The sequence below is a fragment of the Macrosteles quadrilineatus genome, unplaced genomic scaffold (genome assembly GCF_028750875.1).
Source record: "Macrosteles quadrilineatus isolate MER2022 unplaced genomic scaffold, UCM_ALF_1.0 Scaffold_2__2_contigs__length_208266976, whole genome shotgun sequence".
NCBI classification, from domain to species: domain Eukaryota; kingdom Metazoa; phylum Arthropoda; class Insecta; order Hemiptera; family Cicadellidae; genus Macrosteles; species Macrosteles quadrilineatus.
The window spans coordinates 119816949-120105306 of NW_026542595.1; the positions used below are offsets into that span (position 1 = coordinate 119816949).

The 288358-nt window shown below is 34.9% G+C and overlaps 3 protein-coding genes and 1 long non-coding RNA gene across 6 annotated transcripts; 1 reads left to right on the forward strand and 3 right to left on the reverse strand.

Annotated features, from left to right (window-relative positions):
- Window positions 1-3826: 3826 nt before the first annotated feature.
- On the reverse strand, window positions 3827-22885 carry LOC128985731 (uncharacterized). The gene is made up of 2 exons (XR_008490067.1): window positions 22121-22885; window positions 3827-4282 (listed from the first exon to the last, which is right to left on the reverse strand). It is a non-coding gene; the product is annotated as an uncharacterized LOC128985731 (long non-coding RNA).
- A 144-nt stretch (window positions 22886-23029) lies between these two features.
- LOC128985729 (midasin-like) lies at window positions 23030-203391 on the reverse strand. 3 transcript variants are annotated; one of them, XM_054405542.1, is made up of 37 exons: window positions 203143-203390; window positions 196617-196813; window positions 195667-195894; window positions 195145-195284; window positions 194156-194250; window positions 182525-182675; window positions 182161-182282; window positions 176842-177005; window positions 174282-174411; window positions 159831-159946; window positions 150380-150498; window positions 149241-149406; window positions 146814-147029; window positions 138874-138988; window positions 133841-134066; window positions 126358-126556; window positions 123687-123866; window positions 122178-122324; window positions 121462-121597; window positions 120929-121074; window positions 113701-113795; window positions 110002-110299; window positions 109524-109687; window positions 96165-96437; window positions 86767-86951; window positions 85964-86096; window positions 80132-80253; window positions 74911-75107; window positions 65520-65681; window positions 64497-64669; window positions 59618-59743; window positions 58629-58834; window positions 42144-42341; window positions 40224-40340; window positions 38277-38438; window positions 34189-34344; window positions 23030-23179 (listed from the first exon to the last, which is right to left on the reverse strand). In XM_054405542.1, the coding sequence occupies exons 1-37, from the start codon at window positions 203266-203268 to the stop codon at window positions 23045-23047; spliced, it is 6021 nt and encodes a 2006-aa protein (XP_054261517.1). In that variant the 5' UTR covers window positions 203269-203390; the 3' UTR covers window positions 23030-23044. The 3 variants fall into 3 exon arrangements, with proteins under 3 accessions (XP_054261517.1, XP_054261518.1, XP_054261519.1); XM_054405543.1 differs by lacking the exon at window positions 42144-42341 and having other exon boundaries at window positions 203143-203391; XM_054405544.1 differs by lacking the exons at window positions 176842-177005; window positions 182525-182675; window positions 194156-194250; ... (2 more) ...; window positions 196617-196813; window positions 203143-203390 and having other exon boundaries at window positions 182161-182175.
- An 11746-nt stretch (window positions 203392-215137) lies between these two features.
- LOC128987345 (protein arginine N-methyltransferase 9-like) lies at window positions 215138-231381 on the forward strand. Its single transcript, XM_054408143.1, has 7 exons — window positions 215138-215675; window positions 219352-219478; window positions 220270-220506; window positions 227852-228019; window positions 228388-229434; window positions 230155-230308; window positions 231036-231381. The coding sequence occupies exons 1-7, from the start codon at window positions 215510-215512 to the stop codon at window positions 231378-231380; spliced, it is 2244 nt and encodes a 747-aa protein (XP_054264118.1). The 5' UTR covers window positions 215138-215509; the 3' UTR covers window position 231381.
- A 3595-nt stretch (window positions 231382-234976) lies between these two features.
- LOC128985503 (probable methylmalonate-semialdehyde dehydrogenase [acylating], mitochondrial) lies at window positions 234977-268102 on the reverse strand. Its single transcript, XM_054405055.1, has 11 exons — window positions 267771-268102; window positions 265227-265349; window positions 262675-262824; window positions 261625-261703; window positions 260947-261146; window positions 250716-250883; window positions 249033-249279; window positions 245612-245793; window positions 243404-243583; window positions 239026-239124; window positions 234977-238455 (listed from the first exon to the last, which is right to left on the reverse strand). Exons 1-11 carry the CDS (start codon window positions 267810-267812, stop codon window positions 238354-238356), a joined length of 1572 nt encoding a protein of 523 aa, XP_054261030.1. The 5' UTR covers window positions 267813-268102; the 3' UTR covers window positions 234977-238353.
- Window positions 268103-288358: the final 20256 nt, after the last annotated feature.

The window sequence follows — 288358 nt, forward strand, 5'->3', positions numbered from 1 at the left end:
CTTCAACACTTAAGGTCAGACACTTATGTTTTTCCAATTTTCTTGTGCTGTGATTCTCTGGGACAGTTTTTCCAGCTGAGTAATTGGTCATCGAACCTATGAACTGTGTCGTGCTACTGCACAGTTATTATTTAATGGCTTTAAGCTTAAGTTATTCTTGACTTGTTCTATATTGGTGTATGGTGTATATACAGGGTGTCCCTCGAGAGGTGTCTCAAATCGATTACTGGAAAACGGCTTAACGTACAAGGATGAAATAAAATTATTTCCAACTAAATCGACCCCAAGGAATAACGTAAAAATATTTTTAACTTTTTTCAAATACATGGTGTGCCAAAAACTGAGGGTCACTAGTTCGAATCTCGGAATTTTCAAATGTAAACATATGTCATGTTATACATCATTTTAAAGGTATTTGATGGACAAACATTTTGGCGAAAACCAAAATTAGTTATCTTTTTCCGTTTCAAAATGGCGGCAGTTTTTTTGAAAGAAATCTATATTTTTTTAATACTCTGTATTTCCTATACCAATGCATTTAGCACTTCTCAGGTTGCATTTTCTTACTCGTTATGAAATTAGCTTTACTTTGATATGCAACAAGTAACGGTTTTTTGAAATAATAAAAATTCCAAAAAAAATTATTTTTGAAAATTTGCAAATGCTCATTGTTCAAAATTTTCAAATAGCAACATATGTCAAGTGGCACATCATTTTATAGGTTTTTCAATTCCTAACAACTTTGTAATTTACACTTACTTCGTATCTCTTCTAGTTTTTGTGTAAATAACAAAAAACCTAATTTTCCTATATCAAATGCATGTTATTTGGGTTTGACACTAAAGGCTTCATTTCATTTAGTGTTGAACCATGTCAAACCCAAATAACATGCATTTGATATAGGAAAATTAGGTTTTTTGTTATTTACACAAAAACTAAAAGAGATACGAAGTAAGTGTAAATTACAAAGTTGTTAGGAATTGAAAAACCTATAAAATGATGTGCCACTTGACATATGTTGCTATTTGAAAATTTTGAACAATGAGCATTTGCAAATTTTCAAAAATAAATTTTTTTGGAATTTTTATTATTTCAAAAAACCGTTACTTGTTGCATATCACAGTAAAGCTAATTTCATAACGAGTAAGAAAATGCAACCGGAGAAGTGCTAAATGCATTGGTATAGGAAATACAGAGTATTAAAAAAATATAGATTTCTTTCAAAAAAACTGCCGCCATTTTGAAACGGAAAAAGATAACTAATTTTGGTTTTCGCCAAAATGTTTGTTCATCAAATACCTTTAAAATGATGTATAACATGACATATGTTTACATTTGAAAATTCCGAGATTCGAACTAGTGACCCTCAGTTTTTGGCACACCCTGTATTTGAAAAAAGTTAAAAATATTTTTACGTTATTCCTTGGGGTCGATTTAGCGAGAAATAATTTTATTTCATCCTTGTACGTTAAGCCGTTATCCCGTAATCAATTTGAGACACCTCTCGTGGGACACCCTGTATAATAATCATTTGTTCTCTTATCTACTTAAAACATGTAAGAAAGGGTTTCTGATTTTAATATAGGCTTTAGTAGAAGGACGTCCAAAATATTTTGTAATTTAGGTATTTACTTGCTATTATATTATAATTGTTGTATTCTGAAGCAAGTCATAAGCTTAGGGGTTTGGAAATATTTTTGAGTAACAAAATACTTTGTAACTTTTATGAGCTCTGAATTAAAGGTTCACATTTATAAAAAAAACTGTGTTTTGTGATTTATTGATTGAGTAAATTGATATGTATTCGAATTTAAAAGGGGGTTTCTTGTTTTCACCTTAATCTTTAAAAAAAAACAAGTGGCGCTTATTCCTTACCTGAGCAATGAAATTCAACTCCTAACCCAACCCTCTCACCTACTGAGTGCAGCTGAGGTATAAATAAAATTTTGGAAGGTAACATCCATGTCCCAAGTTCCATGTTCCATGTCCCATTATCCATGTTCCATGTTCCAAGTTCCATGTTCCATGCTCCATGTTCCATGTTAAATGTTCCATGTTCCATATTCTAGTTCCATGTTCCATGTTCCATTTTCCATGTTCCATGTTCCATGTTCCACGTTCCACTTTCAATTTTCCACGTTCTACGTTGTTTTTGTGTTTTAGTGTTTTTTTGTTTTATGTTAGGGTTTATGTTTTATGTTTTGCGTTTTGTGTCCTGTGTTCCATGTTTCATGCTCCATGTTCCATGCTCTATGTTCCATGTATACTCGTAAGGTCCACTAAAAAGTATAAATTTAATAATTTATACTACAGAACAATATAAGTTCAATAGGATTTAGCCAATGTTGAAAAGAAGACATTTCATTTTCATGTGCACCACTGACATTTTATTTATAAAAGCAATGAATTCACAATAAATATATACTTTTCATTTAGTTAAGTTATACCTCTGTATCTCAGTCCTTAATAATTATTAAATTGAAACAATCTTACATTAAGATGGCATGGTGCCCTTCCGTAGATCTCTATTTTAAAACAGGAACTCGTCTGTAAAAGAAATATACAAATGCATAAAATATTACTAATATAACTATTCTAAATATAAATTTCAATTACCATTTTCTTTCGTACAATGTGCTTTTTGCAAGTTAACATACTTATAACCTAATTTAACATATTTTAGAATTTGAAGTTAACAAACAGTGAATAGTATTTTCCCATATCCATGTTCAATAGTATTTTTAATACAAATTTTAATTTCAGATTTAACTTTCCTAGATTATAATGGATAATAATATTTTGTACTTACAATGTCTACTAGATCTGCCTGCCATAAGATACAGAATTATGAATGAAATCAAACATTGTGAGGGAAATGAAAAAAGAAACAATGTTACCACTACAAACAATTAAAATAAACCAAATTATGCCTCTAACATCCTATAACTAAATTTGCTGGATTTTTTTTTTACAAACAATACAAGAATTAGTATAAATATTCCGCCACTTCAAAATAAAAAAAAAATCATAGTTAATTTAGTCCAAATTTTTTCCCCCTTTACAATCAACAATGATATTTACAAGATTCAATACTATGAACTACACAACAATGAAATAGAATAGCTCGGCTCAATACCATATCCGGTTAGTTCAGATAACCTAATGTAGTACAAATTACAAGGTATCCCTAGTATGCATCTTTTAAGGTAGGTGTCTCATCCAGTGACTAAGGTATGGAAGGCTGACTTCTGGCCCAAAGGGACCTTTGTGAGTCAATTTATTCCAAAACGTCCTACAAGTTTTAACACAAAGACTTTTTTAGGGAATCAAAACCAATAAAATCCGGGGTCTTTGATGATTCTCACAAATTCTTATTCTGTAATATACGTAGCCTTGATAACAAATCTGATGAACCTCCATGACCATGGAAGATATTCAGGATTTCGCCGAGACTTCGAAATATGTTCTCGATTTAACCATGATCTTGGAAGATGTTCAAATATTTACTGTGATTGCAGATTTTCTCAATCTTACATAAATTTGATAGAATAGACTTCCCATGTAATGTTAAAATTTGAAGCCAAGAAAAGAGATTAAGTTCAGGACCATCCCACCATAGGGTACTAGTGTATTGGGTTAAGTTAAGTATTAATTAAAATCAATGTAGTATCAATAGCAAACGGCTGATCGATTTATCACCTGACACAGAATATTATCATCAGTTTGTAGACCATCTCAACAGATTGCACCACTTTTTTTGCTTCAAATTTTTCCATTACTTGGGAAGTCTATTCTGTGTACAGCAATGAAATAAATAAAACCACTGTTAACAATTGTGTAATAGAAATTTATAACATTTTAATTTTTACATATTACAGTACACATAGCTTTAGATATACAAAAGATCGTATAGTCACTTACAAAGTGGAAAACAGCTTTAAAAACAAAGGAGACACTTTGAAGGTGAACAATATCTCAACTAATTATGAGTACAGTATAAAATAAAATTATAGAACTATTTTCAACTGAATTTATTTTACTTTTTGAACTAGTAATTAATATATATATATATATATATATATATATTTCAACCATTGTTTATTATGCAGCTTATAAAATTACACGCAGGTCTATGTTAAGATAATGAATTAAATCACTGTAGTAACTTGGTTTGATTAGCATTTTGCTGTTCTATGTTATTTAGCTGAATACTTGAGGGCTTTCATTCTGAAGTACTCTTCCAGTAGCATCCAAACAATTATTGCAATCATTATATGTGTACCTGAAAAAATATCAATTAATAAAACTAAAATTAACAGTGTCCTCTTAGCAACTACTTATCACTTGAGTTATGTACCGAATCCAAAATGTGTTTTTCCTACCAGTGCATGAAAATGATCACATTGCCATACCTGCAAACAGCAAGCAAAAATAAGCTGATTTCACAGTTTTCGTTTCTACACCAACCACAGCTATGGATTGATAGTTAGTTAATTCAATTCAATTCAATTCAAATATCTTTATTCGTTTTTATGTACATTGTACAATAAATAGTGTCAAAATAATTACAATAAAAATAGTGTCAAAATAGTTCAACAGGATAAAAAACAGCAAAACATGAGGAATGGTTATAAAAACAACAAATACATTTTACAAATCTAGTAAGATAATTTATCATAGCGACTGAGGGAGGTGAAAAAAATCATCAAAAGAATAAATTGCTAAATTTATTAAAAACTCTTTCAATATTTTTTCAAATTTGTTTGGATCTGTTAACAATCCGTAAGCAAATAACATAACCTAAAAAAGCAAACTTGACCTAATTGACATTTTAAATACATCTAAAAAGTTAATTTGTGTGTTATTGTAAGTTAATTATGGTGGTAGGAAAAGTCTTGCGTGTATTAAAAGCAAAAACAGTCATTGTCGCTCTAGAAATGTATGACGTGTACAGTATTGGCCATCTACAGTTCTCGAGCGGCGATGACGTACTTTGCGCTCTTGATACACAAATATTTATTTCCTATACAATAGAATTATTTTATAATCTATACAATTGTGTGATTTGTTTTAATGAGAACTTGCTTAGTTTGTTTTAAATACTTTGATTTCACCCAACTTACTATTTATAGAAAAAAATTGAAGTAGTCCGACTTCCTATTTAATTTAATTAAATAATCATACTAATCATATACTAATATTATAAACTAGGTGAAACATGTCGAAATCGACCGTTGCTTTAAATGCTTACGCTGATTCATCAATCTGTGATAAATAGAGTGAATTTATAGAAAAATTGAGCATTTAGCATTGTTTAATGAGTAATAAACAACTGTAAAAACAATAATGTCTATTGCGTTAGTTACAAAATATGGTTAATCATTCAATGAACAACATATTTCTTATATCTACAGTACGTAGGCTAATAGGAGTTATTGTTAACTGGTCTCTCTTCTTTTGCAGGAATATATGACAAATGCTTTTGGAGGAACCTTTATTAAAATTAGTATTAAAATTGTATTGGTGGATCTTTTGTGGTAAACACTTCCACAATTTCATCAGTATTATGCAGATTTTTAAATTTATGCTTTTTTATGAAAAATATCTGTTTGTTGAGAAGGCACGTTCTTAATTCAAACGGAGCCCCCACCCTAAAGCGGTGTAAGTTTTATTTTTCCTTCGTCACGTCGTTCATCATACCTTTAAAATACTTGAAGTAATATTAGATAATTAGTATAGAATAAGTTATTTCAAGATGGTGTTGTAAATGAGTCTTGTATTGAGAACAATGTTTTCATAATTACAATAGTAAAAACATCAGGAATAATAAATATTTAAAATAACATATGATTGTTGAGGAATGCAAATAGAAAATATATAACAGATTCTTCCGCACTGAGGAAGTGTTCAAGGCGTGTATCGTGTCGGTTGTTTGATCTGTCTTGATTAATGTGGTCGTCGTGAAGGTGTTGGTCGATAATATACAGATGTACTTGTGTCTGGTTGATGACTGGTCGATGCATGACTGGTGGATGAATGACTGGTAGACGAATAACTGGTAGTGTTGAACGGAGGAAAAAATTTCAAGTCTGCATTTTCAATGTTTTCACTAATTTCTTTCTTTTTGGTGGAAGACTTTTTCCAGCTGGATTTTTCTGACATGTGTCTTCTGTGGATGATTTTGATCCTTTTCTGATTTCTTCTTACTTAGGTTGATTTGCATGTGTCGTATCCATGTTCGACCCAAAAGAGGACTGTATCCGTCAGGAACAACAAATAACTGTTCGACGGTTGATGTCCCATTGCTTTTCACTCTTACTGAAGCAATGCCCAGCGGAGAAAGTAGCTCCCCTGTGTAAGAGCGAAATTTGACAGATGTTGGTATTATAGTGTCCATTGAAATGTTTAAACGCTTTAAGTCTCCTCTAGGAAGTAGAGTGTGGGCGCAACCTGAATCAACCTCGAACTTTTGTTGCCGGTCATTAATAAAAACTGTTGTTATAAACTTATCAGTGTCTGACAGGTGTATGTCATTAATGTTTCCAATTTGACCTATGCCATAAATATCATCAACGTCTGACTCCACGGACTGGTTATCATTTTTTGATTGATTTTGAACCACTTTGTTTAGATAGTAGAGACTTGATACATACCTTCGAAATGTGGCCCTTTTTGTTACATGCATTACAGCGGACTCGAGATCTGTGCAGTCTGCATTGATGTGACGTATGATTGTTTTTGCCACACCGAAGACAAATGCCATTCAAGCCAAGAGCAATTAAATCAACTCGTTCTTTGAGCCGATAATGTCCTTGTAGTGTAGCAGAAGAAATTGAGCTGTTGCGACTGCTGTCGGAAGAACGACTGTTGCTCTCGCCTGACGAACGATGGCTGAATCTAGCTGACGATCGATGCCTTTTCGAATGTACTGCCACCTTGTTGACACCTACGTTGCTGTAAGACGGTTGTGACTGCTGCGAAAACTCGTCTATGGCATTGGAATTCAGCTTTGAAGCTTCAATTGCTAAAGCTCGTGTTACAGCAGAGTCAAAAGTTAGATCCTTCTGTTGAAGAAGGTTCTCCCTTATGGAAGAATCCCCAATTCCTCGTATGAATTGTGCCCTGAGGAATAAGTCAGAAACAGAAGCGTTGCAAGTAGAACAGGCAACATTACAAGTCGACATTTGCTTTTTGAGGGACATGACATAACTGGAAATTGACTCATCAGAATGTTGTACCCGAGAAAAGAATTTGTGTTGTTCGACAATTTCGTTTTGAGCAGGAAAGTGATTTGTCATTAAGGCAGTAAGCTCTTCATACTTCAGCTCAGTTACCTTATTTGGCAACGATAATGTAGAAAACAAGTCGTAGCCAGAAGAGCCTAGACTATTAATAAATATCTGGGCACAGAGATCTTTGTCTGAGAAAACGTTTTTCAACTTTAAGTAGTTTTCGAATCTCTCTTTGTATAGAGAAAACGTTTCTTGTGTACAGTCAAACTTGTCAAAATTTGAAATCAGTGTTAAATTCTTTGATGGTTGGGAATCAAACATACCTTGAAGAGCCGTTGTAAGTGTTTGTAGAAATAGTTGAAATTGTTCCTGGTCCATCTTGCAGTTTTCCTCGTCGCCACTTTAAAAATACTTGAAGTAATATTAGATAATTAGTATAGAATAAATTATTTCAAGATGGTGTTGTAAATGAGTCTTGTATTGAGAACAATGTTTTCATAATCACAATAGTAAAAACATCAGGAATAATAAATATTTAAAATAACATATGATTGTTGAGGAATGCAAATAGAAAATATATAACAATACCGTAGGCCTACTTCTGTGAAAATGAATAACCCTCTAGCATAATTTTGATAAACTGATCGCTGGGTTACTGTTTTTTTAAATCTGGAATTGCATGACATGCGGATGTCAGTTGTCTCAGCCTTATCAATTACATAAATCTTTAATTTTCCTTGAATGTTAGGTGTAGTGGAATATACTTGAAGTGAACCTGGCTTTTATTCTTGAACTGTTAGGGGCCTCGTTCATATGTTCGTGCAGCTTCATTGGCAACAAATAATGCAAATGACAAAGCAATGCTGCATTTCCAAAAAGCAAATACTATTTCTTATGTGAATAAAGACGTTTACATCCATTGTTGTTAATCAACGAATGTTATAAAGGCTGATGAGGTCTAGTTTAAAGAAAACATGACCTTCCTGTGACAGCAGCTTCCTAAATAGTAATTGTTGAAGTGCAGTATTATTTTCAAAAATCTCACTTAAGAGCAAGTTAAGTTGACCACGGTTTGTAATAGGCCACTGCAAATCATCTGTCAAGGTATTATTTTGGGTAAGGTTTCTGTGTTTGGATATTATTAGACACGATAAGAGCACAATTAACTTCCTCTGCAGATGAATAATCCGTTGGTTAAGAGAAATATAAGCCGAATTAATAAATGTCACAATCCAGGCGCATTAAAATGGCTCTGGCCTGAACTTTTTTGTAGTATCGTGTTTGGGCATTTTTTAATGTTACTATCTGGGTAAGTTACATAGTATTATTTAGGCTGCTGCTCGGGACACTTTTATTATTTTGTATAGTATAGAATAATTGAAAAACATGTGTGAAAATAATCTCATGAACCTGTGTTGGTCTGTCTTGAATAATATGACAAAAAATTTAGGCAAAAGTGGTCAAAAAGGCAGACACAACCCGTACAATAGATGTAAGTTATTCGATAAGAAATAGTTTTAAGTGTTAGGGGAAGTCGGGGCACAACGGGATAGCTATATTATTTTTGTTGCAAGATGCTGTAACCTAGCGGAGAAGCGTTTAATAAGTATTCAACTCAAGTGGCAGCCTCGGAGGCCATCTTGGTTCAATTTGGAAAGTAAGACGCATATGAACTGTTGTGACCAAGTGTTTTTCATCAACTTTTTACAAGTTTTAGCATTTTTCTGCTTAAGGTAATAGTTATTTGTGTAACTAGTGGTGAAAGTGGCACTTTGCTGCACACGAGAGCAATGTTTACGCACGAGCCGCAGGCGAGTGCGGAATGATCTCGAGTGCAGCAAAGGCCTTTTTCACTCGTGTTACACATTATATTTTTCCTACAGTCACTATAAATCATATAAATAATAAGTCTTTCAAACACTATACAACACGTTTTAGATTCAGCTGGCAACACAAATGGTGTCCTTAGAGAAAGTAGTACCCGCGGTCCGTATCACTCCGCTATTTTTCCTCGGCAAGAAATGTGCTCCGCGTTTTGAGAATATAGTTCCGTATGTTTTTGTAATTTGAAGTGCTTTCTGCGCCTAAAAAAAATGCTTTAAATGTATTTTTTTTTGTTTATTAAGATCGTAGGAATGTTTTAAAAACGTTTAAAAGAAAAGTCCAGGAAGTTCAGAAATACCGAAACTATAAACACGAAATGACAGGTTAAATCGAAGTTATAATAGTCAATCAGCTGCTCATAGTATTATTATCTTTAAGTGTTGCCAACCTATTTCCAAGCGTAGACGGATTACGTGCATAATAGAACCACGCTGTTTTGTGTTGTTTCGTTGGAATCCTGATGTGCGGCAAAGTATAAACCTTACGGCAAAGTATAAACCGTACGGCAAAGTATAAACATGTAGCAATTAGCAGCTTTCTGTACTATAAACAGTACAAGGAAGCCAACTTTGTCGGGTGACTGTAGGAAAATTTATTTAATATCAAGTTTGAAGCTTTTACTGACATATATACTTACAGTATGCTTGTTCAGCTCTAGCCTAGTAATATTTTAAAGTTAAATAGACGTCTTTTGAATCCAGCATAATTTGAAAACCTAAACTGTGTTGTAGGGGCAGAACGGGACGGGGCAATATACAATGAAATCCCGTTCTGCCCCAACATGTTTTTGTTGCAAACATATTAAGTAAGTGTTGTCTTACTATTTCAGAGGGTGAGAATTTATATTTAAAAAACTGATCAACAGAAATGGGATGAAGAATCATTGTCAGAAGCAGTTGAAGTGGTTATTTCCAGTGAAGTGGGAAGTAACGAAGATGAAAATATGAATTTTGAATTGGTTTCTTGTTTATGAAGTTGAAGTTGTGATTTAATCATCTTAATGAATACTTTTCAGAATTGAAGATAGTTAAAAAAAATTGTTTTCTTAAAATATGAATCTAAAATTAAATGGCTATTTACATTTTCAGTTTTGTTTTAGTTTGATTTTTCACATTATTACATGTTTTCACATTACATTTCCCATATTCCATTCTGCCCCACAGGAAAATCCAATTCTGCCCCATGGGTGGGCAGAACGGGAATTATGTAAACATTTATTTATATAAATAAAAAAAAAATAAAATAAAATAGATACATGTAACCTTTAATAATGTTACCATTGTGTACATAATAAAATAGAGTTTTGTTTTCTACCTTTATATCGTATTTATTATACCCCTTATACTGTGTATGGTAATGTAAACAATAAGTATCCCGTTCCGCCCCAGTTCCCTGTGATATTACGATTTTCCACTGATTTCGTAATAGAACGTTATATTACAAAACAAGACATGATGCAAAAGAAAATCAATGTTAAAATCAGAAAAAAAAAACATTGCTAATACATCATTTTGACAAATTCAGTAACTCCCTATAATTATAGGTGTTGTTAAAAAATAAAAACAATTTAAATATTAACAGCTGTATCATTCAAAAGTAGTGACAAATTATCTATATGAAAATAATGTGAACAAATCTGGGAAGGGAATTCTGGGGATGGCTCATCTACAGACCGAGACCTTTCTTTAGACACCTTTACCAAGTTTCTACACCCAGCCGTTCTCTCAAATTAGTGGAGACAAAGTTTCCAATTAAATATTTAGATTCCGCCGTGTTAATCTTATGGGAGAAAACCCAACTTTGATGGTAGATCCTGCCCAAACTAATAAGATTTCAAATATGAAAACCACTTTGCAAAACTAAAGATCAGGGCAATTTTTTTGAAACTTTAATCATCAAAATCGGTTCAAAAATGAGGGAGGAGTTCTGTTTACAAAAATCGGCTTAGCGTATTATATATATAGATAGAAGATGTGAAAGTTTGTGTGTTTGTTGTTTGTTTGTTTGAAGCTCAATCACCCATTAACTTCTTACTGGTTAAATTGGGCTGAAAATTGGTATGGCGATAGCTCACATTCCCGATTAACATATAGACCTATTCTTATCTCAAAAATCCTTTCGGGCCCCGCCCCGGTGGCACTGGAGTTTCCCATGATAACCTTATGAGTATTTATATTTAAGGGGAATTAAAGAATTTTGTCAGCTGTTTCAACTAAACAAGTTGGCTTTATGATATTCAATAGAATTAAAAAATTAAAAGTTAGGTTTACCAACAGGGTGCAGCACTCTTCATTTTTTTTGCAATAGTTATGACAACAGCTAATTTGAAGCTGTGATACACATTGAGAACTATCAAAGTAGGATTGTTTACGTTTACAGTCATGTTTATGTTTTTAATTTAATAAATAATTTGCGATATTGTGGAATTTTTTGATAATTTACTTTTTCTATTGTTCAGGTGCAGTGATAAAACATTATGGCTATGATAAAAAGTGTTAACTATAGCATACTGTAAATTGAGAGTCATTAAACATTCATTGAGAGCTGTAGGTCAGAGATCATTATTCAGACAGTTATATTAAATAATAACATATTAAAAGAAGAAAAATCAAACATAGTGTTAAGAAGAGGAATTTCACACATTGATATTTTGAAGCGTCTTGATGAATTGCTCACGGAGCATAATTGAGGCTTTAGCTGCTAAACCGGCCTATCTCGAAAACTGATGTTTTGAGATAATCGCTGTTAAAGTTTAGAGGTTATGTTTGGCTGTCTGCGTTGGCATTCGTCTATGCTTAAAGGGCCTGGTGACACCAACTGACTTAAAGAGTCATACGAACAAAAAAAACTGAAATACACCATTGCAAATTATCAAAGATTATACTAGAATACACGAGGAAGCAAAATAGCGATTCTCCTCTCAAAGGGCCTGTCCTAAAGTTTTACACAAAAGGCCACAAAAGGTTAGGTTTATCAGCGTTGGCACTCGTCCATGCCAAACGGGCCTAGTGACACCAGCTGGCTTTCAGAGTCATACCAACCAAACAAACTGAAATACACCATTCCAAGTGATCAAAGATTATACTAGAATACATAAGGAAGCGAAGTAGCAAATCTCATCTATAAGGGCCCATCTCGACTTGGGCCTCTTTAGCAGCTACAGCCTCAATTATAATGTAAGACTTCATCAAGCACCACAAGAACTCAATCTTGAATAATCGAGATTCACTGACATCGGCACAAATCAAATAAAAATCATTTATTGTTTTAGACATTTTACAATGCATTAACAATCGTCACAAAATACATACAGTTGGCTCTCGATAGTCCGACACTTAACAGTCCGACACGCTCGGTAGTCCGACGCTGCGGCAAACTACAGTAGACAGCTGTCTAGACTGACATCGGTCTAGGCGTCTCACGTGTTTCCGGTAGCTGGTTCCAGTGTTCAGTAGCGAAGTGACTCGTGCATACGTACTGTACTTTTGGTGATCAAGTGACAGTTTACCTTCAGTGTTTTTAGTGTTAGAGTTTTGTTAAGTGTTGTGTGATGGCGAGCACAAGTGGAACCAATAAACGTAAGCATAAAACATTAACTCTTCCCGAAAAATGGGAAATTATTAAGAGGTATGACCGTGGTGAAACTCCCACGGCTATTTCTAAGGTTTATGACATCGGGCGACCTACCGTTTATGACATTGTGAAAAATAGGGAAAAAATAGAACATTTTATAAAATGTGTTGAAGACGATTCTAAGAGAAAAACACTTAAAATGAGCGAATATCCCTAAGTTGAGGAAGCTCTTTATGCGTGGTTTAAACAGCAAAGAAACAGACATGCCCCGATTTCTGGGGATATTTTAAAAGAGAAAGCACGGTTTTTTTATCGTGAAATCATCAAAAAAGATGATTTTCGTGCCAGCGATGGCTGGTTTGAAAATTTCAAAAAGCGACACGGTATTCGTTTCTTACAGATGAGTGGAGAGAAACTATCTGCCGATGTGACAGAAATTTCTAACTTTATTGAGACCCTTCAAGCTAAAATCACTGAACTAGGCCTTATGCCTGAACAAGTTTACAATGCCGACGAAGCCGGCCTAAATTGGCGGCAACTTCCAACAAAAACTTTTGTAACAGGGGATGAAAAAAAGGTTTCTGGAAGAAAACTTCAAAAAGAAAGAATTACATTAATGGTGTGTTCGAATGGCGCTGGGAGTCATATGTTAAAACTGCTAGCTGTCGGTAAAAGTAAGAACCACCGGGCATTTAAGAACATCAATATGGATTCCCTTCCAGTTGTTTACATGAATCAAAGCCGAGCTTGGGTAACTCAAGACGTTTTCAATGACTGGTTTTTCAACCATTTTGTCCCAGAGGTAAAACAACACTTAAAGAGTAAAAGTCTGCCTATAAAGGCTCTTTTACTGTTAGATAATGCTCCCGGACATCCGGACATGGAGGGATTAAAAGTGAAGACAACTGGTGGTTACATAGAGGCCATGTATTTGCCAAAAAATACAACTGCTCTGATTCAACCAATGGATCAAAATGTTATCAAGACAATGAAGGCACATTATAAGAAGCGCCTACTTATGGATATCGTCTGTCAACCTGACGCAGACATCACATCACTTTTGAAAAAAATTAACATCAAGGATGCCATTTTAAATGCAGCATTTGCATGGCAACAAGTCAAACCTGAAACTCTAATTAAGTCATGGAAAAATGTTTGGCCAGAAAACCCACTCCTCCAAAATAACGACGATGGAAATGACAATGGTCAAGATGACAACGGAGTTGTGGAGGACACACTAACACTTTGAGATGATATTAACGTTTCGCAAGAATCTTCAGAAGACCTAAGAAGATGGGTCTTAGACGACAACCTGTGTGCTGACCTAACAGATGAAGATATAATACAGGAAGTCGTATCTAATGAACAAGACGACACAATTGAGGAGGCCGTGGAGGCAAAATACACGATCAGCTGTGACGAAGCTATGTTGGCTGCAAACACTTTGATTCGCTGGTGTGAAGAGCGTGGACTTGACTTGAACAACGTGTTAATGTTGAGACACATTCAAGAAAATGCAATGACAGACTGTTTGCGTAAAAAGAAACAAAAGACTATCACAGATTTTTTCAACCCGTAAATGTGTAGGCCTACACCCGAGTTACTGTACAGTAATTACAATGTTGTAATGTATTTAGAAAAAACGGAGCACTAGCCTACATTGTATTTTAGTTTTGATTTATATTGTACTGATTTTTGTATTTTTATATGCAATAAATCTTTCTTTTTTGTAATATGTAATGCCTAAGTTGATTAATTTATACCTATAACAGTTAAATAGTACGTGATATTATTAAAAACTGGTTTTTCTTAACGTATGCAGTTAAATTCAGTGAAATAAAGCTAACCTTTGGTAATCCGACGTTTTTGGTAATCCGACACCCCCCTGGTCCCGTAACTGTCGGATTATCGAGAGCCAACTGTAATCTTGTCATGCGCGATCACGGTAAATTGAAAACTCCAGTTAGAAATACAAAATTCACACATAATTCTCGGTTCAAAAAACGCATGATTCCCGGATTTCCCGGTCGGTGGACACCCTGTTATATATATTGCAAAGGGGCGCTACTTAGTTGTGCCTAGGGCGCTGACAGGGTCAAAAACGGGCCTGAAAGTATGTTGTATTAGAAACAAAGTTTTAGAGTTAGAAGATTATGCATTGATAAGAATGTCAATTTAATGTGTATTTCTGAGCATTGGTTACAAGAAAATAATGTTAATGTTTTTATTCCTACAATTTTTTTCCTGCAACTGTAGTCTGTAGAAAAGCAAGGAAAAATTGTGGTGTAGGAATTTATATTTCAAATTCAATTAAATATTCAGTTATTGATGTTACACAGTTTTACTCTGAGATCAATTTGGAATGGTGTTGTGTTAAATTACTTGATAACAACTAGGGGTCTGCGGTGCACCGAAAAAGTCGGTACGGTACGGTACAAGCTTAATTACCGTCATCGGTTCGGTACAGCATTTTACACGGTACAAATTCGGTTCGGTACAGCCTATTATAATAATAAATTACTTTCAGATTACTATCGTAGTCAACGGCAGTTGGTTCCGAGCACATAAAAGTCTTATCAGATGTTTGTTTACGATCTTCATAATTTATTACTAGCGTGATGATGCAATAAAAAACCCATTAGCAGTCCCAAATCCATTAACATTTTATCACGACAATAATTGTTGTATTGAAGTACTTCCAAGAACTGTTGAGTTTTATCACTTTTATTTCTTTACGACTTTCCCCAATTCTGTTTTATCATAAAAATAATAGTTTTATGATGACTGTTAAATGTTATCTCTAACTTAATCAGTATTTTCGTGAATATTGAATTTGCCGCTGGCCATTGCCTACTGCCACAAAACTGTTTATGGCTACATATTAAACTTGTAACTAATCTACAATCTTATTTTATAAATTAAAATATTTGTTATGGATATTTTATCTTTCTATTTACGAAACCACAAGCATAGTTGTTGTTGTTCGCATATTTTTTTTCGTTATGCAAGCCTACTCGGTCTCAAATTACCGTCATTGTACTCAAATTGTATGTCATTGCATGTTCTGTATCTTGTCCTATATTGGTAGATGTGGCTGTTTAAGGCTTAAATGTTTTTTAGTTTCCTGTATTTTTTATTGTGTTGAAGGTACTTTATACAATCTAAATCTTATGAACTAGATACTAATGTTTCCCGAAAAAAAAGTCGGAATAGAAACAATAGAAAGGCAACACAATAGAAGGGTGGGAGGGGTTGGGCAATGACCTTGAAAGGAGCGCGGGTAGTGAGTCAAGTAGGACCGGAGGGGGAAGGGGTGGGTAAGACCTTGAAGCTAGACTTGCACTACTTCCCTAAACCTAAAGGACTGGCCGGCGAGTGGTATTCCAATCACAGGACAAGATACGTTGTTTTCTGGGTATTCATTGCCCAGTTTGACTTTGGATTGTCTTACTGTGTAAAAACTTTGAATAATAAAAAATTAAGTTAGAACTAACCACGATTATTTAGCATTGATTGTGTACATATTATATGATTAACGATAGGGACCATGGATATATACAAACTTTTGTCGTGATTTTAATTTCAACATCAAAATACAATATATTGCACAATCGTGATATTTTAGGCCATTGACCTTTATTATGCATCCGGTATTGCTGTTTCAGAAGAGAAGCACGTTGATAAATTATAAATTGATATTCCCGTAGTTAAAAAGAATTATTTTATAAACCTATAAAACAAAATCATAAAATCTTACATAAAGATAACAATAACGGAAATTGTAAAAAGGGTATAAAGATAACAACGTCGTTATTCTTTCTCTTTGTTCTTCTATTTCTTGGGTTTCCCTTCATCACGCATTCAACAAGTTGCCATGGTTACTAATCACCCATGTCGTTATCAGCTTTTGTGACATAGCGCACAGCAGGGGGTAAAACTTGACGAAAATCGGTAAATTTTTACCTATTATTTAATTACCAATGAATGTACTACTTTATTGGTATTTGGTATTGTATTAATAATCGGTCCAAATGGCAGTTTTTTTTCAAATTTTACACCAAATTTATTGAAATTTCAAGGTGAATATTAATAAAACAATTATTACCAAATATTTGTATTCATTTAAAAGATTGATTTGTGGTATTGGGTTCCCCACTGAGTGCAGCCGAGCGTCACTAATGAGGGTCGGACCTTCTTGGGGGTGAACAATAGACGGCTTATCAGACCCTCCCCTCCCCCGTGGTCTGGAGAAAGCATGTAAACAAACTATTGCACAAGCGTGACTTGGCATTGAGCTGCTTCAACTATAATTTTGTCAAATGAACTGTGATGTTTCAAAATCAAAAACAATAATTTTGGACCATACTGCTTAACAATAATGGACTGCAATTATTGTTGAACATACAATCCATTTTTAACAAACTAAGATTATACGATTCAAATACAATTATAAAAATTATCTTGGTATTTTACTTGGGGTAATGAAGTTATGTAGGCTAGTGTAATTCTCGGTTCATCAAGGTTCTACTGAATTATGTTTGGCAGTGAATAAGTGTAGAAAGCAATTTATAAATTCAGGGATACACACCTTTTACACAGTTATAAAGTCTAATTGCCCAACATCAAATCTTACTCTATGATAATCCAAATTTTAGTTTCAGAAAAAAACTTAGCAAGAATTGTATCCATCTTATAACTTAACTAGTTTTGAAGCTGATAAAAAAAAATGGTCTTTGCCATTACTTCATCATAACCTCCAGTTTTTCATTGTCATCTGCTGTGAACAGCTGGCAAAACTACACCGTCTTCTACTGAATGTTTTTATGTGTTTTTAAAATTAAAAAAAAACAACTAGACATTGTGTTGGTTGGAAATAATTTACCAGTTTTGTGAAATTATCTTGTCAATAAATGTTTCAAAGATGTTTATTCATAAAAACTCTTATCCTATTTTTAAACTATGCACTATATGCACTATTTTCAAAGTATCTCAGAGTAAAATAGGTAAAGCCTTTATCTCAACTGTGATTTTTCTTGACACAATCTTCGTAGTAGTAAAAGGTTTTGTTTTAATAATATGTGGTACAGTAATTAATGTTAGAAAACCATGAATGTAGGATACTATCCATTTTCATAGTAATGTCTATGTATTAAAGTTAAAAATAATGGTTTAGATACAGTTCTGAGAAGAAAACCGCAAAAATACGGGTAGCCGCGTACCGTACCGATTTTGTACCGAGAACCGAGGTACAAAATATTGTACCGTACCGAACCGTACCGACCTTAAATTTTCTGGACCCCTAATAACAACGTTACTATTTTAAGTATTTACAGATCTACAAAGTGTGATGTTGATATTTTCCTGACTAAATTGGAGCATGCCTTGAAAAAAATACTAAAACATGATCAAAAACTTATTATTGCTGGTGATCTCAACATTGAAATGGGTGTTGGATGTGAAAATGATCCAGTTTCCCTTAGATTTTTAAACCTTCTACGATCTTTTAATCTCTTTCCTTCAAATAATCAACCAACTTGCAATAACTCCTGTATAGATAATATAATTGTCAATTTTAATAGGAATCTGTTTGACATCACTATGGGAGATCACTGTTTTGATCATGTACCACTTTTATTTAATATGTATTCTGCTACCAACTCTCTCAGAAGTAAAATACAACCTGGCAGTACATATATTAGCTTACAAAAAAAAAAATGAAAATGTTGACTTATTTAAATACAATTTAGAAAAAGAAAATTGGCAAATGATTGATGATTTTATAGAGGTGTGCGGATGGTGAAATTTCATTTCGGATCGGATAGTTGAGGCTCGGTTCGGATCGGATCGGATATTGGGAGGTTCGGATTCGGATATTTTTGGATTCGGATAGTTCGGCGAAGTTAATAATAAGCTGCATATGTATTTTTAATCTATAAAACAATGTAAAGCTGTGTAAATAAACTTAAATGACAATTTTGAACTATAGATTTTCAAATTAGCCTAGTCCACAGTTTTCTCTCTCTTGAAAATCACAAGTCACAACATTTATTTTCAAAATTGGTTGCTTGAATTAAGTACACTAGCAGCCAAAATCTTCACACAACACCTTAGCTCAGCAGGACTGATGTCAAACGTTTGGGCTTGTTTACTTGAGGTTATGTTTTATCTTGTTTCCTGGTTCTCACAAGCCAAGGAGTTCGATCTCAAGTTTATTTTCACATTGTATTTCCTTACGCTTTTGGAACGGATTATTGGCCTTAAGTGGCATTTTGCGGGTTTGCCAAGTTTAGAAAACATCACTAATGCACTAAGACTAGCTCACGATTTGACGTTGGGCAATTAAATTAGACTTTATAACTGTGTAAAAGGTGTGTATCCCTGAATTTATAAATTGCATTCTACACTTATTCACTGCCAAACATACCTTCAGTAGAACCTTGATGAACCGAGAATTACACTAGCCTATATAACTTCATTACCCCAAGTAAAATACCAAGATAATTTTTATTTATAATTGTAATTTTTATTATTTATTGTATTGTATTTGTAATCTTAGTTTGTTAAAAATGGATTGTATGTTCAACAATAATTGCAGTCCATTATTGTTATGCAGTATGGTCCGAAATTATTGTTTTTGATTTTGAAACATCACAGTTCATTTGACAAAATTATAGTTGAAGCAGCCCAATGTCAAGTCACGCTTGTGCAATAGTTATTTTACAAGCTTTCTCCAGACCACGGGGGAGGGGGTGTTGTGCCAGAAGCGACCGTGCCAGAAGCGACCCGAGCCGGAAGCGACCCACCAATTTTCTACCGTGCCGCTAGCGACCCAAGAATTTGGAGCGGAGGCGAGATATGAACTATCGCCGATTCAACTTATATTCTTAACAAAAACTAAACCGAATTAAAAACCATGAAAGCAATTTGCTGTCACATTAAATACATAACAAAATACTCCCGCCGTATAATTCATACCAGTATACATTTACCAACACATATCCATAAGTAAAATAAGCAAACTATAACTGTTTGTAGACTCCAGGTGCATTTATTTTTGGCCTATTTATTTTTTATTCGTTATTGTAGGTATGTGTGTGTGAAAGTTTATGTACATTAGTAAACAATGATAAGTATTTTTTTCCAACTGTAATGTTTTGACAATGGCGTATACAAGCCGAAACATGTAAACAGCCTACTATTTGAGCTGTTTGTCGGATTATAAGGTATGTAAACCTATTTAGCACATTGAATATAACAGCTCAGGAGCTAGAATGGAAATGAATTCAAACCAAATTACTTAAGTTACCAATTACATATTTTTTACGAATGGTGTTTTTGCTCTCTCGGGGCATCAACACGAAAAATGAATTAGGTCCCGGGTCTAGGTCTTTCAATGAGACCTACGGTAGTAGCTTATTCCCTATATGGAAAAGAGTATACTAGCACAACTAAATAAAGAATATTTTGAGGTTTCTAGTCATAGTGACAGCTTACAACCCCTGATGTTGTTGACCTGCTATCACGAAAAATTACTAAGACGTCTCTACTAATTCAAGGGGGATATTTTAAACGTAATGAAATAAGAAAAAAAATATTAAATGAAAACAAGCTGTTGCAATTTTACTTTGCAACTGACAGGACTTTGAAGAAAGAGTCCAAGTATCTATTTCAAATCCTAATCCAAACATAATATATTAACAATTGTTAACGCGTTTACTTCATTAAATTCTACGAAGCCACTATCTCCAAACAGGCTAGTAGCAAACATCAAAAGTTTGACGATTCGAATGGTTTCTGCTTTTTTAATTTTGTCTGGATTTTATTAGTCCAAGTTGCACTAACTATCCAAATAATAAAACTGTCTTCCAGTTATTTTGTATACCTTTATTTTTTATTTTAGTTATTCTTTATTTTTTCTTTCAACCAAATTATTACCAATTAACTTTCATCTCATGTTTTATAAATATCTATTTTTTTTATATTTATAATGTTTATTTACTGATAAAGTAAATTTCTCACGCACGGGCAGTAGCCTATGTAAGAGGGATTTCATATTTAATGACTATGCCAGTATATTATTACTTAACTATGGCATAACTATAAAATTTGTACTGACAAAGTACCTACCTATTGTAACATAGTATTTTACATACCGGTACTGAAATAAACATTTATTTTTATTTTTAGCGAATATTCCTATAGGGAATTAGCTATTAACGTAGGTGGCACGGTAAGACCTAGGCCCGGGACTAATTTACTTTTTCATTTTGATGTCCCCAGAGGCTAAAGAACACAATTCGTTCAAATTTTAATATATCCGTTTTATATATGTCCGCAAACGCGATAACTTGAGTAATTTTTGTCCAATTTTGATGAATTTTGGTTTAAACGTGTAAGGCGGGATAAACTGGAATGAGTTCGCGAACCAGCATGATGGGACCATGGGAGTTTGGTTTCATGCGGTAAAAAGTGGTTTTTCTCATTTTTTACCCTCAAAACACAAAATTACCCAATTTCTCTCTAAATCTGTTTAAATAGCTAAAAAAAAGAAAAATGATTTAGTATATCAAAGTGTCTTTGTACGGTTATTGGTAACGGAGAAAATTAAAAAAAATGTAAATTTAAAACTTCCATGTTATTCTTGTGGAGAATATTGTAAAATGTTGTAATTTGCTTGTTTATGCATATATTTTGATCAAACTTGGCATGTTTATTTATATTATACTAAGCTATTTTATATTTTACTAAAAAAAACACTTTATTAGTTTCATTGTAGCAGCAAACCTAGATACTCATTAAAACTAATGTTATTTAAATAGATTTAATTGAAAATCAATTCAGACAAATGGAAATTCGTTTAGTCACAGCAGGTTTGCTGCGGCGGGGGTATATTTGATAAACTACCTCCATTTGAAGTTTTATTTAGATCTTTTGAATGGTTCCCGTGCGATTAAGTAGTATACGAATTGGACTCTTTCCCATTCAGGTAAGCCTGCTATCCTCTCAAAAAATCCTAAAGAATTTATAATTGGCTAATTCAAAATCCTTTTTACAGCATAAGTGACTTTATCAAGTGTAATTTTGATGTTAAATTTTAATTAAAATAAGTTATTATACCTGATTAATTGTATTTTTTATAATATTTTTATGTATCAGTAACTTGATTGTATTTAGATGATTATTTTGTAATGTACCGGTATATGATGTGTCCTATTTATTTGTAAAAAGATCAATGGAATAAATTATTCTTATTCTTATATATCCAATGTTCCAAAACTAGAGAACATTTAATTGGGATTTTTTTAAGTCAGCTAAGACGGTGATGAGATTGTCTCCACAGTTGCAGGGGATAGGCAAAATGGTTTTGTGGACCCAAGAAATACTGATTATGTCTGCTTGACTCGAGATTGCATTCATGTTATACAACAAACCTGTTCAAAGCCACCAAGTATCTCAGTGGTGTCCATGGCAGAGTTGACAGTGAGTGTTTGGAGTTTGTTGCCACACAACTGTGCTAGTGTATGTACCATATGACTCTTGCCACTACCACTGGGACCAACTATGATGGACAACCAGTTGTTAGCAACACAAGCTGCTAGAGAATGCAGTGGAGACAGCTGACTGCGGAGAACCTGTAACATCAATATTCTGAGTAACAAAGTGTATGTACCACATGACTCTTGCCACTACCACTGGGACCAACCATGATGGACAACCAGTTGTTAACAACACAAGCTGCTAGAGAATGCAGTGGAGACAGCTGACTGCGGAGAACCTGTAACATCAATATTCTGAGTAACAAAGTGTATGTACCACATGACTCTTGCCACTACCACTGGGACCAACCATGATGGACAACCAGTTGTTAACAACACAAGCTGCTAGAGAATGCAGTGGAGACAGCTGACTGCGGAGAACCTGTAACATCAATATTCTGAGTAACAAAGTGTATGTACCACATGACTCTTGCCACTACCACTGGGACCAACCATGATGGACAACCAGTTGTTAACAACACAAGCTGCTAGAGAATGCAGTGGAGACAGCTGACTGCGGAGAACCTGTAACATCAATATTCTGAGTAACAAAGTGTATGTACCACATGACTCTTGCCACTACCACTGGGACCAACCATGATGGACAACCAGTTGTTAGCAACACAAGCTGCTAGAGAATGCAGTGGAGACAGCTGACTGCGGAGAACCTGTAACATCAATATTCTGAGTAACAAAGTGTATGTACCACATGACTCTTGCCACTACCACTGGGACCAACCATGATGGACAACCAGTTGTTAACAACACAAGCTGCTAGAGAATGCAGTGGAGACAGCTGACTGCGGAGAACCTGTAACATCAATATTCTGAGTAACAAAGTGTATGTACCACATGACTCTTGCCACTACCACTGGGACCAACCATGATGGACAACCAGTTGTTAGCAACACAAGCTGCTAGAGAATGCAGTGGAGACAGCTGACTGCGGAGAACCTGTAACATCAATATTCTGAGTAACAAAGCGCATTGTACTACATGACTCTTGCCACTACCACTGGAACCAACCATGATGGACAACCAGTTGATAGCAACACAAGCTGTTACAAAACGTAGTGGATACAGCAAACTGGAGAATCTAAGATAAAATATAGTAGAACCTCAACTAACCGTCACCCTTCTAACCATCATTCACTGTTATCCGTCACCCCTTTGGTACTTAGATTATTTCTTAATGCAATTTTCTTTAACTGTACATAAATTGAACCAGTACTAGATAATAATAATAGTTCTGGATTGATCTTATATGTAGCGTCTAAGTAATCAAAATATAAATATGCAGTTTTTTATCATACAATGTTTAATTTCTTCCAAAACCTGTTAAATAAACTTACTGTACAGGTTTTTTTAGGATTTCTGTTATCCATCTATTTTGCTTAACCGTCAACCACTGGTCCTGAGAGTGACTCTGCTCAATAATTTGTGTAAAACTTTTCTTTTCTCTAAATTACAAATTTAGAAAACAAAAATTTAATTTTAATAAATAATAATCAACATGAAATGGGCTATATAAAGATCAAAATAATTCTTACAGATATAATGTTTTAAATAACATAATTGATTAACAATGTTTAAGTTTAGTAACAAAGTAATTATCATACAGTAGGGAGTCCCACAAACTCGGCGTAATGTGGAATGAAAGGGTACCGAGTAAGTGAAATGCAGGGTTATTGGGAACTAGGGTTAAAATTGGGTCCACCTGAACCCAAAAAAGTAGTTTTCAAAGTGATGTCAGTGTGTCTGAATGTGTAAAGAGCTACAAATACACCTGTTGTCCAATTTTGATGAAGTTTGGTGTGTAGGTACTAATCCATGGTATCTCCAGTTTTTTTTTATTTTTTTAAATTTTGATTTTTAATGGGGATTTTCTTATAAAAACCTCTAAAATAATGGAAAAATCGGATTTCCTCGAAAATGGCCAAAAGAATTTTGATGAAAATTTTGTATGGTATAGTCCTTTAGATTCTGAACAAAATGGTTCAAATCCCATTTCCGTAAAAATTACGGTTCAAAAGTTATTGAGCTAATGTTATTTTCTCAATTAAAATACCATAAAATTACAAAAATGCCTGGAAAAACCTGGTTTTGATCAAAATTAATGTATTGAGGTCCTTATGATTCTAAGCAAAATAATCCAACCCCCATTACTGTAACAGTTACGGTTCAAAAGTTATTGGAGCTTTTGTGATTTTTTCTACAAAATTACCATAGTTACTCCCACCGCTTACCCATGATAAAGGTTGTTGACAAGCTTATGGGAGAAGGTATGTGTCAGATTGCTGATACTGTTTATTTATATTTATGTTACAAGCTAGTATTAAGTCATCAGATATGGTACAAGAAATCCTTGGAACGAGCTGCAAATGATTTGACTTGAGCTGGCTTGAGTCCATGTTTAACTCGGACTAAAAAAATCACTAATTTTCTGAGCCAGTAAATAAAAACAATAAAAGTTGGATAAAGAAATTAGTATTATTTTATTTAACAAAGCCCATGTTATGAGTAGAATGAGAATCATTTGTTATTATTCAATAATGAACAACACATGTTCTTAAATAATATTAATACCAACTCAACTCACAGGCTCTCAGGTTTCAAAAATCTTTTTAATTTGCCCTCAAACCTGAGAGGTTCAAAAGTTCCTTCAGTCGACTAGAAGGTAAACTCTTTGTCAAGAAGTCTGCCAACTGAAGTCTTCCAGGTACATGTTCCATTTTGTAACATCCTTTGTTGAAGTGCTCTCTAACAAAGTGGAACCGAACACTGATGTGTTTTGTTCTTCCATGCGTTGAAGGATTGTGTGCTAATTGTACTGCACCAGCATTGTCAATGTACATAGTTGCTTCGATCGATGAACTGCTGATTTCTTCTAACAAGCCTTTAAGCCATATTACTTGCTTAGCAGCTTCACTAGCAGCAACATATTCCGCTTCAGTAGTTGATAGTGAAATACAATTTTGTTTCTTTGAAAACCAACTAATGGCTCCGCCAGCAAACAAACATAGACATCCTGAACGTGACTTTCTGCTGTTTTCATCACCTGCGAAGTCTGCATCGGTGTAACATTTCAGAATCTTCGGTTCATCGCTCTGCTTCGTGTAGCGTATAACGTAGTCCTTAGAACCTTGCAGGTAACGAAGGATTCTCTTGACTTGGTTCCAGTCTTTGATGGTTGGACTAGTCACATGCTGTGCCACCATACTAACTGCATAGCAGATGTCTGGGCGAGTGTTTGTCAAATATAGCAAACTGCCCACAGCTTCACGATACGGCACTTCTGTTGATAGAGGCTTTGCATTTGTGTTGACATCGGATTTGTCAAATGGTGTTGACACTGCGTTACAGTTCGACATCCGATACCTTTCTAGAACTTGATCTAAGTATGCCCTCTGGCTGAGAACTATTCCATCACTTGTTTGAACAATCTCGATTCCAAGGTAAGTTTCAGGTTTTGATACTTTGATTTCAAAGTTTTGTTTCAAGTTCTGCACAAATACATTCACTTGTTTTTCACAAGTACCACATATGAGTCCATCGTCCACATAAATTATGACAAACATCTTTTCGCCATTTCCTTCACGAAGGAACAAACAAGGATCTGCTGTACTCGGTTTGAAATTTTGAGATTTCATGAACTCAGAAAGTCTTTTATTCCAACACTTAGGACTTTGCTTAAGGCCGTATAAACTACGCTGTAGTTTCCACACTCTTCCGGAGTTGTCGTTATAACCTTCAGGTTGCTCGACATAAACCTCTTCATCTAGCTTTGAATGTAAAAATGCTGTTTTTACATCAAATTGTTTCAAAAACATGCTTTCCTGTGCTGCTATATTTAATACTGTCCTTAGAGTATCAAATCTTGCTACAGGACTGTAGGTGCTAAAATAATCTACTCCTTCTTTCTGAGCGTAGCCCTTTGCAACAAGCCTAGCTTTGTATCGATCTGGATTTTTCTTCTTTGTAAGAACCCATCTTACTCCAATTGCTTTCTTGTTCTTAGGTAACGGTACGAGCTTGTAAACTTGGTGTTTCTGAAGAGATGCCATCTCATCATTCATAGCTGCCTGCCAATGAAACCACTCTTCACTACTAACGGCCTCATTATATGTTGGTCCAGCTTCAGCTACAAGAACATAATCTTGAAGATAACTAGGTGGTTGCCTTTTCCTTCCTGGTCGATCTTCCTCTTCCGGTTGTTCACAATATTCAATTTCATCAGGTCGATCTTCCTCTTCTGGTTGTTCACAATATTCAATTTCATCAGGTTCAGCTTCTTCATTTTCCTCTTGAAAATTGATTGGCTGACTCTTGTCTTCGCATAGGATAGGAATGGATAAGGTTTTGTCAAGTTCTTTGTCTTCATCAGGAACAGTCTTAGCCCAATCTTCTGTGATGCCCTCTGCTCTGACAACCTCTCCTTTCTGATAAGGTTTAAAGACAACATCTCTACTGACCACTATTGTGTGACCGTTGTAGACTCGAAATCCATCTCGTTCATCGCAATACCCAACCAATTTTCCTGGAACTGATTTTGCTGACCATTTCTTCCGTTTCTGTTTTGGGATATGCACATAGCATTCTGTACCAAACGGTCGAAAATGTTCAATTGGGGCTGGTCCTTTTCCATACCAAAGTTCATAAGGTGTACCTTCTGTACTTGTTGGTCCTGTCCGATTGATCACATGACACGCCGTGTTCATTGCCTCTGCCCATAAGCTCTTTGGCAATCTCTTTGAATACAACATGCTTCTTGCTGATTCAACTAACGTGCGCATTTCACGTTCAATAGAACCATTTTCTTCTGGTGTATAAGGCATAACAGTTCTCATAGTGATGCCTAGTTTAGCGAGCAATTTCTTCACTGCAAAATTATTAAACTCAGTCCCACCATCACTCATAAACGTTTTTACCACATGTCCAGCAGTTTGACATTCATTCAAGTATGTCTCAATACAGTCTGTAACCTCCGTCTTATTTTTGATGAAAAATACTCTTCTGAATTTAGTAAAGTAGTCTTTGAAAACCAGGCAGTAGCGACTTCCTCCTAGAGAAACGTTTTCCATAGGACCACAGAGATCTCCACTTACTATTTCTCCTGCAATTGTTGGCTTTACAGTCCGAGAATGGTATGTAGCTCTGTGTTGCTTGCCTAGTACGCAACCTTCACAAAATTCATCTTCTACCTTGACATGTATTCCTCTGCTTTTAAGAGTTTTTAACACATGTGTCTTATTTTGATGAGCCAGAGATTCATGCCACTCTTGGACAGTTTTCAGTTTACTACTACACGCTGTTTTAGCTTCTGCATGCGGCAACAGAACATCCATTTCAACTTCATAGAGTCCATTTACACAATGTCCATACAGCTGTGCAACGTTATTCTTCATGAAGACACATTTTTCTTTAGTTACTTTGAAACCAAATCCTTTCTTCACTGTTGTGCTGACTGACATCAGGTTCCTTCCTAGCTTGGGAACGTACCATACATTCTCTAAAGTTGTGATGTATCGGTTCTTACCAATATTCACACTTACTCGAATACTTCCCTCTCCAACTGCCTCAATATCATCACCATTTCCCACAGTGACGTTAATTGGTGAAGTAAACCTCTGATATGTGTGAAAGAAGTCCCTCCGGAAACACATATGCTGCGATGCTCCAGAGTCTGCAATAAAGTTGTCTTTCTTGTGCTCCTTTGCTACAAAACACAAGAATGGACCACTGTTACATTTTCTAGGCTCAGTCTTGTTCTTGTCTTCTTTTTCTGATTTCTTTGGACACTGACTAGCATAGTGTGGTCCCTTACAAATAAAACACTTTATTTTCTTCTTTATAGAATGCTTTTTGCCTTCTGAGAATGAACTTGTGCTATTTCTACTAACCTGTAAGGCTTGTCCATTATCAGAATTCATAGACCTAGGTAGCCTGGACTCAATCAGACGAATTCTCTCTATTAGCAAATCAACACTTCTGTCTTTCACTGGTATGCTTTCCCATACACTCTTGAACTCAAAAAATTCTTTAGGTAGTGTACTCATAATCCTTGACATCAACACAAGTTCTGGCAGTTCTGAAGCTTTATGCTTTTTAAGTTCATCATTCACTTCTCTGAAGTTTAACTGCAATCTTGAGATATATTTGATCAAATCTTCTCCATCAGTTATACTAGATGTAAAGAACTGTTCCATTGTTCTATCTAGTCTCTGACTTGATGATTGTTCATATATACTCAACAGCTTCTGCCACATTTCATGTGCACTATCACAAGTAGCTGTTAATTCTACATGTGAATCGTCTAGAGCATTTACAATAAGTACCTGAGCTAAGGTGTCACCTTTCTTAAAATCCTTAAGCTTCTGCTCCTCTGTTTCTTCAGGCCTTGTCCTTTCACCAGTAATCAGATCACTAATTCCATGATGTCTCAAAACTAATTCCATCTGGCGCTTCCACCTTCTCCATGATTGAGAATTGCTTAGTTTTTCAACATTCACTCTTAAATCCATTCTTTTAATATTTTCTGTAGCCCATAACCAAATAAAAACAATAAAAGTTGGATAAAGAAATTAGTATTATTTTATTTAACAAAGCCCATGTTATGAGTAGAATGAGAATCATTTGTTATTATTCAATAATGAACAACACATGTTCTTAAATAATATTAATACCAACTCAACTCACAGGCTCTCAGGTTTCAAAAATCTTTTTAATTCCAGTTGATGGCCGAGTTATCCAGACTGCCAGGTTATTGAGTGCTGAGTTTGCGGGACTCTAATGTAATACTATCAGTGTAAAAGTTTGTGTGTTTGAAGTTCAATCACGCAATAACTACTGGTCGGATTGGGCTGAAATTTGACAAATTTGGCATGATAGCTCACATTCCCGATTAACTTATAGGCATATTCTTATCTCAAAAATCCTTTCTGGCTCTGCCCCAGTGGCTCTGGAGTTTCCCATGTTAACCTTACGCGTATCCACATTTAAAAGGAATTAAATAATTTTGTCAGCTGATTTAACTAAGCCTTAAAATACTTCATAGAGTGTAGGATTAATTAACAACTATTACACATTACATTCACACACTAGACACACAAAATTGATTAATTAAGAATAGACACCGCATCTTTTGTCAACGGATGAAATTGTGAAATTATTAGGCCTAATACAATCACTTTGAGATTTTGTCCCTTCCAACATATAAAAATAAGTTTGGATATCTTGACAAAGTACAAATCATACATTAATTAGTATGATTGGTTATTAACATCTAATATATTTAAAATTATCGCAAAATCCCAGAAGTATTGGACATTTCTAAACAATAAGAACTAAAAAACTAAATTCCTTGACTGAGTTGTCAATCTAGATAAGCGTAGCAGACAGCCGAGTCATTAGACCACAGATGCCAGTCCCTTGCCACAAGACACTACACATGAAGTTATGAGTTGTTGTATTCATTCACGCGTCGCGTCGTCATTCAGAGACCAAACTCTGATATAGTAAGTAGCCCGAATCCTGGTCCTGGGCTGGATGGCTTCAAGAAAATGGGGTTTGTAGCCTGTTGTCTACGTAACATGCTGATTTAGCTTTTTTTAGGCTAATAAACTTTTCCGGTGGGAGACAAATTTTACATGTGTTCTGTTCAACTCTCAATAACTGTTGAATATTTAAAATAAAAAATTAGTCCCTGAAAAATTCCCTCATATTACTGCCAAAATTACAGAATTTTTGTACAATTCCCACATAGTTCCTGGTCATGGTGTCTACTAAACCTGGTTTAAAAAATTCAAGGAGTTTTCCAGGAGAATTCAAGACAAATTCCTGAATTTTAAGAACTACTATCGGAACCCGTTAAACTAATTGCAACCCGCTAATAATAATTTATTATTACTATTAAGGGGAGTCACTACTGAAACTAGTGATTTTTAATAAAATCCTTTTAAAAATTATCATATATACTTTTTTAAGTTCATTTAGTCTTAGAAAAAGATTTACTGCCGTTAAAGTAAAAAAAAAAATTTTACATACTTTTTGGAGTTTTTTTAAGTTTTTTGGCGGGAAAAAATGGGGTTTTTTTAAATCTCTTATAACTATTTAACTACTGAATCAATTTTATTGTTCGATCTCTTATTTTAAAGAGCAAAGAAAGCACATACTTTCTGTGCATGCTCATGTTATTTTCTCAATTAATTTATAAGTTATGGCTTCAAAAATAAGTTTTATAAAAATTTATAGGTTATAAATTTTTATAAATTTTTTTTCATGTACTTTTATTTACCCAATTACAATATCCATGCACAGAAAGTTGATTTATAGTATAAACAATGTGTGGTAAAAATTTCATTCATATAGCTGTAATAGTTAAGAAGTTATAAGAACTTATATATAAAAAAAAACAAAATTTTAAAGTCGCGGAAAACAGCGGTTGAAGTTTATACTAGGCCTAGTTGATGCCCCAAAAGAGGTGTGCACGCTTCACTTCAAATATTTTTTTCACAGTGATAAAAATATATATTATACCAAATGTTATGTTTTTCTGAAACCTTACAATCCTTAGAACAAGATAAAAAAATAATAAAAAAAATCAAGTTTTTTACAAAATTGGTAGTTTTTCAGTAGCGACTCCCCTTAATGATTATTTTAATTTAAAACAAAACTATTCCAAAGAAAAATATTTTATACAACATAATAAAACAGTATAACTAATAGGTAAGGCGACACAAGCTATCATCTCCTGCGATCGTGGGAATACCGGTGAGCATATCTTGCAGTCTCGTCAACACAGGCAACCGATCGCGGCAAAACAGGTTCGCATATTTTATTATTTCAGCGACACAGATAATCGTCTCCCACGATCGCAGGAATACCCAAGAGCATATCCTGCGGTTTCGGCAACACCGATTATCGTCTCCCGCGATCGCGGCAAGACCCGTGAGCATATCCTGCGGTTTCGGCAACACCGATAATCGTCTCCCGCGATCGCGGCAATACCCGTGAGCATATCCTGCGGTTTCGGCAACACCGATAATCGTCTACCGCGATCGCGGCAATACCCGTGAGCATATCCTGCGGTTTCGGCGACACCGATAATCGTCTCCCGCGATCGTGGCAATACCCGAGACCATATATCGCGGTTTCGGCAACACCGATAATCGTTTTCCGCGATCACGGCAATACCCGTGAGCATATCCTGCGGTTTCGGCAACACCGATAATCGTCTTCCGCGATCGCGGCAATACCCGTGAGCATATCCTGCGGTTTCGGCAACACCGATAATCGTCTCCCGCGATCGCGGCAATACCCGTGAGCATATCCTGCAATACCCGTGAGCATATCCTGCGGTTTCGGCGACACCGATAACCGTCTCCCGCGATCGTGGCAATACCCGAGACCATATATCGCGGTTTCGGCAACACCGATAATCGTCTCCCGCGATCGCGGCAATACCCGTGAGCATATCCTGCGGTTTCGGCGACACCGATAATCGTCTCTCGCGATCGCGGCAATACCCGTGAGGATATCTTGCCGTTTCGGCGACACCGATAATCGTCTCTCGCGATCGCGGCAATACCCGTGAGGATATCTTGCCGTTTCGGCGACACCGATAATCGTCTCCCGCGATTTCGGCAACAAAAGCAATAGTGTTTGGTTAGCTGACGATTCCGATGACCGGGTTGTGGATTCCCGGAGGTTCGGGTGGATTCCTGGAGTTTTCCAGGACATTTCAAGGAAAGATAAAGTTCCCGGAGTTTTCCCGGTTTTCCCGAATTTCCCGGAGAGTAGACACCATGCTGGTGTCATAATATTCCCGTATAATTCCCGGTTTTCCTGGGTTTCCCGGTCAACGGACACCCTGAAATAATATGTGAACATGCAATTAAATAAAACACATGTTACTTGTCAGTACGGTTATTAGTAACGGAGTAAATTCATAAAGTTGTAAATTTGAAACTCCCATGTTATTCTTACAGAGAATATTGTAAAATGTTGTTCGCTTGTTTTTGGATATATTTTGATCAAACTTAAATTTATTTATTTTATACCAAGCTATTAATATTTTACTAAAAAATACACTTTATCAGTTTCCCTGTAGCAACAAACCTACGTAATTTCTAAGCCTAACACTAATATTATTTAAATAGATTTAATTGAAAATAAATTCAGGCAAATGGAAATTTGCTTAGTTGGCAGGTTTGATGCGGTGGGGGTATTTTACTAAAATGAAATTCAGAAAAGAAAAATTCTTGTCCTCTTCCTCTATAGCCCAGGCAAATTAGACATATGCTCCCCAAAAAATCGTCTAAAGCTGGTTGGAAAGTGTTTTAATACCTTTTGGGGGTCCCAAATAAGAGTCCTGTGAGTTTGCGACGGATTCTGACGTCTGCTTAAGTTTTGGGAGTCGAAAAACTATGAAAATTTTGCACTTTTTTCAGTTTTTCGCTTATAACTCCTAAATAACAAATCCTACGGAAAATGTTGTTCGAAAGTCTCTTTTAGTGCATTAAATTCGGTGTCGATTGGTGTTATAAATACGTCAAAATAGGCCGAGCCGTTTAGCCGCTGTAGCTTTTTAAAGTTGGACCATTTTCATTTTCATCAACATGGCCAAAAAGTTGATCATTTGACCAGTTTTCGGCTTAAAACTCCTAATCGACGCTTGCTATACAAAAATGCACCTGTAGTTAGTTTGGTCGCCATTTCATTGAAAAAAATATTATTAATAAATATTAATTTTAGTAAAATTTTCCAACTTTAACTTTAATATTTTTTTCAATGAAATGGCGACCATACAAAGTAGGCAGCAATCAATTGCCATTATTGATTAGTAAAAAAACATATTACGCAGAATGCTGTCTTTTCCAAACTAACTACAGGTGCATTTTTGTATAGCAAGCGTCGATTAGGATTTGTAAGCCGAAAACTGGTCAAATGATCAACTTTTTGGCCATGTTGATGAAAATGAAAATGGTCCAACTTTAAAAAGCTACAGCGGCTAAACGGCTCGGCCGATTTTGACGTATTTAACACCAATCGACGCCGAATTTAATGCACTAAAAGAGACCTTCGAACAACATTTTCCGTAGGATTCATTATTTAGGAGTTATAAGCGAAAAAACTGAAAAAGTGCAAAATTTTCATAGGTTTTCGACTCCCAAAACTTAAGCAGACGTCAGAATCCGTCGCAAACTCACAGGACTCTTATTTGGGACCCACAAAAGGTATTAAAACACTTTCCAGCTTTAGACGATTTTTCGGGGAGCACTCCCTATGTTTGATCTAATTTGCCTGGACTACTATACTAATGTAAAAAGAAGAAAAACAATTGCTGGGTGCAATCCTTTTTAATCTCACTAATTCCATCATTTCCACCCAATGCAGACATTGTTTTATCCAGGTGCAACCTCCACTTGAACTAAGCCTAAGCCACACATTAGTAAGCTTACTAAGGATTGAACATGTATAGGATTTGAAACCGTGTATGTAAAAAGACTTCAACGCTAAACATGTCGGTGCAACGCCTAAGCCAACTGAGCTAACATGCCACCGTCAGTCAAACGTGTCGATCGCTACTATAAACACATGATGACACTAGCGCTCGTAGGTTAGATTCAATGTACTGCGTGGGTTTAGCAGTACAAAACCACCTTGCAGCAAAATGTGGTGATGGGCTACACATCTAAGTCGCCGTTTTGGATTTCTACTGATATTTCTCTCTAATCTACTATAAAGACAAAATATCAGTGTTATGTTTAGTGACATTTGTTATGTTTCTTATCCTCAACTCTTAACTTTCTATGGTAGGCTAGCTGAACTCCAACCATTAAAAAATTCTAATAACTAACTAGACACTTGGCTTTCCTTTCCCCCAACGAGAGCAAGCTGGTCAATGCCACAACAATCTTGGCCTAGCCTTAAGTAACGTGTATATCCAAGAGGTTTGCTCATACCAGATTTTGTGAAGAGGTGTCAACTGCCTCGGAGCTGCATTGCCTGGGAAGAATAACATCTCCGATCATGACCTCACTGGGAGTGACAATCAATTCTGATTCCTTCATAGACAAAGGATAACTGCTTCCCAACTCTTGTGTGTATAACTCTAACACCTGGACACAAACACAATTAGCACAACATGTAAATAGTACAATTCAGCTATGATTTATATGTTATAACATGACAATGTGGAGAGTAAGCTAACATTATTTTCTTGCCACATGAAACATGAGATGAGAAATCCCAATTTTAATTATATTATTCATTGTGACCCTTGGTTGGATTGGAATATACTATTGATAAAATAAAATGAGTACTGTACCTTATCCAACGACTAGTTTTGTTCCTTAGAACTTCATCAGGTCATTTTGTATGCAACCAATCAACCACATCATCAATGTATTGATACATTGTGTATGTCACTAGATCCTTTAAAAGACTGCCACAATCACAATAATTAAAACTTGTCATGTTGATAAAAAAATTAATATGGAATAAAATTGGATAAAACTGATAAAAAATAACTGTACAGGCTGGCCAGCACTGTCTTATCACTGCCACTGGCTAAATAAAACTGACTGAATCATGATGTTTATTCTTCTCTCCAGTGCCACCTGTATTTCAGTTTGTTTTTATCATTACTTTTATTTGATTTGTAACTTGTCAATATTTGTATCAAATCTTTGACTATTAATACAATATCAAATATAATATTTGACTAGAAAGAAGTCTGATCATTTAACATGTTACATGGGTCAAGTTTTTTAGCTTTGAAGATGGTGAATTCTTCTTTAACATCAATCTTAAAACCTTTTTGGTAATACTTCAACTATTTCCATGTTCTTAACAATAGATATGTGTAGCTGTGCTATTCCGATATTAAATGTTCGGCATAACTGGATTGCAATAATCTCGTACTAATGCTAGAGTTTGCTTTGGGAAATCAGCAACGCATGAATGTTTCATTTTGGGAACAATTTTTTTGTTTTTACATGAGATAGATTGTTGGAAATGTTGTAAAAGGGGTATTGGTTTTGCTTAAGGGTTAGTTTGTACTTTGTAACAATTTAGTCCCAAATCATTTCTCCAGCAATTTTGTTTTTGAATTTTTCTGAGAGAATTATACATGCAATCTTCAACACTAGGAAATTAAGAGTTTGGCAAACTTTGAAGTCTATGCAGATTATGTATAGTTTTTTTTTTTTTTTTTTTTTTTTTTTTTTTACTGAGACATATTTTGATTGTAGATTTTAAATTATCAGGGACTTTAATAGAGACAAATTTACCATTTTGTTTTTCATTCATACTTGATTGCAAAGTAGCATAAATGAGAGACAACGGTTTAACTTGTCATTGTTTTTCAAATGATTTAAAAAATGGTCATTCATTATAGATGAATTTAATGGAAATCAATCTGAAATTGTATAATGTTTTCTTATTCAATCGTATCTGATTTGTTAAGGCGTACTCCAAACACTTCTCTTGGTTTCAATAATATATATTATCTTTTATGTCAGTTTCGTTTTGTTTTGTTCTTTGTTCTTAATGTGAGTTTGAGAATTTCTTTGAGAATCTAAATTGTTTCTTAAATTCTTATAGATTTTTGTGTTTGTAGGTTGTACGTTTGAGTTGGCTTCCTATTTACCCATCCCCACTGACCAACTGTAGACAAAGCTACGAGAACTTTTTAACGGGCCAAATGTGTAGGGGGGTTAAATAACGGTTAAACCACGAAACTTAAACAGCTAGATGTATAAGCAGTTGTGGAGCCCTAGTCGCGACACTTAACTGACATCATACCTAACCTCTAAATCCACGACCGCAGACGACGTGAGTGTCAGTGTATGGTTGTTTGGTTGTTGGGACAGGCTCTAGGAGAAAAAAAAGGAGGACATGCCAACTTCTCAGTGATTTCGCTGCTTGAATCAGCGTCTTGCGCCTGCCTTTGCTGCCAGTTCTTTTTCTGTTTCTGTAACTCGTTGACCAATCAGCGAGTGATTTAACCTTCGTCTCAAATTGTGACATAGGTGAGGTTTTTGACTGTCAGTCTCGTCCCGGCTAGAATTCGAAGTACTGTTTTACAAGTTCGTCGTCGTCTCAATAATTCGTCTCAAGCTCTGAAAGCTTGAGTTTAGATTTATAGTTTGGATGTGAACGTGTACGTCGTTTATATTTTATTTTGTCGTTTGGTAAGTTGTGTAACAAACAACTTAGGCTTTTGAATATTTCTCTGCCAGTTTTGTTTCAGCAAAACTCTGTTGAAATTTGAAGGCTATGTCTGACTCTCAGACCTAGTCATACAATATTTTAACCAACTAGAGTTGGTGACTTATTTTTTTTTAAATTAACGTGTCTTAACCGATATTGGTACCTTCTTCTTCGTTGAACGTCCCTAAGTTTGCCCCGGCAGACAGGTTTCTGCTGGTCTAGTATTGCAGAAGTTTGCTTAAGTTGACCACGTGAGAAAGTACGAGTTTTAGTATTGTTTTAAACTCAAGAAGCAGTTTTATTTTTCGTTTCTATTTTCTCGTTTCGTTCACAAGGACAACTTAAAGCAGCTTGTTTTTTTTTTGTAAATTCAGACTCTGTGGGACTAGGATAGGCCTATCTTAAGCTAATCTTGTCTGTTTCAGGTTATCACGTGTACCTTAACCCTGTAGGTAAGCAGGGTGACTACTTAGGTTACTGTTTGCTTAATTAAGTAGTTGGTAGCTTGTCAAGTAGTTATTACCCACAGAGTCCCGTCAGAATTATCTATTCCACACAAACTCCCCTAACTAGAGCAGTGTTTAAAAGTGTGGTGTCTGGTAACCCGCTAGGTTTGTTACGAGCTCTGATAACCGAGGCTATCAATTTGAGACTATCCTAATCACTATAGACCCCTGGAAAAATCTCCGCAACCCGACTCGTGCGATTCCTGGGACTTTGTATCGTTAGGGTGGCGTAAATTCCTACGTTACCATTCTACGTTTTACCGTCAGGAAATTTACGTCACAACTTCATGATTTGCCGTGTTTTCAATATTGTGGTAAAGAGGAGGAGACTTTCATCAATCTCACTGGCAGCCAAAAAAATGCAGCTGGGGGCAAGTGCTTTGAAGAAGAGGAGAACGAAGAAGAGGAGAACTCCAAGCTTCAGCACAATCAATCAAATGGGATATCAATGGCAAAATCAGCCAACATCATCGTCAACCAAAGTCGATTCATCATCAATGCTGTCAAGGAACGCTGGGTGAAGTACGGACTACAGACACCAAAGTGGGAGATGTCGCAGAACACATGGCTGTGGTCAAGCATCTGAAGACCAACGACTCTTCGAGGAGGCTTTATCAATGTAACTACTGAGGAAGACAGCGAACAGTTGGTCAGCTCTTTACCTCCTAAGTCTTATTATAAATTTCTTTTGTTACAATTTTAAAGATTTTAATCAGTTTTTATTATAAATGTTTTTTTCTCTTTTTGTGGAAGTATCTATATGTAGTTGAGACACTAGGGCCATTGTCTGGAGGAAATGAGGGGATGTAATAGGAGGGGTAAGAGTTTGTGAAGAGGAAATGTTTGGCAATGTTGTGCGAGAAGGCTGGAAGTATTGTTAAACAATAACTTGTTGTGCTGACATACTGAAGGCTGTTGCTTTAAGTAGGCTAGTGTTGATCATGGGGTCAGTTTTGTGTGTAGTGGTGAGTTTGGTTTACTGGAGGACATCATGGTCCTACTGGGGGTGCCGAAGGCCCATCCAGGTAAGACAATGTTAAATGTTTTCAAATTGAGGTTTAGAATATTTTCCAAACTGGGGTTTCAGTTTCTAACTAAATGATTTATAGTGCCAGTCTACTCTACTTTTACGATTGTTACTTATCTTTGTATTGTTTTGGGTAATAATAAAGTTGGGTTTTGTAAGTGAGTGCTGAGATTTATTCCTGAGCTACGTCACCCAAAGTAACAGTGGGTAAAAATACTCTGGCCTAAAACCTTCTTGATAAGAAACATAATACAGTTAACAGTATTCATCATTTCAGAGCTATGAACTATCAAAAATAAGTCACCTTCTGCTTGTCCACCGCAGTCCGCATCCTGTCAGCGTACACAAGCTGAACATATCTCTCAGGATGGGGCTTTCTTTCACCCATGGCTTGAGCCCAACGTGTCACATCACGTAGATTCATCTCCCACGGGGCTCCACGCTGCGCCCACTCGTTCCCACATTCCTGTTCCAATACAAACTGGTAACTGGTAAACTGGTGGTGTTGCCAACTAATAATGCAACTATTAAAATGTTTGCTTCTGCCACTGAAACAAGGCGTTTCATCAACAAGGAAATTAATTATATATTTATATGGCATATTTATGCCTTGATCTGTGTTTCAATGAAAAAAAGGGTTGGCCACGTGTCTTTGTGAAAAACAGATGAGCGATTACATTGGAGATTGGCCTTGAAATGTATCTATTGAGAATGAAGTTTGCTAAGTATGGCAACAACCAACATTTTCACAATAATAATAATAATAATAGAAGTAGGCCTAAATCTTTATTTGCAATATGGATACATTAGATATCAGCAAAGTCAAAATTATGGTCAAAGTACAGTTTTGAGACTCAGTCAAGGTACAGAATAATCTTAGTAGGCCTACATCAATCGTTAAACAAACAATCAAAAATACTTTCAATATTATACAAAAATAATAGGCCTTAATAACTAAATATGTACATATCAAGACAAAAAAAAAATTAAGCAACTGATAATGTATCAGATCAGGTGAGGGAATATGAATGAGTGTCAAACTTTTATGTGTTTGGCCAGATTAGAAAAAAATCATTAATATATGAATATCAGAATAAAATTATATTCATGAATCATTCACTATTTGTACCCACATCCACTAATCTTAAAATGTATTATTAAAAAAAAAAACACAACTTTGACGATGTCTATTGTAATACTTGTATTGCTTAGTGACAAATAAAGATCTTGAATCTTGAAATTAAAAAATTAAATCTATGATCATTCACTTTCAAAGGAAACACATAAACGGGCGTAGTTAAAGTTAAACAAAGAATAATATATGGACTAGTGATAGTGGTTTAAATACCTTACTAGTGAACCTGTGCGGCTCAATGCCCCGCAAAATAACATATGAATTTAGAAAACAAATTCATCGTATTATATATTGACTCGACGACAAAAATTAAACAGTAATAATGAAGCCTCGGAAGGGAAGCAGTCCAGCCATTTTCTAGCTGTATGTGTATTATATTTAGTAGATTAATAAGTGTTCAAGTTCAAGTATGTTATAGGCAGCGAGCAAGGTTGTAGGGTAGTTAAAGATTTTTAAAACATTTTATGTTTGTGTAATAACATTATTCACATGAAGTAGATGATTTGTTTGATTTGTCGATCAGCTGTTTAGTTTCAAATGAATTAATAATGTCAAAGATTTGTGATTTAAATACATAAATTATTATAGTAAAGTTTTCTAAATCATGGTAACTTATTCTCCACTAAATTTTACTATTCCCAGCATTAAAAAAAAAAGTAGTAAGATCCATTATGCGTAAACTTTAAGGTACACAATCCTTGATTGAAATGTAGTAGGTATACATTAAGAGTCATAATACACAGCAATTATTATGTAGTAGACTTTGACTATCTCCCATGTTATCCTTATGGAGAAATGCGAAACTTTAAAGGGCTCCAGGGCCTCAATGACACCAAAAACATGTCAATCGGTTCAGTAGTTTCGGAGGAGTAATTGTCACAAAAAACCTGTTTGCGTATTAAATAAGTATAGATTCTTGCAATCCGATTATTGTCTTCACAACTAGTGTGAAACTGGTTGTGAAGACAACAATCGGATTGCAAGAATAAGGTATTTAAACCACTATCACTAGTTATTATTCGCAATCTGGAGGCTACTCACACCACAATGAAATAATATATGGAGTTCAAAGGGTTAAATTAAAAAGATAATGAACATGTTTCTTCTTAATGTTACCTGTGCAAGTCGTAAGGTGAATCGAACCATCCCTTCTACCAAGGGAAAGGGGAGGTGGGGGAAGAGGGTTAAAGTGATAAAACAGAGGTCCTCTGCTGTCAATGGCTCCATATACACCTAGATAACAAACAATTTGCACTGAAATATAAACCTTCACTGTTCTCTTATCTTCATATTTTAAGCAAATGTTAGTGTGCACTGCGCAGTGTAGTTAAAATGTAAGAGAGGAAAAATCTAGGATTTTGATACCAATGAGGTTTATTTTATGACAGAAAAAAATAACTACATGTTTGTATTACAGGTGATTTGTTATGAATGAATGCAACAGTTTGGTATTTAGAAGGAAAAAAGAGCTATTAACTTTATATTAAGTACCTGGGGACCGAGCTTTGCTCCGGGAAAATCATTAGTTTACTCTGAAAGCAGTTTAGTATTGCAGATAGATTAATCCATTCCCAAACTCCACACTGCTCAACTTTACTACTTCCTTCACCACTCCCTACGTCGTGGATCTGTTTGCCCTCCTTCCCTATACCATTTTAGAATTGCAGATACATAATTGCCACAGACAGTTCCCACACTCTGCACTGCTGGCTTTACTACTTCTTTCACCATTTCCTACGTCATGGACCTGTTTCCTTCCCTTCTCATAGCATTTTAGGATGGAAAGTACATTAATCTTACTGCCACACACGGTTCCTACACTCTGCGATGCCAAACTTTACTACTTAACTTCCTACGCCACTTCCTACGTCGTGGACCTGTTTTCATCTCTTTCCATACTATTTTAGTATTTTAGATAAATTAATATAATTGCCACAAACATTCCCTAGACTCCGCACTGCTACCCTTTACTACTACTTTCACCATTTCCTATATCGTGGACACGTTTCCTTCCCTTTTCATAGCATTTCAGTATTGCAGATACATGAATCTAATCGTCATAAACAGTTCCCTCACTCCAGAGTGCTCGCCTTTACTATTTACTTCACCACTTCCTAGGTCGTGGACCTGTTTCCCACCCTTCCCATAGCATATAAGGATTGTAGATACCTTAATCTAATTGTCATAAACAGTTCCCACACTCCAGACTGCTCACCTTTACTACTTCCTTCATCACTTCCTACGTCACGGACCTGTTTCCCTCCCTTCCCATAGCATTTTACTCAGTTTAGGATTGCAGATATTTTAATCTAATTGTCATAAACAGTTCCCACACTCCGGACAGCTCGCCTTGACTACTTCCTTCACCACTTCCTACGTCGCGGACCTGTTTTCCTCCCTTCCCTATTTATATAATTAGGAAGTGATCTCAGTTTAAATATTTTTACGAAAGAACAAAGTTTGCAACAGCTTTACAATGTAGACTGATAAAACTAAAGATGAAGTTCAATAAAGAAATTACAATATAAATTCGATTAATGTGAAACTTTTTCCCAAATTTTTGATCTAGTAAAACCTACAATTGTTTTACAGTATTTATTAAAAATAAATGAATGACTAACTTTGAAACATGTGACTAGTTTACATACTAAAACATGAAAGCTGCAAGAGACATGATTAAATATGCAATATGGACAGATTGGCTTCTACTACACAATATAAATACAATTTACACAGTACATTTGTTAAATTGAAGTTAATACTCTGGATACTACTTTTGCTCTTCTTAATTTTAACTAGCTGCCTCCTCCCAGAAAGATATGACCTAAACCATGAAAGTGGTACACCTCTTATCCCTGCTGATTCAAGTTTTTTCAAAGAGCAAAACATGATCGAAAGTATCAAATGCCTAAATTTTGAGTTTGAGTTTGATATTTGAGTTTGAGGAGTTCCAGGTCCAGGTCTTACTATGAGAACTACGGTAACAGGCTTACTCCCTATATTGGAAATTCACTAAAAGTAAAGAATATAATTTACCTGAGTAAACCTGTTCAGAAATGATTGCGGTAGACCTCGTCTCGCTCCACCTTGTCTCACGGGATTCTGACAAGCAAACAGTCTTGTCTTTGTGGACTCTATAGTGAACGAACGACTCAACTCGGGAATGAATAACTCTCCTCGGTGATCAAGAACAGCGTTCAGTCCCTCGAGCACGGATTGTGAAGCCAGATTCAACTGGAACAAACCATGGGAATGTCATTCTTTCGGTCAATGAATTTAAATTTTCTAAGTCATCATATTTCTGAATAATAAAAATTTTAATTTGCTATACTCTAGATCAGCGGTTCCCAAATGGTGGTATGCAGGAACGTCTAAGGTGGTACACGTTTGTATACAAAGCTTCTACCGATATAAATACAGTAAAATCATTCTTTTGTTTTATAAAAATTTGTTTTTAGACTAAAAATATCAATATAAAAAAAACTATAATTAATATTAGGATCTTATTACGTTTAAGAAATCACATTTTCAGCATGAATTTTCGATTGGACTGTACACTCCCCGCACCATCCCTCTTGACAACCATCTAATAGATATATTTGATTTATAATGTTATTATTAGACTAAGAAGTGAATTTTTTTTTTATGTGTGAAAATAAAACCAAGATAACCATTGAGCAGCCAGTGTTGAACTATTATCACACACAGTGATAATTTTTGTATATTATATATTTTAATGCCGCATTATTACTTGTTAAAATAAAGATTGATTTGATTTGATCTCCGTCTCGAGTCTTGGCGGATGTGACTTATGTCTCAATGTTCCTCCCTCCCTCCCTCTCTCTCTCTCTATCGCTCTCTTTGATTTGGTGTTTTAAGGTTACTAACGTCGTATATATATTTTTGAAACAATTAAATATTTTTTTATTATTGCTGAGACTCAAGAATTACCTGTGCATAATTATAATACAAGGGGTAAAAATTATTTAGTTAAAGAACAACCAAGACTTGAACTTTTTAAAAATAAACCTTCTTATATTGGAAACTATTTTTTTTAAACTTCCTAGTTTTAATAAAAAACGAAAAGGACAAATAAAAATTTATGAAAAAACTGAAGACATTCTTACTTGACCTGGCACCTTACAGAAGAGAAGATTTAATTAATTTCAATTTTAAATAATGTAGCCAATATTTTGTAATGTTTAACTGTTTCATATTGCTAATTTAAGTAGAAAGTAACAATAGACTAGACACTATTCATAAATAAAAATTTGTACTGTGTGAATAAAGAATTTTTGAATCTTGAATCTTTTGTTTTGCATGAAGAACATTGTCAAAATCTGAATCAAACTACTCTGTAATAGACAAAAAAGCTTTAGCTAATGTTTTTGCGGTTAAAATATTTAATCAGTATTTGTTTAGTAGAAAATTCAAACTCTCAACAGACCACAAACCATTGTTGTCAATTTTTGGCCCTAAAAAGGGACTTCCGGCTTTTGCCGCTAGCAGATTACAAAGGTATGCTTTATTTTTAGCCAGTTATGATTTTGACATACAATATGTTTCCTCTCAGTGAAATGTGTCTGCAGATTGTTTATCTCGCTTACCTTAACAAGCTGGACATGTTAACGAACAGTATGAGGAAAATCCTTATGTAGGAACCAATTTGCAATTTTTAGCGGAGGGAGATATTACAATAAATTTTGTTGATATTAAGAGGGAAAACCAAAAAGACACTGAGTTAAATAAGGTATCTGGCTATGTCTTGTACGGCTGGCCTAATGAGGTAAACAAAGAATTAAGACCTTATTTCATAAGGCCGAGCAAACTAACTATTGAGCATTGTATATTAATGTGGGGTTATCAGGTTGTCATTCCAAAAATGAACAAAATGGTACTGTTACAAGAATTGCATTGTGGACATCTAGGGATAGTCAAAATGAAGGCTCTAGCCTGTTCTTATCTGTGGTGCCTTCAATAGATAAAGACATAGAAGAACTTGCCAATAGTTGCTCGCAGTGTCTCATGGAACGTCAAAACCCGTCAAGGTCATATTTACATGGATGGGAATACCCAAAATCCGCGTGGCAACAGTTACACATAGATTTTCTAGGCCCTATTAACTCAAAGTTGTATATGGTTGTAGTTGATGCTTATAGTAAATGGGTAGAAGTAGAGGAGGTCAGATCCACATCTGCCAAAGTGGTTATAAATAAATTGAGACCTATGTTCGCAAGGTTTGGAATCCCGGAACAGTGTGTCACAGACAATGGCCCTCCTTTTACATCCTGTGAGTTTAGCCAGTTTTTGAAAGCTAATGGGGTTAGGCATACACTTACACCACCTTATTTTCCCGCTAGTAATGGCCAAGCGGAAAATGCTGTAAATCAGTAAAGAAAAGAATAAGAGAGGCTTTGTTTTCTATGAAAATCCAGACTTAGCTTTAAGTAGATTTTTGTTAGCATATCGAAATGCAGTACATAAAACATTAAAAAAACCAATGAAACTCCAGCTAAACTAAACCAAAACAAACAAGTCGTAAACAAAGGGGGCAGTCAAACTAGAGAGCTGTCAATAGGACAGCCGGTTTTAGTCTGTGATTACAGGGGAAGAAATAAACATACACAAGGTGTAGTGATTAAAGTGTTAAGTCCTGTTTCTTATTTAGTAAAATTAGACTCAGGTATTGTATGGAAATGTCATATTGACCAGCTGGTCGGGTTAAAAATTAAGGTAAATTTGAATGATCAACAGAATGACATTGCTAGAGAGGTAATGTTGCCTCCGGCTGAACACATGTTTGACCAGGATGTGCGTAACAACGCTCAGTCAGATGGTCGGGCTTCACCCATGAGACTGGAAATGCCGAGTACACCTCGTACTCCAGGACATAGTAAACATAGTAGTATCTGTAAGCGCTCATCGCTTACTCCACCGGACGTGACCTTTCCATCACCTGTACGATCAGCTGATCGACCCAAACAATTGGCACAATTGAGGCGATCTGCCAGAGAAAAAAAACCTCCTGAAAGGTTGAATTTGAAAATATTATTTTTGCGTTTTGTTTCCAATTTTATCAAGGTTGATTGTTTTCAATGTTTATTGTTTTGTAAGAAAATTATTTTGTTTCAGGTTTTATTGGATTATTTAATTGGTTTGATGTGTTGATAAATATATAAGAAAAATTAATTTTAAACTTAAAGGGAGGAAATGTAGTGTATACAATAATGTACCATAATGTTGCCATTTTTAGGATATTTATATTTGTGTAATAAAACAGTTTGCAATATGTTTTGCATTTGTAGCCTGACTACGATCAGGTGACTGTGGCTACAACCCATCACGCCACTTTTCCCTCCATGTATCAACCTCCGATCCAAAAGTTTCCTTGCTCTCGAGTCCTGAAGATTCCAGCAAACCGTAACCATGTAATTGGCCGGGTTTTATTTCACTCCCAAATGTAGTTGTTATTTTAATTATTACACCCTAAACGTAAACGTTCCAATATCCTAATGGTGACTTGTCACCATAGCGGCAACTTCCGTGATCATTTCTCACGATCGCGTAACATCCGTGATAGTTTTCCGCAATCAACATTTCTAATTATGCAAAACACAAATAATCAACATCTTCAGACGTTTTTTTCAGCGATTATTCGAAAATTCAAATATCCAGGTTCCTAAGAATCAAGAAGTTTATTCACCATTGAGTAATACAAGATTACAATAGGCCTCTGCAGTTTTAGATTGAAAAACAGTGCCAAGAAAATAATAATAAAGTTGCTAACAAAATTCACGTGATTCCCGGTTTCCAGGTTGGCTGGACGCCCTGATACTGCACATTTGTTTTCACTAGCCTACAATTGTGCAACTCGAAGTGTGACTTATTTATTTTAAAAGCATTTACTACAAAAATTATTTAATTCAATTTTTTAATGGTCTCCAAGTCAGTGCTAAATTAATTTTCCTGTACTGCTTTTTAAATTTTTTTTTTACCCTAGGCCTGTTAAATGCAAAATTACTCGGTGCCCTGGTAATTTTAGCTATTTTGCAGAGGTTTTTTAAACAGTTCACAGTGCCTAAAGTACTGTTGATAACTTAATCATATTCATACTTGCTTTGTTCAAAAAAGATAGGAGATTTTGAATAAAATAAAATTTTAGGAATCCCAGTTTGTATTTTTTTGCAAAATGTGAAAATATAAACAAAAGTTCAAATTTTCTAAATAACTTTCAAAAGCAGAGCCTAGCATTTTTACACCAAATTTTGTACAGGCAATCTAAGATACCTATATGAAATGTAGGCAATTTATTTCCCTACGTGGAAATGTTATTAATTTGTTTTAAATAATTTGTTTACCAGAATTACAGGGGAAAATACGGAAATTGGGGAAAATCAACAAATTTGCGCTGAATATTTGAAACATAAAAATAATCAGAAGTATACAATTTATACACAAAAGTTGCTATATTACTAAAGGTAACAATACATTTATTCAGAATAATGTCATATTGTACAAAGTTATAGTTTATTTATAGCTATGGTATAAAGCTTTATATGACTTGAAAAACAAAATTTTAGTTTTTCCAAAAACAAAAATTAGTTATTCAAAGTTAGTTCTAATTTTTGTACTTTACTATAATATGATAAATACAAGCTGCTATACCCGTGCTTTGCAACGGGAAGAAAATGTGACCTAGAGAGCTATTAAAGTGATTCTGATGTGTGGTTTAAAACACGACAACTCTGTGATTTAGTTTGAAAATATAAAACGATTTAAAAGTGTAAACCTACTTACTTTCAACAAACCCCTACTTTTTATGTTAATAGATACAAAATGTATGACAACCTACCTTAGTGTAGCAATAACATAAACTGCTTCATATTGATGCTTCACGAATGACATGTTTTACCATAATTTATTCTTCAACTTTAGTCAAGCCTCTTTACATGTAGCTTACTATATAAATTACAAAATGAAACTTTGAGCAATACTTTACAAAACGTATACAACCTTTCTTTAAAATCAAACATAACCCTCCTAAGTCTACATTAAGCGTCACAAACATCTTTTTCGAGTAAATAAACAAACACCAATTTATTATACTGACCAGCTGTTTCATTAACTAAATTAAATTAAATCATGTAAACTTTGGAAGCATGCCAGGCGTAGCCCTTTGGAAATCAGCCTGTGGGGCAGAGCCCTTAGGAAGTTCGTCCATATCAATACTTTTCGGCAAATCTACACACTCTAGGCTTCATTTTAATGTGCCATAGGCCTATATTTTTATTTGGTAAATGGCCTTAACTGTTTACATAAAAATTGATTGTATCGCTTTAATTGAGCGGAGCGAGCGAAGCTTATCTTATCTTATCTTATCTGACAGGGGCAGGTCGAGACCTTAAAGCACTTCATCCGAAATCGAATTATTGCGCACCCCAGATACTTAATTGCTTTCTTGTTGACCTACAAGTTGAGGCGCCCAATGAATGCCTGTAGCTTCCCAATTAGTTCATCCTCAGGAAGAAATCTACCTCTAGCCATATTTCCAAGAGTTATCGATCTAGCGTCAGAGAGCTCAATACAATCAAAGAGTAAGTGATCAGCTGTCTCTTCTGACCTATCACAGTACCTACAGATCGGTTCACCATCATATAAGCCCATCCGTTGTAGATGTTTCCTGAATCTTCCATGACCAGTTATCAGTTCAACAATTAATTTAATTCTTCGTCTGTCTAGTCTCAAGAGGTCACAGGCAACCTTTTTGGAAGGCCTAAACAGAGTAAGCTTGCTGACCCTAAGAAGGGGAACATCGACCCAGCGTTTGCGATGCTTTTCCTTGGCCCATGACGCAATCGCAGAACATACACTGTTTCGTGAGATGCCACAGAAGGGTTGCGGGCCTAACAATGATGTCGCAGAGGCAGTATTTGCCAATCTGTCTGCAGCTTCATTTCCTTCAATGCCTGAGTGTCCTGGTACCCAGCAAAGCGTAAGGTCATTTCTCCTACCCAACTCAGACACAGAAGCAAGACAATCCCACACGAGCCTGGAGTTGAATTCGTAAGAGTTTAATGCTTTTAAGGTCGCTTGACTATCAGTAAAGATATTGATTGATAAAGCGAAGCTCTTTGAGATCGGAACTTATGCAAACTATGTAATCAATTAACTCAATAACGGCTGAACATATTGAATCCAAACTTACCAGGGGTATTTCGACAAATATTTTTGATGTTTCGAAACAAACAAATTTCAATTTGATGATACCTGTACAATTTAAGACTGACATAAAATTTGCAATGTTTAACATGAGTCTTATGAGTTGCCATGATGGTTACGAGATAACAACAACAACGTTGATGTAAACAAAGAATCGTAGCGTATGCGACTCGACATTCTGTACCCACGGGCACCTCAGCTTGCACATGCACATATGGCCTATTTACAAAAGACAGTACAAAAGAAAAGGAGTCGGTGAATACCATTAAGCGTTGATTAACAATACACCGAATCGAATAATTTCTGGCGGCCTTACTGAATTATTCCAAGCAGATTATTATTTCTTTTAATTGTTGTTATTAGTTTTGTGGTAAATATTAGTCCGGAGTGTGGTAACTGTTTATGACGATTTGATTAAGGTATCTGTTATCCTAAAATGCTATGGGAAGGGAGGGAAACAGGTCCGCGACGTAGGAAGTCGTGAAGGAAGCAGTAAAGGTGAGCGGTCCGGATTGTGGGAACTGTTTATGACGATTAGTTTAAGGTATCTACAATCCTAAAATGCTATGGGAAGAGAGGGAAACAGGTCCGCGACGTAGGAAATGGTAAAGGAAGTAGTCAAGGCGAGCAGTCCGGAGTGTGGGAACTGTTTATAAGGATTAGATTAAGGTATCTGCAATCTTATAATGCAATGGGAAGGGAGGGAAACAGGTCCGCGACGTAGGAAGAGGTGAAGGAAGTAGTAAAGGCGAGCACTGTGGAGTCTGGGAACTGGAAACCAATTGTAACAGTTCGATTTCTGTATCTGAAATTGAAATACTGAAATTCTATGAGATGGGATGGAAAGATGTGCAAGACATAGGAAATGGTTAAAGAATTAGTAAATGCTAGCAGTGCGGAGTGTGGGAAATGTTGTTGGCAATTAGATTAATGTATTTAAAATTTTGGGGAGCGAGCTGGCGTAGTGGTTAGAGCGCGGGACTTCAGTCCCTGAGGTCCCGGGTTCGATCCCCGCCAAGTCACCAATGGATTTTATCTAAGTGATAATGCCGCAACCCCTAGGTCTAGCCTGAAGTAATGTGAAAAACAATCCCAGGCTCGTGCCTAGCGTCCTTAGGACAAAAAAAAAAAAAAATGTATTTAAAATTCTAAAATGCAATGGAAAGAGATGACAACATGTCCACGACGTAGGAAGTAGTAAAGTTTAGCATCGCAGAGTGTGGGAACCGTTTGTGGCAGTTAGATTAATGTATCAGTAATACTTAAATGCTATGAGAAGGGAAGGAAACAATGACCTAGGAAATGGTGAAGGAAGTAGTAAAGGCTGGCATCGCAGAGTGGGGGGAATGATTTTCCCCGAGCATAGCTCAGTCTCCAGGTACTTAGTTTATAAACAGTAAAAGAGAGTATTCAAATTGAAAACTATAGAAACTGTATTTCCGAAGCAGGAATTCAGTATTTTCAAATATTATTAACGGTAGCCTATCCTAAATAAATACAGTGATTTTCTGGGCTTGCACACTCAAGTCCAGTTGCGACTAGAATAAATAAATAATTACCTAGGAATTTATAGAAGTCCACTTTAACTAAGGCGTGTAAATAATTGGTTAGGCTTGTACAGTTACGATTACGATGCGTAGGCCCAATGCCTAGATTGCTAGGCCTATACAGAAGTTCAGTTATAGCTATCTATTATAATTAAATATTTAACTAAACTTGTTAACTTGTGTTGTCCAATTTATAACTTATAAGTGTGGAAATAATTTTCTCTGTGCAGATATACAGACACAGTTACAATTACACATGCCAATGTTGTAAATATATGTTCAGTAATTTATGTCTGTTTGTTTAAATGTATATATTTTTTATTTGAAAGTCTGACGCCATCAATCCCTTTTGGGTAAAAGATGAAGATAATAAGGCAATAATTACAAAAAGTAGAGCCTAGACTGCTTGGTCTGTACGGGAGTCCAGTTACAAAATAAGCGTGATATAATATTCCAATTTTTTTCCGTAATACTATAAGATGAATTATTACAGCTAACAGAACAGCATGTTGGCATTTTTATGTCAGGTTGAAAATTTACTACAACCCAATAACATAGGCTTAACATCAACACAGTGCAGGTTCTCAAATTAAATTGCCATAGCCTAATATAAAAACGTCTTTTATATTTGATTTTAATAATTTTGTTGTACAGTAGTTTATTATGCGTATACAGTATTTTACTTAATTATGCTGTAATTTAGCATGAGGAATAAATATATTCTTGTTTAATTCATCAATTCTCTATCCAGTCCCGTCTTTAAAATCTAATCTATTTATTGAATACAGTAGGCCTATTTTGGCAACGGGGCGGAGCTAGCGCAAACGTCACCAATTCAAAGCCACTAGCGTCGCGGCAACCATACCATATTTTTCAGGGTATCATCAGCTCGTGAAATTAGCCACGCCTTATTTCCTGTGGTGACCATTGACTATGGTATTGCTATATATAGTCACCTTCTTCTGTCATTCTGTTCGCTGAGCAAAGTTTACTCATTGGCTGAATGTTTTAGTTGGAGAAAATGAGAAGGAAGCCTATAGGCCTATTACATAAATGGGAGCTAAACAAACATTAGGATATTGACAAAATAATACTTATCTTTCTTTATACTATTACAAACACACAGTTTCACACACTCATATATACAAGTAAAAATCAATGACCTAATAGAAACAGCTGACTGGATTCATATTTCCTTCAACTCTTCCAACCAACCACGAGAATTCAATTGGATTGTTGCTATGGTGACGTCATCATGTATTCAATTTGAATCATGAAAACAAATTAAAGTTATTACAATACAATACAATACAATACAATATTCTTTATTGTTAATTCGTCAAGAATTACAATAGTGTCAATACAATAGTGAATTGTACATGTTAATTTTCATAAAATTCCTTTATTGAGTAGAAGGGTCTTGCGATTAGCCACTTCTTCAGCTCCTGGTGTAGCTTGTTGCCAGTCAGGTCTCTCAGGTAGTCAGGTAGATGGTTCCTCAGCTTGCAGCCGGTGTAGGAAGGTTTTTTCTCCCAAAGAGTTGTTCGGTGAACTGGTAGTGCAAATTTGGAGCCATGACGGGTGTTGTAGTGGTGCAGGTCTTGGTTTCTTGGGGGGTTTATTTCATTCACATACTTAATGGTTTCAAGTATGTAGAGAGACACCACTGTGAGGATTCCTAGGTTTACGAATGCTAGTCTGCAAGTCTGTGGTGGTACAAGGTTGGCGAGGGCTCTTATGGCTTTCTTTTGAAGGACAAGAATTCGATTCATATTTTTTGTTGAAGTTCCTCCCCACACTGTCAAGCCATATCTAAGATGCGACTCTACCAGTGCGAAGTAAGCTGTTTTGGCCACAGAGAGTCCGCCTATGTAGTTTATCCTTCTGACGACATATATTCCAGTACTGATTTTTTTGCTTAGGTGGTAGATGTGCTCTTTCCATGTCAGTTTGTTATCAAGGATAACACCGAGAAATTTTGTGTAGTTTTCTATTGTTACATCCTCTAATTGAGGGACTATGTCTTTTTTCTTACTGAAATTCAGAGTTGTAGTTTTTGTGGGATTTATTGCTAAGTCATTGTTCTTTGAGTAGAGGATAGCTTTATTTAAGATCGATTTTGAATTAAGGTAAAGGCTTTGGGCTGTGTTGTCCTTGATCAAAATGGTTGTGTCATCTGCATACATGATTGCAACAGCATTTTCACTCTCAATTTGTTTGGGGAAGTCATTAGTCAATAAGATGAATAGAATCGGGCCTAATACAGAGCCTTGTGGAACTCCTCTTGTCAGCTTGCTTTTTGAAGATTTGAAACTTTCTGTGACTTCATTTGATGAGTTTTTCAGTTCCACGACTTGTGAACGTCCCGTTAGGTAGCTTTTGAACCATTCTAGCGCAGAGTTTCTTATACCGAGTCTTTCAAGTTTCTTGCCTATCAGGTCGTGGCCCAGGCAGTCAAAAGCCTTACTGTAATCAAGGAAGATGGCGGAAATGTATTGTTCGTTTTCTATCTGGTCTAGGACGTACTCAATTAGTGCTGTTATAGCTGAGGATGTAGATTTATTCTTCCGAAAGCCATGTTGGTTGTCAGTTAAGAGTTTGTTATGATTAAGATGTGCCATTAATCTAGCCAGAGCAATTTTTTCTATGATTTTAGAGAAACTGGAGATGAGAGAAATGGGCCTGTAGTTTTGAGCATTTTCAGTTGGTCCTTTTTTATGTTTGGGGTATATTTTACTGACTTTTATGGCGGATGGGAATTTGCCTTCTTTAAATGATTTATTTATAAGATAAACCAGAGGAGAGATGAGTTCTTGAGAGCAGTGCTTTATCATCTTAGAGGAAAACTCATCTATTCCACTTGATGTTTTGGCTTTTAGGGAGTTTATTATCGTTTTAACTTCTTTATAGGATGTTGAAGTTAGGGTAAGGTGTATTGGGCAGACTGGTTCCTCTCCACTCAGCACTGTTTCAGGGTCTATAACGATTGCTCTGTTTTGGTCAAGGGTATTTTCTGCTATATTTGAGAAGAATGTGTTGAAGTGTTCGGCCATTTCTTTTGTGTTGTTTGTGAGTTTGCCATTTATTTCTAATTCTGCAAGGGTTTTCTCTTCACATTTTCCTTTCCTTTCCTTGTTTATAACTTGCCATAGTGCTTTTGGTTTGTTGTCAGCTTGTTCTATGAAGCTAGCTGTTGAGGACATTTTTAGGTTTCTTAGTTTCATGTCGTATATCCTTTTTCTATTAATCATTTCTAATTTGTCTTCATTTCTGTTCGTTAACTCAAACTTTTGCAGAGCTTTCAAAAAGTTCTCTTTAAGGTATTTTGCTTCAGGATCGTAGTACTTCATATGTTTTTTGTTTTTAATAATTTTAGTTTTCTTTAATGGGCATGTATAATCCAGTGCTGTTTGAAGAATATTATGAAATTTGTTGTAGGAGGTTTCAAGATTGGGTGAAGAGTAAACATGTTCCCAATTTTGTAGATGGAGGTGGGCCTTCAGATTGTTTAGGTTTGTGTTGTTTAGGCTTCTTTTCATTACAAATCTTTGGGAAGTGTCTTCTTGGTGTGTTTTCAGCAGGCACAGCTGCGCAGTGTGGTCAGATAGACCAGTATGCACAACTTGTCCAGTAATATACGCACATGGTATGTTTGAGCATATACAGTCTATTGAAGTGGCTGTGTCATGGGTTATTCTGGTGGCCTCTAGAGGAAATCTCCAGATGTTTTGTGTGGTTAACTCTTCTTCCAGCATGGTGTTTTTGGAATCTTGGGTGAGCCTGTCGATATTTATGTCACCGATAAGTATTATGTTTTTCTTGTGTACTTCTTGTAGTTCTAGCGTGTCTGATAGGAGGTCAAGGGCAATTCTTGCATTTTCGATTGGTGGTCTATAGATTCCCAGAATGTAGATATCCTTTTTCTTTGTTGTCTGCATGCGAATCATTGCTGCTTCGAATATTAACTCCTGGCATGTGTTTGATATGTTAATAGCTGATACTGTATCAGCAAGGGATTCCTTGGAATATATTGCAACACCTCCAAGTTTATGTTCTTCTCTACTAAAGTGGGTAATTAAAGAGTAGCCGGGAATTTTTGTAGCTTCTAGCTCTGTTTTTTTCAGTCCGTGTTCAGTCAAGACTAGAATGCTTGGTTTTGTGTCATTGAGAATATGGTGTAGTCTGTTCGTCTTTGTAGCAAGTCCTCTAATATTTTGGTGCATTATTGCTACACAAGAATTATTTGGAGATTTGCAGATTTTTCTTTTGCTTTTTTCAGGCTGTTTGTTTCTAAAAAAGGGGTTATAGTATGGGGCACTGTAGAGTGATTAGATTGTTGACTTGAATTGGGTTCTTGCAGCTGCTCATGTTTCTGTTCTCCTTGAGAAGAGAGGCAGTCCATCTCGGTCATGTTTAGTCGCTTGGTGTGTGACAGAATATTCTTTTTATATAGGTCTATATTTTTCCAAAAGAAGTCTTCAATGGTCTCTCCCGGCTTAAGAAGCTTGGCGGTGATCGGGGGTTTCCCTGTGTTCTTTGGTTTAGTTGATTTGTTTGGGGGAGATATAGTGCCCTTGAAAGTAGAGCAAACTCCTTTTGGAATTTTGATGGCCTTGGGTTTTTTAATATTTTGTTTTTTTGTTTGTTGTGGTTGACTTTGGTGTTCTGGTGCTTCTTTCCTCAACTTGCTTTTTGCTATTTGCAAGGAAACACTGAAATGGGTTTTCTTAGTAGTTGCCAATTTGTTTTTATTATATGAAACTCGTCTTGGTGTGTTAATTGGCTTGCAAGGAGTCTCCTTTTTCTCAGTTATTAGTTGCTGGGAATCTTCTACTGTTATTTTATCTTCTAATTTCTTCATTTTTGACTCCATATTATTCTGTTTTTCTTTTAGGGCCTTTAGTTCAAGTAGAATTAGTGTTTCTGTGTTTGATGCTTCTGGATTTTTGTTGTCTGAAACTGTGGTTTTGTTTGTGAGGTCCTTCGCCTCTGTAGTGGTTGTCTGTGTGCTTGTCTCTCTGAATGATTTTGTAGATTCTTCTCCGGTGTTTATTCTGCTGCATGTATTTTTTTGCCTAAGGCATTTAATTTCATTCTCCATGTCCTTTATTTTTGTGTTGAAGCTATTAAAAGTTTCTTCCCTGTCTTTGTCATAATCTTCAAATGTTTTTGTGAGAGTGTTTCTCAGGCTTACTTCCTTTTCCAATTGGTGTTCTAGTTCAGTTATTGTTTCGATTAGGTCGTTGTTTCTAATTAGAATAGTATTTTTCTCATCTTCTAGTTGTTCAATTTGAGCGTGGTAGTTCATGATGTCGATGGTTTGTATGTTTGTTAGTTTCTGGGCCAGACTCGAGTTTTGTTGAGTCAGGTTGAGTACTTCTTCTCTTAGTTTGCTATTTTGTGCTAGAAGTGCGTTTCCAACTTCTGCTGCAAGTGTTAGAGAAGTTTCTAAATCGGGATCTTCTGAGTTTTCTAGTTCTAGAATTTTGTTTTCTACCTCGCCCATTTTGTTACCCTGACTTTCAGAGGATATTTGATTTGGGGGTGTGGGAGTTTGGTCTTCTTTTAGTTGTAACGCTGGCTTTCCAGAGGTGAGGGAAAGATCACTACAATTGTTACACCTCCATAGGAAAATGTCTTCTTTAGAAAGGTTTTTTAATTGTTTTTCTGTGATATTGACACACCCACCATGAAACCAGGAGTTGCAGGGACCAGTACATTTTATACTGGAGTATTTTACACCGATGTTGCATTCACCACAGGGATATTTTGAAACTTTTTTGTTCTTCGACATAGTTCAGGTGTAAAATTGTATCAGTTTTGAAAAGTTTGGCTGGTTCTTTATGTCAGGAATCTTGAGGTTCAGGTTAAAAATTATATCAGTTTTGAAAAGTTTGGCTGGTTCTTTATGTCAGGGGTCTTGAAGTTCAGGTGTAAAATTGTATCAGTTTTGAAAAGTTTGGCTGGTTCTTTATGTCAGGAATCTTGAGGTTTAGGTTAAAAATTATAACAGTTTTGAAAAGTTTGGCTGGTTCTTTATGTCAGGAGTCTTGAGGTTCGAGTTAAAAATTGTATCAGTTTTGAAAAGTTTGGCTGGTTCTTTATGTCAGGAATCTTGAAGTTCAGGTGTAAAATTTTATCAGTTTTGAAAAGTTTGGCTGGTTCTTTATGTCAGGAATCTTAAAAAGTTTGGCTGGTTCTTTATGTCAGGAATCTTGAGGTTCAGGTTAAAAAATTATATCAGTTTTGAAAAGTTTGGCTGGTTCTTTATGTCAGGCTTAGAACTATTTAAATAAATAAATAAATTTATTTCTGTTGTCAAAAATTTGTGTAGAGTAATAAAGAATACAGTGTTGCACTGTATTACTGGTTGGTAGTAGGTTGTAGACACTGTTAGAAGTGGCAGTGTCTGTGGTCAGTTTGCTGAGCGTCCAGTCAGCAACTCTCAGTTCAAACACTCCCAGGCAGCAGGTGTCGTGTTGGAAGTGATGAATGTGTAAAGCTGTGAGTTGGCTGTGACGTCACTGCTTGGTTGTCAGTTTGATATATTTGCAGAGTTTAATTTAAAGAATTTGGGCACTTATGTAAAATTGAAACTTTTAAACTATGCAATGTTTACAAGATAACCATCTGCTCTATGAATTTTTGAGGTAAATGTTATTTTTGGTATTAAACTTGTATTAATAACTTACAGTCATGTTCATTGTTCAGTTAGTCATATTGGCTTTTCATGAGATTTTCTTGAGGGTCACTTAAAATCTTGATTGTCTTAAAATCACTTGATGAGTTGTTGTTTGTATGTGTGTTGTTTAATTAGTAATTTTGTTGTTTTTTACCACTAAACTACACTTTAGATATGGGAGCACTTTGCAGGTGATGCTAGATGTCCGCCATCTTGGTTTTCACTCCTATCACTATATTTGTTTGTTTTCACTATATTTGTTTATATCAAAGCTTGCTTACTCCGCTCAATTGGCGGACCTGAGGCCGCATGCCTAGTAATATAATAGATAAACGTGTTTTACAAGATTTTGTCGATTGCGGCTCGAAAATGCTACACGCCCAAAATATTGTTCAAATTATAATAGCAATTATATTGATCTGGTAGTGCTACGAGGTTTGTTTATGTATTAAAATAAAAGTTCAGAATCTCCTCTTTCCAACGGCATCAAAATTATCAGCTTCTAGATCATTTTCATTGCGTGGTAAGCGTTTAGAAAAAAAATGTCCGAAACGCCGTTAAATGGCGTTGGGCACCGAGCGCACACATCAGAACATCAGGCGCAAGGCAGTCCTAGGGTTAAAAGAATAAACAGGGTGTCCACTAGGCCAACCAGAAAAAATTCATGAGTAAAAAAAAAATCCAGGTAGTTCAGGTCGTACTTTTTATACTAAAATTTCCATCGTGCTTTGCACCAACTCCCGCAATGCTGTTTTAGCACTAACACAGCTCGCTATTTTAGTTATCGGAAAGAGCATTAAGGGGAAACAAATTATGATTGCTGTAATATTGCCTGACACAAGTATTCAATTTTTATATATTACTAATTAAATAATCCAAAAATTAAAAACTAATCCTTAAACCTGCTATTTATTAATAACTTCCTAAAAATAGTGATATGTCGATACCAAAATTTATCGAATCTCTGTACAGACACCTGAAAAATAGATTCTTAATACTGATCATAACAATTTTTCCAAATTTTCTGAAGGATTACTACACCAACCCCTGGCTTTATGTACTTTCATATAGTATAATTTTGGAGTAATGGGTTGTTTTCCAAGTAGCTTACAGAAATAATAATGCAGAAATTACAAAAATTGCACGTAGCCAATTTATGTTTTGAACCCTTCTAAACACATTAAATAAATACCACGTTAAAGGTAAATGAAGGAAGATATTACAAAAAAATATATAAAAAAACTTTCTAGAAGTGTGTCATTTTGAAATTTTTGGTCAGGCCAAACTCGAGGTTATATTGTAATCATCTAACACAGTCGTAGAGACACCATCATCATTTTCTGCAATAACTGAAAAATCCTGAATATCTCACTCAGTAACACAAACATCACCACTGTCTTCTGTGGTCTTGAAAAAATCCTGATATTGTTCAGCGGTAACGGAAACATTATAATCGTCTCCTGCAGTAAAGTTATCATAATCTTCCTCAATCATAGCTTAATTCAAATAATTTTCCGCGGTCATCATCGTCAAACAATATTGTTGGTTATCATCATCGTTTCCCGCAGTCACAGGAACATCGTCCTCGTCTCCCGCGGTCATGGAAACGTCATTGTCTTCACCCGCGATAACGGAAACGTCATCGTCGTCTCCCGCGGTCAAGGAAACGTCATCGTCCCCATGCGCGATCGCGGCAAAATCACTAACATATCCCGCGGCCGTTTGGACATCATCATCGTCTCACGCAGTCACGGAAATGTCATCGTCTGCATGCGCAATCATGCATGCAATCATGTCATCGTCGTCTCCCGCGGTCACGGAAAAGTCGTCATCGTCTCCCGCGGTTACGGATACGGGGATAGGTCATCGTTGTCTCCTGTGGTCACGGAAACGGCATCGTCGTCTCCCGCGGTAATGGGAACGTCATCGTCGTCTCCCGCGGTCGCGGCAAAAAATTCCCGGTTAAATACAAAATTCACGCATAATTCCCAGTTTTCGCGGTCGGTGGACACCCTGATAAAAGATTTTTTTGTATCGAATTAAGCAATGCAAATGTTACTGGATATTACTTACCTCATCAAGTAATATCCAGTGCCCATGTTTCAGTGCTCTTAGAAACGGTCCGTCTCGCCATTCAAAGCTTCCCCCCTCCGCTCCTTCAAGAGGGAGATCTGCCCCAAACAGATCCGACACATCCGTCTGATCTGACAGGTTGATCCTTGTGAGAGAGTGGCCAGCTGCCCTAGCTAGTGCTGCTACTATGCTAGTCTTACCAACACCTGCATGGTAATAATAATTACTAGTGGCATGTAGGGACATATGTCCCTAAAAATCTCAAAAAAAAGTTATTATAATATAATTGAACAAACTACGAATCAAATTATTTATTTGGCAAGATGGATATCTTTGTACACCATATCTTTGTGTAAAAATGTCTCTCTGTTTGCTTTATACACATTGACTGTTTACAATTAACATATGTTCGTCTTCTCACTTTTAATTTCTGACAACAGCTGGAGTTTCATAACAATGTTTGTTTCCCATGTTAATCTTATGGAGAATGAAAAAATTTTAAAGGGCCTCTTAGCCTCAGTCTCTAATTATTTCCCTAAAAAGAAACTTTCCTGCACAACTTCACGTTACGCTCTTTCCAATGACACCAAAAACATGTCAATCGGGTAGTTTCGGAGGATTATGTCACAAAAAACCTGCTTGCGTATTAAATAAGTAATAATAAAGATCTAGATATTTTTAAATTATTGTTGTGCATTTTTAATGATTGTTTAATTTTATATTATTGTTGTATTTACTGTTTATATTTTTACTTTGTAAAGTCTATCATTGTTTTTTTTTCAATGTGATTTTATAATGAGATTTATTCATGCTCAAATTAAATTGAGATAACTATACATGGGGTTTAAAAAGTAATGAAAGAATTTAGAAATATTAGTTTCACTCTTTATCCTACCAACTAGTATAATTTGGATTGAGTGATGATGACTGGCATAGAGCCTAGCGTTCTAGGGTGGAAATTTGGGAGATGGAAGAGAATGTTCACAAACCAGGGCTGCCTTCTAGGAGAACTGCTCGTCCAGGCAGTTGTAGTGCTCTTAGCAGTCTGGAGGTGTTGAGACTGGTGGTTTTGGCATTGAATGTGAAATCTTCCTGTTCTGACCTCACGTTCTCACCTATTGACATTAATTTAAGTTTTAACTTTGACCATTATCTAACAAACTAGACATTCTATCCCCATATAAAGTTGTCACCAGTTTTTTAATCAAAATGAATGTTGAGTTAAGCCACCGACCTGTTAAAAATATGATTCGCTGATGATAATTATTTTTTTCTGTCGAATACACAATTTGTTTAGTCAAGTTATTGATAGGACAACTTACTGTAAGCTATAGCATATTATAAACCAGAATATAGCAGCACTAAACAAAAGTGCTAAGAGACACTCAGTATTGCCAAATGGAGCAAAAAAATCACAAGCAAAGTTTTTTTTTTTTTTTTTTTTTGTCCTAAGGACGCTAGGCACGAGCCTGGGATTGTTTTTCACATTACTTCAGGCTAGACCTAGGGGTTGCGGCATTATCACTTAGATAAAATCCATTGGTGACTTGGCGGGGATCGAACCCGGGACCTCAGGGACTGAAGTCCCGCGCTCTAACCACTACGCCAGCTCGCTCCCCACAAGCAAAGTACATGGATACACAATTAAAAATTCCATAAAAAGGGGTGAAGCAAAATTTTGAGGTTAGGTTCTTTCCACAATGCTTAACATAATCGTTATCTTCTTCCATCTCACCCTTCTAAGCCAAAACTCCACAACCCACTGTTCAAAATGCACTGACACAGTAAAATAAATGGCCAATCCAAAAACGAATTGTACTAGAAGGACACATAAAAGAAAACAGCACTATATAGGGAGACAATAACAACATTCACCGCTCACAACAAAACAATGTTAGTGAGGGGAGGACAGTGATAAATTTATAGTATGTCAGGTGGAGTGCTAATGCTCAGCAACACACCCAGCCTTATAAATCTATTCACAGTTGCTGGTAGAGACATAAAACGAGCCCTCTATCAGCTAGAAACCCACCCAACCTTATAAATCTCCTCAGAGTTGCTGTTAGAGTCATAGAACGGCCCTCTATCAGCAAGCAACAAACCCAGCTTTACAAATCTCCTTAAAGCTGTTGTTAGGGACATAGAACGATCGCTCTATCCACTAGCAACAAACTCAGCCTTATAAATCTCCTCAGAGTTGCTGTTAGAGACATAAAACGAGCCCTCTATCAGCTAGCAACACCCAGCCTTATAAATCTCCTCAGAGTTGCTGTTAGAGACATATGACGATCCCTCTCTCAACTAGCAACACACCCAGCCTTATAGATCTCCTCAGAGTTGCTTTTAGAGACATAGAACGATCCCTCTATCAGCTAGCAACAAACCCAGCCTTACAAATCTCCTTAAAGCTGTTGTTAGGGACATAGAACGATTTCTCTATCCACTAGCAACAAACTCAGCCTTATTGTTCTCCTCAGAGTTGCTGTTAGAAAAATTGAACGAGCTCTCTATCAGCTAGCAACACACCCAGCCTTATAAATCTCCTCAGAGTTGCTGTGAGAGACATAGAACGCGCCCTCTATCAGCTAGCAACAAACCTAGCCTTACAAATCTCCTTAAAGCTGTTGTTAGGGACATAGAACGATTTCTCTATCCACTAGCAACAAACTCAGCCTTATTGTTCTCCTCAGAGTTGCTGTTAGAAAAATTGAACGAGCTCTCTATCAGCTAGCAACACACCCAGCCTTATAAATCTCCTCAGAGTTGCTGTGAGAGACATAGAACGAGCCCTCTATCAGCTAGCAACACACCCAGCCTTATAAATCTCCTCAGAGTTGCTGTTAGAGACATAAAACGAGCCCTCTATCAGTTAGCAACACACCCAACCTTATAAATCCTCAGAGTTGCTGTTAGTCATAGAACGAGCCCTCTATCAGCTAGCTACACACCCAGCCTTATAAATCTCCTCAGAGTTGCTGTTAGAGACATAAAACGACCGCTCTATCAGCTGGCAACATACCCATCCTTATAAATCTCTTCAGAGTTGCTGGTAGGGACATAGAACGATCCCTCTATCAGCTGGCAACAAACCCAGCCTTATAGTCTCCTCAGAGTTGCTGTTAGAGACATATAACTATCCCTCTCTCAACTAGCAACACACCCAGCCTTATAAATCTCTTCAGAGTTGCTGTTAGAGACATAGAACGAGTCCTCAATCAGCTAGCAACACACCCAGCCTTATAAATCTCCTCAGAGTTGCTGTTAGAGACATATAAGGATCCCTCTCTCTCATCTAGCAATACACCCAGCCTTATAGATCTCCTAAGAGTTGCTTTTAGAGACATAGAACAATCCCTCTTTCAGCTAACAACAAACCCAGCCTTACAAATCTCCTTAAAGCTGTTGTTAGGGACAAAGAACGATCGCTCTATCCACTAGCAAAAAACTCAGCCTTATTAATCTCCTCAGAAATGCTGGTAGAAAAATTGAACAATCCCTCTATCCGCTAGCAACAAACTCAGCCTTATATTAATCTCAATCAGTTCCGTCGTGTCCGCCGTGCTACCTGCGTCAGTGTGTCTCTTATAAAATGTAGCCGGCTACTTTCTTTAAATGTGCTTTGTGTCGTAAATGTGTGAACTTTATGTGTCGACATGTGTTTGTACCTCATAACGAAGACTTCTGTCGGATTTTGGACCAATCAATTTGATGAAAATGGGTTTGAAAATGGGTAATTTCTGACCCGAAACTAGTCACCCTTTGACTATTTTAGGACTGACGACGGAATAAAAAAGGTACGTAACCTATCATATCAGCTTTACTTTTGTTACTTGTTTGTTTTGACCCATAATTATTGCTGTAGTGTCGTCTGCAAAAAGGTAAAGTGGAATATTAATGTTGATTGGCAAATCATTAATGTACAACAGAAACAATACTGGCCCTAAAATAGATCCCTGCGGCACCCCACAGACAACCTCCCTCCAAGTTGAGAAGTGAGCAATTCTGTCATCATCGAACATTTTAACTCTTTGGAATCGTTTTGTCAGATAAGATTCAAACAGGTCATGTGCTATGCCACTAAATCCATAATAACTCATTTTGGATAGCAGCAGTTCGTGGCTGACACAATCAAAAGCCTTGGACAAGTCACAGAAAACTCCAAATGTTGTCTGCGATTCATCCAAGGCCCTCAACAAGTCACTCACCAGCTCAAATACTGCCATCTGGGTTGATCTTCCCTGTCTAAAACCGAATTGTTTTTCGTTAATAAGATTATACTTTTCTAAATGAGTAACCATTTGATTTAATATGATCTTCTCCAAAATTTTAGAAAATGATGGAAGCAGTGCTACTGGTCTATAGTTATCTAAACTTCTCTTACAGTTTTTCTTATAAATTGGAAAAATGTTGGAAAATTTTAGTTTGTCAGGAAAAACTCCAGTATGTAATACAATATTTGAGATGTGCACCAATGGATTCAAAATGATACTACTAATTTCTTTAATTAATGAAACTGGGATTTCATCCCATCCAGATGACTGTTTAGCCGACAAGCCTGCTATAGTCTTAATCATATCTCTTTTTGTGATTGGACTAAATGAAAAAGTTAAGCTTTGTATCTTTGCATTATTTATGTAATTTATTGCATCCTGAACTGAACCCCCTGAATGGCCTGATAAAACTAAGATTCCCGATAATCTTAAGCCATACTTCACAGTTCGGGATGAAATAACAAGAGAAACTACGATAGACGCTATGCTACAAGAGAACTTCCATCGCTGCATGTAGGTCAAAAAGTATGGATCCAAGACTTAAAAAGAGAGGGGATTATTATCAGCTTAGGACAAGAACCAAGGTCATACTGGGTTAAGACAGGAAACACTACGTTGAGAAGGAATCGACACCACCTTTTGCCTTACAAAGGTAATACAAGCAAACAGAGCAATCCTATTCCTTTATCCATCAAAGATACAATGCCAGATACTCTTCCATTTACTACTGTTACTCAAACCAACTCGTCCCTATCAAATACTACTGAAAAAGGAACTACTACTCCATCTAGAACACCCCAAGATTACAGTAAATCTTTTTCACGATCAACAATTCCCAATCAAGAAGCTGCAATTAAAAAATCATCAAGAGGCAGAATTATAAGACCAACCAAACGATTTCCTGAATAAACTTTGAAAAAAAAACTCAAAGGGAAAGATGTTCAACCTCTATGGTTATTTAATTATTATTTAACCATATGTTTTTATTTACTTTCTTTAATAATATTGTCTTGTATTTGTGTCTTGATTAAAAACAGTTTAGTTTCTTTTGATCTTTTAATTTTTATCTAATTAAGAAATAGAACAGAAATAGAATTTTCTCTCTCCAGGCTAGCATCATACCCAGCCAAATAAATCTCAGAGTTGCTGGTAGAGACATACAGCGTCCCCTCTCTGGACTAGCAACACACCCAGCTTAAAAAACTACCTTTAGAATAAACTTTCTAAACAGATTATTGCATGTGATTTTTTATAAATCTACAGAGACAAACAGTAAAAACTCGTAATGGTTAGATTGCTTGATGATAAAAACTCAATCAGGCTTGAACGTAAATATTTTACTATCACTTATAAAATATACAGTCCTATATTTAGTTTTAATATAAGAAATTATTATTTAAATATAACAAATCTTGTTTTATTGCGTTTGTAACAGAAACCAATTAAACCCTACAATGTGGCAACAATGTTTTGATCAAGTATCACCTGATTCAGTAATACATTTTATTACCGCTTAGCCGCTTAGCTTATAAAAGAAAAAAGGTCAGCTTAAAAAAAAGTAGGTACATATAGTTTTTCAAACATACTTTGTACTTACCAACAGGTATAAAAAATGGAGGTATTCCAAAGTGTGTATGAGTGGAAACTGCCAGTGGAATTTTCTCAGTAATGAAAATATCTTTGATTTCTGGATGAAAAATTGAAGTTTTCTCGACTTGTCCAACCAGGAAGTCCAAACAAGATCTTCGTAACTTTGGCACCAACTCAGCCCTGTGTGTTTAAAAAGATTTTATCAGAGTTTTATCTGGTTATTCAATATAAAAATCTGTATTAGGTTAAGGACTGTGTTACAAATTAACAAAATACTTATATGGGAATTTTATTGTTTTTCAGGAGCTCTTCTTAAATAAACCCAATCTCATCCACAAACAGGAATAAACTTCCTGAAATTCTTGGTGTGAAAATTGCTATTCAGATTAAGTACAGTACTAACTAGTTACTACATTTCACACAGTTAATACTAACAATTTAGTAATTGATTTAACGGCATTGACTAACTAAATATTTGATTTACATTATAATTTATAATATACACTAACATAAAGGTTTGCTGAATGAGGTTGCTTAACTAGCAAATCAGGCTGGTAAAGGTTCGGCTACACCAAAAAGGAAAGGAAATGGGTGGGACAAAAATGAAAAGGAAAGAAAATGTCACAGATAGGAAACTGTCAGGAACAATTTCTTGCAAGAGCGTAAGCACACTGTACTGGCAGCCAAACAATTTTTGACTTACCACACATCCAGCCAGAAAGTTCCTACTATTTTCTTACCTTCTTGGTGTAGCCCAAGAGAAAGGTGTGCCATGGCTAGACAATCTTTTATTAAATGTTCTTTTGAAAACCCACCAGATTCTGGAGTGTCGTGTCTAATATTCCATTTGATAACACTGAATCTTTCCTGTGTAGCCCAAGTATAAACCAGACTTTGAAGGTTCAACCACTACTGTTACCATAGACTAGCACATGTAACTTACACTCTCAAAGTAATCACATTTTACTGCTAAGATCAGTATATGGTGACAAGCAGATGAGTTTCAGGTACTTAAATTCATTTTACACACCTGTCAACTACCCCAGAGGTGGAACCCGAACCCAGGCCATCGACCAATGTAAGACAAGCTCCATGTATGTAGGCAGAGGATACGTCTAAGGCAGAATCCTCCGCTGTTACTGTGTTGATAAAGCTTACCCAAGTCAGCACATCCCTTACACTTACAGTCACCCTACAACAGTAAATGTTTATCTGTAAAAAGATTTAGCAAAGAAAACACATTTCCCATATAGAGCCATTGATACTCAAGTCTGGGACACTGATTGAAGTTCGACAACTCTAAAACAAAAGTTTTTTTTAGACAACTGTAGGTACCAAGACTCAGGACTGAAATCAACTCTTCTGTCTTTAGCAGTAAATACTGTCATGTGGAGTGAACATGAAGGTAAAACCACATTTGTAAAAAAACAAACATATTAATTAGTTTAATTTTAACTAACTTTGCCTTTCAAAAACAATGTAACGCTCACACAGAGTAGAGCGTCAATTATTGGAATACCAGTTATCCAGAATACCAGTTATACAGATTACCGGTTATCCATACTAGTGATGTGTCGAATCCAAATCTAGAATCTCGAATCCATTGAATCTTTAGGAAATATTCGGATTCAAGATTCGGTCAACGAGATTCGACTTTCAAATCCTTCGAACTTCGACCCGAATAAGAATCGGCGTTAGTCAAAACACCCGCCGATGCGACGACGTGATGGGACTGTTCAAGGTCAGTTTGAGACACAGTCGTTTGCCCGTGCAATTGCATAATATTTTGAAACAGCAAACTATTTGTGGTGAACGAAAACATAAGATTTTATATGTCCACTATTTCAAAGTTAAAACTCAAGATAAGATCAAATAATTTAATTTAAATCTCAGATTTTGTCTTGTAATCTGTAATAATAAAAACACAGTTGAATATATTAGGTACGCCTGTTAACAACATTACAATTTACTAAAAACAATCATAATACAAAATCATACAAAAGAATTAATATAATTGGCTTTAATATAAATTGGAATTAATATAATTCCAATTTAAATTTAGGCCAATGACCTAAATATCATGATTGTGCAATGTTGTATTTTGATGTTATAAATGCAAATCATGGCATTAATTTGAATATATTTGTAGTTAATTCAAATTATATTTTTGATGATTCAAAGTTTCTACACGGAAAAAGAGAATCTGAAGTCAACCGGGCAAAGGATTCCCGAAAATACAACTTTTATCATATCATTGTCCTACTATTAGAATCCCCCCAAGGCAGCCCTCTAGTCTAAATATAGTAGTCCAGGAGCTGAGGGGGTTTGAGCATGCATAAAAGTAGTACGCAATGTTATTGCTGATTATTGTAATATGGACTGTGGTGATCAAAATTACGTATGTCGCCTACTTCAAAAGTGGTCGATAAGGTGGGGGGGAGGGGGCAAACATGGCGGTTTGCGCTATGCGTTCGTTCGAAAACCGTAAAAGATAGAACATCGGTTAAAACGTCGTTGTAATTCTAAAAATATGGACAACAATAATGGTTATTGGATCCGAGGTCGTATCTCTATAAATAAACAAGTTATTGTATAAAATATGTAAAAATGGACTTTTCGTGTAGTTTTTTTTTACCGAAAGTAGAATTAATTTGTGATTGTCGCAAAGAAATAACATCAAATATCTTTGCTGATAGTTGTAATATGGACTGTGGTGATAAAAAATGCGCATGTCGCCTACTTTTCAGGTGGTCGAGAACTTGGGGGGAGGGGGGCAAAGATGGCGGAACGCGCTATGCATCGAAACGACTGTAGCTCGAGAACGGTACGAGATAGGACATCGGTTAAAACAAAGTTTTAATCCAAAATATATTACCAATAGAAAAGTCCATTGGGTAAAAAGTTGTATCTTAACTAATAAAAAAGTTATAACGATAATAAGTTGAACAAAATCTACATCGTACAGCTATTTTTTTCGAAAATCGTATAGATTGTTGATAAATAATAGTGTAATTACTTAATTACTCGGCTAAATATTAACTAGATGCATTTTCTTATAATAAAAAAAAATATTATTACGAATACATTTGGTTTAAAATGTAAAACATGGCCTCAAAACGCCTTGGGGTTCGTCTTATAGGTTGCGTCATAATTGCTGCGCAGTGCTGCTGATATCGGCACAACTGTTAATCCCCCTAAAGTTCGTTACCTTCCAACTCAGTGATATCGGGGTTGTGAAAGTGTACTGTTTAATACTACTGACATTTATTGTGTTTTATTTATACAAACAACATTCTTTTATAAATTTTAATAGTTATTTAAATATTTTAAATTTTAATACATTTTATTTTAAGTTGCTTACGTTTTTTTTTTATTGTGTGTGGCTGGCTTTTTATATAAGTTTGTTCCTAGTGACTAGTGGATTAGGCAATTTTAAAGCAGAATTTCATCAACTTACAAAAGTTGCATATAACTATTTCATCGACTAAAGGTATGTGACTATTACTATTGTACGTGTACAAAAGGTGCTGTATTTAGTTCATTTTCAACACCCTAATGTGGTTACAGTCTGAATACTTCGTGATATATTTCTTGACATGGCATTCGTAGTGACCTATAAAAAAAAGAAAAAAGATTTTGATTTTAAGTTATGCTTGATTTGTCAAGAGAGTGAAGAGGTTTTGGTTGCAAACCCCAAAGCCCAAAGTTTAACCCGAATTAAACTAGCTAGCATTCGTCAAAAGGACATTATTTCTCTTGTTTTGGACAATTTTGAGGAGGATCAATCGATGTACAAGTACCATCGAATTACAGGTGCTAAGAGAAATTAAAAAAGGTACCTATTTAAATTCAACAAATAATATGAACAACCAGTGTAATTGTTATGGATACGAGTAGAATGAAGAGATTTACCGTATTTTTTATTATAAGGTATTTACTTTTGTAGTAATGTTTTTTTTTATTTTATATAACTGTATTGCATAAGAATCTGTTACATAATCATATTGTAATAACCTACAACATTATAATAATTAAAATTGGATTTGTAGTGGTAGTCTGTATTATGCGTTTGATTGCGGCGAAAACCCAAGTATTATATGTAGTTTGGAGGCTGTGTTTTACATTTTAAACCAAATGTATTCGTAATAATATATTTTTTTCTTATAAGAAAATGCATCTAGTTAATATTTAGCCGAGTAATTAAGTAATTACACTATTATTTATCAACAATCCATACGATTTTCGAAAAAAATAGCTGTACGATGTAGATTTTGTTAAACTTATTATCATTATAACTTTTTTATTAGTTAAGATACAACTTTTTACCCAATGGACTTTTCTATTGGTAATATATTTTGGATTAAAACTACGTTTTAACCGATGTCCTATCTCGTACCGTTCTCGAGCTACAGTCGTTTCGATGCATAGCGCGTTCCGCCATCTTTGCCCCCCTCCCCCCAAGTTCTCGACCACCTGAAAAGTAGGTGACATGCGTATTTTTTATCACCACAGTCCATATTACAACTATCATCAAAGATATTTGATGTTACTTCTTTGCGACAATCACAAATTAATTCTACTTTCGGTAAAAAAAACTACACGAAAAGTCCATTTTTACATATTTTATACAATAACTTGTTTATTTATAGAGATACGACCTCGGACCCAATCACCCTTATTGTTGTCCATATTTTTAGAATTACAACGACGTTTTAACCAATGTTCTATCTTTTACCGTTTTAGAACTATCAGCGTTTTAACGCATAGCGCAAACCGCCATGTTTGCCCCCTCCCCCCCACCTTATCGACCACTTTTGAAATAGGCGACATACGTAATTTTGATCACCACAGTCCATATTACAATAATCAGCAATAACATTGCGTACTACTTTTATGCATGCTCAAACCCCCTCAGCTCCTGGACTATAGCTTCAAGGTTGCACCCTTCCCTCCCCCCCTTCACAATTCCCTGTGGCCCGCTCGTTTCGAGGTCATTGTCCAACCCCTCTCACCATTCTATTGTTTTGCCTTTCCAGTATTATTATTCTGAGTTTTTCTTTAAACATTAAATAAAATAAATCATGGAAGTCGTTTAAAGGAATAAAAGTGATAAAACTTTAATGAACTAAACTACTGACTCAAAGACTTGCCTACAACTATTATTGTCTTAATGGTTTTGGGACTGCTGATGGGTTTTTTATTGCCCCATTACCCTAGTAATAAATTATGAAAATCCTAAACAAACATCTGATAAACCTTTTTATGTGCTCTTACCAATACAGAGAATTGAAAGTAACTAATTGTTATAGTCTGTACTGAACAGAAAATGTACTGAGGAAAATACTGTACCGTACCCGACTTTAACAGTGCACCGCAGACCCCTAATATTTGACTCTACTTTCTTGTCTCGTTATCGTACAGAGTGTATGCAATTTGAGCATCGTATTGAAAACAGGTGGTGAGTCGAGGGTCTTTGACCTTGATAATGCCTGAGCCTTGCTGGAGTGGAGACAATGGTTTATGGTTTGTTTACATCCTATCCTACTACCCTCCTTTATTTACTTCCACTGGAAAAAAATGTACTTTGAGCGTATGGCCTCGGCTGGTGCGTCCTAGGACTGTTTTGGCACTTGCGTAATTGCTGACTGAGTGTGTGAGACTTTTTGATAGACATTTTGTTTTTGTTTTATCAAAAATGTCTTGATATTGTGTAAATAATGTGTTAAATTGTGTATTCTATTTTATTTTTATGTTTATAATTATGTATGCAGGTTAAGTGTAAGAAAGGGCCATGTTGCCCTAAATTTGCCTGTTGAAATAAAGGATTTTTATTTCATTTTCATTTCATTTCCTTTATTTACTTCCATGACTTAAACACGCTGCCAGTCTATTATATTCTTTGGTCGCTGGTATTACCACAGATTATGATAATTTTCTCAAATTGTAAAGTAAAGTTAATATTTCTGGTACTTTAATTTAATGTTGATTGATCCATTTTGAAAGGAATTGTTTAATGTTTTACAATACTTTTGAGTGTCATGTCATGAAAAGTAATACAGTTTTCACATTAGACTCTTGACCAAAGAGGATGTTTTGAACAGTTTAAGTTCCTTCATTGTGTATTGTTCCTACTTTTGTTTGTTTAGTTGAGTTGTTATTGACTATTAATTGCTGAATATTTTGCCTTAATTAGATAACTATCCCTTGCACAAATTAAATAAAGAATTCATTAAGGACTTAGGATTTGTTAATTTTGTGTTTTGTTCAAGTTTTTATTTGTTAATTTTAATTTGTCTCCCCAGCTTGTAAAGCCAGCTATTAAATTTCAATTTTTTTAAATAATATTTTTGGCATTATTTAATTTTCTACACCTTGATTATTTACATAATTTGTATTGGCAAGATTGGTATTGGTATACTTGACATTTCATTGTGTGAACTTAAATTGTAATAATTTTCTTAATAGGGCACAAAAAGATTCAATTTAAAAAAAAAAATCAAAAAGATTCGAGATTCGAGGTTTGATTTTTTAAGATTTTTGAGATTCGAAATTTCCGGATTCGACCATCACTAATCCATAAATTTTTTAGTAAAAATTAAAAATAATTTATCATCCTCCTAAAGTGTTATCCTATTTGGTGAACCCATGACTCTTCCTGGCAACACTAAACAATGCCATTTTGATAAGATTTTTGTTCAGTAACCTTACAACCTACAACGGATATTTAAAGTTTTTGCCAGTTTTATAATTAAAATAAGCCACAGACAGTGTGCCGATGTAAAACACTGAACAGTGAGTGTAAGTGATAGGACAAATTATTATAGCTATAGCACCTTATAGGTCACCATTTGTATCTCAGAAACTGTTAGATTTAGAGAAAACTTTAAATGGGGAACTATTTTCTTTCATATTATTCATTCTGATAGTCCCTGGACTACCCCCCATTTTATTTCAAACCCATTTTATTTCATCAAAGAATTTTTAAATTGTAATCTCGAAACGACCATTTGAATTCCAGATACAACCTAGTTTTACTCTGACGTAACCTTCTAAGATTTTGTGATTTTTTAAAGTTATAGCACTCATTTTTAGTGTTACTATATCAATCCTTTGTGATTGATTTTAATTATTTAGTTTATAACTTTTTATTTATGTTAGTTTAATGACGCTATTCAAGACATATTGTCTAAACTTTGTTAATAAAGAATATTTGATTGATTGATTAGGCTTACCTCCGTCAGCAGTCCAAAGTTTTGGACTACTGACGGAGGTAAGCCTATAAAGTTTGGGCTTTAAATAAATGATCCTGGCTAATGAAACAGCTAATCTTAGTCAGTAACAAAGCTACACAGATCATCTCACACCATTCTACACTCATCCTTCACTCATATTTGGGTTAAAATTAGGGATGGACGAGATTGGATTTTTAGTTCGAGACGAGATTTTTTATTTCTCATAAAATTTCGAGACGAGATCGAGACGAGATTTCTCTTCTCATACACAACGGGAAATGCACGTTCGAAATTTTTACCTGATTTTGTAACATTGTTAGATGACTGTTTAAATACTAAAATAATGATAATAGGCAAGAATATTTACAATCTTTCATTAAATAACATCAGCATAACATTTTTTTATTAATCACGCCTAACTTATTAAAAATGCCTACAATTAGGAAACATGGTGATATCAGTTAGGATAGAGTTCAACTTATCCTAAAATAAAATAAATCATAAAATAAAAGCAATATTAATTTTTATAAAATAGTTACTTGTTTTGACTTTTTTATAGTAATAAAACATTCCTCACACTGCTTACACTTAACAAAACTTCTCAAATGTTATTAAAGTAATATTATTAAAATAATGAAAGTAATATTTACATTAAAATAATGAAAGTAATATTTACATTAAAAGAATTAAAGTAATATTTACATTAAAAGAATTAATTAAATAAGAACGCCTTCGAAAAGGAAACGCAACTACAACACGCTCCTGTATTGCGGGTATTGCATTGACTTTCTGCAGGCGTTTTTAATTTTTTTTTTTTTTTTTTTTTTTTTATTCTCGTCTCGATAAAAATCTCGGCCAAAAAGTAATCTCGTCTCGTGTAACGAGATTGAAAATTTCCCGAAAATTTCCCGAAATTTCGAGACTTGACCATCCCTAGTTAAAATACGCACCTAAGAGGCGTTCCCATCTTAATGATTGATTATTGATTATTATTGATTTCTTTCTACATAAAAAATAGGTACTTTGGTATTGTACTGATCACACTAAATTGGGTAAGGTTACCAAAAACATCTAGGTCCTAACCTATTAGGATAAAATAACAAAATAGGTTAGGTTAAAGCACAATTCCAAGAATATAAATTGTTTAAAATTGTTCTCAATGTGAAGATAAGGAAAATGTCTTGAAAGCAGAAATGTGACCTACTGGTATTTTAGTAAGTGGCTACTAGGCCCTATTTATCAAAACACTACCAGAATAGAAACTAATTTTTTAGGCAAGAGAGTGAATCAAATCCGAATGGACTATGACTTCACTGCGGCAACACATCATCAGTGCCATATGGTGGCTAGCCTAAATGTTCAGTTCCTAAGGATAAAATTTTACCTAGTGACATCATTTGCCAACTCATGTGATATAGACCTGCTCTAGGGATGGACGAGATTGGATGTTTAGTTAGAGACGAGACGAGACGAGGTTTTTTATTTCTCATAAAATTTCAAGACGAGATCGAGACGGGATTTCCCTTCTCATACACAATGGGAAATGCACGTTCAAAATTTTTACCTGATTTTGTAACATTGTTAGATGACTGTTTAAATACAAAAATAATGATAATAGGCAAGCATATTTACAATCTTTTATTAAAAAACATCAGCATAACATTTTTTTATTAATCACGCCTAACTTATTAAAAATGCCTACGATTAGGAAACATAGTGATATCAGTTAGGATAGAGTTAAACTTATCCTAAAATAAAATAAATCATAAAATAAAAGCAATATTAATTTTTATAAAATAGTTAGGTACTTGTTTTGACTTTTTATAGTAATAAAACAATCCTCACACTGCTTACACTTAACAAAACTTCTCAAATGTTATTAAAGTAATATTATTAAAATAATAAAAGTAATATTTACATTTAAAGAATTAATTCAATAAGAACGCCTTCGCAATGGAAACGCAACTACAACACGCTCCTGTATTGCGGGTATTGCATTGACTTTCTGCAGGAGTTTTTAATTTTTTTTTTTTTAATTCTCGTCTCGATAAAAATCTCGGCCAAAAAGAAATCTCATCTCGTGTAACGAGATTTAAAATTTCCCGAAATTTCGAGACTTTACCATCCCTAACCTGCTCTATGTATGTGATCACCGGTTAGGGGAAGAAGAAACTGACTTCTATAATCTATAATGAAATAAATTAACTAACCCTGGTCCCTGGCTAACTCTTGGTGTAGAAATGTGCACAAAAATGGCGGTGTGGCCAAATCTAAAGTTTTAGATCTTTCCGCATTTTGTTTGGAATTAGACTTTGAAGTAACTGGAGTAAGACTCCTTGAATTTGACATTTTATAGTCTTATCTGTACACAACTTCCGTTACTGTAATTTATCATTTACCTTAAAAAGATTAATAGAAAAAAAAATACTGTACTAAATAAAATTTGTTGTGAAAAAGAGGATAGTTGCTGACCTCCTGCTGATGGACGCTGCTGATTTTATGAGACTTCACTAAGTTAACAATTTTAATAAGCCTATACCAAAACAATTGTTATTATTATTGATTTGTATTAAATAAAATTGAGTTTATTATACATATTATGATGTGTCTTTGTCTTTATTTCCACTTTTATATTGTTGGTTTGGGACTAAAACAATGCATTCAGGCAAATCGATGCATCCAGTATTTCAATGCATGCTGAATTGAATATAAATCAAAATGATACATTTTTCATGCATTGCACACCACTAGTCTTGAGTGTCTCTTGTGTATATTCTATGCCTGCACTTCTCCAATGGTAAGCTAGCTGCTATCCTCAAATTCAAATTATCTTCATTTAAATTATGTACAAAACGTACAATAAATAGTGTCAAGCTTATAATTACTATGTACAAATACTTAACCTAAACAAAAAATACAGAAAATAAAACTATCTATAGCTGTATACATTCATAAACAGTTCATCTATTGAGTAGATGGGTTTTTCTATTAAAAATTCTTTAAGTTTTTGTCTAATTTTTTTTTATCCTTAATATATTTTCTTTCATTTGGTATTATCTAAATTATCTTTAAAAACTTTACACCGGCATATGAGGGCTTATTTTTATCCCTCCTCCGTGTTCTGCAATTCAAATTACTGGCATAGAGCTTATCATTGAACACTTGTACTGTATAAAAAGATTATTTTACCTCTTGCCCACTTGTGTGTTATGGAACCAGTCCAGAAAGTCCAGCATGAGATTGCCCACCCCGGATGTAGCATCTTGTTGGTTGCCTAGGCTAAGTCCCAGCCGCACATTGTGCTCAATTACACTCAACCAATCCTGTCTCTCCGAGATTCCTTCACACCATATCTCTGTGAGACGGTTACGAAGAGCTGGCGATAACTGTGGAAAACATACAACAAAGTAGATACACGGCTAATTTACACACTAGATTCAAATCTGGTACATTTCCATTTATTTCAGGCTAGTCCTACAGGGTCACATCAATTAAGTAATATCCATCTGCATTCTGCATACTGTTGATTAAAATTAAGTGTACTTAAAGAGACAGAAATGCAGATTTATTACACCAATTATTTTGTCGTCTATAATTCCAAAAATTATATACGCAAGGTTTAGTAAAAACCTTCTGAAAAAAGTTGAATAGTATAAAAATGTTATTAAGTAAAATCTATTAGAATACTATCAGAATAGACAGTTTTGTAGCCTGGTGAAATACTGTAAGAATAATACTAAAGATATTTTTCCTATGACATATTATTAATAATATAATAATTATTAATAAGAATATGCATACAGTAGAACCTCTTTAATCCGAACCCATGTAATCCGAACGTCCAATAATCCGAACATCTCATTGCTATACTCTATACACAGGACAGTAGTTATATATTGTATACTGTATTTAATGTACAGTTCTATTTATTTACTATGCTTACTACTTTATTATATAAACACTGTATTTTACTTTATAAAGCATTTTTAAACATTTTTGATCTATTTTAGCCATGTTTTAGCTATTGTTATGTAAAGACAACAATATGTTCTGTAATCAAACTATTCAATAGTCAGCACCACTCCTGGTCCCAATTAGTTCAGATTAAAGAGGTTCTACTGTATATGTTAATCGGGAATGTGAGCTATCATCATGCCAAATTTACACCCAATCCGACCAGTAGTTAATGCGTGATTGAACTTCAAACAAACAAACACACAAACTTTCACATCATATCATATCATACTAATATTATTATAAACGTGAAGTTTGTGTGTTTGTTTATTAGTTTGAACAGGGTGACTAGTTAATTTTCATTTTAAAATTCAAGACTAATTCCAGACTTTTCAAGACTAATTCCAGACTTTTCAAGACTAATTCCAGATTTTTTTCAAGACTATTTTTTTTTCAACAAATAGTGAGTGTCGATATCAAAATGTATAAGTTCTTGTTTCTTGATACCGATAACAATTTTTATTTATAGTTTAACACGTTCGCTACTGCAATAGTACGAAATTTTCCATTCACATGGACCAGCGACGCACATATGCGACGGCCGGTTTCCACCCATAGACTGCCGTCGCATATATGCGACGGCTAGTCACATTAAAATAGACTGCCGACGCATATTTGCATCGGGGTTCTAATGTTATTAAAGTGCTTATATCTTTGTAGTGGTCTAATTGAAGGCACTGAATTCCCTGCAGTGGTCTACAGACGCACAACTGCGTCGCTTGGTCTGTGGATATGATGATTGGTGACGTCATATAATAGTTGGAAAAACTGGTATTTACTTTTCTGCATCACTGTATGTATGTATGCTGCATTATCCTATGTAGCTTTTATATTTGTTCAGTTATGAACTGTTCTTGAATAATCTGTTTTTTTTTTACTTACTTTCACCTTAAAACACAAAAAATGTACTGTCGCATATATGCGACGTTTAGTCTATTTCAAGAAAACTATGATAATTTTCACTATTGTCTTCGCTGTAGACCGGGCGTCGCAAATATGCGACATTACTAAAGGTTATAAAAAATACAAAAAAACAAGAATAATTTATTTACAAACACGATTGTAGCGTATTACAATGTAAATGATCACTGTTTTACAAGTTTTCGTCCGTGGTCTGTGTGTACTGTTATCCAAGTGACAGCCGGTCTATGTGTAAGATTCAAATGTATACCTCGGTCTGTGGCAATGACCGCGGCGTCGCATATATGCGACGCTCAGTAGCGAACGTGTTAACGAAATTTTCTAAATAATTTGGTTGTATTACGCACACCCTATATAGTATTATTAATATAATGGTTTTAAAGTAAAGACAAAATGCAGCAATGAAAAATTCTAACTAGCCGATCGTGGCAAAATTATGATCATTTCCCACGACCGTGTAGACATCACCTTTGCTCCCGCGGTCACTGTAACGTCATCGTCGTCTCTCGCGGTCACAGAAACGTGATCGCCGTCTTTTGCGATCGTGGCAAAATCATGAAAATTCCAGACTTTGATATCAAAATAAAGACTAATTCCCAATTTTTCAAGACCATTTCGAAATTCAATACTAATTCCCGACTTTGCCGATTTTCCCGACTACTAGACACCCTGGTTTGAAGATCAACCACAAATTAACTACTGGGCGAATTGGGTTGAAATTTGCTATGGTGATAGCTCATATTCCCATAACATTAACATATTGACATTTTTTATCTCAAAAATCTTTTTGGGCACCAGTGGCTAGGGGTGTGCGAGTATTCGAACATCGAGCTTTTTCGGATGAAAGATAAGGAAGAAACAAAAAGTGGTCACGTGTGCAAATGTAGTCGGCGAGACAATAAGGCTGTAAACGAGTATCGTCGTGTCGTTGTTCCTTGTTTGTTTACTTTTTCAGATTCCTTATCAAACGCCCCTATCTGCTATCTCTCTTTCTCTCTCTCTCCCTCTCTCTCTCTCTCTAACAATGTACTGATTAAACAGATTGTGGTTGACGACTTTTGTACTTATAAGTTTCCCTGCGGTTATTTTAGTTCAATCAATCACATAACCTTTCTAATGTTTATCAAAATAATTAATTAATATGTTTTGTATTTTATTTCCTTTAAACCAACCCCTATTTACCATCTGTATTTTATAGAATAAAATGTTTGTTTATAAAGTTTGACTGGCCACACAATTTTGTACCTATTTTATTTTGTATAAAGTAGGGATGGTCAAGTCTCGAAATTTCGGGAAATTTTCGGGAAATTTTCAATCTCGTTACACGAGACGAGATTACTTTTTGGCCGAGATTTTTATCGAGACGAGAATTAAAAAAAAAAAATAAATAAATTAAAAAAAAAAAAAAAATATTAAAAACGCCTGCAGAAAGTCAATGCAATACCCGCAATACAGGAGCGTGTTGTAGTTGCGTTTCCTTTTCGAAGGCGTTCTTATTTAATTAATTCTTTTAATGTAAATATTACTTTAATTCTTTTAATGTAAATATTACTTTCATTATTTTAATAATATTACTTTAATAACATTTGAGAAGTTTTGTTAAGTGTAAGCAGTGTGAGGAATGTTTTATTACTATAAAAAAAGTCAAAACAAGTAACTATTTTATAAAAATTAATATTGCTTTTATTTTATGATTTATTTTATTTTAGGATAAGTTGAACTCTATCCTAACTGATATCACCATGTTTCCTAATCGTAGGCATTTTTAATAAGTTAGGCGTGATTAATAAAAAAATGTTATGCTGATGTTATTTAATGAAAGATTGTAAATATTCTTGCCTATTATCATTATTTTAGTATTTAAACAGTCATCTAACAATGTTACAAAATCAGGTAAAAATTTTGAACGTGCATTTCCCGTTGTGTATGAGAAGAGAAATCTCGTCTCGATCTCGTCTCGAAATTTTATGAGAAATAAAAAATCTCGTCTCGTCTCGTCTCGAACTAAAAATCCAATCTCGTCCATCCCTAGAAAGTAACAGTTACTTTGAGGATTATATGTATATATATCAATAAGTGGCGCGTGCTGTAATGAGTGCTTTTTATTATCAAAATAAGTAATGAGTTATTAATTTTTGATAGTACATGGGTCATTGAATACCATAATGTGATGTAGTTTCCTATTTGTATCTTGCAAATAATAATAATTGATAGTTAATTCTGGAAATGAAAAATAGTGATCGCATTCATAAACCTGTTGTCAAAACAGCAACGAGGGTGTAAGGGTTTATTGTTTCAGACGCAAGGGTGTTTCAAGGACAAAGTGTTGGGGGGGAGGGGGGCGGTGAGACTGTGTGAAGGGGAGGAAACTGGTTTTGGCTATTTATTGATTAGTTCGCCGACCCTTCTAGATAACAAAATTGAGTGACAGTGTTAAATCATCGTGTTCTGCATTTCATTTCTTGTTTACTTTGTGTGTTATTCTATTAATTCTAGTGCTTTGGTCTATTTCCTCTATATGTCAATTTTATATTTTTTAATATATAAGTAAAACTTGTCTCTCCACCTTTTTGGATCCAAACCAACCATGTTCTTTTTTGATTAATAGGATTCATAAAACAAAAATATGTTGTGCATGGAAAACAACAAGAATAATCACGTGTTTTAAAATTTATTTTGTATTTATTTATACAAAATAGAATTAAATATTCATAGTAGTTACAATATACATATGTAATCGACTTGCTAGTTGTTTTGTCGTCATTCAAGGTCGCGTTGCTGTTCTGTTATGAAAGACAATCTGATTATCTCAGTCTGCACTGCATATCTCTTCAGGCCTTCAATCGATATCCTTTTTTTTCTTGCATCTTCATTTAGTTCAGTTCAGTTCTTATCGTGATTATCTACTATTTGATGTCTTGACAATTCTCAATGTTTTTAAACATATTAAAATAACATTGTGTTTATTTAAAAATTGACTGAACATTATTATTATTATGCACTTTTTTAAGAAAAAAAAGTTTAATAATTAAGATAAGGTTACGCTAGGAAAAGCTCGGCTCGAAAAAACTCGAGCTCGAACATTTTTTAAAAAGCTCGGCTCGGCTCGGCTCGAGGTTGAAAATCACTATTCGCACACCCCTACCAGTGGCTCTGGATTTTTCCATGTTTACCTTATGAGAATTCATTTTTAAAAGGAATTAAATATTTTGTCAGCTGTTTCAACTACACAAGTTGGTTTTTTATGTTATTCAATAGCATTAAAAAGTTATTATTGTTTACCAACAGTATAATTATTTTTTACAATCATGACAACAGCTAATTTGAACCAAGCAGCAACAAAAATCTCTGAGAACTTTACTTTTTGCTATTGTTTAGGTGCAGTGGTAGAACATTATGGCTATGGTAGTGTGCTATACTACAGTATACTGTAATAATAATCCTACCCAGTACGGTACAATTCAAATTCATTTACCTCTTTCTTCCCAAAATCACCACCGGGGTTCATTGTTCCAAAGAACCTGAAGTTTTCTTTGGCAACCACAAATTGTTCATCAGCAACTCCTTTTTCACTCAGAAGCAACGTTCGTTCTGGCTCTGCACAAACAAAGTAATGAATCTTCTCACAATTAGTACGACTGTACAAAGTAGTGTAAAATACAAAGTAACAGACTATACAGACTATGAAGAGTATTAAGATGACCTCTCTTTTTTTAATGTTCCACCTTAACATTGTAACGGTCAAATATTGAGAGTAGGAACGTTGCCGTTTCGTAATTCAAATAGTGCGGTGTTGTGGTTCACTTGATCGGCCACGCACTGCGCCAGCGTCGTGACTGACCCCTATAAAAGCCGCGCAGGACGGAGGACAGTCAGAATCGAGCGCTGGGCGAATAGCTAGCAACATCTCTCCCTGGTAGGTCGAGGGCGGAATAGCACGGTAAATAAACCAGTGGTGAAATAACGCTGGTAACGTAGAATATTAGGTGTTAGGCCAGGGCGAAATGGCCCGTGGACCAGTGATAATCGATTCCGTTTATTGTAAGCATCGTTGGTTTTAATTCTAAAAGTGAAACACGGTATACCTATTAAGTAGAGATTAGTTTTATTTTCGAAGTTAGTAATTTTAGTTAGTTATGACCAGTGTTTCACTCACGGAATTAAAACCAATTATTCTATATTTGCTAATTTGTTTAAATTAAGGCCTAACCCGGGCAGTGATGAATGTGTCTTTTACTGAGGCTGATGCTTAACAACCATATCTGAGCCCATATTTTTTAAATAAATACTATTATTATTACCACTAACCCTGGACTTACTCAATTAGAATTAGCTATCTGAGGCCGACAGTACAATTTTTGTCCCACGACGAAATTTCACCGTCACAACATAGGCTCTTGTACAGAACTGTTTTACACATTACTTCATTCTGCCTAGAGGTTTGGGGCAATAGCACTTAGATAGTAAACTCTATTGGTGATTGCAGGATCCGAAGTCACGCGATCTCCCACAAGACCAGCTCGCTACCCCACTATCAATACCCATGAAAATTATAAATTAAACAACCAAGGACAATTTTACAAAATGTGTGGGTGTTGGTAATGATCAGTAAAAACCTAAACTCAAATCTTGGAACTACTGAACATTTGGACGATTTTTGGTTTTCAGATTTTATTGGCTAGTTTCAAAATTCACAAATTCAAAGAGCCAACATGTATTTTTTTATTCAAATTCTTTATTCACTCTTACCTTCCTGAAATGTAGAAAGATAGGAATTGCCTCTCCCCTGAGTTTTGTAGTTTTATGAAATGTAGAAAGATAGGAATTGCCTCTCCCCTGAGTTTTGTAGTTTTATATATTTTATTTAATATTTTATCCTATGTATGATACTTTAAATTCCACAAGGTGGTGCGATATGCTGGATGCTCTGGAGAACACCTTCCACGTTCTGGCATACCTCATGCGTATCATAGAGGATTATCTCCGGTTCCGCCTCATTTATGACACTACAGAGGGCCCACGGACGATGAGTGTCACTTCCGGTGCTGCCCCAGGTTCCATACTTGGCCCAGACCTCTGGAATGTTGCGTATGACAGCCTCCTGAGGTCTGAAATGCCTGAGGAAACTGTTTTGGTTGGGTACGCAGACGACGTTGCACTTTTGATAGCTGCACGTAGCGTTGAGCTGGCTCAGCTAAAGCTGAACCGAGTTATGCGTACTACAAACGCATGGATGACAGACCACGGTCACTTGCTTGCTTTGAGCAAAACTGAGATTGTGATATAAACAAAATAACGGATTGACACCATAGTGCCGTTGAGGGTAGGGGCCGTCAAAGTCCAGACCGTTCGTTCTGCAAAGTACCTTGGCGTTACGGTGGACAGCAAGCTTAGCTGGCGGGATCAGATTTTCCGTACGGCGGTCAAGGCCGCTAGGGTGGTCTCCTCTCTTAGCCGGTTGATGGCCAATGTCGGAGGGCCTCGGTCCAGCCGTAGAAGGCTGTTAATGTCTTCTGTCCAGTCTGTACTCTTGTACGGTGCTGAGGTGTAGGCAGACGCTTTCAATAAGGAGGTATATAGGATGCGGCTCGCACGAGTGCAGCGTCAGGCAGCACTAAGAGTTGCACCCGCCTACCGAACAGTGTCCGAACCCGCCGTCCTGGTGGTTACTGGAGTCATCCCCGTCAAACTTTTGGCGGCGGAGAGAAAGGCAGTTTATCGGCGCCGTGGGGAGGACCAGACACGAAGAGAGGAACGCACCCGCACCTACCAGCTGTGGCAGGAGATCTGGGAACAGGAGACTCGGAGACGCTGGACCATGCGACTGATACAGCAGGTCCAACCTTTGGTTAATCGGCGGTGCGGAGAGGTGGACTTCTACCTCACCCAATTTCTGACGGGTCACGGCTTTTTCCGGTCGTACCTGTTCAGGATGGGCAAAGCCGTGTCACTCGATTGCATATACTGCCCAGGCATTCCCGATGACGTGGAACATACCTTTTTCCACTGCCAGCGTTGGGAAAGCTATTCTCCGCGCCAAAAAGCTTGACCTTGACCGGGATGCGGTGTAGGTCATGAAGTATCTAAATGCCAAAAACGGTGAGAGCCCTGAGGGCTTACGTGACATGTTGGCCTGACTTGAAGTAATGTGACAAACAATTCCAGGTCTGTGTCCAACTGAGTAGAGGGGTTTTTTTAGTGAGTAGTCTGTGATAGTGTTGAGGATTTTATATAGTACTGTTTTCCTTGTGTTATATAATCAAATATCTTTTTAATGTATATTTTAATATCAGCTGCTTATTATTATGTTGTCCTAATATGTTCACAGTTTGAAGTGTTAATGTTTTAATATCTTTCCTTTTTACATCAATTATTAATAAAGTATTTTATGTATTTTATTCCCTCATTTCATAAGGTTACGGGCCCAGAAGACGTTTTTGATATAGTTCATTTTGAATATGTATAAAACTACATTAAAATGAAAAATTCTGGACTGATTGTGTTTGGTAAGATTTCTAGGCTTATGAAACATATTTTGTTACCCAATTTCTTGAACTGAATTTTGTTTTGTTTGACCTAAAATGGAAACTACACAAGAAAACACTAATACAACTCATACTATTACACCTACCTCAAGTAATACAGGATTGTCTAGTATGACAAATATTATAATGGGAGGAAATAGTTATGTTGAACGTCTAGAGGGTGTCTCAAATTATAACAATTGGAAGTTTTCAATGAAAATGGCATTAATAATTGATGGACTTTGGGATTGTGTATCTGTTGATACTGAAATCAAAGATAAAAACAGGGATCAAAAGGCTCTTGCAAAAATTTGTTTAAATGTTTTGCCTACTTGTTATCCTTATGTTAGGAATGCTGACACTGCTAAAGAAGCTTGGGATAATCTCCAGAATGCTTTTGAAAACAAAAGTTTGGTTAGAAGACTTAGTCTTTTAAGACGTTTACTTAGAACTAAATTGGAAGATTTTAGCACAATGGCAGACTATGTAAATGGAACTTTGTCCTTAGTTCAACAGTTAGCAGACATAAATCACATTGTTGGTGATGAAGAAGTTGCCATGCTACTTCTGGGTGGTTTACCTTCAGAATATGAACCGCTTATTATGGGTATTGAAGTTACTCAAACAACTGTCTCAAGTGAGTTTGTTAAGACTCGTCTCTTACAAGAGGATTTTAGGAGGTATGAAAATAATTCAACTGGAAGTGAATCAGCTTTGGCAATTAAACATTCTTATGCCAAGAAAATTGAGAAGTTTAAAGATTCAAAAGGTAAGTTTAGACCACAGAAGAAACTTATTTGCCATCATTGTAACCAACCTGGACATATTAAGCCTAACTGTCATAATCTTGGTAATAATTCTCAGCACAGATCTAAGGCAAATTATGTTGGGAAACACAAAGAAAATGACAATCTGTTGCTTACAACTGTTTTCCATACTGAAAATATAAAATCTTATGAATCCAAAGTTGATCATAATGATTGGGTAATTGATTCAGGTTGTACAACTCATATGAGTAATCAAATGGTGAAAAATGGTAAGTTTGAAAAGAAGGAAGTTTTGGTGGCCAATAATGCAAAACTTACAAGTAATTGTGTTGGTGATATTGAACTTTTTGTAGAAAATTCTAATAAAGTTACTGTTAAGGATGTTTTATACATACCAGAACTTGCTACTAATTTGTTGTCTGTAAATAAAATTACAAAGAAAGGTAAAATAGTAGTTTTTGACAAAGATTCGTGCAGAATTTATTCAGAAAATGACTGTCCAATAGAGGGAAATAGTGACATTTCTGCTGTGAATGACGGTGGTGTATATAAACTAAACTTAATTGAGCCAACAGAGTTGAATGGTCACTCTGAATTCAAAGAAGATAATTCATCAGCTGCTCTTACGGTTGCAACTAAAGGTACGTGGCACCGTAGATTAGGCCATCTAAGTCCTAAAGGAATGGATTTACTAAGAAATGGTTTAGTTAATGGAGTAAATTATTCAAAATCAGAAAATGTTGATCTAAGTCACTTACGGGTTTTTGGCTGTAAAGCTTATGTTCATATTCCCAAATGTTACAGAAAGAAACTTTACACAAAAGCAAAGCCTTATATTATGGTTGGATATTGTGAACATTCCAAAGGCTACAGACTAATTGATCCTAAGAAACCTTATTCTATAATAAAAGCACGTGATGTTGTTTTTGTAGAAGACCAATGTCATACCTCTGATGTGAAAGATGACCTGAAAAATGAAAGTCGACAAGTTGAATACACTGTTATAAACAGTAGCACAACTGAACTTGTGGAGGAACCAAACAATGATATAAGATCTGTTGACAACGAAGAAAATCTTGTTTATTCTAACAGTGAAAGTGAACCGGAAGTTTCAGAAACTGAAAATTCTTATCTAGAACAGCAAGTTTTGGAAGAAGGAAATTCTTCGATGGAAGATAAGAGACCTGAACGTTATCGCAGAAAACCATTATGGATGAACGACTTCGTTTCATATCAAGCTGTTGATGTTTTCGCAGAACCACAAACTTTCAATGAGGCATTTGAAAACAATTTCAAAGAAGAATGGATGAATACCATGGATAACGAGTATAATTCTCTAATTAAGAACGATGTTTGGGAGTTGGTTGATCGTCCGAAGAATGAAAATGTGGTTAAACGCAAGTGGGTTTATAAAACTAAGAAAAATGTAGATGGTGATCGTGAGAAGTTCAAAGGACGTCTTGTTGCTAAAGGTCAAGAATATGGTTAAGAAGTGCATTTAAATTAAGTATTTACCAACTGAAAATATGACGGCTGATATTTTAAACCAAATCTTTGTCACATGAAAAATGTAATCACTTTGTGACGGACTTGGGACTTAAAGACTCAGATTAAATAAAAAAAGATGTTTGATTAAGGGGGAATGTTGAGGATTTTATATAGTACTGTTTTCCTTGTGTTATATAATCAAATATCTTTTTAATGTATATTTTAATATCAGCTGCTTATTATTATGTTGTCCTAATATGTTCACAGTTTGAAGTGTTAATGTTTTAATATCTTTCCTTTTTACATCAATTATTAATAAAGTATTTTATGTATTTTATTACCTCATTTCATCAGATAGATTCAGGAGTCTCACACTACAGGCTGGATACCTGTGTGCGTAAAAGCATTTTCCCTCCTCTCCCTTAAAAAAAAAAGATACTTTAAAACCGATAAGTGATTGTTAGGTAAATAAAGATTAATTACTATTTAGTGCATTGTATTTTTGTAACCATAACCATGCAAGTTTACCCAGCAGCGAGTTGAGACGTTCCAACACGCTGTCGTCTGCTAATGAGATTTCATCAGCCAAGAACACATGTCCACCGCGCATAGCCTCCACTAATGGACCGTCAACCCACTCGAACAACCTGCCTGCACTCCCCTGTGAAGTAAAAAATCTATATTATACCATGGTCACCTTTGTCCATGGTGATTACCTTTGTCAGGATGTAATTGAGTTTTTGTTTATTCTCTCATCAGAAGTTCAGTAGGCCTACCTACTACTAACAACAAATATTCAGTATTATCCAAAAATGCATTATTCTCTACATCCATGTTAACAGGCAATAAAATGAAAACCAAACAAAGCAGTATGAATGACATCAATTCCCAAAACAAGCACGGCTGAACCAAGAAAGTATCACATGTGTGTTTGCAGATTCAAACAAGTGGTCATCAGTGACAGACGGGCATACAGAGAAGGCGGTCCCTGAGAGCTAGGTCGTAGCTACCTGGTGTTAGGGGCCAGGCCAACGCAGTTCTTTGGCGACCGGGTTGCTGCCACCAGATAGTCTAAAGTAAAAATCAACTAATCTTTATTCATGATGCACATATAAATGTACATTGAATGGAGTCATGAAGATGTGTCAAGAGCTCCATAAGACTCAATACAATTTTTGTTTACAGATCTAGTGGCTGACGGGTGACTGCGACCTAGTGAGAAGACGTTTTAATAGGATAATGATTTTGATTTTTTACATATACACACACAAAATAAAATAAGTATGTTTTCTTTTAAAGTGCTATAATGTGTAGGCCTATAAAACTATTACCTCTTTACAACGATCCCTAACAGGCCGCAAGGCACCAAGAAAATCAGAACTCTCTGAATGTTGATGGCAGTTTACTGAAAACAGCTGTTGACAGTTCAGTGCAGCTAACAGCTGACAAACTGTTGTTTTTCCACATCCAGTGTCACCAACCAGCAAAACTGACTCCTTAAACTCACAGGCCTTTCCTAGAATCAGACCAATTAGGTAGAATAATGAAAACAAGGAGAAGACAGGTATCAAATTCAAACCATATGAAACAAAAATAAAAAGCAGTTGTAACAGGTAAAAAATCTAAAAATGAGAAATTTTACTTTAAAAACTTTTTTTGTTGATTTTGTTAACAAACCAAACACACATTTCATTTAAGGTTACTTATTGGTTGTTCTTCTAAAGAAATGCAACGTTTAAAATAAACAATAATGCTCCTTTACTTGTTAATACAAGACCAAAGATAACATTCCAAAAAGGGTTTTTATGAATGTACCTGATTTAGTGGCCTTTATAATGAAAGGTCTGGTTTAGGCATACGTTTACTTCTAGTTTCAGACAGTGTTCTCTGGGGTGAACTCAAGTTTTGTAGGCTAAAAGGTTTGATTTACTACCTAAAAGGGTAATATAATCCACTTGCTAGGGGGGTTCCCGTGTGCATTTTATGTATAGAAAAACACCCTAAGGGATCATGTAGGTACTATGTGGGTTATCATTTTTCACGTGGGTGCCAGCTTGGCAGAGTGGGCATAACCTCAGAATCCGCCATTTTAAAAATGGCGGCGGCATTTATTACATGAAACTCATTAGGAGCTTATATCTCGAAAACGGTAATATATAGCGAGTTACTTTTATAACAATAAATGTTGCTTATACAATAAGGAACAACTTTTGTATTTACAAAAATGCCCTAAATATTACTATTTAGGAGTAGTTGAGCAATTTATGTAAATTTAACCTATACATTTTTACTTTGTTTGACAAAAAATTCTAATATCTTTAAACAAACTTTTCCTTTTTAATTTTGCACATAGCACTTATTTCTCTTTATATTTAAGGTCGAAATACCCCCACCGAAGCAAACCTGCAGACTAAGCAAACATTTACATGGCTGCATTTCTACTAAAATATTAAAATTGTCATATTCATAATATTTAACCTATACATTTTATCTCTGTTGCAAAAAAAATCTAATAATTATAAAAAAGCTGTTATTTTGTAATTTGGCACATAGCAAAAAATTTTTCTTCGCATTTAAGGTAAAAAACCTGCAAAAAGCATTCGAGAAGCTTCTGGAAGATATATAAGCTATTAAAATAATATAAAATATTTTTAAATTAATTTTATGTTATTAAATGACGCTTACAAATATAAAAATGAATGTAAACCTTTCTATATACTGAATTTTTATTATTACAAATAATAATAAATCTACGGATGTAATAGAAATTATTATTATAATTAATAACATTTATTATTAACGGCGATAGAGCGAGAACGGGACCGGCGGCTAAGTTGGTGCATCGGCCAAGCATTAACGTCGCGTTAACACAACCAGTACCTTGACATTGTCCTTGGTGGTAGGCTGCTTTGGACTGATTGTATTGATATTGAACTAGTTTCGTGGATCATAAAATTTGAGAGCAGTTATTGGATCTAAATTATAAGCCTTTTGGGTTAAGAGGAATTAGATCTGTTCCCTTTTATAGTCATCAGAAAAATTAAACTGTTCACAATATACTTGTGAGCATTGCGGCAAAGAGTAGCCACCATCACTGTGTCCAAAACTCAAAGGAACGAGTTGAAAAACGTGTTCTTCAATGCAATGGATTTGGATGTATGTACAATAAAAAGCACGTAAGATATGCTGTATAGTAGCTCTACCAGACAGAAATTCTTTACGAGCAAAGGATGCAGTTCTTTAAGAGTATTCTTTGTGCAGTGACAGTGTACTTATATCCAGTGTCTTAGATCAATCATAGTTTCACACTGAATATCCTTTTTTAAATGTGAACTAGATACTTCACTGTATTTTTCAAACTTTATTCTATCTCTTTTCCTCATCTTTTCCAAAGTCCATTAGCAAAGTACTTGGATTACATTTTAGGGTAGCACGCTTTGTTCCAAATTTGCTGGCAAAGTCACAGCCCGTTAAAATATGGAGTGCTGAGAGAACTGAGCAAAGGTTACTTCCAAGCCTGTTTGCTATAATGTGAACTAGAACATATCATGAAGTTCTGGCTGTACCAAGTCGCATCCACAATTCCTGCAAACCTTCCGAAGTGAATCCATTCATAAAGTGTAAAGCCAACACTACGACATCTGTATCCGAAGACAGAACTACGACTTAATTTGATAACTCGAGCAAAAATGATCCAATTTTGATGAAATTTATCACAAACGTGTAAACCTACGTTTTCAGACGAATTCGGACTATTAAACCAGCACGATCGGACTATGGGAACGGGGGTTTATGGGGAGTTTAATGGGGTAAAAAATGGATTTTTCCGATTTTCAACCCTAAAAACACGAAATTTTATAATGAACGAAACCATTTTGTAGAGCTCAAAAAAGAAATAGCTTTGTATAATGAAGCGTTGTATGCCCAAAAGTTAAGGAGATAATTTAAATTTAAATTTAAAAATTCCCATGTTATTCTTATGGAGAATAAATAAACTGTTTTAGTTTGCTTGTTTATGGATATATTATAGTCAAATTTCAAAAATTTTGTTTCATTCATACTAAGCTATCAACATTTCAATAAAAATATATAAAAAAACACCTCAATACCTTCCCTGAAGCAGCAAACTTAAGTACTCATTACAAATCAATGTCATTTAAAAAGGAAATCAGTCTGTCAATTTTAATATTTTAGTAGAAATGCAGCCAGGTAAATGTTTGCTGATTCTGCAGGTTTGCTGCGACGGGGGATTTAGACCTTAGATGTAAAGAGCAATCAATGCTATGTGCCAAATTTAAAAAACAGTTTTTTTATTTTTTTAAAGATATTAGAATTTTTTGTCAAACAGAGTAAAAATTTTTAGATCAAATTAACATAAATTGCTCAACTACTCCTAAATAGTAATATTTAGGGCATTTTTGTAAATACAAAAGTTGTTCCTTATTGTATAAGCAACATTTATTGTTATAAAAGTAACTCGCTATATATTACCGTTTTCGAGATATAAGCTCCTAATGAGTTTCATGTAATAAATGCCGCCGCCATTTTTAAAATGGCGGATTCTGAGGTTATGCCCACTCTGCCAAGCTGGCACCCACGTGAAAAATGATAACCCACATAGTACCTACATGATCCCTTAGGGTGTTTTTCTATACATGAAATGCACACGGGAACCCCCCTAGCAAGTGGATTAAATAACAAACAATATAAACAAATGTATTTAAAGATTTAAAGACAGTTTAATGTTACAAAATAGAAAACAATCCATTGAAGATTAAGATACTAGGCCTATAATTGTTGAAACTTGAAATGGCAAGACTTGTTGATGAAACTTTTTCTTTCTTCTCCCTTCTGTTGAAGTCCCTAACTGGGACGAAATATTAAGTTTTTCTGTATTGTTTGTGTCATGTGTTTTTGGTAAATTCAGACTCTGCGGGACTTAGGCTAGGCCTATCTTAAGCTAACCTTTGTCTGTTTCAGGTTATCATGTCAATTTTAACTTTGTAGGTAAGCAGGGTGACTACTTAGATTACTGGTTGCCTAATTAAGTAGTTAGTAGCGTGTCAAGTAGTTATTGCCCACAGAGTCACGTCTTAATTATATCATTTCCCCACAAGCTCCCCTGACTAGAGTGGTGATTATAAGGGTGGTGACCCTAGACCATCCCGTTTTTGCATACGATACTTTGGTCCAAAATGGTGAATCCGTCGTCAAATGCAGTGGGAATTTACTTGACATTTTGATATTGAACGCCATAAAGCGGTTCCAAGCCGAAATACGCTATTAAGATGGTTTTCCGGGTTCCGAACAACTGGGAATATAAAAAGAAAGAAACCACCAGGCATTGTCAGAACTTCGAGAACACCCGAAAACATCGCCAGAGTGAGAGCAGTATTGAATGAATGTTTCCTAACAAGGTGATTTCTCGCTTTGGTGACATACCATGGCCGCCAAGGTTACCTGACTTGTCCACTAGTGGTTACTTCCTTTGGGGGTTTCTTAAGGAGTGTGTTTATGCTCACAAACCACACACTCTAGAGGATTTGAAGTTGGCAAACACAGAAGATATCAATGGCATTGAACATGACCTCCTGACCCGAGTTTCAGATGATTTTCAGACCAGAATGAACATTTGAAGAGAAGTACATGGCCGCCATATGCATGACGTCATTTTCAAAACATGACTGTTTTGTAACAAATGGCAAATATTTACCTCATTATGTACAGTATTAAAACAATTTTATTCCATTTAACTACTGTGTACTACTTATTTAAAAAAAACATCAGGTTCCTTTGTGTCACCCTGTATCAATCACCCTAGTGAACAGCTGATTATCTAGTTGATTAAATGTTTAACCACAGTCAGATTGTAAACAAGAGACAAATGGTTTATGAAGATGGTTTTTAAATAGGCTACTTTTTGTCCATTAACCTGATTGAGTTAGATAAATCAATCTTATTGGTGTGAATCTAAACCCGACAAACTAAGTTGATTGTAAATAATTATCAGTTTTATTCACCTAATAAATAACTACCCAAATCCTAATCTTTGAAAAGTAATAATTTGTAGTAAGAGTAAATTTGTAGTAAGAGTTTTGCACAAGAGCTCTCCCTGTGGTCGAAAACTCGACCAAAAGTATGTACTGTGCAAACTTCTCTATTTTCACCCCACACTGTAAATAAAACATGTGCTTGGAATTTCTTCCATTTGTTTTTATTTTCTATTTATATTCTGTTGTTATTTCATCACCAACATGGCAACCCATAAGGTCAATGTTTATTTTTTTAATTTTAAATTAATTTGTTGTGCTTATTTTTGAGTCTATTTTAATTTATAAAGGGATTCTGCACATCTACAGAAAAATACCTTTCATTTTGTACCAACCGCGTGCAATTTGGTCCAGTATTATATGGTCAGGCTAGCTGTCATAAGTTTTGCAATTTTTTTTTTAGTATACAAGATTATTCATTGTTCTTTGGAAACGAGTTTCAAACCCTATTCACCCTATTATGGTGCGCAATTCAAAACCATAGGTGTGTTATTTTAATATGCTTGCACACAGGTATTCTCATCAAATTTATTAAATTTAACAGAGAGCACAAGAACTTAGGTTTTCACTTTCAAGTTGCAAGCATTTTTTGTAAGAATAACAGCCTTATATTAATGGGGAAAATTCTCACTTTACATTAAACCATATACAAAAAGAAGTAAATTAAATATAGACCGTCAGCTGTGCTGCGGTTACCATAGGTTCTGGCGCACACAGCTTGAAATGAAATGAAATGAAATGATTTATTGTCGTTAAAACTATGTACAAAGTTCATGACAATCGTCAAAATAAAAACAAAACAATCAAGATGGCTCTGGCAACTAAAATATCTAAAACTCTAAACCAAAGTACTCTTCATGTTTATACAGGCAAGCCTGGGTTAGAGTAGTTTTTAAAACATGTTTGAATTTTAAAACACACAGGTTTTTGATGGATGCAGGCAAGAAATTGTACATTTTAACACCTTGGTACTCAAAACTATTTTGAGTGGCTGTATACTTATGCCTTAGTGTAGACTGAATAACTGCGTGAAGCACCATGCAGTTACGGCATATGCGCTACATAACTACACGGCGCTTCCAGCGGTCTGTGCCAAAACCTATGGTAACTGCAGCACGGCTGACAGTCTATACTGTATTTAATTCTTTTTGTCTATGATTGTACACAAAAGTAATAAATTTTCACTGTCACCGCAGTGTTTTCAAGAGGGAAGGTTTGAATAAGAAGATAGATTACTTAATATTTAATGTAGACCAGGGACCTTTTCAATGACAGTAAAACATTCTATTTCATTTGTTTGATGTGAAATTAATACTTGCCTAGTAGTGATGGTCGGATCCGGATATCGGACTACCGGATCCGAGCTAGAACTGGCACCGAATCGGATCCAAAAATTCCGGATCTTGGGCTAGATCCGGTTTTGATGGATCAGATTTTTTCAATTTTTTTATGATTTTTTTCCTAACACAAAGCTCTCTGTATCCATGTAAGAGACCGTTTTTTTACAAACACAAAGGAGTCTGTATCACTGTAAAACCCCGATTTGTTTACTAACACAAAGGAGTCTGTATCACTGTGCAACCCCGATTTTTTACAAACACAAAGGAGTCTGTACAACCCCGATTATTTACAAACACAAAGGAGTCTGTACAACCCCGATTATTTACTAACACAAAGGAGTCTGTATCTATGTAAGAGACCGATTTTTTTTAACCAACACAAAGCAGTCTGTATCACTGTACAATACCGATTTGTTTACTAACACAAAGCTGTCTGTATCCATGTACATGTCTCAGTGTTTGTCTCGAGATGCAAATAACTTATAAAGCAATGCCATGTCTCAGTGTTTGTCTCAAGATGCAAATAACTTATATGGCAAGGCCATGTCTCGGTGTTTGTCTCGAGATGCAAATAACTTATATGGCAATGCCATGTCTCAGTGTTTGTCTCTTTGCAAATAACTTATATGGCAAGGCCATGTCTCATTGTTTGCCTCTTGATGCAAATAACTTATATGGCAATGCCATGTCTCATTGTTTGCCTCTTGATGCAAATAACTTATATGGCAATGCCATGTCTCATTGTTTGCCTCTTGATGCAAATAACTTATATGGCAAGGCCATGTCTCAGTGTTTGTCTCGAGATGCAAATAACTTATATGGCAAGGCCATGTATCAGGGGTTTTCTCTTGATGCTAATAACTTATATGGCAAGGCCATGACACAGTGTTTGTCTCTTGATGCTAATAACTTATATGGCAAGGACATGACCCAGTGTTTGTCTCAAGATGCAAATAACTTATATGGCAAGGCCATGTCTCGGTGTTTGTCTCTTGATGCTAATAACTTATATGGCAAGGCCATGACCCAGTGTTTGTCTCAAGATGCAAATAACTTATATGGCAAGGCCATGACCCAGTGTTTGTCTCTTGATGCTAATAACTTATATGGCAAGGCCATGACCGAGTGTTTGTCTCAAGATGCAAATAACTTATATGACAAGGCCATGTCTCGGTGTTTGTCTCGAGATGCAAATAACTTATATGGCAATGCCATGTCTCAGTGTTTGTCTCTTTGCAAATAACTTATATGGCAAGGCCATGTCTCAGTGTTTGTCTCAAGATGCAAATAACTTATATGGCAAGGCCATGTATCAGGGGTTTTCTCTTGATGCTAATAACTTATATGGCAAGGCCATGACACAGTGTTTGTCTCTTGATGCTAATAACTTATATGGCAAGGACATGACCCAGTGTTTGTCTCAAGATGCAAATAACTTATATGGCAAGGCCATGTCTCGGTGTTTGTCTCTTGATGCTAATAACTTATATGGCAAGGCCATGACCCAGTGTTTGTCTCAAGATGCAAATAACTTATATGGCAAGGCCATGACCCAGTGTTTGTCTCTTGATGCTAATAACTTATATGGCAAGGCCATGACCGAGTGTTTGTCTCAAGATGCAAATAACTTATATGACAAGGCCATGTCTCGGTGTTTGTCTCGAGATGCAAATAACTTATATGGCAATGCCATGTCTCAGTGTTTGTCTCTTTGCAAATAACTTATATGGCAAGGCCATGTCTCAGTGTTTGTCTCGAGATGCAAATAACTTATATGGCAATGCCATGTCTCAGTGTTTGTCTCTTTGCAAATAACTTATATGGCAAGACCATGTCTCATTGTTTGCCTCTTGATGCAAAAAACCTATATGGCAAGGCCATGTCTCAGTGTTTGTCTCTTGATGAAAATAACATATATGGCAATGGCATGTATCTTTCCGAACCGAATCCGACCCGATTTTTTGGATATCTTAACTAGATTAAAAAACTATTGCGAAATAGAAAATTTGAAGTTGGTTTACTTTTCATACAAACATTCAGTGATTTCATTTGGGATTTCCCTTTATGGCTCAACCAATAAGAGAAACTTAAAACCTATATTAAGAATGCAAAAAAAAGCTATAAGAATAATTTACAACCTTCCACCTAGAACTTCTGTTAAGAGAATGTTTAAAATAGAAAATATAATGACAGTTTTCGGTATGTATGTTTTTGAAACAGTGGTATCCGTTAAAAACAGATTTCATGAAATAGAGCTGCTTGGAAAGAAACATGATTATCTTACAAGAAATCGAGGCAAGTTAGCATTAAGTCCTCATAAATTGCGCCTTTTCGAAAAAAAAATCAAATACGCCGGAACAAAATTCTATAATAAACTTCCAAAGGACATACAAGCAGAAGTAAATATAAAAAAATTTAAAAATAAACTTAAGAAATTTCTCATTAGCAGGGCTATTTATTCATTTGATGAACTGTAATTGACTTTTCTTTCCCTACTAATCAAAGTATGTTTTAACTGTTAGTTTTATGTTTTTTTACAATTTTTCCCATTTCCTATAAGCATGTATGTTTTATTATAACTTATAAGAAATGTGACACTATTCATATATATATTTCTAATGTACTTTATGAATAAAGATAATTTGAATTGAATTGAATTGAATTGCACACCTCTAGTTTTTGGTTTTGTACCTAGCTATCAGTACTGTGGGCCTGGAAAGAATTTAAGGCAGAGATTAACAAGAGGTGATCCAGGCATAAATAAATTGGATGCTGCATGCAAAAACCACAATATAGTATACTGAAGATCGAACTATTGTAAAATATACACAGATACCCTTTTGGTGGTCGTGCAAATTTAGTGCATTTTATGATTTTGTTAGTGTCCCCAAAAAATGAGGGATTATGGGCTCAACTGGAGATTACTCTATATTTAAGATATAATAACCTTTAAACATAAGCAATATTATTTAAAACCGTATGATTTAAATAATTGGCATTTTGTTAGTTACGTTTTTTTTACCAGCCCTTATGACAGTGTGTATCTGGATCCGGATCCGAAGATCCGAAGATCCGGATCCGGTACCGACATTTTCTTGGATCCGCCCATCACTATTGCCTAGTAATCGGAAGGTCGCTGGTTTGATCCATAATTTTCAATTATGGTCCACTTGGAATAGCCTGGACATAAAAAGTAAATACCTCCGCCGCAGCAAATCTGCTGACTAAGTGAATTTCCATTTTCCTAATTGTATTTTCATTTTAATATTAAATGTTACCAAGTTTGATAAAAATAATGCCTAACCCAAATAATATAAAATTATGAAACTAAATACTAACCAACCAACACAGCGAGCCGTCTCAAGTTGAATGTCCACACAATGTGTGAGAACCCTTGCGGCAGTTTTCCCCCTACCACTCTCTCCAAGATATGTCTAGTTACAGGGCTTGTATTCTCTGACAATGTAAACAGCTTTTCAGGATCCACGGATCGCTTGATGTGTTTCTGGATAACTCGTTGGATCACTTGGGTCTCCTCGGACTTGCGTACTCTTCCAGCCAACACAAGGTATCCTTCGTCCGCTATGTGCTGGTCCCAGTCGTAAAATTTGCCTGTAAAAAATCAGGTATTAGTACAAGTTTATAATCTATATCACAATGTGGATCAAATTGGTCTTATTGGTTTAGTTTTACAAGCAGGATATAAAGACCTACAGGGTACACAATCTATTTAAACATTTACCTGCAAACACCTTGTAAAAAAGCTTTTCCTTAATATTTTTATTTCAAATTCAAATTCTTTATTAACTCATCACATCTTATAATGCACAAGGTACAAAAGATAGGAGTGTTGTCACAATATAAACTAAAACTAATAAAGTTGACAGAAGTAAAATATCTCATAAATAACCAGAAAAGACCTTATCATTCAGCGTATCATTTTACAAAGTATCCTTAAAAACTCTTCTACAGTGTAGTATGGTTTTTGTAGGAGAAGTTTGTGTAAAGATGTAAGGGCTAAGTTTTGGAATTGTTTAGTAAAATGCTGTACAATTTATTATAAACTTTTACTGCCATGTATTTTGGAGGGTTTTCATAGAATGAAAGCCTATGCCGAGGAAATTTCAATTTTTTCTGATGTCATGTTGGATAGGTATGGTTGAATTTACAGTCATCAAACATTTTAATATCCCTAAACATTAGTTTAACAATTTCAATTATGTAAAGATTTGTAAGTGTTAAGATACCAATATCTTTAAATAAAGATCTGCAGCTTTTTCTTCTTTTAACTCGAGCCATAGTCCTTACTATTGATTTTTTAGCATTAAAAAGAATTTTAGTTTGGGGCTGACATCCCCAAAGTACTATTCCATACTTAATTATTGATTGGATGTAGGAGTGGTATACCATTTTACATACATCCATTGATGTTGTATTACTAATTACACTTAGTGCAAACCTAAACGAATTTAACTTTTTTGACAGATATTGAATATGATTTTTCAATTTTAGTTTATAATCAAAGTGTATTCCTAGAACCTTGTGGGTATTGACTGATTTTAGCTCTCCACAAAATAAATTCTCCAACTGGTTTTTTTTTCACAATTTCAAATTTTATTTAAAGTACATTAAGTGGGTTCTAGAATCATTCATTAAAAGACCGTTTCTGTAAAACCAATTTTTTAGTTCATCCACAGTTGTTTTAATTGATTTTTCTAATTGCTGAAAATCATTGTTTTTTACCACAACATTAGTATCATCAGCATACAAAAATAAACTACCGGTTATATTTGAATCAAGGTCATTAATGAAAATCAGAAATAGCATTGGTCCCAGAATAGAACCTTTAGGTACACCAATTATGGTGTACCTAAATCCCATTAGGTCCACACAATGGTCCCATCCAGACGGAAACCGTTTGTTCTGTTTGTAAACTATTGTGCGCTGTTTTCTATTTATTAAGTAGTTTGAGAGACGACCTAAGACCTTTTCTCTTATAGGCTACTCTTATGATCTTGCAAATACAATTTATGATCTTGCCCTTTATATCTTAAAAAAACCTCAACACCTTAAATTCAATAATCATAATCACAATACCAGATTTAAAAATAGTGCCTTGTTAGAATCACATCGTCTGAGTAAGACTAGCAAGAGCCACATAGTGGTATCAACTAAAGTATAGAACCTTTTAAAACACAATATTGATGCTTATCCGCAGGAAAAATTTAAGTCTTTGTTTTATAATTGGCTATTAGACAACCCTTCTTATAGCCTGGACGATTTGTTCAAATCTGGACAGATAAATCTTTGATTGTATAACCCTGCTGCTCACCTGTTGCTTTATCAGGTCCTTATATTGTTGATTGTTTAGTCATATGTACATATTGTAGTTATTAAGCCATATTGTTTTTTTTCAAAATACAGTAGAACTCCGATTATCCGAATTAATAGGGACCAGACCCCATTCGGATAATCGGAGTTTTACCGGAATTCCGGGAATTTTAAAGAAAAATCCTCATTTTTGGTGCTAAGTGAACTTTAAATTAATAATAATTGAAATAAGAACATTTTTACAGTTTACAATGCTCATAGTGTTCTATACATTTTATGAAGTCTAAGTCAATAGTGTTCCATCAAAGTCCAAAATTACACATTGGCTAAATGTGTTAAATAACAATTCTTTGATATTTTGCAAAACTTATTACTATAGCTTTACGTTTTTAAAATTGTCGAATCAAGCGATTCGGATAATTGGAGATTCGGTTAATTGGAGTTCGGATAATTGGAGTTCTACTGTATTGAAAGTGTTTTTGATTTTGTTTTGTTTGACGATTGATGTATGATCATGATTTTGACGTTGTCGATGATCTAATGTATCCTTATGACAAATAAAGATTTTTATTTTTTATTATTATTATTATTATACTAATGTTTTTTAGTTTGTAGATTAAAAGTTGGTGGTCCACACAATCAAAAGCCCTGGACAGATCACAGAAAACCCCTTCAACACTTTGCAATCCATCCAGAGCCTCCGAAACTGAGTTAACAAATTTAGTGAGAGCCAAGGTTGTTGAATGATTTCTTCTAAAGCCAAATTGAGATGGCAACAGTTAATTATTATTTTCCAAAAAATCAATTATGGTGAATACATTTTTCAAATATTTTAGAAAGATTACTAAGTAGAGAAATAGGTCTATAATTTTGTATCAAACTACATGTTTTTATTTCACTACTAACTGTCTTGCTTTCCTTTGTCTTTGAGTCGCCAACACAACTCCCAGCTGAATGAATATAGACTTATTATTAAACAGTAATCAAATTTGGCTTACAACTATTTAACTTACAATATACATAGCTTATTATTACCCATATAGGGAATAAGCAATTACCCCAGGTCTCGTGGTAAGACCTATAGACCCGGGACCAATTTACTTTTTCGTTTTTTGGTCCTCAGAGGTCAAAACACCATCTTTTAAAATTATTATATAGGCTATATACAGTGTGTAAATTAAGTATTGAAACAAACCTGTGTTTTTAAAACCGAAATAGATAGAAATATTCTGTTTATGGCAATAATTGTTAACAAAGGTTCCACAATTTTTTACATCAAAAATATTTGTTAACCCCCGTAAGGATTCGTCAAAAGAAACACAATGAAGCAAACCCGAGGTGGAAATCTCACCCCTAGCCAAAATGGCAGGTATTCCAAAATTTGATTTACTGTATGTGAAAAAGCACCAATTTCACAAATAATGGAAAGAAATCTGTATTTTTAAAACGGAAATAGATAGAAATATTCTGTTTGTGGAATTGATTATTAACATAGGTTCCGCAATTTTTTACATCAACAACATTGTTTCAACCCCTTTAACAGGTTAGGGGGTGGGAGTGACTTATTTTTTTCAATAACAACCCCTATTGAGTGACCCCTCATTTTGAAGGGTTTGTTAAAAGAAAAACAATGACGCAAACCCGAGGTAGATTTTTCACTCCTAGCCTTCACTCCTGGCGGGTATTCCAAAATTAATTTTTTGTAAAAATGCACCCATTTTGGTATATCTGCCATTTTGGCTAGGGGTAAGATATTCACCTCCGATTTGCATCATTGTGTTTCTTTTGACAAACCCTTCAAAATGAGGGGTCACTCAATAGGGGTTGCTATTTGAAAAAAATAAGTCACCCCCTACCCTGTTAGGGGATTACAAAATATGTTTGATATGAAAAATTGCGGAACCTTTGTTAACAATTATTGCCACAAACAGAATAATTCTATCTATTTAGGTTTTAAAAATACAGATTTGTTTAAATACTTAATTTACACACTGTATCAATCAATCAATCAATCAATCATATCATTTAATTGCCTTTTGGATTTTCACAAATCATTGACAAAGTCAACACATCAGCCTATGTATAGGCCTACGTCATATATCTATAATACAATATATAGTATAAGATTAAGTATCTAGAGGATGTAAAAATTAAAATGATAAATTAACTTAACTTTTTATATAAAATGGTTTATGTTTTATGTTACGTTATGCGTCGATCGATCCTTGATGTAGTAAGTAATAACTACAGCTGTTTCATGCCGCTGGGACACATCTTCAGGTTGTAGAGCGTCAAGATAAAATAGCTATCATCCGTGGATGATTTTGTCGAAAAAAATATTACACAAAAAACACGAATGAGAAAACATTTAAGACACGAATTCTTATTCGTGTTTTTTGTGTAATATTTATTTCGACAAAATCATCCACGGATGATAGCTATTTTATCTTTACGCTCTACAACCTGAAGATGTGTCCCAGCGGCATGAAACAGCTGTAGTTATTACTTACTACATCAAGGATCGATCGACGCATAAGGTAACATAAACCATTTTATATTGCAATTTACGATCCAGAGGCTAACCCATCAAGTAACTTTTTATATTGTATAGGATACATCAGATTTAGCGTAATAACTAAAGCAAAAATGATTCGATTTTGATTCAATTTAGTACCAACGTGTAAATCTACATTTTTCTAACAAGTTTGCAAACCAACATGATTAGACTATGCGAACGGAGGTTTATGGGGGTTTTATGGAGTAAAAATTGGTTTAACCCATTTTTGACCCGCATAAAATTTCACAATGTCTTTACAAAATATTTTTGTAGACCTTCAAAAAAGAAATAATATAGTAGTATATTGAAGCATTATTTTATGCTTAACCGTAACGGAGATAGTGAAAAAATATAAATTAAAATTTCCATGTTATTCTTATGGAAAATAAATAAACTGTTGTAGTTTGCTTGTTTGTGAATGGATTTCAATCAAATTTGGCAATTTAGTTTTTTTAATAAAATAAAGCTAACAACATTTCAATAAAGAAACACACTTCATTACCTTCCCTGTAGAAGCAAACTAAGAATTCATTATAATTAATGCTTTATAGATAGGAAATAAATCTGGCAAATTTAAGAGAATATTTATAAATCTATATAAATAAAATTAGAATTTTGTCTGTGCATGGCTCAGAATAATAAGTTTTTTGGTTATTTTTACGTTTTATACATATTCAAGAAGCTGAAACATGTCTTATCTCAATGTCTGTCTGTCACGACCCAGGAGGCATTATACGCGGCCCTCTTCTGAAAACGAGAGTACCCATAATGATTTAAATTCAAATGATTTTAATGTATTCAGTGGATTGGGGAGAGTGTCTTTAGCCATTTAAATATGGTCTCACTACTTTGTATACAATTATGACGTTCAAAAACACAATTTTGTGCGATTTTTGTCGAGTTTCCTCCCAATGTCTATCAACAACGTATCTATGAAATAGCAAACAGCTGTTTGGATCAAGATTATATTTTTCTAGCTGTGACTGATATGTTTATATTAAATGTTGTTTACAAATACCGCAACCTTTTTCGATCACGTTTTGAAATCAAATCTAAACCACGTGAGAATAAAAACTTTTTTCCCCTTACATAACGGATTTAACTAATCGCAAGTGCAATCATGTAACCGAACCGTAAATGAAATTAAATAACTACAGTAGACTCCCTCTAGTTCGGCTTTGGTTGGATCGGCCGCCTGATGGTCCGGCCTGGTCTCAGGGGGACAAGTCATATCGTCGCGGGTGAATGACCTTCGACAGGATTAAACTTGAATGTTTAGTTTCCGGCCATAGAAGTAAACAATTCTTGTCAGTTTAGTTGATGGGTGCTTCTATGGGTGTATTGTTGCATATTACCTATGTAAAACTATGTTAGATAACCTCAAAAATACCAAAAACATTTAATAAATAGTTTTTCTTCAGTCTAATATGTTGAAATTGCAGTGTATAATTAAATATTTCGGACCATTTTTTGCGGTAGATTCCCCCATTATTGTTTTTGAAACACCCAAGGTTTATTTGACAAAAAGAAATTAAAGCAAAACAAAGAAATACATATCGTTAGCTTCAAGGTCAAGCTATACGCTTGTACTGACAATCATCTGCTCTTTGGTTTTTGTTTCTCCCAGAATTTTTTCATCCGAACATAGGATGTCTAGACTGAACAGTTGACCAAACTGAATTTCAGGGACTTAAGGGGGGGGACGTTAAAAAGCATGATCTTTGGTACAGATAAGGCAATACTTTTAAGTGACTTGAACATGGGATAGTCGGGCACACAATATTTGATCCTATAACGATTTATAACTTGTTGTCTGCTCCCAAAATATGTTCGCTCTCTGATTCTACACTATGAATTTAATCAGCAAGGTACAGAACAAAAGGCAGGTTGGGAAACTTTATTTCAGTAATGCCTGATTTTTCTGTGACTTAAATGAAAATCTGGACACCCTGGAACGGGTCATCACTCTCAGCCACCCACAGAGATCGAATGAATTTACAGGTTATGCTCTTTGTCCATTGGGATTTTACTTTCTGAACAGCCCTGATCAGATTTAGACTGTTGGTAAGTACAATTTTGGTTGTTCAGATTAGAATACTCAAAGGTTTAGTGCACAGCGTATGAAATCAGCTAAACCTAACCTAGCCTAACTTAACCTAATATCAAACGTTAAATGCCAAAGCCAATTACACTTACTTCCTGTATACCACTTGATAATAGGGGTGGGCGAGTACTCGACCTTCGAGTAAATACTCGACCTCGAGTCGAGTAGTAATTAATTACTACTCGAAAAATCGAGTTGAGTAGTTATAAATAGTGCCACTTCACGATTTTCTACACCCAGATTTAATAAATTATATTTTGTTTTGTGTTGATGCCTTATTTAATCCCCATTCCTACAAAAAACAACTATTCAATTCAATTCAATTCAATTCAAAACTTCTTTATTCTGTCACATGTAAATTGTTTACAAAGAATAGAGTCAGATCTAACCTAAATTATACATATATTTTTAATATCTAAAAATACATCCCACAGTTCTTAGGATAATATATACAACATACGTTACACACATCACTCCAAGAAATCGTGGAAAAAAATAATATAAAATAACTACAACTGAGTCTTAAAAATTAATAAAAACACACAGTAATTACTATATCCTAGAATAACCACGTGCAGCAAAGATTTTTCTAATTATAATTTTCAGGTATGTCTTAAATATAATAATTTTGACTACGAGAAAAAATGTTGGAGAGAGTAAAACGTTGATTCAATCAAGTATGCCTTCAATAGTCTCAAAAACTTATTTTGGTTTTTTTCCAATTTAATATTTCCTGGGAGGCCATCAAAAAATCTATTTCCTACATATGTTGTTTTCTTTTTGAAAAATTCCAAATTATGTTGTTCTACTAAACGATGAGCTCTAGTATTATAAGAATGTGTTGTATTGCCAATCAAAATCCTATTGCCAAGTAATGTAAATTTTATTGTTTCATAAATGTATAAACTGTAAACTGTGAATATTTTTAAATCTTTAAAAATATGTTTTACAGAATCTTTTGATTTTAAATTAAACATTATTCTTAAAGCTCTTTTTTGCTGAATCAGAATTTTATCCATTTTCTTCTTTGTTGTTGATCCATATATACAAACACCATAAGCAATATGTGAATGTATTAGAGCAAAATATATGGATTTTAAGGTTTTAATATTACAGGAGTAGACCAGTCTTCTCAAAGCATATAGACCACTTGAGGTTTTATTCATAATATGATTAATATGGTTGTCCCAAGATAGGTGTTCATCTATAGTCAAGCCTAAGAATTTGATTTCATTTAAGTGATTTAGTATTTCATCTTCTAGGAATATTGTTGGACTTATTCTATTTTTTGCTTTTTTTGTTGAAAAAGATACAAAACTTGATTTACTGGAGTTTAATAGCAGATTTTTACTATTTAAAAAGTCTTTAATCAGTGATAAGCCAACGTAGGATGATATTTCTATGTTCTCTTTATTGTTGGCCGAGACAATGACGTTGGTATCATCTGCATAAAGACACACTTTTCTATTTCTATCCCCCATCATTCTAGGTAGCCCCTTTAGGTAACATAGAAACAGTAATGGGCCGAGAATAGATCCCTGAGGGACACCGTATTGGATTGGTAATGGACGAGAATTAAATTTTTCTTTATACATAAACTTCTGATGATCTGTAAAATACTCTATTTCTACATATTGTTTCCTTTCTGTGAGGTAGTAGCAAAACCAAGCCAATTCTGTACTTTTTACACCTAGAGAGCTTATAACTTGGATCAGTTTGCAGTGCTCAACACTATCAAAAGCTCGGGACAAGTCCAAAAAAATGCCAACGACTCTTTCACCTCTATCAACAGATTCGATTATTGACTCAACAAACTCAATACCGGCTGTTATAGTTGACTTATTTGGCCTAAAACCATGCTGTTCATTATCCAGCAACATGTTTGATTCAAGGTAGTTTGAAAATTGGTTGAAAACAACTTTCTCAAGGATTTTTGAGAATACTGGAAGCAGTGATATAGGCCTGTAACAATTAATATCTTCTGGATTACCTTTTTTGAAAATTGGAACTACTTTGGCAGTTTTGAATTGTTCGGGGAACACTCCTGTTATCAGTGAATGATTAATTATATGAGTTAAAGGTGAGCAGATTAATGGCAACGCTGTCTTAATGGTTGATATAGGTATTTCATCATTGCCTGATGAGGGTTTATTTTCAAAAGATAATATTATTTTTTCAACATCTCTCTCCGTGACAGTTGAAAATTGAAAAGTTGTATTTAAATGTGTTTTAAACTGAGTATTTGCTGGAGGCACTATGGTTATTTTAGGAACTATTAAATCTTTTACAATATTGACAAAAAATATATTAAAAGTTTCGCAAACATCAATTGGATTTGTGATATAACTACCTTCGTGCATCAATTTTATATTTGTATTACATTTTGACAATTTTCCCAATTCGGAATTAATTAAGTTCCAGGTAGTTTTAACTTTATTTCTTGAGTTTGTAACTTTTTCCTCAAAGTAAGTTTTTTTATTGTTAATTATATATCTTTGAAGTTCTTTTTTTCTTTTTTCTAATCTGAATCTTAATATTTTTGTCCTTGAGTTTTCTGAATTGAGATTCTAAGTGGACTATTTCAGACTGTTTCAATTTTGATACATCGTCAACCCACTTTTTTTGCTTACATAGGCCTTCTGTGACAAAAAGTTTCGGAAAATTTACCTCAAAATGATACTTAAAAATATTATAAAATACATTATACTTAAACTCAACAGTAGAATGAATAACCTGAAACCAGCACTCTGAACTTAAACCTCTAAGAAAAGTTTCTTTGTTTCTTTCATCAAACTTTCTTACTTGTTTTTTTATGAATTTTGGTTTTTTGTAATCAGGAACTCTCAGTTCCATTAACTGACCGTCATGATCTGAGATATGAGTAATTAACCCAGTTACTCTTAAGCTATGAGAATCTATATTTGTAATAAAGTTGTCTAGGGCTGTGCTTGAGTGCTCAGTCACTCGGGTTGGAAAGTTAACTGTGTATCTCATGCCATAAATTGTTAAAATATTAATAAATTTGGTATATTTATCATCTTTTTTTAAAACGTCTATATTAAAATCACCAGCAATAATAATTGTTTCAAATTTTTTACACAGAATGTCTAACAAAATTTCAAAATTTTCAAAAAATTGGTCTAGGTTCAAGTAATTAGGAGATCTATAAATACACCCAAATAAAAATGTAAGCCTGGAAGTACTGATTTCAGTCAAACAGAATTCAAACTCTTTTTCAATTAAAAGTGGTTGAACAGAAGCTAAGTTAATACACTTAAAATTAATACACTATCTAACCTCATATAGGTTAGACCAGCTTAAACCAAATGTTCAACAAACACCCATCGTCATTCGGCAGAGCTAACAAGAGGACTACTAACAGACTTTCACTTTCCTACAACAGTCAACAATACGTCTCGATAACGATACAGTAAGTTGAAATTTGAAATAAAGCATTGAATGAATCTATCGAATTGCAATAGTCAACAAGGGAGTCTCGTGACTAGTATAACAATGGCAGACGATTCTTGAAGATATTATTTAGTACAATATCAGATTTAGTTTGAACTGCCATAAAAATATTTTATACCAAAATATAGAAATAACAAAATACTTTATACCAAAATATAGAAATACAACAAATAAAAATAACCTGTTGTAGCATAATATTTTTTCACATTAATCGGTATTAGTGTTTAGTTTTATAAACCGATAAGTTACTGCAAGGAACATCGATGCATCTGAATGACGCAATCTCATTGGGTCTTGGCAGAAAGAAAAGATCAGTTCAGTTCCACTTTAAACTCAGTGTTGCCAGATGGACGATAATTGTTGTACTTATACAACTGTGGTATTGGCGTAAACAAACTATAAGTATAATTTATTTTCTAATCAGTTTACATAAACATGATTAAAATTAGTCAAACTATTATTTTTTTTACGAAATAAAAGCTATAGCAATTTTATGATAATTTTACCGACATTCACCATAATGGTGTAATGATAAATATGGCAACGTCAGTCCTGCAAAACAGCTGTTTGATGGGAAAACAAAGCAGAAGCAGAATGAGTCAATGAGCAGACTAACTAGAGAGAGTGAGGGAGAGGGAGAGAGAAAGAGAGCAGATATTGTGACAGCTGGCGTAACAACAAAACAATGGATTGGAGTGATTGAAGTTATATCAATGTCAGTTTTGAATGTTTTTACTTTGAAGTGAATTTGTAACTGAAAAGAATATTTATTTTTTAGTGGAAGTTTAATAGAAAGTAAAATAAACATATTCTGTTTGTGATTTTGATTGTGCAATTTTCAATCTGGTGGCAGAAACATGACAACGACAGTTTGAATTGTAACTTAACCTAGAAAATGTTAGTATGATAATATTTTTGTTGGGCATCACTCACCTTATTGAAATCACGAGAACGTAGTCCTTGTCATGTCACAATCATACACAGTTCATTGCACATAAAAATATACAAAAATAAAAATAAAAATAAATCCAAATTTAAAATATCAGACAAAAGTTCTCAACACCGACGTTTCGCCGCACCAAAATCAACGTGCGGCGTTTTCAAGGTTATTCCTCTTCTCACGCAATCGTTGTGAGCGCCTAACCATGACTGACGACCCCGGTGGTGGAGGAGGGGGAAGTTTAAAGAAGATAATGCCATCAGCTGTTCTAGATAACAGAGTCCCCCCTCCCCCTCCTCCACCACCGGGGTCGTCAGTCGTGGTTAGGCGCTCACAACGATTGTGTGAGAAGAGGAATAACCTTGAAAACGCCGCACGTTGATTTTGGTGCGGCAAAACGTCGGTGTTGAGAACTTTTGTCTGATATTTTAAATTTGGATTTATTTTTATTTTTATTTTTGTATATTTTTATGTGCAATGAACTGTGTATGATTGTGACATGACAAGGACTACGTTCTCGTGATTTCAATAAGGTGAGTGATGCCCAACAAAAATATTATCATACTGAAGTATTGACCTCACCTAATATACCATGTCGTTTAGGACTAGAAAATGTTAGTTTATAAAGAAAGGCCAAATAGGCTATACTGGGCTACAGTGAAATGTGTTTTATTTTAAATTAAGTGTTTAATGTGGGATTTCATTTCGAGACAATAGGCCTACTATGTTTTTGTTTGATATTTTCAGTCTATCAGAGACGAGTGACTTGATCATTTTTATAAATGTACTGAGTGAGTGAAGAGGATAGCCCTAGTACCCATAACCTTAAAACTTAAAACAAATGAAGTGCTTATCTAAGTGATTATTTTAAAATACCTAATTGCATATTGATTTTTTTAACTTATGATACAATATGTACCTAGTTTGATATTAGTTTTCTGTTTTATAAATAAATTTATTTTTATAGCTTCTGTTTCTTATTTGAATTGAAATTATTCTTACCAAAATTACCTTAGTCTTACTAAAAGTTACCTTATTAACCCTAGCGCTGGCAAACGCCGGATATAGGGCGCGAACGGCCGCGGCCGAAATGGCAACGCCGGATATACGGTGCCAATGCAGGTGTTGTGGTAGGCCTATATATAATTTTTTTTTTTTTTTTTTTTTTTTTTTTTTTTAGTTTTGTTTGCTTTTTAGGGCTACTGTTGTAATAAATAAGGTAAATAATTCAAACCAGAGTACCATGGAATTATATATTATTTAAGGTGTACGGTTTTGTACATGACCTGGGTTGGATGATTATTTGGTACTAGCGCGGGGGTACGATCAACATAATAATAGGGCTAGCAAACAAAATACACAAAGTAAGCTATATAAACTATATATTTTTGGAATCAGCACAAAATTTACTACAACTTTACAATTTACCTTATGATGATAAGTCTAACCTGCACTTAGCTACACGACGGAATATAAAACATTTTATAAAAAACTAATAATGCCTAAAATTAGGAAAAACTAAAAAAAATTTTTTTTTGGTAACCATGTAAACCACCTATATTATTGTTCTTTGTTTTATTCTGAACAAAATGATATATAATAATCCATAATTATGTTGCTATTTCTTTAAAAATGATAGTAGCATGGTAGTAGTATGATAGTGCTATGCTATTGCATGGCAACGCTGGTGGCGCTGCCTACGGATTGACAGGCAAAGCTCTCTCAAACCGCTTAATGCTTTTTACTATGCGGTTGGCATTCTGGGTATAGTAGTACGTTTTCTGTGGTCTAGGCCAGTTTTTTTATCAGGCCTAAGGTAGGAGGTACTAATAATTAGTAGGCTAACCATATAACTTAGAAAATTTGGTATAAGTACTTAAACTACCTACTGTATTTAGGTCTAGGCAGGGTTTAGGCTAGGATGAAATTTGTTTCAGCAAAATGCTGCGAACTCTCTGCAAAGACAAAAACTAAGTTGACTGTAGAAAAAATATTATTCAATAACTTAAGCATTTAAAACAAAAAGTTCCAGTAGGCTAATATTACATTTGTTTGTACATTACATCTTTCAATTTTATTTGTAGAAAATTTGCCATAGGCCTAGCCTGCAAAACAATGTAAACCTAGCATTTTTAAGTTGTGAATAGCATGATGCTAAAAATACTACCGCAGCCTAAACCCTGGGCCTAGGCCTACTTAACGCTCAACTACTCGACTCGACTCGACTCGAATTGAAAAATCACTACTCGCCCACCCCTAAGACCCAAATGAAGAAAAGTTAAATACACCACCAACCTTGATTGAGATTGGCCAGACGATATCGTTCTCCCCACCGGAAAAGATCTCGCAGAGTGATGAAACCTAGTTTACCAGCGAAAGTAGCACTTCCTTTCCTGTGAAGTTGCAGGTCCGACATTACAGAAACTAGCTTCTTACAGTACGACATCGGCATTGCACATCTACAGATAATAACAACATTAACAATCATACAATCACTGATCTTGACTGATCAAAAACTTAAATGCACAAGTTTTAGCCCTTGTGCTTAACATCCATAACCCCTATTCTAATCCATACCTAAACTAACTTGCACACGGAAAATCTTAATGTCTTATTTTATTCTTTTTATTTTACATACCAACGGACAACTCCATTTTTACATTAATACAACACAACAAGATGGAAACAATATTCATAACAATATTGAGAAGCGTCAACAATGCGAACAATGCATATGTCAGCCCACTTCGTCAAAAGACCCGATTGATCTTACCTTTGATGCAAAATAGTTTCCAACTCTGGCCCTGGAATCTCATTAAAATGCAGTTCAACAAATCTGTTCCTAAAAGCTCTAGAGAGCATCTTTCTTCCTCCGTAGAGTCCGGGGGGGTTTTGGGTAGCAAACAACTGGAATCCCGGATTGGCTTTGACTGTATCCTGTGTCTCTGGGATGTACAGTTCCCGGTTGTCATCCAGGACTCTGTTTAAAGCCTCCAGGACATCAGTCGGAGCCAAGTTTAGTTCATCCAAGATAATCCAGTGTCCTTGCCTCATCGCTTGTACAAGAACACCTGGAAAAAATATAAATAAAAATCAGAACCTTTTTTGCCAAAAAGTACATAATGTGCATAATGTAAAACTTCCACCTTAGTTTGAAGGTGTTGTGTAATAGCTGATGAATTTTAAACATTCGTGGATATTTTTTACAGAAGAAACAGGATTCAACAATAAAAACTGATGGGTAGGACAAGATATAATTTGTATGAAACACGGATAAGCTAAATTGTCCATACTTGAGATTTAAGAATATCTGATGGCTTCTTTTTGTAGTTTGAAGGTTGTCATTACCCCAATTAGGCACACAATACAGTATGTGAGAATAGAGTAAACAATTCTGTAACAAGCTGGCAGTAGGGCTTATCCGTCTTGATAACAGGAGAGCCTATGACGAAAGAAAAAGTTTGGGCTAAGTTTATTAAAAACTCTTGACAATGTGAAGTTTTCGGGGTTAAAACACACATCTTTTGTTGAGAGCACAGATCTGAATATGAAGGGTATCCATGGTGGTAGGACCATTTAAAAATACCTTCCAGAACAAATTAAAGCTGAAAAAAATATTTTAAATTTTCCAAAAACACAAATTTAAGATTCTACAGTTCTGTCGTATCCTTAGGACGCTTCCTCATTAAGGTCGCAGCCACTGGGTGGTAGCTACCGTCCTGTTCAAGTCGCAGCCACATTTATCCCTTCACACACAGTGGCTAAGAAATTCTCGATACAAAAGTACTCTGTTTCGGGTCGTATAATTCATTAGCCGAGATGGGATCCAATTTTTTGCTTTTTCCTCTTCAGAGATTTTTCCTTTCTTCCTTGGTTTACCAACAGATTTGGTAGGCTTTTACCTATTGCTAAGAAACTTTTGGTAAAATCCAGAAATGAATTGCCCTATATATTCATAGCGTTAAGAAGCAACTAAATGTAGCTTAAACCAAACATCAACTCCTAAATAAGTTACACTAGAAGATCAAACAATGCTAACACCACCAATAGGTGAATTCTGATTATTAGATGCATTAGGTCTAGGTGATAAATAATGTTTAGGGGGAGGTTTAGGGGATGCATTAGGTGTAAATAATCTTAATAATTTAAAAAATGTTGTTAGGATTGTAGACTATTTTTTTAGGGGTCTGCGGTGCACCGAAAAAGGTACAAGCTTAATTACCTTCATCGGTTTGGTACAGCATTTTATGCGGTACAAAATCGGTTCAGTACAACCTATTATAATAATAAACTACTTTCAGTTTATTCAACGGCAGTTGGTAGTTGGTTCCGAGCATAAAAAGGCTGACTTTAATTTATTACTAGCGTAATAATTATTTTGATATCCCAATTATATTTTATCATAAAAATAATAGTTTTTATAAACTCTAGTCAGTATTTCCGTATTTTACAACAGTAAAATGATTTTTTTTTTCTAATAAAATATTTACAAGACACAAACTACCATGAATTACTTTCTTTGAAAATAATCTTGTAACAGCTATGTTTTTTAATAAAGAAATATATATTTTTATTATTTTTGTCCACTAATTCTTTAATTGTTTCGCTATACAATTTTGTTACCAAATGGAGCAAACGGGTGTTTCAAGAGGGGAGAGAGAGGGTCTATGAACTTGAATGCCTCTGGGCCTAGATGGTGAGAGTGATTTATGGTTTGTTTACATCCCACTGCCCTTCCATCCAAGAAAAAGACCCTGCAGTTTCAAAAACATTGACTTACAGTTTAAAAACATTCACTTGTGTTTTTAATTAGGGAACTAGTGTCTCTGCATTATGTTTCCAAGTTGGCATTTAATTTTATTTTCTATTGATTTAATATAATCTTCTATATATTAATTAGTTAAGAGTTCCTTTTAGGGTACCTAATTAATTGTGATATAAACAATATCTTGACTTGAGTTTATGGATTTTTAGTTCTTTTAATTAATTAGTTATCAAAATCAGTTGTTTTTAGATTTCAATCTTTTGCTGTGCTGTAGGTCTATCTATGCTGTATGACATATGCAATTTTTACAATCCTTACTAATTATACCGTAAACAATGTGTGTGTCAAATACTATTTTAGAGTTTTGTAGTAAATCAGTTTACACAACATCTTTTCTTCGATGAGTTCTTGACTTGCCATGTCATGTTGCTTAGCCTATTACTTTTTTAGGCCCTATAAAAATAATTCTTATGTAAAGCTGTAGGCCTACTAATGCCAATAAGAGATTTATGTATTTATGATGCTGTAACTAATAATGCTATTGCAAGTGTGAGGTTTTGTACTCAGGAGGTTAGTAGGGAGGGAATGAATGATACATATTGCATTGTGGAAACGTAGAATTTATATTTTCTTCTTTCTTGCAGTTTTTAAGCCAGTCAACAGGCCCTAAAATTGTGATATGTATGTTATTTGCTTTGTTTTATAATCTTTTTATGTTAAGTTATATTCAAAACTTTTGTAATTTAGCCATTCTTAGTTATATCAATAGTTATAAAAATGAGGAAGAATGTCTTGATAAAAAAAATTGTATTTTCTTCTTTCTTGCAGTTGAGGCAATTCCCAAGCTGTAAATAAGATATAAAAATGAAATAATATACATTAATATTGTTTTTTTTCATAGTTTATTATCAAGTTATATTATAAACAAAGATAGAAGTTCAAACAAAAAAATTCATTAGTAAACAATTTTTGGCTTGACCCAACCCGAACCAAAAAAAGTCTGGCCCTCAGACCCCAATTATCAAGGCAAGTACTTAACTTAGTAGTAAAATAGGTGAAGCCTTTGTCTTAACTTTGTTCATTTCTTGACACAGCCCTGTTAGAAGTAAAGGTTTTAATAATGTGTGGGACAGTAATTAATTGTTGTTAGAAAATCATTAATGTAGGATACAATCCATTTTCATAGTAATGTCTTTGAAATTTAAAATAATGGTTTCAATCTGAGGAGAAACCGCAAAATTACTGGTAACCGCGTACCGTACTGATTTTGTACCGAGAACCGAGGTACAAAATTTGTACCATACCGAACCGTACCGACCTTAAATTTTCTGTACCGCAGACCCCTTATTTTTTTCCAAGATACTAGCTTTAAACTTGTTACTGATGTTGGCATTTAATAATTTTAAATCCAAATTTACTCTTTTGAAGAAATTCTGTTATCCAAAATGTATGTAAATTATTATAGCCTATATTTACATCTTGTTAATTGAAAATAAAGTTAAACATTTAATAAGAAATAATTCTGTTCTTCCTTGTAGGCCTAATTATAGAAAATAGCAAAGAGAGGGATATAAATTTTTAAAAATCAAATCAAATCATGTAACAATTGATTATTAGACGTTTGCCAGAAAGTTGTTTTAATATCTTGTTTTCTGACTGGACAGTGGACATACTTACTTAGTAAGTAACACAAACAATTGTTTTTACCTTCTCTAAACACAAGACGGCCAGTTTCATCAGCACAATAAGACCCAATGTATTCCTGAAGATCTGTGTGTTCATGGTTGTTGATTCGAACACATCTGTAATACATTATTTATTACAGTAATCAATAATCACAACAGCAGAAAGGATAATATTGATACAATTACATACACAGTTTTGCACTTTTCAAGAATCTTTTATTGAGCAGCAACAAGATTTATCTACTACTTTACCCTTAGCAGCTGAAGGAATAACTCATGAAGCAATGAACTGGCACTCAAAAGCAGAACAAGTTTGTAGAGGTATTTTGAAAACTCAGGTGTAAGCATTGTTTGATGCTTCATCTTATGTTTCCATTCCTCATGAAAAAGTCATAAAAAATAAATAAACGGTATCAGCATCCTGACACATACTTTCCCCCATAAGCTTGTCAACAACCTTTATCATGGGTAAGCGGTAGGGGTCTCAATCCCGGGATCCCGGCCGATTTTTGATACCTAGAAATCCCGGGATTGGTGACTTTTAATCCCGGGATAAAGGGGATTGCAAAACTTACGTTTACATTGATTTTTTTGTGAATTTGAAGACTTTTACTTACGGAAAATTAATAAAAATAGTCCAATAACACTTGAAACACATATACTCTTTATTTTTAGGGCGATTATATGAAATGGTATAAGTAAGGTAATGATCTTTTTTAATTGGAAAATTTAATGTTTATTAAACTCAATAGGCGAACGAATGTAGGCCTAAATATGTTTCGGTTTTTAGACGATTTGGATTTACTTTCTGTAAATGTTATTACATTAGTTAGAACTTAATTAAAGTAGGCCTACAAGTTATTTTGAGTTTTACTTTTGACATTAAACGTAAACAACACAATTCGTGTAGCATACATAACATTACAATCGGAAATTTAAGCATTATTTCCTTTGAAGCCATAAAATATAACTATCCTATATATAATACGAGTAAAGTTTGAATACTTGTCAACTCGATCTGGGAATCGGCCCTAACAAAAACGTTTATATTTACGGAATAACTAAGTTCTGTGTCAAAAATAAGTTCTAGACCAGTGGTATAGCCAGGAAAAATCTATTTTCGCCATAATATGAGTACAAACTTTTGAAAATTTAACATGGGCCTTATGAGAAAACATTCCGCCATTGTTGTCATTTTGTTTACATTTTAAGACATAACGTGACGTTTTGTACCCACGGGCACCTCAGCGTGCGCATGCGCAGAAGTTCTCTATCCACAGTATACTAGCAAAAAAAATACAGTACAAAAGGAAAAACATCAGTTGTTACTATTAAGCAAAGATTAAACTGAACTCGATACATAGTAGTCAAGGGTAGCAGTGTTAGTGGGATATGTTTATAACGATTAGATTACGGTATCTGAAATTTTAAAATGCAATGTAAAGGGAGGGAAACAGGTCCGTGACGTAGGAAGTGGTGAAGGAAGTAGTCAAGGCGAGTAGTCCGGAGTGTGGGAACTGTTTATGACAATTAGATTAAGGTATCTGCAATCTTAAAATGATTTGGGAAGGGAGGGAAACAGGTCCGCGACATAGGAAGTGGCGAAGGAAGTTGTGAAGGTGAGTAGTCCGGAGTGTGGGCACTGTTTTTGAAGATAAGATTAAGGTATCTGCAATCTTAAATTCTATGGGATGGGAGGGAAACAGGTCGGCGACGTAGGAAGTGGTGAAGGAAGTAATCAAGGTGAGTAGTCCGGAGCGTGGGAACTGTTTTTGAAGATTAGATTAAGGTATCTGCAATCTTAAAATGATATGGGAAGGGAGGGAAACAGGTCCGCGACGTAGGAAGTGGTGAAGGAAGTAGTCAAAGCGAGTAGTCTGGAATGTGGGATCTGTTTATGACGATTAGATTAAGGTTTCTGCAATCTTAAAATGCTATGAGAAGGGAGAAAAAAGGTCCGCGACGTAGGAAGTGGTGAAGGAAGTAGTAAAGGCGAGCAGTCCGGAGTTCGGGAACTGTTTATGACGATTGGATTAAGGTATCTGCAATCCTAAAATGCTGTGGAAAGGGAGGGAAACAGGTCAGCGACGTAGGAAGTGGTGAAGGAAGTAGGAAAGGAGAACAGTCCGGATTGCGGAAACAGTTTATGACGATTGGATTAAGGTATCTGCAATCTTAAAATGCTATGGGAAGGGAAGGAAACAGACCCACGACGTAGGAAGTGGTGAACGAAGTAGTTAAGGCGAGCAGTGTGGAGTTTGGGAATGGATTAATGTATCTGCAATACTAAGACTGCTTTCATATTAAACTAATGATTTTACCTGAGCAAAGCTCGGTCCCCAGGTACTAAACATAAACACACGATTATAATCTCGTTATTAAGATTGCTTATATTTAGGGTCTATAACTTTATCTTCTTATTTGGTTATTAGTGTGGTGATTAAATTTCTTACAATCTAAAATTACGTTTTTAACGAATTTCCCATATAGGGAATAAGCTATTACCGTAGTACTCATGGTAAGACCTGGACCCGGGACCGATATAATTTTTCATTTTGAGGTCCCTAGAAGCCAAAAACACCATCCGTTCAAATTCATATATATATATGTGTGTGTCCGTTAGCGTGATAACTTTAGCAAAAATGATCCGATTTTGATGAAATTTGGTACAAACGTGTAAACCTACGTTTATTCAAACGAGTTCGCAAACCAGCATAATCGGACCATGGGAACGGGGGTTTATTGGGGGTTTTATGGGGTAAAAATAGGTTTTTCCCATTTTTGACCCTAAAAACAAAAAATTTTGCAATTTATTTTTCAACTGGTTTGTAGAGCTAAAAAAAGAAATAATTTAGTATATTTAAGCGCTGTTGTATGCCTAACGGTCACGGAGGAAATTCAAAAATAGTGTAATTTAAAATTCCCTTGTTATTCTTATAGAGAAAATGAAAACGGTTGTAGTTTATTTGTTTATGGATATATGTTGATACAATTTGGCAAATTTATTTATTTCATCCTATACTATTGACGTATGGTCAAAAAACACTTTATACCTTCCCCGTAGCAGCAAACCTAAGCACTTGTTAAATCTGATGTTATTTAAACTAGGAATAAATATGTCTTATTCATGGAAATATTTTAGTAATAATGTAATCAGACAAGTTGAAATTCGCTTAGTCTGCAGGTTTGCTGCGGCGGGGGTATTCATACACATGCTACTACATAAGCAGATGGTTTATTGTTTTACAGTATCTTATACTCGTGATTCTTCCCATTTTATCTTTTTCTCTTAGCTATCTTTAATCTATCTATTAGTGTGACATATAGGCTACGTGTGTGTGCGGTTGCTCGAGATTTTTTTAAATGTATTTATTATATTCTAGAGTGACATATCAACATTTATACACTGTAAATAAGAAATACGGGCGACGAAAGTTCCGCGTGGTAATATTTATTTACTTAGAAAATGGGAACATTGCGCAGTGTAACACTGGTAAGGCCAGTTTAAAACATTACAGTACTCAACGAGGGTACTTTAACGAGGGTACATGACTTCTCGCTCATGTAAAATGGTTAAAAAGTTAAAAATCATAATATTATATAATCCCGGGATTGATCCCGGGATCGGCTGAGGCGAATCCTGAAATCCCGGGATTGGATTGAAGGCCCGGGATTGAGACTCCTAGTAAGCGGTGAGGGTAAATATGATATTTTATAGTTAAAAATCACAAAAGTTACAATAACTTTTGAACCGTAATTGTTACAGCGATAGGGTGTTGTACTATTTTTTTAAGAATTATAACATAACATATTAATTTTGATCAAAACCAGCTTTTCTCCAAAAATCCGATTTTTGTTGTTGTTATTTTATGGTTTTTTATGGGAAAATAATTTAAGTTACAATAACTTTTGAACCGTAATTTTTTCCATTTTGTTTAGAGTATAAAAGACAATGACAGCATACTAAATTTTTAGGAAAATTGTTCGGGCCATTTTAGAGAAAATCCGATTTTTCCATTATTTTATAGGGTTTTATGGGAAAATCCCCACCCCATTAAAAATCAAAATTTCAAAAAAAATGAAAAAACTTTCAAAATGTTAAGGACCATAACATACTAAGTTAAATCAAAACCGGCTTTTTTCTCAAATCCTATTTTTTGTTATTTTATTGGGTTTTTTATGAGAAAATAACATAATTTACAATAACTTTTAAACCGTAATTTTTAAAGAAATGAGAGTCGTAACATTTTATTCAAAATTCAAAGGGCTGCAACATACTAAATTTTTATCAAAATCGTTCAGGCCATTTTTGAGAAAATCTGATTTTTCCAATATTTTATGGGTTTTTATGGGAAAATCAACATTAAAATTTAAAAGTATGACAAAAAAAAAGAAAAAATAACGCTCTTGAACGCCTATTTAATCCACTTTTCACAACTGAATACTGAATAGAATTTTTGGATATGAATTCTTAAAGTTTTTAAGAGCTTTAGCCAAAAGATTATCTGAAAATACCCCCGCCGCAGCAAACCTGCCGACTAAGCGAATTTCCATTTGTCTGAATTGATTTTCAGTTAAATTATATTTTAATAACATTAGGTTTAACGAGTACCTAGGTTTGCTGCTACAAGGAAACAAATAAAGTGTGTTTTTGAGTAAAATATTGATAGCTTAGTACAAAATAAATAAATTTGACAAGTTTGATCAAAATATATTCATAAACAAGCAAACTACAACATTTGACAATATTCTCCATAAGAATAACATGGGAATTTTAAATTTACAATTTTTTAAATTTTCTCCGTTACTAATAATTGAACAAAAATACTTTTATATACTAAATTATTTGTTTTTTTAAGCTCTTTAAAAAGGTCTAAACAGAAATTGGGAAATTTTGTGTTTTGAGGGTCAAAAGTGAGAAAAACCAATTTTTACCCCATAAAACCCCCCGTAAAGCCCCGTTCCCATGGTCCGATCATGCTGGTTCGCGAACTCATTCAAGTTAATCCCGCTTTACACCTTTAAACCAAATTTCATCAAAATCGGACAAAAATTACTCAAGTTATCGCGTTCACGGACGTATATATATATATATATATGTCTATATATATATATATATACATATATAAAAATTTGAACGAGTAGTGTTTTTGGCCTCTGGGGACATCAAAATGAAAAAGTAAATCGGTCCCGGGTCTAGGTCTTACCGTGCCACCTACGGTAATAGCTACTTCCCTATAGGGAAATTCGCTAAAATGGAAAAAACATGCAGTTTGGTCATGAATTGGATAAAGGCAAGAAATATTAGCAGCATTAAGGCCCGTCCAAACCGAAGCGGGAAAGCGGCGGGAGCGGGAAGGTGGCGGGACAAATTCCCGCGCGGGATTTTAAAACACATAGTGTTAGATGTGAGCACCTACACTAGAGCGGTACCGCTCCCGCCGTCCCGCAGCGTTGTTTGATCGTCCCGCCGGTTTGAAACATGTTGGATTTTCCCGCTCGTACCGCCGCGGGAACACATGGGTAGATGGCTCATGATGTTAAGACTTGTTATTTTTTAGCCACCTCACCATAAAATTATTGAAATTTAAAGTAGTTTTTGGGTAGTAGATAATCCCCTTTGAACCCACCTTTTGTCTTTCCTTAGATTGGGCATAAGGGTATGGTGGTATTTCGCCAAATAAATGTCTATTTTAATTAATTTCATGAACCCAAACAGATCGCCGTCTTGCAGCTTCATCTTCATCCTCAGCTGTTGCTAGCAAGAGCAAAGCTTCTTTTAAATTACGATTCATGAAATGAACGCATAAACCACAAACATTCACTTAACACAACCACTCTGTAGCTAAGATGAAAATTAACTGATGAGTCGTCCCGTTCCCGCTGCTTGCAGCTTCGGTGTGGGCTACCTCTTTCCCGCCACGTATCGCTGCCGCTGGTTCCCGCCGGTCACTCACCCCCTTCCCGCTACCGCACCGCTCCCGCCACTTTCCCGCTTCGGTTTGGACGAGCCTTTAAGAGCGACCAGCATGTACCTGAGAGGATCAAGGAAAAAAATAATTGTGATCAGTGAAAGAATTTGAGGATGGAGCTGGGATTTGATTTACCATATTTTGAAGTGTACAAATTATTGTCAATTCCCAATTTTACCCTGCCTTTATCTAGTAAAGAAAACAATCTTTACGATTTGAAAAAAATATACTAGCAGACACAAGCAAACTGGTCTAGGATTTCTTTTAAAGTAAAGCAGATAAAAACCCAAGAAAAGCTTTAAGTTGATTACAACAAGGCTAAGGTTTAACAAATTGTATTGTATAAAATTGTTCCAGAAGTTATGCTATGTTTTATTGTCGTTCCACATTCAATATTTAGTAATGTGATACCGTTCACATATGGGTAGTCAAGTTGTAATTCAGCGACCCTACTAATCAGAGGATCATTAGTAAACCCCCTGACGTACGTAAGGTTTCAGTGGAGTGCTGAGTGTATTTCAACCTAAATACTATTAGTGAACAATTTAATGAAATGACTTGTGTAGGTTTGTTACTGACTGTTTATTTACTAGCTGTTTATTTGTCCCAGATAAATTGAATGCCAATGATCATGGTCAGCTGAGTTGTTCAGATTTGACCCGTCAAAAAGCTACCGACTTTCGCAGAACCAGCATCAGCAATATTTTGGGTCAAAAGTGAACACTAAACCACTCAACTACCCATCTATATGTACAAATCATATACCCCATTACATAAGTCTTCAGTTATGACATACAGTAGAACCCCTCATGTCCGACAATGACGGGACCAGGCCATGGTTGAAAAGGCCAAAAGGTCGGACCCCGTGAGGTGAGGAGCATAACCTGAAGTCTCAACATCGGTAATCATCTCCCAGGACCGCGACACACCCGTCAGCGTAGTTTGCAGCCTCTGCGACTTTGTTAATTGTCTTCCCTTGACCGTGACAACACCTGTTAGCATAGCTAGCACTCTTTGCGTTATTTAAATGTGATTTTATTTTACTGTACAAACATTCAAAAAGTACAACATACAAAATAACACTTTTGTATGTAGTATTCACTTTTACAGGGTTTAATTTCTTCCAAAACCTTTTAAATCAACTTACTGTAGTACAAGGTTTATAACAACATTTCTGTTATCCGTCCATTTACTTAACCGTAACGCTTCCAGTCCTGAGGTGATGGTTAATAGAGATTCTACTGTAGATTGTTGAATGTAGTGATCCATTACATTTACCTGTTGCCAGTAGCTGCAGCTAGGAAAGTAATCAAACTTGTTTTCCCCACAGACGTGTCTCCCTGAACCAAAACTGGGTACTGCGATAGGGACACAATACGAGACAGATCCTGCAGGTTGCGTCTTACACAGGGAGTCAGGATATACTGTAAAACACAAGCATTAATCAGTAACAATAACACAATTGACTTTTTAGTGTCCAGTGTGCGTCACTTTTATATATACATACTTAGCGTGCAAGCAATAACTTACTGGCCGACGCATATCAGCTGTAAATGGCAACTGAACTAAAAAGGACTTCTCGGACACACACACACACACACACACATATATAGACCTATATAAAACTATATAGGCCTATATATATATATATATATATACATACAAACATAAAAAATTTGAACAAATTGTGTTTTTGGCCTCTGGGGATATCAAAATGAAAAAGGAAATCAGTCCCGGGCCTAGGTCTTACCATGCCACCTACCTACAGTAATAGCTACTTCCCTATAGGGAAATTCGCTAAAAGGACTTACATTGTCTGGTAAGGCAGGCTTGAGGTTTCCTTTCTTCACCCAGTAGCCCTCAAAGCAGATATGTTTGCCCAGAGGTAGAGGTTCAGGTATTGGTTGGCCCAATACACTTTTTATGTCTCCCCCTTCAGCAACAGCCCTGCATGAAACATAAATATTGTCAGCTCACACATAGTCCAGTGAATAAACAAAACAAGATGAAACAGTAATATTAGGAATCGGTTAGGCACTAAACTGTTTAATGTGTATACTGTATAGGGCACTGAATAAATATAACATGTTAAGTAAAGTAAGAAGTAGTCTATGTTTTATCGTCCTAGGTAATAAATATGTTAATTAATTGTAACTATGTAATGTGATCTCTACTTCAGTTATGTAGAATGGTGTTTGGAAATGTTAAGTAACTTTATTTTAATTTTAATTAATTACTTGAATAGTATTTTTTTTATAATTACTTTTTAACCATTCGGCCATTGATCTAGCTTTCTATCGTAAAACAAAACAATAAGAAAACTGGTCAACCAAAGCTAAAGCATATAGAAAATAATGTTATCATAAAAAGTTAATATAAATTAAATTTAGTTAAATGGTATTACTTTGTTCCATATCTAAGTCTTTGAAGCTCAAAGAGTACATTTTACTAATAAAATAAAATATTATAGGCCTAACTTGTGTGATTGTAATAACAAGCAATATAAGAAGTAATCGTGATATTTCACCTGTTTATCATGTTGAGTACAGCTTGGTGTGACTTGGTGTCAAGTTGTGTGAGGAAGCTTAGACACAATGCAGCATGTAGAGTGCGCTGAGAGTTGCCACAAGAATTACTAGCGGACACTACCAGGGCACGACACAACGTGCGCAAACTGTAACATGGAACAATAATTAGAAAACCAGTCTTTCAATACAAAACTACAGTATTTATGTTCTTTTTCAAATGGAAACACAGTTTTGATATATATATTTAAAAAATCAAACTGATACTTTTGTGAGTTATCTAAACCACTCATTGAACAATTTTAGCTCTAATTTAATTTATATACAGAAATAGCTCTTATTTGGCATCGGGTAGTCAGTCACTTTCATTAATCCAGTAGTTTAAAAATGTAAAACCGATTGTTTGGATTCGATTAAGGGGTTCGCGGAATTGGCTAACTCCAGAACTCGCTAACCCGGCTCTAGAGCGGGTGGTCCGAGAAAATGTTCGAAAATATAAATATGGTGTTTAAAACAAAATGTTTACGCTATTTGGTAATGTAATGCAAGGAGGAAATGTTTGGCAATGTTGTATGAGTAGGCTGATACTGTTGTTAAACAATTACTTTTTGTGCTGACCTACAGAAGGCTGTTGCTTTAAGTAGGTCAGTGCACTTGTTCAAGGGTTTAGTTTTGTGTGTAGTGGTGAGTGTGGTGCCCTGGAGGACAGGATCCTGCTGGGGGAGCTGGAGCCCAAGGCCCATCCAGGTAAGACAATGTTAAGAGTTTTCCAAATTGAGGTTTAGAGTATTTTACAAATTGGGTTAACTAAATTATTAATAAAGTTCCAGTCTACTCTAATTTTACGATTGTTACTTATCTTTGTATTGTTTTGGGTTTTGTAAGTGAGTCCTGAGATTTATTTCTGAGCTACATCACCCAAAGTAACAGTGGGTATTTCAAGGAGAGAAATACTTACCGTTACAGTAACTTATAGCCTAGAAGCTACTAAATAAAAATAGTGTATTGTACATTAAGGAGGGTATGTTAATAGCTAGAACATTTAATAGCTATAATGTTCTGTAGTAACAGTAATTACAAAACATTCTAGCTATAAAATTTATTGTCTAATTTTTTTAGCCAGGAGGGTACAAGTGCTTGCAAACCCCTGTGGGCGCCCATGCCTATGGTACCTTTTTCAATCCACGGAAATCTTAAAGAAGTGTTACACCATTGCGTCTAAGTTAAACTATACAAAGGAATTTAATGTTTTTATTTTACATATAACTCGCAATATTACGTTACTGGTTAGCGAGTTCCAGAGTCAGCCAATTCCATTGTCTTGTTTTAAGTCAATTAGTTCATTCGACCATTGTCGGAAGGATGTCAAAACATTGGGAGCGAACAGCTGAGGTTGGAAGTGATCAACAGAGTCTAGAGCGATATGCAGGGCCGTACCAGGACTCTTAACAAGTTTTATGGCACTCACATTGTATAATTACATTTATAAATTAAAAAAAATATTACTATACCTGTAGTGAGGCTTGTGGCCAGTCGTATCACAGAGACTGTTGATAGCTGCTTGTCTTACATCAAGATAGAACCTGACTATAGCGTCAGTACGTGCTGGTGGCAGCTCAGGTAGATAACACCCTACCAACAGTGCCAGATCTGTCCTGTCTGTCAACTCATCTACATACAGCTCAGAGAACCTAGTGACAACAATAACAAGATTAGAAAAAGCTAGTAAGATTTAAAAATACCCTCGCCGCAGCAAACCTGCGGACTAAGCGAATTTCCATATGTCTGATTGGATTTACACTAAAATGTCTACTTAAAAATTTAACATTTATTTCCTATTTAAATAAAATTAGTTTAACAGGTACTTAGGTTTGCTGCATCAGGGAGGGTAAAACTGCTTTTTTTGTAAAATGTTAATAGTTAGTAAGAAATAAAAACATTTTCCAAATTTGATCTAAGTATGTTCATAAACAAGCAAACTCCATCAGTTTACTTATTCTCCATAAGAATAACATGGGAATTTAAAATTTACATTTTTTTGGAATTTTCTCCGTAACCATTAGGCGCATAGTAACACTTCAATATACTAAATTATTTGTTTTTTTAAGCACTACAAAATGGTTTGAAAAGATTTTGCAAAATTTTATGTTTTTTGGGTCAAAAATGGGAAAAACCTATTTTTACCCCATAAAACCCCCCGTAAACCCCCGTTTCCATAGTCCGATCACGCTGGTTCGCGAACTCGTTCAAGTTTATCCCGCCTTACACCTTCAAACCAAATTTTATCAAAATCGGACAAAAATTACTCAAGTTATCGTGCGGATGGACACATATATATATCTATATATAGATATATAAAAATTTGAACGAATGGTGTTTTTGGCCTCTGGGGACATCAAAATGAAAAAGTAAATCGGTCCCGGGCCTAGGTCTTACCATGAGACCTACGGTAATAGCTACTTCCCTATAGGGAAATTCGCTAATACTTCCCTATAGGGAAATTCGCTAAAAGGTACCTACTCTGAAAAATATTTTAGGCTTATTTGTTGTTATGGACAAGTCCTGATATTTCAGGAAATTTCAGACAAAATTAAATCATCCCTTATTTATTCAGTTCAGGATTTTATGAAGACAGGATTTGCTCCAACTGCCATGATTTTTGCCACGTCCCGAGTGACAATGATGACTTCACTGAAACTGTGGGAGTTGTTTTGCCAGGGTGTGACGTAAGATGCTAACACAAGTTGAGATTTATTGTAAACTGAACTAATATGGCTTCTTTACTGCACAAGCACCATTAGGGAGTTAACGACAAGGGCTGATCCGCCCGGACCTAGCAAAATAATGATTCAGTATAAAAAGACCAGTCAATTTGTCTTAAACTACTTCTATTGTAGGCCAAGTACTTAACCGCGTACGATAAATTAACTTAATTTATGTATTCTGAGTTGTTACACCCCTCACCAATGAGTACAATTTACGTTGTTAGAGTAATGAAGTAGAATAATTTATTTAAGAGTACTAAACGGGATGCAGTCTAGGTCATAAAGAAATTGAATGCCAGAAATGGCGCGAGCCCTGAGGGCTTAGGTTTATTGTTGACCTGACCTGAAGTAGTCTGTGTCCAACAGAGTATAGAGGTTTTTTTAGTGAGTAGTCTGATAAACTCAGGAGTCTCACACTACAAGCTGGCTACCTGTGTGCGTAAAAGCATTCTTACCTCCTCTTGAAAAAGTACTGTATAGTTTTTTCTTTTTTTTTCATAGGACGCTAGGTACAAGCCTGGTATAGTTTTTCACATTACTTCAGGCTAGACCTAGGGGTTGCTGCATTATCACTTAGATAAAATCCATTGGTGACTTGGTGGGATTTGAACCAGGGTCCTTAGGGACTGAAGTCCCACGCTCTAACCACTACACCAGCTCGCTCTCCACTGTATAATACAACGTCAATAATAACCTTTATGGTTATGCAATGTCACAGTATATGCCTTATAATTCTATCCTAAAAAAAATTTATCTTTGAATTAGGGATGGACGAGATTGGATTTTTAGTTCGAGACGAGACGAGACGAGATTTTTTATTTCTCTTAAACTTTCGAGACGAGATCGAGACGGGATTTCCCTTCTCATACACAATGGGAAATGCACGTTCAAAATTTTTACCTGATTTTGTAACATTGTTAGATGACTATTTAAATACAAAAATAATGATAATAGGCAAGAATATTTACAATCTTTTATTAAAAAACATCAGCATAACATTTTTTTATTAATCACGCATAACTTATTAAAAATGCCTACGATTAGGAAACAGTGATATCAGTTAGGATAGAGTTCAACTTATCCTAAAATAAAATAAATCATAAAATAAAAGCAATATTAATTTTTATAAAATAGTTAGGTACTTGTTTTGACTTTTTATAGTAATAAACATTCCTCATAATAAACATTTTTTTTTTATTCTCGTCTCGATAAAAATCTCGGCCAAAAAGAAATCTCGTCTCGTGTAACGATATTTAAAATTTCCCGAAAATTTCCCGAAATTTCGAGACTTGACCATCCCTACTTTGAATTCTCGAATCTCGTTAATCGAATCTCAAATCCTAATCTTTTCTTAGGATTCAGTGGATTTGAGATTCGAGATTCAGATTCGACACATCGCTGGTGTTTGGAACTTTACCTGTTGCGAATACCAGGAGGCAGATCCTTCTTGCCCACATCAGTTGCTGGGTTCATGGCAGCCAGTAAACGAAACTCAGGATGAGGATGGCATGAAGAACTTTCCCCTTCTAGTAACGCACCTCCCTCCAGCAGCCCTGCTAGACACTGCAACGTCTCTGCCGAGGCTAGGTTAATTTCATCCAGCAACACCCACCAGCCTAAGCAACAGCATTGTTAGTAAATTTAATGAGTTTCATTGATTTACGGCATAACACAAGCATTACAAAAACAACAGGATGTCAGGTACATTACAATAAAGCAGAATAAAAACATAACAATTGCAAGGTTCAACACTCTAGAAATACATAATGAGTGGTGTAAAAATGTGACAAAATAACAAATAAGAGAAGAACAAAACTGTCTGAAAGTAATAAACAGCAAGCTACTGATTTAAACCGATAACACTGTTAGGTACATATAAAATTAATAATTTTCTTAGTATATAAACCATTTGTGGTTCATGCACTTTCGTAAACTATTGATGGAAAAGTATTCTGTTAAATAACTTGTTTAACCCTAGCAGTGGCCAACCGTCGTCTGGTGACGGTTTGACGTTGATGCTTAGAATGGCCACCGTTGTCTGGTGACGGTATGCGCCGAAATTATTTTAACGGTAAAAAAAACACTTATAATCAACTCAGATGAGAATAATTTTATATATACCATTCGAAAGATCACATTCTGAACTTTCATTTTACTACATAAACAAACCCTGTAGCAGGTATATAACAATGTCACGACGATTAGATCAAATGATTTTTTGGCGCGGCACGACTTTTGCAGATGACACTTGGGAACTGGCTAAACACGTCTTGTTTGGCATCACCCTGCTCGGGTAATTTTTGTCTTGGGATGTTGCGGGTGGTACCACTGGATAGCCATTGATTTTATCTTCATTTTGGTAGTGATATTTAGAACTAAATATTGATTGGACAACCGGTACGATTTTTTGAAAACAGCTGTTTTCAAAATTTTTAACAAATGGCCAACCATCGTCAGGTGACGGTATAGAAAATATGAATTACATACAGTGTAAGTTATTATTACTAGTCATAATATGTCATTTTGAAGAGGAAGAAATATAGATTGTGAGAGTGGCAGCCCTGCGCTCAGGGTTATTTCCGTCTGCTTACATGAAGACGACGGAAGTGAGTCATTACTGCTACAGTCTGTCAGTCTGTCTTGTATTCGACATTGTGTGTTGTTGCCGGTGAGTGTTCGCTCTCGTGTTATCCGCGATTTATTACTAAATACGTTATTAGTTCGTAGTGTTAGTGTTAGTGAAGTTTGTGTGTGTGTGTTTAGTCAATAAGACATATTAATTAGTAATATTTTTAGCTATAAGAATTTCTACCAACAAATCAATATTTTGAGTTTTAATATTTTCGTAATGTAATCTAGTTTTATCTGAGTGAGGCAGACAGAGATAGACGAAGCCCAAGCTGAGTCATTTCCGCCAGCAACGGAATTTCCCAGCGCTCGGTAACATACCTGTATTCACAGGAAAGCTCAGATCGCCTCAGTTCTTGTTCTCGTGCAGGTCGCAAACACAGCGTACTGCTGTGTTCCCTTTTATCCACGCTTCTCTTATAGGCGTTTGGATTAATTATCTCTTTGTAACTCTCTCTTATGTATCATTGTTCAGTATTTAAGTAAAGTCCCTTTATTACTCTAAATCAAAGTCAGTGTTTTATAGTCCCTTGTGTTGTTTTAAATTATTCTCCTCGTCTGTGCTCTACTCTTCTAGAACTTCTTTGTGCGCGTTCGTGAGCAGATTCTCAGGATATTTCGCGACAGAAGATAATTATTTGAAAGACATTCGTTTTGGCGTGAACGCTCTACTAAATCAAGATCAAGATCCCTCTATCCCTAGTGACTTATCCCTCTGTGCAACACCCGAGCTTGGACACGACGCCTTCCCCTAGCCTAACATAACAATGGAAATTGGTGAGTGACTCTCTTTAACACGTTGACTGCGCACGCCGACTTTAGTCGGCGTCAGTCGGCGTCGCCAGCGCCCCCAGGTGGCGCGCGCCGACAAAAGTCGGCACCAGACCAACAGAAATATATTGAGTCAGTGTGAGCTTAGCCTCAGACGGAGACGTTATAATCGTTGCCAGCCTGCCAGCTTAGAATGCGAGCTTTACTTTGGTGTAGGTTGGTACTAAAATTTCCCGTAAAATCCTGTCTGGCAATGCTTTTGTCCCGGTTTCGGGGATTTTCTCTCTTCTACCCACATTACAAAGACACTGGATACGGATCCGTGCAGTGCTGCTACCTTTGGGTGTTTCAGTGAACCACATCCACTCTCAGGGTAACGCAGCACAGTCACTACTGCTCTTTTGTGATTCGTCAGACTGAAATATTTGAATGCCAATTGCGTTCGCTGATTCGGTTGCGCGCCGGGGCTTCGCGCGCCACTGGGGAGCGCCTGTATAGTCGGCACGCGCAGTCAACGTGTTAATTCATTAATTTAATTAAGGTGTTTCCCAGCTCTATGGTTCCCGACCTAATCGGGTGGTCCTTCGAATTTTACTTATTTCTCACTCTCTAATTTGTAATTATCTGATATTTTACTCCCCCATTGAACATTTGGCCCACCAGCCGAAGTTTAAACAATCAATCGAACAGTGTGTATAACAGTAATCTTCATAAAAGGTTGTATTTTTCTTGCGGTTGTATTATGCGGTTTTCCGTTTATTTATATTATTATGCCCCTAGCACGTAAAAACAAAAATTGTTACCCAACGTGTTATACATTTTTATGTAGGTAATTTAATACACTACAAGATGTTTATGTTGGTTTGAAGTAAAAACATTTGGTACAAAAGTTATATACTAAATACTATGAATTTTTTTTCTCACAAAATCGCTAAAATACAAAAACATTATTTTATTTATAAATAAAAAAATATTTTTACCATAAACTTTATGACTTATTTTTATTTCTTATTTCATTAGCTTTACAAACATGTGTGTGTATATCATTATTAGTATACACATATATTATATAACTTTTTACAACAAGGATAAGGAAAGGATCAAGGAAAGGATCTTGATAAATACTTGAAAAGCATGGGAAATGAGTATAGTACCTTTGTTTACACAAAACCTGGCGCTAAATTAAAACATGTTATTCAAGATGGGCTTAGAATGATTCGAGACTTCAATGAAGACGATTTTGTTATCATACTGGCTGGCACCAACGACCTACACCGTTACGAACCAGGGCAACTCACTATTTCTCAAGGAATTGAACAACTTACTTCATTGCAACTTAGAACTAACGTTTTGGTTTGTAGTGTGCCCTATCGTCATGACGACCCCTTCTGCAACGATAATATATTTTTTGCAAACCGTTTATCTATGAAATTAATCAGGAATTACAAGGGAGAACCCAACTTATTCTATGAAGACATCAACTACTTTCTCAGGAGGTCTGACTTCACCAAACATGGGCTCCACCTTAATCGACGGGGTAAAGAGTGACTGGGAGAGTTTCTGGTGGAATTCATCGGAGATGCAGAGCGCCGCCGCACCCCCGCGGCTGAGTCTACAAGTGCCAAAGCGGTGAGTGAAGTGAGGCGTGACAAGCCTAGTGAGAGTGTTCCTGCACCTAACACCAACACCTCTCTGATCGAACCCTTCCCTGATGTTTCCTTGAAAACTTCCTTACACAGTTCTTCCCCAAAACATTCAGCCTGGCAATCACCTACTAAAAAATCCCTTCCTGTTTCTATGTTCCGTACTGAAGATTTCCCACCCCTTTCAATCACAACCTCAAAACCAGACCAAAATATCCTTGACAATAGTCTCTTAGGTGTTAATGGCTCCAATGTAAATAATTCTAATTTAAATACAAGTTGTTCAGCTGTGAAGAATTTTTTAGGAATTCTACTTTCTCCAGAAGTTTCTGTAAAGTAAAGACCAGTTGTAAAGTAATCTCTCCTAAAAGTTTTGAATCTTGGTTATTTCATGTAAATATTAGGAGTATTGTCAATAAAATAGACGAGTTATTAGCTTATTTGGATTCAGGCCAATACAGTGTAGATATTTTATGTGTAACAGAGCATTGGCTAAGTGAAGATAACTTTGATTTTCTTAATCGGCTTGAGGGTTGGAAAATAGTGTCTTTTTTCGGAAGGATTAATAGTATACGGGGGGGGGGGGGGTTTGTTCCTGTAAAAGACAACATACCTTCAAGGGTAAGAAGAGACTTTGTAAGTCTCTCTATTCAAAATATAATTGAGTGTGCAGCAGTAGAAATCAATTATGAGAAAACCTCAACTGTAGTGGTGGCGTTATATCGCCCATCCTCTGGAGCATTCAGTGGGTTTTTTGATCAGGTAGAAAAAATTTTAAGTAGAAAAAATTCAAAACAGAAACATGTAATAATATGTGGTGATTTAAATATTAATGCACTATCCGACTCTGCACAAAAAACTGAGCTTTTTAGTCTGTTAGACTCTTTTGGGTTGTTTTCACATGTTAATGAACCAACAAGGGTGACAGAGAGGTCGGAAACTTGCATAGACTACATAATAACCAACCAGGAGGGAAGTGAAACAAGGGTAGTTGATTTCGGTTATTTGACCACAATGCTCAAGTTTTGAAACTGAATCTTACAGACAAGGTAAAAAATAGCAGTAGGTCATCAAGTCAACTTAAACGTGTTTTTTCAGAGAGAAACAAAATTAATTTTAGAGAAGTTTTGTCAAATATTGATTGAAATAATGTGTTTAATGTCAAAGATGAAATATATGTAACTTTTGATAATTTTTTGAGGATACTATTGTTGAATTTTGAAGAAAACTTTCCAAAAAAACTTGTAAAAGCTACTAATTGTAAAAAACCATGGCTTACTAAAGGCATTAAAAAATCATTGGATAAGAAACAAGAAATGAGTAGAATTGTTAAAAGCTCATCAGATCCTATATTTATTAGTTATTATAAAAGTTATGTTAAGTTATTGCGGAAGATAATTTTAATCTAAAAAAAGATGTAATGATGAATTATTATTGAAGTCTAAAAAAAAACCAAAAACTGTTTGGAATATTGTAAAAAAAGAGACTGGTAGGAATAGAAAAAGTAGGGATACGGAGTTTTTGCTTATTAATAATGAAAAAATTTCTGACAAAAAGTTAATGACAGAGTATTTTAATAAGTTTTTTATTGAGAATCCAACTTCTCTAGCTCCGATACCCTGTGGGACTGGATCTTTGCGAAGGCTGCATTCTTTTTCCTCACAGGTTGTGTCTTCAATGTTTCTAGCTCCAACCAACGAAGTCGAGGTGTTAAATGTCATCGGCTCGCTAAAGAGTAAGAACTCATGTGGGTGGGACGGTATCTCTCCAAATATTTTGAAATTTTGTGGTCATCAGTTGGCTTACCCTGTGTCTATTTTGATAAATCAGTCCCTAGAGCAAGCAAAATTCCCACCAAAACTCAAGTTAGCAAATATATTCCCTCTTCAAAAAAAGAATGACAGCCACTTGCCAAATGACTTTCGGCCTGTTGCTTTGGTGTCGACATTATCAAAGATCTATGAAAAGGTTGTTCTTAGTCGTCTCTCTAGTCATTTGTCAAGGTTTAATATCATAAGTCCGCATCAATATGGTTTCCAAAAAGTGAAGTCCACTCTTTCTGCTCTTTATGACTTCACGAACCGGATATTGGAGGCCCTGGATGAATCGCAGAAGACAATGGGGGTTTTCTGCGATTTATCCAAAGCTTTCGATTGTGTGGACAATTCGATCCTCTTGGATAAACTTTTTCTGTTTTCATTATGGTGTCAGAGGCATTGCTCTGCAGTAGTTCCGCTCTTTCTTGTCTGGCCGTTATCAAAAAGTTTCCATAAATAGTTTCTCAGGTACGATCTCATCGTCCTACATGCTTTTTCAGCGAGGGGTTCCCCAAGGATGCATTTTCTCTCCTGTTTTATTCCTATTGTATATCAATGATCTCCATTAAGAAGGAAATGACTGTCACATGAATTTATTTGCTGACAATGTAGCACTTCTAATCAAGGCCCCAAATGCAACCAGCTTAGAGAACGGCTTCACTTCGGTCATCAAGAGCTTAAATAGTTGGTTTGAGTACAATGGTCTTCTCTTTAACAAAGACAAAACACAATGTCTCAATTTTGGTCTGATTGGTTCGTCTCAGAATAGTCAAAGTAGTCCTGCAACGCAGCTCACTAATCCCTCATTGAGCACAAAATTCCTAGGTGTCATTTTTGATTCCTCCATCAAATGATATGGTCACGTGCAAAGTGTTGTTAACCGCACCAGTTCTGCTCTGTTTGCCATTCGAATTCTCAGTTCAACTTGTAGCAGGGAAGTTCTTGTGGACGTCTATCGTGGATATTGCGAAAGCATTTTACGTTATGGCATTGCTGTTTGGGTAAGCTCTTCTGATTTGGAAAGAATACTTAAGCTCCAAAAAAAGATTCTGAGGCGCATTTTCGGTCTCTCCCATCGCCATCCTTGCAAGGAAGTGTTCAAAGATTCTGGCATCCTTACAGTACATTCGTTGTACATTCAGCAGGTCCTCATTTTGACCTTTGTCAACAGGGGTCAATTTCAACATCTAGGGAATATCCATGACCACCGGACGAGAAATTGAGGCATCCTCTGTTATCCGAGGCACAGAACTGCGGCCTTTGAGAGGAGTCCGTTTTACAGGGGAATCAAATTTTTTAACAAATTACCTCAGGCAATAAAATCCCAAGACTCTTTGTCCCTATTTAAGAGACACTTAAAATATTTTCTATGCTCAAATGCTGTTTATTCGGTCTCAGAATTTATAAGCTTATAATGTGTATATATGTAGATTCTCATATTGTATGTTTTAGTTTTAGTTTGTAAATATTGACGATGCATGATATTTGTTACATGTTATTGTATACAAATCTAATGTGCAAATAAACGATTTGATTTGATTTGATTTGACAACACAAACTAACACTGTACGGTTTTCAATTTTTTCGGTTCTGTGTTTGTTATTACATTTCGCCACAAAAACTTATAAAAAAAAATATTTTCCTAACATGTTATATATTTCTATGTAGGGAATTAGATTGTCTACAAAATGTATATAATCAATTTCCCATAACAAATCCGTAGAAAAAAATACCGAGGCCGCTTTTGAAATTTTAATAAAAATCAAATTTTTTTTAATTTTTTTCACTTTACCGAAAAAATACAATGTCTAAATCATCATTATATTACTATTTCTAGATTCTCCTGTTCTTTCCGAACAAAATGAATATGAGGTTGGCTAGGTTTACTTGTACGGTTTAATTTTTACGAATTTTCAAAAAAAGTCTGCAAAATCGCCAAAATGGGTTGGCCATTCCCTACTTCTAACATTGGCCACTGCTAGGGTTAATTGAGAATCAATCCAAAAGGCAAACTTGGTAAACTACAATTTGACAAACCTACCTTCTTTTAAAGCTCGTACAAGGGTGCCCTCCACAAATTTGAATGCCAACATGGCTTGGTTTTGTTTCAGTTGTGTCTCCAGCCTGTGTATCTTCTCACCCAGGCTTCTCCACTGTACCAACAGCTGTTTGTCACCTGCTTCACTTGTGAGTCGCTTCACAGCAGCTGACTGACTGTGCTTCATCAATTGAAGTAGCTGAGTCCACTTTTTACCAGTGAAACAGTTCTGAACACAGAGTTATGGTTAAACAACAGATAACGTCATCAAATAAACAGTATCAGCAAACTGACACATACAATAGCTTGACATTGACATTAAACATCCTACTAATTTTATATGAAAAAACAACTATAACGGGTAAGCGAAGGGAGTAACTATGAATGATTAGAGGGAAAAATTTCTGAACAAGTTTTAACTGTAATTTTTACAGCATAGCAGGTTGTGCCTTTTACTTCAGACTCAAAAGAACTTAACAAACTAAATTTTATTTAGTTTTATTTATTTATTTATCCGTTTTGTATCAAATTAGATTTTTCACTCATTTTATGAGTTTTTATAAGAAAACCATCGTTAAAAATTGAAACTGCAAAAAAAATTTAATTTTGTATAAACTAAAGCATAATTAATTGAATATCTTTCCTTCTATGAGGCTGGACACTTTTAGATGAAAACACTCCTCTCACAAAAATGACATGTTAATAAAAAGTCACAGAGTGTGAAATTTGTTTAGTTCAAACATTGCAATCGGAGACAGGATAAATAAAATTATAAATTTAATACCTCATAAGAAATTATTTTCTATCGGGATTGAATAAATCACAACTCTTTAAATGTTTAGTGTTAGACTACTTTACAAACTCTGAAACTGAGAGGAGTTGATCTACCCTAAATAGGGTTAACACAGCTGTATTTAACTGGGTTTTCTTTTGGTAAGAAAGGTAAGTTCATCTTTTATCAACGAATCTCCTTCCCCAAAAATACCTACAATGATCAGAATTTTAAGCATTGTGTTACACTTACCTTTATAATAGTGATGGCCGGATCCGGATATCAGACTACCGGATCCGAGCTAGAACCGGCAACCGATCGGATCAAAAAAATTCCAGGTCTTGGCCTGGATCCGGTTTTGATGGTTCCGATTTTTTCCGATTTTCCCGAATTTTTTACTAACATAAAGCTGTCTGTATCTATGTACAAGACATCTATGGTTGGGCAATGTCACAGTACTGTATATTAAGACGTCAATAACCTCTATGGTTGGGCAATGTCAAAGTACTGTATATTACGACGTCAATAACCTGTATGGTTGGGCAATGTCACAATACTGTATATTACGACGTCAATAACCTCTATTGTTAGGCAAGGTCACAGTACTATATATTATGACGCAATAACCTCTATGGTTGGGCAATGTCACAGTACTGTATATTAAGACGTCAATAACCTCTATGGTTGGGCAATGTCACAGTGCTGTATATTACGACGTCAATAACCACCTAATTGGGCAATGTCACAGTACTGTATATTACGACATCAATAACCTGTATGTTTGGGAAATGTCACAGTGCTGACTGTATATTACGACGTCAATAACCTCTATGGTTAGGCAATGTCACAGTACTGTATATTAAGACGTCAATAACCTCTATGGTTGGGCAATGTCACAGTACTGTATATTAAGATGTCAATAACCTCTATGGTTGGGCAATGTCACAGTACTGTATATTAGGACGTCAATAACCTCTATGGTTGGGCAATGTCACAGTACTGTATATTAAGTTGTCAATAACCTCTATGATTGGGCAATGTCACAGTACTGTATATTAAGATGTCAATAACCTGTATGGTTGGGCAATGTCACAGTGCTGTATATTACGACGTCAATAACCTCTATGGTTAGGCAAGGTCACAGTACTATATATTATGACGCAATAACCTCTATGGTTGGGCAATGTCACAGTACTGTATATTAAGACGTCAATAACCTCTATGGTTAGGCAATGTCACAGTGCTGTATATTACGACGTTAATAACCTCTATGGTTGGGCAATGTCAAAGTACTGTATATTATGACGTCAATAACCTGTATGGTTGGGCAATGTCACAGTACTGTATATTAAGATGTCAATAACCTCTATGATTGGGCAATGTCACCACAGTACTGTATATTAAGATGTCAATAACCTGTATGGTTGGGCAATGTCACAGTGCTGTATATTACGACGTCAATAACCTCTATGGTTAGGCAAGGTCACAGTACTATATATTACGACACAATAACCTCTATGGTTGGGCAATGTCACAGTACTGTATATTAAGACGTCAATAACCTCTATGGTTAGGCAATGTCACAGTGCTGTATATTACGACCTTAATAACCTCTATGGTTGGGCAAAGTCACAGTACTGTATATTACGACGTCAATAACCTGTATGGTTGGGCAATGTCACAGTACTGTATATTACAACGATATTAAATTGGCATTCTGTTAATTACGGTTTTTTAACGTGCCCTTATTACAGTGTGTATCTGGATCCGGATCCGAATTTTCCAAGATCCGGATCCAGATCCGGTACCGACATTTTCTGGGATCCGCCCATCACTACTTTATAATGAACTGATAATATCTATATAAATAAAATTACAGTTTTGTCTGTACATTGCTTAGAATCATGCAGTTTTTGGTTTTTTTTACGTTTCATAGACTAAGAAAGCCGAAATGAGTCTTATCTCAATTTCTGTCTGTATATCTGTCTGTCCATTCTGTGACTCTGTCTGTAACGCCAAATTGTCATTTTACGCGGCCTACTCCTAGGAAACTAGAGTACCGATCAAGGTTCTAATCGTTTTTCTGTATTTACTGGATTGGTGAGAGTGTCTTGGGCTATAAAAACATGGCCTGGCTTCTTTGAAAACAAAAAAACTAACCATCAAAAACCCAATTTTGTTTGATTTTTGTCAAATTTTCTCCCAATGTTTCCTATTACATTTGATGAAATAACGATCAGCTGTTTGGATTAGTTCTCACTTCTAGCTGTCACTGATATGATTACATTCACGTTTTGGCTTTGAAACTGTCAGATATTGTATTTGCGAAGGTTTATATGTACGAGTATTGTAGTTTTGGTAGCATATCTGGAAAAATGCACACTAAATATGCAAACCAACTCCTGTTCTGAATATAAGGTTTTAACTTACTGCAAGATTCCCGTACGTAGAACGGGCAAACAGCTAGTTAAATATAAATTAAAGGAATCTGCACAGTTATTGATGTTAACATTTGCAGCAGTGGTGAGGTTATATTTTGTGAACACTTGATTAACCTTATATAAATGAGTAGTCAGTTTAAAGATGAAATATAACTAATTTGTGATCGAGGGTTTAACAAGAATGAATACACAACTCACCTATTTGAAGAAATGGCCTAGCCTATTCCAAGTAGTTGAAGTTGACGGCCTCTACGAGGAGAAATAAATGCCACTTTCTATAGAAAGAAGTAGGCTATCTTCTATTATTCTAATTCCGTAAGGAATTTCTTGTGCACAGCAAAACTCTTTTATTTATTATCCGATTTTGATGATTGATATGTCAAATTAAAGGGGATTGTCTGCAGAAGTCATGGAATAACTTTTGTAACGCTCAGTTCAATGTGCTTCACCCCACTGGACTTTAAAGTTTCCATGTATTTTTTAATATAAGTGAAAATTTTGTTTACGTTTATCAAACATATGATTCATTTCCTTTTAAAAACATCTGTCTTCATAAATATAACCTTTTTTCCCTTATGTCATTTTAATATTTACTTTTTATGTTTATTTTTCAGTTTACTTTCAAATATAATGATGACTGATGAAATGGATTGATCGCCTTTATGGCCAATGTTTAAAAAAAATTAACTTGCTAAAAACATAAGAGCTAATCCAAGTGAATCAATATTTGCTGAATATCTTTTACGAATTTAGGGAATGGCCATGAGAGCTATCATAAATGATCTTGGTGATTCATTGATACGTCTTCCACCACAATGTATTGTGAATGAAAATATCATTGACAAAAGCTTCAGTGAAGGATTCTCTGAAGATGCTTTAAAAAAGACAACAAATCATGCAATACTTTCACCAAAGAATGAACATTGAGACGAAATAAATAATAAAATAGTTGAGTAACTAAATGATGACAGTCGAGTTCACTACTTAGTGGACACTTTGATTCAAGAAGAGGGAGACCAGTTACATGTTCCTGATGAACTTCTTCACACTTTAGCACCAAGTGGTTTACCTCTTCACAAATTATGCCTTAAAAAAGGTGTAATTGTAATTTTACTAAGGAACCACAATAATCCACAAAAAAGACTGGTTAATGGAACCAGATTAATGGTGAAGAGATGAATAACCAAGTCCTAAATCTTGAAATCGTTACTGGAAGTTCGGCTGGAAAATGAGTGTTACTGCCCCAATTAAGTTTAGAACCATCAGAAGGAAATTTTCCCCTAAAATTAAAACGTCGACAGTTTCCATGTCGAATCGCTTTTGCCATAACCATTACAAAAAGTCAAGGACAGACACTTGAAAAAGTTGGTCTTTATATGACAGAGCCCTGCTTTCAGCATGGGGCATTGTAAGTAACAATGTCAAAGATGCCGCGCTTTTGATGATCTAAAAATAATGGTTAAAGAACAACGAAACCACTGGCTAAAGACGTCAGAGTGTTAACAAAAAACATAGTATGGGAAGGGTTTCTCATTTAACATTTTAAAAGTAAGACGACAATTTTAACTGGTCTGTCAGTCAGTATTCTGTAAGCCTACTCTGTTAGAACCTTTATTAAAACAGTATCGAGCTTAACATTTTTTATTTATTGTAGTTAAAAGTTTAGCTTTTAAAAGTTTTTTTCCTTTTTCGTAGTGATAAGTTAAAATTTAAAAGGTTATTTAAAATTGTTTAATGATATTGAAATAATGTTAATATTATTAACTGGAAACAACTAGTTTATATACTTATTTTTTAAACAAAAATGAGTGGGATTTACTTACAGAAATATGCTCCAAGAATTTCAAATTCTGGTCAACTTTGAAGTAGCTCCTAAACAGTTTTTCAAATTCGCATCTAATAGGTGTGACGATGAACTTGATATCCACAGGTTTAAACCTAAGAAAAATAAATATATGTAGGCCTATAATAAAAATACTAAAACTAATAACTAACCTATACAAACACATAATCACCAGTAATTAATGCAAAATTTAACCATTGTTGGCACTCTATAATACTGTAAACAGTTTCATAGTCAAATTTGCTATTATTAGACTATAAGGTGTACCCATTGGCTCTATTCATGTACATAACATGAATGAAGGTAATTTTATTCAATTCGAATTGTTAGTTAGACCCTTGGGATGCATTGCACAACGTCCAAGTGCCACGACATCCAATAATATTATTCAGTGTCACGATGTCCAAAATATAATTTTTGAGCTGTTTCACGACGTCCAATATAAAATATTTGACTGTTGCACGATGTCCAAGTGCCACGACGTCCAAAAGTACAGTAACTGCAAAAAATATAGTCTTTCTACAAGCATTGGACGCCATGGGATTGGTCGTCGTGCAACAGCACACTTCATATTCTTTGAAAAAGTAAATTAGCAGTTGCACGACATTCAAAGTTTTGGCTATGCCTGTTGCACAATGTCCAAAGCCCCTGCTATGCCTGTTGCACGACGTCCAATAGCTACTGTTTTACCATCTATTGGAAACTAGCCTAACATAAACTAACCTAACCTAACCTAACTTAACCTAATCTAGGGAGCTTTGGACGTCATGCAACAGCGCTGAGTTATTGAACGTCGTGCAACTGCTTAGCAGCGCTTTGGACGAGGTGCTAATGCTATGTTTTTTTTAGTACTAAGTGCGCTTTTGCACAACGTGCAATCTCATGACGTCCAAAGCTTGTAGGAAGATTATATTTTTTGAAGTTACTGTACTTTTGGACATCGTGGCACTTGGACGTAGTGCAACAGTCAAATATTTTAAATTGGACGTCGTGCAACAACTCAAAAATTATGTTTTGGACGTCGTGGCACTGAATAATATAGTTGGATGTGGTGGCACTTGGACGTCGTGCAACACTCCCGACCCTTGACACTTTGATACTTGATAACCCCATACAATAGTCTGACTGTGCTAAATGAGTATTTCACCAATGTCTACGTGCACTCGTACAGTGGGGTCTGCGGATCCCCAACACCACAGCCAGTTGGTCCAAGGGACTGGTTCGTACCTAACATCAAACCAAGCCCGGATCTGGCTCAGCCGAACAGAGCGTTTATTTTGCGACCGTAGAAAGTGTTTGCGAAGGTGCAAAATAAAAAAAGGACAATTTGGTCGTGATCTATGCAATAGACTAATTTGATTTTACTGATTTTATACATAGCATTTAATTTACCATAATTGTTTTTGTTCTCCAGTATGTCTTTTAGATTGTAATAGTTCCTCAACACGAGAAAATGAGGTAGCCTACCTAACTATTCATTCTCAATTTGTATTGGTTATAACATTTTTTTTTTTATTCTATATAATATTCATCAATTGTTGTTTGTCAAAACTGTAGACTGTATTGTTGAATGAATAAAGATATTTTGAATGGAATTGAATATAGAAGGCCATATAAGGAATATAGAAGGTAGTTTAGCAGGTTGATGGTAGTGTGTTTTAGTTAGTTAGTAATTTTATAATAATAACTTCATCCGGCACATTATCCCAGGAGATTGGATAGATAGTAGGCCAATGTCGTCAGATATGTTTATTTAGTGCTTGAAAGTATTTTATTCATCACACTGCCACTAAGTAGTTCAATAATTTAACAATAGTAAAACTGGCATTCAGTTTTAGCTTGGTGTAGAGACCGGTCATTAGGAGTTTGGCTATTCTTTTCATGTGTTGGTGTTGGTACATACAGAATAGGTGCATCGTCAGATTTAAATTGTGAGAATATAAAAAATAAAATAGTAATAAAGAAGATAATGTAAATTAACAAAATTGAATGAAAACCTATTCTAAACTAAAGGGATATTGTGAAAATCTGCAATTAAATAAAAGGCTCTGTCAATTAAGGGTACAGCTATTTTATCAAATTATTTTCACTTAACCCTTTTTCACCTTTTCACCTTTTTAATTTATAGTTTGCAGGCAGCACATTGAACAGCCTCAGCCCAGCATATAGCAGACTTTTTTCATAAAGGGTTAAATGGTGCCTTGGAAATCGAAAAATGTTATCATTTCGAGTATATTATATCTATGGTTGATTTTAGTGATGGGCGGATCCATGAAAATGTCGGTACCGGATCCGGATCTTGAAAAATTCGGATCCGGATCTTCGGATCTTCGGATCCGGATCCAGATACACACTGTCATAAGGGCTTGTTAAAAAACGTAATTAACAGAATGCCAATTTAAATAATACTGTTTAAAATTAAATTGGTAAAGTTTAAAGGTTAATATATCTTATATATAGAGTAATCTCCAGTTGAGCCCATATTCCCTAATTTTTTGGGGACAACAAAACTTTTCTAAATCTCAAAATAAAACTATTAGTTGATGATATTAATGGGCAATGTCACAATACTGTATATTAAGACGTCAATAACCTGTATAGTTAGGCAATGTCACAGTACTGTATATTGCGATGTCAATAACCTTTATGGTTGGGCAATGTCACAGTACTGTATATTACGATGTCAATAACTTCTATGGTTAGGCAATGTCAAGGTACTGTATATTACGACGTCAATAACTTCTATGGTTGGGCAATGTCACAGTACTGTATATTACGACGTCAATAACCTCTATGGTTAGTCAATGTTACAGTATATGCCTCATAATTCTATTCTAAAAAAATATATTCTCGAATCCCAATCTTTTCTTAAGATTCGGTGGATTTGAGATCCGGATTCGACACATTCCTAGTCGTAATATACAGTACTGTGACATTGCCTAACCATACAGGTTATTGACGTCGTAATATACAGTACCTTGACATTGCTCAACCATAGAAGTTATTAACGTCGTAATATACAGTACTGTGACATTGCCCAACCATACAGGTTATTGACGACAGTACTGTGACATTGCACAACCATAGAGGTTATTTACATCGTAATATACAGTACTGTGTCAATGCCCAACCATACAGGTTATTGACGACAGTACTGTGACATTGCCCAACCATACAGGTTATTGACGACAGTACTGTGACATTGCACAACCATAGAGGTTATTTACGTCGTAATATACAGTACTGTGACATTGCCCAACCATAAAGGTTATTGACGTCGTATACAGTACTGTGACACTGCCCAGCCATACAGGTTATTGACGTCGTATTATACAGTACTGTGACATTGCACAACCATAGAGGACATTGACGTCGTAATATACAGTACTGTGACATTGCCCAACCATACAGGTTATTGACGACAGTACTGTGACATTGCACAACCATAGAGGTTATTTACATCGTAATATACAGTACTGTGACATTGCCCAACCATACAGGTTATTGACGACAGTACTGTGACATTGCCCAACCATGCAGGTTATTGACGACAGTACTGTGACATTGCACAACCATAGAGGTTATTTACATCGTAATATACAGTACTGTGACATTGCCCAACCATACAGGTTATTGACGACACTACTGTGACATTGCCCAACCATGCAGGTTATTGACGACAGTACTGTGACATTGCACAACCATAGAGGTTATTTACGTCGTAATATACAGTACTGTGACATTGCCCAACCATACAGGTTATTGACGTTGTATACAGTACTGTGACATTGCCCAGCCATACAGGTTATTGACGTCGTATTATACAGTACTGTGACATTGCACAACCATAGAGGTTATTGACGTCGTAATATACAGTACTGTGACATTGCCCAACCATACAGGTTATTGACGACAGTACTGTGACATAGCCCAACCATACAGGTTATTGACGTCGTATACAGTACTGTGTCATTGCCCATCCATACAGGTTATTGACGACAGTAACTGTGACATTGCACAACCATAGAGTTTATTGACGTCGTAATATACAGTACTGTGACATTGCCCAACCATACAGGTTATTGACGACAGTACTGTGACATTGCACAACCATAGAGGTTATTAACGTCGTAATATACAGTACTGTGACATTGCCCAACCATACAGGTTATTGACGTCGTATACAGTACTGTGACATTGCCCAGCCATACAGGTTATTGACGTCGTCATATACAGTACTGTGACATTGCACAACCATAGAGGTTATTGACGTCGTAATGTACAGTACTGTGACATTGCCCAACCATACAGGTTATTGACGACAGTACTGTGACATTGCACAACCATAGAGGTTATTTACATCGTAATATACAGTACTGTAACATTGCCCAACCATACAGGTTATTGACGACAGTACTGTGACATTGCACAACCATAGAGGTTATTGACGTCGTAATATACAGTACTGTGACATTGCCCAACCATACAGGTTATTGACGACAGTACTGTGACATTGCCCAACCATACAGGTTATTGACGTCGTATACAGTACTGTGACATTGCTCAACCATAGAGGTTATTGACGTCGTAATATACAGTACTGTAACATCGCCCAACCATAGAGGTTATTAACGTCGTAATATACACTGTGACATTGATTAAATATCGGGAAAAAATCGGTCTTTTACATGGATACAGACAGCTTTGTGTTAGTAAAAAAAATCGGAGAAAATCGGAAAAAATCGGATCCATCAAAACCGGATCCAGCCCAAGATCCGGAATTTTTTGGATCCGATCCGGTGCCGGTTCTAGCTCGGATCCGGCGGATCCGGTAGTCCGATATCCGGATCCGACCATCACTAGTTGATTTGAATTGATTCCATGTGATGAATGTTTTTTAGTGATTCCAAAATGTACAGTCCTGTTGGGGTGTGGATTTTTAAATTTCGAAAAAGGTTTTTGCATGAATTACGTGGATGAGAGTTGGTCATAATACGGATAATGCATTTTTGTAGCCTGAATATTGATTTGACTCCGGTAGCCTGACCCCATAAGATTATACCATACCTCAATACTGAATCTACATAAGCATGATAAACCATTTTCAGAGTTTTTTTAGGAACACAGTCCCTTAGGTGCAGAAATACAATTGACATGGATCTAAGTTTACTTTTTAATTGATTTAGATGTACATCCCATTTAAGTGATTCATCTATGTAAACACCTAGAAATTTATGAGACGTTGCCAATTTAAGGGATTCAATTTTATTACCATTGTTTCTGACAGAAAATTTTATTGTTTGCGTTTTTTCAAGATTAAGTTTTAATCCATTGTTCAAGAACCAACCCTCCATGTCATGAACAACATTTTCAAGAGAAGATAGCATTTCAGAAACACTATTATTTTTTATCAAGGCTGTTGTAACATCTGCAAAAAGAATTAGTTCCTGAGCTTTAGGGAGGTCATTAATGTAAATTAGAAAGAATAGAGGACCTAAGATTGAACCTTGGGGCACACCTGCCGATAGGTTTTCCCATGGTGAATAGTACTTGATCTTATCCAGTGTTATTACAGTTCTTTGTTTTCTATTAGAAAGGTAAGAACTCAATAGAGAGTGACAACTTCCCCTAATCAGTGTTTCCATTCTCGGGATTATTATCCCGAAAACAAAACGGGATGCAGGATAAAATGGGATTTTCAGCTATGACGTTTATTTTTATTTTTTTCTATTTAATTTGAGGTAAAAACAAACTCAAATTGATTAAACTACTTTAGCAAAAGATAATAGCAATGTTTAAACAACTATTTAAACATGTTACGTCAAATATAACACTCGGGATTGAACAAAAAAACATGCGGGATAAAACGGGATTTTTCATCATTCAAAAGCGGGATTAAACAGGATTTCTCGACCCGGCAAGCGGGATTATTTTTTTGGTTGTGTGGATACACTGCCCCTAATACCATAATCACTCAGCTTGAGCTGAAGTACTGAGTGATCAACACAGTCAAAAGCTTTTGACAGGTCACAGAAAACACTAGCTGTAGCCTGAGACCCGTCCAAAGCCCGGGTAACCTCATTTATAAACTGTGAGAGTGCAGAACCCGTGCTTAAATTTTTCCTGAATCCAAATTGATTGTTATAAAACAGATGATTGCTTTCAAAATAACTAACCAATTTTAAATTTATGACTTTTTCAAATATTTTAGAAAAATTACTTAATACAGAAATTGGACGGTAATTGTTAATATCTGATTTTATGCCCTTTTTAAATATTGGTGAGATTTGGGAAAGTTTTAGTTTATCCGGAAAAATGCTGTGTATTAAAACACTGGTTATAATTTTGAGATAAAGGTTAAGCAATGACATTAACAGTGGATTTTATCAATTTAATTGGGATCTCATCGCAGCCAACAGATGATTTGTTTATTAGTGACAGAAAAATCTTTTTGATATTATATTCTGAGTGAACTACTGTTTGATTGTTAGCATGAGCATATTAGAGCAGTGCATTGGATTTTAGTGGCCGAGTAGACCCCCCTCCCCTCCCCACAACCTGGTGATAACGGTTGAGGTTGTAACTGTGTCACTCAGATTGCTTTAGGTTGACTCTGGTCTTGATTATTGGATGGCGAGGACCAAGCCCTAAGAGATTGGAGAATCTGTGTAGGTGTAGGAGAATGGTGGTGATTAATACACTATTGTTTGGTGACATTCCTACATTGGTTGGACCTGAATTTTAGCCTAGCTGTTTCCCTTATCGTAGACCTTGGAATTTCTCCCAGCCATTGTAGGCTGAGCTATCTTGGTATCATTTGTATAATAAATAATATTTAATATATTTAGAATAAGAATATACAGGGTGTCCCGGAACTCTCTACCAATATTTTAGGGCATTGATCCTGGGTAAGAAACGTACCTAAATATCATATAAAAATTTTCTGGAAGTCCTTAGTTACTCACACAGCCGCCATTTTGTTTTTTCAGTTATTAATTTTTTTCTAAAGAATGGTTAAAAATACGAAATGGAAACTTTGCACAAACATTTATGACAACTAGACAACGCTACAAAAAAATTATGAAGATTTTTCAAATTCATAAAACAAAATGGCGGCCATACAAAATTTTCTTTCTTAAATAACTCAAAAACCATTGATTTTACAAAAATTTTAAATGGCCGCCATTTTGTTTTATGCATTTGAAAAATCGTGATAATTTTTTGGTAGCTTTGTCTAGTTGTCATTAATGTTTGTGCAAAGTTTCCATTTCGTATGTTTAACCATTCTCTAGAAAAAAATTAATAACTGAAAAAAAACAAAATGGCGGCTGTGTGAGTAACTAAGCACTTCCGGACAGTTTAAATATGATATTTAGTTATGTTTCTTACCCAAGAGCAATGCCCTAAAATATTGGTAGAGAGTTCCGAGACACCCTGTATAATATTTCCCCCCTCCCACAGAAAATGTGCATTGCAAAGAGTATGTTATCAAGGAGCCTATGGAACCTGATGACAATATGTGACAATAGGTACAAAATTGTAATCTGCTATTAGTCACAGGTGTAGAGCAAAGGCTGCATTTTTTAATGCATATTGATTTTCAAATATACATATTTAGGATATTATTAAAGACAATCCTGATTAGAAAATTGCTATGGTAACTGGTCCATGCTGTCTACTAAAAGATCCAAAAGCCAATGCTATGCAGAAGGGGGTCTAGTGATACAGCGCAGGGCTTCAGTCCCTGAAGTCCCAGGTTCAAATCCCACCAATCACCAAAGGATTTTATCTGATAATGCTGTGACTGTCAAAGTCTAGTCTGAAGTAATTTAAAATCTGTTCAGGACAATAGCATAAGTCCTAGAGGGTGGGACAAAAAAATATTGCAATAGAAAATTAGTTACTAAAAACAAGAGTTACCCTCCGAGCAAGTCAGCGCTGTTGCTTTGTTGGTTCATGTTTAGAACGACCAGTTTATGTCCAGTGTAGTGAGCCAACAACTGCAACGTGGTCGTCTTGCCTGTTCCTGTCTCTCCTACCAGCAACACTGGCTCTTGTAATGACAGACAGACAGCAACACGCTCCAATAGACAAGCTGACGGACGAGTTTGGGCAAACTGCAAGTCACGACACCTCCTGCAAACATTTGGATATTTAAGTATGGATGTTTAACTTATTATACTGCATTTAATTTGTGAAAGTGTTATGAAAGTGTCATTAGTTTGTCTTGAAAGTGAATTATTAGTAATAAATGTAAAAACTAACGCTGGAAAAATTAGACAACATTATTCTCAAGGCCCCTTACACAATATAACTAAAACATAATATCCTATGCTGCAGGTATTGTTTTGTTGATGCTGGGTTTTCCAGCAATGATAAGGATTAAGGAATGTTGTAACGAAGAACTTAAAGTAGGAATGTCCCAAAATGTTATCTATTTCCAATTGTTAGAGGGCCACCGGTGTTACTTTAACTGAAAAAGTAAAATATCTTAGACCTGTAAATGTGTTTACTTTGTATACGATAAAAATGTTCATTTTTAGCGAATTTCCCTATAGGGAAGTAGCTATTACCGTAGGTCTCATGGTAAGACTTAGGCCCGGGACCTATTTACTTTTTCATTTTGATGTCCCCAGAGGCCAAAAACACCATTCGTTCAAATTTTTATATATGTATATATATATATATATATGTGTCCGTGAACTTGAGTAATTTTTATCCGATTTTGATGAAATTTGGTTTGAAGGTGTAAGGCAGGATAAACTTGAACGAGTTCGCGATCCAGCATGATCGGACCATGGGAACAGGGTTTTATGGGGGGTTTTATGGGGTAAAAATTGGTTTTTCTCACTTTTGACCCTCAAAATACAAAATTTCCCAATTTTTCTCCAAACCATCTTAAAGAGCTTAAAAAAACAAACAATTCAGTATATCAAAGTGTTTTTGTACGGTTATTGGGTATGGAGAAAACTAAAAAAATGGTAAATTTAAAATTCCCATGTTATTCTTATGGAGAATATTGTAAAATGTTGTAGTTTGCTTGTTTATGGATATATTTTGATATTTATTTATAGTAAGCTATAAATATTTTACTAAAAACACACTACTTTATTAGTTTCCTTGTAGCAGCAAACCTAGGTACTCGTTAAACCTAATGTTATTTAAATAGATCAATTAAAAAACCAATTCAGCCAAATGGAAATTCGCTTAGACGGCAGGTTTGCTGCGGCGGGGGTATTTAATTACAAGACTATAAGAAGCCCTAAAAGATCAGCCATTGTGGACAGGAGCAAGATATCGACCTCAGATTTGCGCTGTTGTGTTTAACCCAATGAGACCTTTAGAGAGATGGATCACTCGATAGGGGCTTACATTTAAAAATTTGGGGTAACCCCCCAAATTAAAAAATACCATAAAAAATAGTTTTTTGTAGCCAGGAGTCATGTTGAAATATTATTACTGTAGCTAGTTTCATTTAGGAGTTATTAAACCAGTCCGGGACTTAAGGGACAGTCTGTATGATGGTTTTAAAGTGTTGACTATAATTATTCCTCATCCTATTATTACTATATTCCCTATCTGTTTGAATTATCCAAGTTACACTATATTTTAGAATGTAGTGCAAGCTTTGTATAGCTTCTCTTCACCTTCTCCATCAACTTTGACTGGGACGGGTGGCGTCGTCGTGTAATCTAACTACTCACCAATTGTGGATATTTAGAGGCATGCACTGTGGATGCCATGTTCACTTGGTGTGGATTAACGTCTGCACTAGTGAGTACGGTACTATGACTATCCGCAGTACTATCCTGATAATTAGATCAATTTGTTAATTACAAGGGAAAAGTTGTTTAAATTCCACTATAAACTGAAGGTCCCTTAGTTGCCATTAGATATAAGATGTTTACCTTTTCATAGTTTTAAAAAAGCCATTCACCTTTTGCTAGTCAACAATCCTTCCTACTGTATTAAGGAGTATTATGAAAGATGTTTGAATCTGTGATACCATTAATTGTTTTTGTAGGTAGCTGTGTTATTGTTATTCGTATAGGCTAAATCTGTGATATTTAATTTTATTATTTTAATAATTGTACTTGACAAGGTCGTATGCACTGTAAATTTTGTGTTCTTAGACCAATAAATCTCTTGACTCTTGACTCTTGACTCTTGATTATCTGTATGAGCTATTAATTAAAAGCTGTGTCTAAGGATCATGTCAGCCTTAGTCACTAACAAGACTACAAGATCGCACCACTCATTCTACACTTATCCTTCACTCATATTTGGGTTAAAATACACACATAGTGGCGTCCCCATCTTAAATAATTGATATAATTGATAACTTACTCGTATGTTGTCTTTTCTCTGACAGGCAATGAGGCTCTTCCTACGACACAATATTTTCCAACTACTTTGATTGGTTGAGGTTTGTAGCCACTCAAGAAAAACTCTGCTTTTGTTTGGACGATTCCTAGATTGGCAGAAACACTCTTGGCCAGGACAACTCTGTTCTCTATAAAAGAAAGAAACAATATTTGTCAATTACACAAATTTTAAATCATATACATTGGGAGAATTACTAGTACTGAGAAATAAATAAATAAGTACTGTGTATGTAAAGTTATTCAAAATCAGTAGCTTCATAATAATCTAAAACTCTTTTTAGAGAATAATATGGTTTGATAAATGTAGTTTACATTTCAACAGACAGTTACATTACAGTTCTAGACAGTTACATATCAACCATTGATTATAGAGAAACTACACATAACTCTATAGCTTAGTTTTTTTTTTGAATTTCCTTACGTTTAATTCAATTTGCAGCAAGGCAGGGTAGAATAATTAGCTATAACAAAGTCAATGTTATCAAAGTTATGTACCAGTTGTGATAGTAAAAATAGGCCTAAGGTAACATGTATAAAAGCAAAAGGTGACATGTTGTAGCCTATAATTTGTTAATGAGATAAATTTAAAATAAATCAATTTGTATTGGTATCCTTTTTGTATAAACTTATACAAAAAGGACAAATTTCATAAATGATATTTTGTTAAGTCAAACTAAAGTGACCCAAACTAACCTAACTTGAAAACCACAGCACACTGAGGAAGAGATTATTGTCTTACTACGATGATATATTGTAGGTTTTCTGTGGAACTGTACTACCTTTGGCTATTTTAACTACATTGTTGCAATAACTTCCTAGCCACAATTAGGCCTGAAAAACTATCTCTTCCTTAGTTGAAAATGCTGTCAGTGACAGTCAAATAGTCGTAATATAAATGTTGTATTATTGCTGTGCCAGTTTGGACTCTTTTCTCATTCAGTTACGTCTGAATTTCTCACTTTAAACACATCTTAATAACCTAGGCCATTCTGCTCTGTGCTACACCCATCTAGCCCCAAGATTTTATCTAGTTCTTAAGCATCAAATGCCATTTATCACAAAACATTTTATTAGTAAAACATTTTTTTATACAAAACTTACCAGGATTATTTATGTTACAGCAGAAGATATCTATCGCGTCTTGTAAAACCTTGAGGGCAGATTCAGGAGAAGAAACGTCAAACCCAATAACAGCCCTAGCACACCACTTCATGAGGTCTCTGCAAAGAGACTCAACTATTAACATGATGGTAGGGGTGTGAGAAGCAGAAAAAGATTTCACTTCAAAGCAACGATTCGATTCAAAAGATTTTCTATTCGATTTGATGCAACTCGATTCGAAGCAATACGACATTTTTCTATTCATATTTGTCAATGGAGTGAATTAACAATAATTAAAATTTATCACATTTGTATAATTCAAATTTTTGTTGATGTGGTATTAGGCCCCATAACATATATGAATTTTGGGTAAAAAAAAATATTTATTTTCAATAATATATTAACCTGTATTGTTGGAAATGGCAGTGAGCTGCTTTACTTGGCTATTAGTCCAGTGCAATTAGCATTTGAGTAAGGAAATTCAAAAAAAAAGTTGAAACCTCTTGGAAATCATTTATTAAGGTCTCTTGAACACACAGAAGAAAATCCCAGAAAATCCCATGGGGACTTTTCCGCCATTTTGAAAAATAAGTCGGCCATGTTGGATTTATGCAAGCGTTTACGGAAATGATTGTTACTAGTAAACTAATTGACTTAAAAACCTCCTGTTTGCATAAAAATGTCTTGTAAACTCCAGACTAGATATTAAATATAAAAATACCCCCACCGCAGCAAACCTGCAGACTAAGCAAACTTCCATTTGCCTGAATTTATTACTAAAGCTATTTGAATAACATTAGGTTTAACATGTTTTTAGTAAAATATTAGTAGAATAATAAAAAATATACAAATTTACCATGTTTGATCAATATATTTCCATAAACAAGGAAGCTATAAAAGTGTACAGTATTCTTCATTAGAATAACATGATAATTTTAAATTTGCAATTACTTGAATTTCCTCCATAACCATTAACCGTACAAAAACACTTTGGGATACTGAATTATTTGCTACATACATATAATACATATATAAATATAAAAAATGTGTTCCTTTATTTCTTTTACTTCTCTTTACTAATTTAAAACTTATTTATTTTGATATATTGTAACTCATAATTAGCATTTTTCATTTAGTATCCTTTTGGTTTGATGTTATAGGGAAAACTGTTAATACCAATTGTAGAGCATAAAATCTTCTTTCAAATAAACTAAAAAAGTTAACCTAAATATTTTAACTATCCTACAAGAACCCATAGAAGCGTTAGATACATTTTCGCTTAGGTGCTCACCGACCCGGCGGTTTTCGTCACAGCCGCCAATACTGTTGCCAGTTCTTGATTGTTTTCAATCAAAACACTTACCTATCTTAAAAATTTATTTAAAAATACAATACATAGCTTTTCACGAAGTTTATTATTTTATCCTTTCTATAAACAATATTTAAGTCTGATTTAAGAAACATCACTTCTTAGTACATAAAAACTCTCATCATTCCTTCAGTACAAACGATACTGTCGCTACGACCACCATCACTTCTCTTTGATGTAGTTTCAATATTAGAATGGGTAGTAAAGTGCTAGTTCTACTGCTTGAACAGTATGGACCATCTGAAGACAAAGTTCCTGATGGCGCGTATTAAACAATCAAAGGATGCTACCTAATACACTGCATTAAATGGGTTCGCTACGGCACATTAATACGGGTGTGCAACCAATATGTATAGTTTGTAAGGACATATTATGGCAAAAGCGATATTATTTTTGACTGATTGAGGATTCGAGCACCCTGAACATTTAAGAAGAACTTGATCGTTCGCTTCCATTGACATTATTGTAGAGAATGATTTAGTAATACCAACATTTCAAAAAGAGTTTCTTGCTAACCCCACAGCATAGACTTCTTGTAAATTTCAATCCCGTCTCTATTCCCCCAACCAAAGCAGCAGCTCTCCAACACTCCCTGAGGAATTATCATCAAATTCAGCAGTGGAAAAGTGTTAATCTTCCAGCTACGGAACAAACTGGGACTGGAAGCTAAGTGCTAGTCAGGGTCTTATACCTGTAACAACTTATAAACAACATGTTCCTCAAAATCTACTTAATCTTATATTCTGCAACTGCAAAGGCAATTGCGAGAAGTATTGTTTGTGCCGTAATTGCTCTTTATCATGTTCTCAAATGTGCGGACACTGTGCAGGATTTGGGTGCGGTAATACACTACTTGACGAACGTTAATCTAGTTGTAATGTTAACTAGTAATGAATCAGACTACTATATCAAGAACGTTCAAACAAAACTGGAGTTTGGGAAATGTGACAAAACGGCCGGGCAGCCTAGCGCCGAGCGTCTTAGCCAAAATAGTATCGAAAGCTTCTATTGGCTCTTGAGTAGGATAATAAAAATATTTAGGTAAACCTTTTTAGTGTATTTCAAAGATTTTATTCTCTATAAGTCAATAAGTCATTTAGTCATCTACAATTTGTATTTACATTTTTCCTTATACTGTAACAGCAAAATAAAAGGATACTTTATGAAAAATGCTAATTATAAGTTACAATATGTCAAAATAAAAAAGTTTTAAATTAGTAAAGGAAAGTAAAAAAAATAAAGGAAGTAATTTTTAGCGAATTTCCCTATAGTAATTTCCTTATAAAGTAGTCTTGAGTAATTTTTATCAGATTTTGACAAAATTTGGTTTGAAGGTGTAAAACGTTATAAAATTGAATGAGTTCACAAACCAGTATGATAAGACCATGGAAACAGGCTTTTACGGGGGAAGGGGATTAAGGGATAAAAAATAGTTTTTTTCAAATTTTTGACCCTCAAAACACAAAATTTCCTAATATCTCTCTAGGCCATTTTAATGAGCTTAAAAAACAAATAATGCAGTATCCCAAAGTGTTTTTGTACGGTTAATGGTTATTTTATTTTTATTTTATTTTTGTATACGGCAAACACCATTTTACATTTAACATTGCAATTATATACTACAGATGGCCAAAAAAAGATTACATAATAATACATGCGACCATTACATCTATCTCCTATACCTACACTCAATTAGCAAAACAAAGTTGAGAAAATAAATATATGATAAATATCACAGCAAGTGGCAATAAAAACTAGTTAACATGCAGGAACAATAATACTATAAATATTAACGAAGTAGAGACTAAATACAAGCAAACCCAAAATTATGAAACACTACCAAAAAAACACATAGTATGGCGGCAAAAACAGCAAATTTACAGAAGCGAACAATGTACAAAAGGTAGGTACGGTAAACTCTGAAGAAAAAAAAAACTTAACAATAAAGGCAACAACAAGATATACCATAAATATTAATAAATATTAAAAAGTAATGCATAGAAGTGAGGGGAGTCGACGGCCCCAACACTAAGTCATCGCCACACTCCTAACGAAAAGCTAATAAAAAAAAATCAAACATGCACATGCTCCTCTGACGAGTAGAAGATGGTTAGCTCTTTCCTAAGACGATTCTCGGAGAACTGAATCAGGTCGATGTAACTGGGCAGGCTGTTTCCCAGACGATGAAGGCGAGGCAGAGCACTGTGGTAAGAGTACAGTGTCGAACAATGAGCTCTCTCAAAGAGTCCTCTGGATCGAACCACCCGAGCACAACGAAAATCAACCCTGCTCAGCAAATCTGGTGAATCGACCGAGGCTGTGATGATCTTCCTTAAGAGCATCAGATCAAAGAATTTGCGTCTCGAACTCAGAGGAAGAAGTCCAAACCGACGTTCCATCTCATCCAGTGGTACTTCAAGGTAGCGAAAGCCCAGACTCACTCCAAGTACTCGGAGAAATTTTCTCTGTACACCCTCGAGAAGATCAACATGGCATATCAGGTATGGTGACCAAACTGGCGAGCAGTACTCCAACAAAGGGCGGACCAGCTGCACATACAAAGTCCTTAGGGCATGAGGTGAAAACCCATCTCGAGACATTCGGACAACAAATCCCAGAGCAGAATAAGCCCTCTTACTTATGTTTCTTAAGTGAGGTTCAGGACTTAGATTCGAGGAAACAGTTACTCCGAGATCTTTCACTGTAGAGGATCGGTGGAGAGTCGAACCAAATAAGGTATAGTTGAATACCGTTACATTCGTGCGACGAGAGAAAGAGAGTACAACGCACTTAGATATGTTCAACTCCATCTCATTCTCCGAGCACCACCGCAGCACATTGTCCAAGTCACTCTGCAGCTCCTCACATTCAAAGTCCGTTGTTACTTCCTTATAGATTTTAGCATCGTCTGCAAACAGCAACATTCTTGAATGCTTGACAGCATGGACTAGGTCTTTAATGAAGATTGAAAACAGTACAGGACCCAAAAGAGAGCCCTGTGGCACTCCAGATAACACAGGAAAGGCTTCAGATTCAGACCCATTATATCTCACAATAAGGCAACGTCCACTAATATAGCTCCGAAACCACCTCAGCATAGGTCCAGCCACTCCCAAAATACCAAGCTTTGCCATAAGGTGATCATGGCTGATTCTATCGAATGCCTTCGAGAAATCTATATACACACTATCCACCTGGTGGTTTCTGTTGAAAGCTGAGATAATGTCGTCATGGTATGTTATTAAGTTGGTCGTTGAGGATCTGCCACTATAGAATCCATGTTGAGCTGTAGACAGAAAACTTCTGGCAAAGAAAGACAGCCGAGTAAGAACCAGAGACTCAAACACTTTTGCAAGCGTTGGCTGAATCGCTATAGGCCTGTAATTCTTGATATCCGAGGGATTGCCACTCTTTAAAATTGGTACAACGAAGCTTGTCTTCAGGCAGTTAGGAAAAACACCAGATGAAAGAAATGAATTAAAGAAGATTGTTATGTGCGGTGCAAGAATACAGCTACAGTACTTGAGTAGCGATGGAGAAATCTCATCGGGTCCTGCCCCTTTATTAGCATTCAGAGAGGACAAGACAACTTCAACTTCTTCACATGATACAGAAAACCCAGTAAGAGATGAGAGAGTTGTAATTGAGTCTTCATATGAGGGAGACCCTGATGGTGGTCTAAAGACAGACGAGAAATGTTCAGCAAAAAGTCTGCAGATGTCCTGAGGTGTGTCGGCAGTTACATTATTCAGGTAAATCGAAGATACAGCCTTGGAAGTCTTCCTGGTGTTATTAATGTGACCCCAGAATGCCTTAATATTTTCTTGCATGGAATCTTCTACCCGATTGATGTAGTTTCTGTAGCAAATCACAGTGAGTTGTTTACATTGAGTTCGTACACGACAGAAATCCATATAAATTTGTAAGTTTAAAGTCCTTTTGTACTCTCTATGAAGTAGTTTTTTTGGCAGAACTAGTCTCCTCAAGTCCTGAGAAAACCAACAAGGAAATCTAGATTTACCAAGACATTTTAGTGGAGTGAAAGATTTTATTAGGAAGCTTAGCCTAGAGCAAAAAGCCGTAAATGACGATTCCATGTCCTCGACACAACTCAGTAATGGATACTCCCAATTTTGTAGATTATTGAATATTTCTTTTTTGTTGCTCTTGTTGAAGTCTAGCTTGTATGTTATGTTTCTTGACCGTAGTCTACCCGGGCATTTAATTTCAATCTCAAGGGAAGGGTGGTGTGATTCAACCGGAACCAAAGGATCCAAGGCCTTAGTAACCTCAACATGGTCCAAAGATGAGAAAACCAGATCCAGTAAAACTCCACGGTCGTTTTTGATGCCATTAAATTGCTGAAGTTCAAAAAGTTGAGCTAAATTGAGAATGGGAACAGAATTTGGATCAAATATAGTATTGTCGGTATCATCCCATATAGTATCAGGTGAGTTGAAATCCCCAACCAGAAAAATGGGACCATTAGAACCATTTGAAAGCATAATTTCTTCACATGCAGAACAAAACTGGAGATACTGATTAACAGGCTTGTTTGGAGGAAGATACACAGCACTGAGGAGCAGATAGGAATTTGATAATTCTATAAGCGTAAAAACACATTCAACAGACTGTATTTGGGAGAAAAGCTCCCTGCTAACCAATCTATTACTTATGGCAACAAGAACTCCACCACCACTCAGCTTTTGGGAAGTCCCTTCAGATCGGTCACATCGATAAACAGTAAAGTCAGTGAGACCCAGCTCAGCATCACTTATCTCAGGTATTAAGTTGGTTTCCACTAAAACAATTATATCATAACCATGGGTTATTATAGAAAGCTTCAACTGATTTAATTTACTTCTCAGCCCATTAACATTCTGGAAGTAGATATTTAATTTCGACATCGTTTCAGACTTTACTCGTTTTTTGAAGAACCTTTTCACAATGTTTGGAACTCCATTGATGTATTTGATGGTTAGACTTACTTCTCCCTTTTTCTTACGTTCTTCAAGCTCACTCCTAATTTTCTTCAGGTACTCACGTTCCTTTATCATACGATCTCTTCCTATAGACAGGCCCTCATATGCAGCATCAAGAGTAGATATAACGTCCTGAGAATACTTTATGTTGAATGTTTTTGCATCATTAGCTGATCCAAACACAACTTTAAGAGGGCGAACCTTGCCACGTACGAATTTCCCAAGCCTATAAGATCGTATCCGGCCAGTATCAAGATCGACATCCAAGGCCGAGACTATATTTTTAATATGTTGGTTGTCTTGGTCTTGCCTTTCCTTAGGGGATGCACCAGTGGGTTCCTTCAAATTGTGTACCATAATATTAGCAGCTCGCTGAGACCTGTCATTAAGCTCACCAATGAGACATTCCGTATTAGTATGACCACCAGAAGTGCTCATCGTATTTAAACTCTCCTCCAGGGCAGAAATCCTAGTCTCAGAGGCAGCAAGTCTAGGCTCAAGAGCATAAATCTTAACACTAAGATCCTTTATGTCCTCACGTATAGGTACAATATCGTCATTCTTGAGTGAATCGACTTTCTTAATAAGCTGATCCATCTTCCCTGTGAGTTCAGCAATTTGCTACCAATTTGCTTGTTATGGAGGAAATTCAAGTAATTGCAAATTTAAAATTATCATGTTATTCTAATGAAGAATACTGTACACTTTTATAGCTTGCTTGTTTATGGAAATATATTGATCAAACATGGTAAATTTGTATATTTTTTATTATTCTACTAATATTTTACTAAAAACATATTTTTAGACTCCCTGTAGCAGCAAACATAGGTACTTGTTAAACCTAATGTTATTCAAATAGATTTAGTAATAAATTCAGGCAAATGGAAGTCTGCTTAGTCTGCAGGTTAGATGCGGTGGGGGTATTTTTATATTTAATATCTAGCCTGAAGTTTACAAGACATTTTTATGCAAACAGGAGGTTTTTAAGTCAATTAGTTTACTAGTAACAACCATTTCCGTAAACGCTTGCATAAATCCAACATGGCCGACTTATTTTTCAAAATGGCGGAAAAGTCCCCATGGGATTTTCTGGGACTTTCTTCTGTGGGTTCAGGAGACCTTAACAAATGATTTCCAACAGGTTTCAACTTTTTTTTTTTGAATTTCCTAAATTTTGCTATTTTGGAGCTAATTGCACTGGACTATATTTCATAACTTTTACTTGCAGAATCATATTGTTAAAGCATGTTACCTATTTTAAAATATTGATTTTACACATACACATATGTTTTGGTGTAAACAAATAAAAACATGCGTAAGATATATAGTTATACTGAAACTTTCAATTGGTTTACATTGATAAAATGTCAGGATACAATCAGACCTACAAAACTACAAGGTATACATAGCTTCAGACCTCCAAAAATGCCAAAATTTTCAGTCTAAAACATCAATCTTACTAGTTAAGTATCATTTAACAATTTTCCAGACATGTGTTATTTTTAAAATAATTTTGGACTTGTTTTGGCTATGTTTACAGTTAGTAAAACATGTAAAACTATGACTATGTCTCACTTTGCTTAGATTTAACAAAACCTCCCATCATTTGCAATGTCAAAACAAAAAATTATATAGCAATATTTACATGCAAAGAATTAATTAAATAAGAACGCCTTTGCAAAGGAAACGCAACAACAAAACGCTCGTGTATTGCGGGTATTGCATTGACTTCTGCAGGCGTTTTTCGTAAATGGATACCTACTCCCTCATGAATCAAATTGAGAGTTTCTCTGCATTTTCGATGCATCGCAAATGCCTACATGATGGTAAATGTACACTGTACAGGTAACCAGAGTATAAATATTTTAATAAATAATACATGCCTCTAAAACAAAGCTACCTTTACAAAAGGCTTTGTGTAAATGTGGCTTGATTCGATACCTAAACTTGAGAAAACTTGTTTTTAATATTTTCACAACCTACAATCCATCTTATAAAAATAAATGATTAAAAAAATTAAATTATTGGTTAACACACATTCACAAATCATAAGCAAATGGTATCAAATTGCAACTCTAGTTTTCACCGATTATTTTGAGTGGGTTTCTCCCACAAAGCTCTGTAACAGACAGGATGTGTCCTGACAGCAAGAAGCTATTTCCGGTGAAATCTGGTGAAATTGTAAGAGGTAAAATTTTGAACTGTATAAGCTGAACCAATGCTTGGATCTTCAATCTAATAAGAAGTGGTGTTATAGATAAAAAAAATCATAAGTGTAACCTATTAGGGAAGGAATTAATGCACTGCCTGCAGACCATCTGTCAGCAATTAATTTTACCGAGTTTGTTAACTTTATCTCTAATTGTTATAGAAAGGAAACCTAAGGTAATGAATTAATAATTCTTTCTTCATTTTGTTCACAGTAAAATTGTCTAACATAAAGTAGTAATTGGATAGCCAAAGTGTAAAATAAAATAAAAATTATATTATACATTTATTTTTTAAATAAACTTGATTTACAAATTCCAAGATTAATCCAGACACCAAATGTCTCTACTGTTATAGATTTCAATTGATTCCCTGTAGAAAAATCACATGTTTACTTTTATAAGTAATAGGCCTAACATTGAAAAAAATAATGTTTTACCTTACCGCAGATTTTGGGTGATAATTGATTTCCATAGCAACACAACCTTGTTTGTTATTCGCAACAAGAAATGAGTAAATATTCAAAACAAGAAGCAAGATATTTATAAACATCATAAAGTAAGAAGAAACATAAAGGGGGAAGAATAATAATAATTAAATAACTAATGGCGCTGCGTAGCGGTGACTTGAGCGGCACTCGTAAGTCAGCCGCAGGGCCTGCACCGGCCGTACAAGTAACACTTGTAAGTAGGCGCGAATGGGTTGAATAAATTACAAAATGTAATAATGTAAATTTATGCAAAAGGTCATTTTAGCCAGTGCTTAAGTCAAAGGCTTCAGCGGAGTTCATAGTAGTAGTAGTAGTATTGGTTGTAAAAACGTAAAAAACATAGCTATGTTGCGTGAAGCTGACAGGTAACAGATAGTATATATTATATTTCATAAACTTTACCTGGTGGAAGTTAGTCTACCATGAGCAGTATGAGAACTCAAACCCTCATGATCTCCGGCTGAAAACTTGAGGTACAAACTGACCATTCTACTGGCCACTGTCTTCAACACTGGAAACTGCAAACATAATTTATTTTTAAAAAGTTTAATAGATTGCAAAGTGTAAGGAGACAGGGTGGGAAGACTGTTTTCTAGTATTCATGATGAATATAATATGGAATAAAATATAAAATAAAATAGTTACAAAGTATTCAACAAGTAAATTTCAAAATAAGTTATTTGAACTGAGATTCAGGGAAAAATCAAAACTTTAGGTAGAACAGGATATATTTAAAAGAAAAAAAATACCCCCGCCGCAGCAAACCTGCAGACTAAGATAATTTCTATTTGCCTGAATTAATTTTCAATGACACAGTAGTTGGACACTTTGTGGACTTAAGGGGTGTTGAATTATATGAGTAAATGGAGTTTAATATACAGGAAAGTAAAAACACAATTTTTATGTCTGTATATAAATCACCAGAATTTGTTAAATACTAAAAAGCTTAACAATTTCATTGTTCATTAGTCTCAAGTCAACAATAAATGAAATAATTAATGTTCAAATCAGCTTACATCACAATAGTAACCGTTAAATATCACTTGACAATATAGCTCAGCTCGTGTCGAACTACAAGGAGTGTCGAACCATAGAGAGTCTAACTATCGAAGGTTTACTGCATTATGTTTAACAAATACCTAGGTTTGATGCTACAGGCAGGCTAAAATTGAGTTTTAAGTTTGGTAAAGTGTGCTTTTCAGTACAGTAGAACCTCTCTTATCCGACCAATGACAGGACCGGGCCATGGTCGGAACAGCCAAAAGGTCAGGAGGAGCATAACCTGCGGTCTCAGATTCTTCATAAACTCATAACATATTTTTTGTAGTACATATATAGGACTTTTTTTCATGATGATAAAACTAACTACAATTATTAAAACTTTAAAAACTTAATAGTAATAATGTACAAAAAAAATAATAATCTGACAATTCATAAAACTAAGCTTTAACTACATGATGAAATACCAGTCTGGTCTGTATCAGGACAGGATATAGGCTAATTGAATGAACGAAGTGAATTCTCATACTGGTGTAAAATGCATCTCATCAATCTCCAATAACTCGAATATAACTTCGTATATCAAGTTGATATTTTGCACAAAGGTTCTTTATCATATTATGTCAGTTAAGTTCGTTATTGGAGATTATTTGTTCAGAAATAATTATAAAATCCTAAAAAAACCATTTTAATTTTCCCCCATAAGAATAACATTAGGAGCTACCTTCTTCTTCTTTATTTTTGTTTACATTTTACGAGCAACAATTTTGTTGTGAATTCTAGAGACCGAAGTGAATTCTATTATTTCTTTCATCCATGGAGTAAACAGTTTTAACATCTGTACATATTATATTAGTCAATGGTTTTATGCTTAATAAATCTTTAAATTATAATTATTCTAAAAAGAACATATTGAAGGAAATAAATATGAGATATAAAAATATCCACCAAAATGTATTACAATATTACAATCGATAAAAATGTTTAGGTAGTCACATGTTTGAACTTTTTACATGTTTTTATGCTTGTTAGCTTAGTAGGCCTAGGCTTGAATTAGGTAAGACCACAGTCCTTGGAATGCTTATTAATAAAAATAATGTGTGAATTTTATCACTTGGGTGGCATGATGGGTTTCTATAAATAAGTGGTTTTAACATTGTCTTGAGCTTTTTATATTGTTAATTTTCAATATTATTGTTATAGCACACTCTGCCTATGCCAATCAGATTTTTTTAAGAGTTTTTTTTCAAACATACAGGCCAATAAGTGAAATAGTTTCCTCTTTCCTTTTTTTTATCGTCGGTTGTTTGTTAGTGCTTTCTGTCGGGTCTATTTGTTGTTAATGTTGGTCGTAAAATAAAATAGTTAACATTTTGATATAATCATTTTAATGAATATACCGCAAATATTACTCCTCGTAGTTAGAGTGCAAGAGTTATTTCACTTTATACCTATCTTTGTCACTGTTGTCATTGGCAAAGACTAGATCTAGGTTAGGAACTGAGGGAGCCATTGGTTAGAGTGTTAGAGACCATTAGATTCTAAGCAAGGAAGGAACTTAAAGTACTGTGTCTGGTTAATTGTTTCAAAAATTAATCATTGAGATATGATCTTTTAAGTGTTATTTTGAATTTAATATTAGGCCTATAACTTAACGTTATCCGGTAAGTTATAAGCTAGGCGTATTTAACTTAACTTGCTTACACTATCAAGTGTAACTGACAGAGTGTTCCCTACGAAGTAGGCCTAGGGTAGCCTGCAATCAAAGGTATTTTAGTAGCCATTACATGAAGTAAAATTCGTAACTTCGTAACTGTCCAAAGACGTTACCGTTACCAACAATTATTGTAAGTTTTGAGTCTCTAGAAATAATAGCAAAATAAAGAAGTTTAAAGTGCTGCCACTTTGTTTTGTATCTGATAGGCCTAGCCTACCTTGGCCTTTTCTACAGTCTAATTAATTTAAATTAAAGGACCTAGGGTAGGCCTAAGTTAATAGATCAATTTATTCTAACCTTTAACTTGTATAAGATTTTTTGAGAGGATAGCAGGCTTACCTGAATGGGAAAGAGTCCAAACTGGCACAGGAAACACAAAACATAACTTTACTATATACAAAGTTATGTTTTGTGTTTCCTGTGCCAGTTTGGACTCTTTCCCATTCAGGTAAGCCTGCTATCCTCTCAAAAAATCCTAAAAAATCTAGGCCCTTGTGCTCTATGCTACACCCTTAACCTTTAACTTGTATAAGTTAACCTATCTCTGGCCATAGGCCTAAGCCGGGTTTTCCTAGGCGTGGAGTGCGGAAAGGCGATTTAACAACGTCTTCCGACACGCTTCTAGGAAAGCAGTTAACTTAACATTAACTTAAATGACTGTAAGATGCCTACCTAAGACGAGGAGGGCCTCACTTTCGTTTACGTTTTACACTCTTTCGAATGAATATATCGATCGATATAAGTTTATCGATTATTCCATTCGATATATCAAGTTTGGTAAGTTAACTAAGTTTACGTTAACCGAATGAAATACAGTAATCGATATAATCAAATTATTTATATCTTAGGCCTATCAATATTTTTCATTCGAATTAGTGTAGGTTGTTTAAACTTAAGTGCAGCCAAGAGGAGTCTGTGTTTTGCAATCCGTTTCTGTGCCTAACTTAACTTAGGAAACTCCAGGTTAAGTAGGCCTAGGGTGAGTTAAGTTAGGTAGACCTAACTTATCTGTCTGCAGTCAAGTTTCTATAAATACCCCCGCCGCAGCAAACCTACAGACTTAGCGAATTTCCATCTGCCTGATTAGATTTAAACTAAATTGTCTCCTTAAAATTATCACATTTATTCCCTACAAGTTTACATGTTGCTCGAATTCGAGCAATTGCAAAGTATTACATGTTATGTTTTGTTCGTCGCGTCGGAGGCATTTAAAAGAAAAAAAAAACAACATACAAAAATTATAGCTACACCAAACAACGATAAATGCACAATTTTAAGTTACAATCATGCTAACACGATCCGTCTTGGGGGTTATGTTTACACAAACTCAAATAGTAAATAAATGTACTCAATGCGTTTCATTGAATTGAAAAAAAATAACAGCAATTAAATTATACAGCTGTTCAAAATGTAAACAATCATGTCCTCCATAAGGATAACATAGGAACTTTCAAAGCCACTGGGGCAGAGCCCAAGGGACTTTTTCAAAAATGTAAGGCCAGTTTGCAAATCTACGCGACACGCTCTTTCCAATGAGACGTCAATGGAAAAAATCGGTTAAGAAATGGCGGAGGAGTTCGACCGACAAAGTTTCATGTAGCGTATTAATTATATAGATTCAAACAGAATTAGTTTAATGAGTACTTAGGTTTGCTGCAACAGGGAGGGTAAAAAAGTTTTTTTTTATGTAAAATATTAAAAGGTACTGTGGTTTAGTAAGAAATTAATGTATTTTCCAAATTTGATCAAAATATGTTCATAAACAAGCAAACTACAACAGTTGACTTATTCTCCATAAGAATAACATGGGAATTTTAAAATTACAATTTTTTTGAATTTTCTCCTTAACAATTAGGCGCATAATAACGCTTCAATATACTAAATTATTTGTTTTTTTAAGCTCTACAAAATGGTTTAAAAAGAAATTGTGAAATTTTGTGTTTTTAGGGTCAAAAATGGGAAAAACCTATTTTTACCCCATAAAACCCCCCATAAACCACCGTTCCCATAGTCCAATCATGCTGGTTCGCGAACTCATTCAAGTTTATCCTGCCTTACACCTTCAAACCAAATTTTATCAAAATCGGACAAAAATTACTCAAGTTATCGTGCGGATGGACACATATATATATATATATATATATATATATATCTCTATATATAGATAGATATATAAAAATTTGAACGAATGGTGTTTTTGGCCTCTGGGGACATCAAAATGAAAAAGTAAATCGGTCCCGGGCTTAGGTCTTACCATGAGACCTACGGTAATAGCTACTTCCCTATAGGGAAATTCGCTAAAAGCCTACTAGTCCAGGCGCTAAACGGGTTGAGTATGCACTGAAAGTCTGACAAAATTTGACTTTTGATTATTGTTGGGGACATCTAGTAGATGAAAAAAATCTATGATGTCGCATTTCTAGGGTGGTCACAACTCGGGGGGGAGGGGGGGAAGTTGCGCGGGTCATCGGTTTACATTTCCGCGTCTAACTCACAAACGGTTAATGATAGAAAGGTGAATTAAGCGTCTATCTACGCCTAAATATATTGTCTTTTAAAAAGGTTATTACAACCTTTCTTCTATCTCTTATACTTTAGGCGCTAATCAACATTTATTGCAAAAAATAAAATTTAAAAATACTTTAAAATGAAATATCGGAAATATTGCGCTTGTTTAGGGCATGTTACAAACTATTTATGGTTAGAAAAACGAACAAGTAGTACAACAACACCAAGTTTAAGGAAATATGTGCAAAAACAACAGAGCTACGTTTCATTACGTAAGAGTAAACGTGGAAAATTCGTAGTAGTACCGAGGCGCGCATGGACGGTACGTAGCCCACAGTCAATATAGGTTTGATGTTAACCATGGGATGTTAGACCATGTTGAGATGAGCATTTTCCCAAAAGTCTCCACTCCTACCCCTTTGTGCTTCCCTCTACCCCCCCCCCCTTTAGATAAATTTACAGTCTCTTAGAAATTAAGCTATAACTTTAAAACGGGTAAGGATAATAACGCAATCTTTTATTAATCATTTTGCGTTACGATATTCTACAAAAAGTGTATTTACCATGGTATACTAAATATTCATAAAAAAAATATTTTTTACGGATTAATTTATGAAACCTTTCTTTGTAGATTTTTTATACGAGGTCGCACAACAAAATGTTTGATACGAAATTTGGGGCGCATAGTTTACATTTTAAAATGATACATAGTTATTAACAGTTTGTTTGCATATAGTGGTTATAGATAGTACAGTATATTGATTTTACAGGACTCTGGCTTTTTTGTGCACCGCAACAATGAAAAAAATTACGTATATTATGGTTTTTGTATTTGAATTTGCCACTTTATATAGGTTATATTAACGTTATGTAGCTCATTCAGTACATATACAGACTGTAGTGGATACATATGAATGAATATCGTGCATTTGCTGCTGTACGCCAGAGCCTCATTTTACTATACAGGGTGTCTCACCTAAAGTGAACCAATAGATAACTTTTTTATTATGAGATATAGAGTTAAACTTCTTATGGGACACTACCCTTTATTTTAAGATGTTTTTTTTAGAGGTTTCGAATTTTAAAAATATGTTCGCCATTTTCCAATATGGCTGACAACTTTGTTAGTCCTATGGAATACCCTGTATTTTATGATTGTTTTAGAATGTAAACGCACAATTTTTAAACCTTTTTATTCTTGACATTTTTCTCTAAAGCTACTTGTTTAGGAGTTACATCGAAAAAGAAATGGTTTGTGAGTACATCCTCATCCTGCATCCTGTAGCTCATAAACGAGTAAGTTTAAGAGCGGAAATACAAAGAATAAACAATTTTTTAAATCACATCTACATTTTTAAAAAACCATAAAATAAAATGTTCCAATATCAAAGTAAGCTAGCATTTTTGAAAATGGTGGCCATTTTTAAAACAACAAAATCAGTATTTTTTAACGTATTTTATATATTTTTTTGAACGAGGACTTATATGTGACTTATTTATTCTTTGCACTTTCTCTCTCAACTTACTCGTTTATGAGCTACAGGATGCCGAATGTACACCCCAAGCCTTTCTTTTAGATATAACACGCTGTAACTCCTAAATGGGGTAGGTTTAGAGAAAAAATGTCACGAATAAAAATACCCCCGGCCCAGCAAACCTGCAGACTAAGCGAATTTCTATTTGCCTGATTGGATTTACCCTAAAATGTCTCCTTAAAAATATCACATTTATTCCCTATTTAAATAGAATCAGTTTAACACATACTTAGGTTTGCTGCAACAGGGAGGGTAAAAGTGTTTTTTTATGTAAAATGTTAATAGGCCTAGTTAGTAAAAAATAAAAACATTTTCCAAATTTGGGCAAAATATGTTAATAAACAAGCAAACTACAACAGTTTACTTATTCTCCATAAGAATAACATGGGAATTTTAAATTAACAATTTTTTGGAATTTTCTCCGTAACCATTAGGCGCATTATAACGCTTCAATATACTAAATTATTTGTTTTTTTAAGCTCTACAAAATAGTTTGGAAAGAAATTGCAAAATTTTATGTTTTTTGGGTCAAAAATTGGAAAAACCCATTTTTACCCCATAAAAGCCCCCATAAACCCCCGTTCCCATGGTCCGATCATGCTGGTTCGCGAACTCGTTCGAATAAACGCAGATTTACACGTTTGTACCAAATTTCATCAAAATCGGATAATTTTTGCTCGAGTTATCGCGCTAACGGACACATATATATATATATAAATATATATATATATATGAATTTGAACGGATGATGTTTTTGGCCTCTAGGGACCTCAAAACGAAAAAAAAAATCGGTCCCGGGTCCAGGTCTTACCATGAGTACTACGGTAATAGCTTATTCCCTATATGGGAAATTCGCTAAAATAGCGTTTAAATTCTAAAAGAATACTAAAATACAGCGTATTCCATAAGAAATAACTAAGTTGTTGGCCATATTGAAAATGGTGGATATATATTTTTTATTCGTAACCATCCCTAAAAACATTTTTTACAAATAAAAGGGGTCGTCTAATAAAAAGTTAACTCTATGTGGAAAATAAAATTTATGTATGTTCACTATGTAATCTCAACCGGGATGAAACGTGTACCCTTTTATAGCAGAATGTCCAATTTAAAAAAAAGATACGTCAATTTTGGTCTAACAACTTATATTTAAATGAATATGAGTTTTTTTTTTGAATTTTTAAATGGCAAAGATTGGCGGGCACTTGGAAATTATCTTAAAGAGGCGTGGAGTAAAGGGTGGGAATTGATAATGGAGTATAATTATTAAATTTAAGAATTGAGATATCAATACAAAAATTGGAAAAATACAAAAAAAAGTATCTATCAAAGTAAATTATAAAAGCAACAGGTTTGTTTTATAATTATTAACTGTTTGTAGGAAAAATTCAGATTCTCAGTAGGCTACATTTAAATTTTATTATTCATTCAATTGATATCTGATATATTAGTATGCAGTGCTATTTGTGTATGTTCTGTAGTGGAAATCAGTTTATTTCATGAATAATTGTATGTGATTTATAAATTTTTTTTAAACTGTTTTAAAATATTATAAAGTCAGTGTGTCTAACACAAAACAGACGGTCTTTGACCATTGTTCTTTGCATTTTAATAAAAAACACTGTATTGATATTTTATTACAATGAACACATTTTCTTCTTCTTCTTCAGAAATCTATAATAATTCTTTTTGAATATTTATTCATCTAATAATTCTTTTTGTAGATTATCGTAACGCAAAATGATTAATAAAATATTGCATTATTATCCTTACCCGTTTTAAAGTTATAGCTTAATTGCTAAAAGGCTGTAAATTTATCTAAAAAGGGGGGTTAGAGGAAAGCACAAAGGGGAGGAGTGTTGACTTTCGGGAAAATGATAATCTCAACATGGTCTAACAGCATAGAAAAATTCAGCTTTCCCATAGTTACTTCCAACATCAAACCTATATTGACTGTGGGCTACGTACCGAAAAGTACTACTACGAATTTTCCACGTTTACTCTTACTGAAATCAACGTAGCTCTGTTGTTTTTGCACGGATTTCTTTAAACTTGGTGTTGTTGTACTACTTGTTAGTTTTTCTAACCATAAATAGTTTGTAACATGCCCTAAACAAGCGCAATATTTCCGATATTTCATTTTAAAGTATTTTTAAATTTTATTTTTTGCAATAAATGTTGATTAGTGCCTAAAGTATAAGAGATAGAAGAAAGGTTGTAATAACCTTTTTAAAAGACAATATATTTAGGCGTAGATAGACGCTTAATTCACTTTTCTATCATTAACCGTTTGTGAGTTAGACGCGGAAATGTAAACCGATGACCCGCGCAACTTCCCCCCCTCCCCCCCCCCCCCGAGTTGTGACCACCCTAGAAATGCGACATCATAGATTTTTTTCATCTACTAGATGTCCCCAACAATAATCAAAAGTCAAATTTTGTCAGACTTTCAGTGCATACTCAACCCGTTTAGCGCCTGGACTATACTACATGCAGGCCTAAGTTAGGTTTAAAGCATTCGTAGCTCATCTGAATCTATAAATAGTTTAAACTTATGTAACGAGTGTTGTAAAAGCCAGTTAACCTAAGAATTTCTCATTTAAGTTAGTAGGCCTAGGCATGGGTGGAGTTCCGCTAAAACCTGCGATATTTTATCAAATTAATAATAAGCTATATCAATTATGATTCGGTTCGATGAATTTTAATAACTTAGGTCTAACCTATAGACCCTACCGGTAAGCAATAACAAGCAAAAAAGATCGAATTTTGATGAAATTTGGTATAAACGTGTAAACATAGGCTAGGCCTACATTTATTTTCGCAAACCAGCATGATCTAACTATAGGAACGGGGGTTTTTGGGGGTTTTATGAGGTAAAAATAGGGTTGAAGCGTTATCGTGCATCTAATAGTTACTGTATGGAGGAAATTCTAAAAATTTTAAATTTAAAATAGCTATATTATTCTTATGGAGATTAATTAAACTGTTGTACCTGTAGTTTGCTTGTTTTTGAGCGTATATTGATCAAAGTGCTGTAATTGGTGTGAACCTGGCAATAACTCCAGCAATAAGTAGTGTGCGCGCCCTATAAAATCTATTGCTGGCCGTTTAGCAGGAAAATACGGCCGCGTACCATATTACCGACGAGGTCACCAGATAGAGGACACTTGAACGGACACGACAGTATCAATATCATGTACCTGGGGGATAAGTTAGGGGGGGGGGGTAAAGTCAGCAATAAGAAGTGAGCGCACCTTGTAATGTCTATTACTAGCCGTTTTGCGGGAAAATAAGGCCGCGTACTATATTACCGATGATGTCGCCAAATAAAGGACACTTTAATGGACACGACAGTATCAATACCATGTACCTGGGGGATAAGTTAGGGGGGGGGGGTAAAGTCAGTAATTAGTAGTGAGCGCGCTTCATAAAATCTATTGCTGGCCGTTTTACGGGAAAATACGGCCGCGTACCTTATTACCGATGATGTCACCAGATAGAGGACACTTTAGCGGACACGACAGTATCAATATCATGTACCTGGGGAATAAGTTAGGGAGGGTAAAGTCAGAAATAAGTAGTAAGCGCGCATTATAAAATCTATTGATGGCCGTTTTGCGGGAAAATACGGCCGCGTACCTTATTACCGATGATGTCACAAGATAGAGGACACTTTAACGGACACGACAGTATCAATATCACATACCTGGGGCAGAAGTTGGGGGGGGGGGGGGTAAAGTCAGCAATAAATCGAAAAAATCTATTGCTGTCCGTTTAGCGGGAAAATCCAGCCGCGTACCTTCTTATCGATAATGACAGCACATAAAAGACACTTTAATGGACACGACATTATCAATATCATGTACCTGGGAATAAGTTAGGGGGGGTTAAGTCAGCAATAAGAAGTCAGTTTACCTTATAAAATCTATTGCTGGCCGTTTTGTGGAAAAATACGGCCGCGTACCATATTACCGATAATGTCACCAGATAGAGGACACTTTAACGGACACGACAGTATCACTATCATATACCTGGGGGATAAGTTAGGGGGGATAAAGTCAGCTCAATAAATCAAAAAAATCCGTTTAGCCTGAAAATCCAGCCGCGTACCTTCTTATCGATAATGCCAGCAGATATAGGACACTTTGATGGACACGACAGTATCAATACCATGTACCTGGGGGATAAGTTAGGGGGGGGGGGTAAAGTCAGTAATTAGTAGTGAGCGCGCTTCATAAAATCTATTGCTGGCCATTTTGCGGGAAAATACGGCCGCGTACCTTATTACCGATGATGTCACCAGATAGAGGACACTTTAACGGACACGACAGTATCAATGTCATGTACCTGGGGGATAAGTTAGGGGGGGGGGGTTAAGTCAGTAATAAGTAGTGCGATCACCCGATTAAATCTTTTGATAGCCGTTTTGTTGTTTTGACCCCAGTCGCACACACTCGCCACTAGGTTTGATCTTACACGACCAGCGGTCCATGTTATCAAATGCTGTTGCTGTTTATTACACGCAGCCACAGTCAGACCTGTAGCTTCCTCAAACGACTGGCAGTCGCGGTCACGCGTAACTCGAGTGGCCGAAACGTGGCCACGAACTGTCGTGTCCGTTAAAGTGTCCTCTATCCGTTGACATCATCGGTAATAAGGTACACGGCCGGATTTTCTGCTTAACGACCAGCAATAGATTTTTTTGACTTATTGCTGAATTAACCCCCCTAACTTATCCCCCAGGTACATGATATTGATACTGTCGTGTCCGTTAAAGTTTCTTCTATCTTGTGACATTATCGGTAATAAGGTATGCGCCCGTATCTTACCGCAAAATGGCAAGCAATAGATTTTTTCGACTTATTTCTGTCTTTACCCCCCTTAACTTATCCCCCAGGTACATGATAGTGATACTGTCGTGTCCTTTATCTGTTGACATTACCAGTAAACATACGTACTACATAGCCGGATTTTCCCGCTAAACGGCCAGCAATAGATTGTTTTGACTTATTGCTGACTTTACCCTCCATAACTTATCTCCCAGTTACATGATAGTGATACTGTCGTGTCCGTAGTGTCCTATATCTGGTGACATCATCGGTAACATGGTAGGCGGCCGTATCTTCCCGCAAAACGGCCAGCAATAGATTTTATAAGGCATGCACACTACTTATTGTTGACTTTACCCTCCCTAACTTCCCCCAGGTATATGATAGTGATACTGTCGTGTCCGTTAAAGTGTCCTCTATCTGGTGACATTATCGGTAATATGGTACGCGGCCATATTTTTCCGCAAAACGGCCAGCAATAGATTTTATAAGGTAAACTGACTTCTTATTGCTGACTTAACCCCCCCTAACTTATCCCCCAGGTACATGATAGTGATACTGTCGTGTCCGTTAAAGTGTCCTCTATCTGGTGACATCATCGGTAACATGGTAGGCGGCCGTATCTTCCCCCAAAACGGCCAGCAATAGATTTTATAAGGCATGCACACTACTTTTGTTGACTTTACCCTCCCTAACTTATCCCCCAGGTATATGATAGTGATACTGTCGTGTCCGTTAAAGTGTCCTCTATCTGGTGACATTATCAATAATATGGTACGCGGCCGTATTTTTCCGCAAAACGGCCAGCAATAGATTTTATAATAAGTATTGACTTCTTATTGCTGACTTAACCCCCCCTAACTTATCCCCCAGGTACATGATATTGATACTGTCGTGTACATTAAAGTGTCCCTCTATCTGGTGACATCATTGGTAATATGGTACGCGGCCGTATCTTCCCGCAAAACGGCCAGCAATAGATTTTATAGGGCGTGCGCACTACTTATTGCTGGAGTTATTGCTGGATTCACACAAGTAGTGCATTGTATATGGTTGAATATCTGAAAATACATCCATTTCTTACTAAACTACTAACTTAACATTTTACAACAAAGAAACACTTTTTTACGCTCATTGTTGCAGCAAACCTAATTTTTTGTTTAACTAATTGAATTTAAATAGGTATTAGCCTAAATTTGATATTTTTAAGGATACATTTTAGTTTAAATCCAATAAAGCAAATAGGCCTTAATAAGCCTACATAGACCTAAAAAGGTAATGTATAACTTTCTTCTAGCTACTAGACCTGTGTCCTTAGTAGGCCTACTTAGGTTAAGTTACCCATTTTCAGGGGGACAGTTTCGCAGGGGACCTAGCCTACGATATATTATAAGATGAAATATTCGTTTGATATAGCCTATAAGTTTAGGCTAGGCCTATAAAATATCGTAATCAGTTCATTTCTAGGTGATACAACTTACCTTAATCCATTTATCATGTAGGCCTAGGTCTCTTTCAATATTGAACATTTATGTCTAACGTATTTTTTAAGGATACTCTTTACACTGTGTAGCTTACTTTTTGGTTTATAATAGGCCTAATAACAAAGGTAGCATTTCTAAAAAACAACATCAATCTTTTGTGTATGATTTGTTTAAAAGATAAATTTAAAAATACATTGGCTACGGTAAGTTAACTTTGATCTTTTTCATGAGTTTATAAAAAAGTACCTATACTTAACATAACTATAAATCGGTTCAATAATAACTTAACTATCGTATCAAATTTGAATTAATCTTAAGATACCATATGATATAAATAAAATAAATAACAAAAACATTAACGAAGCATTTTATTTTTTTATTCTTAGTTGTTTTGTTATTAGGTGGCCTAGGCGCTAGGCCTATTTTTTTTGTTTCCTTTGGTAAATTATAGTCCTACACAGTAGTTAAATTTATGAAATATAAACAAAACCCGAACAATCCATTAATCAATTTTATGTTTAGGCTACACCGGGGAAAAATAAAGAATATTTTAATAAAAAAATTAAATTGGATAAATACCGATATTTAATGTTAAGTTTTTATCCGAAAAACAATCTTCACAAAAATTATTTAGTATGTAATCATTGCGATATGTTGTACTTTTTAGATGTTTAATTGCAGTTTCTTTCACGCTGAATCCAAAAATGCAATTGGTTTTTGTCGGTGAGATTCCTAAGTGGCTGTAAAAAGAAGGTTAACATTACGAATCTGAGGTTCATTTAGTGATTCAGATGATAATATGGCGTGGTCTGGACGGATCCGTATGTGTTATTGTCTGAAAGTTTTGTTGTAATTAGTAATACAAAACCTCAAGAACCCTTCATAGTTCGCTAGCTATAGTAAGTAGTTGTAGCTTAGTAACAACTCCGTTATTAAGCAGAGTAGAGTAATTAATGTGTTTGGTACTGTAATACATTGAAATGCATTCAACTTATTTGGCCATGTATCACACACAATTTAGTTGTGCATCATAGAATACGTTAGGTTGAAAAAGATGTGATACTCAGCCCATGATTTTTAATCACCCTGTCACATGATTACAGGACCACATTGAGGGGGAGGGGCTAAGGGGGCAAATGCCCAGGGACACGGGCCCTAACTTAGGTTGGACAATTTTTAGTGTCAAACTGACCCCAGTTACTTTTTGCTTTGGGGCTTTAAAAATTATTGCCTTGTGAATTAACAGGTTTAGATTAACATCCCCAGCAAAAAAAAAATAACAAACACCACTGACACTGACGTTATAATTTATGATAGATAAAAGTAGAGCTTATGCTATTTATATTTGATTTTTGGATAGATATATGCGGCATTAGAATTGTTTCTAAAATAAAAGAGCGTTACGCCCGTAGTACAGAAAAATCGTTGTTAGTCTGGCCACTGCCGCCGCACAAACTTGCGGCGCGGCGCGCCGCAGGGGCAAGGTGAGGGGCCAAAGACAGATTATATGTACATGGAATTGTCTTCGTTCATTCTCATACGCGACTTCGGAGCGTACTCCTAGTGATATTTCCTGTATACTTAGTGAGTTGGTGGCTCAGTCGGTAGTGTTACAGACTTTGGGCCCAAGGCAGCGATGTCATGGGTTCGGATACTGGTCACTGCCGAAAACATTTTATCAGTACAGATCACCTATGTACTGTACCGGTTCACTTTGATGTACGATCCACAAGACAGTATAAACCTAATACAATTTTCATAAAAGAACTTATTTAACTAACCTTAACTTGTATAATGTATTGAAGCTCTTCTCTTGATAGAGGTTCCATGTTGACTTGTACCCAGTGCTTTTCCAACAACTCACATGCATTGCTGCGTTGCTTATATAGTCCAGTGGCTCCAGACAGTAACCTGGAACAAGCTTTGTCATGAGGAAACTGGACCAGCTGGGTGATAACATAATTTACAATAACTTTTGAACCGTCATTTTTACAGAAATGGGAGTCGTAACATTTTGTTCAGAATTTAAAGGGCTACAACATACTAAATTTTTATGAAATTCGTTCAGCAGTTTTTTGGAAATCCGATTTTTCCGTTATTTTATGGGTTTTTATGAGAAAATCAACACAAAAAATCTAAATTTCTAAAAAATGAAAAAAGATGCCTGGAGATGCCATGGATTAGACTGGACACACCAAATTCCCTCGAAATTTGACCACAGGTGTAGTCCCTAGCTCTGTATACATCGAGACGCACAGACCCACACACAGACATCCCTTCGAAAACCACTTTTTTGGGTAGAGGGGGACCCAAAACGGATATATCCACTCAAAACTCAAACTCAAAAATTTTGACGAAAACAATACTTTCTCCATATACTATGGCTATAAGGGGAGAAAGTAAAAAGCGAATTTAATAAAAACAGTCACATGACTGTTACAAACTTAACTTGTCCCTACTTTGATTTCCACCTAGTTAGAGAGATTTAAGCACATTGGTGTAAAACCAATTTTAAATGACCCATTCCTTAAAGGAAAGTTTCATGCTTCTTACTACTGCTGTTAGATAGAGTCTTTTGACTGTCAATGCTCGCACGGTTGCAGGTAAAAAAAATTGAATGCAATTAAATATAACACAGCTTGATAGGACAGAGGTAAAGACAAAAAAGTTTTACGCTGGCCATTGCCTACTGCCATAAAACTGTTTATGGCTTCATATTAAACTTGTAACTAATCTACAATCTTATTTTATAAGTAAAAATATTTGTTATGGATATTTTATCTTTCTATTGACAAAACTACAAGAGTTGTTGTTTGCATTCGTGTTTTTTTTTTCTCATTTTTTGTTATGCAAGCCTACTTGGTCTCAAATTATGCCATTGCATGTTCTGTATCTTGTCTAATATTTTTGGATGTGGCTGTTTATGTTTAACCCTTCCCGGACGGGTGACGGATGTATCCGCCATGTCTTTGGCGATAAAGGACGGGTGGCGGATATAACCGCCTTCTCTTCAGACAGACTGGCAGGTGCTTGAGCAGTAACCAGATGTTTCGCGGTACCAAGGCGCCACTTTCCTGCTCTCTCCATGGCTGCGCTCTCTCCCACGCTCCCCCCTCTAACCCGCGCCTGCCCCTCTCCTGCGTATACCCCTCTCCCGCGCAAAACCCACCTCTCCTACGCCCCCCCTTGACGTTTCGCGCTCAACACTACGTTGTCTTTATTTATTGTTTACATATTGTTCTTTATTTATTGCCTAACGTTCTCATGGTCATATCTTCAAAGACGGGTGACGGATATATCCGCTGCCTTTCTACTCATCCGCGGACGGGTAGCGGATATATCCGCATAGTTAAAAACAAGCAAAAATTATTTTGACCGTATGAAGTGTTCCATTGTGTTTATTTTATGTATAGCCTAATTGTAAAACAAAACAAAAATAAAGAAAACTAATTTTTATTTTTTCCTATAATTTTTTGTTTTATGTCACGATTTCGCCCGTCCGAGAAGGGTTAAATGTTTTTTGTTTCTTATATTTTGTTATTGTGTTGTAGGTACTTTATACAATGTAAATATTATGAACTAGAATGACAATAGTGACTTTGCCACACTCTTTGTTAACCACATAGTTTGTTACTCAATTTATATAGGGCCTCCTAAATAATTAGGTATAGGTCTGGGCCTTTTGATTTTTTGGAAGAGCTTTAAAATATACTAAGAAAATTAAATCGAGCCTGAGATAAACTAATGATTGATATGTGTCAATGTTAACTTTGCAGTTACGGTATTTTTATCAGGTAACAGTTATTGACAAGCTAATGGGAGAAAGTATGTGTCATCAGATTGCTGATACCGTTAATTTTAACTTCATTGTAAGAAAGAAAACGTCCTTGTACAACCTGATGATGGCTCGACATAGGAGCCGAAACTAGTTGCGTTTGCAACAAGATTGGATTGCCTAATAGCAGGTATTTAACCCTTCTCTTTTTTTATGCTTTTTTTAATCAATGATAGATATTTAAAGGCTATATCTACATCAACATTAGTAGGTTTTATGTTATTTCATTGTTGTTAACTTATAATCTACAACTGTATCTACAAGTTCTTGAAAGTTGTTTCCTGAACTTTATCTCTATCTTGGTCTGCTCCATTACATTCTATAGCCCAATCCGCCTTGAACTACTCGCACTACAGCAGAAAATTCTTGTTGATTAGCTTATTTTTCAATCGATGTTAAGGATGCAACATAGAGCACCAGAGCCTAGATTTTTATTGGAATTTAGTCTTGCATATCCTAAATAAAATTACAAACAAATTTTCAACGTTAATCTTGGGTCTTGGTACCTGTAACTGAAGAATAGCTGGAAGCCAGGAGCAGCTTGTAGATTATCTCGGTAGCCAGGTACATTGACACACCCTGTCTCTAACAGACTAGCCAACACTGCAATCACATCACTTGTAGCACTGTCTATATCTTCCAACAACAACCACTGGCCACTAGACACTGCCTACACAACAACAATTTTATGACAATTAGGAAGTACTAACACAGCAGCAAACCTGCAGACTAAATCAATTTCCATTTGCCTTGTTGGATTTTCAATAACATGTTACCTAAAAACTCTCAGATATATCCCATATTAAAAACCTTTATTAAATGCTTTAAATTTGCTGGTACATGTACACTGTACAGGGTAGGAAAATGGTATTTTTTGAAATTTTTTTTAAATTGTCAAGGTAGGTATGAAATAAAGAAAATTGACCAAATTTGATCAAATCAAAATACATCCATAAACCAGCAAAATACAACAGCTTACTTTATTATCAATATTCAATAACAATAATTAGCATGGGCAATTTTTTATTAGTTTTTTATCGAATTTCCCATATAGAGCTATTACCGCAGGTCTCATGGTAAGACCTAGACCCGGGACCGATTTACTTTTTCGTTTTGAGGTCCCCAGAGGCCAAAAACACCATCCGTTAAAATTCATATATATATATATATAAATTCATAATGCAAGAAATTAATATAGCCTACATATATAGGCCTATATATATATATTATATATATAGGCCTATATATGTATATTAATTTCTTGTATATATATATATGTCTGTTAGCACGATAACTCGAGCAAAAATGATCCAATTTTGATGAAATTTGGTACAAACGTGTAAACCGTGTGCGCACACTTAGACAGGTTTGTCTATGTGCGCGCACGCGGTTCGTAGGCCTACTATTTTCCGTCCATGTATGTGTGTAAAAATTATATTTATTTGACGACCTCTGATGAGTGAAACGTGTTCTTGAGAACCTGATGATGAAGCTTATATTGCTTCGAAACGCGTAGTCGACAGACAGCATTTGGATTACTCTGGTAGATCCAGGTAACATTATACCTTTCTTTTATAATCTCAAATTAAAGGTCTCTATCCCGTGACGGCGGGAAAAATAGTGAAATTCCCAAAATTTTAACACAAAATTAGATATAACGTAAAATGTTCTCCATAAAAATAGCATTAGAAGCCATTTACTGCTGGATTTTGTTTACTTCAAAAGAGCTGATCATCAAGCCAGTGCCAGTCAGCAATATTACATTTGGATTACTCATTTTCCAGTCAATTCTGCAATGGCTATATAAATACTATATAAAACCACGGGAAGTTTTTTCTTCTAATTTGAAGGTTATTGTTGTGTTGAAGGAATGTTTAACATGAAATAACCACATTGACTAAGTAATAAACTATTCAAGATTAAATGGAAAACTTCTGCTTTATTTTGATTTCAAAAGATACAGACTTATTCTACACATTCTTTTATATTTACCAACAATTTTAATTTGAGATTTATTGTAGTGTTTAAGCAATATTTTGTATGAAATGGAATAACCTCAACGGCCACTCTTAGAAAACAACCAGAAAATAAAGATGAAATAGGTTCTTACAGGCAATATATTTGTTCATGAAGTTGTTTCTTTAAGTTAGTTCATTCAACAAGTTCCAATGGGCGGAAAACAATATGGTTTGGAGGATATATTAACCTTTAGGTACTACCTGTTGCTCCAAGCAAAAAATGCTCAAATAATAGCCTAGCATGCACGGTAGTAAAGGCAGTATCTATATAGAGTTTGTTTCCGTTTCTTAAAACTAACCAAAAATATGCATGTCGAAGATGCTGATGAAAAAGTAATTTCATGATTGGTTTCGATAACTGGGTAATGGAACCCTAACCAGTCGCAAAATAGTTGGGAACCAGCGTTGATTAGGCCATTTTTTGATAGAATATGTGAAGTCAATCGCACCATTAGGAGGATTACCACCACATAATCTTACACTAGGCTAATAGTAGTTTTTTTTTATGTTCATCAGAAACAAATCTAGTGTTAAGTTTGGTCAATGGGATGCCTTTACTTTACACTAATTTTGTTAAACCTTTACAAAAGTAGCATAAACTTAGAAATAATAACTGGGTCAGGGTGCTAATTTAGCGGTTTTGACCAAGAATTCAACTTATCTCAACACCTTTATTTGCCTTTTCAGAATTGACGAAGACAATTTCCAATATTTTAATCAGGGAAGCCTTTTAGCGAATTTCCCTATAGGGAAGTAGCTATTACCGTAGGTGGCACGGTAAGACCTAGACCCGGGACCGATTTACTTTTTCATTTTGATGTCCCCAGAGGCCAAAAACACTATTCGTTCAAATTTTTATATATGTATATATATATATTTTTTATATATGTATATATATATATATATATATACGTCCGTGAACACGATAACTTGAGTAATTTTTGTCCGATTTTGATGAAATTTGGTTTAAAGGTGTAAAGCGGGATAAACTTGAATGAGTTCGCGAACCAGCACGATCGGACCATGGGAACGGGGCTTTATGGGGGGTTTTATGGGGTAAAAATTGGTTTTTCTCACTTTTGACCCTCAAAACACAAAATTTCCCGATTTCTCTTTAGACCTTTTTAAAGAGCTTAAAAAAACAAATAATTTAGTATGTAAAAGTATTTTTGTTTGATTATTAGTAACGGAGAAAATAAAAAAAATTGTAAATTTTAAATTCCCATGTTAATCTTATGGAGAATATTGTCAAATGTTGTAGTTTGCTTGTTTATGGATATATTTTGATCAAACTTGGCAAATTTATTTATTTTGTACTAAGCTATCAATATTTTACTCAAAAACACACTTTATTAGTTTCCTTGTAGCAGCAAACCTAGGTACTTGTTAAACCTAATGTTATTAAAACATATTTAACTGAAAATCAATTCAGACAAATGGAAATTCGCTTGGTCGGCAGGTTTGCTGCGGAGGGGGTATTTATCATCATTTACCAAAAGACCAAAGTTACATTACTAAGCCAATGTTTATTCACAAACATGTTTGCTGTCTTTAGCAGAGTTAAACCTCTGAAGTAATTCAAATTATGTATTGGAAATAACATCAACAAAAGCAAACAAAGACAAAAAACAAACTATTTTGTACACAAAATATATATTGTACTGGGATATCCATCCTGACACACGAATAATTTGATTCCGAGTTGTTTACATATTACAATAATTTGTTTTACATTTGTGCTTTTTAGGGACTTATGTCCCTACAAGCCACTTCCTTCTGTTTTTGATAATTCTAATTTCTACATATCCACTCCTATTTTGAAGGTAACTTTTAAACCAATTTAAATATGAGTTTTTGACGCCTATACTACTTAATTTTTTAACAATTTTGCTATGGGATATGCTGTCAAAGGCTTTGGATGAATCCATAAAAATTCCAGTTACTATGTTTTTCTCATCCATTGATTCAATTACTGACTCAATAAATGTGATTAGAGCGGTATTGACAGATTTGTCCTGTCTAAAACCATGTTGTTCTGGGCAAAAGAGATTATTATCATTAAAGTGTTTTACCGATCTCAAATACATGGCTTTTTAAAAAAAAATTGATATCGAAGGTAAAATAGAAATAGGACAATAATATTGAATTTCTGTGTCATCTTTCTTTTTCAAGACTGGTACCACTTTTGAAATTTTGAGTTGCTCTGGAAAAATTCCTGAAATGAACGAAGCGTTGACTAAATGAACTAAAGGCTTGATGAGTGGATCCCTAACGAATTTTATTACTTTAACAGGTACCCCATCATAGCCACTAGACCACTTATTTTTGAGTGAATCAAAAATGGCAATTAGCTCCTTTACTTCCATTGGCGGACGGAAATCTAATACCTTTAAGCCTTTAAGCAATACCTTTAAGATTAAGTTTAAAAAGTTCTTAAAATATATAAATGTTTAGTTGTAAGGACAGTAGTTTAATGACAAAAATTGTTCTGAAAAACTTATATGTATCAGAGAAACGCTGGCTAATAAAGACATTTTTATTTTATTTATTTATTTTTGTATAGACTCTTTTGTAAACTGTGCAAATCAAGGTTAATTTTTAAGGAAACATTTTACATTTCAAAGTGTAAGGCCAGATGAGATAGAAAAAGTGGTAAGCGACTTAAAAAATAAAAACGGCTTTGACGAAATCCGCCTAAAAGTTATTCAAAGTGCAAACATCACCAAAGCCAAGTTTTAAATCATCTCATCAACTCGTCATTTGTATCCAAATCAGGAATATTTCCAAATCAATTAAAAAATAGCAAAAGTTATGCCTGTTAACATTTTACATATTTGAAATTGTTGAAAAAATTGAGCAAACACAATTAACTGAATATCTTGGAAACACTTAACAACTCATTAATTTCTAGTGATGGGTCGGTTGCTGATTTTATCGATTTGGTTTCGGTTATTTTTTTTTAATCGGTTGTCGGTTTTCGGTTTTTTAGTTTTCCCCCTTGAATCTCACTTATTTAAATAATTTTTTTTCTCTACTCATTCAAAGGTAGTAAACATGTTTAAAAATTAAAACTGTAACTTACTTCATGTGAGGGCTATTATATTTTGAAGCAAGATTAGATTAGAAAACATAACTTAACTTCAATACGTTATGGCTGTTATGGTATCAATAGTTACAAATCACAATTGTCTTATTTGAAAATTTAAGGTTACAATTCAAGGCTTCAAAATATATAGGGCCGTTGAATTTGCCATCATCATCAACAAGATTTCGTTCCAATCAAATTACATTTATGATACTGCAATCAAGATACCACAGCGAGGGACAGTTTTGTATAAAGCTATCAGCTGATCGGGAAATCTATGCTCGACGTCATCACTGACCACACTGATCCTGACTGGTCATAACTCTCGCCCAATAATGTCGTGTCCCGTGCCGTTGCAGTATTACCCTTAGTTTTAAATCTTAAATGATCGTTTTTAAGTTTGTGTACCTGTGAGTGTTCTATTCATTTATTGATTACCAATTGACAACATTCGAATGAAGCGAGAAGACATCTGTACTGGCCTGACGATGACTCCTATGTGAGTTGGAACCGGTTGCAATTTAGCAACACATTTGATCGCATAAATGCAGGTATTTACACCGAATCTTAGTAATAACTTGATCTACTGACTACACAAAGCATCTGGAATTAAACAGAAGGTTTAACAGAAGGGAATCCAGCCTTAATCCTAGGTAGGACGAAGTTTAAATTCAATAATAAATTTAGGCCCGATTTCTTAGTTGAAATTACAATTATGTTACCTTAGTCAGTAGACCAGGCTGCCAGATAAACTCTCCCGGAACGTCAGTACAACAGTAAGCTCCTAGCAACATCTTGGCATCTGTCTCATCTCCAAGTTGAATCTTCAGTAGTTCCGGTCGACCTAGCAATAATGATAACTGATAACCAATGGAAGAAATTCCAATCACATGTTTTATTTACAGTGTGGGGTGAAAATAGAGAAGTCTGTACATTACATATTTTTGGTTGAGTTCTCGACCACTGGATGACATCTACTTATTGTTTAATTCTACACTAGTTTACATTGGATGATGGTACAAAAAGTTTTTTTCACAGAAAAATAACTACTTGTCATAATGTTTATGTAACTTGCAAGCTCATTACCTGTCAACTGAGCCAGATGGTGCACCGTAGCTGTTTTTCCACACCCTACTGGACCCATTAAGCAGACTGCTCTACCACTCGCCACTCCTAGGGTAGCTCGGCGCAAGTTCTTCCACGTCGAACTGACAGCTACCAACGAGCCAGTTGATTTCTGTGACACATCACAAATGATTTAATAACAAAACTTGTTCAATCTAATTTTTCTAACATAGCATGCTTACCTGAATGGAGAAGATAATGGAATTCTTACAAGTATTACAAAAATTTCAACATTTTACTATCACTGACAGAGGTTTGGTCAAAAGGACAGTTGTCTTAAGGTAAGCCTGCTATCCTTACACAAATCCTTTAAACTAAAACCTAGGCTCTCTTATGTTATGTGTTACATCCTTAACTAGTGATGGGCGGATCCAATAAAATGTGGGTACTGAATCCGGATCTTGAAAAATTTGGATCCGGATCCAGAAATGTAGGCCTACTGTCATAAGAGTGGGTTAAAAAAAAACGTAATATTTACAGAAATCCAATTTAAATCATACTGTTTTAAATAAAATTGGTAATGTTTAAAGGTTGATGTAATCCGATACTATAATATAGCTTATATGGCTAGGCAATGTCATAGAATATGTCGATGTCCATAAATTATATGGCTAAGCAATATCCCCCTAAAATTTTCAAAATCATGAAATGAATCTTCCAAAAGGCTATCTCTGTACATTTTTAGTCTTGTACAGAGACATAGTCTTGTATATATGGACAGTGTTAGACTTTCAGCAGTACCACTACCAAACTTTACTTTCTCAAGATGGCGAGTACGCTGGATACGTGGAACTAAAATCAATGTAGGCCTATCAGTGAACTATACCCTAATTATTTATTTCGAGTACACAGGGAATTTGCTGGAGAAACTGTGAATTATGATTTCGGTTCTGGCGAAGGTGTGTGTGACTTGATGTTCAGTGACAATGTTGACTCGGGTCATTACAGCATTATAAAACTTTCTCATAATCCCCAGGGTGTGAAAAGTACAAAAAGTAAAAGAACATGTAAAAAGTCATAAACTGGGCACAAAGTGACAACCACAACGAAATGACAAGTAGATAACCGAACCATCGAACTAAAAAAGTAAAGAACACTGGTGTTAAATGTGCTCTGGAGGTCCCAACAAAAAACACCGACACTTTTGAATTGGGATCGTTAAATTGGATTTTTCACTACTGCAAATCTATGAATTTTTGAGTCAGAACAGGCTAACAGGGGCACAATATATTCTCCTTATGTTGTCACAAGGTGAAGGTAAAATTTGCTCTTTATCATCATTCTGAGTTCATGGAAAATCTTATCAACGGGGCTACATAGAATATAAAGAAACAAAAACACTTTCAAAAAACTAGATCATACAACTCTGCATTTGCAATGGCGAGTTCTGAGTCTCACTTAGATGAATTAACATCTATCTGGTGGTCTATATAATTTTAAGATCCACCACTCCTTTACCATCGGATTGGACCGTTAATACCCTCTAAAATTTTATTTGATTGATGGCATCATTCCCGTGGCGGAGCACGGGTGACAAACTAGTTTTTGTTAAGTTTGAGTAGGGGTGTGCAATGCATCGAAAATGCATCAAAATTTCAATTCGATTTGATTTGATGCATCGAATCGCGATTCGATTCAGCATGCATCAAAATATCGATGCATCGAAAAAAAACCAATGCATCGAAAAAAACCCGATGCATCGATTACGTCCCGATGCATCGATTACGTCCCGATGCAACAATTACGTCCCGATGCATATTTGAAACTAATTAATTTAGGACTCCAAAATGAGTTTTAGATAGGGATGTGTCGATTATCGATACCACTGATACTCGAACATTGCCGATACTAGGATTATCGGTATCAAGAATCGATTGCCGAACGTCAATTTCGCTCGATTCCGCCGATACCGACACCCGACAGGGATGGATAGATATTTTATTTTAAACATTTATTTCTTTGATAGCTATTAGTTTTGTAATTACGCTAACAACTTTAGTAGCCAACTTTTTAGAACACTATTTAGTTCAAAACAGCTAAAGTGCCCTTGTTTAGCTTCAGCTATTCTCTCTGCAGGCAGATGATATTGCACAACACAATACAATCTACATTTCAAGATGTCAGACAGTCTGAATTCAGTCTCAGACAACCGGCGCGCGAGTGTCCTGCCAATATGAAATTATACTAAAAAATGTCTGTATATAAATAAATCAGACCTTTAATTAAATGTATTATTTTTATTTTTTGAACAAAATAAATAACCTAAACTCGTCAAAATGTTCAGTTTCATCCCTGCATTACGCATCATTAGAAAAATTAGATTCAATTACAACATTGTCGAAGTCAGGAGGGTTAGGCTTGCGATTGCCTATTGCACCAAAAAATAGATCCATATTATATCTGTACTATCTACCTAGTTTAAGAGTTTAACACGTTCGCGGCGGCACGTCAAATGGCGGGCGTATCCCAGGTGCGGCGCAGCCCTCAGCATCAAACAAACCCGATTGCCTCGTGTGATTGGCTTTCCAATTTCGGTCTGACAAATAGCAAATAACGTGCGAGGATGTCCTGCTTTACAACGAGAGTCGACGTAGTTCGCTAAACACCAACAGATAGCAGCACTGCTTGTAACGTAGCCGGTCCCATTGGAATTGTATTGCCAAATGGAGGGAAAAATACGGGACAAAAGTAGAATTTTGAGATTGCCAGACGGGGATTTTACGGGGAAATTTACTACCAACCTACACCACAACAAAATACAGTATACTATTGAGCAGTGCTGTGCGAGGTTTCAAGTTTCTAGCTCTAATCCTGGCTTAAAAATAAATCATTTCGTACTGCATTGCAACTTGGGAGCGATCGCACCCACCAGGATTGCATTAGGGTTCCATATAGGAGCGATGGCTCCCATGCCGCCGCGAACGTGTTAAGGGAAGTTTTAAGTGCTACTATAACATAAGTATTGATTGAAAAACATCATACGCATAGTCCATGTCGATTTTGTAATATTATAATGAATGGTCAATGTTGACTATCTAAGATAAATCAAAGTATGTAACAAGAGTTCTCATTGGTCGAGAGGCCACGCTGCACTGTCATGTCAGCCAATCGACGTTCGTGTTTCAATGGAGCAAATGACGATTGCTTTGACGTAGTTTTTTATGAGTCTATTAGATAAATTGATAATTATCGAGAACCGATATGTAGGTCTTGTTTGTTTATAAAGAGTATAAAATTAGGTTACAAGTTTAAAACGGTTTGATTTTCTTTCGTCTCACAAAGACCTAGATTTGACGTTCAATTATGTCAGTTAACTAAATCTTGACCTATATCTTAATATAATATTTTAATGAAACATAAATTTTTCCGATTATATCAATATGAATATTTTTGGGTCAAAACATTGTCCAATTGATGCCACCCCTTCACTCACGGAAGGAAGTTGAAATTGTTGCATAGACTAACCAACGTCCAACACAAGGGAGTATGTTTTATCTATAGTTGTAGTTACGTCGTACCCGGCTGGTTCACAGTGAATCCACTCTGCCCAGCCTTGCTCTTGGTATCATCAGGAACTTAAACACTTTTGTTACTAATTAAAACTATGGAAGCACCCGAAGAAACATATTTTGCTGCACAGTGCACACGATTCTTTTTCACTGTAGGCTGTTATTTCTTAAGAAAAAAATCGTCGCCTAGTTGCACATTAACTTCTTGAAATTAATTGTATCAAACGTGCAGTCTTTTCTCTTTTATTAAGGAGATTTAAGTCTCAAACAAAACATAATCTTTCTTTTCTCGTAGGTTAAATTAAAAGATATCTTTAGGCTACATATAAAAGCTTAGCAAAAAAACCTTAGCGAAAGTTTAGCAAGGAAAACCTTAACAAGTTTGAAATGGCACTTAAGTCCCAAAATTGGTATTTCAATGAGAGAGCTAGCCCAGATAAAAATTATGATGATTTTCTCTTAACTTTCTTAAACTCATTTAATGAGGCTTTTCCAAAAAAATCTCAATTGGGAGGGACTAAAGACAAAATAAATAAGAATTGGATTACAAAAGGGATAAAAACTTCAGCAGAAAGAAAAAAACATCTTCACCAGGAATCTAAATTTAACAGAAATCCTCAGTTTTTGAACTATTACAAAACTTATAAGAAAGTGTTCAAAAAAGTTGTTGCATTAGCAAAACTAAAATCACATGATGATTTCATTAAAAAATCTAAAAATAAATCTAAAGCATCATGGGCTGTTGTAAAAAAAGAACTTGGATTAAAAAGGCAATCGTCAGAAACACCTATTGAAGTTACATACAGTGAAAATGCCAAAATGAGTAATATTGTATCAATTGCAAACAATTTTAATAATCTATATATCTAATTCTGTAAGCCCAAAATTTTACAATGAAATTGTGAGTGAACGGGAGGCCGTAGAAAGCTGGGAGAGGTCTCATTTTAAAGGTCTGGGCATGAAATTTTGGGGAAAATTAGCCATTTTCCTTAATTATGCACCAAAAGGTTATTGCGGAATAAATTAATTCTCATTTAAATAGCATGGGAATCCAAGGTCATGTCTGCTTTGTTTACTTTAAAACATGTGGTTTAACTTTATTTAAAGCATATGGTGATTTGTAATATGTACTTTAATATGTATACTACTGTATTATAAAGCTGAAATAGACTTTTTTACAATTTTAAGGATCTGAATCAGTTAGTTAATGGAGTACGATTGGTTGTGTTAAGTATGTCTGAAAAAAGTTAGAAGGAATTACTGGAGTAGGCAAAGGGAACATATTTTTGATGCCAAAATAAAACTAATATCTACAGATGCTAATATATGCCGTTTAAGTTTACAAGGATTCAATTCCCATTGTGATTAGCTCTCGCTATTCTATATAAAGCGCAAGGCCAAACCTTCACAAAAGTTGGCATTTATTTGCAAAAAAACCAATGTTTACCCAGTGGCCAGCTTTATGTTGCTTTTAGCCGGGTAAAGCGGCCAGATGATGTTAAAATACTACCAAATAAAGACCAAGGAAACTACTTTAATATGGATACTGTAAAACAGAGAGTTTTTGCATTTTACAATTTGGAGGATGACATTATCTCTATGTGTTTTTTCGAAGTGAATTTGTCTATATTCAACGAAATTTATATGTATTTAATTAATAGTCATAAAGATTAATATTGAAAATGTTCTTTAGTTGTATTACGATTAGAAAGTTTAAATTATAAACACACCGCATAAACAGTCCTTTGGAATTTTTATTTTAAACAGAGCAGACATCAAAATGCTTAATGCAGCTATGTAATAACTATCATACATATTAGGCTATAATATATAAAAATGTTAAACAATTATTCAAGTTAGGGTAACCCATGAGACTAATAATTTGTACAAAATAATTACTAGAATATTATAGGGGCCAGTGCCCCTACAAGCCACTAGTTTTTTTGTAAATGCCTCATATCCCTCAAATCAATATTCAAATAAAACCAAAGCCATTATCTTATTTGAGAAAAATAGTAAACACATTTCTCAACTTAATAATGCAAGATTTAACTTTAGGACAGTCTGTGTTGCAGATGTTAAGAAAGTTTTGAATACCATAAGTAACACAAGATCATCAGGGTGGGATGAAATCCCTCTTTTTGTGATAAAACGTGCTTTTTATGTCTTTGAGGACTTATTCTGCAGAATAGTAAACCAGTCCCTGGAGAAGGGTGTATTTCCAGACAAACTCAAATATGCAGAAGTAAAACCTTTATTTAAGAAAGGGGATGTTAATAATTCCTCTAATTATCGTCCTGTTGCGTTGCTACCTTGCTTTCTTGCTTTTCAAAATTTTTTGAAAAAATTTCAAAAACCAACTAGTACAATATTTGGAAAACAATAATCTAATCAACCCCTCTCAATTTGGTTTCCGGCCTAACCTTAACACTCAAAAAGCAGTAACCGACATGATCAACAATATTGCTGGGGCCTTGGATGGAGCACAGCAGACTGTGGGAGTGTTGTGTGACTTGTCCAAGGCCTTTGACTGTGTTGATCATGGAATACTTCTTGAAAAATTAAGTAGACATGGAATAAAAAATATAGCATTACAATGGTTTGCTTCTTATCTGAATAACCGTAAACAAAGGATAATAATAAACAAATTTCAAAATAATTACATGTCAGATTGGGAGGATGTTCCATTTGGAGTGCCTCAAGGATCAATTCTTGGACCATGTCTATTCATTTTATTTGTAAACGACCTAGGAAGTGTATCAAAAATGCCAATATTTCAGTATGTAGATGATACAGCAATCATTTGCAAAGAGCAAAAAGGTGTCGACATTATTCACACAATCACCAGAGAGCTTCATTCTCTTGAGGACTGGTTTGAGCAAACCACTGTTTGAGCAGCACTGTCAATGGCCTCTCCATGAATGTATCCAAAACACAGCTGATACATTTCTCTGCCTCCAATATAAAAGATGAGATCACCCTAAATTCAAACTCCAATTTGATAGTTTCTCAAGATTCAGTTGATTATTTAGGAATAAAAATAGACTCACATTTAAATTGGCAAACTCACATTAAAAATGTATCAAAAAGACCTAATTCAGCTGTATTTGTATTACAAGTAATTAGAGATACAACAAATTTTGACACACAAATTGCAGTATATCATGCTTATTTTGCTTCAATTATGAATTACGGACTTATTTTATGGGGATTGTATAGTGAAAGCAAAAAGTTTTTATTCTTAAAAAAAGGGCGATTAGACATATAGCCAAGGTTCCTCCAGATACACATTGCCAAGAATATTTCAGTCGATTCAAAATTCTCACTTTATACAGCTCTTATATTTATTATATTTCTATGATGGTCAAGAGTAACTTGGATACACTTATACACTTATTACACACTTATTATTACACTTATTATACACTTATACACTTATTAGTCAGCCCTCTCACAAACATGAAACAAGATACAAAAAAATAATAAAACCAATGCAACATAGACTAAAAGTATTTAATTTATCCCCACAATATATGGGACCCAAAATTTATAATAAGCTGCCTTCAACAATAAAAGAAATTGATTGCATATTGAAATTTAAAAAAAACACTTAAGATATGGCTTCTGGAGAAGGGTTTTTTTTCACTGGAAGATTTTCTAACAAATGTATAATTATTTTTAATATTATGATTTGTTGTTTTGTTACAATAGATTTTAGTTTGATGACAAATCACCTGTCAATCATTGATGTAATGTGATGATAATAAATAAATAAAAGTATAGAAATAAAAATAATAAAAATGAAACGGACAAATGGCTGATAAATTCTGATAAGCCCATTTATAAATTAGAGTAAAGTTTATCAGATATCATGCTTTAGTTATTGAATTCAAACATTTATTTTAAAATTAACACTCAGAAACTTTTGTCTAGTAGAATTATGCAAGCGACTGAGAGTGAGGGAGGGCATGTGAACCAGACTTTACAAGGGCAAGTCTGCCATTCTGACAAACTTTCTCTTTTCCTACCCCTTGTCCCGTTAGACAGGGGAGGGGGTGCTTCACTTCACTTCACACTAAACAAACACTCGCAATTCGTAATCGCAGTAGAGTTGAGTTGGGGTGTTAGTGATGTCAGTCTGTTGTCTGCTTTTCACAGCTCACTCATCAGCAACTTTCGTGAAATTATAATTGATAATTTTTGTTGATAATTAGTAAAAAAAATTTTGGCCTCCTCACCCTGTTCAAGAAAAAAGTTAAGAAATAAAGTTGTTAAAATGTGTTTTGTTTTATTACTCTGTATTTAAAAGATATTGTAATTTATGAATGTGTTTTCAGTTAGACTTAGTGACTTTTTTTCATAGTTTAACAAATGTTGAAGATATAAATAGTGAGAAAATTACATTATATATTATTTAAGTTCTAATTAATAACTATTATCTTTTTGGTATGCCTACTCAATGATCTCTTTGAACTTTTTAGTTTACAAACACTTTTATTAATTTCAATCTTTATTTTTAATTTCACATCTATTTATTCATAGCATGTAATAATGTATCAAATAGACAGTAAACACTGATTATCAACTTTTTGGGTTCGTCTTTGTCCTGATTTAAGAATGAACCAGAAGTATTGAAAGCCAACAAATATAAATGTGAAAATTAAGTTACAATACTACATCATAAAATAAACTCTATTTTATTTAATACAGGTCAATAATAATAAACTTAACGATTGCTTTATTGATATATAGGCTTATTCTAATTGTAAGTGAAGGGTGAATTTCCTTAGGCCAACCATAAAATTATCAGTGTCCATTAGTGAGGTTAGGTGAGCAACTATCCTCTTGTTCATTATTTTATTTAGTACATTTTTTACTTTAATTTTTTTTTTAAGATAAACAATCCATTACAGAAACACAGGTTGTATATCATTTTTAAAGAAAATCATGCCGTGCTGCATCGAATCGAATCGCATCGATTCGAATCGAAATTCTTTGAATCGCATCGATGCATCGAATCGAAAAAAAATATGCTGCATCGTACACCCCTAAGTTTGAGTGAGCTGGGAATTTGAACTTCCGTTTTTTATATTTCTTTATTTATTTATTTCATGTCATTACATCATCATTTGACAGGACATAGTGTCATATACAGGATACCGGTAACTAAAACTTAGAATAACAAAAATGTCTTACTAACTGATCCAAGATTATTGACTTACAATATCACAACTGTGCAGTAGGCCTATTCATTTTGTAGTTTTTGTATATAAAAGTGCAAATTATAACTTCCTAACCCTAATATTTATTTATAAAGTAAGTAATTGAACGTGAAACTATCTGAATTCAAAAATTCCTAATCCAAACCTCTAATTATCCAATCCGATCCGAACCGAGCCTTAATTATCAAAAACTGAATCCGATCCGAACTGAAATTTTACCATCCGCACACCTCTATAGTCTGTCTAAAATAATTGTGCTGTAGGAATTCATCATATGATTTCCCTATCATGGGAAATCTCCCACTCATTAACCCCTTTCGTACACTGAATTTCCCGTTACAATCATCTGTTTTATATTGCAGACAGTGGTTTTTAAGGAAGCATTTGTTTATTTTGATTGAACTACACACAGAATAAAACTAGACGATGTTTTTAAATAATTAAATAAGATTCTTATTCTTTCAAATAATTGCACACACTTAAATTGTGTTTTAGTTTGGATTGTAATATCTTGGCACCTTTTGACCATTTCTAATCATCACTAATCAAGTAAACTCAGATTGAATAACATCAAACTGCACGAAATACCATCAGAATAATCACAATGTTATTTAAGCCACTAAATGTAAACAAAGTGACACCTGTTGCAATATTATGAGCAGTATGAATCAGCTGTAGGCTAATATGTGTGGCTGTAGGTGGTGGCGGGGGCCAGGGAGAAATCAGGGGAAAACGAATTTGTCCTTCAACCGCACATTAAATTCAGACAGAGTATAATATCGGCCGTTGCTGTCGGCAATGCTGCGTTTACTATAGTAATACCAGAAACAAAAGAACCCTGGGCCGTTTCGAGCCGCGCAGGTTTGAATGGTACACCACACCTACCGGCGCGAACCACGTGATCTTTTCGTTTCTGCGCAGGTTGTTTTGTTCTTGGTATGTCTTTACCAATGTTAGGGGGACAACACTGAGCGCTGGCTAGTTTTCAGTGATGTATTTCCATGCTAACGCCGGCCGCACACTGATGCGACAAAACGTCTTTCGACAAAACGTTTTGTCAGAAGACGTCTTGTCGGAAAACAAAAACGTCGCATTGGTGTGCGGTGGTCTCAGACAAAAGACAAAAACAGGAGGGAAAACTAAATTCAGTCAGCCGTAGACCAGTGTTGTGAAAAGCCAGAGATTGTGTGGTGTTAATAAAACGGATGAGGAAGTGGACGTAGCAATTATGTTGTGGAACTTTATACAACTTGCAGAACTAAACGAAGGAAGGGAGCATCGATTTTCTGCATTTTCTGCATAAATCTAAAATGAACGACTACTTACTGTAAAGAAAATTATTAAAAAATAAGGGATTAGCTGAAGTATTTGAAATTTAAATGGCATTTTTATTATTTTCTGCATAAATCAAAAATGAACAACTAGGTACTAACTGTAAGAAAAATTATCACAATATATACAGGTTGTCCCACGAGAGGTGTCTCAAATTGATTACGGAAAAACTGCTTAACCTACAAGGATGAAATACAATTATTTTCCACTAAATCGACCCCAAGGAATAACGTAAACATATTTTTTACTTTTTTACAATACAGGGTGTGCCAAAAACTGAGGTTCACTAGTTCGAATCTCGAAATTTTCAAATGTAAACATATGTCTTGTTATACAAAAAATAAAAGATAAAAAAAATAAAAATTGGCGGCAGTTTTTTTTTATAAAATCAATATTTATTAATACTTTGTGTTTCTTATACCAATGCACTTAGCCCATCTCCGGTTAAATTTTCTTACTCGTTATAAAATTAGCTTTACTGTGATATGCTACAAGTAACGGTTTTTTAAATAATACAAATTCCAAAATAATTGATTTTTGGAAATTTGAAAATGGCCATTGTTTAAAATTTCCAAATAGCAACATAATAATATGTTGAGTGGCACATCATTTTATAGGTTTTTATATTCTTGACAATTTTGTAATTTACACTTACTACGCATCTAGTTTTTGTGTAAATAACAAATGACCTAATTTTCCTAAAGCCCCTACCCCCGCTACCTCTAAGGGCAAAATTTTCAAAATTTACCATAATTATTGTAGCCCCTCATATCTAAGGTTACAGCAAACCGATTTCAACTATCTCAAATGGTTAAAAAGTTAAGGGGGGTGCAAGTTACTTTTCAGCCACCCTGTATAGATAAGTTGTACTGTATCCGCCCTCCGCGCATGCGCTGAACTGTTTGTCTGATCACGTTTTGGCTTCAGACGAAATATTGGAGACGATCACAAAAACACCCAAAAACGTCTTCAGACAAAACAGCACGACTGAAGCCTCTGTCGCATCAGTGTGCGATGCCTCCATTTAACTGCATTGTAAGCAACTCCCTTCCGACGTTTTGTCGCATTAGTGTGCGGCCGGCCTAAGGAGCAATCCAGTTAGACTATCTACATGGATTCACACGCCTTCATTTTTATTTTCCGGCCAAGAGAGAAATTGTGACAGTTAAATATCTTAATCTCTGTGTATAAAATAAAGCATTTTCAAGTGCTAGAATGGTCTTTTTCCAATTTAGGTTAATCTGATAAAAAAAGTCCTTTAAACCTAGACCATGATGCATAAACGTAAGATTCTTTGTTTTTTGAAATAGGTAATTATTCTTTTTTTTTATTGTTCATATACGAAGACAACAAAATAACATACTTTAATTTTTCGGAAAGATTTAGTTCAAATTAACAAACTACCTATTACAGATTTTCTAAAATAAAAATGTATTAAAGCATAAATAGTTGTAAAGTAATTTTGCGTAATTTAGTTCTAAGAAGTTCATATAACTACTGAAATTCACAATATATTGAATATACTATACCTGGGATGGATCGTAAACCGGTAAGGTGACTCCTGCAACTGACACCACGGACGGACAAATCTCGTTGATAAATGGTATTTCTAAATACACCTTATCTGCAACAAACCAATATTTCCTATAGGCTAAAAGAGTTACTGAAAAACAACTGCATAATATGGCTATTTTTTCTGTGTAACTTACTGCTACAGAATGTGCGAGTATCAACACATTTAACATTTTAAGCGTTTTTATAAGGTAATGGTCAATACCCTGATCCTGCAACTAACATCGACGTTTTGTTAAATAGCATCATTGATTGTTAGCCCTATGGACATCTGGGTCCAAAACGATCCAGTGACCTTCAGATTTCAAGGTGACAGACAATTTCACAATTCATTAGACTGAGTGATTTTACAGGAAAAAAATTATCATTTTGTGAAACATTTTTATTTAATCATTCTAAGGCTGCGGAAAGTATAATGTTTGGTTTGGATAAATAGTGGTTTTAAAATTCCTTGGAATGCCAAAGTGATTCTTGTAGTCGGTCTAAGCTACCAGCAAAGTATTTTTTATCAGGCCACACGGTGTAATTTAGAACATGTCAGCTTTTGTCGAACAATATACAAACAATGACAAAAATGTGTTAACACAAAATGTAGTGACTCCAGACCACCTGTATATAATGTTTATTTGACATGACTTATTTTTTTTACTTTTGATTTAATTGTTCATTTGTTTAGCAAGAAAATACATATATTTTTATCAAGGGTGCACTCAATCCTGGGTCAGCTGGACACTACCTTAATTTAACCACCTTTTTTTAATTCGGTCTAGGCTAGTAGTACTAGAAAGCTCAGACTTTATGTAGCTAAAAGCTACCCAATATTTACATCCAGATTGACGACCTAAAAGGTTTTGTTTGGGCCAACAAACTTTTCATATATGTAAATAGATAGTTTATGTTGTTGGTATTGTTTTGAATTGTATGTCTATAAACTATAAATATTTACCACATAACGAGGCAGAAATAGAAGGCAACAAGGTTTCACATTCACTGGCTTGTGGTGGGAATTTACAATAACTTGCAACCATTTGTCGTAACTGTGTCTCATCCATACCTGTGACAATCCCCATGCAGTGGCAAGCTAGCCTACAGAAATACAGTACAAATAATATGTATGAGGCCAGACCTTTTACAGAATTAAATAAGAGTCATTAAAGAAATTTGTAATGTTGATTTCAATTAATAGTTTAAAAATGTTTTTAGAACGTTTTAGGTGACCGAGTGGGTCCAAAACAAATACTTGATCCTAAATCTTCTAATACACTATTTATATTGGTAAAGTTTAACATTATAAATTTAAATAGGCTACTGTATCTATTTTGATGAGAACAACACACTTACCGGTACTGGTAAACTTAAGACAAATGAACGTCATCATGAAAATCCTATCTTGTTGTAAAGAATGCACAAGATTTATTTTTCTAAAAAACAAAAACTACAGTTAGCTATAGTTAAAAAGCAAGCCTACCATACAACTCTGTTGTCTTCATGTTTGAGAAATCTCCTGGCAAATTCTGACCATTTCCATACAGTTTTAAAATGACTCGCTGATGATCTTAAAAACCGCAAACATGTTTCTACTACTTCAACCTCAGCAACTTTGACATCTTTTCTTTTCTTTTTAGGAATTTCTCCTGTATTAGTAAAATGGTTTTCCCATGGTGCTGGACTTTTATCAAAATATTTAATGGAATACCTGAAAAATCAGAAAAAATTACTTAGGTGAGCACAACACTCTTTCTTACAAATTTCAATTTTTACTAAAATGGTAAAAAACAAATCAAGAAACAAAAATACTTTGAAATATACATAAAGTAGCCTACAACAATTCACAGCTAAGTTATTTAATTTGAGATATTTTGTTTTAAGAGTTTAACACAAAATAATATAAAAGAGAGTTAATTTGATAAACCAATAGGGGCCTATCTGAAAAACAAAAGAGGAACAAAAATTGTAGTAGGAAAACAATGCTTAACAAGAAACAGAAAGTTTTGGGACAGCTGCAGTCAGCCCTAAACAGTAAAGAGGTTACAAAATGCAACTTTGTTATCTCTGGGTTCACAATTGTATTGTATTATAATATAAGGTAGATGTACAATTTATACAAAATTGTTAGGCAATTTTAGGTAGCTATTTTAGGCAACCCTGGTTGTGCTCACCAGGGTTGCCACCATACTTGTAAAATTATGACAAAATTAACGTACGCGGGGGTATGTCACACCCCCGCGCGCGCGGTTAAGGTTTCATGAGTGTTAGAGGTTTTACTTGTTCATTGTACTAGTAACTTAAATTATAGTTGTCACTGACAAATTGCGTTTAAAATTCAAAAGTAAGAGTAAAACTACAAAATAATCATTTTATCTCTCTACCAAAATTAGCAATGTAAAATAATTAATCCATTCACTAAATAAAACTTACTGTAAAACATCAGGGTGAGTATCTAATAACTTCCCCATAGCTATACACTTCTTTGCATGGTTGACATTTCCAGGCATCGACAATAGGACTAGCACCAGTTCAGGAAATGCACAGGCAACATTGACTGTATATTCTGGATTGAGCAAAATATTCTGTAGTTCTAGAAGAGCTGATTTGGTTAATTCGAGATCCCAAGTCTGTTAAAGAAAGATCAATTTTATAAAACTAAGTTATTGAAGCAAACTTATTTCAGAGCTTTTCTATTAATTTACAATCAATAACTTATTATTTTGAATGTTAAAATACATAATTTAAGTTTTAAGTTAGCCTATTTGATTTGTTGATCATACTCTAACCCAACCTAAATCAAATCTTAGGGGTTTTTGTCCTGCAGACCACAGTGGCGTAGGTAGACCTTTGTCAAGGGGGGGGATACCGGGGGTCTAGGGGTCCTCCCCCGGAGAAATGTTAAAAATTAACTTCTATAAACACTATTTTAAAACTTTTTTATTGGCTGGCTTTCTTGTCTGTTCGGTACAAATTTTGCAATCGATTTTAAACTAAATTCTCGATGTGTTAGAGACTTGAAACTTTAAACATAGCTGACAAATGGATGACAATGCAATATTATATCATTTTATTTTCATATTTATCTTAGGCTACACCCCACGGGCTTCCAAATTTTCAATGTTAACATTTTGGAAGAATATCAATTGAAGTCAGCTGTAAATACTTTAAATTGACTGTTTGTTCAAAGAGCAGAGGTTAAGAGGTAGGGCCTACAGGTTCTGCTCCCAAGAGATTCAAGTTTTAGGATTATGAAAATAGTAGCAACAACATCTGATTACTGTTAAAAAGGGTTTGGTTGTGTATTAACAGGCTATATAAAATAGATTTAATTTACAAAAAGTAGAAAATAATTTATAAATATGTGGAGAGAATAAATACTTGTAAGATTTGAAACAAAAAACGTGGGCACATGCAATAGATAATAATTTAGTCCAATAGGTGAAGATAATAATTGTAAATCATCTATTGCATTCGCCCCATGTTTTTGTTTTAAATCTTACAAGTATTTATTCTCTCTCCACATATTTATAAATTATTTTCTACTTTTTAGATCATTTACAAACGTGGTATTTTTAAATTTATTTAAGCATAAAGTAAAATCTGGTAATAATAATATAAAAAAATTGTAATAAAAAAAACAATTTACAACACACAACAACACAACACAACAATTTAGGCCTACACACATCAATTTCTTGTTTGTAAATAATAAAAAAAATTGTTGTAGGGGCCTAATAATAATAATTGCCTACGTGCAATCGGTGCACCAGTACGGAATTTTGGCTTGGGGTGGCGTCTCATCCGCTGTGCTGGAGCCCTTGTTTGTATCACAGAAATCTTTAATGAAAAAAAAATCTTAAAAAACCACTCCCATATCCAACAGATCAACTCTTTATTGAATTCCCAGTATTGAATATTAGACAATTATTCATAAAATCACTATTACTATTTTAATAAAGTCAAACAAGCAAAAAATATTTACAGAAATAGGCCTATCACATTGTTATCCCATTAGGAACCGGATAAATTTTGGCTTTTGTTTACCTAGATCATTCCTCAATTCCACTAACAAGAACGCTTTCTATCTAGCACATGTTTTATACTGTAACCTTCCATCGGACATTATCGAGGCGGAGGGTAGCAGTGTTGCTGTGTACAAACGCAGGATTGGCGAGTGGCTCACGTGTATCGGGTGGGCGGCTGCAGAGGCGTTCATACAGTCCGTCTACACAGTAGCCTATAATTTTGAAAATACTTAACTGAAAAAGATGATTTTGCCACGACTGATGTCAGAATTCAACCATGATTTTGATCACGTTACCACTTTCAGTAATTTTTAGTTTAGTATGACCCATTTTATTCAACTTTTGTTTAAATAATTACTATGGACTTTCGTCTGTGTTTAAATTAAATTAAGGGTTTCCTTTCTAATATTTGTTTTTATAGGCTATAAGTTTTTGTTTCTTTTTTAATTCCTAGTAGCTATAGCCCTAGGTAAGTTTAATTGCATCGAACGGTACCTCAATACTTTGTTTTTAGCTTAACAATAATTTGCAACAACTCTTTACCCGATCACAGATCGACAGTCTATCCGGGGGAATAATTTCATGTAGGCTACTGTTTAATTTTTGGAATAAAAGTACGGTATTTTGATTTGATTTGATTTTTAAGTTATGACCTTTTTTTATTAGCTAAGGTAGGCAAATGAATTTAAGTTTTTTGTTTCAGTTGTAAGTTAGGTATTAGACTAATTTGTTTATTAGGCTACATTTATTTGCATAAGTTGGTCACTTGTTTATTTTAAATAACATCTTGATCAGTTTATTTTACAAATCAAAATTGACTATCATTATTGTAGCTCCTCATATCTAGGTTGCCACAAACCGATTTCTAATAACTTATCTCAAATTAAAAATAGGTATTTACCTTCGTCTACAGCTCAATCTGTTGTAACTTGAGTTACGGCCGTTTCGGCATTATAATGCCATCGTCAGACGTTGAACATTCAGCTGAAGTAGCGTCGTCATAGTTGAAACACGAAACACGAACACGAATAACATTTTACTTTTACAATTAATAACGAAAACACAACGAACAGGCCTGTCGCACACACGGTACCGATTGACATTGACATTGTGTGCGACAGGCCTGTTCGTTGTGTTTTCGTTATTAATTGTAAAAGTAAAATGTTATTCGTGTTCGTGTTTCGTGTTTCAACTATGACGACGCTACTTCAGCTGAATGTTCAACGTCTGACGATGGCATTATAATGCCGAAACGGCCGTAACTCAAGTTACAACAGATTGAGCTGTAGACGAAGGTAAATACCTATTTTTAATTAATATCACAGCTCAGGGGCTAAAAATGGATTTTAATTTATCTCAAATGGTTTGAAAAGTTTGAAGGGTGGGGTGCAAGTTAGCCTTCTTTTTAGCCACCCTGTATGTTCAAAGTTGGGGAACTTATCCTCCTAATCCCCCCCTCCCCCCGTATCCACGCCACTGACAGACCACTAGTTTAATTTCTAAACAAAATTTAATTTCTAAAACATATTTCTAAACAAAATACTGAACTTACAGTCAAACATGGTCATTAGGAGATGACTGCAAAACTAAGTTATTGATGGTTTTTAGAAGTGTTATAGCAACAATGAAAACAATTAACTAGTCTATAAGTTACAGGTTGATGAACGTAGGTAGCCCTGGCCTCAGGCTACCTACAGTATGGTCTTGTAGTGAGTCAACGATGCTTGGGTGTTGTGTGTGTATTTGTGTGTCCGTGTCTGCGTGTGTGTAGAGGATGTATGTATGAATGGTTCCCGGAGTGAATGAAGTTGAATGAAGTTGTATGAATGAAGTCCCATTGACTTTTGTATTTTGGCAGTGTTATTGAATCCTTTTTTTTTTTTTTTTTTTATTTACATTCCAACGGCAAAGACCATTACAAAAATGATTACGATACTTAAATCTTAAATTAATAAACAAATATGCATTTATATAATTCAATAAATAGATATTAACAGGAAAACAGATAAATATATAAATAAACATTTTAAGAGATCAACAAGACAAGAAACACAACTCAATTTACATGCACATTGATTAATAAATATTCAAACCTATCTATATTAACAAATATAATAACCTACAATAAATTTTGTTGCTGGCGCAGGGAAGTCAACCGGACCGTAGCCTTCCTTCGAAAAGTCCTCGTGGTGTCTCCGAAGAAGTCGATACTGGCCCCCAAAGTGTTTCCAAGACGAAGAAATCTTGCAAGATAGGTCTTCTTGCAAGATAGGAAATCTTATAACTTAGGCTAGGTATATTTTTATTTATACCTCATTTTTATCCTCTTTTAACTTTTAATTTTTTGTCGTAAGGTTTTAAGTTAGGCCTATCTGCTGTGTATTAGTATAAGCAGTGTTGGGGAAGCTACTTTTAAAATGTAGCTAGCTACAACTACTGCTACATTTCCAAAAAAGTAGCTTAGCTACAGCTACAGCTACAGTTCCGAAAAAGTAGCTAGCTACAACTACAACTACAATGAAATGTAGCTACAGCTACAATTTTAGCTACTTTTCCAAAGACGTTAATTTTTATTCCACGCACATTAGGTAAATGTAAAATTAATTGCAACTACATTTTTATTGAACAAACATTTAAAAAAATGTCAGTATTGTATCTAACATTACTTGGAAAACAAATTATTCCTAGATTGTATTTAATTTGTTGGCATTATAAACCTAACATTACAACAACAGAACCAAATAGTTGGGTGTCCCATCATATTTAGTAATTATTTTTAAATATTGCATTATTTTTAAGCATCTTAAAATGTAATTTTCATTAAGTTCTAAGGACATACAACCAAACTATATTTTAAAAGCTAATTTTATTAATTTAATATAGATTCATTTATAGATGTTTTATATCAACAATTAAGACCAATAAAACTGCAAAAAGATTATTTAAAAATACTTTTTGTGTTACAGAGCCTAGCCTACTGAAATTGGAGTTTATTGCCTTTCTTTACTTTTAATGTTAAAAACAACATTGCTATAGATTTTAAAGTGATAAATTACTTATTTTGCGAATAACACTTTTCAATGTCAAGAAATCGTCCTTTATTGTCATTATGCATAGGGCAAATTGTGCTTCAACCTAGTTGGTAGAGAAAACAGTATTCAGCAACTTATCCTGAAATCGGCTTTTAATTTAAACATGATGAAATTTGTAAAGTAAAAATAACATGTAGGCCTACTTGGCTATGTAACAAGTTGGCTATAGTAGGCTTGTTCTTGCAAGGACTAAACAGATATATTCATAATAATTGAACTTGGTATTCGTCTTAAACCATAGCCTCAGTCCTATACAAGAGCTGTTAGCAGGAGAAAACTATGCTATTTTTTCAATGTAATTTTCATGTCATATGGAGATTTTTTCATTACAATTATCATGTAGTCTAGGCATATCTTAAATCTCATCAGGAAATTTCTTCTTTGCTAATTTAGTAAACCTTTGAAAAATCTTCGTAATCTAACCAAGGAAGGGCTTGTGATGATAAACCACAATCAACAGCTGAAGCAAAGGTTGATTGACCAGCTTTCTCATTATTTCAAGGTGTGTTGGTTTCCATTAAACCCCAAGTTGAAGCATTATCGATATAATAAAGAAACTAAATTGATTACTAATTTCCCTGTCCTGTCAATCACTTGCAAGCATTCAATTCAATAGCTTCTCTTGTCACCGGTACCATTTAAACGTCGTCTGCATCTAGCGATTTTATTTTATCTGACAGTAATCATAGAGTAGTAAATTAAGGAAATGAGAGCCAAAAATGTGGATAACACTCATTTAATGGCCTCTATGTCCACACAACGTTGTAATAGGGAATGAAACGGCTGAAACCAGCTGTTTGAAGCAAAGAAAGTAGGCCTAATTTTTTTTGAAAATCTCAGTTTGAAAGAGGTTGTTTCACGTAAGGTTGAGGTTATGATAAAAATCACAATCTCAAACAAATGTTAATGTAGCGAGAAAAGTAGCTAAAATTCCGCTACAACTACTTTAAAAATGTAGCTAGCTACAGCTAGAGCTACAAAATCTTAAAAGTAGCGTAGCTACAGCTAACGCTACAAAAAAAGTAGCGCGCTTCTGTAGCGTCGCTACTTGTAGCGCGCTACTTCCCAACACTGAGTATAAGTAGGCTATTAAGTTATGTATTAGTAGAGTAGCCTAATATAACTTAACAGTTAAGGTGTTGTAAATAGATTACAGTACCTATAAGTTGAATGGACTTCAAAGATTCTTTAGTGATGGACTGATAACTTACAACTCGTTCCCCACGCACAGGCTTTGCCTATGTGGGGACCATCCATTGTATAAATTACATAATCCTATTATAATTTTTTGTGAAATAGGCCTAAATGATTTTTTTTTCTATTTTATGGCAATAAGTTAACTTAGGGCCTACCTAACATTAATTTATTCATCACTTTCAAAACAGCCATAACTTATGCCAATAATTATTGCAGAGCAAGAGTAGCTTACAGGCCATGGATAAACTTATGGATTCATTGCAATATTCTGTGTTTGTAAATTGTTTAAGGACACAAAGGACTACAATCCACAATACAAGATATAACCTATTTAAGGCCTATGTTGTCACGGATCATTTTATTTATTCCAAAGGGAAACCCATAACTTTGCTTGATGTTGATGATATAGTACAATGGCAAGATGCATCACAACACATATAGGCTAAAAAAAGGTTAACAATGTGATATTCAGCCTAGGCCTAGCCTACATGCAGTCAAATACACATTTAACTTAAGTAGGCCTACCAAAGTGCAATCAATCTCACGCCAAATTTGAATACAAATGTAAAACAAATTTGCGCCATGAGTACATTATGCTAAAACTAAAAATATTTAAACAAAATAGTCACCATGTACACTAACCTCAACTTTAATATACCTATCAATCGAGTTTTCAAAAGTAGTTGATTCGTACATACTCCTCAGATATTTAAAACCTTCACTTAAATTACAATTCACACTATCTTTGAATTTATCTTTACACTCCATTTTTTGGCAATTCAAAAACTATTCAGAGTCAGAATTAAATGATGAGTAATAAAACTCAAACTGTAAGGTGAAGGCTAAAAAAACAAATACCTAACCAACCAACCCTCATCTCTAACCTAAACAAAATCCCTTGACCAGACCAGAGACCAGACAAAACGACCCACGTGAGTGTGATAAGTGGTGTGATAAGATAAAACTTTGGTGTTGGTCTTTGACTTGATGTGGTTGTGTTCTTTTTTCTTCTTGATTGTTCTGAAATCTGAAGGCACGATTTATATTAACCAGGCAACCTTGAAGTACATGTACATGTAGCTGTAAGACACAAGCTGACTTAGGTGTGCTATTCCCTTCATACCTATTCTGACGTCACTCGGATTGCAAACAAAATATCACCTGTTGTAACTGTCAAATTAGTATTTGTTTTGATTTGGTTGTTATTGTTTTTATAATGAACACATTCAACTTTTTTTTTTTTAACAAGTATTTATTTACAATCTATTCTATACTAGAATAATAAGTAAATTATATAACCATTTTAACATGGGTTAGTTACACTCCATCAAGTGCACTAACATAAAAAAAAACTTTTAAAAAGTTTAACTAAAACGATTTGGAAGGTCTATTGGATTAACTCTTTTGAGCCTATATGTAGCTTCACTATTGTCGAGGAGGTTGACTGCCAGGAAATTTGGATGGGTTTCTAATTTTCTTTGGTATTTTTCACTTCGTTTCTTTATTTCTTCTTTAACATAGGGTAATTTTGTATCTTGATGAATTACTTTATTTGTGACAAACCAAGGTGCTTGTAAAATTTTTCTCAATGTTTTCGATTGAAACCTTTGAACTATTTCTATGTTTGAGTTGGAAGTGGTTCCCCAGAGTTGGATACCGTAGGTCCAAATAGGTTTCAATATAATTTTGTATAAAAGTAATTTATTTTCAACAGATAATTTTGAATTTCGACCAATGAGCCAATTTAGTTTGTTTGTTTGTTTTTAAATTTAAATGAAGTCGTTTGTTCCAAATGTGTGAATGCCATGTAAGCCGTCTGTCGAGATGCATACCAAGGTACTTAACTTCGTTGGATTGTGGAAGCATGACATTATTCAATGTTACTGGGGGACAAGTTCTTGTAGACATAGTATGAAAACATTATAAAATCAATAACAATCAAATCAAAACAAATACATACTAATTTGACCAGTGGGGCACACGGGAGGGACTAAGGCTAACATATCTTGTAGTGTCAGCGTTCGCCGCTAGAACTGCTAAGTTGAAAAAATTAATTTATTTTTGAATTTTTAGTTATAAAATTAACTTTTTAATTATAAAATATTGTTTTAAAATTATAAAATAAATTTTTAATATTAAACTGTCATAACATAACCTATCCAACCAGACTTAATGATTACTTATAAATTTAATTAATTATAAAATTAATTTTAAAATTTAGTATTATAAAATTTAACTGGCATAACCTAACCTAACCAACCAAACTTGCTGATATGAAAAATGTGTCGACAAAAAGTTAGTGCTGCCAGCGGGATTCGAACCCAGGACTTCCTGTACACCAATGCGAAACGCTACCAACTATGCCACGAACGCCGCTGAAATTACATCGTTTCGTTACGGTAATCGTGTTGCCTCAAGGGAAGACATTAGCCACTAGAGATATGACGTCACTACACCTTTAGCCTTAGTCCCTCCCGTGTGGTGTCCGGAAAGATGGGGACGAGGAAACTTAGGGACACGGAAACTTGGGGACAAATCGGGTTTTGAGCCGAGGGGGAGGCCAACGGAGGCTGACTAAGCTCTGAGAACAACTCTTTAAATCGAATCGTTCTATATTGTTATTGTACCTAGGTCTAGTTGTAACTACGACTTGTTGTATTTATTTACACATAGTAGTATCTCCCCTTCAGTTTGTCACCTTATTTAAATGGGTACTTTTGTAGAGCTTAGGGACAACAGATTAAGTACATTAAAGTATTTTTGTAGGATTATTTTATTATTCACAGAGTAAACTCGAATTGTAAATGATTATTCAAGCATACATTTTTTTTTAATACACTCGGATATTTCCAAAACAATAGCTTCAACTTCGTGATGATGTTATAGCCTCCGATTTATGTTATACGACCGTGAACATAGGCGAATTTCTCTCGTTTGTATTATAACAATAATACAATATAATTCAGGAACAACCCGTGACTAGCTATTACTGAGAAAGATTAAAGAAATACCTGTTGAAAAATGTAATTACAGTCATCTAGTACAATGTATTCCACCTATTGTTTAATCTAAGCAAACCTATAAACATCCAGTCCTTGGAAAGGTAAAGGAAATATGAGTGAACAGAATACAGGAATGACCCGTTAATCCCCTCGCACGTTTCTCCGAATCGACTTCATTTGCAATTTCTTAGATTTTCCTTTCAAACAGGCCAGTTATTGGGGTGTCAGGTCACTCGGGTCAGTTAACTTTTGTGTTGTTGCGAGAGTGTGATTGACCTCCAATTTCCAAACTAAATATGGTTTTGGTTTTACGTGGCAATCGCAAAAGAGGAAGTCTAAGGTTCAGCTGTTGATAAAACTATTTTTTTCTGAATTCTTAAAAGTGGTGGTAATTTAGGCCTAATTTCTTTCGTCGTCAGCTTATACCTTATACTTATTGAAATATTTATATACAAAATTATCAAAAACACTGATTTGTATGATAATGGACACGTTTCCTTAAATTCTTTACTCCAAACGTCACTTACCATTTTAGGCTACTTAAAATACTTCTTAATTATATGTTTATTCTACGAAATGATCAGTATGGGTACGCTATTATTATATACAGTAGTCACATTTAAAAATGCTCAGTTTTTTTCTAAATAGAACCATAACATTCTAGCCAAGCGTGATAAAATGCTGGTGACTGTTAGGAACTCTGTTACTGGGGTGAATCTCTTCGATCTTCACAATCTTTTAGTTACATTTTCACATGACATAATTGTAAGCGTTTCCGAAAAAAAAATGACAGTGGATCAGAAATTCAGAGATAAAATGTCCACCAGACATAAAAGTAACCAAATACACCATCTGACGCAATGTGCAAACAAAAATACAATTTATTTCATAACGTTTATCATAGGCCTACACAATCACAAAAATATTTTAATTTTAAACTAATTATAACAATATATCTTAACAATGTGTCATTACATTATATTCAGTAATATTATTGCATAGAATGCGTTTATATATCTTGTAATAACTTCCAAACAAACAAGGAATAACAACAAAACAACAACAACAACAAACAACAACAAACAACAAAACAAGGACAAAACAACAACAACAACAACAACACACACAAACAACAACAACACACAACAACAACAAATAAACAAGGAGGGGTTTTTCTGTGTTTAACTTATCCAAAATGGGTAAAAAAGAAGCTAGCAAACCTAGGCGATTAGGCCTGGGTCAATCAGTACATGACTGACTTTTAACATTTTAAGGTTTACTGTTTGGAAATATTCAAATTATGATGTTGAAGTCAATCCCGTTACCGTAGCTCTCTGTGAACTGAAACAGGAGAACGATTCGTTCTAAAAGAGTCGTTTCAGAGCCTAATTCAGCTAATCTCTCCCTCCCGCTCGGTCGAACCCCTATTTGGCCCTAACTTTCCGTGTCCCTAACTTTCCTTGTCCCCATCTTTCCTAAACTCTCCCGTGTGCCCATTCCCTAATCGGTCAGTTACAATCAGGTGATATTTTGTTTGCAATCCGAGTGACGTCAGAATATGACGGGAATAGCACACCTAGTATGTATTTTCCTTCCACCATGCTAACTATCCATAACTAGGTGGCGTTCGCAGAGGCATCCACAAAATTGAGCGGAGTCATCAAGGATTCATAGTATATTGTTTTTGTCATACTGCAGTAAAAACAGTTGTTTTTAATGCATGCGTTGCACCCGGGTCTAAAGTAGCATTTTTAATCTTTAAAGAGTAAAAATCGTTTTTAGCCTCTATGGAGTAAAAATCAGCTGTTGTCAATTCAGTTGTAATTTTCGATTGTAAACTATTGCATGTACGAAAATATGTATCGATTCGTGCTTCGTAATCATTTTAACCTCTCTTCCCATAGCACTTTAACAGTCTCTTCCCATAGCATTTTAGCATTGCAGATACGTTAATCCATTCCCACACTCAACACTGCTCACCTTTACTACTTCCTTCACCACCCCCTACGTCGTGAACCTGTTTCCCTCTCTTCTCAGCATTTTAGGATTGCAGATACATTAGTGTAATAGCCAAAGACAGTTCCCACACCCTGCACTGCTAGCCTTACTACTTCCTTCTCCATTTCCTACTTCATAGACCTGTTTCCTTCCCTTCTCTTAGCATTTAACTATTACAGATACATTTATCTAACTGCCCAAACGGTTCCCCCACTATGCACTGCCAGCCTTTACTACTTCCTCCACCACTACCTACGTCGTGGGGCCTGTTTCCTTCCCTTCTCATAGCATTTTAGGATTGAAGATGCATTAATCTAACTGTCACTGACGGTTCTCACTCTATGCCCATACTTTACTACTTCCTAAGCCACTTCCTACGTCGTGGACCCGTTTTCATCACTTTCCATAGCATTTTAGTAATTTAGATACGTTAATCTAATTGCCACAAACATTCCCCACACTCCGCACTGCTAGCCTTTACTACTTCTTTCATCATTTCCTATGTAGTGGGCATGTTTCCATCCATTCTCATTACATTTCAGCATTGCATATACATTAATCTAACTGCTACAAACGGTTTCCAGTTCCCACACTCCACACTGCTCACCTTGCTACTTCATTCGGCTCTTCCTACGTCGGGGACCTGTTTCCCTCTCTTCCCGTAGCATTTTAAGATTGTAGATACATTAATCTAAGTGTCATAAACAGTTCCCACACTCCGGACAGCTCGCCTTTACTACTTCCTTTACCACTTCCTACGTTGCGGTCTTGCGGACCGGTTTTCCTCCCTTACCATAGAATTTTAGGAATGCAGTTACCTTAATCTAATCGTCATAAACAGTTTCCACAGTCCGGACTGCTTGCCCTTACTACTTCCTTCACCACTTTCTACGTCGCGAACTGTTTCCTTCCCTTCCAACAGCATTTTGGGAATGCAGTTACCTTAATCTAATCGTCTTAAACAGTTTCCACACTCCAGACTGCTCACCTTGACTACTTCCTTCGCCACTTCCTACGTCACGGACCTCAAGCTAGTGTCGTCATTTGATTATATTTATGATCCATACCGTTTCTGTTCTAATATCTGTGGAATAATGCTATCAGCTATTTTTGTATCTTCTGCATTCAAATGTCAACAGCTGGTCATATGTCTTTGTTTATGTCTCAAATACTGCTTCCATAAGGATTACATTGAAACTTTGAGATCCAGTGGGGCGGATTCCTGAGAGACTTTTTTCGCCATATAGATGTTGCACTCACCGGATATGGTCATTATCACCATGAAAAATTTGAAAACGATTGATTCAGCCGTCTAGGAGGAGTTTGCGTATTACGAAATGCATAAGAGTCGACGTATAAGTGCTTCGCTCGCTTCGCTCGTTCCGCTCAAAACGCATTTTTAAGGGTGCTTGATAAAATTTTGTCTTCAAGAAAATCTTTCTATTTTCTGATAGAACTGTAATTTTGGGAAGCGGAAAAAAAGGTTCGAAAATCGTTCGGAATATTATGCTAGTTATTATATTTTACTAAAGCAAAATCGTTTGACTAAAATGTTTTATACTTTTTTTTAAGTATTTCTATGAATCTTATTTTTTAAAACGTATAACCGATATTTATATTGGAGAAGAAATTGCGAGAAATGTCGTGACTGAAACTGGGCAACGAATCTCAGGCCAAACACAACAAACCAGCAGATTAAGAGCACACTCAGCATTAACAAGCGTCAACTCCTCGTCAAATTTCTCGGTATCACCATAGATAAAACATACAGGAGTATGTTTTATCTATGGTATCACTCTTAACCAATATTTTTGTTGTCCTTGGACGCTAGGCACGAGCCCGGGATTGTTTTGCACATTATTTCAGGCTAGACCTGGGCTAACCAATAATAATAATTACTAAATTGGTACAATTGCTTCGAAGATTTATTGATGTCATTGTCTCGTGTGGAACTAATTGTTATCGTAAATTTGTTACACCAAGAGGAAATATTTGTTGTTGTTGTTGCTTTCAAAACCTTTCACCCCATACTCTTTCTGAACTCGGAATTAATATTATATTTTGCTAGTAGGAATACAATTTTTTTTTGTCCTAAGGACGCTAGGCACGAGCCTGGGATTGTTTTTCACATTACTTCAGGCTAGACCTAGGGGTTGCGGCATTATCACTTAGATAAAATCCATTGGTGACTTGGCGGGGATCGAACCCGGGACCTCAGGGACTGAAGTCCCGCGCTCTAACCACTACGCCAGCTCGCTCCCCAGTAGGAATACAATGGCCACCATTTGTAATGTTATACTTGCAAAGTCGTCATTTTAAGCACTTTGACGAAAAAAATTAATCTTTTTCACTCTGAAAATGGGCGTGAATATTACTGCTAATTGCACATATTATTGTTCCAATTCCAAAGTCGATATCATAAATATGTATTGCACACTAAACTCTTTACAATCATTAATAACAAAAATTAACATTTCTCTTCACTGTGGATTGTTGTCCCGTCACTTTGTAAATAGTAAATGCTCATAGGCTATCTTCGTTTATTTACTTTTTGTCAAGTTAGGTTTATTGTGCTTTCGGCAGTTGGTCTGCGAAGGGGGGTTTTAAAGGTAAAAATTATTACGTATAATTGTCAATGAGTTTTCAATAAATAAAAAGTAATAATATTATAATAATTACAAACAGTAGAATTGATTCAAAGTATTACCATTGACTATTTATTAGGTATTACTTTAATGACAACCATTGTCAAAGGCTTATGTTTATTGCGACTATAGTTACAGTCAGTCTTCTCTGATCATCCACGCTGATTATCCATCCAGTAAATAACTTATTTACATCTTTAGGAAGGCGATCACGTGACATATTCCCCCTTACCATCCCTCGCCATATTACAGGGTCGTCGGTGGTGCTGTGGCTGCGTGGTGTTGGCGCGCCGCCAGGCGTCAGTAGGTATTGCACGACTCACTCACACTCACCGCCTCACCGGGTTGGCTCGGGTTCCGTCATCCCGCCACCGACGCTGTCAAACGATGTTTTGTATTCTTTTTTGTGTTTTAAATGTTGTTCGTAGGGTTTTATTAAATCAATACAATAACTGAAATAATTCGTAAAAATCAGACATATTTTAGGCACAATATGTATTTGTCTGTCCTTTATTTTATTATATTCATTCCAAATTTTTTAACTTATTATTAGCAATAGTAAGGCCACCTAAGGACGGCACTGCTCACCATAAGTCATTCGCTAAGTTTGACTTGGTAAAACAGTTTGTGTATTCGATAGAATAATTTAGTGATTTAGATCAGCGCTAGCTGTCGGTGGCTCACATCAACTACGACAATTTTGATCAAACATCTGGCTACAAATTTAACATGGGGATGGAATGTCTAGGTATAACCATAGACTAACCAACACAACCAACACTAAGGGCGTATGTTTTATGCCCATTTCATAATAAACTACAAGTTACAGCTTGTAGATTGTAATTTCCATTAGATTTGCATTGAACGATCAGCTGATTTACTAATAATATTACATTGTGATTTAGCCTCCAAATAACCAATACTAGTGTACCTGTTGCTCGAATTCGAGCAATTGCGAAGCATTACAGGCGACTCACGAAGATGATGGAAATACTCACGATCTACACAACAGTTAGATATAATCAAAATCTTTTGTGAATATCTTATCTTTTCTCAAAAAGCTGATCTTGTTTTTTAGTGTTTCTACAAATTTTTCCCTCTCATAGCCGCATTAGGTTGTCTATAATAACGATTATAAATGAAAAAAAAAACATTTCTTTTCTTCTACTTGGTTGTGTTCTATGACTTTTTCCATGTTTCCATTGTTTGCAAATCGGTTATTTCAATGATTGCTCAAGAAATGTAGCATATTGTTAATCCAGTTTTATTTTTAGCGTATATCAAATTGTCCAGGATTTCTCACTTTTTTCCATTGTAATAATTTCACCAACCCAAGTTTCGTCTACAGATGCAATACGCCAAAGAATATCACCTACGTACAATCTCCAAGAAGTGGTAAAAAAAGGCAGAAACCAAGCCATACAATAGATATATAAGTTAACTCCATAAGAAATAATTTTAAGAGATACTGTGATATTAGAATTTTCCACTGATTTGGTAATAGAACATTATATTGGAAAACATGACACGATGCAGAATAAAATCGATTTTAAAATCAGAAAAGCCCATTGCAAATACTGTACTTCATTTTGAAAAATTCAATAAATCACAATTTAAATATTAACAGCTGTTTCATTAAAAAGTAGTGTAGAATTATGCATATGGTAAACAAATTTGAAGAGGCAACTTTAAAGGCTTCTTGGGCAGAGCCCCAAGGGAATTTACCTCGTTCCTCTTTTGATGGCTCATCTATAGACCAAGACCTTTCTTTAGAGACCCCTACCAAGTTTCTACGCCCAGCCGTTCTCTCAAATTAGCTGGGACAAAAACCCAGTTTTTCTCCATAAGAATAACATGGGATGGGAATTCAAAGGCCACTGGGACAGAGCACCGAGGGAATTCTCCATGTTTCTCTTTTGATGGCTCATCTACAGACCAGGACCTTTCTTTAGGCACCTCTACCGAGTTTCTACGCCCAGCCGTTCTCTCAAAATAGCTGTCACAAAGAAAAACAGTTTCAAATTAATATATAGATTTCAATAAAGTGGTTTAAATACCTGCATAAAAGTTATCCAAAATGTTGCTCACGGCAACCGGTTTCAATCCTCAGGGATCTTCATCAGGCCGATCAGGATGTCAAAACATTTTTTCTCTTCTTGCGAAGGTCGTCAAAAGGCGTAAAAAACATGCACACATCATAGTCACAAACACAAAACACGGACATTTAACATTGAAGACACGGCCGAAATTATTGCTATACGACTCATCCCCGGCGAAGGTCCCTTCCACCATGGGCGAAGGTATAGTCTAGACTGCCGGTGGTCAGTGGAATCTAGTCGTCCAATCCTTATCAGCTGTTTCATTGAGGTCTACCCATCGATCTCTATTAATAATAGAGATCGATGGGTCTACCCACCCCCTCCATCCACACCCTTCAATACCTTGATTGCAGTGTCATAAATATAATTAGATGAAAATGACAGCTTGTCGTTCAAGACGTTTTGATGATCCGATTTTACAGCTTTATATATTTCAAATTCTTCTAATGTGCTTGTCTGAGATCTGTCTTTTGAAGAGTGTAAAATATGCATATTTCTGTGTATATCTGAATAATTGTGGTTATTTGAAACGAGGTGGTCAGCAAAAGCAGATGTCTGGGTTATGGTTTTCTTGGGCAAATGTTCCTTGAATCTCTTTTTAAAGGAGCGAGAAGTCTGACCGATATAGTACTTTTCACAATCGTTGCATGAAAGACGGTAAACTCCAGTTTTCTCATATTCTGGAGTTGAAGTTTGGGGTCGCTCTTTCAATAAAGATCCAAGATTGTTAGTAGTCCTGAACGAAACTGTGATATTATCTTTGGCTAAAAGGTTCTTAAATTTATTGCTTATAAAATAACCATATTTAGCTGATAAGAATGTTTTGGGAGCTTTTGTTTCGGTTCCATTCGAGTTTTTATTTCTATGTTTGTAAATCAGATTATCAATAATTGAGCTTCTGTACCCATTAGATATGGCTATATATTTTAATATGTTAACTTCATCTTCATAGTCACTCTGATTCATGGGGACTGTTAATAATCTGTGGACAAAACTATTGTATGCTGCTAATTTTTGTGTGTGAGGATGGTGTGATTCAGCATGGATTGTTTGGTCGGTATAAGTAGGTTTTCGGTATATTTTAAATTGTAAGGTACCTTTGTTTTTTTTTTTTTGTTATGGTGAGGTCCAGAAAATTTAGTCTATTGTTTTCCTCCTTCTCTAATGTAAAGTTTATGTTTTTATGCATGCTACATAAATATGTGTTTAGCATACATAATTGCCTGTCATTACCGTTAAATAAATTTATGGTATCATCCACATATCTATAATAAAACAGAATTTTATTTCTGAGCCGGTTCACATCTGAGAACAAATATTTATTTTCAAGATGGTTTAAGAAAATTTCAGCTAATATTCCAGAGAGGGAGGAGCCCATAGCTAACCCATCTTACCCCCTCTCTGGAATATTAGTTTCCTAATTTTTGTTTAATCTTCTTATTGAGTTCTCGCATAGATTAAACATACTCCATAAAGCACGGGTCACGCACTAGGCTGGCATCAGCGGCGAATTGAAAGAAGCCACTACTGTCAGCTTAATGTGACCACAAAATTCGCAGCTGGCGAGTATTTGTCAGCGGCTGGTGAAGTTGGACATGTTCAACTTTTGGTAGCGAGGCAGCGGCGACTAGAGGTCACGTGACCACACGCACTCGTTGACGCCAGCGAACAGCGTAGTCTGACCACCTCTAGAAGCGTGCCAGCGGCGACCAAAGATAATTTCCAACTTGGTTTAACACAAAAGGACTAAAGCAACTAACTGTCTCAATTTTTTAATAAGAGGTTTAACTAATTCTATAGTAATTCTTGGAATGTATGTAGTGACATTCGTAAAACATTTTTGTATGTTTCTGATTCATATTTTAGTGCGTTTAAAAACGTGGTATTTTTAAAAAGTATTTTTATTTATAAATTATTTGTATCCATAAGGCCTGGTGCACTAACGACTCTTCTTGCGAAAATCATTTCTCGTTCACACACATCCTCAATGTTACTAATCCTGAATCCTAAATGATGTTTTGTTATTTCATATATAAAAGTTTGAACGAATTGTTTTTTTTTGTGCTCAATATGGGTGCTGGTTTATGAGGACCCAAAAAAGGACGAAATGGCGACAAGAGCTGAGCTTTAAACTAGGCGATTAAAAGTAGTTTGTAGCATAGAATAAATAACTGAGCTTATAGGTAGTCGGGGAAGCAGGTTATTGATTTCTTAAATTTATTCCAAAACTATACGTGCTTGTGGGACGTTTCTAGAAGTAAAAACACCAAATAAGCAGCTTACAGTGATTTGTTGCAAAATCTCACTGCTGTTCCTTTCTCACACATCGTTAATATCACGATCACCAGCGGCTGACAAGCGAAGCAGCCTAGTGTGACCCGTGCTTATGGTCATTAATACCATAGATAAAACATACTCCCTTCATAGATAAAACATACTCCCTTAGTAGATTTGTAGATTTCTCATCTTTATAGAACAGCTGAAGACAATTTTATTGTTAGTTCTGTACGGTTTTCTGTAGAGGTCGTGTTTTGTTTACAATTTGTTTCCCGTTATTACAGCCATTTAAAACCTCGTTTAGCCAAATAATACGATCTAATCATAAACAATAACTTGTCCCCTAGTTATATAACCAAACAGTAAAGCACAAATCAAGAAATTAACCCTAAAATAATAGAAACAAAGTTTCGTCGACACTAGCGCCCATGTGTCACGTACATGAACTAGACACGAAAAACGTGCTTCAAAATTTACAATGGGATGAGAAGTATGTTACTACTTAAGGTAGCGACTTCTTTCAATTCGCCGCTACAACACAAAAGTTGAAAAGTCACATTCAGTCAGTTCGAGTTCAGTCGTCGTTTCAGTCAGTCAGTCTTTTCAGTCTCACCTCACGGTCACAGACGACAGACTCACAGCACTGAGCACAGTGAGAGTTTGACAGTTACCTTAACCTTACTACCTCCCCTATAAAAAATATTTTAGTTTATTTTAGTACTAGAGTCAATGGTACTAGTAAATTAATAATGAACAATCAAACTCTTAATCTCATGACTAAGCAATTAATTTATTAATTTCAATGCTCAATGTAATTAACTGTTGACATAACCTGTATTGGATTATAATTTATGACTACCTATTTGGATTTGATTAGATTCTTTAGGACCTAGGTGCTACTTATAATAATATTTAGCCTAGTTTGTGCAGTTTTTAGGCATTGGAAGTAGAAAAGTGCCTTTACGACTAGGACATGCTGCCATGAAAGATGAATACAGATGCAAGTGAAACTGTAGCATTAAAGTCAAGGAATCATGCCCTGGAATATATTCAGTGTGGGAATTTAGGAAGAGCTTTTTCCCATTTTCTTGTTGCCCTTCAGCTGAAACCCGAATGGAAGACTGATATAAAAAATATATTTTCGAACACCCTTTGTAAGTAAGATACAACATACAAAGTAACAATTATGCCAAGCTACTCCTCTACCTACTCAATCAGTTTAAAGTTTTTTTTAGCAATCGTAGATGTCAATTACTGTAACGTAACTGTGACTGAGCATACATATAAGAAATCAATTCCTTTCAGCATCCTGATTATGACTTATTTAATGACAGTGATTCTGCACTGAAGAGGATCTTCTCCAATTGAAGATAGCTTCCTTTTCCCCTTCTTGTTTTTGCGCTGTGTTGTGTGTGAGGGGGGTGAAAGCAGAGTATTAGGGTTGGTCGTACTGCTTTTGCGCTCTAATCCGGACCCCCCAAAAGTATTAGCAAGGGTCACTTAATCCCCGATCTCGTTTGCGCTTTCTTCGGGCCAGGTAGCCAACGTGACGGTATTCCCCTTTAGACAACTATTTGTAAACAAACCCTTACACACTGGATAAATATTTGTAAATAAGTCTACTCCTTGTGAACGCAGCCGTGACAATAAACTGGATCTAAAGACCAAGTGGCTTGGAGAAAAGATTGTTCAGTTAGGAGAAGAAAGAATTGGGTCAATAGACTTTATAAAATGTGTGGGGTACAGGGCGAGTGTAGAGAAATAAGTTTTCCTACAGTCACCCGACAAAGTTGGCTCCCTTGTACTGTTTATAGTACAGAAAGCTGCTAATTGCTGCATATTTAAATACTTTGTCGTACGGTTTATACTTTGTCGTACGGTTTATACTTTGTCGTACGGTTTATACTTTGGCGCACATCAGGATTCTAACGAAACAACACAAAACAGCGTGGTTCTATTATGCACGTAATCCGTATACGCTTGGAAATAGGTTGGCAACACTTAAAGATAATAATACTATGAACAGCTGATTGACTATTATAACTACGATTTAATCTGTCATTTCGTGTTTATAGTTTACGTTCTCTTTTCGGTATTTCTGAACTTTCTGGACTTTTCTTTTAAACGTTTTAAAACACTCCTACAATCTTAATAAACAAGAAAATATCTTAACAGCATTTTTTTAGGCGCGGAAACCACTGCAAATTACAAAAATATACGGAACTATTTTCTCAAGTCGCGGAGCACATTGCTTGCCGAGGAAAAAATAGCGGAGTGATACGGACCAGAGACTAACTTCCTCTAGGGCACCTATTTGTGTTGCCAGCTGAACCTAAAAACGTGTTGTATAGTGTTTGAAAGACTAATTATTTATATGCTTTATAGTGACTGGAGGAAAAATATAATGTGTAACACGAGTGCAAAAGGCCTTTGCTCACTAGTTACACAAATAACTATTTAAATATAGGGTTAAGTATTATGTATATATTTCTTTTATTGTTTGTTGTTTGTATTGTAAATAGTTAAATCAATAACATCTATAATATTTCAATTAATATACATATATATAACATACTCTTTTTCAGATTGATTTTTGTATAGGCTAAATATGTTTACGCATGGGAATGGGGAAATATACTGAGTTAAAAGTATAAATGTGTAATGTTTTAATAAGCCCATAATAGAATACAAAGAGTAGGCCTACAGCTAAAGAAAATACTAGGCTAGTACTTAATTTTAATATAGGATTTTAATATACTGTAGTTCACAATCGAGTATGATATTCAATAAGAAAGCAAGTCATAACTCTGAACTCTGACCCATTCGACTCTGCATGTTAGGTGTCTACTTATAACTAATTATACGATAGAGCAGGAATTACAATCCGCATTTAATACAAACGGATATATTTGACAAATTATGCCGCCAAAAAGCGCAAACGAGATTTCCCTGATGGGGTACCTGTGGGCCCGTCTGGGCTTGAAGCGCAAACGAGGTCCGCCCTTGGGGTTAGTGTCGTGCTCTTTATCCACTTGTTTTCCTCCATTACCACATGTTCTCCTAGTTTCATTATATAAGTCATCTTTTTATTCTAGTCCAATCATTGTCAAACGATCACCTTTTTTTTGCCTTCTTGTTATTGTTAAGTTTTCTTTCATAATTTATATTTGCACTGTTAAATTTTCAATTAATTTTTGATAACCTTTCATCTTGGTTCATGTTCCTCCCAATGTTGTTACATTCACCATTATAGCACTTAAGTCACAATCAATCATTGTCACACTCTCATTGTTCATACTTGTTATTGTTAAGTTTTTACATTTTATTGCACTGTAAAATATTCAAATTTTTTTATGTTTTCCTTTTCGATCGTGTATTTAGCGAAGCAGGCTGTTAATGTTAGTTCAATTTGAAGACCATTGCATGTTTTTTTTTCTCTTGTTTGCCGATGTTGTATCCTCCCTATATATTTGTTTTTAATTTTTCATTACTCAGTTGCGAATCATTAGTGTTAGCATGTATTCATAAAGCATGACCAAATAGCAAGATGTAAAACTTACTGCATGTTAATAGTAGGCCTATTTATTGATTCATAAATTGTTATGCATGTAATTGATTGTACAAATGGCGATTTTGCCGTAAATAAATAAATAAATAAATAAATACATGTCTGGTGATTCCTTATACACAGCTGTTAATTAATTAGCCCATACAGCTAATAGCAACTAACGGACCTCGCATGAGTGTGGACAGCTAAAAGACATGCATCAAGGCCCATGCAATATCGCTTGCGTTGATTCATGTTGAATTTAATTATGAATTGAAAGGTTGAAATTGAAAGCGCATGAGTGTGGACACAGCTATTGTACAGTAATAAATCAAAATAACAATTGCAAATGCTATTTCTGTCGCTTTTGATCAATATACGACCAGTTTTATTGAAATTTGATACAATTAGAAGTAATTATCCAATCGCCTCGTTCAGAGACGCTGGCATTGCTTTCCCAATCTTGATCATCTCGTTACTAGATGCTTGGCACTTAAGCTTCGACACAACGGCACTCAAAGGGTTAATCGATCTTAGCGATTTACTGATTGAATTTGATTTTATAGGTACCAAATTATTTAATACGTACATGATAGATATTAAATTTTTTTACTAGGCCTATTGCTATTTCATGTAACCACATGAACTAACCTAACCAGGTTGGGTTAGGTTATTAGTTTCTTTTACTTTTTGTTAACTTAAGCCAACATTAATACTCTATGAATGAGAACATTTTTGGGTATAGTCAAATGTAGAGTAATCATAGATTAATACAATTGAAAATACTGATTGTATTAGAATAGTAATCTAATTACGGTACTGCAGAAAATGATGGACTAATCAATTAGGTTAGGTAGGGCCTATTTTAAAATAACAATTCCAACCCCTGTAGTTATTAAGTTACACATGCTTGATAATATAAATCTGTAAGAAAATCGTTAACCAGTTTTAACTTATAATTTTTAGAAGATATCAAATCAATTCTTTATTTATCATTAAATACAATGGATTTTCTCAAATTATAATAATTAGGCTTTCACCACAAAATAGACTAACTCAAATAACTCATGACTAGGCAGACAGCACATTATTATCGTTTTGCTAAATAGTATAGCCTATTAACTGAATTGCTGTCATAGTCTCTGTAAATGTGGTGTTGTCTGCACAATTACAAATAATGTGTTTACTATTTAAAATTCATAGACTAGTCTGCCAGTTGAAATGTATAACTTAGGTAGGCCTACTTAGTATTTTAAATTTGATAATTGACCTTACATTTTCAGGCACTTGGGGAAAACAACTTGAATCTGCTCAGAGATTTAAAGACCTCTTTAAATGTTATGAACAAGCAATCAAAATATACCCTGACAATGAATTAGTCCTTTGCAACTTGGGCTCTCATTTATTCAGGTATGAAATACTAACTTAAAATGGAAGATTTGTTAAGATCAGTATTAAAAAGTTCATTGTCTCGAAATGCAATAAAAATCCTACAAGACAATATCACTTGTGTTGATCTTGGCCTTAAGCCTAGTTTTTTATGGGATATTCCAGCAAGGGTTGACAGATCTTTGATTCATAGTGCCATCAATATGTTAAAACAAAGGAAAACTATATCAAGAAGCATCAAAGTTTTGATTTTGGGTGATGATTTGTTTATTTTTAATGCTGTGGAGATTGATCTTTTGTTTTCCAATTTGTTAGAAGTAAAGTTTGTCAATTGCAGTCCAACATTGGAATCACCAGAGATAATTGAAAATTGCAAAGATATTTTTGATTTAATTGGTACAATGATGAATAATATTAGAGAAAACAAGTCGAACGATGTACTCACTATTGAAGGAAGTCCTGATTGGTGTTTTCCAACTTTATTTGGGTTCTTGTTGGGTTATCCAGTTGTGTATTGGTCTTCTTCTTCTGATAATAATCTGTCAAATCACAATCTTGTTCTTTGCAAAATTAGTTTCTCTAATCAAGATTTAAATTTGGAAAATATCTTTTCCTTTACCTTCCCGTCAAACCTACATCTTCTGCTATATGTAGAATGTTGGAGGAAAAAACTAAATGAAAGATTTTCTGGAGATTTATCCATGACAGTTACGACCGTCTCCTATCCATCGATTGTTTTATAACCATTGACGTATAGCCTAACCACTTTAGAATATGAATTATGGTAATCATAAGCAACATTGTCTAAGCAGGCTAGAACACTTGTGTGAAGCTGCTCATTATTTTCGACAAGCCCTCACTATCAACAATGACTACTTGCCTGCCTATCGCAATCTGCAAAATGTTTGCAATGCTCTCGTGGAAAGATGGCATTTTAGAATGCTCAATGACACATATCGCAATGAAGCTTACAGAGAAGCGATTTTGAAAAAGGTTCAACAAGGATTCACAAGCGTTTTGGACATAGGCACTGGAACTGGTATTCTAAGGTAGGCCTAAGTAAATTTTTGCATTCAAAAGTTGTATACGGGTGAATATCAAATTGAGAGAGAATAAAAACAAAAAAAAACTATAAATACATTTAAAAAAAACCCAAAACTAATTTTTATTTAATTGTTCCATGTATAAATAACCTAATTAATACAATTTAAGAAAGGATTTTAATATTTAAAACAATATTTGAAAGCCGTTTTTGTCAGGTCGCTAACTGTCCCCAAGACGTCATAGAGGAACTTGAAGCAGTTTATGAAATTTAAAAAATAAAAATAAATAAATTTTATGCTGTATAATCATTGTTTTGTGTCTTTATTAAGCCCTATTCAGTGTTTTTACAATTAAATGATCGCTTTAAAATTGAAATTTTAGCATGTAAACGTAAGTCCCCCGGTAAAACACCAAGGGGTGGTTCACGAGCTCGGGACTTCATAGTCCGCGACCAGACGTTGGTCCCGGACTATATAAGCGACGACCAAAAAATGGGTTCACGAGTCAGAGCCTAATGATGTGAAAGCCGGGCCCAGTGTAGGTCGAGACCAAATCCATAGCGGAGCCTAATGACAGGGATTCGCAGGGAATTTCTGTTGAGACATTGGTAACAACAGTCTGGAAACACATGTGAAGCCAATGCTGCTGACATACGCACTTCCATACAATAGGATGATCGTGAAAAAAGGCTGAACCAAAACGTCCAAAACGATTATTTTTCGCGTATTTCATTGTCCCAATGCTCACCTATAATAATCTATCTAATTTTATTGATTTATAAACACAACAATCCACGTTTGTATGAAATCAGATAATGGAAGTCTGTAGTGAAATATATTTTTCTGTGTGCATTCTTATAATTCAATTAAGATGCATGACATAAAATAACTGGGTATTTATAACCAGATGAATGCCTATTTTGCATAATTGCCCGATAATTTAGGATGGTATTTTGGATAGGAAAATTTTAACTAAACTTATTTAAATAGTACAATTATTGAAACTAAAATGTATTTAGAGGTACTGATTATTAGATATGAAAATTGTAGGTATGTGCTGGTTTTAATCGTGGTTGTAATATAAGAATATTCTTTCCGTTATTCTTACACTCTTTAATAATCTAACTGTAAAATGTTGAAAATAATATTCTGCAGTTAGCTCGTAATATTATTTATGTTAACAGCTATGGTTTTTAATTATCATTTTTTGTGTTGCGATTTTTAAAATCTGTTTCATTGGTATTACAAGTATTACAATGCGTTTATATTTAGGAAAACCTTTTTTTTCTTTAGGCATAGTTTCGAACTGAAAATTTGATTTGTTCTGCTTTCATTATCAAACAAATAGCTACCATCCAAGCTTTACTAACATCCAATAAATCACTAGTTTCTCGATGAAAAGTGCCATCAGCCAAAAATATTAGTGCAATTAACATTTTTTTCAATTTAGAATACTGTAATGGATTTTACTGTCGGGAAATCCGTGCCTTGGAGTGAACGCCTCAAATGACTCATTGATGGCATCTTTGGAAACATTTAAATCTATCTTTAAATTCATCAAGGCATTAAAGGGTTTTAGTCATGATAACGAGCTGGTCCTATGCGAGGTAGTGGAGTAATGGTACATAATTGTTAACATAATACAGTATAGATTTTTCTTTGTCATATTCAATACACACGGCTACCAGTGAGTACAACATAAGACGGTGATATCACCGCTAACCGTACTCAACGACTGACGGTTTGCTTGATGTTTCCTACGGCAAAAAAACTATTTCTGATAATTATGTTAGATAACGATGGTTTAACTGAGGCTGATTAGTTATATTTATATTCTATGCATAATTTTGTCGTTAAAATTGTAATAACATGGGGCTTATCAGTAAAAATATATCTTTGTTATAATACTACTTTGTTACGTGCATAATTTATCTGTCGTTTTAAGTTGTTTGATAATCTTTTTCATGTTTTATGAGCCTTTTTTCCCCATTTTTACATATTTTTTTAATATGGTGTTGTGGGTAATGGAATTGTTCGGAATTTAATGAGGAACCATATTTAAATATTAGTTTTTAAAAAATAATAAAAATAAAGGAGCTAATTAGATAAAACCGGATGTCACCTTAAACCTGCCTCCTACCAGGTCTGAGTTGGAGACCAAACACCATTGTTCTTTTGGGCCCGAACCATCTCACTTGACTCGTGAACCCACCGGGACTAATGATCAGAAGCTGGGACTATCTGTAATTGGACTCGTGAACCCAACTTTTAAAACCGGGTTTTATCCCTGCACTAATTGTGTGCCGCCTATCAGTTTGGTCCGCGGCTTATATAGTCTCGAGCTCGTGAACCCGATTTTTTAAGTCGCGGCCCAAATACCGGTTATTTCCGGATTCTGGGCTCGGACTACGATAGTCCCGAGCTCGTGAACCGCCCCCAAGTATTAATGGCAATTTTAATTTGCCGCCATAATCACCGCTAGCACTCCTAGAGTCCCGCCAGAGCCATCAGTGTCACCATGACAGATGGATAGAGTGGACTATGCAGTGTTTGACCGGATTTCTAATGTCTAATGTCTAATTTCATTTTCCATTTAATTGCCAAATATCGATTGAGCTAAGTGTTGTTGTTATGTTTATTGTCTGTCAGGTCGCTAACGTCTATAAACTTATTATTTAAGCAAATAAAAATTATTTTAACAATGAATATCACAGTATTTGTGGTGCACTGTTGTCACAACGATCGTTTACCGCCATTTTGGCTGTTACAACGGCACTATCGACAAAGACGGCCAAATTCGTCAGGTCGCTGACGTTATTGCTCCTAATAAACGTTTAAATCAGGTCGCTGACGTTATTGACCTGATGTTATAACTGATTATTCTTTGTTTCGTCACACATCCAGTAGATTTATATGTAATGAGCGTGCAATTGTTTTACCCTTCTTTATTTCAAATGAATATACTTTCTTACCAGTACTTTTGTGATGACAATGTTATATTTCTATGGGTCAGATCGCTAACGTTTTTCTAACATCAGTAATATTACTAAAACAAGATAATTTTGTAGTAAAAGTTGTACTGTCTGAAAATGACTTGCATTTGCAGTAAATACTACTTCTTTACTTCGCTGAGTGCCATAATTAAAGCCTAAAAAACGTCTGTTTTGCTAGCGCCGCATCAGGTCACTAACGCCACATCAGATCGCTAACGCTCATGAAAATGAATATAAAATGATTTTTTTTTTTAAATATTACACTATTGATGAGTTATTTTTAATGGTTTGTTCTCCCTTTAGTCAAAGTAGTTAAAAATTAGTATAAAAAAAAATTGTTTACATTAAATATTCCAAATTTTTTATCAAAAACGTGTACATTTCAGATTGTTCCTGTTATTAATGTATTATTTTTACATATGATAAAAAAATTTAATAATTTTAATTATATGATGGATGCATTATTTAGGAAACAAGTTAGATGTTTATAAACATTTTTTTAAATTTTCAATGGAATTTATTATTTTTTTCAGACTTTAAAAAACGTTAGCGACCTGATGTTGTCTTTGTAGTTGATAAGACAAATATTCATAAAAAAAATAGAAAAACTTACATTGAAGCTCTGCTATGGTTAGCAATGTATAATGTAACACTTTGTTTATTATTGGGTCAATAAAATATGTATTTTAACAAAATAATTATTTTTAATTTTTTCTGCTTCATTTTCTCTCTCAATTTGAGATTCACCCATAATATAGGTATTTTGTTTTTTAAATATGTGATGTGGAAAGCGAAAAGGGACCTCTTGTCGGCGATGCAAAATTTTCAGTAGGTACGGCCGATGTAAGTAATTAAGGTCAAAAATATCGAAATTCAAGTTTTTATCGATTGTTATAACTCAATTAACATAGAACAGGACAGTATCGGTTAAAATATCGAATTGAAGATTTAAAAGGTCAAAATAAATCATTTTGTTAGCCTCTGCACAGTCTAAAAAAAGGGACCTCTTGTCGCTCAATGTTATTACGCCATAACGACAAGAGGTCCCTTTTCCAATATTCACTTTATAAACAGACTGTAATCCAAAAAATGAATTGTCCTGCATTCTAGTGAAAATTTAGAGAACTACAACGAATTCAGTTTACGGAGAAAAAAATATCTCACAAATTTTGCAGTCCCGACAAGAGGTACCTTTTCTTATCATATGGTGAAATAACACAGGGCCGACAAGAGGCCCCTTTTCTGAAGTACAATTTTAACGACATGATTCGATAAAACAATTATCTTAATTAAAACTACCGTGAGTTAAGACAAATAAATATTGGTATTGCCTCCAAAGAGGACATTTATAAGCTTTCTTTTGATACCAAAATCGTTTCTTAAATACGAAAAAAAAACTGTATGCGTATTTGAAATTTTCAAAATAGTTTTTCTCAAAATGACCCTTTTCCCTAACAAAATTTCAAAGTTAAGGAATTCATATATATAAAACTCAAAATCGAAAATTCCCGACAAGAGGTCCCTATTCGCTTTCCACATCACATATATAGAATTTGTAGGTAGTTGTTTATTAAGTTCACTTTTTAGGTAGCACCGTACATTTTTTGTTGTTCAAGATTTAAATTGAAAAACTTCATGGTCAGAATATTATTGTAAAATCTAAAACCTAGTGTTCATAAATAGGCCTAATCTATATTCTAGGCCTACTTTTTTAATAATACTGGCATTGATCTATGTACAGACGAATACTGATATGAGTCATTGACAATTGGATACTGAATTAGACATACCATCTACATGGAAAAAGAACATAGTTGTGTGTGTCAGTCACAGAATAATGTGCCAGTGTCTATAAATATATTTTATACCTTATTTTTTGTTGCTGGGGTTGTTATTGCGCCGATTTGCACATTTCAAATCTAAAATCCGCACCAAACTGTCCAATCAAAGAACGAGAGGAGAGGGATACGATAACAGTTGGACTCCGGGAGCTAATGACTTCAGCACTTTACTTGTAGGGGTTAACCATGGCTCAGTCTGACATTGGCAATCTCCGATCATTTTATAATTATATCATTAAAAGCTTGGAATTTAACATTTGGACGAACTAGCAAGTGCATCAAATCGACTGCAATTGTCTTACTTTTGCCGAATCGTTTATTTAGCATTGAAATCAGGAATAGAATCCAAATTACAGACTCAAAAAAAGTGTAATTATTTGTTCGGACATCGAAACGCCGTTGTAGAACGCCGTTGTAGATCTAAATTTGCACAGTACAATAGTCTGAGATTGTGAATGTCTTTGTAGTCGACTTTCTGTATGTACGTAAATGTTTGTATTATATGTAGGCCTATCTTGGAAAATAGTTTTAGCATGCATACGACAATCTTCCAAGTTTATAGCTCACATTAAGCCGTCCAACCCACTGCTGGCTTCAGCAGTTTGAATTTGTAAAAAACTTTGTCCATTCCATTTAACAGAAAATTGGAAATTTAGATCAGCACAATCTGTTGGTGGCTCTCATTAACTAAGATTTTAATTTCAAAAATAAAATTGGCAACAATTTTAACATGGGGATGAAATGTCTATTTGTATCCATAGTCAAAGCAGAACTAAGTACATGTATTTAAACTAAGAACCCGACTCGTGTAATCAAATTTTTAGTCTGTCAAACCAAATAAAATCTTTTTCCTACAGTCACCCGACAAAGTTGGCTTCCTTGTACTGTTTATAGTACAGAAAGCTGCTAATTGCTGCATATTTATACTTTGTTTATACTTTGTCGTACGGTTTATACTTTGCCGCACATCAGGATTCCAACGAAACAACACAAAACAGCGTGGTTCTATTATGCACGTAATCCGTGTACGCTTGGAAATAGGTTGGCAACACTTACAGATAACAATACTATGAGCAGCTGATTAAATATTATAACTAGGATTTAACCTGTCATTTCGTGTTTATAGGTTCGGTATCACTTCTGAACTTTCTGGACTTTTCTTTTAAACGTTTTTAAATCATTCCTACGATCTTAATAAACAAGAAAATACCTTTAAAGGATTTTTTTTAGGCGCGGAAACCACTTCAAATTACAAAAACATACGGAACTATATTCTCAAAACGCAGAGCACATTTCTTGCCGAGGAAAAATAGCGGAGTGATACAGACCGGGTAGCCTACTACTTTCTGTAGGGCACCTATTTGTAAAATGGTTTATATTACCTGTCCGTCAGTGATCCTTTTGTTGTCGTCTTATGCGACCGGTTTCAGGATTAAAATCCCATCATCAGGCTGATAAAAATGTCATGTCACTCAAGTTGAGGTCGTCGATAAACGCAAAAACACACACATACAACACCTATTTGTGTTGCCAGCTGAACCTAAAAACGTGTTGTATAGTGTTTGAAAGACTAATTATTTATATGCTTTATAGTGACTGTAGGAAAAATATAATGTGTAACACGAGTGCAAAAGGCCTTTGCTGCACTCGAGATCATTCCACACTCGCCTGTGGCTCGTGCGTAAACATTGCTCTCGTGTGCAGCAAAGTGCCACTTTACCCACTAGTTACACAAATAACTATACCATTATAAAATACACAAATACAGTGCATAAATAATTATCGACAAAAAAATGCAGTGAAAATGAAAATGAAATGAAAATACTTTTTTATTGAGGCGAACATTAGGACCACATGGTCCTTTCTTACAGTTAACCTCTGCAGTGCAACATGAGATGCAGATCGTTAACAATAGATATGAATAATAGATATAATGTGAGAGATGATGATGATGTCTACGTGAATTTGCATTGAATCTAGTGAAAACTACCCTACCTCCTCTGACATTCGTCATAATTACTGTTTTGAAGTATCCGATAACCTCAACTTTGAACAAAATGAGAATCCCAAACTTAACACTATTTAAGTTTTTTTACATCGCAGAAGATGTTAAGATTTTACTGTGATTGTGGTAAAAGATGATGACGTTAATTTACTGTAAAATATGACGATGATGGCTTTGTCTACATGACCGCTGGAGATGTTAAATATTTTTTTTTTGATGATCGTCGCTATTGCCTTATTTAATAACAATTCTTATTACTGTATTTTTACATCGTTGAAATTCTTTCTGTAAGAAATTCTGATGAGTTTAGATAGTAGTCCAACTACACAGCTTGTTTCCATCCTCTAATTGTTGAAACATTTACAAGACAATAAATGTATCTGTAAATAACTTGTGTTTTGTGTGAGTCTGTCAAACTGTCGAGAAATATTTGATCAAGATATAACAATATATTATATTATATTAGTATGTCATCATAGCAAACAGTTCTCATCACATGTTTTTGTTTGCAGTTTATACGCAGTATCAGCTGGTGCGACAGACATCCATGCTTGTGACTATTCCCCGACAATGTGTTCCATTGCATGTCAAGTGTTAGAGGCAAACAAAATGGCCGATAAAGTCACTGTGATCAACAAACTTTCCAACGACCTCTCTATTTCTCATGATCTTCCTGAAAAGTGAGTGTAATTGAGTAGTTTTTAGATTAAATTCATACAACACCGGTGCACCAAGGTGTGCATTTTTAGGCGAAGTTGAGTGAATGATGAGTGATTTATGGAAATAGTATAAACATTAAACATTTATAAAATTGATGTATCCCATATTTTAAAGTTTCTTTTTATTTATTGGTATTTCTTATTGCTGTAAATTGCTTAGCTGCTATAAAACAATTAATTATTAAAAACACATAATTAGGGCCACTTGGCACATTCCAAGGATAAAGAGGTATTTCTATGTCAAATGATCTGTCATATTTGTTTACTTTTAATATTTGGAGAATTTGCCATAAAATTGCAAACAATTACAATACTTTTATTTTTCCCAGAAAATCTCTTGTAGTAACTGAGACAATGGATGCTGGGTTGTTAGGAGAACATCTGCTTCAAACAATACTCCACGCTTGGAACCGACTTTTGAAACCGCCTTGTCCAGAACTTCTCAAACAACTTGAATCCGGAGCAAAAATTGATGATCATGGCGTTGTTCTTCCGTTTGGGGCCAAATTATGGGCTGTTCCAGTAAAATCATACAACATAGCCAGACAAAACTACCTTCTGGACAACTGCGACAGTTCTTGGGACTTCAGCAACATTCTGCTTTATAGTGACTCAAGTGAACCCTATGACACGGAAAACTTAAGAAACGATAAATGCAAGTTTCTTGGGGATCCTGTTGAATTGTTCTGTTTTAATTTCAACGATCCCATAGAGTTGCAAGAATTTTATGAAGGGAAATTTGATAAGAAAAAAGTTTCATTTGAATATGAAGGAAAGTCAGACGCGCTGGCAGTGTGGTTTGATGTTTCGTTAGATGAGGACATCACTTTTAGTTCTACACCGTTCTCAGAAGATGTGTGTTGTTGGGAACAAGCAGTGTTTAAGTTTAAAGAGCCTCAAACTAGTTTTGCTGTGAAAGTTAGCTGTGGTGAGGGTAAACTGAGGTTCAACTTCAGTAAAACTACCTCTAAAAAAACTAAAGGAAAAACTATATCTGAATATGCAGTTAGTTCAGACACAATTCTGTTTCTTAATAATCATTCATTGCTAAACAGGATTAGTGTTTTGCCTGAAAACTTTGATAAAGTTTTAAACGTATTAGACCTCTCCCCTTTTCCAATGTCAGGTCTGCAATTTGTTAAACAAAAGAAGGCAAATTTGGTTTGTGTTTTGAAATCACATGAAGAAGTTAAGGCTGTGATACAATTTGTTGGAGACAATAGTTTGGATTCCTGCAAAGTTAAGTGCTTTGTGATGAATGAAATTGATGTGGTGCTTTCAAACGAGATAAGCAAGTTTGATTTTATAATCAATGATTTGTTTGAATCCAGTGGAGAGCTCAAAGAAGCTAATGTTAACCTGATACCAAGACTTGTGTAAGTATGTTTTGTTTTTAGAATCAACTGTGCCATTACAATCTGCTCAATTTTATACATCATTGCCAAACATTTCAGCAATAACAAAGCTTGGAATTTAAGCTTTTTGAATTTTAAAACAAATTTGAAGGAGATATTTTTAAATCTGTGGACTTTGATAACTGATTAACCTGCACTTGTTTAGAGACAAGTTGGTCCTTTTACTTCCGTCATCAATAGGTAGTAAGTACACCTTGCAGATAGTTTTTTTAAGGAATTAGCTTTGCAAACCGTTACAAGTTTAAATGCATGCTAAAAATATTGTTAATTTACACTAATTAGAACGACTTAAAAATTTAATCATAACTATTCCACTGATTACATCTATTTACCACATCACTAACCTCCTCTGTTAGAAAATAGTTCCGAATTGCATGACAATCAAAATTTGTAACAAGTTACCTAAAATCACAAGTGACAATCCTTCAGAAAAAACAAACTGTAAAACATTGAAAAAAATTATTATTGGTCTTATTTGTAACATAAAGGATATTTTTCTGTATGATTTAAAAAAGTTTGGCTTTATAAAACAGGCCTACAGTCCATATTTTTTAAATACAGACCATACGGGTGTTCTCTTTTAGCAAATTTCCCTATAGGGAAGTAGCTATTTTAGTTTTAAGCTTCATTTATCTTCCAATTTATCATCTGTTCATTTATTGAGAATATTTTACATTGCAGAAATCAGTTAAGCCCAGATGGTGTGTTGTCCCCTACCAACATAACAATGATGTTTCAACTCACTCACTGTCCATGGATCACCAGGACTTCTAAAGTAACTAACGAGGAGCTTGTTCAGAAATATAACATCGCTCAGTTTATCAACATTTATCAGGTAACCTTAGAGCGACGACCGTGTCAAAATCAATGTAATCCTTGTCCATCATTGTTTTGGCCTCAATTTAGAATTCTATCATCAAGGACTGTCATATCGAATCACCTTAAGGTTGCACTTGAAACATAAAATGTGCATAAGTCAAGTTACCCTGAAGATGGAGATCTACATTGAGGTCAAATTTTTATTGGACAGAAGTGTTTAATCATTTTTGACATGTTAGACCTCAGCTGTACTAATATTAAACTTAATCACTTTTAATGTTCGATTTATAACCTATTTTTATATTTGCAAGGACGGTTGTGATTATATCAACACCATATTTGTGAAGTAAAAAGAGTATTTATGCACCAGAATACATTATTTTGTCATATTCATTTACTAGTCATATTGCCATGCAATAGCATAGCAACGCTGGTGGCGCTGCTTACGGATTGACAGGCAAAGCTCTCTCAAAACACTTAATGCTTTTTACCATGCGGTTGGCATTCTGGGTTATAGTAGTACGTTTTCTGTGGTATTGCAAAGAGGGAGGGAGGTTGGTTGGACTAAAATACTAGTACATGCCCCTCTCTCACACAAATTCACCTTAAAGCCATCCTTGGTAACTACAATAGTTAGCAAAAATTGTACAAACAAAATTGCAGAATCTCTAAAATCTTGACATATCTTTTATAGTGTGTTTAAAAATGAAAATGAGCACATTTTCACCCAGTCAATTTTCCAGGTACACCAGCAGTTGGACATAAACTTACAGATACTAGAGTGTGAATATCTCTCAAATCCTGTCCCTTGTCTTCAACTAGTCCAGGAAGACATGACTTTAGATTCTTGTCGAACTGAAGATATAACAGTCTCTGTTGCAAAAGATGGATGTATCAACGCTCTACCACTGTGGTACCAATACCAGCTGTCTACACTACAAGAGCCATTGTCTACTGGTGAAAGAGATAGTCACATAAACCAAGTTGTGTATGTTGTAGATCCTCCGTGTAATGTCTTAGCTGGTGACACTGTTGTTATTAATGTAACCTATCTTGCAGGAATCACAAGATTAAAACTGAAACATTGAATTTGTGTTTTTATCCCCCTTAATTGAATATGGGTTGAAAAGCTAAAAAGACCATCTCACTCCTCTCTACACTCACTTTGCATAAATAATATTCAGCCTAAAATACACACCCAAGTGAGAATTTTACTCTTAAGAGGATGAGTATTTTAAGATGAATATGAATGAAAAGTGAGAGTCAAATAGAATGGCAACCCGTGTAGCTTAAATCAGCTGTTTATTATATAAAACTATTCATTCATAAGTTCTATGATAAAAAACCAGTGAGTCAAATTTGGAACCATCAAAAAGCTAATAAATTTGTCAGGGCCGGATTTAGCATTTTTGCGCCCCTAGGCCCAAAACAATTTTCCGCCCCCTAGTCTGGTCACAGTTACTTTCCTTCAAACCAATATTTAAAGCTATATCACGACCATAGGCTTAAGTTAATTGCTTGAATACCATTTTTTTTTTTAAAGAATTGACTTGTTTAGCATTAACAAAATGCCGTCTTAAACACTTTCAGCAAATTTATGCCTTTACTAAATGCTCACGTTTAAGTGGCCGTGGCCGCCGTGGGACTGAAACAAAGCAACTCAACTCACCGAGCATTCATGCAACAAAAAAAACATGAACATTGATTCCAATTCAGGGTCAAAAACATGAACTCCATACAGTTCGTGATACCATAGATTAAACTTACTCCTTTAGTAGATTTGTCATAGTTTTGGATTTAGCCTAGCTGAAAACAATTCTTTTTATTTAAGGAGTACGTTTTATCTATATTTAAACCTAGTTTATCCAAAATAAAACAATCTAATCATTAAAAATAGGTCGTCTCCTGTTTATATTAAAAGAAATTAAAACCCAAATCATAGAAATAACCCTAAAATAATCAGGGCTGTGCGAATACAGAAATTTTGGTTCAAATCCGAATCATAGCTGTACAGATTTTATCGAATCCGGATCGAATCCGAATATTTTAATTAATCCCGAGTCGAATCTGGGTCGAATCCGAATCTCAAATTTACAGCTATTATCGAACCTGGATCGAATCCGAATCTGAAATTTAAAGCTGTTATCGAATCCGAATATTTAAACCTGTTCAGAGTCGAATCCAAATCCGAGGAAAGTCAGCAGTACCAATTTTCACATTTTTAGACCACATTTTCTGGGGCTGAAATAACTTAGGGAATTGCTTGAAAAAATTCTTGAAATGGCCAAATAAAAAAGTTATAAAATTTAGGCCTACCTATTTGAAGTTTTGAAACTAAAAAATTGGGCATAAGTTAGGCATACCACCTAGGCCTAAGTTACTCGCTAAAAGTGGTGGACTACCAATTTGTGTAGTCTAAAACATAGGCCCAGCCTATTATACACCTCGGTGTTAATCCTCCACACAAGCCTATGTCTGCATTACTATTACAAGTAACAACTAACATTGTGAGGTTAAGTTTACTGATAGCCAAGATAGTGTTCAAATGCGACCTACACTAATGGGCCTAAAGCCTAACACCAAGTTGGTCAGGTTCCTAACATGAACCAGTCAACAGCAAATCGGAGTGCACAAGTAGTTTTTTAGTGTCTAAAAAATTATATTGAAAATTTAAATTATATTCAATCAGAATCTAGTAAATTTGAATATCGAATCCCAACTCGGATCTATTTCCAAGAAATTCGAATATCGAATCCGAACCCGGATCTCTTACCAGTAAATTCGAATATCGATTCCGAATCCGAATCCAGTTAGAAACAGTAGATTCGTTCTCGAATCCGAATCGAATCTCTAAAAAGATTCGGATTCGATTCGTTTTTCGAACTATTCGCACAGCCCTGAAAATAATAGAAACAAAATTACGTGATAACTAACGTCAAGTGTCACCAACATAAACTAGACATTGACAAATTTTGAATTAACAATGTCATAAGAAGTCGACATGAGTGAGTTTAATTTAATCTATGGTTGTACTGCATCTAGGCTTTGACTATTCAATGATCTAGGTTATATTTCCAAAGCAAAACAGAGCATTATTGCGGCCAACAATACCGATCCTTAGGTCTGAGGAGAAAATTACAGCATTGATGGTGCTTTGGAGGGTATTGAATTTTTCTAAAATCTTATGCAAACTGAAATTAATATTTTTTTGTAAATTTTAAAGGTAAATTCATCGTGGTTTTGATATTCAACACAACGTATTATATATTTTTATTAGTTAATAACTTTTGTTTTGTGAAGTGAGGGTGGTAACAATGTCTACCACGCATGCGCCCCTAATCACTCTTAATCAGTAGTGCCGAGTCCGAGCCAGAATACTAGAATAGTGGCAGTGCAGTGGCAATACGATGCGTAACCGCTAGGGCGCTCGTCAACGTCAACATCCCTACAGCCTACTCCCGTATAACTGGTGTTCGCTACCAATTTTGTAACGAAATTGATGCGTAGTTCTGAAAAATAGTTTAAGTTTCCTAACAATTATTTCTTCTTATGAACCTCAGAATCACAACGCTTAAACAGGCAGTTGTTTGTTATCAACTAAAGGCGGTGACACACTATCGATCTTTTCCCCGATCAAGACCCCGAACCGAGCAGGGAGAAGGGAGAAGGGAGATAAATTTCAGCAAAATTTCACTCCGAACATTTCCCCGAACAAGACCAAGACCAGACGAATCCTACTGAGCGCGGCAAAAGGGAGTTTAGAGAGAGATGGAGAGTGTGTGCGAGTGAGAGCGCGTTAAAAGACGCTTTTTGAAAACTTATCGCAAAAATAAAATATTCTAGAAAGGATACTTAGTTATATGTATTGATTTTTATTGGTTTTATTAATTGAAATAACGTTACAGAATGATAATTTTAATTGCCCTTAATGTTTATATTAATGTTTATATTAATTTTGAAAGAATTTTAGACAACATCAATTACTTAATTCACTTTAATATTATTGATATAATTAATTTAACGGTTTCTACATTTTGAACCTCGACCAAACAAACCACAACATGACATCTTAAATGGCCATAATATATAACGGCAACATATTACCCAACATTTATTTATTTTACCAATTAAAGGGTCTAATTGCCATATTAAATCATAACTCAACGCTAGCACAGGCGGCCGCTCGGTGCGGCGCTCGCGACGGCGTACGGGGCAAGTGACACACTATCGTACATCACTCCGTACATCGGACCGATCTTTTCTTTGATCTTTCACCAAAAAACCGCCTCCAGAGCGCTCGTTTCCCTGCTCGGCCTGATGTCTGGTTCGCCGTCTGGATCGGTGTACGGACCCGTGACACACTATCGAACATGCTCCCTTCGACCTCCCTTCTCCCTTCTCCCTGCTCGGTTCGGGGTCTTGTTCGGGGAAAAGATCGATAGTGTGTCACCGTCTTAAGACTATTTATTTTCATTTTTAGATATAAAAAAATCCTCTCGGTCGTGCGCCCTCTGGGACCTTGCGCCCATAGGCCCGGGCCTATTGGGAAATCCGGCCCTGAAATTTGTTCAGGATTGAACCAGAGATTTGTTTCTATCGAGCACTAACCACTCAGCTCAATCAGCTGGATCAATTTGCACAATTTTGACCCTAAGAGAAGGTGTAAGGTGAATCAAAGTCTCCAGACGTATATAATTTTATATTCATACTTCAGTCTCAATTAAACCTACCTACAGTAGAACCTCTTTAATCCAACCCCCCGTAATCCAAACTACTCAGTACAGTAGTTGTTTCTTTATTGTATACGTATGCACAGTAATTGTTTCTATTCTAATGTAAAGTACTATTTATTCACTGTTTACTAATGTATTAAATAAACACTGGATTTTACTATATAAAGCATTTTTTCACTTTTCCTGTAACAATCAGAGACATTTTAGCCATGTTTTATCTATTGTTATGTAAAAACAACAATATGTTCTGTAGTCCGAACTATTCAATAATCCGAACTACCCTCGGTCCCAATTAGTTCGGATTAAAGAGGTTCTACTGTATAAGAAATAGTAAAATTAACAATTGGAATGATATAAGCAGTAACATAAAATAAAATGTATAAGCGATATAACCAGTAAAATAGAATAAAGCAAGTATTAAAAACCACATATAACGTACTGCATTTGTGTTTCAATAAGTAAAAAAAAACAAAGGCTGTAACAAACCGACAAATGAAAGACAACAATGGATATAGATACATCAAATCATCTTTATAATCATCTTAAAAATGAGGTAGAGTAAATTATTTGATGAATAGCAGGTTTCTGATTACTCATAAAGCTACTTTGACCTCAGTCCACATTTTTAAACCAACATTGGGACTAACCCAATAACCAATAACTGGGGCCACTAACCAAAGAGAGGATAAGGTCTGTCATATACAAATAATAAAATGTGTTAAAATACTTTTAACAGATCTTCATTAATCTGAATAGAGACAAAATATTAAGTTTATTATGTGACTCTGTTATTATCTCCCCTATTCAGGTGACATAGTTAAGATAATTCAAACTAGAGAGGCCTACTCTACATTATAGGTTAAGGCACTACAATCATTGGAAGACTTATTTATAATATGGCACCATTCTTAACTTGAGCAATAGAAACTGACCGACACTAAATTCATATTCATTATCACAGCTTTCCAAAGCATAACTGATAAGGACAATAACATTTTGTTTTATTCATATATAAAAATAAAATAATTAAATCTCACATATGTAGCATAGGGCCTTGGTTTTTAGGATTTTTAGTGAGACTTACCAGAATGGGAGAGTCTGAACTGGCACAAAGAAAACAAAACTTTACACAATACATAAAAAATAGAATATTTCACTGTGATTGACAGCATTTTAAACAGCAGATTTAACAGTCTGTTGCAATAACTTCCTGGCCACCATTAGGCCTGAAAAACTTTCTCTTACTTAGTTAAAAATGCTGTCAGTGACAGTGAAATGTTCTATAATGTTTTGGGTATGGTTGTGTAAAGTAGTGTTTGTTGCCCTAGTTTGGAATCTTTCTCATTGCTGACCAAGTTGATGATTCATAACAGTTGCTATAGCTCACAATACATCATTTCATTAGTTTGAGTTTGTAAAAACATGTGTGTACTCAACATAAATTAGTAATTTAGATCAGCACAATCTGTCAGTAGCTCATATCAACTACGACGATTTTGATTAAAAAACTGGCAACAAATTCAACATGGGCATGGAATGTTTAGTTGTATCAATAGTTAAAGCTCCTACCTAATGTTCCATGGAGCAGGGTATGACCAAATTCATGATGCTTATCTGAATATAGTAGGATTGTGACGTTCCAGTTTCACTGCATCACTGGCATGGAGACGGCGGCTCGTGTATGACTAACATCTGTGTCCCTCCACAGCTGGGTGATGGTCTTTACTTGGGTGTAGAAGTGTACTCCCTGCCAACAGACAGGAGTGTTACAATATAGTAGGATTGTGATGTTCCAATTTCACTGCATCACTGGCATGGAGACAGCGGCTCGTGTATGACTAACATCTGTGTCCCTCCACAGCTGGGTGATGGTCTTTACTTGGGTGTAGAAGTGTACTCCCTGCCAACAGACAGGAGTGTTACAATATAGTAGGATTGTGACGTTCCAGTTTCACTGCATCACTGGCATGGAGACGGCGGCTCGTGTATGACTAACATCTGTGTCCCTCCACAGCTGGGTGATGGTCTTTACTTGGGTGTAGAAGTGTACTCCCTGCCAACAGACAGGAGTGTTACAATATAGTAGGATTGTGATGTTCCAATTTCACTGCATCACTGGCATCGAGACGGCGGCTCGTGTGTGACTAACATCTGTGTCCCTCCACAGCTGGGTGATGGTCTTTACTTGGGTGTAGAAGTGTACTCCCTGCCAACAGACAGGAGTGTTACAATATAATAGGATTGTGATGTTCCTGTTTCACTGCATCACTGGCATGGAGACAGCGGCTCGTGTATGACTAACATCTGTGTCCCTCCACAGCTGGGTGATGGTCTTTACTTGGGTGTAGAAGTGTACTCCCTGCCAACAGACAGGAGTGTTACAATATAGTAGGATTGTGATGTTCCAATTTCACTGCATCACTGGCATGGAGACGGCGGCTCGTGTATGACTAACATCTGTGTCCCTCCACAGCTGGGTGATGGTCTTTACTTGGGTGTAGAAGTGTACTCCCTGCCAACAGACAGGAGTGTTACAATATAGTAGGATTGTGACGTTCCAGTTTCACTGCATCACTGGCATGGAGACGGCGGCTCGTGTATGACTAACATCTGTGTCCCTCCACAGCTGGGTGATGGTCTTTACTTGGGTGTAGAAGTGTACTCCCTGCCAACAGACAGGAGTGTTACAATATAATAGGATTGTGATGTTCCTGTTTCACTGCATCACTGGCATGGAGACAGCGGCTCGTGTATGACTAACATCTGTGTCCCTCCACAGCTGGGTGATGGTCTTTACTTGGGTGTAGAAGTGTACTCCCTGCCAACAGACAGGAGTGTTACAATATAGTAGGATTGTGATGTTCCAATTTCACTGCATCACTGGCATGGAGACGGCGGCTCGTGTATGACTAACATCTGTGTCCCTCCACAGCTGGGTGATGGTCTTTACTTGGGTGTAGAAGTGTACTCCCTGCCAACAGACAGGAGTGTTACAATATAATAGGATTGTGATGTTCCTGTTTCACTGCATCACTGGCATGGAGACAGCGGCTCGTGTATGACTAACATCTGTGTCCCTCCACAGCTGGGTGATGGTCTTTACTTGGGTGTAGAAGTGTACTCCCTGCCAACAGACAGGAGTGTTACAATATAGTAGGATTGTGATGTTCCAATTTCACTGCATCACTGGCATGGAGACAGCGGCTCGTGTATGACTAACATCTGTGTCCCTCCACAGCTGGGTGATGGTCTTTACTTGGGTGTAGAAGTGTACTCCCTGCCAACAGACAGGAGTGTTACAATATAGTAGGATTGTGATGTTCCAATTTCACTGCATCACTGGCATCGAGACGGCGGCTCGTGTATGACTAACATCTGTGTCCCTCCACAGCTGGGTGATGGTCTTTACTTGGGTGTAGAAGTGTACTCCCTGCCAACAGACAGGAGTGTTACAATATAATTTCTCCTGTCGCTGCAAACCTATAATTTGCCTGATTGCATTCTCACTAAAATATTTTCTTAAACTTTTAGCTGTATTCCCGAAAGAAATAACTTTAAGTTTAATTAGTACTTAGGTTTGCTGCCACAAGGAATATTATATAGTTTGGTTTGATGAACCCTATTTAAATGAACTCATTTAAAACTCACCCTGTAAATAAATATATATACACACTGTGATTGAAAAGTCGTGGAATGGTGTAGTATATTTTATATCATTATAGATAGGCCTAAAGGAATACAATTTTTATGTGTATAAATCCACATGGTTTGTGGAACTCTCCCTGAAAATACACTAGTTGTTGAAGACCCCAAATACAGCTTTAAAATATATTGATCATAAAACGTTACTGTAAAAATTGAAATAGCCTGAAAAATTGTTTTACATTGACTTTTTTTGGTACTTTGACTATAGTTCAAATTACCTTCTTTGTGTGTTGGTTTCTCAGGAAGGCACTGGCCTTTGACACTAGCTTATCTGTAAGAATAAAAAATAGTTTACCTGCTTCCCGTAGAAGTGACAATCTCCTCTAAATGATTGACGAGATCCAGTGAAAGAGAACATTGACAGAGGCACAGGTATGGGAACATTCACACCAACCTAAACATTAAGTTTAAGTGAAAATACAGAATAATACAAAATAGTTTATAACTTCTAAGCTGATACCCATGTTTGGAAAGGAATCATCATTAGTCCTATAGTACATGAAGTAAAATTGTACTTAACCAAATTTTGATCAAAATTGGAAAATGTATTTATTTTATAATAAACTATAAACGGTACCAGCAATCTGACACATACTTTCTCCCATTCCCTTATCAACAACCTTTTAGTAGGTAAGGTGGGAGTAACTATGATATTTTATAGGGAAAATCAGAAAAGTTTCAATAGCTTGTGGGCCGTAATTTTTACAACAATGAAGGATTTGTAATATTTTGTTTAGGACCATAACATAATAAGGACCATAACAGACTAATTTGAATCAAAACCGGGTTTTTTTCAACGAATCTGAATTTCCGTTTTGTATGGGTTTTAAGGGGAAATAACATTAGTTACAATGACATTTGAACCGCAATTTGTACAGCTATGGGATTTATATAATTTAGTTCAGAATAAGAAAGGTCTATAACAACATACTAAATTTCTATCAAAATCGTTAAGCAGGGTTGTCAGCAGGATCTATAAGCGATTCACACATTTTTCCCAGTTTTCCCGGCTAAAAAGTACGGAATTCCCGGCGTCTATTATACTTATAAGAACAGCACAACACAAGTTACACTTATCAGTAAATTTAAAAAAAGCAAGCCAAATTGCCCAAGGGACTACGTAAGCCCCGACCTATGAAACGGTGAACACTTCGTGACACATAATTAATTAGTGACGCACTGATGGTCGGGCGGGTAAGGGGTAGCGCGGTGGGTCATTATGGGTGCCATTTTGATAACATCCACTCATAATACTATATTTGGCTAATAATTTGTTCAGAATTATCAGAGGTTATAAACTCTATTACCTTAAACATTAATTGATCAAGCTAGTACAGTAGGCTAGACTAGTCATTTGATCAGTTTCAAACTCAAATAAAGGCCACTCTTCTTACTTGTGTGTAATAATTGTTTAATAATGCTTATAAAAGGTTACTATAAGGTTGTATTACAGAGACATACTGCCACAAAAACTATTCTCTAATGTGAATGAATGAACTGAGTGTTTATTTAGTGTGAAGCCCCGCCCACCGTCTAACGGGACATGGGGTAGGAAAAGAGAAAGTTTGCTCTAAAGCCTGGTTCACATGCCCTCCCTTACCCTTGGCGTCAGTCGCTTGCAGATTTCCATTACACAAACGTTTCTGAGTGTTAATTATTTTAAAACACTGCAAATGTTTGAATTTCACTGTGATGAGGTCTAATAAAGTTTCCTCTAATTTATACATAGGCTTAGGCCTACAAGTATTAATCTAAGTCATTTGACAGTTTTTGTATTTATTTTTAAAAGCAATTGCAGTTATACTTTTAAGAAACTACATACATCTTGACCTATAAATACTTTTTGTAAGGAGAGTCTTTTCTCTATAAGAAGTAAAAACGATCGTGGTCAAGGAATGACTGTGTTAAAACAGCACACTGTCAATTTTTACAAAAGTATTTTGACTGAAACCTGGTATTTTGTAAAGAGTTGTAGAATAAGTTGACGTCTGTGGAGTAAAGTATGGCAATTGATAAGTTTTACTTTTAGCCTACAATAAAGATTATGTTTAGGGACTATAATCTCCAAAAGAGTGCTTTTATAAAACATGCCATAGTTTTATTTAGTAACAAAAGTGTTTGACTATGTTCCCGATGATACCAAGAGTATAGGTTCGGCAGAGTGGATTCACTGTGAACCGGCCTGCCTGGCCCTTATAAATTCCGTGTAGGGGTGTCAAAAATGGATCGTAACAATCGATGTTTTGAACCTGTCTGTAACTAACCTAGTTTTTTTATACTTAAATACTCATTATGCATAAACGAACACGTACTACATATCGGATCTCGAATCACGATAAATTATCAATACCCTTCCCACCCACAATAAGCAAAGCACATAAAACGATGTCTAGCAATCGTCATTTGCTCCATTGAAACACGAAAGTCGATTGGCTGACATGGTAGTGCATTGTCGCCTCCTGACCAATGAGAACTGTTGTTACATACTTTTATTGTCAACATTCACCATTCGTTATAACATTACAAAATCTACATGGACTAAGGCTTATGATATTTTTCAATAAATGCATTGTGTCATAGTAGCACTTAACTTCACTTAACTCTTTAATCAGGTAGATAGTACAGATAAATATGGACCTACTTTTTGGCGCAATATAAAGCAAGCCTAACCATAAGACGATGACGATGTTAAAGTTTAATGGTTGAATATTGCAGGGAGGAAACGTGTTTAGGTTATTTATTTTGTACTAAAAATAAGAAATAATACATCTAAATGTCTGACTTATTGATACATTTAGGGTAATACAAAATGGATATATCCTCTCAAAACTGAAAAAAAATTTTGATGGAAATTTTAAAAAATAGTTGTTTAACTTCCGGATTACTGTATTATACTCAAAATGGTTTACAATACCTGCATATAGTAATCCTTTGTTGCTGATTTTGGCAACTAGTTTCGGTTCATTAGTGAACCATCTTCAGGCCTCAAGGTGTCAAATAATCACTTCATTCGAAGGTCGTTAATAACAGAGTTCAATAAATAAGACATATACAAAACACGATACACGGAACGGACACACATAAAAAAAATTAGTGTTTTTCGTGTTTTTTGTAATGTGTGTCCGTTCTGTGTATCGTGTTTTGTATATGTCTTATTTATTGAACTCTGTTATTAATGACCTTCGAATGAAGTGATTATTTGACACCTTGAGGCCTGAAGATGGTTCACCAATGAACCGAGACTAGTTGCCAAAATCAGCAACAAAGGATTACTATATGCAGGTATTGTAAACCATTTTAAGTTTCATGGAAACATTACATTTTCCAAATACTTTGCATAGGGGGTAAGTAAAAACACTGTTATACCTTCTCTTAAAAAAATAAAAACGCCTGCAGAAAGTCAATGCAATACCCGCAATACAGGAGTGTGTTGTAGTTGCGTTTCCTTTGCGAAGGGATTCTTATTTAATTAATTTTTTACATGCTAATATTACTGCAATTATTTTATCGTTTGAGAAGTTTTGTTGTGTAAGGCATCTTTTACTAACTATAATCATATCCAAAACAAGTAACTATTTTATTCAAATTAATATTGTTTTTATTTTATGCTTTATTTTGTTTAAGTATAAGTTTAACTCTATCCTAAGTGATATCACTATGTTTTCTAATCATAAGCATTTTCAATAAGTTAGGCGTAATTAATATAATTTTTTTATGCTGATTTAAAAAAAATAAAAGATTAGAAATATTTATGTCTATTATTATTATTTTTGTATTTAAACAATCAACAACAATGTTACAAAATGAGGTAAAAATGTCGAACGTGCATTTCCCGTTATGTATGAGATGGGAAATCCCGTCTTGATCTCGTCTCAAAATTTTATGAGAAATTAAAACTCTTGTCTCATCTCGAACTAAAAATCCAATCTCATCCATATCTAGCTATTTATTAGAAAAACGTTGTTTTACTATTACTTTTACTATAACTGAAAACAGTTACTGGTTTTGAGGAATGACCATGCTAGGAATGTGCGCTGATGTCAATTAAATGTGTTAGCATAGGAGTTATTACAAGCATTTTGTATCAACTGATTTAACCAAATAACAAATTGTAAAATAAAAAGCCTTTTACAGTATAATCATGAGGTGTAATTATTGACTTTAGACTGTATAAGTACACTTCTCTTAATTGTAAAATTTGAACCCTGTGCACATGTTAAATTTAGAAACGGTCATGTTGAATAAATTGAATAGATATTTTATTAATATATATACGGGGTGTTTTTTTAAAAACACAATACAAATTAAAAGTAGTGAGAGACACATTTTAAATGACAAAACAAGCTTATATGTTGGTACCCCTGCTTTCTTTATTTCATTGCTGATATGCATTGTTGCATAATTATTATCAATATGGTTTAGTGTAATTGGTAATTTATTGTAAATAAGCCACAACATGGTGTTTCCCCAAGCTCGAAGAGTTTAATAATATGTTAAGAGTATTTTTTTTTTGTACCGAGAAATGTTTGCAATTAAGTTGCCAGATGAAGTGGCTCTCTACAGCAAGTGTTAAACACCAGAACCATGTGAAACAGCTAATATTTTACAAGCCATTGAATTTAAATACTTTCGAGAAATTTTGAAACCTCTTTAAATTATACTAAACATAATACCTGTCCAACATCTATTTCCTTGGTAAACTTGCGTGCTGTGGCTCCGTTGTTGGTAAAAATGGCTGTTCCGTTGCCGTAAGGGTTGTCGTTGATAAGTGAAATTGCTTCATCAAGAGTATCAACAGACAGACACACAAGCACTGGTCCAAATATTTCCTCCTTGTAGCATTTCATAGAGGGCTATTGGGAATTAAATATACAAGGTCAGTACGTGTGAACTTATTAGGATTTTAACAAAATTGTAGTTTATCCTAGGAGAATCATATAAATGGTGTCAGTGGCAAGCTGTCGAGAATCCTGTAAATATTTCCTCCTTGTAGCATTTCATAGAGGGCTATTGGGAATTAAATATACAAGGTCAGTAAGTGTGAACTTATTAGGATTTTAACAAAATTGTAGTTTATCCTAGGAGAATCATATAAATGGTGTCAGTGGCAAGCTGTCGAGAATCCTGTAAATATTTCCTCCTTGTAGCATTTCATAGAGGGCTATTGGGAATTAAATATACAGGGTGATTCAAAAAGGACTTTACAACTTTGAAAATTCATATAAATCTTATTAAACAAGGTACAGAGCTGGTTTTGGTGTTGTTTTAAAGAAAAACACTTCAAGTTTTTTTACCTTAAAATATCAAATTTTTACCTTAAAAAGAATTTTAGGTACGAAAAAATTACGAAAACCGTTAAAATTTGGAAAGAAATTTAACAAATTTTGAAAATGTGGCATTTTTTGAAGCTGAAGGAGTGCGATTTTCGATAAACGCCAAAGAGTGTCTTGTAGAAAATTTAATTCCGAACCTACGATTTTTCCTCAAATTGTTTCTAGCTCTTACCGTTTTCGAGCTATAGCCGTTTAAAAAAAACGTGATTTGTCGTTTTCAGAGGTCCGCCATTTAAAAATGGGACTTTTTGCAAATTCTACCGTTAATTTAAGATCCCATACTGCAATACTACAAAATTCCAAGTCCCTAGCACGTTTCTAAATGGTTCAGATGAGCGTATGAAAGTATTTTTCAATGTTATTTCCCATAAGAATAATATGGGGGGGAAATTCGTGATTTCGGGGGGGAAATTTTAACCTCTCCAAAATTCCAAAATGGCGGACCTCTGAAAACGACAAATCAGGTTTTTTTTAAACGGCTATAGCTCGAAAACGGTAAGAGTTAGAAACAATTTGAGGAAAAATCGTAGGTTCGGAATTAAATTTTCTACAAGACACTCTTAGGTGTTTATCGAAAATTGCACTCCTTCAGCTTCAAAAAATGCCACATTTTCAAAATTTGTTAAATTTCTTTTAAAAATTTAACGGTTTTCAATATTTTTTCGTACCTAAAATTCCTTTTAAGGTAAAAATTTGATATTTTAAGGTAAAAAAACTCAAAGTGTTTTTCTTTAAAACAACACCAAAACCAGCTCTGTACCTTGTTTAATAAGATTTATATGAATTTTCAAAGTTGTAAAGTCCTTTTTGAATCACCCTGTACAAGGTCAGTAAGTGTGAACTTATTAGGATTTTAACAAAATTGTAGTTTATCCTAGGAGAATCATATAAATGGTGTCAGTGGCAAGCTGTCGAGAATCCTGTAAATATTTCCTACTTGTAGCATTTCATAGAGGGCTATTGGGAATTAAATATACAAGGTCAGTAAGTGTGAACTTATTAGGATTTTAACAAAATTGTAGTTTATCCTAGGAGAATCATATAAATGGTGTCAGTGGCAAGCTGTCGAGAATCCTGTAAATATTTCCTCCTTGTAGCATTTCATAGAGGGCTATTGGGAATTAAATATACAAGGTCAGTACGTGTGAACTTATTAGGATTTTAACAAAATTGTAGTTTATCCTAGGAGAATCATATAAATGGTGTCAGTCGCAAGCTGTCAAGAATCCCGTTTCTTATCAAGGGAGGCTAAGAGACTTTGTCCCACCACAGTATTTGTGCCTATTATGCATTTTTTCAAAGCCAGATGCAGTATGACCAATTATTACAAGGAAATTTCACTCACATTAACTGTATATTTAAGGTTCAGAAGAAGTACTTAGACATACCAAAAAACCATTCTGTAAAAACCCTTAAATTTTTATTTATAAACATATTTCTCATTTAAGAAATAAAGAAATCTTTCATATTTTCTGACTTGGCCTCTATAGTCTGTTTAACAGCTAAAAAAATTATTTGATTTATGTGGGATGGGTATGAGTAATTTACCTTTACATTGGTGAGTATTGTAGGTCCAATGAAGTTTCCCTTCTCGTAGCCTGGGACGGCCAGTCCGCGGCCGTCCAGCAACAGAGTAGCCCCTTCATCTACCCCACTTTGTATTAGGCCCAACACTCTCTGCTTAGCCTGTGGGGAGATCACTGGACCTAGGTCTGTCCCAGGGACATGACCTACACAATAAGGTGGACAGTTATACAGAGTCAATCTCAAAGGATGTCCAGTATCGATTTCAGACAAACCGTTGCTCTTCAAATTGAATTAATTTGCTCCCCATTAATGCAGCCCAAAAGAGTAACAAAAAAAGTTTTAAATTGTTGAAAAAGGAGGATAGTAGCTAGCTTACCTTGAAAGTGTAGGTAGGCCATAGAACATACAGAACACTATGCACACAACAATTCGTTCTGAGGAACGACCTCAGGTGACGAAATATTGTGTACACAGTGTATCTTGTACATGTGTAACGGTAGTAAAATTTAGGTGTGTGTTTTTTTTAAATCAACATAATGTGAAGGGGATTTGAATTATAAACTGAGCATATATTTTTTTCAACGAAGTAATAGTAGCCAGATTGCCAATTCTTAACAATCAGTAAGATAATCAGTCCTCAAGTCGGAGGTCGAGGGCCATAGTCAATATCAGTCAGGACGGCTGCATGAGCTCCGTGATGTCTCACTGAGTACTGGTCTGTCCCCTCCACCAAGGAGTGGGCACGGCGCGCATGCGCACCAAGGTACGCATGGCCAACAAAACCACGGGGACCTGGCCTCTCGATCAGTTCCTGGCCACGCATCACGCATTGGAAAGTCACTCTCACTCTGGGTAATTACTTAATAGTCTAGGACTTGTAAAAATTAATCAGTTGAAAGTCATAGTTGAAATCAAATTTAATAGTAATATTTCGATCATTTAACTTTTGAATTAATTTCAGTATTCAAATCTTATTTAAAATATTTAAATAAATATTAACAGTAAATTAAAGTTTCTTTTACTTTAAACAATCTTATTCAGGTCCGTGCGAACACGGTACCCTCGGGATTTGTTAAACAGTAACATATAACTCAGTTAACGTCAAAAATAAACCAACTAAACCATAATCATTCAGGTCCGTGCAAGCACGGTTGATTAAATCAGTATTTTAATAAAAGCTAAAATAGTGAATTAAACTTAAATCATACAGGTCCGTGAGAACACGGTGCCGTAGGGAATTGCTAAACAGTAACAGTCAATTTATTTAACGTTTAAAGAAACAACTAAACTAATCTCTATAGGTTCGTGCAAGCACGGATGATTAATTAAGTGTTTTGCTCAAAGTTAGGAACAAACCTTAAATCATACAGGTCCGTGAGAACACGGTACCATAGGGATTACGTAATAAATCAATCCAGTTAGGCCTATAGAATATTAATTATCAGAGGAATAATAACCTATTAAACGTTTGTAAAATAGAGGTTCCTAGCAGACACGGACTAATTTTAGATAGTTGAAATAGCCTAAAATCAGAGTAGGCCCGTGCTGACTAAATAATACCTTGAGTATTGATTTGTGGGTTAAATAATATTTACTAAATGATTCTGGAAAGGTTAGTGTAGTGGCGGATGATTAATTAAGTATTGTACTCGCAGAATAGAGGCAAACTTAGATCATACAGGTCCGTGCAAACACGGTAACCTTTAATCAGCAGATAATCATTGTAAATCGTCGGGAAAATAATTATTAAACCATCCAATACAGGTTCGTGAGATCACGGAAGGTTAATTAAGTCTATTTTAATCACATAATTGTTGATAATTGTCCGTGGCACACGGACGCTAACCCTCTAATCAGTTAACCAAAAGTTGCACTCTTATCTTTTGCTTATCCTCAACACGGATAATTTCTGTCAAACAATAACACTGGAATACAACGTCAACTGGGTCTAAGACTGTGATGATACAATTGATCCTTGAATTGATCATGATTGATAGCGAATGATCACTGATCATTCGGATTGTGAATTCCAACTTTGTCTGAGTTTATAGACCCAAACAAAATTTATTGGAAAAATAGCAGTAGTGGCAAAACTAGAGTTTGGTCCAAAATACTTTTTATTTTTTTAAACTTTGATTTTGAGCCCTGGAACTAAACCCAGCTCGAGTTTTCATCCAGGCAACCCCTTTAAGACGTTACCCTTTGCTTAAAGATCTCACTTGAGCAAAAATACGTCACACATGTTCTATGGCCTACCTACACTTTCAAGGTAAACTAGCTCTTATCCTCCTTTTTCAACAATTCAAAATCATGGCCTAGAGCATTTCCTTTAACAAAACTATTTGTAAAATGTTTTAGATTTTTATTTTATACAGATCAGAATCCTCAAAAAGGTTTGTTGTTGTGTACATTACAGTTCCTATCTCATTTGTCCTTCTGACACATAACGTTTAACAATTAACTCAAGTTACAAAAACTTACTTACTTATTAGCTACTTGATAGCCCAAAAACTAAAATATTTGGATAAAATGTAACGATGAAATTTGCATGGAATTGCAATACCATAGAAATCAGATGCTATAATATGACATACGATATCTGTTATTTCACATTTTTGAGTTTTGACTATGATGTAAAAGACAGGGTATTGGAAAAAACTGGATTATTTTTTCAAAAGTAGTTGCCATTTTGGAACAAAGGAAAAATAAAATAACAAAATTCTGACTACACTAAAATATTTCTATTTGAGAGCTTTAAATGGTAACATGATGTATGTTTGCATTTGATAATTCTGAGATTCAAGATGTTATTGCTTAGTGGGATGGGAATAGATTAATTTCATTATTGTAGGACCAAAGGCTTGTCTGGAATCAATACTGGACAACTTATCAGTATCAGGAGCGTACCTGATCCTGTAGTTTTCATATACAGGACTGTATTCCTACCAGTCACCACGGAATGTCAAGAAGTGTCAATGTTGCGAGCCAGTTGTTTGTGGCTCTTCCCACTGCCGAGCGTTCCAGCGAGCTGAGGATGGTTACTTTTAATGCCAAGAAACTGATCAAAATCATTTAATTTTACTGCACCCTACTTAACAGAAGAAATATGCAAGAGGTTCCCCACCATTCTACTAAAATACAGAGGGAAAAACTCCAGAGAAGCGTTTGAACATTGAAAGTTTGAACAGACGGCGGCCGATTAGAAAAAAAAAACAAAACGGCTTACTGCCAATTAGAATACATACCAAACTAAACATCCTACACTTTAACAAACTAAACTACTAGGCCTACAATACATTTACCTTTTTCCCTTCAAATAATATCTCTGGAAAAATCGTCTGATTGAGAAATATCAGTAAAACAATTTGAATTATCCAACAATTTTTAATTGGATAAGTTTGTTACTTGTTATTAAAAGCTTATACTGTAGCAACACACTAACCAGCATTAACCTTGAGTTTCCCTGCCCGTTCCTTTAACTCTGGAAGCCACTCCTTAGCCTCCCCCACAAACACAGCCGTGCTGAGAGCCATACATCTTTGTCCTGCAGCACCAAACGCAGCTCCAACCAGCTGATTCAGCGTGTGAGCCTTGTTAGCATCAGACATCACCACACCGTGGTTCTTGGCTCCCATGTTGCACTGGACTCGCTTGCCAGCTGCACAACCTCGCTTGTATATATGCTCTCCCTACAACACAAACACAGCCGTGCTGAGAGCCATACATCTTTGTCCTGCAGCACCAAACGCAGCTCCAACCAGCTGATTCAGCGTGTGAGCCTTGTTAGCAGCAGACATCACCACGCCGTGGTTCTTGGCTCCCATGTTGCACTGGACTCGCTTGCCAGCTGCACAACCTCGCTTGTATATATGCTCTCCCTACAACACAAACACAGCCGTGCTGAGAGCCATACATCTTTGTCCTGCAGCACCAAACGCAGCTCCAACCAGCTGATTCAGCGTGTGAGCCTTGTTAGCATCAGACATCACCACGCCGTGGTTCTTGGCTCCCATGTTGCACTGGACTCGCTTGCCAGCTGCACAACCTCGCTTGTATATATGCTCTCCCTACAACACAAACACAGCCTGAGAGCCATGCAAGGATAGATTGTGCTCATATTAATTACCGATTTCTGTCAAATATTCTGGCAATATTTTTAACCAAGTCACACTGACTGGATGACTTGTTGCAAGCTAATTTTTTGATGTCACATCAACTATCTCAGTAACAAAAGATAAGGTAGAAAATAGAGTTTTTGACACTAGCACACCCTGTGACAGGCTCATTCACGACAACTGGTCCATAGATAATTAAATATGGGATGTCATCTATGATATCCAAAAGTCAATGATACTACTTAGTCAACTTCTCACATTTATCTACACAGTGTCTTACAGTGCAGCAGGAACAAAGTGCAGCTGAGTAGACGAAAATTGATTTTCTCATATTTTTCAGTTAAAGTAATGGTGTTTTTACATTGTTTATTTTTTTATCATAGTTTAAAAACAGAAAAAGTTATTGGTTTCATAAAAGAAACCTTAAAGTCTTGAATAGTTGTAATTTGATACAATTTTTTTTTTACTGTCTTGATTACGATATTTGTGAGGATAGCAGGCTTATTAGAATGTGAAAAAGTCAAATCTGACTAAAAAAAACACAACACTTTACACTATACACAAAACACTTGAATATTTGAATATTTCACTGTTACTGACAGCATTTTAAACTCATTCCTTCTATAGTTAAACAGTGAAAGATTTAATGTTTTCGTGTTTAGTGTAAAGGTTTGTGATTCTTGTGCCAGTTTGCACTCTTTTCCAAGTCATGTAAGTTGACTTTCCTCACAAAAACCCTAAAAACCCTTAAGCTCTGTGTCCATGTTAAAATCCCTCAGATCCCATGTGTTAAGATTGTTATTAAAGCCTTTAATAAGTTTGACAGTAGTAAAAACATAATTAAATCAATGACTTTTCAAATGTTTACAACGGTTTTTTATGATTTTCTTTGTTCATCGACCTTTCTGCATATCAAATCCTGCCTCTTCTAGTTTGGTTTTGATAATCGAAACTCGACTACAGATATTGAACTTGAACATAGATTGAATTTTTCATCAAATTGGACTCACAGCAATGTCAGATCCCACAAAGGATATCGCTCGGATATCTGGGTGATCACAGATGAAGTTAACAGCGTCGTAAGATCCGTGGATAACGTTGACTACTCCAGGCGGACAACCTGCTTCTGTCAACATCTCAACTAGCATCATACAGGCTCCAGGGTCACGCTCTGACGGCTACACAGCAATAACAAATATTGACTTTTAAATTAAATTCATATCTTATTAATATACAGGGTTAGAAAATAGTATGGATACCCCTTTGAACGTGTCAATGGGTTACACCAGGCTACATAAACTCTACACTCTTATATTGGGTAGGCCTTCTTGTTTATGAGGATGTAAACAAATACAATTACAACATGATTAATCAGTGTGGCAGATTGCGTGTAATAAGTAAGTAACCTTTATATTAATTACAACATGTTTGACAGATAGAGTGGCAGCTGTGGGCATAACGAGTAGCACTGTTTTGTTTTAAGCAACCTTCTGTATTGTAGCCAAAGGCAACGACCTTGACGAGCAGGGGTGAAAGATGGAGTAAAGGGGAGAGTGAAGGAGTCCAAACCTTGCCACAACTGCTTACTTTGTGCAAGTCGTTATGTGGTTAGCAGATGTTACTTTTTACTCACTCTGTGCAGTATACTTCTTTGCACTTTTTTCTTGATAACTAATTGGCCATATATTTGTGATGACATCTCTTTAACCGGACAATTTTTATCAGCACATTGGTTTAACCGGACTAGATCGGCAGGAAGTGGGCAGTACTGAAACGACTGTTCTCGTGGGAAAAATTTGAGACCAGTGATCTAAATACAATGCTCTCCTAAATTTAAGTCGAATATCACAGTAAACAGTCCGTTTTAACGAGTTTTTGGGGACGTCGGTTTAACCGGAAAACCCGTTAACCGGACTGGCCTCGGTCCCGAGAAGAGGGAGTCTTCGGTAACGTTTAAACCTATGTTTATTCGAATGAGTTCGCGAACCAGCATAATCGGACCATGGGAACAGGGGTTTATGGGGTATTCTCATTTTTTATCCTAAAAACAAAAAAATTTTCAATTTCTTTCTAAACCATTTTGTAGAGCTTAAAAAAAGAAATAATTTAGTATATTGAAGTGCTGTTGTATGCCTAACGGTCACAGAGTAAATTCAAAAAATGTGTAATATAAAATTCCCATGTTATTCTTATGGAGAAAATGAAAACTGTTGTAGTTTACTTGTTTTTGGATATATGTTGATAAAATTTGTCAAATTTATTTATTTCATCCTATACTATTGACGTATCGTCAAAAAACACTTTTTACCTTCCCCGTAGCAGCAAACCTAAGCACTCATTAAACCTAATGTTATTTAAATTGGGAATAAATATGTCTTATTTATGTTAATATTTTAGTAAAAATGTAATCAGACAAGTTTAAATTCGCTTAGTCTGCAGGTTTGCTGTGGCGGGGGTATTTACGTGTTACTAGCCGCCATACATGGGCTTCGCAACGGAAAGAGAACAATAAAGATAAAATATTATGTTCTATAGATCTGTTGTATGAAAAGTTATTAACTCATAAATTAATGTCCATAATTTTGATAAAGAATATAATCATTTTGAAACACAATGTTTATATTGATTTGGCCATTGTAATATTTAAAGTAACTATAAAAATATCATAGAAACTTTGCAAGCCTTCAGGGAAGGGTATTAAAATAAAAAAAAAGACTATGTCATTAAGCCTGGGGTATATTGGCTCTATTCATGGAAAAATCTGCTCAATTGGTCAATTATGAGTTCCTTCCAACCAAGTCATTGAATTGATCAGTAATATACTATACTATAAGTATTAATCGACGATTTTAGCGAATTTCCCTATAGGGAAGTAGCTATTACCGTAGGTGGCATGGTAAGACCTAAGCCCGGGACCGATTTACTTTTTCATTTTGATGTCCCCAGAGGCCAAAAACACCATTCGTTCAAATTTGTATATAAGTATATATATATATGTCCGTGTACACGATAACTTGAGTAATTTTTGTCAGATTTGGATGAAATTTGGTTTGAAGGTGTAAGGCGGGATAAGCTTGAATGAGTTCGCGAACCAGCATGATCGGACCATGGAAACGGGGTTTTTTTGGGATAAAAATTGGTTTTTCTAATTATTGACCCTCTAAACACAAAATTTCCCAATTTCTCTCCAGACCTTTTTAAAGAGCTTAAAAAACAAATAATTTAGTATATCAAAGTGTTTTTGTACAATTCATTATTTTATCACTAACACTATTTATATATTAAAAAAAATAAAACTGTTTACACATACACGGTCACTAGTAGGCCTACCATTTATCGCAGTCCTGATGGAAATGTTGAAATTTTTTTTAACGTCATAGAAAAATTGTTAAGTCACATTAGTCGGTTAAATAAGCAGTCAGTTATATGTGGTGACTTCAACATGGATTTTCTTAGTATTGAAAAAGTTCCTGTGAACCTTGTAAATCTCTTTAATATGTATGGTTTACAGATGAAAGTTACTGAGCCTACTAGAGGGAAAAGATGCTTAGATAATGTATTTACATCTTTAAATGACAACTTTACAATAAATGTAGTAAACAGACTCGTTAGTGATCACCTTGGACAGGTTTTAGCGAATTTCCCTATAGGGAAGTAGCTATTACCGTAGGTGGCATGGTAAGACCTAGGCCCGGGACCGATTTACTTTTTCATTTTGATGTCCCCAGAGGCCAGAAACACCATTCGTTCAAATTTTTCTATATGTATATATATATATAGATATATATATATATATGTATCTGTGAACACGATAACTTGAGTAATTTTTATCCGATTTTGATGAAATTTGGTTTGAAGGTGTAAGGCGAGATAAACTTGAATGAGTTCGCAAACCAGCATGATCGGACCATGGGAACAGGTTTTTACGGGGGGTTTTATGGGGTAAAAATTGGTTTTTCGACCCTCCGAACGCAAAATTTCTCAATTTCTCTTCAGACCTTCTTAAAGAGCTTAAAAAAACAAATAATTTAGTATATCAGTGTTTTTGTGCTATTATTAGTTACGGAGAAAATTCAAATAATTGTTATTTTAAAAATCCCATGTTATTCTTATGGGGAATATTGTAAAATGTTGTAGTCTGCTTGTTAATGGATATATTTTGATCAAACTTGGTAAATTTATTTATTTTATACTAAGTTATTAATATTTCTCTAAAAAAACACACTTTTTACCCTCGCTGTAGCAGCAGGAGAGATCAAGATGGCACCGCCAGGAAACAAGTCACTAAAATGTGGCTCATGTAACAAAATCATTAATTTAAAATCTGACAAAATCCAATGTAGTGGTGAATGTAAATATATGTTTCATTTAAATTATTGTACCAGTTTATCAGAATCAAACTTTGTGGAAAATTGTTCTCAAATTAATTGGAAGTGTGATATATGCTCCGTCGCTGAAAGTAACGTAACAACACAGACAATTCGGTAGCTTACGACACAAACTCAATTGTCAACCATATCTGCCCTTGTTCAGAGAAAATTGAATATTTGATATAAAAAATCAATGAACTATCTCAAAACAACTCAGAAATTAAAGCAGAAATTTCCAAAATTAAAATAGAAAATGTAAGGTTAAAAACTGCTTTGTCTAATCAGGCAGAGACTGTCAGTGATCTTATGTTAAGAGATAGTAACACTTTTGCAAGTGTTTTGAGAAATAAATCTAAAATGATTGCTAATAATGACAAATTTATAGACTCATCTAAATCTTCAAATGACAACTCAAAGAATATTATTCACAATCTTAAAGACAATTCTAATTCTAATCTTAGCAGTTGTCATCAGTCTGTCAACAATTCGACTACTTTGCCCGTGTCGTCTGCCGCCAAAAGTTCTGCTAGTTTTCCTGCGACTGCTCCTGTAGTAGACAAGCGAAACAGTGAAACTGTTACGCCTGCCAAACAAAAAACATCAGTGAAGAGGAATGGTGGAAAACGTCAAACTGAACTGTCAAAACAGCATAGACATAACCCTAACCTACCAACTACAACAAGTACAAGTGCAGTTAACACTAATGGTCTTAAGGTGTACAAACAAATACAAAGTTCTGTAAAACAACATTTTAATAACGACAATTCTATCACAGGTTCTGCCAACACTAGCAATAAACTACAAACTGTCAACAAATACAGGTATTTATTTATCTCAAGGCTGGCTACTGATGTTGACTGTGACACAGTTAATAAATAGGCTATATAAGTGATGAAATTAGTGGTGATTACAAAGTCACACAAATGAGGAACAGATTCCCAGGCTATCGAACATTTAAGGTAGGGGTTCCTGCTCACTTGTGGGACAAAATATATTTGCCTGAGTTCTGGCCTACTGGGGCATATATATATGCCTTCAGGTTTGATAAAAAAGAAACTAGCACTGTTAAGCGCCAGGAAAATTTTTTTAGAAACTCCGCCCAACTCTGTAAATTTAACGTAGAGTCTGAAGTGTCAAATAACTCTGACACGCAACTCTCTTCGCATAACAAAGCGATTGGGAACTCCTCTAACATTTGCTTGCCCCAGTCATCTAATAAAACACTATCTAGGTCAGCTAAAAAATTAAACATCCTCCTGTGGAATATTCAATCCATTACCAACAAACTAGATTATCTACGATTGCTTGGGTATGACAGTAGTGTGGATGTGATTTGTTTGACTGAACACTGGGTCTCGCAAAATGATATTAATAGCTTAAGCCTAAGAGGCTACTTAGTTGCAACCTCTTTTGCTAGGTCAATGTCTAAACATGGTGGATCTGCTATACTTGTAAAAGAGAACCTAGACTTTATAATTTACGATAAGTTAAATTTGAGTATATTAGTGGAAGAACTCACATTTGAAGCCTCAGCGGTGTACATCGTTAAGTACAAAACAGTGATTGTAAACTTCTACAGACCACCCTCAGGTAATGTCTCTTTATTTCTGGATAAACTGCATGATGTATTCTCAACTATGCATGGTGTGAAACTTTTTTTTATTCTATAGAAGAGTATATGTCAAGACAATGGACTGTTAAGGACTTCTATTGAATATTATTTATTTATAAAATTGACGTGCCAATGTATTTGCATGAAATATTTTCTGGCTGAATAAAGTTCTTATTCTTATTATTATTCTTATCACAGTCAGGTTGATTGGACAATGTGGTCATAGTGTTAGCGATAAGATGAATCCACAAGAAGAACCCTGAAGGCACCAGGTGGTGAATTGCATAGGGTGTCACAAACATCTTACCTGTACAAGAACTCAGGAAACAACAACATAATAAGTAAATCTAATATAATTCAAGTTCTTGAAATTGGGGTAGCAAAAAAATTGCATATGGTATCATCAAAATTTGTTATACCTCCACCCTACGTACTAAACTAATTTTTTAAAAGTGTTGGGACTTTGAATAATGTTTTGAGGAGGTACTAAAGAGAAAGAATATGTATAACAACAACAAAGAAATAAATTAATGTAAAACGTATTTCCAACAACATGGAGGTTAAAAGTGTGATTTGTTAGCAGTCAAAGCTGAGGGCCGCTCCGTGGACAACCACTCAAAGTCTCAAAGCAACAACCACTCAAACACTCCGTGGCCATTTCTTTCTTGTTCGCCTCATACACATCGCCAGTGAAGATGGTCGGTAGCAGTAGACACAAGTGTGGTACGTGCGATAAAAATGTTACAAAAACCAACAAAGCATTGCTTTGTTTTGGTAATTGCAGACTATGGTTTCACAGTTTGTGCATAGGAGTTACAAATGAGGAATATGATTTATTCATGGAATTAAATGGGAAAGCAGTGTACATGTGCAACAAGTGCCGCGCTATATCAGTGAAGGAAGTGAGGTTAACCGGTGACAATTCGGTGAATTCGGACAACCATTTGACGTGTGCTGAACAAATTAAAATTTTGTCAGATCAAATTAGTGATCTGAAAACTAATCAAACAATTTTAAGTAGCAGTATGAGTACAATTAAGGACGAAAATAGGAAATTAAAAGACTCAATTAATAACCAAGCCGAAGCCATCAGTGACCTAATTTTAGACAATGATAAGCAGCATACTTATGCTAGCAAATTAAAATGTAATTCAAGGGAAAAAACTGTTAAAAGTAAATCTCAAGAGGTGTTTTTAAATCAGAGTAAATTAAAGACTATTTATAATCAGCAGAATTGCAACGGTGTTTTGACCTCGCCAGTTGACGATTGTCATGATGTCGAATTTATTTCATGTTCTCCTCAGCAGACTGCAAATGCAACGGAAGACGATTCTCGATCGGAGTCAGAATCAGATTACCTCACGCAAAATAAGGCTTCAACCCGAACGACTCGGTCTGCTTCAACCCGAACGACTCGGACTAATCTGATTCAAACATCACTTACGAGCTCTGAATTGGAACAACGGAGCGAAATGCTGGAATTGAATTCTGGTTTAGAAGATTCGAATTTGCATCCGAGTTTGCCGAATCCGAAACCAAAACATAAACATAACCAACAAGTGAGTGTTGATAAACATTCGAACATCCAAGATGATGAATTCACTGTCGTGAAATCTAAGAAAAAACAACAGAAGGAATTTATCATGAAGAACCCGACTAATAAATCCTTGAACCGAAACAAGAAGAATTATATTACTGGAAAATCTGTTGATAATGACTCAGGCCTAACCACAATAGAGAAAATGAGTTTTCTTTTTGTATCACGTCTGGGTCCTGAAACGGTAAGTGATGATATTAAGTCTTTCTTGAAGAAAAAGAAGGGTGACAATAACTTCATAGTAGAAAAAATAGAGACTAAATATCCTAAAGACTACTCCTCGTTTAAGATAGGGGTGCCTAATCATGCAATGAATGAAGTATTCTCTGCGGAGTTTTGGCCTCAGAACGCATATGTTACAAGATTTATTTCTAAGAAAAAGAACTTTTTAAACGACAGAGCTCAAGTTTTACAGGAAAAGACTTAAGGCCCGAGAACTCGGCAATAATGGGCAGTGTTGGTGGACATATGAATCAATTGCCTCCTACAACCTGTGGGACGGATAAATATTGTGACCAAGGCCTAGGCCTAGTTAAGCTTAAATTGCTACATCAAAATATTGCAAATATTGATTACCCAAAGCTGCAGGAATTAGAACGGGTTGTGTCAGTGTTGGGTACAGACTTTATTGCCATCTCCGAACATTGGCAAACTTCGGAAAAACTGCAATACTTCTCCATAACTGGTTTTCAGTTGGCAGCTAGTCAGTGCCGGGGTCCACGCAAGCACGGTGGGCTTGCAATTTACGTGAAGAACAATATCAACTTTAAGGTAATTGACAAATTTTCTAAACTCTCTCAACCTTTTATGTGTGAACTGATAGGCTTACAGATAAATAATAATTTGGCTTTGGTTTTGCTCTACAGACCTCCCAGTGCTGACATAGATATTTTTTTTTGACACTCTCACTTTGGTTTTTGAGTTCTTAGGCAAATTAGGTCTAGTTTCCATTGTTTGTGGGGATTTCAATATTAAAATCAACATTCCCGACAACACAACAAATCAGTTTCTAAATTTGTGCTCAATGTATGGATTTGAAGTTACTGTAAATCAGCCTACTCGTGAAAACAATTGTTTGGACAACATTTTGGTGTTTGGCACCTCCGTTTTTAGCGCTGGAGTTATAAACCTGCATCTCAGTGACCATCTAGGACAAACATTAGAATTTTGCATCCATGGGGAGAAATTTAAGAGTTGCGAGTCAAATAAACCACAACTTTTGTATCATCACATAAGTGAAGACAACATCCACATTTTCAAGGCTATGATAAGTAAAATTGACTGGGAGCTTGAACTTCCTCACAGTGATATTGATGAGAACTTCAAGACCTTTCTAGATACTCTAGTCCATTACTTTAAGATATGTTTCCCTCTTAAGAAATTTAAGCCTAGACTTGATTTGAATGTTAATGAAACAAAAGGTTGGTACACAAACGAGTTAGCTTTAATTAAAAATAGGTTAGATTTTCTGTATTCACTGTGTAACACTGTAGGCTCAAATGATAGAATTAAAAATGCCTATAGAGAGTTGAAAAAGGAATATAGATCCAAGATTAAATCGGCAAAGAAAAAATCAAATGATAATTTAATAATTAATTCAAAAAATACTGTCAAGTGTATCTGGCAAGTCGTAAAGGAAACGACTAAGCCTAGTGTAAGTAAAGATGAAGTAGTTATATCACCTGATCATTTCAATGAATTTTTTGTGAGTAATTTAAGTGAAAAGGGCCATAAACATGAGACAGGCTTGGATGCTCATGTTGAATCTTTTACTGTTGAAGCTTCAGTACCTAACTCAATGTCATTATTAAAGAATCATAGTTTTGTGGCAGATGTTTCTAATAGTTTTAAGTTTAAATGTATTAATGTTGCTGATTTGTCTAAAATTGTGTCTTCCTTGTCTTGTAAAACTAGTAAAGATCATTTTGGTTTCTCTAATAACCTTGTCAAAGAAACTGCAACCTATTTTATGGATATTCTTGTCACCATGGTTAATCAGTGCTTGTATGAAGGGACTTTCCCAAGTGTGTTGAAAATCAGTAAGGTACATCCTATTTATAAAAACAAAGGTGCCAAGCAAGAAGTAAATAGCTACCGTCCCATTGCTATAGTACCTGTATTTTCAAAAATAATTGAACTTGTTGTAAGTAAACAGCTTATTGATCATTTTAACACGCACAACATTCTAAGCACAAGGCAGTATGGCTACAGAAAGGGTGTTTCGACAATTACAGCCTTGACAGATCTGGTTGAGGAAATTTTGGACTCTTTTGAGTCGAGAGAGCTTGCTGGGGCCGCATTTTGCGACCTCAGCAAGGCTTTCGACAGAGTCAACCACAATTACTTGTTAGATAAGCTAAGTTTTTATAATGTTAGAGGCAGGGAGTTGTCATTTTTTTTAAGTTATTTAGAGAATAGAAGTCAATATGTTTTTGCCAATGGTAAATGTTCAAAGATGTTAAATGTTACACAGGGCGTGCCGCAGGGCTCCGTATTGGGGCCCCTGCTCTTTTTAGTATTAATTAATGATTTAGAAGTTAATGTGTCATCTGAAATTTTCATGTACGCAGACGACACTACATTGATCGCTAGAAACAAAATCAAAGAATTGGCTGAAGTTGACATCCAGGAAAATTTAAATAAGGTTAGTGGCTGGCTGGATGCCAACAATTTAATTTTGAATAGAGAAAAAACCACCACTATGTTTTTTGGCCTGAGGGATCTTACCAAGGAGGAGGGGGGCATTTCAGCCAAGTTCCTTGGTGTCCGGCTGGATCCTACTCTTTCTTGGTTGGATCACTCATCGGAATTATGCATGAGATTGGCTTGTGACATTTTTGCTCTAAGAAGACTCTGTGGTGTCGTCTCGCAAAATGTAGTTAGAACAGCTTACTTTGGTTTATTTCATGCTAAGATTACTTATGGTTTGATTGTCTGGGGCAGTGCCTCAGCATCAAAAGATGTTTTTATCCTACAAAAACGTGCCGTTCGAATCATTGCAGGAGTTCATTATAAAACTCACTGTAAACCATGGTTTGTTCATTTAAAAATTTTAACTCTTTATTCTGCCTTTATTTTGCAAAACTTGCTATTCATTAAAGATCAACCAGATTTGGTGCATAATAATGACGTGCACTCTTACATACAACACTAGAATAAGACATGACTTACAATTGCCTTATGTTAGATTAAGTAAATCAATGAAAAAGCCATCTATACTAGCCATAAGGTTATTTAATAAGCTACCCCTTGCTATTAGGGACATGGACATTATTAAATTTAAAACTGTTGTAATCAGGTTCTTACTTGCAAATGCATTCTATTCAATTGATGAATATTTGACAAAAAAATTGACTTGCAATGATTTTGTGTAAGATGGATGAGCCCTTTGTTCAATTTATTATTGTATAGATTATATATTGTAACCTGACATATCCAATGTATTCAAAAGAATATCTAATGGAAATAAAGATCTTATCTTATCTTACCAGTAGTGGAAGTAAGCGGCACGCCGGTGTCAGACCATTTTGGATTACCAGCTGAGCGTAATCTAGTTAGACTATATACATCAATGGCCGAATGTGAGAGGTTCTACCGTATACTACTACACTAAATTAGATCTATCGAACGTTTCAATTAGCATATGTTGGGTACACCCTTACCTTAATGACGTGGGTGTTACCCAGAGTGATAGCCATAGGGAACATCCACAGTGGTATCATCGCAGGGAAGTTGAACGGAGTGATTCCAGCAGTGACTCCCAGCGGTACACGATACGATAATAGATCCATGTCTTTTGAGATGTTACCTAGAGTCTCTCCCAGTTGTAGTGTCGGCATGGAGCAGCAATGTTCTACCACCTCTGTAGCAAACAATCATTTCACCATATGCCTAACCAAAAATAATATCAAGTCCAATAATATTAAAGAAAACAAAAGTATGAGTCTCTTTGTTGGTAAAATTGGTTGAAAATGTATTTTATAGGAAAAGGTAGTTAAGTAATCAAAACCTTTATGACGACACTCCTATCTTTGTACTTAAAGATGTTTATGAGTGAATAAAGAATTTAAATTTGAAACAACAATAGTATGGTACACTTGTACTTATAATGTTCAGCTTGCTTTTGAATTGCAATTAGTAAGTCCTACATGGACACTTCTTGGATGGCAATCAATTGTAAACTGGATGGACGCAGTCTAAAATTTACCTAGTGTGATCTCAACGTACATTGTAGGGCCTATTCAAATTTGTGATAACTCTATATCATTAAACTTAAAACTGTACTTTATTATGTTTAAAATAAAACTAAGCTAAACGTTAAACTACAAATCTGTACTTACGTAAGCCCCTTAAAACATCCCCTTCAGCATCGGCTAGAGTTTTACCTTGCTCTTGGGTTATATTAGCCGCCAGCTCTTTCTAAAAAAACCCCTGAATTAAGCACCACAGAAAAAAACACCATATACAGGACACAAATAAATGTTAAAGATTTGTTTGTACAACATTGAAATATGCTGTGGTTATTTCAATATTAATATTATTATTTTTTAACCAGTGAAAAGGTTTTGTTAGTTACATAGTCATGTTTAAATAGAAAAATGATTTTCATATCGGTATAATTCAAACGTTTTTATTAGCTCGCTTTCTTGTCCGGTACAAATTTTGAAATCAATTTTATACTAACTTCCCGATGAGCTAGAGACTTGAAACTTGAAACAGTGCTCACAAATGGATGACAATGCAATATTAGATCATTTAGTTTTCATATTTCCCTTGGGCTATGCCCGATGGGCTTGTTATGTACAAATTTTGCAATCAATTTTATACTAACTTCCCGATTAGCTAGAGACTTGAAAAATAGCTCATAAATGGATGACAATGCAATATTATAACACTTAATTTTCACACTTCCCTTGGGCTACGCCCCATAGGCTTATTTTTATTAGCTCACTTTCTTAAAAATTTTGAAATCAATTTTAAACGAAGTTACTGATGAGCTAGAGACTTGAAACTTGAAACATAGCTCACTAATGGATGAAAATGCAATATTATATAATTTGATTCTCATATTTCCCTTGGGCTACGCCCCATGGGCTTCCAAATTTTTCATGTTTACATTTTGTAAGAATGTAAATATATCAATTAATTTTTAAGTCAGCTGTATAGGCCTACTTAAATTTGACAGTTCGAAGAGCAGAGTTTAACACGTTCACTGCGCTACGAGATCCCGAGGTCTCGTATCGTACCTAGCCCGTAGTGTAAACATAGATACTTTATTAGCCAAGATCCCAAAAGTAAGTCTTCAAGTTCAAAACAACAATACAATAAAAACAAACATCAAATATGCAACATATGATAACAATTATAAAAATACCAAACAGCACACTCACCATATTAGCCTTGATGATACTCTGGTATCTAAACATAATCTGCTGCCTTGTGAGAGGGGATGTGTTGGACCAACTCTTGTAAGCAGTTTTGGCAGATGCAACGGCCGCCTCCATCTCATCCTGTGTAGCCTTTGGTACTCTGGTGATAACCTGGACAGAAAATCCAATGAACAATTTTCAAAATATTCAATAAGCGGTGCTAGATTGGATTCTTTCCTATTCAAGTAAGACTGCTGTCTTGACGAAAAATAAAATATTCAACTATGTTATTCATTTTCCCCTCCAGGATTGAAAGAATAACTAACTATGTTATTGGTTGGACTTACATACCTTTTTTGATGATGCCAATTCACTATCTATTATAGGATTTAAACAGTTTTGGAGCATCACTGCTCGGTTTTGAAACACAACAAGATCGTGAAATACATATGTTGTCACAAGAAACACATTATTGAATAAATCTCAAATCTGACACCTTTAAGGAAATAATTGAACAAAAATCTGTTCATGCAAATGGAAATTCTTTTGTTTGCATGTTTGCAAGCGGCAAGGTTATTTGGCTAAAGGATTTTAAATTTTGTGTATTACCTTCCGGATATATTAATATTGTTATTTTACCTGGACATAAAGGTCACATAGCCTCTTGTAAAATATTCTATTAGCCTAATAATTTCTGTAAAATTATGTAAATTTTGCATTCTTCTTTGACTTTTCTAATGTTTACTGTCTCTGTATCTCTGTTAAAGAGCTTATATCAGACAAATTTTCCTAAACAAACAAAGACATACTAACATTACTGTCTTTGACTTTGTATATAACTTAGCAAATAGACTTTTCACATTTTGTTTGGTATAGGGCCAATGTGCAGAAAGAAATAGGCCTATTTATTTTACTAAACACAATACTTGTAAATAAGTAAAAAAGTACAAATCAAATATATGTTAGGATAAAGCATTATCATTTTGAAAAACAACTTAATTCAGCTGGGGGCAATATCAAAATGTTATCATCAGAATTGAACCTATGAGATTAGTAAGAGTTTATCTAAAGCCAGTGGTAAGCATCTAAAGGACTACAAAGCTCATCACAAACTAGATAAAATTTATATTTCGTCAAGTTAACAGATTAAACTTCTAGGGGCTTTAGAATACAATTGATTTTTTAAAATTAAAAAGCACAAGTAATAGAATTAGTAAACAAAACAAACTCTGAAGTTCATTGATCTAAAATGAAATATCACAGCCAAAAGATTCCTAGGCCTACAGCTAATGATTATGCCTGAACAAGCTTTGGGTTACTTGAAAATAGAAAAACATATTCAGTGACTGTATATTTTAAATTCAGAGGATGTTGGGTTAAAAATGTTAACCAAGGATTCAATAGCCTAACTAAATAGTAACTAATTTGTCAAGCTAATAATTTTGAAAGTGTATTGAATCAAGCTTAGGTATACAATTAATCAAAGGATTATAAAAAAATTTTTTTATAAACAATTCCTAGTAAGAACCAATTTATTATAGGCTACACAGTATTACCTACCTATTTTCAAAAACAAACAAAAAATATATTTATACCCTAGGTTGTGGACCACCCCAATTTTAATAGAAATCCAAACTGAGTAGGTGCCTCCTTTGCTCACAATATACTTAGCCTAAGTTGGAGAGGAAAAAATCACAAGGTCTATAGAACTAATACGGAAATAATATCAAACTGATTAAAACACAAAAGGTGTTTTAAATATCTGAGGGTCGAATGACAGCTCAATCATGTTAGAAGCCCCCCCAACATGTTGGCAGACATGTCTGCCGACCCATCCAACTCCAACTGTCTGTTAGTAAAACATTCGGACAAGTCCGTGGTCAGTTGAGCATTCCAAGCGGATACAACTGACATGTTAGACTGGCAGTTCACAGAAGTTGTTTTGTGAATGTATACAATAAACACTCTTCACAATATATTTTGATATCAAAAGGTGGGGGGGGGGGGGGGGGGAGCATATAGATACAGGAGTATGCCGTGCTTGTGGGACGTACCCATAGTTAACAGTACAGCATAAAACTCTTAAAACAGAGAATTTGGGTGGTTTGTTAGAAAAACTCTGGGAAATTGAACCGGGAGGGAGCTACACGGTAGATGTTGTTGAGAAAAAGATCGATAACCTTAGGTCCTGTTACTGACGTGAGTTACGAGGTGCGAGAACATGAGATGTGAGGATGGTTGTCATCTTCAAGACAGAGCGAACCACATGAAAGTGTAATCTAACTTGCAGCCATTTTGTCCCAAATAGAAGTGTGAAGGTCCAATGGTAACCAAATAAAACCAAAGTTACGCAAAGATTCCACTATCATGTCGCTAAGATGGTCGGATCGTGTGTGGTAAGAGCCAGTCTTGACAAACCTGGCAGATCGGATATGTCGGATCATGTATGGAGACTTTTAGTGCTCTAGTAGGACTATATTTTCTAAAAAAAAAACAAAAAAAAAACACCACATATCAGGCAAATAAATCCCAATCACTTGTCTTAGTAGAGCCTAACTTGTAACTGTACTTACTTCATTCGTAGCAGGGTTGTGTAACTCAATCCAATCTGTGGTTTTTGACTCAACAGATTTTCCATCAATGAACAGCTTTGTAGTCGCAATAGAACGAATCGCCTGAAGATGTGACGGGCAAATCTTAAATCAAAACAGTATCAGAGGGTACAGATAATTTTTTCACCCAAACGAATAAGCTGTGTCTTAACTATTTACTTTAACCTACTAAAGGTTTTTTTTTATTCTATAGTTCCTTAATTTAAAATACTTATTGTTTTTCACTACACACAGTGGGTATCTAACTTAGCTTGTTCACAGCCTTGTAGCATAATAGGCAATACTACTATCCTACAAAATACTTTTCCTACAGTCACCCTACAAAGTGGGCTTCCTTGCACAGATACTACACAGATATACTGAAAGCTTTACTTTGGCGTTTTTACTTTAGTGCGCAACAGTATTGAAATGAAATGAAATGAAATGAAATGTGTTTATTGTCCTTAGAATTTTCACAAATTATTGACAAAGTCATACAACTGCTAAGGTTTATAGCATAGTCAGTTAATAAATACAGTAAGATACAATATAGCTAACTACATAAAATGAGACACTTTACAATACACATTTTAAATATTACAATTGAATAGGTAATCTTAATCTTAAGAAAAATTTGTGGCATTGAAAATAATGGAAGTGATTAAACCGCATAACCAACAAAGTCCAACAGTAAATAATTTGGTCAATTCGCAAACTCTTAACTCTACTTAAAAATTAATACCAGACATTTCAAAAAATTCATTTAGAGAATAGAATGGGTTGTTCAAAAGCCATCTGTAGAATTTTGTTTTAAAAGTGTTTTCAGGATATTTTTGTATTAAATGTATTAGTTTGTTGTATATTTTTAGTGAGATTACAATATGGCTTTTAAGAGTTTTAGACAGTCTGAAAAAATCTATGGCAGCAACGCTTCTATTCCTAGTATAATGAACATGAGAAATTTGTTTGATTAAGTTGGGATTTTTTAGAACGTATGATACAGAGTCAAATAAATAAATGTTAATCACTGTTGGAATTTGTAGCCGAATGAACAGGGGTTTACAGTGTTCCTGTTGGGGTTCATAGGATATAATTCTAACCAACTTCTAATTCCAACCAAAAAACACAAAACAGTGTGCTCTTATTATGCACCTAATCCGTGTACGCTTGAAAATAAGTTGGCAACACTTAAAGATATTACGACTACGATCAGCTGGTGCAGTGTTTCCCATTTGCTGCAATTATCGGTTTTAACCTAACCTAAAAATGATGGTCCAGTGTTTGAAAGACTAATTAATTATTTAAATTATTTATTATAGCAACTGTAGGAAAAATATGATGTGTAACACGAGTGCAAACTGCCTCTGCTGCACTCGATAAACTTTCCAAACTCGCCTACGGCTCTAAAAAACGGTGCATAAAAATTTCTCTTGTGCGCAGCAAAGTGCCACTTCGCCCACTAGTTACACAAATAACTATTCCCTACAGTTAGGCTACCTGACAAAGTGGACTTCCTTGCACTGATAATAGCACGTAAAGTAGCTAATTGCTGCATTTAAGTTAGTAACTTTTGCCAATTAATTTTTTTGGTGCACTCATTTTTTGCCGCACTCTAGTATCCCAACCAAATAACACAAAACAGTGTGCTTTTATTAGGCACGTAACAGGTGTACACTTGAAAATAAGTTGGCAACGCTTAAAGATACTATGACTACGATCAGCTGGTGCAGCGTTTCCCATTTCGTTCACCAAATCGGTAGATTCGTCGTAGGTCGTGCTTTGGTGACTTGGTGTGAACCAAGTCACTCCTTTATGTGAATTGGTGACTGCATTAAGTCCTTTGAAGGTAGGTTAGATTAGGTAAGTTAAAGTTTAGGTTATAATGTATCGAGTTGTTAGTTTATGTCGCCTGTAGACTGTTTTTGTAAAATTAAAATCCTGAGAAAAACACTTTAAATTACCGTACTTTTTCAAATATGCTTGCCATATTTAACTTATGATTGAATAACATTAATTAGGGCCCACATTTGACCTCAATTTGGTGTCTCTCTAGCACAAACAAAAACCGCAAAAACCGTTTGCAAAGGTTTAACAAACGAGGCTAATAGTTTATTTATATTCTGTTTAGTACAAGTTAGCCAGTGCGTCCTTAACTTATAGGTAGGGACTTGTATTAGTAGGCCAACCCTAAGCCTAGGTGATTACACTAACTTAAACACTTGGGGTACAGTTTCTTAACTGGGCTACGCTAATAAGTTATTGATTGAAACTATCGAATTGAAAATATTGATTAATAGGCTAATCGATATTTTAAAACATATCTATTATAAAATTTAACTATTATAACCTAACCTAACCAACAAAACTTCGCAAAGGTTAGGTTTTTATTAACGTAATAGGAAAAAATCGCATGAAGGTTTAAGTTACTAATCGAATCAATAGTTTCAATCAATATTAGGGTAGCCCAGTTAAGAAACTGTACCCTAAACTTGTTCTTTAAATCAGTTAACTTATTTAAATTCTAACCTTTTGTGATATTCTAAATGCAGATGATGAAGCTAATATCATTTTGAAAATGAATAACTAGGTGTAGGCCTAACTAAATTGAAAAGTCAAACCTGTTGACAAACTCGAATATCCTATCTATAAGCTGCGAAAAACAGAAAGATCTAAGCTTAGTCTCTTGATTTCAGCTATTGATTGAATGATAAACCACACTTAGTACTGACACTGACACTAAAGTCGCTTATCACTATTACATGACATGACAAAACTTTCGGATTCGGCTTTCCTTCCTACACAACAGCACAAATTGTAAGAGTGGTTGTTTTGTTTACTTGATTTGATTAGACCAAGAGTTTATCAAATTAGGGCAAGTAAGTTAAGGCAAGGGGTCTGACTTAAGGGAGATACAAATGAGGCAACGATGACATCATAGTTTAGTTCAAAATTCCTCCGTTAAAAGCGTTCTAGTAGAGAGCACAGGGCGTAATTTTTACTTCACTATTAGGCCTAGTTAATTATAAAATTAAGAAAAAATATAAAATTAATCTCAAAATTTTTCAATTATTAAATTCAACTGTCATAACCTAACCAAACGTGCTGATAATGAAAAATCGAATGAAGGTTTACTAATCTAAAAAATAGTTTTGTTCATAAAATAAAATTATAAATGCCTAAAATTAAATTTTATAATTTTTTAATTATAAAATTGAACTGTCATAACCTAACCAAACCAAACCAACCAAACTTGTTGATATGAAAAAAATTATTGACAAAAAGTTAGTGCTGCCAGCGGGATTCGAACCCGGCACCTCTGGATTATCAGCCCGAGTACAAAGGTCCGTGAAGTTGGCGTACCCATATTAGCGTATCCACTTTTGATCATACCAATCGTTAGTTCATCGTTAGTTCTCGATAGTTCCCAAATTTTTTCGTTAGTTCTCAAAAAATAAAAAAGTTATAGCCGATTATAAGTGGGTACGCTAACTTCACACTTCCGGGTTCTATCACGCGCCGTTTTCTGAGGAGAAATGTTTACATCTATATACCAATCGTTAGTTCTTCGTTAGTCCTCGATAGTTCCCAAATTTTTTCGTTAGTTCTCAAAAAATAAAAAAGTTATGAGGCATACAAAGTGGGTACGCTAACTTCACAATTGTACAATTTCCAGCGGGAACAGTTTTTATACTATAAATGCCTATATCTATATACCAATCGTTAGTTCTTCGTTAGTTCTCGATAGTTCTCCAAAATTAACGTTAGTTCTCAAAAAATAAAAAAGTTACGAAGCATAAAAAGTGGGTACGCCAACTTCACAGTTATAGAATTTCCAGCGGGCACAGTTTTTTTACTATAAATGACTATATCTATATACCAATCGTTAGTTCTTCGTTAGTTCTCGATAGTTCTCCAATATTTACGTTAGTTCTCAAAAAATAAAAAAGTTAAGAGGCATACAAAGTGGGTACGCCAACTTCACAATTATAGAATTTCCAGCGGGCACAGTTTTTTTACTATAAATACCTATATCTATATACCAATCGTTAGTTCTTCGTTAGTTCTCGATAGTTCTCCAATATTAACGTTAGTTCTCAAAAAATAAAAAAGTTAAGAGGCATACAAAGTGGGTACGCTAACTTCACAATTGTACAATTTCCAGCGGGAACAGTTTTTTTACTATAAATGCCTATATCTATATACCAATCGTTAGTACTTCGTTAGTTCTCGATAGTTCTCCAAAATTAACGTTAGTTCTCAAAAAATAAAAAAGTTACGAAGCATAAAAAGTGGGTACGCCAACTTCACAGTTATAGAATTTCCAGCGGGCACAGTTTTTTTACTATAAATGCCTATATCTATATACCAATCGTTAGTTCTTCGTTAGTTCTCGATAGTTCTCCAATATTTACGTTAGTTCTCAAAAAATAAAAAAGTTAAGAGGCATACAAAGTGGGTACGCACACTTCACAATTATATAATTTCCAGCGGGCACAGTTTTTTTACTATAAATACCTATATCTATATACCAATCGTTAGTTCTTCGTTAGTTCTCGATAGTTCTCTAAAATTAACGTTAGTTCTCAAAAAATAAAAAAGTTACGAAGCATAAAAAGGGGGTACGCCAACTACACAACTATAGAATTTCCAGCGGGCACTGTTTTCTGACTATAAATGCCTGTATCTATATACCAATCGTTAGTTCTTCGTTAGTTCTCGATAGTTCTCCAATATTTACGTTAGTTCTCAAAAAATAAAAAAGTTAAGAGGCATACAAAGAGGGTACGCTAACTTCACAATTGTACAATTTCCAGCGGGAACAGTTTTTTTAATATAAATGCCTATATCTATATACCAATCGTTAGTTCTTCGTTAGTTCTCGATAGTTCTCCAAAATTAACGTTAGTTCTCAAAAAATAAAAAAGTTACGAAGCATAAAAAGTGGGTACGCCAACTACACAACTATAGAATTTCCAGCGGGCACTGTTTACTGACTATAAATGCTTATATCTATACACCAATCGTTAGTTCTTCGTTAGTTCTCGATAGTTCTCCAATATTTACGTTGGTTCTCAAAAAATAAAAAAGCTACGAGGCATACAAAGTGGGTACGCTAACTTCACAATTATAGAATTTCCAGCGGGCACTGTTTACTGACTATTAATGCCTGTATCTATATACCAATCGTTAGTTCTTCGTTAGTTCTCGATAGTTCTCCAATATTTACGTTAGTTCTCAAAAAAATAAAAAAGTTACGAGGCATACAAAGAGGGTTCGCTAATTTCACAATTATACAATTTCCAGCGGGCACCTTTTTCTGACTATAAATGCCTATATCTATATACCAATCGTTAGGTCTTCGTTAGTTCTCGATAGTTCTGTAATATTTACGTTAGTTCTCAAAAAAATAAAAAAGTTACGAGGCGTACAAAGTGAGTACGCTGACTTCAAATTTATAAAATATCCTGCGGGCACCGTTTTCTGACTAAAAACGCTTATATCTATTTACCAATTTTTAGTTCTTCGTTATGTCGTGTTAGTTCCCCAATATTATTACTAGTTCTTAAAAAATAAAAAGGCAATAAGGTCTTAAACGTGGTTATGCCAACCTCAAACCCAAATCATTCCTAGCGTGCACCCTTGTCTGACTAAAAGTGCCTATATCTTAATATTAATCGTAAGATGGGCTCACTCATTTATTTTGTTAGTTCTAAAAAAATTAAATAAATATACGTATAGCCAATAATCAATAGATAAACTTATTTAATGCTTCTGATTTCCAGCGCGCACCTTCATTCAACGAAAAATGCTTACAGTATACTACTATACAACTAAATAAATATTGTCTCGACCCCGCCATACCCAATACGCCATGCTAGTAATGTGTTGTACACATTTATTCCATCCACTACTCCAGTCTCCAGTTTGTTCAAGTCCGTATGACCTTCCAGTCTCGATCCGTGCAACTGTCACTCGTAACTTGTTACGTTTAATGATGTAATTTTATAATACTAATAACGAACACAAACAAATACAAACAATACAAACGATTAGTTTAATTAACCAAACAGAAGTTCTTTGATATTTTATCTGCTTAATCCAATTCAAATAATCACTGCTTATAAATTACTTTATACCATTTTACTTAGCAGACTCTGGTTTTCATTTTGATGGATAGTTTATTTTGTTTCCATGATGGACTTTTTATAAAATGCACTTTTTCACACAACTAAGTAGGTATAAATATGATTTCATTGCTTATCTAAAACCAATTTTTGGAAGCGTTGTCTTTTTTGGATGTTCTAATTAACTGATAATATTAACTGATATTCAACTGTTAATCATTTTAATAACGTAATCAAAATTATCACTCCTAAAAAATAATCTAACCGAGTGACACCTGCAACTACTATTGCGGATATCACAGATAAGCGCTATCCTGGAACTGATAAGCAATCCTTTCTCTTCGAGAGAATCATAATGTGATAGTTATTCTAATGTCAGTGTTACTTTGATTTTCATTGTGTGAAGATGAATCAAATTACAATGCATGGAACTAAAAATTGGTATATAGATTTAAGCGTTTTTAGTCGGAAAACGGTGCCCGCTGGAAATTTTATAATTTTGAAGTCAGCGTACTCACTTTGTATGCCTCGTAACTTTTTTATTTTTTTTTTAGAACTAACGTAAATATTGGAGAACTATCGAGAACTAACAAAGAACTAACGATTGGTATATAGATGTAAGCATTTTTATTTAAAAAAAAACTGTGCCCGCTGGAAATTCTATAATTGTGAAGTTGGCGTACCCACTTTTTATGCTTCGTAACTTTTTCATTTTTTGAGAACTAACGCAAATATTGGAGAACTATCGAGAACTAACGAAGAACTAACGATTGGCATATAGATATAAGCATTTATAGTCATAAAACGGTGCCCGCTGGATATTCTATAATTGTGAAGTTAGCGTACCCACTTTGTATGCCTCGTAGCTTTTTTATTTTTTGAGAACTAACGTAAATATTGGAGAACTATCGAGAACTAACGAAGAACTAACGATTGGTATATAGATATAGGCATTTATAGTAAAAAAACTGTGCCCGCTGGAAATTCTATAACTGTGAAGTTGGCGTACCCACTTTTTATGCTTCGTAACTTTTTTATTTTTTGAGAACTAACGTTAATATTGGAGAACTATCGAGAACTAACGAAGAACTAACGATTGGTATATAGATATAGGTATTTATAGTAAAAAAACTGTGCCCGCTGGAAATTCTATAATTGTGAAGTTGGCGTACCCACTTTGTATGCCTCTTAACTTTTTTATTTTTTGAGAACTAACGTAAATATTGGAGAACTATCGAGAACTAACGAAAAACTAACGATTGGTATATAGATATAGGTATTTATACTAAAAAAACTGTGCCCGCTGGAAATTCTATTATTGTGAAGTGTGCGTACCCACTTTGTATGCCTCTTAACTTTTTTATTTTTTGAGAACTGACGTATATATTGGAGAACTATCGAGAACTAACGAAGAACTAACGATTGGTATATAGATATAGGCATTTATAGTAAAAAAACTGTGCCCGCTGGAAATTCTATAACTGTGAAGTTGGCGTACCCACTTTTTATGCTTCGTAACTTATTTATTTTTTGAGAACTAACGTTAATTTTGGAGAACTATCGAGAACTAACGAAGAACTAACGATTGGTATATAGATATAGGCATTTATAGTAAAAAAACTGTGCCCGCTGGAAATTCTATAACTGTGAAGTTGGCGTACCCACTTTTTATGCTTCGTAACTTTTTTATTTTTTGAGAACTAACGTTAATTTTGGAGAACTATTGAGAACTAACGAAGAACTAACGATTGGTATATAGATATAGGCATTTATAGTAAAAAAACTGTTCCCGCTGGAAATTGTACAATTGTGAAGTTAGCGTACCCACTTTGTATGCCTCATAACTTTTTTATTTTTTGAGAACTAACCAAAAAAATTGGGAACTATCGAGGACTAACGAAGAACTAACGATTGGTATATAGATGTAAACATTTCTCCTCAGAAAACGGCGCGTGCTAGAACCCGGAAGTGTGAAGTTAGCGTACCCACTTATAATCGGCTATAACTTTTTTATTTTTTGAGAACTAACGAAAAAATTTGGGAACTATCGAGAACTAACGATGAACTAACGATTGGTATGATCAAAAGTGGATACGCTAATATGGGTACGCCAACTTCACGGACCTCGAGTACAACACCGAGGCCGATGACTGGATTCCGTATCGTTGCGGTAATGGTGTTCCCTCATGAGGAGATCTGACAGCTGACGTAATCGAAGGCTCTTCCGTACCTCCCTTGAGTAAATACCTTCAGTTATTAATATTTAATATTACCGCTAGTAAATACCTAGCCTGAAATAACCTAAAGGCAATAACCTGAAGGCAAGTGAGCGCAGCGAACGAGCTCCAACCTAAAGGTGAGTGAGCGTAGCGAACGAGCTCCAACCCAAAGGTGAGTGAGCGTAGCGAACGAACTTCAACCTGGAGGCGAGTGAGCGTAGCGAACGAGCTAACCTGAAGGCGAGTGAGCGCAGCGAACGAGCTCCAACCTAAAGGTGAGTTAGCGTAGCGAACGAGCTCCAACCAAAGGTGAGTGAGCGTAGCGAACGAACTTCAACCAGGACGTGATTGAGCGATGCGAACGAGATCATCTTGAAAATTAAACGTAACGGTACTTTCTTTCCATCGGTCTGTCTTAGGGGAAACCTATAACTTAGGCGATACGAAGTTCGCCGGGTCAGCTAGTTAGCCTATATTAATAGCCTTATTAATAGCCTACTTTGGAACTGGTTATTAGTAACTGTAACTTAGGTGTATTCCTCCAGTCAAAGAATGTTATATTACAACAGAATAATTTATTACTTAGCTAATAATAGCTATTTCGATAGGGTGTTTCCACTTTCTTATAAGCTGGTACTTTTGCAAATAAAAGTAAGTTAACGGTCATGTAGTGTTCTCATTTAAAGACAACAAGTCCTAACCTATCTAGGAATGACACCCATAAAAACCCATAGGGAAAGCTATTACCCTAGGTAAGACCTACGGTAGACCGCGGTGTCCCATTTAGTTTTGTTTTGATGTCGCCAGCGTATAGCGTCCTACGTCAAAATTCTAAATAACTGTTGCAAATACTTTCTTACCTAAACATTTGCAACAGTTTTGGTTAAGCTGGCCTAAACTTCTAACCACTATTTGGGTGTACCCAAAATATACCGGTGTCCAAAACCACCCGTACACCCCTTTCAAAACGATGGAAACCTTTTCTTACAAACAAAAAATAATACAGAACTAGCTAAATTGGGTATGGTCTACCAAATGGTGATAATTTCAAATCCAAAATCACGCCGGAAGTGGCTTTTTCAGACCGGAAGTTGACTTTTTTAAATGTAAACTACCAATTTTGATTATACAGGGTGTCCCGGAACTCTCTACCAATATTTTAAGGCATTGCTCCTGGGTAAGAAACATACCTAAATATCATATTTAAATTATCCGGAAGTCCTTAGTTACTCACACAGCCGCCATTTTGTTTTTTTCAGTTATTAATTTTTTTCTAAAGAATGGTTAAACATACAAAATGGAAACTTTGCACAAACATTTATGACAACTAGACAAAGCTACCAAAAAATAATGACAATTTTTCAAATTCATAAAACAAAATGGCAACCATTTAAAATTTTTGTAAAATTAACGGTTTTTGAGTTATTTAACAAACAAAATTTTAAATGGCCACCATTTTGTTTTATGAATTTTAAAAATCTTCATAATTTTTTGGTAGCTTTGTCTAGTTGTCATAAATGTTTGTGCAAATTTTCAATTTCGTATGTTTAACCATTCCTTAGAAAAAAATTAATAACTTAAAAAAACAAAATGGCGGCTGTTTGAGTAACTAAGGACTTCCGGACAATTTAAATATGATATTTAGGTATGTTAACTACCCAGGAACAATGCCCTAAAATATTGGTAGAGAGTTCCGGGACACCCTGTAGATTCGGATTCTACGTTGAAAAATACATAACTTTTGTCTTAAGTTTTTTTTTGAAAAAACATGTTTTCCACCTCTAATCCCCTATTAAAGTCAATGATTTTGGGTCATTTATCTGCTAAAGTTACTTGAAACAATAATAGAGAAACACAAAAATTATAAAGATTACATAAAGGCATGTGATAAAAAGAATCAGCTGTTCATTGTAAACACTATAGTAATTGAGTAACAGCTGGTCTACACATTGCTTAGTTTCATTTTATTTTGAAAATAAATCATTTGTTTTTACATTAAAGTGGTCAAATGTAAAAACAAATGATTACAAAAAAAAATAAAAATAAATCACAGAGAAGTAAGCAATGTGTAGACCAGCTGTTACTCAACTACTAAGGTGTTTACAATAAACAGCTGATTCTATTCATCATATGTCTTTATGTGATCTTTGTTAATTGTTTTCTCTATTATTGTTTCGAGTAACTTTGACAGATGAATGACTCAAAATTATTAATTTTAATGGGGGATTAGAGGTAGAAAACAAGTTTTTTTCAAAAAAAAAAACGTTTTAGACAAAGGTTATGTATTTTTCAACGTAGAATCCGATTCTGTAATCAAAATTGGTAGTTTACATTTAAAAAAGTCAACTTCCGGTCTGAAAAAGCCACTTCCGGTGTGATTTTGGATTTGAAAATATCATTTGGTAGACCGTGCCCAATTTATCTGGTTATGTATTATTTGTTGTTTTTAAGAAAAGGTTTCCCTCGTTTTTAAAGGGGTGTACGGGTGGTTTTGGACACCCGGTATATGGGTTTATTGGTTTATAGGCCTAGACTATTTTATTCGCAATCATAAAAAAATATTAGTCTAGGCTTTAGGCCTACGAGTAAAATAGCCTAGTCACGAATCGGATCATTCAAAATCAGCTAGTTTTGGGAGTCCATTTCATAACCTTTTCTATTCTAACCCAACACAAGGACAAACAGTCTTTCGCTCTCTTCATTCATCATTATGATTTACAAATTGACTGGCTAGTGTAGTGATGTAGTGAGTAGTGAGTGACTACGTCTACGTGACGATCGGTAGGATACCGAATAAATGGAATCGCTATCGAAAATCGCAAGTTCTAGTTCGACTCAGACTTCGAATCCTCAAGCGTGACGTCATCACTGAATTCTGCTCCGGGTGAAATTGTGCTCTCCGTACCTCCCTTAAGTCAGTCCCCCACTACTTGTCTCAACGTCAATCATTCAGTGTCGTCTGCTCATAATACCAAAGACAATCCCTGGCCGAATATAATCCACAGCCTTCTAGTTATCACAAGTAGTACTATAACAAATACAGTACACGTGCGTTGTCCTCCCCATCAACATGTCTTCGTTTGAGATTTGCCACAGCCACCTCTAATACATGTATGGATTAGCCCAATATGCGTTATTACAGTAACTAATGATGAAAAAGGTATAGCATGTGATGGGCCCTGCAAGATATGGTTCCACGCAACTTGCGTTAAATTATCAAGTTCAGAGTACGCAAAGCTGGCAAACGATGGAAACAAAAAGTGGTTAGGGGAAGGTCAGGTAGTATCGGACACTTAAGCTTTTTTCAATTTTCTAATTAGTGATAAGAGAAATCATTATTTTGCTATGCATTACATCAAAGTTTGAAATGCTTTTTATATACACGATCAATATAATATTTCTTATATGAATGCATAATATGTCACTTTTCCACACTTTTTCTAACCCTTACATTTGGACCCATCTGATTTTTGGAGGGTAGTATCGGACAGGGTTAACTTCAACTGTTTTTAGATAAAATACAACAACTTGCAGCCTGAAAACACACTTTTATCGTTACAAATTGTTTCAACACTATAAAAAGCTTAACTATAAGTATAAAAAATTGGTTTTATCATAAACGTTTTTTTACAATAAAAAAGAGGTCTACTTGATCTTTGCTAAAATCAGACGCTCGTTGTAGGCTGGTTGATTCAGAATTTTCCGAATTTGCTGGGCTCTTCTACCCGACCGATTTTCATGATTGAGGTCTCAAATTGAAGGTATGTACGCACAGATTTCACATGAAGCATCGGTATATATTTATCTACAGTCCCACTCGGCTTATACGTAAACGAAATTTGCTTCTCATGTATTTATTATGGGATTTTAATTTGGTTTTCTTTTCTGGGCTCGTTTTGCTCTTCTACCCGACCGATTTTCATAATTGAGGTCTCAAAATTGAAGGTATGCACGCACAGATTTCAAATCAAGCATCGGCATATATTTATCTACTGTATTACTCGACCAAAAAACATAAATTTGATTTAATTTCGAATTCTTACTTTCAATTTAAGATTTATTTGACCAGTTATAATTATACAATCTTATATATTTTGGTCTACGAACGTTCAGAGGAATACCGGCTTTCATTAAGCTATTACTATTTCAAATTGCACGTGTTTAGGTGAACAATCGACATGAAAATTATATTTTATAAGAGTTTTCTATCATTAAAAATCAATAGCTTCAGTATTGTTGATGTTTTTTTTATGTTTTAGACTCAAAATAATCAGTAAATTATAGGCTTTAATTAGAGCTATTGATCATTTGATTTAGTTATGTTCAAGATACTGTATTACTCAATCAAAATTCATAAATTTAATTATTTCTCGGATATGATATTTATTTCAACGCTGCGAAGCAAGCATGGGTCCTCTAGTTAGTATATGAATCTTGTGGGGATTTTAAAACAGAACCACGTGTTTTAATGCGAACAAAGTTTATGTGTTTACATGGTAATACATACATAAAGCGTTGTAAATAATAGTGTCTTGATTGATATTTTGTACGTGATTGGCTTACTTGAGAAAAACTGAATTTTTAATATTAGCTTTAATAAAAAACGTGATGAATTAGTTTGAATGAAAATCATACACGTTAAAAAAATTTACATATCATCCATACGCTGGTTTCCTTGAATAACTGATGTGGATTTCATTATGAGTTTGAAATGCCGCTACGTAGCAAATAGTTCGATCTTGTCAAGATCTACAAGGACGCACAACAAAGGAAGCACAACAATTTTAACCAAAACTCGATGGTTTAATCTTCGTCTTCGATCACCTTCCGATTGATTATACAAATTATTAACATGTAACACATACGTTATGGTCTAAACGCTCGAATCAATGCAAATGTGAATGTTAATATAACTTTTGTAACGATGATAAATTTCGCGGTTTCAGTTATATACTCACCATCACATTAAGTCCTCTTATGCAGTTATTAGTAGCCAAAATGGTAGAATCTGAAACTGTATAGGGTTGATTTCTAGGTTATATAGCTAGAACTGTACCGCCCTGTTTTAGAATAAGTTGATGACTAACCCTGAGGGTTTAAAATTAAAATGTAAAATCCGGTTCTCCGAAAATGCCTAAAATTACATCTCTGTGCTTCTTACCCCCCTTTATTACGAAACAACGTGTAGCTAATCTAATTACACCAATATTTATCTTTACACAAGTGTTCTCTTCACTTAAAATTGTACGTAAAAATAATTATGAAGCTCTATGGTGAAGTTCACTAACAATATATGGCCTATATGGAACCCTGACGACTCCGCTCAATTTTGTGGATGTCTATGCGAACACCACCTAGTATTATTAAAGTGATACAATCAAATTTTATGTAAACGGTTAAGGCCATTAACCAAATAAAACTATAGGCATATTGGCACATCAAAATGAAGCTCAGAGTGTGTAGATTTGCCGAAAAGTATTGGTATGAACGAATTATCTTAGGACTCTGCCCCAGTGGCCGATTTCCAAAGGACTACGCCTTACACGTGTTATTTGACGACTAATTTAGTGAACAACAGCTGGTCAATGCAATTGACATTACTTGTTTGTTTACATCTTTGTTTACTTATATTATTACTAGCTGTTGTACCCGTGCTTTAGAGAACACGAAATAGAAACATTTTGATCTTTACATCTGTTGATAAAATAGTTACACATAAGCCTTTAAAAAAATTTTTACCTTTATGGCTTTAATAATAGGATAGCTGTTGTCATAAATGTAAAAAAATAATAGTACTGCACCCTGTTGGTAAACCTTGTAATTTTTTAATGCTATTCAATATTATAGAGCCAACTTGTGTAGTTGAAACAGCTGACAAAATTCTTTTATTCCTTTTAAATACGATTACTCATAAGGTTAACATGGGAAACTCCAGAGCCACTGGGGCGGAGCCCGAAAGGACTTTAAAGATAAGAATGCGACTATATGTTAATCGGGAATGTGAGCTATCATCATACCAAATTTCAGCCCAATCCGACCAGTATTTTTCGCGTTTACTTGTCACAAACATACATCCATCCATCCATACATCCAAACTTTCACATTTATAATCTATATATATATATATATATATATATATATATATATATATATTAATTTGAAACTGTTTTTCTTTGTGACAGCTATTTTGAGAGAACGGCTGGGCGTAGAAACTCGGTAGAGGTGTCTAAAGAAAGGTCCTGGTCTGTAGATGAGCCATCAAAAGAGAAACATGGAAAATTCCCTCGGGGCTCTGCCCCAGAGGCCTTTAAATTCCTATCCCATGTTATTCTTATGGAGGAAAACGAGGTTTTTGTCACAGCTAATTTGAGAGAACGGCTGGGCGTAGAAACTTGGTAGGGGTGTCTAAAGAAAAGTATTGGTCTGTTAGGTGAGCCCTCGAAAGAGAAACGAGGTAAATTTCCTTGGGACTCTGTCCCAGAGGCCTTTAAAGTTCACTCTGCAATTTTGTTTTCACCACACTATGATGTTTTTGGCTGTATTACATACGTTAATTGGTGGCTGAAAGTTACGTTTTGCTGGCCATGCCAGCTGTCGCCAATTTGGGGACCGAGCAGGTTTTTACAGGCCGGGGCCGCAAAATCAGCTGTCCGCTTACTTACTTCGAACATGAATGCGTTTTAAATACACAATCAAAATCCATAGCATTGCAATATAGAATTGTGTTATTGTTACCGTTGCCTAGCAACTATTTATTTATATTTTTGCTGATTCCTCAAATTATTTCTTAACCTTAAAGTTGTAGTGGTGTTGACTATCAGTGTGCATTATTATAGTGGTGAATAGTGGTAATAGGGTATAGTGTGGTGAAAAATAGCGTTCGTACCACGGACCGAAATGGTTTTGCAGCTCTCGATCGATTTAAGTTCTCGACTTCGTCTCGAACTTAAAAACTATCTCGAGCCGGCAAAACCTCATTTTCGGCCCTTGGTACGAAATATACTATTACATTACGACCATATGGATAATTTTACACTACTTTTAATGAACCAGCTGTTAACATTAAAATTGTATTCAAAGGTCTACTGAAACTGTCAAAATTAAATGTTTACATTATTATTTATGATTTTAAATGGCAAGTTTTTTATAGTTTCTACAAAATGATGAATTTATGATACGTTTTAAATGTTTTGTTAAAAAATCTATGCTTTATTGCTCTTAGAAAATTTTAAGTTATGAAATAAGTGTGATACTGTATATCAATTTCAAAGGAGCATATATTCCTTATCGGGTTAGCTTATATATATATATATTGTAAGGTTAGCACTTGCCTTTTTTTCCTACTTTCAATCACCATTTATTTTTAAATTCAAGAAAGAACACCAGTGATTCATTTATTGGTATAAAAGTTTTTGATAATCGGGTTGAAAATTGTGTCATAGATGAGTACGTTGAGGATGAGAGATGTATTTTAGTTTTGGAATAGACTAACTACGGAGTATGTTTCATCTATGGTTTTGGTGAAGTAGGTGAACTAATGTCAATTCAGGTATGTACATGGTTTTTACTTTGATGTACACATGTAGCTAGGTCGAACAACGCATCTAAACCTCACTACATACAAAACATTCGGAAACACAACAGTGTCATCACATCTCATCGCATTTGCAAAATTTGTTACCAAGGCTATGGATTTGGCTAGGTTATGGATTTGGTTCCACAAATGTTCAAGATTTGTGATCAAATTTCCTACAATTATGGTTCATTCCATCCACGAAATACATGCACAGCTTTATGTGATCGATATGGCCAAGGCAAAACTACCCCATAAGTTAATGAATTATCAAATAAGAACAGGATGATTAAATACAGGAATTAAAGTTGCTGAGATCGAAGTAAGAATGTTACTGCTTTCTGGAGAATCAGATATTTTTATCAAATACAAAACAAACTGATTTAATATGCTGATAGAATTCTGTATTTTTATGACCAAAGATGAAGATTTACTTATAAATCCAGATACAATCTGAATGATTTTCCTAAAGCAGAGGAATTAGTGGTTAGTAATAAATATTGACTCTTTCCCTAACATGATAGACTAATTATATGAACTCATTCTCCCATATAGTGAAAGTGGCTTTGGCATGAAACAAACTCATGAACAAACAATAAATTGTAAGACTCCTAAAAAACCTTTTGGGCAACCTAAAGCCAATAAAAAGGCAGGAAATATTGTGTTAAACAAATTCTTCAATCACGTTTTTTAGGGAACACAATCGTCATACTTATTATTGCTTATCCTCCCTTCATTTAACTAAGATTTTAATGACTTCACTCTATCCATCGCAGTTAGCTGAATTTACATAAAACCTCAAGATTAACCGTCGATTTCGACGGGGTTCCACTAGTATTAATGAGTAGGAAGTAGGATTTACTTTTATAGCTTTTGTTCTTAAAAGAGTTGCGGTAAATGAACACTGATGCTATTTCTAGCTCTTTGAGGGTACACTTCCATATCTGTTGGCACAAACAACCGAATGAAAATATCGATCGATATTCGATATATCGAATTAAACAATCGAATAATCAAAATTACTAATTCGGTTGTTTGTGCCAACAGATATGGAAGTGTACCCCTGTTGGGTATAAGTGAGTGCTTTAGGGTGTTTAAAAGACGATGCATAAGAGATGAACAATACAGTACATGAGTGTTGGTCGTCCAAGAGGCTGTCACCGATCTGTAAGGACTTCGTGAAAGAGTTCAGGTACAACCGTATGCCTACTCACCTCAGCCACTTCAGCACGTAAGGTATGATGGTCCCGCTGCTTTTAACGTTCATTCTGATTATAATTTCGTTAACTTGGGCCTTTTAAATGAAATATAAAATCAAAATAGATTTAATTAATTTAGTGGTTGCTGCTATGTACAACCATGAATTCACGGGTAGAACCTCTTGCAATAGTATAATTCATAACAATCGTAGATAGTGAGTCATTTTGGGAGAACAGTGTTGTTTCTCGTGACGCCTGCAGATGGAATACGGGCTGACTCCGACGATCTCTGTGGATGCATTATTGTCAACTAGTGTAGTAGGCTATGGGTAGTGCAGAACCGATTCATCAAAGCTCGAAAACCTGACTCTGGTGGATGATTATGTGGTCCGTAGAGCGCCAGAGCGGACAAAGTGCACGGCAGGTTGCACAAACTCAATTACGGGTTTCAAAATAAATTTGAAAAATTCGCAAATGTTTCTCTTTAGTACATCTATTCGTGGTTAGCCTACGATGGAAATAGAATAAGCACTAGGCAAATATTGAAATGACGTAGGATAATAAACAAAAATAAGCTGTTTTATTTTAGTTTGATTGTTGTGTGTAGCAATGCTACCAACTTAAAAACCACACAACTAAAAAAATCACCCTTTATTTGCTTCAACAATTATATATTTAGTGCCAACGTTTTTAAGGTTTTTACCTGTCTGTGTTCTGGTAATTTTTCTATAACTTAAAATTGTTGAGTTATTATCAAGTATCAGCCTTTCAAAAGAAGGGTTTATATACAGGTTTGGACACGGTCCTGAAAGTAAATGAACCGCTTACAACAACACACTAATGTGGGCAAAGTTACAATTCATTACTTAGCATTTTTACTATATTATTAACCCACAAATGGATACGATGACTCTTCGTAGTAGGTTTCGGAGAATGTTTCAATAGATTGACTTTAATTTTCTCGTTCACAGTATTTGGTTGAATGTCGCTGGGTGTAAGCTTACACAAAACGATTTAAACAAAAGGTTACTAAAATTTGCATGAAATTAGATGAAACTAAGAAAGAATAGATATGAAAAAAGGCTTGGCTTTGTTCCAGATTTTTGTAAGCTGATCTCTTAATAGAGCTCATATATCATTCCTACTTTCAGTAAACTGTTTGTCATGCGAACCTAAATGTGCTTTCGTAAAGCCATTTTGATAGAGGTATCTTGGCTTTAAAATCACAGTTTTTACTGTTTTCTGCAACACTATGAAAAAAAGTAATACTAAGTGCAGGTACTAAAATTGACAATAAATAAAACTTGCAAATATTTACGATTGACTGTTTATATACTTGCAATACTAATAATATCAATCTTTAAACGATACTCAGCATCTCAGTATTGTGGAGCGAGCTGGTCAAGTGGTGGAGACGAAAGTAAATTTCTAAAACAAGTTGAGTGAATTACAATTTATATATCAAATTTGGCACACTGAATTTAAGTGGGAATTGAGAGTAAGTAAATAATTTAATCAGTAGCATTAATCTATATAAGATATCCGATTAGAATGTGCAGTAAAACATGTTTTCCACGTGTTGTTTCATGTCCAATAAACCGACAGAGCTGCCGTTCCGTGTCATAAATGTCAGCTCTGATGTTGCGGTGAATAGAATATGAAATGTAGATACTGTAAACATATATGGCCCACGTGGTGATCAACATGTTTATTGTTGTGGCCTATATCGCTGTATGTTGGTGATGTTCGTAGACCCTACCACTTATGGTACACAATACTTCTTATAGATGTTTAACGAGTTCGTGAACACTTTTGTAACGTTATTTTGCTGTTTTATCTTTAAATGCTTATTGAATAATAGTGTTATTTCCATGGAAAGCTGTTTAATTGTTGTGTGTTTTTTAGCGAATTTCCCTATAGAGAAGTAGCTATTACCGTAGGTCTCACGGTAAGACATGTATATATATAGGCTATGTGTCCATCCGCACGATAACTTTAGTAATTTTTGTCCGATTTTGATAACATTTGGTTTGAAGGTGTAATGCGGGATAAACTTGAATGAGTTCGCGAACCAGCATAATCGGACCATGGGAACGGGGTTTAACGGGGGGTTTTATGGGGTAAAAATGGGGATTTCTAATTTTTTACTCTTAAAACACAAAACTTATCAATTTTTCTCTAGCCTTTATATAGAGCATAAAAAAAACAAATAATTTAGTATATCAAAGTGTTTTTGTACAATAATTGGTTACGGTGAAAAAAAAATAATTTAAAATTCCCATGTTATTCTTATGGAGAATATTATAATATGTTGTAGTTGGCTTGTTTATAGATATATTTTGATCAAACTTGACGGAATTATTTATTTTAAACTAAGCTATTGATATTTTGATAAAAAAACACACTTTATTAGTTTCCCTGTAGCAGCTAACCTATAGGTACTCGTTAAACATAATTGTTAATTTAATAGATTAATTGAAAATCAATCCAGGCAAATGGAAATTCGCTTATCGGCAGGTTTGCTGCAGCGGGGGTATTTTTATAAAGTTTTAATAGCATTTATGTGTGGTGTTATACAGGGTGCGGCAGAAAGAACTCCCCTATTAGGAAAGCTAATAAAAATAAAACCAAGTAAGATATTACATTTTTATTGCTATTAACCAAAAACACACATTATGCCATTTAAAAAAATATAAAATTATAGTGCTTTAAATAAAATGTCGTTTTAATAATCGATAATTTAAAGTTATCGTGTTTTAAATAAAATGTCATTTAAATGGCGGCTTCCAGTGTTAACACATTGGTTCAAACGTTCCGCCCTCAAAGTTTGGAAGCCCTCAAGGAAAGAATAAGGCATGAAGTTGCAGCCATCTCACCCGACATAACCCGAAACGCAATGGACTATAATTTTATATTTTTTTAAATGGCATAATGTGTGTTTTTGGTTAATAGCAATATAAATGACATATCTTACTTGGTTTTGTTTTTATAAGCTTTCCTAATAGGGGAGTTCTTTCTGCCGCACCCTGTATAATGGCTATAGAGTTATTTTAGTTCCAGGATGAGGTTTTCGAATTTCGAATGGTCTAGGTCTTACCGTGCCACTTACGGTGATAGCTACTTCTCAATAGGGAAATTCGCTAAAAGAGAACTAATAAGTCGTCGCATTTGAAACAAAACACAGACGTGTGAAACAGTTAGGTTTTACAAAGGTAAGATTGATGATGTTAGTAAAACACTGCAATGCTTCTAGAATATCTTACATTCTCATAACAACAACCATGAGGTGAAATGTCAAAATGTGTAGTTTCAGATGAGCAAAATTTTTAAACTCTCCGTTAGTTGTATATTCTATACCAAACTCCTTGAAATATTCCGTAGGCAATTTCTCTTATATTAAACATATATTTTTTTTAAAACATATTAAACATATGGAAGTCGTATGATTTTTATATTGCATTTCAGATTATTTTGATGTACTAGTAATTTTTACGTAGTGATACCGAACCCACAATTTATACAGATGGAAAAATTAATTCATGCTCTACCCAAAAATGATACCTTTGTAAATTGGCTGATTTCATAACATAACAACAATGAAATAATATAAATATAGTAACTCCATTCACAGTAATGTATTAATTAATGTAAAGCTCATGTTTTTGCCTAATTTAAAACATTCGTCGTCATTTTAACCATGATAAAGGACTTAACGGGCATTCCTCACTATCCACAGAACATAAATAGGAATCAGCTTGACCTCAAATGTTCTCTTCGACTTACACAAAGGCAACCAAAACCCACAACAGAGAAACCCCGTCTCACCAACAAGTCTATCTCGTGTTTTGTATATCTTGCATTAGTTTAAAATATACGATTTTTTTTCAATCAATGACAAAGTTTATCTACTAGCTTTCATGGAATATATGGTTACGTTTAAAGTGTTTTTCATGAGTAACATTGGTTAATAATACAGTAGTAGCAAGAAGACTGCCACTCGATCTATGATATCATTGTCTTAAATTGACTTTTTAGATACTTTAGCACACATATAAAAACCTGATTTATATTTGTGATTTATATCAAATTAGGCTATTCCAGGAAATCACAAGAATTTAATAACAGATTGACAACCTTTGTACGTTTTTAATAATCTACATTAAGACCGTAAGGGAAGTGGATGATAAATTACGATAGGTAGGTAATGTTTTTACAACTAACACTTTGAAAGAGGTTTTTTACATAAACAATATTGTATTAATTAACTGTTTTAATAGGTGTAAGAAGCATAAAAAACAACCCCAACCAAGTTTTAATAGTAGAAGAGGTTGGTTAGAAGGTGGTTCCAAACATTTCTGCTGATGTTTATCCATTAGTGAATTAGGTTAATGGAAGCCCTCCAAGGGAACGAGCTACTCATATCTGACTATAACTAACTGTAAAATCAACACTATCATGTATTATTGATGCATCGTTGAAATATTAACTAAAAAACATAAAATTGGAAGATAGAGCATATCATTGAGATATTTGTTTGAAAGTTGAATAATAATGGTTTATCACAACCCAATTGCTTGTTTTACATACAACTTACTCTTATCAGGCAAAAAATGAATCGATCATATTTCTTTAGGCTATGTTTGAAATTTAGTAAAATATCATTTAGCTTATTCCAAAGGTGAATACTTAGTTAAAAGTTGAAATTGGGCTATAGTATTTAAACATGAATCTATATTGAGAGTAAAGTCATTTTTCTGGAAAAATAGTATTAAATTTACATATCTTTTTCGTGTTGTTTTGTAATGATTAAATAGTTATTTAACAAATATAATGATTGTTGGAAACGTATCTCAATTGTATGTAAACTATAATTTCTCAAACAAGCTACAGAATGAATTTAGTTTGCATCCGTTATGACAAAACAGTCGCTCAACGTTTGACTTTCAAGAGTAAATTGTTCGTTTGCACTCAGAAAACAGCCACAAGCTTCAATCTCAGGAGAAAATACAATATCACAGCGTGGTATATCGCGAGAGAAACTTTCGAGGATACAGTTTGGCATTTTTGTCGACGGAAAGTGCAAAAGGCACAACTAATAGGCAAGTTTTTTTTATACTTTTAGCTTTTGTTTATCAAGTACAACTATTGTTCAGATTGATTGTGTAAATGTTTCTTTCTGAATTTTATTAACTCAATTGGTTTTACATTGTAAGGAGTTGAAATCTTACTTAATTTACAGAGAGACTGATAGAGCATAGCCTACTCCTTTAACTTCCCTTTTAGATTACAGTTTAAATAAAGATAAAGTACCAGGGGACCGAGTATTGTTAAATTTGTCCGATAAACTAATGTATAATCTTTTCACTCTACGATTTTTAACATCTCATTGCTTTGTAAACACCCCAAGTGTACTAAATACCCAATGCTAAATGTTATTTATTAGAATGTCCTATTATTTTGCACTGTATATACTAATTTGCTACTGCACTGTAGATGGTTTTGTTATAAGCACATTGCTAATGACATTCATTTATTTAAATTTTCGTGAAACTGGTTGGCTACCTAGCTCTCTATAAGACCAATGTTCAAAATATTAAAGTTTCATTTAAAGTTTTAAACGAAAAATAAATCTTTCCCATACCAGAAGCTAGTATGAATATTTTTTAACCTGAAACTAACATACTCCTAACAGTTTTGAAGAAATCATAGGAGCCGTTAATGAATCAGTGTGTACCATCGTTACTCGTATTACTTCATGTTACTCGTATAGATTATTCATGGACCCAGTTTGAAGAATAATATTAATCCCCATCTAACTTGAAGGTTGCCTGCTGTTGATTGAGTTGTACACCCTTTTTGTATACTTGTTGGTCTACAGCTTAAATCAACAATGTTGTATACCTACAGCTAGACTATAAACTGGTCTACAACTTCAGTCAACGGCAGGTACCCTTTAAGGTAAATATTGAGTAAATAATAATAATTGGGTGGTAATTAT

What these genes read in the sequence shown, in the direction of transcription:
- LOC128985503 (XM_054405055.1), bottom strand. Translation starts at nt 267,812, where the DNA reads ATGATATTAGCTTCATCATCTGCATTTAGAATATCACAAAAG. An exon ending in ACAACCCTGCTACGAATGAA is followed by an intron (nt 262,825 to 265,226) that starts GTAAGTACAGTT and finishes TTTTCTGTCCAG; the next exon opens with GTTATCACCAGAGTACCAAA. An exon ending in GTATCATCAAGGCTAATATG is followed by an intron (nt 261,704 to 262,674) that starts GTGAGTGTGCTG and finishes GGGTTTTTTTAG; the next exon opens with AAAGAGCTGGCGGCTAATAT.
- LOC128985729 (XM_054405542.1), bottom strand. Translation starts at nt 203,268, where the DNA reads ATGGAGTGTAAAGATAAATTCAAAGATAGTGTGAATTGTAATTTAAGT. An exon ending in GGCCACAAGCCTCACTACAG is followed by an intron (nt 122,325 to 123,686) that starts GTATAGTAATAT and finishes TCCATGTTACAG; the next exon opens with TTTGCGCACGTTGTGTCGTG. An exon ending in AACACACAAGTGGGCAAGAG is followed by an intron (nt 65,682 to 74,910) that starts GTAAAATAATCT and finishes TTACTGTTGTAG; the next exon opens with GGTGACTGTAAGTGTAAGGG.
- LOC128987345 (XM_054408143.1), top strand. Translation starts at nt 215,510, where the DNA reads ATGAATACAGATGCAAGTGAAACTGTAGCATTAAAGTCAAGGAATCAT. An exon ending in ACTGGAACTGGTATTCTAAG is followed by an intron (nt 220,507 to 227,851) that starts GTAGGCCTAAGT and finishes TTTTGTTTGCAG; the next exon opens with TTTATACGCAGTATCAGCTG. An exon ending in AACCTGATACCAAGACTTGT is followed by an intron (nt 229,435 to 230,154) that starts GTAAGTATGTTT and finishes TTTACATTGCAG; the next exon opens with AAATCAGTTAAGCCCAGATG.